The following is a 288,358-nucleotide window of genomic DNA, read 5'->3' on the forward strand; positions in this document are numbered from 1 at the left end:
TGAAAGATCATCTCTTAGTAATTCTTTTTTCCTATAAATAGTTGTCAGACCAGGCTACCTTAGGCAAGGCCACTCCATGGAGTGTCATGGTGTCCCAGTGTTACCCACAGAGCGCTCCCTGTGCCCAAAGCTCCCACGGGCTGGGGCTGAGCACTCTGCCTCAAGCAGAGCCCTTTGGGAGCAGGCTGCAATCCCACTAGTCCCATTAATTACTGCCTGGATTGAAGTCTGAGCATTCAATATAGCTCAGATCACAAAGCCACCAGGAAAGCTGCAATTTAAATTTACTGTTCATCAGAGGAGAATGTGCAGATGGCATACTCTGTCTAGAGGATCACTGGAATTTCCTACTCTTAGTTCCTTAATTTAGGAGGAAGAAAAACTGCCTTTTTAGTTACTAAAGTAGTCTTTGCATCTGCTATAGGGATATAGCAGTGAGATGAAATGGTGGAACAAATGGAAACAAGGCACTGTTGAACATAGCCTTGGGACCATGGCAGTCAGGAGGCCATAAAAAGCTTTTGACAATCTGAATGACAAAGAAAAGTTTGGAAATGTAGAAACTTTGGCTGCTGTGGTTTGATCCCTGTCATAGAAAAAGAATTTGTAATAAACCTGATATCTCAATTGCTTCACATAGTTGGAAAAAGAACCCCAAACAAACCCCAATCTCATATTCAGCAAAATGTTTGGACCAGAAAGCTGCGAACATGAATGCTGGGGGAGTGGGAAATGAATGTTTTTCTTCCTGAGAGAGCTGCCCCTTGCTGCTGCAACAACCGGGATAAGAGGAAGCTGCTTTGGTGATACTTCCAGGAACTGTGCTGAGGCAGAGCCCCACTGTCCCTGTGTGGCTGTAGTCAGGTGCTGTTGGGGGGCTTTGGTGTGCAGAGATTTTTTTTTTTCTGGTAGTGTTGTGGGGTTTTTTTCCTTTTGCCTAATTTTTTATTGTTGGTTTTTGTTTTGTTTGTTTGTCTGTTTGTTTAATTTTTATTGTTTGCTTGGTTTTGTGGTTTATATTTTTCTTTTTTCCATACCTATCCCCTTTGTTTGTAAATCAGTTCATCAGTGTAGAAAATACATCACAAAGCCTGCATGGGGTTCATGAAGCCTCCTAGTAATGTCTCTGATTTGTACTCCCAGATGGACAGGACCAAATAGCAGATCCTTATTTACATTTTGCATATGCATTAGTTAGTGGAGAAAACTTGTCTGCTCTGAAAGAAGCACATCTGTCAAACACTGCATTTACCACAGAACATTCTTCTAACTTATTACCTATTCCAGAACTTAAGCCCAGAAATACACCAAACCAAACCAAACCAAACCAAACCAGACCAAACCAAACCAGACCAAACCAAACGAAACCAAACCAAGATGGCATTTTCCTTTCTGCTTATTCAGCAATAATTCTGGCAAGCGAAAATTTACATGAATATTTTAAAGAGGAGGAGCTTCGGGTTTGTACACCTAAGATTCAATTAAGGGAGAGCTTGGCATTTTATTCCACACCTAACCCTCCACTCCTCCTCAATCCTCTAAGTGCAGTGACCTTTCTTGGATTTCACTAAGAGTATATAATAAATTATTACTTCTCTTATAACTCCTGAGATTTTTCTCTCTCCCTTTCACGTTCAGTAAAATTCTTCTGACGCATTTTGTGAGGAAGTGGCCTGAGGAAGTGCTTGATTTAGGGACAGATGAAGTCATAAATCTTCATTCATCAAGGATAGGCATGAAGTAGTTCTACTGAAGACAACTGTCAGGGATTTCCTAGAGGAAAGAGACAGGGGAATTTGTAGTGAGATCTACAACTAGGAGGTTCAGTGAGAGCCAGAGAAGAAGGGTAGGAAAGGATAGGCAAAATCAACTGGAAACCTGAAGAGAAAAAGGAATAGAAAATCACGAACAGAAAGATACAAATAAAATCTAATAAATATTAATTACCACTGCATAATGAGAAGATATACTGGAGACTAAGGACAAGCTGCACAAGAGTAAGCCTCGGTGGGCAGCCTCTGGCCATCAGGAAAGACAAGGTAGGAACTGGGAAAAACAGAGCAACCAGGGCACAACCCCACAGCACCTGAGCAAGGTAAGCAGGAAACCTCCAGAGAGAGCCCCCACACCCAGCTAAGAGTCCACATCACAGGACAAGGTCACTGCGGTGATACAGCTCTGCCATGGAGAGACAGCCAGCCCCACACACCAGGATCAGTTCCAGGATTGCCAGGCAGCTCCACAGCACTGCAACAGTCCCAGGTGAAGTCTGCAGGTCGAGGCCCAAACCAAGGAGCTCAGTGGCCAAGGGCAGGTGTGACCAGCACTGATCTTGCCCAGCACCCATCCAGCAGTGCTGCCCATGCCACTGAAAGCCAAAGCTCAGCTTAAAAACACCCCCCTATGGACAGGGGGGTGAGTGGAGGCTCCAGCTGAGGCTGGTCACAGCCCTTAAAGCCTATTGTTGCCTTGAGGGCTCTGACACCAAGAGGACACAAGCACAGTGACCTCAGCATTCTGTAAAGCCTTTAAAATGTACCATCTACCTTCAGGATATGAAAATCCACCTGATAACTAATTGTTACATTTGGCACAAATAAGTACCCCACCAGGCAATTTAAAATGAATTTGGTGTGCAGCAAGAATGCTTCAAAGGAGCTAAAAAAAATGGAGCACATATCAAATGACACTGCTGTAAAGATGACACTAGTAACTGGAACTGCATACAGGTGCAAGTTTCAGTCATCTGTTTTCTTTTGTGGCCTCTCTGTGAACATTACAAGCATACATGCTCTGCTGTGTTCCCTGTGCCAGCCCAGTGCTCCTACTGTCCCACCACATGGGGTTTCTGCTTGCTGCTCTGGCTGTGAGCTGACCCCACAAGAGCAGGATCCTTTCCCTTTCTTTAACATGTGCCTGAGATGCTGCTGCTTTTCCTTGCCCTAGAGATTTATAACACAGAGCACTTTTTATTAGCTTTTCTTCCTGAATTGGCTTTAGGGATCATGGAGTTAGTCTTTAACACCTCAAATAGATACCTATGAACATTAATATTTATTGTCATTTTGAATGCAGGGTTTGCAGAGTGCCTAAGTTGGGTGTCTACACGTTAAAAAGGCACTTAGGATATGTGAAAGATTAGGTATTTCGTGTCAAATTTCTTTGACAGTTTCATTAATATTTTTACCAAAAAGCTCATTATTCTATTAAACATTTCTTCTTTCATTTTTTTAAACTTTGGGTAAGCCCTGGGAATGTGAAACTAAAAGTTTCTCTGATATTTTCACCAAAAGCTTTCTATTCTAAGTATGTAAACATTTTCTCTTCTTTTCCCCTCAATTCTAATAAAGGTCATATTGATGCATGCTGAATAAACTATAAGTATTTCCTGTGAGTTGAATTTTATTTCCGAAGTTGCTGACCTGACTTCTGTGTATGACTGGATCAGGGAGCCATCTGGGAGACATCTGTGAAGCTGTAACATCTCCCAGACAGAGAACATATCCTACAGTTCAAATGCAAAAAGATGAGGTAACCTTCCACTTCTATGGAAGTTTTCTTTAACAAATAGCGAGCAGTAAATAATAAAACATTGAGCAAGTTGCTTGGATTCTGTCCATAACAGTGCCTGAGACCCACTTATTAATTTGGTGACCTTGTATTTGAATACAATAAACAATAGCTTAACATATTTGTTGCATATCTGTCTCACTTTTGTATAGTCACTGTTTTTAGCTATCCCAACACTCTTCAAAAGATTAGTATTTCAGAAAGCAACCATACAGATTTTAACATATTTATTCTAACATGTTTACTGGTTCTCCAGCTGTATTTTTATAATTTATAGTAGTCTTAGTTTATCTATCTATCTATCTATCTATCTATCTGTCTGTCTATCTATCTATCTATCTATCAATCAGAGCAATGCATACACAACACACAATACAAGGAAAAAAAAAACCAACAAAACTCCCTCTGTTAAAACAGAGTCTCTGTAAATGCTGAGTTTTAGTCTCTGATAATTATATTTGTACTTTATACCCCAACTCTCTGTAGACAAATTCATGCCTTTTCATTCTAAATCCATTTATTTGACTTGAATTATTCTAGTATTATAAAAGTGCTCTAGTTGGAAAACCAGAAAGTGCCCTACACTGCAGACAGTGTAAAGCTCAGAATGAGTCATAACTTTCAAATCCCAACTCTAGCTTTCAAGTTAAGAAAATATACTTTTTTTCCTTGAGTATATTGTTTATATTGTTTATTAACATGCCCTAAAACACAGTTTTTGTGCATTTAAATCCCTCACCATTGAAGAAGAAAAATTTCCAGTGAATATCACTGAACTAGAGTAATTCTCTCCTTAATTGTACTGCAAAATAAAACTGTCATTGGTACTTAACACTGTGGGAATAGCTTTGCCAGCTATTCCTGATGTTTTTTGCCAGCTATTCCTGATAATTTTGTAAAGTACAATATAACACATTATATAGCCATGTTTGCTCGGCTATCAAGATATGGAAACGAGTCACAGGAATTGTTTTAGTAATTGTACTTCTGTATGATTAAATAAAAGTAAATCCAAAATTAAGATCTTTCAAATAGTTTGATACATAAAAGTACTTCTTTTATTACTTAGAATGTGCATACTGCAAATTCATTCAATGATGAGAGAAATAAAAGTAATTCACTGAGGCCTAATAATAGTGAAGTAAAAATGGTGTATAATTCTATGTTATTTTCTGCTGGTATTACAGTAAATCAGAGTTAAGCAGGAGTCTAGAAAGCTTTATACCTTGTGTTGGTGCTGCATTACTAGAAAACAGGGGAACAGACAGTATTTGATTTTCACCTTACTGATAATCTCTTCTGCCTCCTGGTTAGTATTTAGCTGGAAAGTGTGATTACAGGAGTGGGATGTGATCAGCCTTCAGCCCCAGCACTGCAATGTCCTGGCCATTCACTAGACTGACCAATCTTCCAGGAGTTTCTCAATTACCCTGGACAGCTGTGCTTTCTGTGATTGTTAGATTGTGCTAAGCCACTCTTCTGTGCACTGTCTAGTACAGGCTGTACTTTTAAAATTTATTTTTAAAACACTCAGAAAATGGCCTCTGCTCTTGTTATTCAGCAAAATCATGCTACAGATAACAAGTCATCTGAAGTTTGCAATAGGTCTTTATCTTGCTTTAATATAGGATTGGATTGCCACTGAACTTGGCTGCTTTTGCATCAAAAATCCAGTAAAACAATATATTCTAGTCCATGCAGGAAAAAAGCTGGTTTTCCCTTTGTGCTGCAGGCATCCAGAATTGACAGGATATTGGGTTTGTGGGCTTGCCTAGAGTAACGTCACATCTGAGAACTGAGGAAGGCATCAGGAAACAGTTATCTGAGTGAAACCATACATAAAAGATATCATTTTCTAAAATGTAGCATCAGCTAAAAATCTGCTAAGAAAGTTGCATCTTGCTGATGATTCTCTTTTGCTGACCAGGTACATAGCAACAAAGATCAAAGATGTCTCAGCAATCTGGAAAGAGCTGCTGCAAATAAAACTCATCCATCAAATCCAGCACAGTTTAAGGCAGCAGGCTGTGAGACAAGTATCTGCACAAGGTACAAGACAGCAGGAAATCAGTGCCTTAGAGGTGCAAGACAAGTAGTGCTATAGCAGTGAGTTTGTGACAGGCACACTGAGTGTCAGCCAGGGCCATGGACAGGCAGCAAAGCCTGGTGCTTCCACTGTTTATCTTATTTACAAATAAACAGGAAAGTGCCTCTGACCTGTAAGGTCTGTTCATACCAAGTCCTTGCATCTTTAGCCCCTTCTCAGACCTTCTCTTCTCCAGCTTGCTCACCTTGCCAGGTTGTGAGACCAGCTCTGAAATGAGGCCGTGGTCCCACCACTGGAGCTGCACCGGGCAGAGCCCCATTCAGGGGCTGGGAGACTGAAGCTGCTCAGCCTCATCCGCTGTCTATTGAAATATAACAAGTTCCTTCCATCAATTCTGGTGAATTTTTGAAAACTTGTATGCAATTTAAATATGCTGAAGCAATACTTCCTTTTCCATTGTTTTTCTAGAACTTGTCACAGTCAGTTCCAGTCTGCAGGAATTGCTTAGAAATGAGTCAGCAGTATCATGTAAAGGGAGCTTCAACTCGAGGCTCCCAATATTGAATATTCACTAGAATGTCCAGTCTAATCTACAGATCAAGATGGTATGAATACATTGAATAAAACTTTGGGGAAGTCCTACAAAAAATGTTTATTATGAACATTTTTTTTTTATATTTCTTTTTCTAATAAATTTTACCTTATCTTTAATAAGTCTACCAGGGTGCAGTGAGGTTTCTTATCTCTTTAAAATTAGTTATGTGATAATATTGTAATCTCAATGGGACTGTATATATGTGCATTGACTTGTCTTTTGTTCAGAATTGAGTATTTAATCTGTGAAGTGGTAAAGTTTTTGCTTTAATGTTTATCCTGAGTTAGACTTTCCCACTTTTTCAAAGTAAAACCTGATTTATCAATTCCAGCACGTACCATAGAGAAGCAAGAATCTCCTGACAAAACTGAGCTTATAAAGAGCAGGCAAGTAGAGCCTCCTGGACACAGGGATAATCTTTAAATTGTTTGTATAACACGAAGAATGTAAATAAGCCCTATATTTTACTGAATATGAACATTGAGTCAATAGAAAGTTGTAATAGAAGATATAGCAGCAATCTCTAATTAAAAACTATTGCATTAGAGAAAGACATTACATTTGTCACATACCATCCCCTCTTTCTGAGTGTTTTTTGACTGTGGATTATATCAGACCACTGGCCAGGCACAGTACACAAGGATTGAGACACTGAGATGTCCAGAGGCTGTCAGCAAGCAGTGCTGATTCACTGAAACTCTTATCCCTGGATGTACCTTGCAAAAGCCACCAAAATCCATACAAATCTCCACATGAGAAAATGTCCCTCCCAACAACACATCACAGCCCCACCCATTCTCCTAAGCCCAACATCAAAGATATTCCATTTATGTCAGCTGAACAAGTCCTGCAGCTGTCACCAGGGCTGGATCAGACTCAGTGTCCAGCTAAGGAATTGATGCAGAGATTAGTTGAGAGTTATTCTTTAGCCTGGATCATATTTGTAGCTGTTAACATAATCGTATTTTCTGACCCCAAAGCACTTGTGTGGAATTTCAGCAGTGCCAGAGCACAGCTATGGCCCAGCTTTCCTGCTCTGCCCAGCTGGCACCACACTCCAGTCTGGCAGAGCTCCAGTCAGTGTGGGCACAGCAGCTCTGCAGGATTGCCACACATTACACTCATTTAATGCTTACCCGTGTTACTGCTGCAGCAGAAGTGGGAGCAAGGAAATTCTTGTTTCTGTAGTTCTCTTCATGCTCAATTTGGGCTGAACAACAGCAAGGGCCACAGCACTGCTCCATTCCTGACAAGATTTCATCTGGACAGGGAGGACACCAGCACCTCATTAAAACAATGACTTTTTGTAAAGTTCTCTTCACAAAACTATCCATTTATTATGAAGCAGCTCACACTTTACAACATGTATCACTTAAGAAGTGTGAATACAATATAGCCTCTTTATTTTTGATATTCCCTGAGCTGACATCTTCAGCTGATGAAGATGTCTGAGACATCTTCATAGAAGCAAATATATGATTTTGTAGTCGATGTGTTCTGTAAGATTTCACTGATTATTTAACACTAATAGTCCACTCTAGACAACCAGGGTATTACATTCTCTGTATTCTTGCTTCAGAATGATCTCAGAGCTATTTAAAATCACTTCTCTTTGTTTTCTCCCCATCTTTGGGGCACTCCCTCTGCTTGAGGAGAGGCCTGTTATTTTTCTGTTTAGGTGGCTGAAGAGGGGCACAGCCACCCCCACATGTCCAAAGGGCAAACCCACAGCCTTCTCTGGGCTCAGGATGTCACTGCCTTTGGGACTGCAGCTTCAGTAATAATGCTATGAAAACAAAGGAACAGTTTTATCTCTTGTTTGAGGAGCAGAGTAATGAAATTGTTTGCTTTTTCCATTATTACCAAGATCTATTTGCGCCTCATTTCCACTAATACATTTATTAATCATTAATCAAAAATAAGTAATAATTTGAAGCACTCATAAGAGTTCCATTCCATTTTAAAACAGGCCTCAGGCAATTCCTCAGTGCTTCCTTGACTCCATTTACATACTTTCCCAATGGCCAAAGAGTGCAAGAAATGTCTAACAAGAGGAGACTAATTGTTCCATCTTGTTCACCACTTTGCACCCTGCTAATGACAGGTGCAAAAGGAAAAGTTGCAAGCAAATAGATGACACAATGCTGTAATAAACACTCCAGTCTCTGTGCAAGGGAAGAAATATATTCCTCAAAGCCTCAGGATTGACAGATCTTATAATAAGTTTTGTCCTAGCTATTGCAAGTGTTATTCCTGTGGAGGGTGATTTTTAATCTGCTTTTGCATCTGTCAGAATAGCAGCCCATGCCAGGCAGTCTCATAGGTTAATTATATGTTAGACACAAGGATTTATTAGCCTTTCCTATATTTAAAAATCAAAGGGCAGATTCCCCTTCTAGGCTGTTAACTACAGGGATTGTAAGCAGATATAGAGCAAAGGCAATTTTATTTCTTCAGAGACAGAAACAGCTGGAGTAATTCATCATTAGCCAAACTCATGGTAAGGGAGCCCCACTAACTCATACACTCAGGATCACACTCGTGAACTCACCTTGAGATTTCATCTACTGATCTTTCCAGGAAGGACTGTATAGATGACTGGAGGGTTAATCCTCTTTTCTTGACTTGACTCCTGAATGGGGTGTACATCTGCAAAAGCAAATATTACATATAGTTATTTTTGAATTTCTGAATGTGTTTGCACTGGGAAATGACAACTCTGACATTTCCTGTGGCTTAAAGAAAGAGCATGTATTTAAAGCTCTATGAGTTTGCATGAGATATATTGTTTCTGTCACAAATTTCTTGCATAAATATGTACTTTGTATGAGATTGTAGTAGGACTGTTGTTAATGTTTGCTTTTGGCCTTGCCATATCTATTGAATATGTGTGTGTTTTTACCAGCCTCAGGTGATCTGTATCTTCCAAAACTGCAAACTAGAAATGTTTCAGTTTTGGTTTTGTTTCTTTCTTTTTTTAAAAGGACATATTTTCAGTATTTCAGGTTCATCTGAGCAGTTCCATTCTGTTTTGAGTCTTCAGAAAAAAAATGCAAGGACAATCCTAATGGAGGATGAAAGACAAGAATAAGGTTCCATTTTTCAGCAGACTTGGAAGAGTCCTGTGAATTCAGGGGTGTACAAAGACTGTTCCCCTTGGCTTTCCTGGCACTGCAGTTACAGAGCTGGAAGGTGCTATAGCCACGTGTTGCTCTTGCAGTGCAATAATGGTGTCATTGAGAAGTGAACTGAAATTTATATCCATGTGCCACTTTTACAGCCTTACTGTAAGCTTAGTAAGCAATGCTGCCTCCTTTGACCTCTCTGGGGATCTTCATTGGATATAAAAGGAGCTTAAGGAGTCCAGGGTATGAAAACTCAGGGTAGGGTTTATAAATTATTGATCATGTCACTAACAACATCTACTTCACTGTTTGTATCCTCATGCACAAAGGCTGGCAGCTCATGGGAGGCTTGATCTCATTAGGGCAGGTTGTCCTAGCAAAAGTCATTGCTAATATCTGCCCAAACTACCCATGGGAATGGCTTCTTTCTTCCTGTTCTTACAATGGAAATACTACTATTCCCTAAAAGGTTTTTGTTTTAGCAGCATATTTCAGCATGATGATAGAAGCAGGGAGTATGATGAGTCATTCAGTGCAAGTTGAGCCTCCCATCTGGGTATGACAAATTCACTAAAAAGCATCACAAAAATGTGTTCTCCAATCATGAGGCATTCAGCACAATCACAGCCTAGAAGGTACTTGGCAGGGATATTAAACCCTGAGTCTTCTTCAGGGCATTTTGCTATTGATCATATTCACCTGATTTATTAATGTCTGTTTGGAATGCCATCATCTACTTATGCTAGCTCTCTCCTCATACTAGAAGTCACATAGGTGAAAGAAGGAGTCCATTTTAAGTATCTTTGATATCAAATATAGTGTCTGATGACGTTAACATTACCTTCCACATACAGAATTAACCACACAGCATCATTTCTAATGTTCAGGGTATTTTTTTCTGCTTACCTCATGCTTCAACTAATTCAGCTGAACCAACGAGAAGACTTTTAAATCATTATCTTTCCGTTATGGAGAAGGAAGAAACCAGGTGTGTGAACTCCATAGCTCATCATTGTCAACCAAATTACTCTGAGCCTCCGGCAGTTAACTCCTTCTTCATGGGGAGTTTAAAATATCGGGGCGGGGGATGTTTTAAAAAGTTCTTTTTAATATTTGAAAATCAAATATGCCATTTGCCCTCGGCCTTGGCAGGTGCAATTAGGCTGTAAAGAACTTCGTAGTTCTGAGAGCCGCCCCGTGCTGCGACGCTGAGCCTCGCGTCACCGCGGCCCGGCCGCATTCCCGATGGGAGCGCGCCCGGCATTCCCGGGGGAGCGCGCCCGGCATTCCTGGGGGAACGCGCCCGGCATTCCCGGGGGGAGCGCGCCCGGCATTCCTGGGGGAACGCGCCCGGCATTCCCGGGGGAGCGCGCCCGGCATTCCTGGGGGAACGCGCCCGGCATTCCCGGGGGGAGCGCGCCCGGCATTCCCGGGGGGTGCGCGCCCGGCATTCCCGGGGGGTGCGCGCCCGGCATTCCTGGGGAGCGCGCCCGGCATTCCCGGGGGGTGCGCGCCCGGCATTCCCGGGGGGTGCGCGCCCGGCATTCCTGGGGAGCGCGCGCCCGGCATTCCCGGGGGGTGCGCGCCCGGCATTCCTGGGGAGCGCGCGCCCGGCATTCCTGGGGAGCGCGCCCGGCATTCCCGGGGGGTGCGCGCCCGGCATTCCTGGGGAGCGCGCCCGGCATTCCCGGGGGGAGCGCGCCCGGCATTCCAGGGGGGAGCGCGGCCGTGCTGTCGCTGGCCGCCAGGGGGCGGTGTTGGCCGGCAGATGCCGCCCCCGCGCCGTGCACCCCGCGGGAGGGGCCGGGGCGCTCCCAGCACATCCAGCCATCCCAGCACATCCAGCCCTCCCAGCACATCCAGCCCTCCCAGCACATCCAGAGCTTCCAGCGCATCCAGCCTCCGCACCGAGACCTCGTCACTGCGGGTGTTGAAATATAAACAGGGAAAAGCTGCTTACTGCAGCGCCCGGGTCGGGCTGGCCCCGGTGTCCGAGTGCAGGGACACAGGCAGGGGCAGGGACACAGGCAGGATCTGGGACACAGGCAGGATGCAGGGACACAGGCAGGATGCAGGGACACAGGCAGGGTGCAGGGATACAGGCAGGGTGCTGGGACGCCCTCCCGGAGGTTTGTGCTGTGTGTTCTTCCAGTTTATCATATTTCCGATGGAATCTGCAGTTTTGCAGGATCTTACCTCCGCAGGAGCCGGCCAGCTGCTGCCCTCGGTGTGAATGCGGCCCTGGAGCCAGGAGCATCCCGCTCTGGAAGCACGAAAGAAGCGGGGAGGGGAGGAGGGAGAGCAAGAAGCGATTGGGGGCTGCAGGAACAAAGAGCTCATCTTTAGGGCTTCATGCAGCTGAGGAGGAGGTGGCGGGACCTCCTTTACCATTAACATTACTAAACTATTTTAACACTAAAGGCAATCTGTCATTTTGAGTAAATTCTCTTCTGCTTCTATAAACACAGCCGTAATCAATTAAAGACCTACTTGTGAAGGAGCCATTGTGTGCAGCCCCATTCAGACATTGCTGAGTTGTCTTTTAGACAGCCTGTGGGGAAACACTGGTAAGGTGATGGGAAAGTTCAAAGTGCCTAACTTTTCAATGTGGATTTTGTTATTGAGACTTTTTCTCTCTCTCTCTTTTTTTCCATATTGCTTATCACAGCCAGAGTGAAAAATGGATATCTCTCTCTGCATTTAGCATTCATAATATCTTCTGCTTGGGAGGTTCTGCAAATATTTCAAATGATTCTCTAATGTAATTCCTTGGGGGACTTCTGCATGGCAGCAAATTAGTTATTAATCTGAAAGTATTGAAAGCAACAAACAAATCCTATGGAGACTGTACATCCATAAATACAAATTTATAATTATGCACATGGGCTCAGTTCCTAACACATCAGACACCAGTCCAATACAATTCTGGGCAGTGAAATAGAACCTCATTTACAATAGTTTGAAGATAAGAATTGCTGATACAAGCCCTTCAAGAACTCAGAGTTCCATTTCATATTGAAACACTCCAAAAGATCACTCCAGTGACTGAGTTTTTATTAACTTTGTATTGCACTGGATCACCTGTGCCTTATGAGTCTGTGCATGCTACTAATCTTTGCAGAAGCAACCAAAATAAACAAGGGAACTTGAACTTAACTTAGGTTATTTTATTCTCTTTCATTTTTCTGAATGAAGGAAATGGGAAGGTTAAATACAAGAGTGTGTATAAGGAGACAAAATTTTTACCCTACTTTATTAGTTTGGGTTTTTTTCTCCCCTTGGCATGGATTCTAGGGACATGGGTGAGAATAAAAAAAATTAAATACAATTGGAGTTTAAAATTTTCCCATTTCTTTGTGTTTGCATTAGAAATAAATGTAAAGAAATTTTACAAATGGTCTCTATTTAAAAAAAAAATTAAGAGTAGATATTTAGAGATACTTATGAAAAGAATCCCACCTGTAGAAGCTGGATTTCTTTGGGCTTTCTGATGTAGTTTCTTTTGGATCCCTTGTCAATCTTCACTGCACAGTCATGGGGAAGAGCCTCACAGGAAAATTATGTTTGTATCACGCTCTGGAAATTCATAAGCACACTGCCTGGGGTTTAAGAATGACAATGCCTTATTCCAGGGAAAATCACCTAAAATTACCATTAGGCCAAGCAGTCTTTTGACATGGTGTAAATTATTTTGAAGTGACAGGGGGAAAAAAAAAAGGAAAGTGTGAAGATCATAAAGAAATTATCTTCCTTGACAATGCAGTGAAAAATCACAGATTATGAGAAATAAACTTTCCTTAGGGTGCCTAAGGAAAATGGTCAGTAGCTTTTGCTAGGGCAGTGGGAGCAGACTGAAGCTCAGTCCTGTGCTACAGCAGTGCTAGCCAGCAAACCTTCTCAACTTCATTTTTCTTTGAATGACACTTTTTTGGAAGTTATACAGGAGAGCCTTGGTGCACATACCAGGCACTTTGTAGATGAGTCAGGACACCTTAACTAAATCTATTCATTACCCTGTCCCCATTGGGACAGGCAAAAGCTGCCAATTTGATGTTGGTAATGTGGATGCTGCATTAGGGAATTGGCTAAGCCTGCCAGATTTCATTCCTGAACTTTAGCAGCCACAAAAGAGTATTTCTCTGTCGTCTGTAATTGATTCAGAGCCAGGTCCCAAAAGGACAAGCTTCCTTTTGTGTGCCATCTATACCAGGGTCTAAGGACACATAGTGCTACTACTTCTTTTTTTTTTTTTTTTTTTTTTTTAGTTAGATCACAGGAAACCTATTGAAAAAGAAAAGAAATAAAATCCAAGTTGTCATAAATTATATTCGTGAGCTTTCTAAGGTAAATTATTTATTAGCTCTATTATTACATTCTGGACCATACTTTCAGAAAACAGTCACAGTCAGTTTATTATAATCTGAGTATTTAATGTCAATAGTGTTACCATTTGGAGATTAAATGAGGTCTGAAACCAAAACAGAAAAAATGTATTTGTACAAAAAATAAATTTTCCAGTGCTTCAGCTCACTAAGCACAGTACTTATTATCATCAGTTCATATTCAGGTCAGATTCTTCCTTCCTTTGAAAAACAGGTTGAAAAACCCTTTGAAGACTTTTCCCATCTTCCCCTTACCCATCTGGTTACAAATTTAATAATATTATTCATTATCACTTTGTGTTTCACATTTATGTTCTGCATCTACTGGCCAATGCATTAAAGAATTCATGACAGTAACTCAGATACTCCTAATAAGGTTTATTAGCATCATCAGTCCACCCTGATGGACTGATTTTCAACTCTTTCTGCACAAAACATCCCAGAAATTTAACAAGAAGATATTAAATTTAGATAGCAAAATTGTGGGCTAGTCCCAGTATATATTGCTGCATGTGTGCTCATGTTTCAAATGGTTTTAAAAACACCAAAGTATTCTCATAGCTTCTATTCCCAGTTTTCACCCTAGAAGTGACTTTGAATTTGTTGAAGCAGGCATCATCTGTCTGAACACATTCACTGTATTTGTTCTTTGTACTCAAATACAAGAATAATCCACTGGAAATGTTTTCAAAATGCTCACTAAACACAGCCTTACTCACATGAAAGCACACGAGTGCTCCAGAGGCTTAGGACAGAGAACCCTGTGTGTGGAGGCTGATCCCAGCTCAAACCCAGTGGTGCAGTGGTGAAACCTTCCTTCTCCTTCTCCTTCTCCTTCTCCTTCCCCTTCTCCTTCTCCTTCTCCTTCTCCTTCTCCTTCCCCTTCTCCTTCTCCTTCTCCTTCTCCTTCTCTTCTCCTCCTTCTCCTTCCCCTTCCCCTTCCCCTTCCCCATCCCCATCCCACGCACTCAGCAGGGGAAGCAGAAGAACCCAGAAAGGGCGAGCCCAGTCACTCTAAATGTTCAGAGGTTTAATGAATGTGCCATAGCTTTCACCTACTAGCTGCAAGGCCTTCTCAAGCAGACTCCAAATTCCTGCTGAAATGAAGACTTTCTTTCCTGGACTAGGCCTGGCATTCCTGGGAAACAATGGCCCTTTTCAAGTCACCTCTGAAATTTCACAGGTGAAGGGAACAGGGCAGTCATTCGATCCTATCCACAAGGAGCCTGTGAGCACTTTAAAAAGTGAAGACAGAGTCTATCATGGAAGCACTGGCAAAACTGGTTAGTAGCAGAAAAAGGCAGCCTAGACCACAGCTCAGGAGACCCCCATAAGGCATTATTCAATTTGTCTTTTACCTCATGCCACAACTTGTCTCTGTTTTTTTCAGGGTTGGGCCACTCAGCCCACAGAGCTCAGGAACAGCTCTCCAAGCAGTGTCCCAGTGCTTTGGAGCAGTGGTTTTTGTGCTTCTTAACCAGAGCTTCCCTTTGAGGAAGAGCAAGTTAAAGGCAGCTGTTTGGGGATGTGGTATTGGGGATGGAGAGCACTCAGAAGGCACACATGAATCCAGCCTTTAAAATGTCTTTTAGTGACCTCATTTCAGGAAGTATATCACAGTCACTCCAGCTGATTTGTTAGAACAAGATCAAATTCACTAGAAAACATTCAGAATGGGATGTTATGAGTGCTGCCTGTGCACTGATAACACAGTGAATTCAGAACATAAAAAGGTTGGATTTGCAGATCCCCCATACTCCAAACACCCAAACACAATATTCTGAAGGGACACAAGTGCTCTCAGTTCTGTGAAGACAGCTACAGAAGCCTCCCAGATGATTTGGTAAATATTCAGAATTCTTCAGCTAGAATGTGTCACCAGTTCATGTTATAGGGGATTATTTTCTTTACATAGTTAAAAAAAAAAAAAGGAAAAACAACAGCAACAAATAAATCCCAACTGACTTTCATATGGCAGTTGTTGTATTGAGAAGTATTTTGCCTCTCAGATTCTGAGAACCTTTGCACTCTCTGCCTCCAGCATGTTGTAGGGAATATTATGCTTATTGAACTTTCTTTAGGAGAACTTAAAGGATAATTGAGTTCAAATTTGAACTACTTTCTGAGAGCAAATCTGAGGGAATTAACCAGGTCATTTGATATGCAGAAGTACCAGCAAGGGGGCAATATACATGCTTGAGACAAGCTAAATAATGGCTGACTAGTACGAGACCAATATTTCATACATGAGTTAGGCCAATGACCTAACTCATCCAGGCAGGGGAAAGTTGCCATGATTTTATTCAAAGTTGATATTGAAATTGCTCTTTCCTAGTATTACAAGGGGAAGCCTGCTTCAGTGCTTACTTTACTTCCTGTCTTTGTACCATAATGAAGTGTTCCCCTGCTTTTCTCCCATTAAAAAATCCCCCTTACTGCCAGGGAACAGATTCTTGCAGGTCAACTTGCATTTCCATCTTGAATTTAAATTCTGCTCTTGGAGAAATGAAGGTCTATTTGCTCAGTTTTCCAGTCAATGTCATTAACAGAACATTCTCTTTTTTTTTTTTTTTTTTTTTTTTTTTTTATGACAAAGTGAAGTTGGTGTGTAAGTCAATCCAGAAATATTTACAGAGACAATGGGGAATGGTTCCTGTGACTAACATGAGAAGCCTTTACCTTGTGTAATCAAGTGGAACTGGGGTTAATTTCATACATGACATGTGGAGAACATTTTTTCAGTTTAAGTCCATCTTGGTTTTACAACATAGCCGTTCAGATGCATTTCACTGAAATGCTGAAGCCAAAGTGGACTGTAACCTTTGAGAGGGCTTTCTGAAGGGAAGCAAAAGTTTCATAACTTACTCTTTCCATCCTTCATTTCCTCTTCCCTCACTGCATACATGCAGAGGGGTTTTTTAAATTCTTTTAGGCAAAAGCACTAGGTCAGAGATGTTCCTCGGTGCTCATTGCTATGCAAGGAATACACTTCTCCATGCCCTTCAGTAAATGTAGGATCATGGGACATACTGCCCTGCCTCAGGCCTGACAATTCAGGTCAGAATGCTGCCAGCCCTACACTGCAAGTCCTCAGCAGCGGTACCAACAATGCCATCAGTGGTGTTTATGTTCCCATTGTTCCCATTACTAAATACCTGTACAATTATTATATTTGGTGTTGTTTTTCTCAAGCTCTTTCCACCATACTCTAGAATTACTGAAAAATCTATCTATCTTTCTCTACAAGATCTGTCAAGCTCCCTGCCTATTTTCCTGGACATGCAAAAGCTGAAAGTCACACTCCAGGTTTCTTTGCCCATTCCTGGCAGTGCCTCCACATCATCAGGCTCAGCAGCAGCACTCAAGGGAGAGGGACCAGTCAGGGGGAAGACTGTTTTCCCCAGACACTCCACCCATATGGCAGAGAAACAGAGCTTATTGGCACTAGGAAGGACAAGTTGGTGGGCAGCTCTACTGGGGCAACTCCTATGAAAAGGCTGGAAATAGTTCCAGCAGTGTGTGAGGCAAAGAATGTTGTTGGAATACTGTTTTTTAATTATTTTTTCATTTTTTTAGAATTGGATTTAATAACTACAGTATTGGATAACACAAAGGACTTTAGAATTACTGGAGTGATTGATCTTTTGGCAACCTTGGTGTTGCTTTACCACAAGAAGTCCTCAAGAACTCTCCATCATTGTCACACCTGGAAGTTCCATTTCAGTTTTTCTGCAAGTCTCCCTTTTAGTACAGAGTTTGAACTGTTGATGGCTTGTGACTTTGAAAAAGCCAGGAGAACCACCTTGGTATTTGGGTTATCATTAGTCCCATTCAGTCCCTTTATTTGTACGTGTGGAAGTTGTTTTTTCTTGTTTGCTGGAACTCTGTTTCACCACATTGCTGTTTGGATTGGCAGTGCTATGCTTTTTATTAGAACAAACAGAGGTCCAGAAACTGATGAAATATAAATAGAAGGTTCACTGTAGTCTACTCTTTTCAAGGAAAATAAACATCAGGGGGTGTTTAAAAAAACCCCCAAATAATTCTGTGATATACCTTCCTGATTAGCAGCTAAAATCTAAATGGCACATTCTTAGAGGTAAAACTAACCAGAAAGATTATGCTGCTCTTTGCTTAAAGAAAGCTATTTATCTCTCTATTTTTATAATTCTCACAAGTTTCCACTACTTCAGACATGTGAAATTGATTATATATCTGGCTACAATGCTATATGTTAGCTTCATCAATTGGAAAATTAAATCCTCAGAATTCCTGCAATCAGGTTTCCTTTTCCTTCCTACAAAGTAATAGAAAAGGATGTGTGGGTTTTGTTTGGGTGGTGTTTTTTTCCTTAAAAGAAAGAAAAATAGTTTTAAACAGGGTATGTTCAAGGTTTTACAGGAATTCAATGAGGAAGAGCAAGACAAATATAATCAATGCTATCAGTTGTAACTTTGGCAGAATGTGTTGTCTGTTAGTGTTCTTGGTGAGACACACAATGCCTGTCTGTTAGCACAAAAAGGGATATTTTCCTTCTCTGGGCTACCCAAAGGCAGCTATTCTCACTTTTGAGTGCCAGCCACTGTAGATGGGCTAAATTTGTAGTACCCACTACCTGTGAAGCAAACCAAAATAGCCACATGAAACCAGACCCAGAGAGAAGCTCAGAACGCCAGGCTGAGTGTTTGCTGCTCAGCCCTGAAATGTGCCCTCTCTTCCCCACCTCACACCCTGCTCTCCCCACTCCTGGAGGAGTAAATAGGGCCATTCATACAGAGACAGAGAAAGAATTCTGAAAGTTATAAAAAACACCCTGTATGTAAAGATTCCTCCTACAGTGCTGACCACGACACTAATGATGAAAAAGGTCCACCCTACATGTGCAAACTGGCATCCTTTTTACTGTACATGGATTTTTGTGGAATGTAGGTTTGCTTATAATGACAGTGTTTCATCAAGAGTGAGTATTTTTGCTGTTTTTCCTAGTTCCCATTCACATTTGATTTCCAATCCCATAGGTCAGGATTAGATAGGAACCCTTGAAAAGAAAAACCCCTCAGAAAAATAAAAGAAAAACAGAAAGACTGCAAGAGTATAAAAAGCATTTGTTAATTCTGAGCTCTTGGTACCCCAAGGAAACCTGTTAGAAGATGTACATTGGAGTTTTACCCTGACACAGATTTTAGGCCTAGAAAGAGCTAGCAGGATGCAGCTGATCCACAGAGCAACTTTCATCAGTTCCAAGCAAAAAAACATCAGACTAAAATCCTCTTATCCCCTTGCAGGAATGAAATACATAAACAATCTCTGAATCAATTTAAGATGTGAAACAGTCTCACATTATTAGAAAAGCCCACGGACCTTATGACTAAATATTCTTTGTCAACAGCAGCAGAAATTGACTCATAATTAGTTAAGTATTGGACACTCTTTCTTTTCAACATATCTAGTATAAAATTTAATCAGAATGAAACTACAAAGAAAGTTGCATTACTGTCCAAAAAAAAAAAAAATCTAGAATTCTTTATATACCTTCAGTAATTTTTCAGCAGGAATATGGTAACAGTCTGCTAAATGAGATTCAAATTCTATATTTCTTCCACTTCACAGAACAAGTATTATATATTTGAAAAAATGACAAAAGTGCATTACTGTACATTACTAATGGCATCTCCCATCCTGAGCAGGCCAGCACAGACCTATAGAGATCTCTAATTTCCATCATATTATTTGTAAAATACAATCCTAACATCAATCAATTTGCCTGTTGAAAACAACAAAAAAAAATTTCTTTCTTAAAGCTAAAGTCTTTCAAAGCTGAACTATAAAGAATTAAGAAAAGTTGTTTTTAACTGAGTGAGAACTACAGGAATTTGGGTGGCCTGTTCATTCTCTTCTTCTTCTCTTCTTCACAGTTGTATAGCAGCCTCCTATTTCAGGAGGGGAAGATAAAACCTTTTCTGGTATTGATAAAACTTTTCTGGTATTGATTCCCACAGCCTACCCAGGTTTCACAAAGCCCCTTCAGGAGCCTTTCTCAAAGGTCCACTGAAATGGGAAATTAAATAAGCTTCCCTAGATTCAAATTTCTCCAAACTTGTAGGTGGAAATACAACAAATGCCCTAGGAAGTGTTACATTATGATGTATACTGTTCGTTATGGAATTCCCTTCAGGGAGAACTCTGTGGGCAGTCCAAGTTATAGAATAATTTAGGCTCCTTTTCCTTTGTCAAGTTCACAGCTGGGCTTTATAGGATTCTGTGATAACACTGCAGCAAAGAAACATCAACTTAGGTACATGGGAGACAGGAGAGTTGATTGAATGAGTATTGAAATAGGATCAGAACACTCCCTTAAAATACATTTTTAAAATACTATGGGCTCCCTTCCCACTTTTTCTGCTCCTCTACTTAATCCATTTTATCAAGGTCATAAGCTTAAATAAAAATTAAAAAAAAAAAAAAAAAAAAAAAAAAAAAAAGCAAAAACCAACCAACCAAGCAAACAAAACCCCCACATTCTTTCTGTGCTGAGAGTGCATTGCTGATGACTTGCTTGTCTCTGCACAAACTGGGGAGATGCAAAGGGAAGTTCATAACAGAGATGGTAAATTCGTAACTCAGCCTTTTAGATGCGCCTATTTTTACTGCTAGGATTAGAGAGTGAAATTGGTACACTGCTTTAACTTAATGTTTAAGATAAAAAGCTCCCAAGAGTTCAGATAATTGTGGTTAAAATGAATGTCCAGAGGAAAGCCATTCCTCAGAACTGCTCTGTGGTAGAGGCTACAGCACGGGACCTTGGGACCTTTTTCCTCTGTGCTCAGTCTGTGTGTGGATTCCCTTTGTGGGATGGCAGGGATGCCCCATCCAAGCTTACTTTGATGCAGCCAGTCAAAAGATTCCAGTTCATTACAAGGGGCATTTTAGAAGGAGCCTCAATTACCCCTACAAATCTCTAATGTCTGCTGAGATGTTTTCAGTCTGCTTCCTCACCTAATGGCAGGCGCACTACATGGACCTTTATCTGAGTCCCTGTAAGTTACTCCTCTTATCATTTCCATACCTTGTCAATCTTTTCTTCTTATTATTTTAAAGATTGAACAAAGATCTTTCTCTCAATTTTTAAGTAGTGTTTCCAGATAAATATTGAAACACATACCATATGGATAAGGTCTGTCCTTCTGTTCAAAGTATATTTGGGGCCATACTGTGGGTGTCACTCTTTGTTCATCTGTGACCGCTCCAAGATTTCAAAAATAAATTTTCATTATTTGAATGAAGAGGCAAAATTACAATGACACTAAAAGTCTTCAACAGTTCATTTGTACAGCTTAGTAGCCCACTATAAATCATAAATGCTGGAGGACAATATATACTGCTGGGTGTCTGAACAAGTTTCAGAATGTAAATAAGTTAATATAAGGTACTTGTACTCTGTCTTCAGCTACATCTGTTTTGATTTTCCTCCTTAGAGCACGCATTTGTCAGTGCACATGCATAAACACACCCTGTGAGTGGATACTGAATAAACCACCCTATAGAGAGGGAGTACAATATTTCACTGACTGTAGAATGAAGCCCAATTTTATTGGCAGACTCCAATGATGCTGGACAATAAAACATTTGTACGTTTTGCTGCAGACAGTCTGGCTGGCAGTTTCAGCAGCTCTAATTTATTGTGAATAAATAATTTCCTGGAATCTCTGAGGAGTCATTTTAATGCTCCGAAAAAAATGAAAATCTGGCATGCTGTTAAACTTGTTTTCCGTTGTTTTGAACCAAAAATACTTTAAATTAAAGAATTTAAACACCCACCCTGATTTCAAAGATATTACTTTGTAAATGTTAAATCTCCCAGTTTCACACTGGTTTTACACATGAATAATTTTTGTTTACTTCATCTTTATTTTTAAAGGCATGAAAAATACCAACTGTTTTCAGTTTCCTTTCGGTGTGTTATTTCTCAGTGCCAAGCAGAGAAACTGTCCAGGTTAAAGGACTCCCATATTTCTGTAGAGCATATTTGGATGCTGTTTATGTTTCTACTCCACCGTAAATTGATGATTACCTATAGTATAATGGTGATCAGACCATTTTCAAAGGCAGTGTGTTCTTGAAGCATGAAACTGTAATTCAAAAACTACTTCAAAATCTGTTAGGAGCCAACTGTAAAAATATAGATGGAGTCAATTAGTTGATTCAGTTTTGCAGCCATCAGCAAAAAAAGAAGCTTTAGTTTCCACAGTTGCTGAGTACATTTTTTCCATGAGGCACCTCACAGTTCCTGCCAGTGGACTAATATATAAGTTACTATTGCACTTTTATTAAATTCTCATTACCTTGATGTACCCAGGAGATATCAAATAAGAAAATGAACTAAGAAAAGGGATAGATTTTAATCACCAATAGCATCACTTAAATACTTAACATGATTCCCAGAAACTGTGCCACTCAGAGCTTTGTTGATACTCAGCATTATCTCTACTGGTAATAGGAAATTATAATGGAAAACACTGTGTAAATGTAATTGTAGGTCTCATTCCCTGTAATGTCAAAAGTGTTTTCTACAGACTAGGTACACTGTGAGGAAACAACTCATAACACAAAGTAAATCTGAGAAGCAGAAAAGGCTACATATAAATTTTTTGTGTGGCTGGGTAGCGTCATCAAAAAGCTAAATGCATATTTGAGCACTAGTTCAAAGAAAGAGAGGATCTTTTCTGTGGCAAAGCCACATGACCCCTGTTCCCATGGAGTCATTATTTCCTCTTCCTTGCAGTCTTTGTAGGGAACTGTTTCCTTCTCCAAGTGCAAACCCAGCATTACTTTCATCATGTTTAGCCAGGCTGAATGCCTGCAGCCCATTTGGATGAAGATGGACAATTAGCAGTGACAGGCTTGCCTGTGCCCTAGCAGAGAGCAGCACACCTGCCATCAGCTACTGCCACGTGTTTGTTTGGCTTGGCACTAAGGAGGCAAAAACTCTTTGGGGCACAAAAGGTGCTTCCCTCTGACTGCAGGAACAATCTCAGCCCCACCAGTGGCTGTACTCCCAATCACCTCAGCAACATCAGTACAAGCCACAAATTTCTGATTCCCTTTGTCTACCTGTGCTCCAGCTGTTCAACGCTCTGTGAATTCTGTCAGACAGGGGTGGCGAAATTTTCTTACATAAGTTTTCAATTCAAATGCGCAAAAGCTCAGTCTCAGTCCTGTTTTGGTTTTCTTCTCTTTGGTAGCTCAAGCCTGCACTCTCTTTCCCTGGTTCCTGAAATGAGATAATGCTTTCTCTTGTGATATTTGCCTAGCAGTATGGCATGTAGAAATGCAGAGTAAAGCCTGGCCCTGTGAGACTGACACTGCCCCAGGACTCTGAGGGTCAGCATGTGCACTGCAAATTCCACACAGCCTGCATGGTTCCTTATTTCATTGTGCAAGGCAGGAACAGCACATTTCCACATGGAATACACACTGGCTTTTACAATTCCTGGTGCTTTCCAATAGAGTCTTCTTCCACTGATTTCAGCACGGTTTGAGGAAATGTGTAGTGGTGTAAATCAGCACTCAATAATTTCCACCCTAAAGAACAAACAATTTTATGGACACAGTGAAATAAATATTTTCTATAAATGGAATGTAATTTGATTTCAGCCCAGGATAAAAGCAGATATTCCTCCAAGTATTCATAATCCAAATAATCATACAATAACCAACACCCTTTATAGGGATTGCAAACAGGAATTCCAGATGGAATATAACCTGGATTCTACTATTTTGTGGTATCCAAATTATTAGGCCATGAAACACTGTGATGTTTGGATGTAAAGTTTAATCTAATATATCACAGATAGTTAATTTTTCTGAATTAGTCTAAAATTTGGTGCTAGCTAACTTTGTCAGTCAGCGGGTCATAATTTTATGTTTGAAAGTCTCATGCAAAAAACAGATATAATAAAAATTTTATTAGTATGTTAACCAGGTAAAACCTTGCACTGCTAAATTCAGAGGGTGATCTTGTAATATAATATAATACAATATATGGCTTGCCATAACTGCTATGACTCTTGATTCCTGGATATTTTCTAAAGGTGTTTTGGTTGGGCTTTTTCCCCTGCAGGGCATGAATGAAACACAGGTATCAGTTCAGTGTTGACTTGCTGAGTCAGTGGGAAGGAGGAGACTCCTCAGAAGGGTATTCAGAATAACTGAGCAGGTTCTCACAGGCAGTGTGAACACATTTCACAGGGATACCCACTGACACATTCATACCCAAAGTTCATTTTCACTTGCTGTTGCAGTAGGGGCAGGAATTTCTCAAGGACAACATATTGATACTACTGAATGTATTCCTTACAGGCAAACTGACAATCAATCTCATTTCAGAGAAGTGAATCTGGATGTTCTAACAGTAGTTACATTGCTATTGGATCCATTATATTTTGCTCTTCTGAGAAAAAGATACTGTCTCATTCCCCAAGTATTAAGCATTAGTGAGGAAAAACTGGTTAGAATACTATTATGTCATAGTCTACTACATATATCTGCATTTCCTAGAACAAAATAGTGATAAATATTTCTAGATGTAAGTTAATATATGTGTGTATTTAATAAGTCTATATAACAAGACTCCTTCCAGTTGAAAGCGAGTATTTTGCACTTACATCACAGTTATGAGCACATGGAATTCAATAAAAATATTTACATCAAATTTAAATAGATTTGGGATTAGGCCTTTAAAAACAAAAATAAATGCTCTGTAAATCTTTAGTAGTGCTGTTTTGCTAAGTATGAAATCTGTTAGAAATAATCTTCAGGGCAATTTTTGTTTACCTGAATGTGCATAATTTTTTCATTTTCCATTAAAAAGTGCAGCAACAGTTAAAACCAAAAGTTTTAAAAATTCAAGACTAAATACCTGGATATAATCATCATATATACTCACTGGCTGGTTTGCAATTTCATCAAGTATGAACAATCTATTTAAAAAACACTGAATGTTCTTATGAGATCTTTTTAGACTCCTACTGCATAGGTTATGCATGTTTAATACTAAATCTGACTTCAAAATACACAGCAGCATGCTCTAACAAGTTGTTTGAAGTTGATTTTCTGGGCACCATGTCTGAAGTTCTGACATTTTTCATTCTGTGTCATGTTCCAGGCATTCATCTGTGGAATAATACAAAAATATTCCATAAGTACCTACCAGTATGCTATGTATTCTAAAGGCACTTGCTGTGTTTTTTACAGGACAATGAATTTGTTCTTTGAGACTCTACCCCAGAGGGAGCAAAAAAGCCTCACCTGCACCTTCCTACTCTTTTGGAAACAGTAGAGTAATTGATAAACAGTAAAGTGTATTTCATTTATCATTTTATTGTCAATTGGATAAAACAAGATTTCCTTGATTTCTACAAGGAGGAGATCTATGATGTGGGAATGGTGGGTTTAACCACACATTGTGCAAGAGGTGACATCAAAGTTCCAAAAGTATGTAGTCCTAGGCTGAGTATTTATTACCTCTTTTGAAAGAAGTATGTCTGGTTACCAGAAAAGAAAAAAAAATCAATCATATAATTTAATGACTTAGGAAGGCAACTTCCTAAATTAATGCTATTTGCTAAGATATCAGTTCCTGATTGTTGTGTAAATGTATAGACAGCAACTCTTGGGTTTCAATGTGCAGAAAGGAAGATTTTGGTTGGATATTGGGGAAAAGCATTCAAATCATAAAACATGTAGAAATATCAGAATTCCACCACAAGCAATCCATTACATAGGTATTCTACAGCAATGAAATGAACAAATATTCAATATATTTTGTATTCTTCCAGCCATATTGTAAGCTTTCACATTGAGAGTAGAGGGACAGCAAATACTGAGAATAAAGAAAAGGCCAGTCAGGCCTAGTACAGGATGATATTCCCTACTTCTTCATGTAGCTGCTTAGAGAACTTCTAAAAATAAAATGTTTTTTCTTACAGGAATTAATTTGGGCAGCTCTTTCAGCCTTATTTTTTTTTTTAATCTGGCAAGACAGATAGGCTTGCAAGTCATAAAGGAAAGGCTCCCTTGTGGCTTCATACAATACAACATCCTCTCAAGTGGCAAAAAAGCCCCAGGCAGACATGAGGTTAGCAAAAGAGTTTCTCGGTTATGTTACTGAGAAGGGTGATGAACCTATAGCTGTGGTTAGGAATCTTTAACAGACTTCTGAACTGAACCCTCACTTCCTAATTTTCTAACCAGTGCCTCAATTGGAGATTTTGTGTCCTCTTTCCAAACTACATAATAAACAAGCTTAAAGGGAAAATAATCTAGTTAATGTATCTTTGCAAATATGAGATGTATGAACTGGCCAGCAGGCCAGAGCAGACACTTCATGTGGCCATGGTGGCTGCTGAGGTGCATTGGTGGGATGTGCAGGATGGAGCTGTGGCTGGTGTGCTCAGCAGCACTGATGCTGTCACTCAGGAGCAGACACTGGGGCCATGGGCAGATCTGGCCCCAGCTGGATTTCATTGCAATGACGTACAGAGCTGACGGAGAAATTTCTGAAACTGGAAATTACAGCCCACAAGAATTAGAGGATTTTAAACCCTGGTGAGATGTAATATTTCTTAAGAACAATAGCTTATAGCATTTTTATTCTGTACTGCTTTGGATAATTAATTTAGTAAGTCAGTTTGTTTGTCATTCATGCATAAAATGAATTAATTTACATGTTGTCTTCTTATTCATTAAGTCTTTAAATTCAGCAGATGAAACTCTCTTTCTGCCAGGAAAAACACTTGTTTATAGATGACTGTCAATAAAAAGTAAACCCAGATCCAATGAAAAATTCTGCTGAGAGCAAATACCTGTTGAGCACTGAGTCTTTATTTCCACTCCTTGTAGAAATAAACACGTTTATGGTTTGTTTATTGCTTGCAGAAAGAAAGCCTGTTCATCCTGCCCTGCTCCACCCCTGTCATTTGCTGGGCTAGCTACCGAGCAGAGCCTAATCACAAGATGTCTGTGTACATCAAACAGATGTTCACCAGCAACAGAAAATCAATGTCTGCCATGCAGCTATATTGTGTTTGTAGGCTCTACTGAGCACACTTTACTTGAAAAGAAATGCTTTGTGTCACTGTATCTGTATCTCGTAATAAAGAACAAGTGCCCACTTCAAGTTATGGATCACCTCTATTGTCATTCCACAGCAATGTGTTTTACAGATGTCTGCAAATGAATTTTAGGCTGAACTCCCTTTGCTTCTGAACCATAAGGAAGTATGATATGCTATCTGTCTGGTATTTAGTTATTAACTTTTGGTTGAAGAGCAGTTAGAATCCCTCTGAATTCATTTGAACTCCTGTTTTTAACAAGACCTCTGGCATTTGATGTCTGACCAGTGGCTCTGACGGGATTTCAGCACGTTACCTTTAGCTGGCAGTGATGTAGAAACAGCACTTTATTTCGTGTGAAGCCCACAGCTAACTCATGCCTTCATGTGAAAACTCAGATGGGGCTTATCAGCTCCTCCAGGGCACTTCATGTCCCTGTGCCCCCCGTGGGACCATGGTCTCTGTCTGCTGTTATTGAGAGGGACAGCAATGAAACCACAGCAGCACCAGGAGCCATCCTGCAGACTGTGTCTGACACAAGCACTGAGTGTTGCATTATCTGCTCCACTGAAGCAGAAAGAGGAGACCATCAGGGAGCTGGCTGTGCTTTTCTGTTCTTCCCACTTTTGGCCACACTAGTGTAACCTGTGTGCTGCTGCAGCCTCTGCCAGCTGGCAAGAGTTCCCAGAAGATATTCTGTCCCCTGAGGGCAGCCCTGGGCCAGCCTGGGAGCTGCTCCTTGCTCTCTGCAGGGCCAGGGCTGCAGTGCCAGGGCTGCTGGGGCAGGCACACTCTGCCACCCACCCAGCAGGCTCCAGCACCAGGCTGACCCTCACCGTGGGCACAGGGGACCTGCAGCCTCCCTCTGCTCACCACCCCAATGCTATTAAAGCTGACAAGTTACAGTCTGTTCTTCTGGAGAAAGTAAAAAGAACTTCAAATACAAGCATTTTTTTCAAAGTAGCTCTTTACCATTCCTGCTGCAAACAGAAGCACTGTGTTCTACCACATTAATTCCAATGAGCTACCCCCTCAACCACAGACATTGTCTCCATTTTATTGTGAACCTTAGGATGAAGTACTTCATCAACCACTAAAAAAACCCAGACCACACCAAAACAAAACTGAGATCAGCAGACAAGGAGAAGAGCAACAAATGAAAATAAAAAGCTGTGAAATTCTGTGTTTAAAAAGAACATGTTGAATTAATATTTTAAAACCCATAGGATATCTACTCAACTATGGACTCTGCAAAATAGACTCATACTAGAGATGCTTAAGAAAGAGTCTGCTGAAATATGTCTAGCACAGCTCTGCACAAGTGCTCATGGGTCCTTCAACTGAAATGACCTGACTGAAATTGTAAATTTACACATGGAATCTTAGTCAGAGGTTCTCTATGTCAATGGATAAGGAGACATGGATACTTGAGCTATGAATATGCTCTCCTTCCTACCACAAAATGACACACAAAATACAATTCAGACACACCCTGACAACTGAAAATAGAGATGCCATATGTTGAATATCTAAGTAATTGCCAGACTAGGCTCTCATTTAGCACTGGTCTTCCCTTTTGCTACCACTTTTTAGACTGAGATAATTGTGCTCACTGCCCAGAAGCTGGGCTTCAAGCTCAGCCCTGCCAAGCCCTTATTCAGCATGGCTAAGTGGGAGCACAGAGAGCAGCAGGTCAGGGCTGCTGTACCCTGGATCAGCTTGAATCCTTTCAGTCATGAAAATCATATTCTGTCCTGGATCTTCTCTTTCTCTTCAGTCCAAGCCCCCAAATGTCTTTTGCAGTGGCAGAGTAAGCTATGGGAATAATGACTGGCATAAAGTAACAGCAGGCTCTCTGCAGCTTCCCCTAGGAATCCTCAATTTCCCTGTCAGGAATAAGTTAGGCTGAACATATTAATGGGAAGGATCCTGCCTTGAGCCAGGCACCTGTTTATGTACAACTACTGTATCACAATTGTCAAGGCAGTGTGGCAGACACTGCATCTCTTTTCTTAAAGAGATACTATTATTTATCTGTGCAAATATTATAAAATGGTTTGTTACACATTGATGAGATGAACAATACCTCTCCTTTACCTTCTGTTACCCTCTCAGTTTTCTCAATAGAGATTTTAGAAGGCTTGTTGGGAATTACCATCTGAGCCTAGATTTTTTTTTTCACTTATTCCAACTGCTGAAGGATAAACTGTTATTTACTTTGTATTGTGATGCTCTATTCTTACTTTGGCCCTCAAGTTGTGCCAACATCTGGATTTATTCCTCAAACTCTCTTGTCTAGATAGTGACAAATCCTTCTTTCTCTTTTTCCTTTGGACTAATAATGAAAAAGATAGTTGTCAGATGGAGTCAGAACAAACACAGATTTCTTCTTGTAGTGACAAAAAGCAAAAGAAAGCCTTAAAGAAAGATATTCTCAAAACAAGCCTCCTTTTCTGGACAAAGCAAAATTTCAGGAAATAGACATAGCCTTTGAAATCCATTGAGGGCAGAAATAGCCTTTGAAACCCATTCAGGGCAGAGATGAAACAAAGCTTTTAGTGAAGTGAGCAGGAGAGTCTAGAAACAAGTGTTCCTATATTCCAGTGGAGTTTGAAATTTTTCCTCAGTTAAGGGTAGATTGCAGCTAATAAAGGAGTTGGCCACTCTCAAGACTCACTCTAACTTTTGCTTCTAATTCCACACACTCCAGAAAGGCTTTCTGCAGAGCTACCAGGCACCACTGAGTGGTGGTCCTGCTTTTTAACTCAGGTGACTTCACAAAAGCGCTGCCAGGTGTCCTGGCCACATGTCCTGCAGCCTTTCTGAATTCTGTGTGAAGATGATTCTTAAGAACATGTCTCAAGGAGAAACCTAGACCCAGAAATCAACTTTAGGCACTTGTAATTCACACAGAATCCCTGGGTTGGGTTGAGACAGGCTTCACCAAGTAGCAGAACCTTTAACTTGGCCATCATGGCTATTACTGCAGCCAGTGGAGGTGACAAAGCGTCAAATGGATGAATGACACCTCGTGCAGAGCCAGGTTGGTTAGTAGGACCAGTGGATGGAATATGCTAGTTCTTATTCTGGTGGTTTGTGAAACGGATGGCACAGAGGACAGCAAAGATGGTGACACAAGACTGTCTCCATACAAGAAATTAATTAGAACTACACTCCAAAAAGAGGAAAATGGGAAGCATTAAAATAAGTAGTAAAATTAAGTTACATACTCATTAATTTAATAATTACATGGAAAAGGTGACTAAGAAATTTATATTCTCAATTTCTCCTAGCATAAGATACAAGGAGCATCAAACAAGGTTTTAGGCTCAGAATCACAAACTCTGTTAACTAGTGAAATTCTGTGCCCCAGAGTGCTGTGGATTAAAAGCACTTTAAAGCTCCCTCTTCTCTGTTACAGAATGCAAAGAACAACAAGTGTTGCTAATGTAGCTCAGCAAACCCCACATTATCCTTCTGTAGCTGCTCCCTATGGCCCTTAATTTGATATTTTGGCTGTTTTCTGTTTTTCTCATCTGATGACTTGATTCATTAGTGCCACCCCTAGACCTTGGAATAATTTGCCTCTTCACGTCTTTAGCTGCCAGGCAAGTATTTCCCTTCTCCTTCTGTCCTTCTTCTTGAAAGGAAGAAAGGACAGGAAGTTTGAGAAATAAGTGCTGTGGTGAATAAGAATAAACTGGAAAAAATCATACTGACTTCAATTCTTCAGGCACATGGGATTTCACAGAAGTGAGAACTAAACTTCAAAATGAAGAAAAATAAATTAACATTGAGACCATCTAAAAAGTTCTTAAAGTATTTCATTCAGAATCACTAATTTTAAAGCAGCAAACTGTAAATAGTGTGGAAAAACCCAGTGTAAAATTAAATAGCTGTCTTTTTTCCTTCTATTCCTTTTTTTGCCTTGGCTGTCCATCTAACTTGGAGTGCTTCAAGATGTTGGTTTTACACTTGACACATTTGAGCAACACTATAGACATAATAAACAATTATTGGTGTTAAAGACAGCCTTGAGTTCTCTCTGAGAAACCAGCAGCTCTGTGACTCTGTCACAGCCTCATGGCTGGCCTGTGCTGGAATAAGAAGATTTTTCTTTGGTTTACAAGATTAGGGTCTTCCGAAAGTTCAAGTGGAAAATTTGCTTTACAGTTTTGCAGTTACATGTAGGAAATCTCTGCTGGGCTACAAGTGAGCCCCCTGGCAGGAGTGTGTGCAGCCAAGGAATCCCTTCACCTCATCCCAGCAGCCACCCACCTCCTGCATTTCCCACCCTGGTGATTAATGGTGTGCTGGCCCCACAAGGCATCCTTGTTCTTCTCCATACTTGTTACACTTCAGTGGTTGGGAGTTTCTTTAAAAGTGTCAGAATTAAAGGCAGGGTATAAAAGCCCCATTTCTTTTTGTTTCAGGAGTCCATCCCAGTGCTGTATTTGCCAGAATGTCTGTTGAAGTTAAAAGACAAGATTATTTAGTCAGGATTCCTTTGCCCTTTCTGCCCTTCTCCATCAACAGCCCTGATTTCTTCTTTCAGCACTGTTGACTTACAAACTAAACATATCAGCAAGTACAAGACTATTCCAGACAACTCTTTTAGCTGTTCAGTATCTTTTATTTCACCCTGTCCCTTTCAGCTTGTTCAGTTTTATACTCTACTGGAAAAAACCCTCTGGGTAATGTCTCTTTTACTGCTCTTGCTTCTTTCTGCTGTTTTTTACAGTAGTGAGGGGATGTCCCTTCTACTGTCCTGCCTTTCAAGCTTGGAAAAATGCTAAAGCCCTCTTTTCCCACTGATTCTCCCCAGTCCCAGCTGAGGCTCAGATGAATCAGCCAGGTGAAGCCAAAAGCTCAGAAATGCACACAACTCTTTGCCAGCACTAATCCCCCAGCACAATTTGTGCAATGATAGGAAAAAGGAAGCAGAAATAAAAATCACTGAAAGTAGAGAGAACACTGAACGTTTATGTAATGTGTAACATAAAAACTATTTATTACATTGTAGGGCACCCTGTGGAAGCTTGTATTTATTAAAGGATTAATAAATAGAACCATTAATAAAACTGAAGTGTAGGCAGTACTTCAATATCAAGGCACCCTCTAATAATATCAGCACTTAAATTACTGTCTTCTAATAATGCTTTTTAAAAAAATTTATACAATAAAATTTTATAACTTAACAGTAAAATTTATAATTTATTTTGCAAAAAATTTCTTTGTTTAGTTTTTAAATTAAAGATGAGCAGCTCTCTGGGGAAATATCACACTGATTAACACCGGGGTTCTTCTAATAAATGATGTCTAAGCCCATAAAAATTGTGATTGGAAATATATCTCAAAGAATGCTATCCCACTATGGTCTGCAGCTCTGGTGCTGCAGTTTTGATCAAGATAATTCACAGCTTTTGTAAAATATCATCTTCTCACTGTCAATTTGGAGATGCCAGACTGCCACATGATGCTAAGAAATAGGTGAGTGCAAAAAGTGACATTGCCAGAAAAGCAGAGTTGAATATAAACAATAAGTAAAGCAGTGTATATATAGTATATGGAGTTTGTGATGATCCAAAAGATGTTGCTGTTTCTCCAAAAAAATTGCAATTAACTTCCTCTGATCATAATACTATCTAAGAGAAAATACCTGAGACAATACAAAAAGAAAACATAAATTCTTCATTGACAGCCCTGTTCAAATATATGAATATGGCACATGGGACAGCAATTAGTGAACAGAGTCACTATTATCCTCTGCAATCATTTCCAAACAAATGAAGAAAGAAGGCTACAAAGCCATATGGTACATATATTATAAAGTAACCTGTTCCATTCTTTAGACTTACTATTACTGCTTTTGACACAGCTACAGGAAATAAAAAGCTACTGGAATGCAGACCAGGAAAATGTATTCCCAGAAGGCTTTGTAGAACTAGAAGCTGGAATCATTGAGTGGAAACAGACTTAGCAAAGCATTCTCCCATTCTTTGCTGCTTAGATGATCTGCTCTAATATAAAATACATTCTACAAATGTGACCATATTTGGTAGCCGTGCTTTTAAGATGCTAATGGAAAGAAAATAAAAGAAAGGAAAGAGAAAAAGACTTTTAAAAGGGGTAAGTCTCTTCATGGAGAACTGTAATGTAGACTAGAAAAGAACTGTTTTCAAGAGAGGAAGCACAAAGTCAAACAATTCATACTTTGTTTGCAAGATTTGATTATTTTCCTTCTCTATCCTTCTTAATGAACTGGTTAAAGGAATCATATTAATACACATGAAAAATATATGATCCACAAATCCTGTAAAAGTTGTTTTAACACTATTGAAGAGTATTCTGCACACATGCTGAGACATTTAAATTAATACTCCATTAACATAAATATTTTTAAATATTATTATTCTTCAAAATACCTAGCATCAGTGTAACACACCCTTCTCTGAAATGGTAATAATTAAACTGCAGTGAAAGTATACATTATATAAATGAAAGAAAGCTTGTGAAAAAAAATGAAAATTTTACTTAGTCTGCCAGTGATTTAAATTTAATTGCCAAATATGTGTAAAGCCTTGGCCTCACTAAAGGCACTATGTCTATTATTCATGGATTTATTCTGTATGTTCTGAAGAAGTTAGCAGGAATCCTTGCATCTCATACTAAATAAAGCCTAGAAACACTTAAGTCTTCATCAGAAAAAGAACAATGGCCTGTACTTGATATCCAATTATTTTGTCATTTAGCTATATTGATGATAATAACTGATTATATTGATAACATTGAAAATACAATAAAGTTTACTGAAAATTGCTGTCTTTACAAAATTGAGGTGCTGCATATGGTTTTACACTGAAGTGTACATGCTTGCAAAAAGGGATTTGCTGACTTATTTAAACAGATCAGCAAATATCTCTTTGAATTGAGATATTTGTGCTCTGATAAGCAGTCACACGTGGCTTCTTTAGACTTGCAAAACCATTCCAAGAGAGGAGCTCCCTATGTGAGTGTGCTTGTAGGTCAGCTGCTTGGGGCTGAAGAGAGCAATATTCAGTGGTCAGTCCCTGACACCCTCTGCTAAAGGTTTTTAGCCACCAGGACAGTGTTACTCAAGGCCCAAATTTCCCAGAATTTATCCACTTTTTGTGTCTGGGAATTGTGTCTCAGTACTAGCTATGGCCCTGCTGTTAATTATTATTTAGAAATAAATGAACTTGAAGTTGTTCCAAGAAGGGAAAATAGTGGCTAAAATTTGCTGTATGTACTTTCTATCTTGTCAAGTTGGCTCACCAAGCTAAATGAAACTGGTTTGGTGTAACTAGTATACACAAAGAATGAACTTCTATCCCTGAAATCTAAGATTAAACAGTGAAATACTGACAGAAGCAACAGATCTCCAAGGAATTGTGTCAATCTTGTGGCCACATCCAGTTCTGCTGATGCAGAAAACCACGAAGGGGCTTTCCCCCTCTGCCCAAACCCAACTGGTGAGACACCAGGTGCTCATAGCTGGAAGGATGGACTCGCTGAGCAGGGGGAATGAGCACGGTGCAAAGGAGCCTCCAAGATCATCTGGGCCTGGAACTGGGGGTACAAGGCCAGACTGCCTGTCCCCCAGGCAGCATCCCCAGCATCTCCTCACTCATCCCACTGGACATCTGCTCGATCCATGCTGATTTGTGAGGGAGGCAGGCCAGGCTCTCGGAAATGAGATCAAGATGATCACCTGCTGCATTTTAACTCTGCTGTTTCTCTTTAAACTGTCAGCTCACAATTCACTGCCTGTGCTTCTGCAACATCTCTGTGGTATCATAAATACACACAGCTACTCAAAACATTAAAGCAAAGGTCCCAAATATCCTACAACTGACATCATGCTGGCCAGACAAAAAATGGGAAGTTCAACTGCTAGGGGGTGAAGAGTGACAACATTAGCTTTCCTTAAGATGTAAAAAAATAATTGAATCCATACATAACAGACATAACTATAAGCAAAGAAATTATGTTTTCTTCCCTCTAAATTTCATTGTTTCCAAGAGGCAGGGTGGTAAGCAACAAAACTAAGATAGGTAAGTGGAGGCAAAAGGAGAAGTAATTAGAGACATTAAGGAGCAGAAAAGCAAATGGAAGAAACAGAGGGTATAGACCAAAGTAGTTTCTATTTGGTGCAGCATCTTTAAAGGTAAAAACAAGGAGAATAATGTGCTGAGTAGGTGAGAAGTCAATAAATGGGTTCAAGATGCTGAAAGGAAAAGTATTTAGAGTAGATTATGATGACGATTTTGGCAGCAACAACTTAGACTGGAAAAGTCCAGCCAGGGGAAGGCAAGAGTTGTCAAGGAGATGATGAGGATGAAGCAACAGCACAGGAAACTAAAGAGAGCAATAAGACTAAGTCTGCAGAAACCCTTCACACCAGCCAGATTTGAATATACTTAACTGGGATGTATCCTTTGGCTTCTGTGATGAACGTAGATTTATCTCAAGGCAAAAGACATAATTCTTTAGTAATACTCAGATTTACACTTTGATAAAAGAAAAAGAAAAATCCCCTGCTGTTTATCCCTCAGTACTTTGCGAAAATGGAAGCAAGGAACTGGAAAAGTGTATACTCTTTTGGTTAGTGGATAACATTCCGCTAGGATGTATCTAGGGTTCCGATTTATTCAAAGGTATGAAATGTCACTATATTTACAACAAAAACTCAGTTTCCAAAAAAAAAAAAAAAAAAAAAAAAAAATAGTGAAGTTTCACTTGGTTGAAACTGAGGAATGCTAGCAACAACGTTGCAGTCTTTTGCCACCACCCAAAATTAGTAGAAATAATTTGCTATTATTTGTTGCTATTGCCCATATTTCTTCCTTATTTTAGTTGCTGTGCTTTCAGCGGTGCCAAATCAGCCTTTCTGGCTAAAAATCCAAAGCCTGCAAGAAGCAAAAAAAGTAAAACCTTGCAATTCATAATGAATGTCTTGGGTCCAATCCTACAAACATACATGTAGGTAATTTTACTTGCTTAGTAAATCCCATTTACTTATCTGGAATTATTCCTCTGACTGAAATTCCTCATGTGTGTAAGAGTTTAGAAACCTGGACCTGTTCTTCACTGTTCTGCCATGTGCTGGCAGTGTTTTAGTAAGGGAGACACTTAAAAAGATCCCAGACAAGAGCATGAAGGAGTCCAAAGGAGCAATTAAGCAAAGCAATGTAACAATGAGGATAGAAAGACTTGCTCTAGAACTGAAGATGGTGATTTCTGCAGGAGCTCTATAAATGCACTGAGAACCCTTTAAAATTTTGCTTGCTCCTTTTCCTCTTTTTTTGGAAATGAATAGAGCCTTTCATTTCAATGGAACTTTTGTCCTGTGGGTCTGGAAAGCTGTCTGAGGAACTTGCACAGCTCCAGGTAGCAAATGTTTGTAGAATCCCAAATGTTAGTCTGTAATACTAATCTGGATGGCCTCAGTGCAAACTAAAGTGGCTCCATAGAGATCACCCACTACCAAGACTAAACCAAACTAAATCTTTAGCCCCACCAAATCATTGGATACTTTTAAATATTAGCAAAAAGAATCAAAGAATTGACCTGCCTTTGCCAAGGCTAATCTAGAGCAGTATTGAGAGAGGTGGAAAAAAAAGCATGTGAGTTCTAAGTGTTCATGTCAAAAAAGAAAATGAACGTAAGGAAGTTAATCATTAAAAATTCAATGTGGTCTTCACTAAAACAACAAACTCTGAAGAGCAAGAGCTTGCACACTCTCAGATGCACATTCATATTGAAAGACCTAACTCTTTTTCCACTGTATGCACTTTATTTTCACAGCCTGAGTGTCAGTTAAAGCAGGATTTGATGGAATCCTCTAGTATCTGAAAAGACATGCCAAGGTCTAAGACAGTCACTAACACATGCTATGGAACACAAGACACCTCTAAGTGAAGTTTATTTCTTTTATGGCTTCCTCCTGACAAGCTCTGCCTATCTCCCATCTAGTTGAGATTTCATCATACTTTGAGAGCCACAAACAATTCCCTCTCAGTTATCCATCATTGCCCCCATTCATTTTGTTCCTTTCTGGTCCCATCTCTTTTGGCAGCTTCCACACAAAGTGTTTGCCTCTTGGACACGTGCTGTACAGGGGGCTTTGTTTTTCTTTTCTGTGATGCTCCCAGTTCTGAGGAGTTACCTGAAGACAGTTCCTCCCTGACACACCCTTTAGCACAGCTGATAATTAGTGAAGTAGTAGAGAGATAACTAAAGAAATATTTTCTTAAAGTGAAAAAACCAGTCCATAAAATATCATAACAAGGCCAATACCTTCTTAATCAATACAAGTTGAATTAACATTTTTAGCTTTTTGTTATCTCAAGGTTTCCATTCTAATACATTGCTGACCTTACCAAAGTGTTGCACATTTTGGAGATACTACAGTTCTTGTGTTATTCCTTTGCATAGGAATAGTTCCCTGGATACTAGCTTGCCCTCCCAGGAGCACGCAATTCTATATGTGCATGGAAAAACTAAGAATAAATAAAAATATGTTTTCTTACTAGTGCTTGATTACATAGCTACAGTGTGTGACCACCTCTTTCCAGCAGAGAAAGGTACCAGTTTGCAGTGAGAAATGATGCATTTTACTTGCAGCTGGATATTAATGGACCAGGTTTAAGTAGCTTCCAGCTGTCTTTGGAAGGACTTGTCAGAATTTTCCTCTGAAAGGAATCTAGAGATATTCAGGAAATAGCAATAACTTTAATAAATCATGAACTGAAACCACTGAAAGCTGGAACTATTCAGTAGCATAAGACTGAAGGAGGAGGGGAAGAGAGGGGAGCAAGCGTGACAGAGTATGATTTGGGTTAAAAAAAGTATTTTGAAATATAATGCCTCCTGTTGTGCAAGATGGCTCAGAAAGGCAACAATTATTTCAGGAGTCATGCTGGGGCACAAGGCCAATGACAAAACATCCATCCTTGGTGCAGGTGAGCAGGTCATGCCTTACCTGACATGCCCCCAAATGACTGGGTGTGTGCACACACTTTCATACACAGCTGTATGTACTGGAAAAGATACTGATATTTACAGAAAATGTACTGTAAAAGATCAGTCAGAACTGTCTTTTTCTGAAAAAAAAACACCAAAAAACAACTTATATCTTTTAGGGACTTACATCTTTTAGGGATGCATTTTGCCTGAAGTTCTTTCTCTCAAATTTCCTCACTCGCTGGCTCAAGAAAATTTCACCAAACAGGAAATATCTATAGTTCCTAGTGAGAGCCCAGAGCCAGCTCACAGGGTACACATGAAGTTGTGTGAGTGCTATCAACTTTCCTGGACTCTGCTGCAGTCCCATTTCCTCATCACTGAGGGAAAAGTGATTTGTTGCTGGGTTACTTCAGAATGTCTGAAAAATCATTGCTTTATATCAACAAATTGCTTTTAGGATTCTCTGCCTGGATGCTCAAAATATGAATTGAGTTCCCGAAGTGCAGCTTTTAGAAAGACTTGATAAAAATGGACCTTCATAAAGGAAGCAAAAAAAATTCTTCTTTGTTTATTATAATGGCAGTCAGGAGGTCAGCTTCAGTTATCCCCACGTAACCCCTCTGAACTTGCTCAATGGGGATGCAGTGCTGCAAAGCCAGGGCAGGGCTTAGCTCAGTGTGCACATTTCAGGAAGAAACCTTCACTACAGAGCTCAAAAGAATCCTTGTGCTCTTTGAAGGAAAGGTATAAAGGGGTACTTGTTAATATTGGTCAACACTGTTGGTTTTCTGGAAAAAGGGCAGGGATCTTGGTATGAACCTGTGGCAAGGCAAAATTTCTCCAAGAGGGAAAAAAAAAGCAAACAAGAAGTATGTAAAAAACCACAAAAACACTACCTACTCTGTACATCTTTGTAATTGTACAACACATTCCTATTGCATTGACTTTCTGCAGGAAAAAATCAACAGCACAGTAACTGACACTATCGTGTAGTGCTTTTAACTTTTCAACATATTTTTGATCTTTAACATAAAAATTATTCTTTTTCAAAGTCAGAAGGCAGTAAAAATGCCTTTTCTTTTTCACAAAATCTAATGCTATGCTAGTATTATCTCATTATCTGTGTGAGTCCTGTTCATTCCAAAACCTAGAAATTGCTTTAATGTTTTTCCTGGAAGAGAAGGAGAAAAGAAGCGGTGTGCTTGTGTGTGTGAGGAAGATAGAAAATGAGATCTTTTGTATCACTTTGAGAAGAGGATTTGTTTAAAGAATATTGAAGGGATCTGAAGGTGAAGTAAAGCCAGGAGTGGGTGGCACCCTGCTCTGTGTAGTATTTTGCCGCCATCCTCTCGCCCTGCCAGTCATCCTGCCTGGGTCCCTGGCTGGACAGGTGAGGTCAGGTGGGAAGGTGCAGGTGCCGCAGCAGGGACAGGGACGGGGCAGGGCAGGGGCAGGATAGGGGCAGGGACAGGGGCAGGGACAGAGGCTGCAGCAGGGACAGGTACAGGGGCAGAGGCAGGTACAGGGACAGGACAGGGCGAGGGACAGGGGCAGGGGCAGCCCTGGCACAGCCGCTGCCCCGGGGCCATTCCCTCCTCCCAGGCAGCAGCTCCGGGGCTCGGGGCTCTGTGTGTCCCGGGAGCCCCTTCCTCTCTTCCCCCGCTGTGTCCCGGTGCAAGAACGCGACGCCCGCGCTGCTCCCGGGGCCCCGCATGCCTGCAGAGGGGGCCAGAGAATGTGGCAGCCTCTGGCTACCGACTGCCACTGGATGTCTCATTTTGGACAACCTGGGAAGCACTTGGAACAAAGGAAAGCTCGATGTCACTCATTGTTTCAATACAGCATCGCCCTCTGAGGCGATGTGCTCGTCACAGTTTTTGCTTTAGTAATTCACCAGCCGTTTTCAGCGTTCCCAACTTTTTCAAAATGCTATTTTTTCTTGTTTTCAGCAGTTTATATTTTTCACTTCAGCTTTTGTGGAACTTGTGCCAATAAAGTCTTAATGATCTTTGTATTCTTAAAGCATTTTGTCAGAAGCTGAATGCAATATGACTTTCCCAAAACGGTATGGAAATCATGATCCATCTGTAAATTCTCTGTGTACCACAGTCATTTATTACTTCATACTGAAATTTGAAACATGAGAACAAAGCAGAGGCAAAGCCAAATAAAAAAGCCACACTAGAAAGGAACATCTGCAAAATTCTATGAAGAAAAATGCACAAATGTTATGAATTAAACCTTTTCTGACTTTTCTTACAGCTGCTCAACCTCACACTCAGCAAGACAGGAAGGACTACCAGAATATTTCCTATTCAATATGAAGAAGCAGAAGCCCATACCATTTTTTTTGAAATATTCAACAAAACTCTGCTGGCATACTCCAGAAAATCCAACAGCCAATAAAGAATGAAAATGTGAATCACAAAATGAAATATAAAGTGCGAGTAATTTCAAGTTTAGTCTTTAACACAATCTTTGCTACAGTTGACTCTGGTAACTAGTGGTAAGATCCAGTGGAGAAGATGCTGCATTTCACACCTCGAGAGCAGGCAGAAACTTTTGCAAAAAGCCCTTTTTTATTGGAAAAACACCAGTTTGTGGAAATAGAAAGTGCTTATGAGACCAGGAATGTTTTTATGAATTTTAATTTTGTTAACGGGTTCAGTGCTATTCAAAAATAATATGCCTTTTCAAATACTTGTCTTGACAAACCAAGACATTACTGGGGAGTAGGGGAGGATGACAAAGGAAAAACCAGCTTGAAATAGTAGTCAGTCATTCATCTGTAAACTCTTTCAGTCTGCTGGTTTATTGACCCTTTCTAAAGTTAAGGACAGTCTTAATGTTTAGCAAAGGAAATCTCAAAAATCAGGAGCAATATCCCAGATAAACTGGGATATTCACAATCAGTAACTGACTGCTTCCCTTGAGATATGGTCTACACCACTGAAATCAGTGTGAGAAGGGTTGGGACTCAAGGTAAAAAATGAGCTACAGAGCAGATATTACAAAGTATCCACATTTCAGGTGGATTTTAGGTGGTAAAATTCTAGATTCCATACTTACCAATTCGTGAATTATGTAAGAAAATTGATACATTTCTCTTACTAAATGTGTAACATTTCTTGGTACACTTTCCAATATCAGCATTATAGTTATCACAATTTGACAAATATTAATTTGAAATTCTTCTTGTCCAATATTTTACTGACTTCTGTATTATGTGGCCTTACTCTGTATGCAGAAGGAAGAAGTTTGAAAAGGAATATGTCACACCACTGAGATACGCTGTGCAAACTCTTTCTCTGCAGTGCAGAATGAAGTATTGCTCAAGAAAAATCTACTGAAGGACCATTCCCACATCACAGCTAGCATGGCCTGTCCCATGTGGAATGCCCTGGGAAAGTGCACTTTCAGTTTTCCTTTATTGTACCCTGCTTTAGGGAGCCTTAAGCAGGAAATTATCTTGTTTCTAATATTTGGATAGAAACCAGAAAGATATCTACAATCTCTGCATAATCTTTTAGCAAAGCTGTAATGGAAAACAAGGAGAGGTGTACTAGCAGACAAACTTTTTCCTCATGCTTATCTGTACTCTCACTTAGAGTTTGCACATGAAACTAGAACCTATTTATAAATAAAATATATCCATTTTCCCCAAAGCTAAATTATTCAGGACGATATTGCTATTTCTACAAGTGACATAGAAGTGACAGTCATTGGAAGAAAAGTCCTAACCATCAGATAAATGTTATACAACACAAACATTATGTGTTTGTGGTAAAACTTTACTGCCTTTATCATTGCTATTAAACACAGTGAATGATGTATTTGTACACAGCTTTACACTTTTGACAAAAGTAGATTTGTTTGCGAGCCAAAGGCTGGATATTATATTTACAAAGACCGTGCTGTTATCAACACTGACAGCATATGAGTAAGAGTCTTTCTTGGAAAATCAATCTGAAGATTCATAAAAGCAATCATTAAGGGAAATAAAAGATTTTTAAATAGAGAAAGAGTGCACCAAGTATTTTTTACATTAAAAACATGCATAGAATAAAGCTGCCTGAGAGAACACACAAGTTGGGCTGTATCACTGTCCTTTTTATTGCAGAGATGGGAGAGAATGTTCATAAGTCACCAACACACTAAAAAAACTCCCCCATTTCCTACTCTGACTTACTCATTCCTCAAAGCTGCACTCACTGAGGTGCAGGAGCACAGTGGGCCTGTGCCAGTAAGCCCATGGGAGGGATGGAAATGCTGGCAGTGACACTTATATTCCAGACTGTAAAGAACCATGCGTCAGAGCTGCTAGTGACACCTTAGGCACCAGCTGTTAGCCACGTTCCAGCCTTTACACATAGATAGTCAGAGCTGCAGTTACATGATATTAAAATATTTCTAAAATCCTGGTGGAGAACCATTTTAAACACAAGAAAGTGTGCATATACTGTATAAATTGAAATGTTCACATTAATTTTCACAAACAGGGGCTTCCTTTAGCTGGCTTAAAGGTTCACATGTTTTGTGGTCAGGGTAAAGAGAATTGCTGTCTTTATTTGCAGTTCAACTTGGCACTGAAGTAGCAAATAAACTTTGTCTGTGGCTGCTTTCCAAAGCAAATAGAACTTTTATCTCTATGTGAAACTTTTATTAAAACAATGAATATCACATCTAGCATTTACAAATTCCTATGGTCCTGTCCTAAAGTGGGCCATGCAGGAAGGATAATTAGCTGAAATTAACCCTGGGTCAGAGAAAAATTCATGCACAGTGCAATGTGTTAATGTGGAAGTGTGATCAGATCTTGTGCTACTCTGTTCACCCTCTTAATTCTACCGTCTCCAGAAAAAAGAAACTTGACTCAACTGCAGTTCTCCTGGGAACCCTGCTCTGGCATGGTTCCTTTTCTTCCATTCACAGTGAACCTCCTTTTAGAAGTTGTAATCTGCCCTGGAATCTGGTTTCGTATTTTGAGTCAGAAAAATACTAGCTCATTCTTCTCTTTATTCCACTGTATGTGACACACAATTTTTCTGATGCTATCAAGTATATTTAACACCCCAATAAAGGTATTGGGATCAACTTTTTAAATATTTAACTATAATATAAAACTTGGACTCTCCTTTATATAGAAAGAACATTTACTTGAAGTTGGATCCTTGATATTCGACACTGGTAATAGACTGTTCACTGTTTCCAGCCATTCATGGATGTGTTCCAGATAAGTCCCTGACACATAAAAGAATTTTATGTTATTTGAATACTCTTATGGTAGCTGGAAGCATTTTTCAACAAAGGATCTCACTCAGGGTGATATATTTGGTGAACAAGCTTTCCAAATCTTCATGAGGCCGCACTGAACTACTGCACACTGGTAATGTACATGTTAGAGATGTGCTCAGTACAGATGTTCCACCAACACAACTATTTCAAGCTGAGAAGCTGCTGGCCTTAACCCTACATTATTTAAAAGGAACCCTATTTATACATCTACTGCTAGTGCTATGAGAATGTTGTGTAGCTGAAAGAAATGTTGCCCTGACTTGAAAGTTTAGTAAAAAACAAACCCCCAGTTTTGTGGAAAAATGAAAGATTCTAGAGAATGCCAACTGTAAATTCTTGACTTCTGTTCCTTTAACAAGACAAAATCTTCAAGAGCAGGCAGGCATTGATTTGCTTGGGAAGGTTGATTAGCAATATCAATTTTGTAGCACATTTGGTACAGACAGCAGAGGAACTGCAGCAAGTTTACCCTGCTGGCCTGTCTCACTGCAACCATATCAGCCTCTGTCCAACCACAGTACCCAGGAAATTAGGAAAAAAATCGTTAAGTCTATTATTTGTCAGTGTAGGATATTTCCTTCATTCCTTGTCCAGGTCATTTGGAAGGACAGAGCCATTTCCAAAATCTCACACTTTTCTCCAGAGTGCTCTATATTTTTATGTGTCAACATCACTTTTCTTATGCAAAAATTAGTATTTTTATTCCAGCTATTACCTGCAGGAGCAGAGTCAGAATTAATCTTTTACTGAGTACAGGGCTCCAATGCTGTTTATACAAAATATAGTTTTTCAGTATGGCATGCTCCTAATTACATCTGTGCTACCACTTTTCTGTTGCTGGAAGTTATTTAAGAATGCTGCAGACAAGAGGTAGGCAGAAGCACATCCACAGTGGTCTGGATATTGCTGGCTGTGCAGCCATGGCAAAACTCAAGAACTTGCCTAAAAGCAAGTCAGATTGGATGTCAGCCTGAGGTAGTATCTGTGCTGCTATGACAGCACAGGCAGCACAAGATACTGGCATTTATCTTTTAAACATGACCAAATTGCCATTTCTCCCATTAGTGCTAATTGTTCTAAGTGGCCCTTATGCATCAAGCTCTTATGTCAGTTGGATAACATCTGCTCCCTGCTTGTGATGAAGTGTTTCAAACTAGAGAAAATTTTCCTCATATGGATCCTGTAGAGCATTTGCTCTAGTCCTTCTGTCCTGTTTGCTAGGAGGAAGGGCAATGTGCAGAGCCATGTGTTTTGCCTTATCGGCAGCTGGAATAAATTCTCCAGGCAAAGGTGAGAAGCAGAAAAGGACCCAGGGGTTACAGCAGCTACATTCAATATCCCCAGTGCCTCTCTGCACTGACACACCTGATTTCAGACCTCAGTTCAGGACTAGATTATAAGGATGCCCCAGACTCTGAGTCTCAAAACCTCTTTGAGTCTCTAAAACTTACTAAAAGATTCAGAGAACAGAACAGAAATAATATAGCGGTAACATAAATTGCACTACAAAACTCTAACATAATCCAGTTTATGAAGAGAAGGATTCTCCTTCTATGAACATGGAAACAATCACAGCTCATTCATTCTGTGATGAATGCAATCAGAAATTGCCATTGAATATCATCCATACATACATAGAAACAACAAAAAGCATTGGCTCTGTTCTCCTCTTTAGTGCAGCATGTACAAATTCTGTTGCATTTTTTTCCTTTTTGTTATTGTATTGCCAATCCTGAATGAAAGAGCTTACCAATATAAAAAGATTTGGATGGAAATATAATACCTGCAGTTTTGTAATCTGTCTTTTCTAAAACCCCAAAACACCATGCATAGCTTTTTAAAATTGAAATCTGCAGTTATGTCCCAGCCACAAAAACATGCCTATGCTATCATGTGGATCCCAGCAATTACAGTTTGTTTCTGTAATCTTAACTGTATAAAGTCTCCAAACAGTTATTTTGGACAAAACATATTTCTATGTTGTTATTAAACCTTTTAAAATCACTTTCTATGAATTCTATTACTTCAAGTAAACAGGCTGGTATTTCAGAGGGAATTAAAAAGTAGGTAGTTTAAAAAAAACTTGTTAGTACCTGGTTGACTTTGTTTTGAAGAATGTTTGAGTAGCAACAGTCCTAAATTAATGCAAATTTGTGAGCCAGGTCTGGCCAAAGCCATTTATGTCCTTGCCCATGTTGACAATTTTTCTCTAAGCTGCTCTAGAGGTGAATTTTCAGAGCCATGAACTGTATCAAGCTCCACTGTCTCTGGATTCAGCTTGGACGCACTGGTTTTGGATGTTTGTGCCAGCTAAGATTAGAGACCTCTGCTAGTAGGCCTTGTTTTATTTATCCCTGTAACTTACTATTACTCCTTACATAGTGCTGGATTCCTGCTGCAGTCTGGGTCATCAAAGGGATATTGATTAGTGAATCTGCCTATATAAACACCATACTATGTTCCAGGGGTAAAATATTTTGCAAAAATCTTCAATTAAAATTACCATTATTTTGGTACTACATTCCATAAGTTTCCAAGTTGCAACTAATTATATATTATTTATCTAGGAAATCATGTTTTAAAATTATATTAACTGTGCTGGTAACTGAAAATAATAAATTAAAATGCAAATAGGATGCAGTTGTTCAGAAATATTGGTGGTTCTGACACAGCTCGTTTGGACTGAGACTTTTCCTAGCCTTGTTCTGTAAGCACTAAGTTCCCATTAAGAATCATTTGAAAAATGCAAGGATGGCAGATTGGATGGCATTGGTCCAATACTCAGTTGCTGGCCATGTTGGAGACACAGATATAAATGGATTGGTAGTCCTGAGGCAGTCCTGTGGTGGTGCAGCACAGCTGGGACCCAGCCCGTGTGCCAAGAGTGGTGTGAGGTCACTGTGTGATAAAGTCAAACACAACAGAGCCTCAAATGCATTTTGCTTTTAAGCAATGCTTCCATTTCCCACACTAAAAGGGGCCAGGAGGAGCTACTTCAGCTGGTAATATGGTTAACACACATTTTCTCAATGTAGTAGCTTCTCTGTCTTTCCTGTCATGAGGATATATGGATTTCATTTTTTCACTCTACTCAACACAGAGAACAGTAGTGATTTTCTGTTTTCAGCTGAAAACTGTCAGTTTTTATGGAAGCAGAACAAGTTCCCTATGGAAAAAATGAGACATATTTGTGCCATAAAAAAATTAATCCAAACTAATTTCAGAGTAGAAACTTTTAGATAAATTCCTCTTAGCCTTTGACACTTGCTCTACATTTCTCTCACTTTCCAAGAGAGGTTTTATCAATAGTGCTCTTTGCTATGTGCTGGTAAATGTCTGCATAGCTTATAAGCCACAGGCATCCAGGAGAGAGTGAAGGAACAAGCAGTACCTGATCGAGGCATAAAATAGCAAGTGTTTGTGAAAGGTATGGGGAAGGCTTTCATGCAGCACAGTTTATCCAACTGTGAAAACATTACTCGGGATATTAGAGTGGGTGCTCGGAGCTCTTTTGGCTGCTGACCAGGATAAATGGTCCAAGCAGAGGAGCTGACTGCAGATTAGTTACATATAGAGGACACAAAGAAAAAAGAGAAACATGACCCAAGAGAGAGCAGCATGTGGGTTGAGAGATTAATCAAGCATTTCCTGAGTTATTTTTCCCTATGTCCTGCTCCTCAGTGAACTCTACTCTTTCCCTCCTCTCAAGTAATACCACCTTGCACAGTTCTATGGGTTTACACACAGAATTGCAAATGCTATCACATCTCTTTCTTCAGGATGCTCCTGGTTTGAGACACAATTATGCAATTGCTGAGAAAAAAACAACTAATCTCATTACAGCAAGGGCACAGAGTTCAACTCTACACCACAACCTTTCATTGAAAATTTCTGAAAGTCACACACAAAACAAACAAATGTGGTTTTTCTCCATCATCACATCTTCCTCAATCACACTTCCATTACTTTTTCCACACTCTGAACATAATTCTTACACTTACATTTGATTCAGCTGTGTAAGTTTGCATCTCAGGTGATTTTTCTGCACTCATCAGTACTCCAGACTCATCACTGAATGGCCCCTGAGAGCTAAGTCAGTCACTCCATTGCCATTTTCAGCTGTGTTCAAAGAACAAACTTAATGAGATTGATTTCAGACAAAGTGAGAATGAGTTTGTTTAGTGATTTTGACAGACTGGAAAGATTTCCATGCTTCAGGATACTCATTTGTATACTAAATTTTCATCCTGATTGGATCTGGCTGAACACTTTTATCCAAAGCCAATATTTTTCCACAATCTAGTTAGGAATAGTTAAAAGCTCTGCAAGAATATTATATCCTAGACCAGGAAGAAAGCTGACATATTCTGAAATCTCTATGGAATTTAATACTCTTGTCTGCTCTTGATTTATGACCAAATTGCTCAGGTACCATTTAAAATATAAAAATGTGAAACAGGGGGTACATTTGGATTATTTTTATTGCCATATAGTAGAATGTCTTTCTGCTGCTGATAATTCCAGCAAGCTGGAGACTATTCTACTTCCAACATATCCAGCATCTCTAAAATAAAAGGTATAGCATCCTTGACTGCTGAAGTAATATTGCACAGAAACCACTGGAATATAAATCTACCACAAAGACAGTTGAAGGTTTGCAGTACACAGGACATGCTCTGCTCAGCACTTTTGCTATCACAGAAATGTAAAACTGCAAGAGATCTTCCTTGAAGAACTCACCCCTTAGTGCATGAAATGAGGCATTATCAGCTACACACAGAACAAGGCTTTGTCTGACCTTATCTTCAACTGTAAAGGATTGCAAAGCCTTAAAGGTATCCTGGTGTAGTGATTTTTTCCCATAAAGGTACTCTTTATTGGGTTTTCTACTAGTATTTTTTCTAACACCTGAGCTAAATATTCCTGTTGTAAATTAAAGAGTGGTGTTCTTATGATTTTAAAGTCAGAGGACAGAGAATCAGCTCTCTAACAAGATTACACACATAGGAGAGTCTCACACTGTAACATGACATTCGACGACCTTTTCCACAAATATTTGATAATTTTGACTTTGCCAAAACATGATCAAATTTTCAATTCTGCCAACTGCAATAAGCTTTTTCTCAGCAGCTTTTAATGTTCTCCTGTGGAAAGTCTGATCTATTGTTTTTTTGCACAGATAAACACAATGTATTATTGCTAATAGTGTCCCATACATTAATGATGCACTGGTATCCCCACAGTATGATATATAACATCTCCTTGCTATCCCACCTTTTCAATACCTCTGCAAAGTAATTGGCAAAGTGTTTGACAAGCTGCACTTACACACCTGTGTCATCACACCCATTTCCATGTTACTGCAGCCTATGTACAACCTCCTGCTCTGCAAAATGTACCCATCCCATCCAAATATACTTCCTCATGTTATTTAATTCTTAAAACACTATGATTAAAACACACTTTGATTATATAAAGCATTTTATATAAATTCATTCTTGCTTATTTGAATATTATTTGAATTTGTAGAAACCAGTGAAGACCTGTCTCATTTTATTAGCAGCAACACTGATTAGTGCTCCCTGCTATGTTTTTAAATGTAGTTCTGCTTCACAGTTCATTGTGCTTACAACACATTTTTATAGATGGTTGCTTTGCCATATGCATGCTGTGCTTCATACAACCTATTTAATGTGTTGTTTTTATTGCAAATAAATCTGTTCTCTGCTGGACATTTATCACTTGTTTTTATGATAAGTTCATACATCTTAAGTAGACATTCTTTTAAGTCTTCTATTGCAAAACACTGTTTTAAGATGTCATTTAAAATTCACATTCCTGTGTTACAGTAACAAGGACAGAACACAAATGGAATCGGAATTCCCTTTTAGAAGGACAAGTACAAAGGATAACATGTCAGGACTGTCAGTATTAAACTCCACTTTAATTCCTTTATTAGACCATTCTCTAACTCTTCAAATTCAAATATTTATTATGCTCTCCAGTTCTACACGATCATGATTAATGCTTTCCTCGGTCGACTGTTTTTAGTAGATTGTTATAACTTTCTCACATCATAATTTTGTGTGGCTTTCCCAAGTGATAGACAAAGATCAACCACCCATTCTCACCCTTGGCCAGGCCTCCCCTTAGAATACTTTGATTGCTTCATTCTTTCCAAACACTACATTTTTCATTTTCCAAATATTATTATAATAAAGATATGAGTTTGTAGAAGACTGCTGTGAGATAAATTTTCAGCTAACTTAATTTCATAATATGTGCCAATGCTATACAAAGTTATCATTCCAGCATAGATAAAGGCATATGTCTTGGTCTTAATGAAAACTACAACCAAGGTTTAATCATAAGTATGATAAATTTCACTTTTATAAGTGAAGTTTTGTTTGTCTGAAGAATTATGGGAGCTTTATGGTTTTATTTGGGGGAGGGAGGGGGTCCTGCAACAAATCTTAGAATCTACTTTTGTTATTTGGAAAGCTCATTTGAGAGCCCAAAGGACCTTGAATTTCTTCAAGATTAGAGTTTTAAGTTTTCAAGTATAGAATTTTATTTCTAGTTAGTAAAACATTTTCGGCCCTAAATTATTGGTTGCTAAATATTAAACTTGAAAAAAAAGAAGTTGTCCTTTCCAATTAACTATGGTTACTCGGTGAAAATTGTACATTTGAGAGGTGTAGTTCTATATTTATTTGAAGTTGAATCCACTAAACCACAAACAAATGGTTTTCTAGTCTCCTGCTTCTAGAAAATCAAATAGAAGCTTGCAATTACTTGAACTGCACACCATCTGCTGCTGCACATATCTGCACACCATCTTCAGCAGGAGTTGGAGGAGCTGGAGGAATAGGTATGTCTGGGAAATAGATCAGCATACTTGGGGTTTAACATACTTCAGGGTACCTCTCAGTGGTATAATGAATAATTGAGAAGCATTCATGATATGCTCCTACTCGAGTCCTTACTGTCAAAACTTCAGCATATAACAACAACAAGAAATCTTTTCATCAATTTGTTTGATTTGGAGCAGGTGTTCAGAAAAAAACAACTTAGTTCTTCACAGATTTTGAATATTTATATGGGTGTAACAGTTCATTTTTCTTTATCTGATTAAACATCTATGGAAAGCTGTTCTAACAGGTTCATCAGTAACATATGTCAACCACATAAAATTAGACCAAGCACTGGCATCTCTTTGCAGCTATTTTCTTAGCTTGGAAAGTTCAGAAAACAAAGAGCAGCACAGAAACAACTTCTGTGAAAGAGTATTGAACACTAAAATGGGCAAGTCAGAGGAATCACAGAACAGTCTGAGTTGGAAGGCACCCAAAGGAATCAGCAACCCCAATCTTAAGTGACTGGCCCATGGAGGGAGCAAACCCACCACCTAGGCATTATTAGTGCCATGGCCCAGCAGCTGGGCTCACCTCAGGGGAAGCATTGCCAATGGCACACAAAGGCAGTGAGACACCCATCATCTTTCAAATGCAGGGGGAAGATAGTTTTCTGTTGGGTCCTCCATAAAAGCTTTCTTTGTACCTACTGCATGGTCAGCTTGCAGTATGAAAACTGGAAAGAGACAGTTTTCTCTGTAAGGAATATTTTTATCGCAAAAGTATCTTTACCCACAAGTAAAATGTTTCAGCACCTTTTTGCAGACTTTTTACATAAAGTATGAATTTGGTTGCAATGCTAGAAAGACTGTAGGCCAACATATTTTTTAAAATAAATATAAGATCTTGACATTATCAAAGTGATTAAACATACAGTAAAGGTTTGCACTCAGAGTGCACCATAATTTGCTTATTTCGCATTATTTTTTTAATATTCTTAAAACTGAATAAAATAAAACTGGTTTTGGCCTCTTGCAAAAGTGACCTGAAATTAGTTAGTTTTATCAAACTCATTTTAAAACTAATTTATTAATTCTGAACCATAACATCTGCAGTATTACTGCACCTCCAGATCTCACAAATATTGTATAAGCTATGGGAATTATAGGCCAGCTGGGAGACCTATTTAGGATGATAAAGAATCAAAGTAATGTCCTTAGAGAGCAGTACAGTTATGTAGTTTATTGACTGGAATGTTTTGAAATAACAGTTTAATTCAGATAAGAAAAAAAAAAAATTCAGATTTGGGTCAAGCATATTTTAAAGAGTTGAATTAATTTTGACTTTCACCATCTGAAAAAAGCAACTCAAAAAACTAACATCCATTAAAAAGTTTAGCTTGTAAAATCTACGTTACCTATTGAGAATATATAGTTGTTACATGAAATTTCCAACCATTTCTAGTTTAAACATTGTATAAAATTCTGCCTCTGCCAATTAGACATGCATCAGTCCCTCAGCACAAAGCAATTTTACCATGTGATGTTCTAATGCAAAAAGCACGACACATGAAAAAAGCAGCGGGCTTGCAGAATGAATATTTAGCTATTCTTTAGGTTGTCATTTGTGGCTTTATGAAAGAACAAATGTTAAAAAAGAGAGAGAGAAAGGCATTCTCTTGCAAGTAGAGAGGGATGCAGAAGATTACAGTACAACGTACAACATAATCATATATTTACTGCACAAAACTCAGCACAGAAATATATACATTCCTTTTGAGAGTTACAGCAGATATTCACCTACTTGAAGTTAAGGCCAACAGCTCTCCCCAAGCCCATAAAGCACTGCCTAAGGGAGGAAAACATAAACAACAAAACAAACAAAACCAAACAACAAAATCTAAACACAGACATGACTTATCTTATCTATGGATCTCAGTTCCCTAGCTGCTCAACTTGGGGGTTTTTGGTTATAAGATGACCTAAAAGAGCTAAAAATATTCAGTATGTGCAGGTAGCTGCTCTGTGACTTATTTCAAGCAATGCATTACAAGGGTTTTGAAAACTGCCAAGCTGTAAATAAAAGCCATTCCTAATCATGTTCCTTTTAAATTTCACCTGCAAATAAAAAAAAAGGAAGAAAAGTTGCTCTTTTGTATCACCTAATGATTTCATGGAATTTGCCCTGAAATTCCAACCGGGTTTTTCTTCAGCCAGACAAGATCCAAATATATATTGCCAAGTGAGAGATGTGGATGTTGGAGCCCCCAGCCATGACCAGTTGTGCAATTTCCATTAAACAGATAGAGGCTAAAATTCAGTATACCATGTGGAGATGGAAAAGCAGAGGAAGGGGGAGGCCGTGGACCAGTTCTGGGTTTAGCATGACTGTAAACTAGAAGAATTTTGCTTGCTCTCTCCATAGCACACTCCAATCCCCACACCAGCCTCATTCGTCAGTCAGTGCCTCAACAGCAAGATTTCCCAGGCAATGGGCAGCACCTGAAGGAAAGCCCATTCACTCCTCCCTGTCCTTGCCACTCTTTCCTGAGTGCTCAGGTGTGCTGGAGCAGGTCACTCTGATGCCAAAGGCTCCTGTGCTCATACCAAAGACTGGCTATAGAAAGGACAAAACAGGCACCCCTATCACTTTGGCAACAATCCTCCCCAAATATGGGATGAATTGAATAATGTATTTATTTATTTGCTTGCAGGGGCTAAAAATAAAGGGTGAGGGCTCTACTCCTTCCTTCCAACTACTCCTCTTGCATTTCTGATTCCAAGAATATTGGTTAAGGCCTCAGCTTCTCAGACTATTGTGTCTATATGGGAATACAATAACAAAATTTAGTGTTGTTTTATACTAGTTCGCCTGGATAGCTTTATGTCATTATTATAAAGCCAGTGTGCATTCATAAGGACTGCATTACCACAAGTTTTTCCCATGTCTGTATTTATTTACTCACTTTCCCATAAGAGAAGAAATAAATAACTTTAGAAATGGATTAGACTCAGTTCATGTACTAATCATTATATATATTTATATATATAAAAGAAGATGTAAAAAAACCCTAAAAACCTGACATGGCAGTTGCCACTATAAACAAAATAAATATTCTTAGACATGAAAATACTACATTTACTTGAAGGAAAAAAGAGTTCTTATCATTCAATTGTCCTTTTAATACAGTCAAATTAAACAGCTTTGAGAGAGAAAAATAGAAAAATACTCTAGTTGCAACTGGTGTTTTGGGCCAGGTAGTCTCAATATGCTGTGTAATTGTCAGTTCCAGTTTTCTTTTTCTACCCACGAAAAAAGTCTTCAATGTCTGTTACTGTGCTGTTCAGCTGGTTATGGAGTGCATAAAATGGTGTCCTCACTATTAGAAATTCATTGAGAGCTACCAATTGCACCACCTGAAAATCCCCTACTTTAAAATTAGAGAAGATAAAATTATTTTTAATAGTAATAAATTGTTTCAGGAAAAAAAATCAATTTGGAGATGGTGTTCTGGGTATACTGAGGGTATCCTCTTATTACTATAGATATATGTTTACACTTGCTAGATTTAGCTAACTTGCCACGATGAATTATTTTGAAAGTCAAGGACCAAGCAGTTTCCATCTGCAGAAGTGAATAATGATTGAATAATCTTTCTGGATGTTGCCAGTAGTAAATGTCTCCAGATTTTGGCTCACACATCTTTGCCTTAATGTCTAAGGTGACAAGTAAATTCAGCTTGAAAGTTATAGGAAATACTAGTGCTGGCAACTGCTCAGCAGAATCAGCATATCCATCAGCACCATGTACTTGTCCTCAAAACTGAATTATGAATTTTTGTCCCTTAGGTCTTATACTGTCCTTTTCTAAAAATAAAAGGGTGAGAAAGATGACTATTTCTCTGCCTATGAATCTTTTTTCTTTGCTTTAAAAAGCTACTTGTTAACCCACTCTACATAATATTATTATCAAGTATTTTTCTCTGATAGTAATAACCATGTCATATTCTTCGCAAGTAAGGATCTTAAGCCTTGAGTGTCTCATGGGAGTGTAAGAAATCCTGCCACCATGTATCTGCAGTCAGAGACAGCCCAGAAACCACAAAAACCCCCACCATTTGTCATTCAGTTTTGCTCTACCTTTTAAGCACATTTTATGTTGGCAACATTTCCTCTTCAAAATGGACTGGGGGGAATTTAGAAGAGAGAAGTGTGTTTCAGGTATGGACTTACAAATTCAGATCATGTTCAGAGGGGGCTAATTTGAGAGGTCTAAAATTAGAAAAAGCAAATTAGGTTTTTGCGGAGTTTGTTTGTTTGTTATGTGGGTTTCTTTTAATCACTGTTACACCTTTGACTCCAGACCTGAAATTGATGGTAGATATTAGTTAGCCTTTGAAGAGGGCTTAGAGAGAGCCTGTCTTGCTTTAGCTCCTTGCAAGATCTTAATCTGTAGATAAGTGGATGTATCAGTGCTGCCTGACCACTATAATCTCATCATATTTCTTAATTGGCATATGCTCTAATTAAATGCATATAAATTTCACAGAAAAGAAATATTGAAGGATTTATGATAATGGAAGCATACAGGGAAAATTACTTCCTTATTGCTAAATAGTTTATACCATGAGTACAGCTTTGCTTAGGGAGGTAAATGCACTTGTAAACTGTTAGGTCCAACCCCAAAATGAATGTGTCTGTGTCTCTGTCGTGACACTGCTAGTGACTGGAAAAAATATTCCCAGATAAACACAGCAGTGAATCTATGGATTCACAGTTTCTGCTAAAACAATCACTGTAATATGTAAAGCACTGCTTTCAGACATGGGAAACATCCTGAGGCAGGTAAATTAAAAATTATTTTTACAGATTGGAAACAGTTGTCACCACATATCTACATAGATTTTTTTTTTATTTCCCCCCAGGTCAACATGCAATGTCATATAGTAAGTCCTATGAAGAGACAACATTACAGAATTCATGCCAAGAGTTCCACCTCTGATACTATGTGCATTAACTATTGAAACAGCTGACTTTTATTTATTTCAGTTGTCGTATTAAAAATCCTTCAAATTTAATAAAATTAGTCTCTAAAATACATAAAGATACAATTACAGTCTTTTTAAGCTCATTTACTTAGTTTGCATAAGTGAATTTAACAAAGAAAAATACGATTGACCCATTATAATTAACAAGATCAGTTTCATCAAGAAGTGATTAACGCTTTGTTGTACCTCAAAACTGGTAAGTTTTATAGAGGTAGAATAATCATCTATAGAACCTGAGCACCACCTTGCTACCCTAGATAACCTTCAGACTATACACTAATCAAAGCATGAGTGTCAAGAAATATTTCTCAAAACAGTTAGAATTTAGCATAATTTCAATAAATTTTACTTGGATACAATATAATTATGGGCTGGCAGTATTGCAATGTTCTGCTAAGGACCTGCAAGGTGCCTACTTCCAGTGAGACACAAATTGGACAAAAGCCAATGGGAAATCTAAATTTCATGTCCTACTCTCTCTTGAAATGAAATCCTTCCCCTTCTGCAAGTCAAGGAGAGTTTCACTCTTGAATTTAGCAGCAAGGATTTAATCTGTAAATAAAAGAAGGCTTCTTTATTGAAATCCTTTCATTTTGTATCCTGTTGGCTGATACCTGTTTTAAAAAATGAGATTTCAAAAAAGTGAGAGTGTCCAGTCACAGTCCTTAGTTTTGCAAACCTCAGGGGGTCTAATTAGAAGTAGAGAGAAATTTAAACAGCTGTATTTTGCTACTTTAAGACAGAAAACCATTTTGTACCAGACACATAAGAAAGCACATTTAATTATGAAAATGAATTGCCAGCATGAAGGAAGTTCAAGTAGCATGGTTAAAAGGTAAAGTTTTCTAATGCTGCACTGTTCAGTTTTCATGGGCTTTTATCTTTTATTATGGACTCTTATCTGAACTTCTGACATTAGCTAGCCAAATTGTATAATAATTGATCATGGTTTTCCCTTTCTAAGTAGGAAAAAACCAATACTATTCATACTTGTTCTACTCATTTACATTTTAGATTACTCAAATTGAAATCCAACACTATTTCATCATTTATTGACAGACATCAAACACTGAAAAAACATTTAATGATTCCTTCTGCCAGAGTCCTTCTTAATTACAGAAGGAACCAAGTTCAGTGCTCTTATTTAGTTACATTCTAAAATGCTTCCTGGATTCTCTACAATCATTTTATTCTCATAGACTGGATGATGTCTCCAGCATGACTAGTCCAGACTCTGGATGCACGCTCTCCTGACTTTATAACAAATACTTGTCATCTGCCAAACTCAACTTGCTAGGGCTTCATCTACACTGTAATTGGAAATGAAAAAGCTAGGATATCCAAGCACAGAGTTTGCTACAAAAAAAAACAACCAAAAAACAAAACAAACTTCAGGAAGTAGACAACAAAGGCACTTAAAAGACACCACAGACTTTGAATGAAAATCTCAAGTGAGACGGATTTCAGAACACAAGAAACACTTAAAAAGGAATCAAACATCTTGTCATCACTTGTCAATTGGCTCTTTTAACATGTCTATATCTGACAGATTGCTCTCCCTCCTTCCAGGAACAAAAAGACAGTACAACCAATGTTAATATTTACATTACACAGGCAAAACAATCTCATGAACCACCATGATGGGAAAGAGAGGAAAACCAGAGACTGTAATGGACATGTGGAATAAATTTTTGGAGATGATCACTAGCACAGTCCACTCTCTGTACTAGTGCTTTTCACTTCTAAACAGGTCTGTTTTGTAAAGTCATTCAGTCAATGTATTCCATTCAATTTTCTTCAGAATGATCCCTCCAGAGTTTTTACCCCATAATTCACCTCCTCTTATCTACTTTTACTGGTTTCTTTGTTTAAAAGCTCCTTCAACCATTGTGCCAAAGTGCCAAAGTGCAGTCCAACAAATGTTGTGGTGATTCCTGACATGTGTGAAAATTTACATAATACGTTTCATGTTGATTAATTAATTTTCTAAATGAGAAAACCAGGAACTAGCATTGGATGTTTTCTGCCAAGAGAGAATCTGACTCCCTGGAGTAAGTTTTCATGACAAAAAAACCACGGCCAGATCAAAGTCAGGCATAGATGAAAACAGATAAGCTCTCCTGCAGGAATATTATAAAACGCATCTATCACGTCCCTTGTGTCAGAAGACAAGAGCTGGAAATCAGCAGGGCTAAGAACAGTGGCCAAGTGTGTAATTTTCAGTATAGACTGTTGAACTATTACACTTGCACGTCTCTCTGCAGTCTGATGTGGACAAAGCACAGCTGCCAAGTGTGCAGTTCTGGGACAAAGCAGAAATAATGAAGTGTTACAGCCCAATAGGGAATGTGGGTTAAGGATTTAAACAGGCAAAAAGTGTGAAGGGCTGATGCAGAGCAGTCCAGCTGCCAGAAAAAGGAACAGGCAAGAGGGAAAGGTACCTGCAGTAATCATGTCAGAATAGGCTACCCAGGCCTACAGTCAGGATAGTGGCCAGTCATTTATTAGTATTTTCAAATCTGACTTCAGTTTAAACTTCAGAAAAGCCAAGCTAACAAGTTCTGTTCACTGGATTGAACAGTGAATATGAAAAACACTAAAGTTATCTGGAAAAGGACAATGTGGAGCTCTGGATATCCCACCGAAAACTTTTAATGATGGCAGTTAAATAATCATTTTAAAAAGCAAATTGGAAAGCCTCACCAGCAATAAAATGCATCAACGTATGTTATATAAAACTGCAAGGATTACAGCCTAAAAAATGCGATGACCTAAAATTATTCAAGCACCTCTCAAGATAATACTAATGCAGCTCCAGTATGAGACAGTTAAAAGAATGAAAAAATGTTTACAATAACATCTCTAAAGACAGCAAGACAAGGGGTATGAAAATATTTTTCTTTGGATCATTTAATCTGTGGAATTATTTCCTTTCTTCCTGTTAGAAATATAATACTGGACTGAATGAAGCTCTGATGAAGAACTGAAAGAAAAGCAAGGAGGAAGGAAAGTAAGATCCCATAGGTAAATGAGTGTAATATGGAGGGGAAAACATAAGATTTATATCTACAGTAATACTCTCCAGGCAACTAAAGGAAAGGCAGACTTTTTTTCTATCTCTATTACCCTCCCCACAGCCTCAAGATTTTAACTGGGTTCCTGATAAGCACAAAAAAGTTGGATCCATTTGAAGACTCTGAAGTTACTGAAACTCAGCCACTAAAAAGTTTCTTTTGCCTATGAGTGGCAGCTGGTAAGAGCATTAAAACACACACAAAAATTTAGGAACAGAGAGGATGAAAGTGAGCAAGGCTGCAAAGTAAAGCAAGTATGCTACTGCAGAATCCTCTTGCCTCATTTCATGAGTGCAATCATCCAAAGGCAGAGACTAGTGTCAGGTTTAGGACTCCAGAGTGGCACTTGCTAAACAAGACATAACATTTCAATGCTTGGGCTTTAGACAGCTCAGCTACCCTCAGTCATCATGCTCTGCTGAGAATTCCAGGAGAAAAAACCCAGCATTTGCTGCAGAAGCAGCAAGAGGGCAGCCTGCCAGATTAACTTTTAGAAAAACTAGGGAAAAGAAAACAAGGCAACAAAAAAGAAGCCAAATACAATTTGAAAGCTAGGATCTTGTAAAGATATAACTAAAGTATTTTTGAGCCTAGTAGTGGGCTAGAAAAATACTCTCTTGTTACAGTAAAGCTAAAGATGGAATTGGTTCAACTGGCTGCTGTAAAGGCATATCAAGAAACCATTTTTTTAGTGTGCATTATTTTCATATGTTGGTATCTGCATTAATCTCTCAAAATGAACAGGGTGGGGCCATAGACACATGTAAGAAATTGATTACCCTAATTAGAAGGGTAACTTATGGTTAAAACTGTGATATAAAAGCAAACAAACAATTGAAAATCATAAATATCAGCTGTAGAGAGCCATCCAAGAGGTAGGTATTGTTACAAGAGTAATTTGGACATTTTGCTGCCATATTGGAAGATCAGAGGTGTGAATCCTCTGTGTTCATCTTTCAGCTCTTCCAAATTGCTCAGCATACAGAAATTGTCTGCTTTTAACATTGTTTCCAGATGTACTTTTGGCAGCTTTCATTTTCTATTTGGACTGATATGAATGATTTGAACCTTGGGAACATAATTATACTCTGGGAAAAAAAAATGTTATTCTCTCCAAATAAAGAACAAAAAGCTGCAAGGCAAAGATATGTGGTGACTTAACATCTAAGTAGCTCAATAGCCCAGAAGAGAGGGCAAAGGAAGTTTCGATTACTCCACCCATTTTTGAGTTTTTGAAGCCTTGTTAAGTCTGACCCAGAACAGAGACTAGACAGAGTTAAAGAATAAAGTAGGTATTTATTAAAAGGTTCAATGTACACACCTTGGGCAGTACAAGGGCCCAGTCAGGGCTACACCCCAGATGAGCCCAAAATGGTCACAAAACGGACAATTGGTCACAAGGTCTCTCACTCTTATAAGTTCTGGCCTATCAGCAGAGCTAATTATAGTTTTAGTTTATGAAGCCCCACCCTTCTTGGTTTTGTATCTTCAGTCTACATTGTTTATGCTCTTGGGCCTGAAATTTTGATCAGTTGTCCTTGGTCCCAAGCTCGAAAAGGAATTGTTTTGTCTATTGCTTTGTCTCTCTGAAGAGAGATTACCACCCCTTAATATGAAGCTCAGAACTACACACTAAAGCAGTACAGAATCTGAAAATTATAAAAGCTAAAACCTAAGGCATCATTTGTATGAACACATTCCAACATATTCAAGGAGTTAATTGGATGACTTCAGGTTTGGTCTTAGAGCACCAAGTGCCCATTAAATTACAGATTAGCAATTGTGTTATCATACTAACAAGCTACTTTTTTTGGGAAAAAATAAACAAACTGAAAAAAAGTAATTGAGCTAAATAATTAAGTTAAAGCTACAGAATTTGCATTTCAACTGTGGTAACTAGTCCCTGCGGTAGGCAGGCAGGACAGCCTCAAGTATTAGTATATAGAATGTAACCCTAGAAAGATGCCATGTGTGTGTGACACTGCTGGGCTGTGTGTAGTAGCATCAACATGCAACAGATCTGCCCAGAGTCTGCTTTCAGCACACACTAAAAACTCTTTGGCCCAGCTGTGGCAGAGGCTGGAAACAGACTGCCAGAGCCAAGATGAGTAAATGTGGCCATTTCCCAAGAGCTGCCATCCCCAAGAGCTGTCATCCCCAGCATGGCTGCCTTCTGGCCAGCCTGCTGCTTCCTTAAAGCCAGACCTGCAGCCAATACTTGACAGGAGGGGAATGCTGGCTCCCCAGGAGTAAGCATCACTTAGTGTATCACAGATCCCAGGAATTATCCTGCTGATCCACAAAAACTCCACATGTTGTAGTTTAAGCAATGTTGCTTTTGACTATTCAGATTTCAAGTAGCAGGACTTCATCCTCCAGTGACCCACTAAGCTGAGAATTCTGCTGTTAGTTTGGTGGGAGAGCCTCTTTTTGGAGCAAATAGACAAGTGACCAGCCAGTTACAATACGAGGATCTCTCTGGGGACTTCCCATCACATACCAGGAGCATATCTTTTATCTAATAAAAGTATTTTTCATCACTATACCAGAAACTATGGCAATAAAGAGAACAGCACAATTCCAGCTGCTAACCAGTTTGATGTCAGTCAGCCCAGCCCAACAGAGAAGAGAAATCTGGGCAACACAACACTGCTCCAGTTAGCAGCTTCCCAGGCCTTACCAGTGTATTTTCATCACTGAGTTTATTTCTACTATACATATTCAGTTACTATTTTACAATTACCTGTATGCCCTTTACCATATTGATATTTTGGGTAATGCATTCCAAATAAAACTCATTCAAGCTACACTATCTATGGATGAATTTTGTTTGTGACACGTGGTTCTTTAGAGGAATAAAATGCTGAGAAAAGGCTCCATCCTGCTGATGGGTATTGGGCTGTTTTTCAGAGTGCTCACTGGGAAGAAACCAGTCCCTGTTAGCACTGAAACCAGCAATGCTGCAGTGAGCTCAGAGACACTTTTTCTGCCTGTAAGAATTATTTTCCTAAGACAAAATTACTTCCTACTTCTGATGCTGGAGTCTGTGAGTCTGTTCTTCATGGAAGAGCCATACATGTGCAGCTCACGGAAAATCATAACCCTTTAGATCACTTTCTGCAGTTTCCAGCTTCCCTTACATATGACTAAATATGAATTCAGTGCTACATAAACATCTAAAAGCAGCCCTCCTCATCATTCCCAAGTGGGATATTAAAACCACTGGACACTTGAAGTTACAATACACTAGCTTTTTTAAACTTAACTTGAACAATTTCTTTTACTGTAAAGAGATCAAATTTACTCAGTAAAACTATTATCGTAGATATCGCTAATTTTCATTTATTTAAACAAAAATGTTATTCCTTCCAGTGAAAGGCCACTATGAGTTCAAATATAATTCATGTCTCCTTCTAACAATTGATGTTTTCTTTCACCTAAGGGCAAACATTAACATTTGAACACCATAAATTTAGTCTTCAATTCACTAAGAAATTGCACAGAAATTGTTTTGCTAAGCATTTAAAAAAATCAGCTTAGATAACATAGCTGCTGGAAGTGAGCATCATTATTCAACTTTCTATTACAAACACAGGCAGTGTTGCATTTCTCAGGTAGCATATGAGAACAGCTTTCCCATTTAATATTTGATTTCTGCACCAAAATTATCTTTTTCCTTCCGGAGAAGGTAAAGCTGGAAAAACATGAGTTCCTCCTACCAGTGGGAATCTCTGTCCCATCAAGCAAGAGGTCAGCAGTTTACTGCTGTGGAGTCAAGTCTGCTCTTTCAGAAATGCTCCTGAATAATTCTTTTTTTTGATTGCTGTTTACCTTATTGGTTGTTTTGGTTTTGCAGCAGTGGGTGGAAAGTAGAAATTCTTGTTGGGATGGGTAACAATGTTTTCAAGAGTCAAACAAACAGTTGTGTCACCACATGGAGTTGTACATACTAGGAACTACATTTATCTCATTTTCTTGATATGTTCTAAGACAGCCTTTCATACCCACCACATCCCTGCCCCAAGAGAGTTCAGCAGATGTTGGACAGAATTGGAAGATTTGCCATAGCACTGCCCTTCTGACTAAACAGAGACTGATGATAACTGAGGTCACACACCAGCCAGGAACCACAGCATTTTACCTGGCTGTCTGAACTACTACTGCTGAAAAAAAAAGCATAAAAGAGAAGCAGAGGCCAGTGCTTTAAATTTATATTCTCCTGCCCATACAGCTGGGGTGCTTATTTTCATTTGTCTTTAGAGATGAAATAGGCTGATATGTGTTCAGTAGGTGGGGAATCAAACATACTGGACCAAAAAGTCAAAGTGAGTTGGATAAGTAAACAAAATATATCAAAGGAACTCAACTCCTTGGCAGTGGTAACAGTGGATTCCAGTGGAGCTTGTGTCTGGAAAATTGGACTCCAGGGCCCAAAGGGATTAATTTTTCAAATTTATTTTACTTTCTTGTTGCAGATTTGGAACTCTGTACTCTTAGGTCTTCCACTCATTTTCTTTCTCCCTCTAAGAACTGGATAACAGGTCAGGGGAAAAAAGTTGAAAATATGTACTAATTACACAGTAGATTGAAAGACTTCCTTTCAACTTTGTACTATAAATAGGAAAACAAACAGAGCTATTGACATTAGTCACTATCAGAAAGTAGCTGATTATTCCATATATACTGTTTTTCTACAACTGTACTTTAAACTCAAAGTTGCTTTAATATATAATGAGGTAAAAATTTTGTGATGTTACTATTATGAAATTCTATTTCACAGCATTGTAAAACTACCTACAAACACCTCCAAAAAGAGAACGTGAGCACTTGCATACTGTGAAGCCATTTACTAACAAGGACCTGATGATAATGTCCTTCTGGGACACAGTGCATTGTTTTGGGAAACCAGTAATCTTTAATTCAAACTATAAATTACAATGACTCTTGGCATTCCATCAAAGTGAAGTCTCTGCAAGCATAGCTATTTTAGGTTTTTTTCTCTTGCATCATTAAAAGAAACAAACTCAGGATCCTCTGCCCAAAAGCTAATCAGAAGAAACGTGACAACTTTCAGATTAACCATTTCTAGAGAAACGCTCAAGGGTTCAAGTATTCTTTTTAGTCTTTCATTTGAATGTCTAGGCTTCTTTAAGCCTAAGAAAGTCTCACTTTCAAAGTGGGGTTTTACTGCTAAAAACCCTCTCTAGTAATTTTATAGAATCATAAAACTGTTTGGATTGGAAGAAGTCTTAAAGATCTCATTCCAATCCCCCTGCCATGGGTAGGGACACCTTCCACCAGACCAGGTTTTTAGTGGGCAAAACCAGACAAAGTAGCTAGAATAGCAAAATAAATGTTTCTCTCTGATGACTTCATTCAGCTTATCTAAAGCAAAGGGAAAAACAACTTTATTTCATTGTATACTAAATACAGCTCTAAATGAGTGGAGGTTAGCAGATGTAAGTCTGGTTACCTCAGAGCAAAAACTCAAATGCTACAGCTGACATTTTTTTAACTAAAGTATGATTTTTTTGTAACCCAAGTTCAGAGAAATTGTTCATCTATTTGCAGACAGCTCCTTTCTCATCAAGAGGTATTTTAAGGTAACACACATCATTACATTATGCCAATTCTCTGTCGCAGACATAATTCGTTCTGATTTGACTGAAATTTTAATCAGCTGCCAGGAGAGCAAGTCCTTCACTGGTGGCATTCAAAATCAGCTCTAATACACGAGCTGCCTTGGGAATTAGAGCTGACATTATTGTTATAGCTCTGAATGCTCATACAATGCATTTTTATCTTGCACAGCTGAAAAAAAACCAGTTTTCTATGCCTTGAAAATTAACAGAGAGCAATCTTATAAAACAGCTACCAACTGCATTGATACATAAATGAGTGAAGTGCTACACATAGATAAGCAGCAACTTGAACTTAGCTGAGAGGCATTCAGAACAATAATTGCATTAAAAATCATGTCTTTAAACTAAACCAAACAGCTTTAGAAAGTTTTATTTGAAAGCAACATATCCTGTTTGGGGTACAGTGAGGGATGCCTGACACAACACAAAATTGAATTAATTAAATTAATTTCTCATTATTTGCCAAGCTTACTTGGGTACTGATTGTTGTATCATAGAACTATCCCCAAACTCTTTGGGGATTACGAAACTGTTAAATACAACCAGAAAGATGCACTTGAACTTCCAGTCATAGGCATGAAATTGGCAGTCCAGGAATTTTTAAATCTAAGCTTTTATACTGCACAAGCAGACAATTTGTGAAATTAAGTTCATCTTTGTTTCCAAATCTCACATCTGAAACCTCTGCTTGATTGCTGAAGATGCTGATGGTAAGTGTCCTGTACATGCATCTGTGGCTTATCACCAGAAGTTACAGGGCTGAGCTGGCCTGACACTTACCCAATTTCTTTGCCTGATTAACATATTTCACACCTGCTGCCCATGTACCTGCACAGCCTGAATATTCTGTAACCACCATGCACCTATACTCCTGGTTCTAGAGATATTTTCTGCCTTGTCTCTCAATTCTAATCTTTCCACCACCTCAAAAAGTGGAATCCTGTAAAGGTGAAATTAGGCACTACATGGAATATACAACAACTTCATTGTGTGCCATTTTTAAGGACAAATATACTCATAAAGGGGGAAAAAAGAAAAATAATCAAAACCCCCCACCAAATCCAGAATTCAACCCTGATAACATTTTGTCACTGACTTCATTTTTACCAAGCCCACTATAAAGCCATTCTAAAAGGGAACATAGGGATTTGCATGGCTTCTCACAGGTAAAAATCATAAGGACATGGGGACATATGTGAAGGAACTAAATAATCTTCATTCCTTCCTGAAATTCTTAAATCTCTAATCATATTCTGAAGAGAAAAATTAAGAACAATTAGGTCATATGCTTAGTCTCTAAAATGTCTCGCTTAATGTAGCGGCAGCATTTCTTAGAAATACTTGATACTTAATACTTGATGATACTTAATGCAGCAAGCTCTTGAAATTGGTTTTTAAGAACTAGATTTTGTTCATATATTTTTCTTTCAGTGATTTATTTAAAGCAGTTGAAAGATACAGCAGTGGTTTTGCAGTAATGAAAATTCCATTTCTTGTAGCACTTGTGTCTTGGCTCCATAGCTGCTGATTTGCTCCAAAATATATTACATAATAAAATGAAATTTCCAGACAGAAGTCAGTACTCTGCTGCTAGATATATATCAGGGAAAAACCTCTTCTACATGTTGGCTGCTAATTATATGCTATTGGTTCTTGACAGAAATACTTTCTGGATTACATGTTTTTTTTCTTATAAAGATATTTAGGGAAGACTCTATAGCATACTTCCATTTTAATTTCCACACAAATCTATCCATCTTTTCCTGGAACAAAGTGAAACTTTATATTAAGCAAGTAAATTTGGACTCCAGTTGGTATTTATTTTTTTTTACATTTTTTTCCTAAATTTGAAAATTTGAGGTTTAAAAGGTGGTTTCTGAGGAAGGAGTACATCAGAAATAGAAGAACAATCTGCCAGAGTAATCTAATATTTGATGGTGGAGCAAGGAAGAATTACCATTTCTAAGGAAAAGTGGTGTGTAATATTCAAACTTAAATACTGGATCCATGTGAAATTCAAGATTATAAAGAAGTGATCCACTAATTCTTTGTTTAAGTTAACCAAATTTTGTGTATGGAATGCATGTACAGTTCAGGGGAAGTGGAACGAAGTCCCAATTTTATTTAGCTGGAAAAAAAAATTAGGTTTTCAAAAAAACACAGTTACATTGATCCCAGAAATTATACTCTTTTTAAAAATATGTCTCAGTGGATATTCTAACAAGTAACATGAAAAAGCTTGGACAAATTAGAATAAGGTCAATATAAACCATTATGTGATGATCTGATTAACTGTATGAAGTATGTAGGTAAAATATAGAAGCCTATATGCACTATAGAACATAGTCTAGTGAAATCACAGATTTTCCAAACTAAGAGGAACATCAAATTAAACTTATGTAATCAGATTCTTTCTGTGTGATACAAGTTTAGCACCACATCCTATATTTTATTAAGGGAATGAGATGCTGGAATGCTGAGAAGTGATTAAAGAACATACAGCTAGTCCACTTCCTTACATTTTTTCCTCAGGAAAAGCAGATAAATCAGGCTATTTTTATTTAGGCCTTGTCTAGCAGCTGAGTTAAAATATATTTTTAAATTAATTTAGAAGACAAATATGTATTGATCAATGCACATTCATCCATATTCTTGAGTAGTTTAATCCTCCAGCTGTTCTAAATATAGAAAGATTGGACCAATTGCTATCTCTTTGACTAAAGTATTTTATCAAGTGACAACCTCCTTCCTTTCATTTGTATTTGGTAAAGAAACTCTATCCAGTTTGTCAAAATATCACCACTTGGAAAGGCATAAAATTCCTCAGCAAAACATGCAACAGAAACACACTTAAAGTAATAAATACATTTCATTTTTAGGAGAGACTCTTGAGCTAAGTAATTTTTCTGGAGATAAAATGCGGGTTTTGCAATGCAAGGGATGAATGAAAGAAGTCAATCTGGAAAAAAAAATTATAATTCAAGTGACCTTGTACACAAATGACACAATTCTGTGCTTTGTCTTTCACCCATGTTACGTCAAACCCTTGGTGATCCTGTCACCATGGGCAGCATTTGCAGAGCCCAGGGCAGGGCCAGGCTGTGGAGACAGTGGGGGCCCAGAACAGCCTGAGTGCAGCCCAGGACCTGGCACAGCTGGCACACAGCTGGCACAGCCCCAGGGCTGCCAGACCAGCCTCAGAGAGGTGCTCAGAGCCTCAGCTCCAGCACCACAGTTAATACCCAAGAGAATTGTGCTTTGCACAGGAAACTTCCACTCCATCAAAAGCGTAAATCTTTTCTGAAGAAGAAATTTTAACATTTTGGAAAAGTTGATTGCTGGTATGTTGGTTGGTAGGGGGTTTATTTTGTTTAGCTTTGGGTTTTTTGAGGTTCTAAAATCAAATCTTTTAAACAAATGCCGGAAGAAATAATTTGTCCTTATCAGACTCCTTCCTTATATCTTGCAACTCTCAGCCACCTCTTCAGTTATGTCTCCAGACACCACTCTCACCTCTATCAACTTCTGACTCCCCTCTCCTGCAGTGGGACACTGATATCTGCAATTTAAATAAGAGCTCAAACTACAGCTGGATGTACATAGCAGCTTTGAAATAAATAAGGAGGACATTTTTCTCTCATATTTCACACACACAGAGTTTACTTTTGCAGTACTTTAAGATTTTCCATAAACACAGGCTACCTAGAGATTTTTTGTATGAAACTAGGGTCTGATATTACTGAAAATGGAGCTTTTCATAACAACTATTAACAGGTCTATTAGTACTCTGATCAGGTTTGGAAAGATTATTTTTTTAAACCAAGCAGAATCCTGGATCTCCTTTCCCCCCAAAGTGGAAAAACTAATTTTAACCTATCCCAACTCCAATACCTCCTCACATCTGAAAAAGACATTGAGCAGTCCACATGGTGCTCCCTGAAAAAAGTCAATTTTAAACATATTTATGGGATCCAAATGTTTCATTCAAAACAGTATTAAAATGTAGAAAGAAAACACCACAAACTCAGAGATTTTTCATATATGTCCCCAAACTTTCACTCTTCTACAGTAAAGCCCCACTGGAAGAGTAGTGCACAGATAATAAAAGTCCATATACTTCATATTTGATCCTTAATTTAAAAACTGAACTAAGAAAGTGGCATCTTATTTTGTGAAATCTCCAAACACCTCAGAAGGAAGAAGAGCCACCCACCACTTCCTCCCTGGCCTTTTTAAACTTTCCTGTCACCCAGAGTTCACTCTGTAGACCTCCAATCTACAGCTGGCATAATGTTCCTTTTTTAGAAGTAAATATAGTTCACAGATGTAGTGTAAAAATAAAATTTTACTTCCTTGTAAATGAGACAGAGGTGACCTTGCCAGTGAGCGAGGTAGAGTTAGCTGTAAGAACCTCAGTGCAACAGCTACTGAATTACACACCTTCACATCCTTTACCTGCAGCTGCAGTGAGCATTTCCAGGAATCTGGAATGGACACCAGAGTTCGCTGGAGGGAGAGGTCTGCTTAGACCTCATCTCTGTGTTATCTCTGACACTCAAATTAGCTGGACATTACAAGGGGACTCAACAGCCAGTTGCCAGTCACCTGGCAAAAAATGGGTAAACAAAAGGAGCAAAAGAATTTTCAGAGTATTTTCAAGGCAGTTACAAAATTATCACAAGGCAAAATTTTGGCAAAATACAGACTTGGATCAAAACTTTTCAGACCTGCAAAAAGCAAGATGCAAGTATAAATGGGGGAGCAAAATATAGATAGATGTGAAAAATGAAGGAAGTCCCCTAGATACTGAAGAAGGGTAAAAAATCCAAGAACTTATTTCCTAATTTAACAAATTATAAGATTGGACATACAAGAAAAGCTAACTGAATGCAATCACACATGGTTGTGTAGTTTTTCCCCAAAATTATACAAAGCTTCCCTCAATGCAAGTTCTAGGACCTATCTTGAACCTCAGGAGTAATGAATTTTTGATAGGCCTGATTTCTTCTGGATTACCTCCAAAAGGAGGGATTAAGAATTATGTGGCCCATACACAAAGCATTCAACAATTTTTCCTCTCATACAAGTAATAAAAAAATACTTCTTACTATAGCGTTACCTGTTGCCTTTTTAAGTACCAGTTGTTTAGTTTATTTAAGTAGTGCAACAGATTCCAAAGATTTTTGTTTAGTCTACAGGCCATCTTCTGAGCAACCAGTTCAAGAACACATGCCAATAAGCAGAGAAAAAAATCCTTCAGCTGACTGTAATAAATATAATAATAATATGAAACAAATAAAAATATATAATAATAATCTCAAATAGGTATTTTATGGTTATGAATCCATATTTTTTTTGCATTCTGAATTCATCATGATTGCCACTAAATATTTTCCAAAATGCCCTAGAGGCAAAGTATTCAAAGGGCCTAAGGAACGTAGGTGCCTAATCAGGTTTCAAAATATGACTTAAGTTAGCTTATTAGCTGGATACTTTTGAAATATTTTTTCTGTTTGCTATCTTTTAAGGTACATCCCATTGATAACTGCATTAACATCCCATACTTCAAGTAAAACCACTTCGTGTAAGTAGTCAAATTCCCTCACATTTTGTAGTCTTTGTCTAGAAGACATCCCAATTATTTGTGATTTCATGTAAAAATCATGTGCACTCACATCCAAAAGACGGAGTACGTGCAAGACAGCTCGCTCAAAGGTACCACCAGTAGAACACAGATTCTATGAAATACAAAGTTATCACAGGTACTCCAAACTCTGGTTTCATATTAGCCCCTTCTAGGTGACCTTATCCCAACTTCTCAGGTCAGGATTTGAGTCCTGCACATACTGTAACTTCCAGGAATGTATCTACAAAGCTCTCATTTTGGCTGCATTTAATACTCATGAATTGCGTTACTCAGAATGAGTCAATCAGACAAGCATATAATTTGCTGATTTACCTTCCCATTTCCTTTTCTCCCCTTTGAGCCAGCCTGTTACTCCCCCTTTTGTCTTTCCAGAATTGCACATATAAGCAACACCAAAATCAACAATACTCTCACCATCTTCTTCCCTGTGTCCCAATGGTTCAATTCAGTTCCTAGGTAGAAGTCCCTTTTCCAACATATCTGCTTTATTTAAGATGTAATTAGAAGCATGAGGCAGCTTTTCCCAGTTAATTCTGAAGCATCTGGCATTGACCACTGCTTGCCTTCTGTATGTCAATGTATATGTTCACAAAATTAAAACCAGACTAAGATAATCCTTGACCAAGCAAAATGCCAAATTTGCATTCCAGAATTCATAAGAAATCTACATCTATTTCACAGCATAGGCATCCTCATCCCCTCATGGACCTCTGTCTCTATTACTATGGAAAAAGAAATTAAACCAACAGCAGTAAGTAATAAAACCAGTGGATGGATGACAGAGCAGCCTGTTAGTGACATTCCTTTGCCTCTGCTCCATTCTTTCTTCAGTCACATTAATTTATGCAAGCAGTGAAAATAAGTAGAAGAAAAGGCATATAACCAGCATCCCTCACATCTGACACAAATATTTTAGTTATAGTAGGCCCTGAAAGAGGGAGTTTACAAACATGGGGTATATTTTTAAGTTTAATCTCTTTTGCTGTGGAGTATATTCACAAGAAAACAGTTTGCTCCACTAAAGAGCTTATTATGCACACCTGAACATAATTCATACCACCACATCTTCACCATTACTTCTTCAATCATTTAATGAGTTCCAATTAAGAACTGTCCAAAAATACAAAGCGGGGAGGTGGCACTAGTGCAGAGTCTAGGCCCAAGCACAGACATGGCTGCCCAGCAGGGCTGAGGGAAGCTGGCACCGCTGTTCCCACTGTCCCTGCCATGCCCAGCAGGGCTGAGGGAAGCTGGCACTGCTGTTCCCACTGCCCCTCTCATGCCCAGCAGGGCTGAGGGAAGCTGGCACCATGGTTCCCACTGTTCCTGAGGGCCTTGGCCAGTCTGGACCAGGGGATTCCTCTGCCCAGCTCCACTGCTGCCCACCTTGCCAGCCAGTGGTGCCACATCTCCAGCACCCTTCTGGGTCTGCCACACAGCTTGAGGTTGGTCTCCAGTTTTGTTAATGAACCAAATCATAATTATGTAAAAGGCAGGGAAAACCCCAGGCTGCTCATTTTGGTTTATATTCAGTTAGGGGCGGGAATCTTGCTGACGGATGTTCATCCCTGTTGTTCTCCCAGACTTGGTGGTGTTCATCCAAATCCCACCACAAAGACACAAATTTTCATTGTCCACCTCACCCACTCCCTTCTCCATGGATACCTGCAAGTTCTGTTTAGTTATCAGGAGGTTTTTATGGGCAGGAATTAAAAATGTTCCCAGGAAAGTTGCAAGGTCACATTTACACCCAGTGTCTGAGGGGTGGCTGCCATGAGGGGAGGCCCGGCTGGCTCCACAACACCCCACAGCCTGACAAGCTGAGCCCTCAGGGAAGCTGCTGGTGCCTCTCTCAAAGAGTATTTAAGGGGAAAATGCCACAAAGGTGGTGAGCAGTGAGGAAAAAAGTGAGGTAAACAGCCCTTAGACCCCAAGGTCAGAGAAGGAGGGGAGGAAGAGGCAACCCAGACACACCAGTGTGGCTGAATATTGATCCTTGGCACTGCTTTTACCTGGGGCATTGCCAATATATTACATAGAGGGTCATGGCCATCCATGCCACCATGAGACACCTCACTAAGGCACTGCCCTTTGTCAGACTGCTCTAGAGCTCTGCTTCTACCTCTCTCCAAGCACAAAACATTCCTACACACGAGGCCCTGTCCCCTGCACACATTCCTCTCATAACCTGAGCCTGTCTCTCGCACATGTACCCACCACGCTTACTCATCTCCTCTGTGGGTGGTGGTGGCAGCATTTTGAGATGCCTGGAGAAATAAATTACAAGTTTCATTTTTCCATTTCAAAGACTGCTTGCCTTGCAGATGTTGCTGTGTTCATATATCTGTATGTGTGCTCACACAAGTGCAAGGCCTGCAGTTGGGGGTGATGGACAGAAAAGAACCCAGAGCAAACTTCCAGAAAAGGATCACACAAAAATTCTCAGTATAAAGTTCTTAATTAAAAAAAAAAAAAAAAGGCAAACAAATCAAAACAAAACCCCCAACAAAACCACACTAATTCCTTTCTCAGCAGGCTTTACTATCTCAAAGATAGAGATTGGGTTGAATTCAACTACTGAGGTAAATAAGTCTCTAATTTGAGTAATTGTTGAAAAGCAGATTAACCGATGATATTTCCATAACCTGTACTATGCATGCTGTGCAACTTCTCATTGTATATATATAAAAAATATTTTTCTTCTTAACTTAATGTTATCCTTTTTATGAGATAAATTGCTAAGATTGATTTGATAAGCAAGTTCTGCGATATAAAGTTATGAGGTAAATAACTATCCAGTCCAATTATGCCAAGTTGCTTAGCTATAGCACAGGTAAGCTATAAACCATGTTTATCTGTTTGGCATTCTGTTTATCCTGGTGGGAGATCCAGTATCTGCCATCTCTGCTCATCTGTCAAATCCTCTCAGCTGCTCCTTGTATGTGCTTGCCAGAGACGTCTTGTGTGCTGTGCCCTGCTGAGGCTCCCTCCTGCTCTGCTCCAGGCTGGCTTCCAACTTGTGCCTCACTATGCCAACTGGAGATCTGCCTAAGCAGCTCTGTTTTGTTACTGGTCAATGTCCATTAATAATACCACTTCACATCATCTCACTAATCCAAAAGCCATCATTACTTAAATAAAGCACAATCAAGACCTAATAGTAGGCCACCCTTATGCTGCTGGACAAGTCAAAGCCAGCTCAAGGATTAAAAAAAAAAAAAAAAAAAAAAAAAATCAACCTAAGGAAAAGCCTGCAGCAATAATTACAAATAGAATTTACCAATGTTTATCCAAACCAATGTTTGGACATAAGAAGTATGAAACAAACTTAGCAGGATAAGATACACTCCATCCTAATAAAGTTTCTACTGGTCAAATTTTAGTTTTATTCATGATTATGTGAGTCTTTGGCAATTCTAGTGTTTTCTCAGATAGCCAGTCTGGTTTTGCCCTGCTGGAGCAAAGATCAGCATCTGGCCTCTGAACTCCATTCTCTCACTTAAAAGAAGCTGATATGAAGAATTTATTTTATTTTAGGCTTTCCAACCTTCCATTAAATCTTTTCGGTTTGAGGCAAATTTATTCCTTGGATATCACTTGAGTTACTACCACTCCTTTCCTTGGTAATTAAGATTTATCTCTAACAACAGAAATAAAGCGTGCTAAAACAAATCTGAACAATACTGATGATATTTTTCAAATGTATAATTTTTATAGGCTCAAGAGTACTAATATTGTCCTTCCTAGTGTTCACCAGACATCCCTATTGGCACTAGCACACAACCCAGCCTTTTACCTTACACAGAGATAGCTACAGAAGCTGATAGACTGAAGAAGCTTCTCAAAAAAAAAATTAAAAATCCACCCATCTGCGACCACTTTGCTATTTTCAGTTTTCCAGCTTTTCACTAGAATCAGAAAGACTCAGTTGCAAGAAAGAAGTTTCCTTCTCTTGCTGAAATTCAGAAACGTATAAGTCAGCACCACTGTGGTTCTAATCTCAGCTTTCAGCTTGAGGATCTGAACTGTGGTCACTTGTTCTCTGTAACTACCAGAGAATTCAGGAAAACTGTTAAGATCAAATTATGCCTTTTCAAGGGCAGGCAACTCACATGGTAATGTGCTGAGCCACCACCAAGGAATGCTCTGGATTCTATTAATACAGGGGCAATTTTGTAGCATTTTCTCTAAATATGCAGCTTTACAAAAAAGGCCTTATTTTCATGCAGCTAGCACAGAGGAAAATGTGGTTAGAAACTTACTGGTTAAGTATAGTAACTTTGGCTGGAATAAGAGGAAATTATTCTGGAGTTTGTAATTTAGGAATTAGCAGTTAGATCATAAAATAGGCTACTGGTAAACACTAAGTATTAAGGATTAGAATATTTTTTTTTTTTTGTTATTGACACCAAGAAATCAGTTCACTAACTGTAGTATGCATGCTTACAATGATTAGGCTTGGATGCAGTTTGAGGTTATGTGTTCATGAGCATTCATTTACATCTTAATTTTTTCTGAAAATTTTCTACATTCATTTACATTAATGAATGATAAATCTGGGGGAAAAAAAGCCTGGAATATAATTTTAACAGAGCAACACCTAACAAGCTCTTGAAAACAGGCTTTTAAAGTATGTACCAGTTTATTAGAAATGTTTTGACAGAAAGTTTCCAAACTGCTTTCTCAACAGCTTGCTATCACAGAAAAATTCTGTTATATATACTGGCATGCATTAGATAACCTGGAAGGAGTATTAAATTTCTTAAGTCCATATTACAGCAGTACAGCTTTTCTGTGGCTAATCAAAACTAGAAAGCAGTCATAGCAAATCTGCAGTCAGTATGAGGTGTTTCAAACTGTTCATCTAGAAAAACACTTTCTTTTTGCAGTTCAAATTCTACAGTGCTCATGAGAACTGTGACTTGTCAGAGCTCCACTGTGTTAAATACCAGCCCTCCCCTGCTGCACACAGGGCTCCAGTGTGATTTCTCTCTGTGAAGAGGGCAGAACACTTGGGCACTGGTAAAGGGACCTGTGTTTCTCAGGCTGTGTGTATTACTTAAAATATGCATGGAACATCTTAGAATTACTCTGGATGACTTTCTGAAAACTATAGTTCAATACTCAGATGCTGACAAAAAGACAAAAATTAAAAGAGATAAACAATCATTCAACACTGACTAGAACTCTAGCACACACATCAAAAGTGCTACTAGTGACCACCTTTCACAGAAGGATGCTTCATTACCACACTAGGTAACCAGTTCAAGCAGAAGTACGGAATGTTTTCTGAACAAGGATAAATTTAAAAGATCTAGAAACATCAGCTTTGATATGAGTTGCACTAGATGTGAAAATTAAACATTATAATAGAGAAAAAGATCAAATTAATTCTCAGTGTTTCTTATCATTCAAGAAAGTCACACAAAGAAGTAATCATTCAGTAGATTTAAAGTTAAGAATAGGAAATATTTTTTCACATGCTGAATCTTGAAATGGTAGCATTTATAACCTTAATATTTTAAAGGCAAATATACAGATTCAAAATTAATCAAGCAAATTAGTACAAAATAGGTTTGTCAGCAGCTTTCAAACATGACAGTAGAGAAGTTCTGAAGAGGAAACTTCTTCAATAGCAAATTTCTTTAAACTGGGACAGTGCACTGAGAGATATTCTTACACACCTGTGAGCTTCCACTCTTGGCCACTGTCTGGGACAGAATAAAGGGTTAGATGGATCATGGATCTGACACTTTACCTGTGTTTCCATTTTATGCAACAGCATATGAACACAAAAAAAACATCCTGCTGCTTTCCAAAGATACCAAAAAAAGATTTTTCATGATACAGTTTTCCCAATGATCATACAGGATTTCAATTTTAAGTCTGTAACTTAAGTTGTTCTGCCTCTGGGTACTGTACACTTCCTCAATAGACAGGAAATCATCTCCAGTTCCTGAAAGGAACACAAGAAAGGTCCTCAGAGCAGATAGAGTTTCAGAATGGAAAAAATGAGAATTACCAAATCAAACAATCAGTTTCCTGTCTTTCAGGAGCCTCGTGCTTTACTGTATAATACAATATAAACACAAGCTGTTTTTCCTCAGCATTTTCATTTCAGTTCATAATAAAATAAATCTCTTTATTCATATAAAAGAAATCAAATTAAAATGTAGCTGACACATTACTTTGGAAATTAGTTTTATGCCAATGATAAAAACAGAACTGAGCATGTGCTATTCTATTTTCATTCAATTCCATTATTTGTAAGAACTGGTTCAAACAACTGATGAGCCATTCATGCTACAAGAGTCCAACATATAAAACTGAAGTAACAAAGTGTCAGAAATATATTATTTCTGCCATGTCAGTCTATGGCCTGTTATCTCCCACACTATGTACCCTGCTCCAGGAGTTAACTGAAGCCATCAGAAGAGCGGCAGGGAACCTCTAAAAATATTCCAGGACTTGAGAGTGACTAAGAGGAGTCCCACCAATTCAGGCTGATGGAGAAAAGCAGAAGAGTTGGCAAGAGAAGATCCCTGGCACTACCTGGGCCAGGAATAAGGAACAAAGTGTTTTTTCAGCTGATTTTCTATTGGAGGATGATGTGGTCATGCTACATCTGTGTGTCAATCAGGGAGGTTGACTTGATTGCTCCTGTCCCTGGGAACAATGACGGAAGGTTTTATAGGCAGCTCCAGAATGCAAAGCCATAAGAGGACAGACTGAAATTGGTTCAGGCAGAGGGAGGAGATAGTTCTTGGCAGTTGGCTAAAGGAAAGATATTTTCTATACTCTGAAACTTGAAAATAAAGTCCTGAAAAAAAAAAAAAACCTAAGTACTTGAACTTTCAAGTCTCATCAGTCCACTCTGAGAAGTTTCTGTCACAGAGGAGTTTAAACTCCTTCTCTCTCTCCTATCCAAGAGCAGGAATCTCTCCTCCCTCATTCTTCATTCTCTCCTAACCTTGCTGGAGAGATTATCCCTTCCTCACAGGGACAATTTCAGTCTAACAACTTGTTCTTTGATTATGAAGCACTTGTGGCTGTGCTGGTGGCTTGTGCTCATCACTACCAGAGCAATGCGAAGTATCTGCTTTCTCCAAAAGACAGAGGACTGAAGATAGGATAAGCCACCTCATGCTTCAAATTTTAAAGACCTTTAGGGGATTTGTGGACCTAATACATTTGCCTTCCTTAGTAGATACAGTTCAGTGTCATAAATAGGTTATAATTAGGAGCAATCTATGCATTAGATCCTTTCATTAGGACTTACCTTGCTAGTAAACAGTCCTCTTAGTTTTTACAGCTCACTTAATATTCACACTTCATATGCATAAGAAATTTTATTCTTTCAGTCTCTTTCACTAAATTTTCCACAGTCTTGCATGAGATTTACACAGCAAAAATGCTGAAGCTGTGCTGAAGCAGTCTTTTCTTTAAAATAAATGCCTTTTTTTCAAAAATCAAACAACTTCAACATATTCAGGCTGTCACTAAAATAGCTAAGCACCCCTAGGACTATAATGCTTGCCCAGACAAATGCACATTCCTGTCTGTAGAGACCTAGCCGGAATGTCTAGCATCAGAATTTCACATTTGTGCAGTCAATTCTATTTCATGTACTAAGCCACAAACCCATTCTGGTTGAAAACAGCAGCAAGTCTGTTTTGAATTAGGTGACGCAGATACAGTAGTAACAGAAACCACGGAGAGCCCAGATGTATGTACACATCCACAGACATACAGGCAAGGCAACCAAGCAGCAAAGGCAGCTAGCACTTCAAATGCTCTCCAAATTCACCAGTTTAACTAACACTGCTAATGAATAAAAATATATTTACTGAACAAAAAGGCAATGTGGTGTTTTACATTTCCCTCTTACTGAAGCTCTATGAAATGTGAAAGCAAGAGAAACAGGTAATCCTAGAGTGTCTTCAATGAAGGTTCTTTATTACAGCAAGGACCCCCTTCCTTTGAATGCACAGCTCCAAGAGACAGGACAATATGAACAACTAAGGAAGGCAAGCCTTGCAAAGAAGACATTTAGACCCACAAGAGTCATCATCATTTACCAGAAAAAAGTAGGAGAAAAAAATTATGCAGGCAAGAAATTAGACAATATTGTATTTTATACTGTAGCTGCTTAAGAGAGCAAGATGACTGTCTGCATCAATCTCATTTTTAGACTACCTGAGATTGTTCTAGCTTTAATGTGGAGACAGAAACAAATGGATGAGAATCTTTTAAAATATAATTTTTCAATTTTTAAAGATCATGATTGAGGATGTGATTTTATGCAAAACAGAAAAGTTTGCATGAAGAGACTAAACCCATACCTGTAAATCAGTGGATTAAAATAACTCAGGCCACTTTCTAATAGTGAATCGTATGAAATTATTTGATTATTAAATGAAATAACTAATTTATCTTAACATCAGGAGTATTTGAAGTGACTTGTCACTCAACCAGCTCAGTTCTTCCCAGCATAGTTCTAGCCATAGGACATTGTTCCACTTGTCCAAGGACAAAGGAAGTTATGAATAACAGGTCAGTGCCAGTAGAACCTACAACTTTTGCTGTGTTTTGAGATTTTTAAAGCCAAAAAAAGTTGCCTTGTTGAGGTGATAAAGCCTTTTTGCATTAAGATGGTGCAGTAACTCAAGAAGGGCTGGCACAAACACTGAAGTTGTAACTATTCACGTACACACAGAGAAAAGGCAAACTGAAGAAATATTGAAAAAATAGAATTGCCACTTTTATCAACTTCTAAAACACCACAGAACTCCTCTACATTTATGAAGGAAGTAAGAATATCATGCACATTATACAGCATAAGCTAAATATGAATCACACAGTAGTTATGTCAAATTGCTATTGTTACAAACAGCACATGGCTCAAAAAACTGAGAAATTGGAATCTTTTTTGTTCAAAAAGGTTGGCTAAAAAAGCAAGCACCTCTTTCACTCATTGAAAGTTGGACAAGAAATTTGTTTTGCATCAGTACTGACACTACAGATACAAAAAAGACATTAAAGCAAAGTCTAGTATCTCACTAAGGAAAAAATATAGTGTGCAAAACATTTCATTTCTTTTTCTGTATTAATCATCTAAATTTTTCCCTTTTTCCCCATGTCCATATCTAGAAATTTCTTTTACTTGCATAGGTTTTCCCTCCTCTATTTTTCTATGGTATTTTCTTCTCCTTTATATAACAAACAAGTTATATTCAAAAATCAGTTCTTTTCATAAATTATTCTTATAGATTCTTCAAATCTATAAGCCACTGCTTTTAATTTATGTGACACTTTAAAGAAAGACTGTCTTGTGGTATTTGACTAAGATGAGTCAACATAGCAAAAGAGGAAATAATACACTATTCTTAGAGACATACATATTTTGTGATACATCTAAAATATTTCATCTTCAAATATCACTGTGGCACATTCACAAACAGTTCATATAGTCCATGCTGTCTTATTATTTATGTTAGAAGATAAATATTGAAGAATAGTGTGGGAAAAGCTAAAAACTAAAAATAATTAGTCTTTGATGCTGAAAACAACCTTTTAGTAATAAATTTATCCAATTTAGCCTGACAGAGGCAGTTCATGACTCAAAAAAAATGAAGTCGGCAGCATAAAACAGGAGGGACAGAATCATTAAGTAGATTTTTACTCTCAGCCATTTTTTTTCCTTACTGTCTTTGCAGAAGGTTTCTGTCCTTCCTCAAGCTGTCAGATGGGGTAGCTTGGGAATGACATGGATGAAGGGGTTTCCCTTCTCTAAAGTACCAACCATTCCGTGTTCTCATATTCAGACTTAAAATATATCTAATAAATGTCTTCATACTCTACCTATAAATAATCACTGCAAATAGCACTGATCTTTTTTTTTCTTTACAAAATAAAACAAGCATCCTTATGATATCAAGAACTTTGCTAAAAATCCTAAAGCTTTTTTTAAAAGATACTTCCTAGTGAAAATAGTTAGTGGGATTTAAGCCTCAAGCAATGTCTAGCTCTAGTTCATTATTGCTTCCAGACATGTGGGTCTTCTGGAAGATTGGGGGTTTTTTTCCTTCACATTTTAATTAATTTCTGCATTTTAATATAACTGGTGTATAAGCCCAATGGCATTCGAGTTTTCTCATCCATACAGTTGTGAATAATAGTGCAAATCGAGAGTAAATCTTAATAAATACAGAATATTTGTGAGACTTGTTGCATAGCTTCCTTCATGCCTGAAAGGTCCAGAAGAATAAAACATGTGGGCCCAAGCTGCAAACTTTGGTATACTTTGTCAAATCAACAAGAATCTCTGCTGAGGGCAGGAAAAGTATCCCAGATTTGCATTACAGCATGAAGTTTGCACCAAGACAAAAAATGGAAGAAAAAAGCCAAACAGTATTTATTATCAAGCAATAAGGCAGAAATATTTCATGTAAAGTCTTCTACCCAAAGACCCTAAGCATTTCTTTCAGAACATGTATTCAAAATGAAATGGATGCAAAAATGTAACAGAGAAAATAGGAAGTATTTTTACAAGAAATTACAAGAAGTACTGCCTGATTCACTCTACCAAAGCTTATGATAATGAGAATATGATAATTTACCATCAATATACCAAGAAAAGTAACAAGTACTTTTAATGCAAATATATGATAAACTAGCCCTAGATAAATGTAGCCAGAAAATTACAAGGCTCTTTTTAATATCAAAGGATGGACTTCTGGAACAATCTTTCAATTACAGAAAGAACTGAATTCATTTGAGAGGAGGCCTGATAAATTTAAAACAGACTTAATTTTCTTGCAGTTTTACACATTCCTTAACTTCTCAAGTGTAGGAATACTTTTCTAATGCTTTAATGTTTTTCTTGCTCTTGCTTGATCTATGTTTTTTAGCATCCACTTTGTGTTTAATGACAGCATAAAAAATGCAGGAAACCGTATATAATGATATGACTGTCACTGTAATTTTGGTCTTGTGCATCTCAATGATCACATGGCTTTGATATGCCGCAGTAAGTTTTAAAATGCTGCACTTAATGGTAAATGTGGTAAGCCACAATTGTAGAGCTTGGTAATGCTTACTTTGGCTTTGCAAAATGGGATATCAAAGAGGTATAAGATCAACTTGCCATATTTGGCACCATCAAGTTAACTTAAACTTTATCCTAGGTGGACAGTCAAAGCCATGCCTCTGGAAATAGCAGGGTACTGTACATAAACTAGAAAAATTATTGGTTGTAAAGCAGTCTGGACTGAATATAACAAACTCAGCTGGCTTGAGCTCAGGGAGCTGTTTCTTTTGCTTCATAACAGAGCTTTTGTTTCAAAAGTTGGAGACCCTGTGTTTAGCCCAGCAACAAACCCTGAAATGAATCAACCATGTGTAGGTTTGATAGCGTGTTTACCAAGGCTTCCATGTGTGTATTATTCTGTCCTTGTACCTTAATATGATGTGGCTGCCTCTGTACTAGCCTACATTAAAAGAAAAAAAAAAAAAAATAAACCAAAGCCTTCCCCTTAAAATATTTTTAAAGGAAATTGTGCCAGAATTTCTAAGCATCCAGAAGACACATCTACTATCACACTAACTCCCACAAAATGGTCAGTCCCTCCCCATTCTCAAACAACTCATCATGCATTTTCCTTCTTTCTTGATGGCAATGGGTCATACTCCATGACCCATTCTTAATTCCTTTTGTCAGTTACCAACATTCTCCTACTCCTATTGCCATTTTAATCTTCTTGAATGGACTAAAATACATTACACAATATAAGTTTCCCATTTCAGGTCATTATTATTTTAAGGTAATTTCCAACTTAAATACACATCCATCCCAGGCATAAATATAACTAGTTGAATGTGGAAGTACAAGTTAGCGTGAGGAAAGTTTATACAAAGTCTTTTGAACATTCAAATTTCAGCCAGTGTATTCCACAAAAATAACTTCTGTGAAATCATTACCTTGGAGATAAAACAGCACTGTGCTTGAAACATACTGTCTTACAGCCTGAAATTTGTGGTTTATAATAATTACTTAAGAACATTACTCAGGAACAGAAAAACAATGGAAAGCAGGAATTTGCATCTACCCTATTCAAAATGCTTTTACAGTACCATGACTTCACGTTCTTGACACCATCAGGAAGGGTTGGAAGTTTTATCCAGAGATCCTGACAGCTTAACTGGGGTTAGAGGGATGCCTACCTGGCAGCAAGGGAAAGAAAGTTTACTTGTACTGACAGACACAGCTGTGCCTTGCATTTTCTGCACTCCCAAGGGAGATTTGTGCTTCACTGTTTAGAGAATCACACTGCGAGTCAGTCTCCAAACCCTCCACAGGTGAATAGAAAGACCAGGCAAGAAGTTAAAGGAATGCAGAGTCTGACTCAATTTATATATACAGCACAAGTGGTTGAAATATTTTTCAGACCAGAACAGGAAATCCAGTTAATATTTAGAAAAGGCAAAAAGTAATTTGCCCAGTTTGTTAGGGAGGTTTTCCAACAACCCACAATCTTGATTTTATCGATTTCTAAATTCAGTTATTTGGCCTTTTAGTAAAATACAAGTTTAGAACCCTCACTATTGCTTTGAATGAAAACCTGGTGAACTTAACTAGCCAATCCAATTTGCTTTCACCACTACTGAACAAGAATCTACTAATTTTTTTATCCTATTATCACAACACTATTATCACATGAGTTTATAGGGATAAACTCATACTCTTCCAGCTTAGCAAATATCCACAATATCAGCCTATGGCTATATGATTTGTTACAGTTCCTTCATCTGCATATTTCAAATCTTAGTGTTTCCCACCCACCTCTTCCTTTCCTACAAGGATGACAGTAAAATGTCAAAGTTCCAAAATACTTGGAAAGACCTCTGCATGAATTGTTTTGCGTATTCTGATGTGCATTCATTGATACTAACTCAAGAGCAATGGACAAAAAGGGAAATTGATATTAGGAAATCCAAATGATGCTCTACACCAAAAACCCTTTGGATTGGAAACAGCATCTTTACCTAGATATTGCTTAGGTTGATGTTCTTTGTTTTTCCATTCCTCTGTCACAAACTATTTTTCAAGTGAAAAAACAGAAAAAACAGCACAACCAAAAAGAAACAAGATGATCCCAAGAAAACTTTAATTACCTCATCAAATCTTTTCTTCATGTTTTTTGGTAAAAATCATGATAAGCTTAATATTTCATTGATATGTTCGGTTTTTTTCTCCTTGTGAAAAAGTAGATTTTAGATTCTTAATAATTATGAATACTTTGCATAACTTTTGCCATTACCCTGGCCAATGCAAAATAGCAGTGATCTAACAGAATTAAAAGTAGAGCAAATTTTCAGAAAACACAATAGAAATTAAGGAGTATGAACATGTAGAATTAACTTACTTCTTAAGTCTGTTGTTGAGTAACACAACACTGAAATAGTAAATAAGGATCCATTTTTGCACCTGTCAAAACACAATAGGCAAAGGACTTCTAGTACCATATTGATTAGCAAGGGACAGAGAATTCATAATACGTTTACAGTAGTCTATCATGGTAAGAATATGAGGAAAAAAAGCCTCTGTACTTCTGATGCATTGATTTTCTTAGATTTATAGTGAGAAAATGAACAGCATAATCTCAGCTAATGAAGACCAAATCATGTGCTTCTGATATCACTTATTGATGACTTATATGGACATAAGTTTATTAAGCAAGCAGGTAAATAAAAGTGGCATTGGGATGAGATTATACTGTGCGTGGCTTGAATTAAAGTTCTCTTACAGAGATATTTGTGTTTGAGAACTCAAGCTTCTCATTAGCTATCTTCCTTGCTGCTGATTTCTGAATACTTATTTCACAGTAGATATCAAAATACACAGAGAGGAAGGGAAGTCTTCAGGATTTACCACAGCAGGAATTAGCATCAAGTTACAGCATAATAAGGAGTGATGAAAACTTCATGATAAACCATACAGCTGGATTTTCTTTTAAAACAAATATTTAGTATTTTAAGGCATTTTCCTCAACTTAACACACTTGAATTACACTTGAAAATTCTTGTTCCAAGAATTTTCAAGATTGAAAAATAGACTGCCTTAGTCTGATGAGTTTCATTTTACAGACTTGGGATAAAAAAATATAACCAAGAAATGCTATTTACAGGTTTTGAAAATCAACCTGATCTGTTTTATTCTACATAGGAATGTAAGGCTTTAAATTCTGGCATCTCAGGACTTACTAACTCAGAGAATTTCCCCTTTTAAATGACATTATTCTCCTAGTCATAGCTCTCACACCTTGTTTCTTTTGGTCTAATAGACTATCTCAAAAAAACTCTACATGGGTAAAGACTTGCCCTTTTGGTCTTCAGGCTACCATAACTGTGACGTGAAGTTCCATAATTGGCACAGAGCATACATAAAGGTGCATTTTTGCACCTTTGTATGGCAATTCATTCAAAGACAAGAAACAGCTTTCTGAGACTGCTCAAATGTTTGGAGTGTTACAGCCATGTTGTGAGAAACTGGCTGAAAAATCAAATGCAAATGAAATCATGAAAGATGGGTGATAACTGGAGTTTATAGTGACCCAGACTCACCATAGGAACACCAACAGCCCTATGCTAAAAGCCAGACAAAGAGAGATAGACCCAGCTTAGCTTCACAAGAATTAGTGTCCCTGCTTTAGAGGGGACCTCTATAACCCTGGGTGACAGGTCAGGGAGCCAGCCAGGACTTTAAGGCAGAACTATTTGCACCTTCCTTAGAATCAGCCGTTCAAAAGTGGTTAAAGGGTTTCCATTCCTAAGCTAGATTTTAGTAGAATCCAAACTGAAGCAAGGTTGCTTTTCAAGTACACATAATGCAGATCTGTTTAAAAAGGCAGGTTTAGAAAGTAATTCACAAACAATTCATTCCTATCCTTGGTGCCTGTATATTCAAATCCTGCTCCCATGTCCAGCAGTTTTCAAGCCTTTGATTACTATACATTCAGCAATCCCTTTGAAAGCCTAAGGCGGCTTTCCTTGTCCCTTTATATGTAGTTACATGTCTGCTCCCTGCCCTACAAGCATTTCCCAGGTCCTCTGCAAACTCCTCAGCTGCTGTGAAAGCTCTGCCAGGTGAGCATGCCCAGCAACACTCAGAATCTAATTCCAGGGAAGCTCCAACGTCCCTTCCCTTTGAAAAAGTTCACCTGAACTGAATAAATCCCTCAACAGGCCTAATTTTATCTTTTCTATAAAGAGTAGTACACAATAAGCTGTGATCAAATCTTTTTTGTAAAGTGTAGTGCACAATAAGCTCTGCTCAAACAAGTGACACAATACACCTTTCATCACACCATGGATGTAATACAGTGCTCAATTGTTAATTTAAAAAATACCTTACTGCTAAATTTAACTTGCTTAGTCTCACCATACAGCAGGATGTTCTGTAGCACCCAGCCCATCTGCTTGTGCTTCCTGGCAGTACCACATCAATGGAGAATCCTTAGGAGCTCTTACACAAGGAGCTCCACAAGGGTTTTATTTAATCTGTGCTTGATCAAGAGCTCACTGATCTCTGCTCTTTTCACTTAAAATGAGACTTTAATTTCATGCTCAGGTATTTGTTGGATGGATAAGGGAGCATATTTCTGTTGCAGGCCAATTTCCTGGTAAGGGACCAGCAGGAGAGGGTTTGTTTTCTGAGGCAGGTCATCATCTCCCATGAAATAGCCATTACTGGTATTAAGACAGTCTACTGTTTTGTTGTGGTGGTTTTGCAAGCTCCCCAAAACCAGGTTTGACATAGACCTATGAAAGGACGGCATGAGCTTCAATTTTTACTAACTCTTGATGTTTAACAACTTTTCTTTAAACAAACTATTGAAAACCCTCGATCTGAGTTATCTACCAAATCATGGCCCTCAGAACACAGTTTTAATTTGATTAAACAAAAGCAGCAATTTTTAAAGAAATGAAGATGAACATTTTTCAAAGTGGGAGGCGTAAAAAGTAAGAGAGGAAGCAAAGCACTGAACATCTATTTTTGAGGGAAATTTTTCAAAAACAAAATAATTCCTGCATTTTGTGCTGCTGTCTTCTGAATAGAAAGAAGCCACTGTTTTACAAGCCAGACCATTTTGCCTTTGGGGAGGGGAAGTCAGGAACAGGGAAACTCCCTGTTGAAGGGACAGCAGCAACATTCCCATGCCTGCAGCCCATTCCTGTGGCTCCCACAGCTGGAAATTAAACAGAAAAAGCGGGTAATGCAAACTTGTGGTCAGGTTTCAAAGTTAGTAGATTGTACCAGCTTGACATGTTTGAAATCAAACTGCACATTCTTTCATTCCATTTTTTAATTGTTTGATGAATGTAGGTGTTTGAAATGTTATGAATGTCCACTGTGACAGTGTGCTTCTGCTCTCTCCACCAACACAACCCTTAAATCATTGTGTTCCTCATTCTCAATGCAGTTTGAGATGAAATCTCACAGTACAACTAACAGTGTAAGGGTAAGTAATATAAAAAATAAATTAGCAGCTTCATTTTTTAGTATCATTTAATGAGTACTTTTTTCCCCCCCTCAAAACCAGTAAGTCCAGTGAGTTTCAGAAACATATCAAAAGTTATAGTAACACAAGTTATATTTCCAATCAACAGGACAACAAGCTACCATCTCTTTGCCATTCCTTTTTATAATAAAGAAATAGATCCAGAGTTTTCTTGGGAATTTGAGACATATTCAAAGAAGATAACACAAATTCCTCACCGGCTAAGGTAAGCCATTGGGAATACAGGCCTTGGAGACAAAGCAGTTCTGATAAATGAACCCTGACAGAGACAAACAAAGTGACAGACCCACAGGCAATTCTGAAGGCAGCAGCTCTCCTGCCTGTGAAGTTTGCCACGAAGCATAACATGCCCAGGTATTTTCACCTGCCTGTTCATTACTCTCACTCCTGTCAAAATTCATCTCTCTTGCTACACTATGGATGTTTTGTCATCCACAAAACACTCACTTTGGGCTCCAAAGGCAAACAGGCCAAATTCAGAGCTCTAGCAATCTGACATGAGCCCACTGAAGTCAATAACTACACTTGCTTATACATACATGAAGAATTTTTTGTCAGTATCCAAGAAGGTGGGAAATTCGCACCTATTCAATTAGAAGCAATTTAGCACAGGTTTGTAGGAATTTAAGGGATTATTTCAAACAGCAAAACTGCAAGACTGCAGCTTATCTCAGATACTATCTGGAATTGTTCATCTGAGTTTTAGCATCAACACTTCACCAATCTCTTCCTCTTGCTGTTAGCAGTACAGGCATCACTGAATGGTGGACACTGAATGTCCATTTTCATTTAGTCATTCTCCTTCCCCAAAGAGCAGAGCACTGCAAATGAGCCTCTCATTCACTCCTTTCTAAGGGTCTTTCCAGGTACTTTCAGTACCACAAACATCTTGGGTCCAACAGAAGAGCATTTACACAGAACTAATAATCCTTTTTGATTTCTTCATCCACTCCAACATTTCTCCAACTCAAAATCATGGTCATGTCATTCTGGTTTATATTTGTTTTCACACCATACAAATGCCCAAGAAATACACGTTGATTCTACTTTTCCTATATAAACCCCCCAGTTACATACACTGAATTTAGAAATGCCTTGCTACCTTGTAGTAGCTGGAACTAGTCCTGGGGAAAAAAAAGACACAGATAAATATAAACCCCCAATGAGGTGCACACATATTTAGATGCTTAAAATTTAGGCACCTGCCAAAATACTAGAAGCATCATAATCATAGCTGGCTTGCAGATGTGAGAATAAATAAAGAACAGAAATAGTATTTGTGGTTAAGATAAGTTGGATGTTTTTATCTAGGGGAAACTAAAAGACAAGATTGTTATATATCATCTGGAATGAATTTTGAGCCTTTTCCATACCTAAAAATAAAAACAGATGTATAAAATCCTATTGGCATACGGAAACTCAGCTTTGAAAAAGCTATTGTCTGCAAATGTGATGATCCTTAAGTCTGTCTCTAGGAGGACTAAGGGATTCTGAGCAATCCCAGTATGATAGAGGGTATCCCATATATAGTAGCCAATACGTGGAGTCATTGTTTTTCCTCTCAATTTCTCAGTCTTGTTCTCATATCTGAATGTAATTTGGCAGAGAATTCAAAGACTGAACCATATAGTAAATTTTGGAATATTGTTGCAGTCATCACTTGAAATCATACTGGATACAAAAATTAATCCTTAGTATAAAATAAACATTGCCTCCTATACATCACAACCTAAAAATATATACTGTAGAGGCTATAAATATACAAAAGCCTTACTTGCACCAAACACTGAGAATCTGCACCAGCACTGCACCTGTGACAGACAGGTGATCTCTGGGTTTAATGTCTCACAGCACTACAAACAAATAGGCATATTTCAATCTTCGGTATTTTGCCCACTGTATTTCAGAAATTCTGCAACTGATTTTATAGTCTTTTCACAGTATTACCTTATGGAATGTTCAGATTTTTTTCTGAATGATGTTTTGGATTAGCAATCTTATTTCAAGGCATTATGTATAAATTCTTCAAAATGTTTTTCATTATACCTCTATAACTTTCATTATGTAAATAAGAAAAATATTGGCATTCTCACAATTCATGGCAAAATTACCAGAACAAATTTAATACTGTAATAAATTAATTTGGAACTCATCAGCATCACTGAAGATTGTTATGTAGTACAACATTCACTTATTGCTATGATAGTCTGATAATCAATAAACTCTTTAATCTTGAGGGTCTGATCACATGAGTTTTAAAATGATAGAGTGGTAGAAAAAGCAATGTAATGGAACTTGGATTTCTTTAAGAATCCAGACGTGAACTTCCATAATCCTATCTTTTTTACTGGCCATTTTATTGAATTTCATTAAGATACGAGTAAATAAACTATATTTTAATCCAGAGTTTTATATTTTGTATCATTTCATCTTCTTCAACCATCATTATAGTAGTAGACCTTGTTACTTTTTGCTTCAGTCCAGACTGGTTACAAATGAATCTAATTATTTCATAGTTTGGGCAATGTGCCTGGCAGACAGCAGGGCTTGGACACCCACTGCTGCTTTGAAGATACATGTTGAAAGAAAAACTTGACGTTTTTTCTGATAAAGTTATTAATTTTCATTGTATTGACTAGAAAATAATCACTTCCTGGAAAAAGATCAGAATATGGGCAGCTGAGATTATTACTGACTGCAACAGAATTACTGAAAATTGTGAGCACCTGTTAAATATGTTTTTAAGTGTTTAAGTGAGAGGAAATGAACCCTACCAAAAGTGAATGAAGTAGAATCAACATGTTGATCATTTAGTCTAACACACATTATAGAGAAAAAAGATGTATCACAGTTTCACAATAACATAGATAGGAAAAAGTGTATGCAAAGATTGATTCTCACAGAGCTGCTATATACTTGCTGTTTGTCCTAATATCAGATGAAAATAGTCACTTTTTTTCCATTAAACAATGATCAAAAATAGTAGTTTCTTTACTTGCCTTCTCAAATCCATACAAATTCCCAAACAACATGTAAACACACCATCCCAGAGAGGCATTTTGTGCTGTGCAGGCATCTATGCTCATGGACAGGAAGCTTAAGGCAATTTGGGAGTTTTAGTGCAAGCCCTTTTTCCACTATCCCCTGCCACATGAACTAATCAATGCCTTCGGCGAACTGCTATTAACACACCCAGCCCACTGGGCTCCTGGGACTGGTCCCTAAGACTTGGTAGGGACTGGGTACTGCCTCACATTTCAAAAGGCAATGGTCAGCCCCAAGCAGGGTTTTCAAATCTTAGACAATTAAAAGGCACTGACTCAAATTAAAAGCTTCTCTGTGCCTAAATTTTAAAGCTGCTACAAGTAACTCAACCCCTTTCTTCAAAGGGGTTTCTTTATTCTCTGGGATAAAACTGGAATGTTGGTCTAGAGAAGACATATTACATGGCATGCTAATTAATGCATGTGATTCAGTTTTCATCATCTTGGACTACTAAAATGACCATTATTTTATGAACAGAGGTGGATAATGAGAAATATTTGAAGTCTGAGACCACTCATATTCCAAGGCACTTGTCAATCAGCAACTTCTGACTTCTCTGAGGATGTGTCATTTTGGACAAATGAGCTAAATAAAGTGGGACTTTTATATTCATTAAATTATAAAGTTCTAATGTATTTTTTATTTTATTATTACTTAGATGTACTTTATGTTTTTGCCCTCATCCTTTCAAAACTGCACAGGTAAGAAATGGAGCCTCCTGAGGCACAAGGCCTCCCTGAAATGTTACCTTTGCTCTCTCTATGTTCTTTCTTATAGAACAGGATAAATTTTCTTCTACTTCAAAGTGCTTTAGCAAGTGATCAGTCATGAGGTTCCTATGCATATGAAAAGGAAGTACAGGATTATCGTGGCTGGACAGAAATTCATTTGCTGTTAGAAATTTGCCTTCTTAACTCCCTCCACATCTTAACTTCTATTTAAAAGGAACTGTGAGGGTGGTAGCACTAATGTTGCCAAAACTAATAAACATGTTACAAGGGTGTGACACATGCAGACCATTAGTCTGTGCCTGCACTGCCTCCTTGTGTATTAGATAGGCCACCAGTGCTCCCCCAACACAAAACAACACCACAAAACAATGCAGAGGAGGGACTCTAAGAAGCCTTTTATACTTAAACATCTGTGTTCATAATTTGTCCCAAGTCATAATTAAAAATGGACTGTGGTATGTAGATATTGGCCCACTGCTTCAAGCGCAACACTGATTAAAGCAGAACTAAACAGGGACACTCTTTGATAATATGATAAACAGTTGCCAATGTGAGTAACTGAGCCTGACTACACTGCCCCTTTTAGCTCTCCCAGCCCATGTATTTGTTTCAATTGGTCTCCTGCAAAAGGAAGTTTTAGATAAAATGAAAAAAAAAAAAAAAGACAATACTTTGGAACTAAAAAGATACCAGCAATTGAAGACAAATATTTGAGAGTGTTGCATTGCAAAACTGCAACAGACTCAAGTTTTAGTAGGCCATTGGAAAAGATTCAGAAATGGCAATCAAAATACAGATTTCTGGCAGTTCTGGTGTGTAATAGCAATATGTAAAAAACTAAAAAGAAACTGAGAAATGGCATCAAGTATATATGTCTCACTTTCAGTTATCTTAAATGAGGAAAACTATGGTATCCCTTATGCATTATATTTTAGAAGATGTAATGCACATTACACCAATAGCTCCTTTTGTTTTTTCTCTAGAATGAAGTATAATTACAATTATAACAGGCTATGATTTCAAAAAGAAATTCATGCAAATTAAAAGAATGATGGGTTGCTGTGTCAGATATACAATGCAGTCCTATAAAATACCTTGGTAGGTGAGCCTTGAAAGCTTGGGGAGTTTGGCTGAAATAAGCCTTCAGAAACTTGAACCAAATGACAAAGCTGAGCTGATAATGCTGCAGGATACTTGATATTTCCTGCACTTGCTGAATAGGATTGGGATGTGCTGTTTATATGCTGTAAAACACTATTTCAGCAGTGTTTTTCTGGGGAGGGAGGTGTAGGAAGACTAGATAATGCTAGAAAAACAGTCATGATTAAGATTCAGCAAAGTCAATGACACCAGGAAGCACAGTCATTGCTGCTTTTCTCCAATGAACTTCATAGGCAGACGTTATTTACTTTCTGTTTTAACCTGAGGCCAAACACATAGCCCATTCCCAGAAAAATTCTGGCCAGAACATATTCCATTCACAAATGTGGATATGCAGTAGCTCCTCAAAGAGATCACCTGTATCAACACTAAAACACTGCTTTCTTTTGTCTATGTTAAGGCTATATAAAGTAAGAAAGGAGGAACTTCATAGAGAATTACAAATTCATCAAGCTACATTGATCAATGAAAAGAAAGTCATTGAAAAAATTGTGCTCCTTAATTGTGGCAAGATTTTATGTAAATGCAGTTTACATAATGCACAAATAAAAATATAGAAGCACACTGATCAAAAGGAAGGTTAAGGAGTAGAACATGTGGAAGAAAGTGACTGTGTGACACGGAGTTATGCATCAAAGCAGGGGTAGGAAGCTCAGGTTCAAAACACATGCCCTCATCCTGTCTGCACAGACAGGTCAGAAACAAGCAAATAAACTAATTTTTTTCCAAGCCTCTCAATTATGTGTATGTAGCAAAACCACCAACAACTGTAAACCCAAACCTTGAAAATAGAGCAATAAGTTCAGCTAATACCTGTTTCTTCTCACCCTTTGATGCACAGACAATCCATATATAGAGGCTCCTTCTACCATTTCTTCCTAAATCACAGCCATAACCAGACCAATAACCACAGCAAGCATTAAAATCAACTGACAATTCAGGCTCTTCCAGAGAATTCTCAAGCCCACAAGCCTAACCTTAACAGCTACCTACGTAACCAGCACTTGTAACAAAAGAGTCTCATAATGCTGGCAAGCCCTGCAGTGTCTAGGAAAACCAGACTCTTCCATTTTATTGCCTGAAGCACTGAACATAACTCTAATCCTAAACATTTACTTTCATTGCAGCAAGCAGAGGGATCACTACAAACTTCGTTAAATTGTAACCTCAGGTGCAGCCTGTTTGGCAATACTTACAGCATCCCTGAAATAAGAGAGCAGCCCATGACAACATGAGAGCTGTTCAGGGAGCCCTGCACAATCAAACAATTATTTCCAACAATTATACCACATATTTAAGTTTTCTTTTTCCAAATGATACTTCCTAACTCCACCCCAACTCCTAATTTTATATGCATACACATGGGTATCAAAAAGAATTTAAACTCATGACGATTCCATGGAACATCCTATTCCTCCAAGCTTTGAAGAACCTTGCTTTAAACATAGGTCTTGAAAATATTCTTTTTCCATCCTAACGTTCAAGCCAACCTTATCCCTAACCTTCACAATGCCCATTGCCAAAAACAAGGCATTTTCTGCTGATAGCAGTAAGCTGCTTTGTATTCCCCAGCAACAACTCAGTCTCCTGAAGTCATCTCTTACAGGACAACCTTAATGAAGGTTGACAGAAAGATAGCAAACTGAAAATAAGATGCTAGACCTCAGCGATATCAGACCATTTTCCATCTCTAGATCAAATAAACTAGGTTGTCTATGAATTCTAGTCCTCACCTCAACCTCTCCTACTGCTGACAGCAGCCTTCCTAACACTTCAGATCTGCAAAAATTGATTGTAAACTGGAGTCTTGACACAATCCTAATCTTAATCTGAAAGACAGTAAATCATTACTGAAGAACAAATAGCATCAGTTTCTAGCAACATTGGGTTTTTTTCCTGCCTCTAAAAAGCTTCCAGAGACTAACAGTAAATTGTATTCTAGACAGTAAATCTTATATCAATCCTGTTCAGAAGGCCAAACACCTCAGGGCCACAAAACATTCCCTGGACCATTTTACTTACTGGATTAAACCTAAAGATTCTCAAACATTAATCCTTAAGTTCTAATCCTTACAATTCTAGTTCTCGCATTATTAATAACTACAGGATCAATTACCCCCAACAGCTTCTCTTCATGCAAGCCGAGTCTTATTAACTCTCACTTCAGGGAACACTGTACATGCTGCATAAACGATGTTCTTTACACTTAGTCATCATCTTCCAAAGCCCTATTCTTAATCTGCTTCAAATCCTACCAACACCCTCCTAGAGCAATTATTCCTGCACAGACTGAAAGAGGAAAACACAACATAAGCCTTATAAGAGTATCTGCCCAATTCTCACCTCTGTAGCATGTGCAGAGTCCAGTGCTAATTTGTAATTTATACATAACCTGTTATAGTGTAGGACAGTATCAGTCTCTGCTTTCCACATGTACTGTTTTTGTGCTTCTCTGGAGGAGACCCTGTACAACTGAACATTACTCAGGGATGCAGACACATCATAGTAAAAAAACCTAACCTCTCATGTGGCAAAATTCCTCTTCAGATCTAGAGAATTCTAACTGTAAAAAAACAGACTCTTGGTTTATTTCTCCACCTGATGTAAATACTATTTCTCTTGAGGAAGAAAACCATGAAAGCTTTAGCTGCCACCTTCATTAATACAAAGATTGCTGACAGAATTCTGCATTTGGGTGAAATGAATTTACCTGTTGGTCCTGTATTTTTCTAAGACTTAAGCCTTCTCTTTTATACTAGACTTCTTCCCAGCCTACAGGAGACTAAGGTATTGATTTCTTCCAGTTGGTATAAAGTATTGGCCTACCTCCTTCCTATCTCCTTGCTTCTCATAGATTCAAACTGGAAAATGAAATTGTAACAATTTACAATGCAGCTATCAGCATTAAAGAAATGTCCAATAGTAGTTTAAGAAGGGCACCAGTTTCTACAGGAAATCACAACACATCAGGGTCTATTAATTGCTCCCTGCTACTCATCTTTAGCAGTCTTACATAGTTGCATTATTCAGTATTTATGACAGATACAATTCTCAAATCCCAACTCTATCACTAGAATAATAACTAGGACTTGAGTTAACTAGCACATAAGGGAGCAAACCCCATAGTTAATGGCAGCATTAGTCAATGATTTGTACCACTTAACTTTGGGGGAACCTGCAGAAACATATTATGGCTCTTAGCTAAAACCTTTGGCCTAAACTCAATTGCCATACCTAATTGCTAAGCAGTTGTCTTCTAACTCCTATGGGACTAACAGAGCTCAAGGCACAGGTTTCTATTAAAACAATTACTATTTCCAGGGGTCAGCAGGAACAATCTGCCTCTTAAGACTTGAAATTCCTCAACTCCACCCCTGTGCCAAATCTTCCTCTGCTTATTGTTAACAATATCCTGTGCGTCTGTCAACCAAGTTCTGCAAGAAGAATTCTACTAACTCATTTCTGAAGTATCATCCCTAAAGTGAAAAGCAACACAGGTTATTGTCTTGCTTTGATCTTATCTTTGAAGAGCATTGGAGAATAAATTCTACAAATTTGTTCTCATCTTCATGATGCTGAGGAACAGGACACAAGTTTGATAGCTGACATTTCTAACTTTCAATGTTAACCACAGAATTTAAAAATGAGATAAATCCTGCATCAAGAGATGTGCAAGTACCTACCAACAGCCCCTTCCAAATCAGCACACTGTTTCAAACAGCAGTCATGTCATTTAACCCCTTCAATCCATAACTCTGACCTTAATACTGCCTTCATTCCTTACACAGGCCTGAAAGCTTTAACCTCTCATGTTGATGTTTCTGGCAGCAACTTCCATTAGTGCACATTCAACTTAAAACTGTAAGGATTTTTTCACCAGGCACTGTACAAATTCAACCTCCAACACAGACACAGCAACAGACATCCCATTTCTGGCCACATCACAGACCTGCGTCTAGATCTGTGTAGGTTGCACAGTGCAACTTCACTCCAGTTTTGCTTAAGTCATTCTCAATTGGGAAAAAAACCCAGTAATGCTAATATTTCTGTAGTCTTGCAGTACCTGAGCTAGTGAGTACTGAACTACACTGTTTTGTATTTAATTTCTTTTACTATTCTTTTTCCTCCCTAATTCTTGGGAATCAAAAAGGAAAATATCCAAAAAACACATACTGCAGTCAAGACATCCACAACACACTGAGTATCACTATACAATATCAGAAGGTTTAAGAATTTGCCCCTACAGAATAACACCTTACCACTTCAGAACGTGCCAAGCTTCTCACCACACAGAGTAACACCTTACCACATCAGAAGGCTGCAAGCTTCTGCCTCCCTGCTCTTTAGCCCAATCTTTTATACCCCTCCTGTTGATGCACTGCACCTGTGTGCCCTCTGCTCCCTTGGGTGGTTGGGTACTCCATGGCTCATTGCTGTCAACGCTGCTCACCTGCTGCTCACAGCTGTAGCCCATTGGGGATGAGGCTCAGCTACAGCCCCACTCATTCCCAAATACCACAAACTGTGCCTACAGGCACAGCCATTCCATAGAGCAACCAGGTTTGCTCAGAGTCAGAGAAAGCCTTGGCTTCATCCTTCAAAATCACAGATAATGGAACTAGGGGACTTCAGTGAAGCTGTAAGTTATAATTCATGTTATTAAAAGGTGTATTGCCCTTCTTGAAGATAGAATTATGGTTAGTAACACTGTGATTATTTTGTGTATGTGCATGTGTTTATGTATTTCTCTTTCTTTGAAACTACAAAAAGGAGTTGATTAGTAATTTGTCTAGCAGAGATCAGTCCACTGATCTCCATCAGTGAAACAACTTTTTTTACAAGAGTTCACTTCTCTAAAGCAGTATAACTCACTCTTCTTCCTAATAATAATCATATAACAGAAAACTCATGGCAAACATAGATTTGCACTAGAAAAGAGACAATGATAAAATACCCACCTACCTAAACCAAAAGAATTAAAGCAATAGAGAAGGCAGTGAATGATGACTCTTAAGGCAGATATTTATTTTGCAATATTCACTTATGTGCTACGAATAGAATTGAGAGGGCATCAATATCTGTCTGAAACTAGAAAAAAACCCCATCAATATCCCTGAGATATAGGGAAACCAACAATAAAAGCATACTCTTCTTTACAGTGCATTGTTTATTCTCAGTGAAATGACCCCTTTATATATAGAGAGAAGCCCATCACTTTTGGTGATGTCAAGGAATATGTTAGAAAAACGCAATGTGATTGCAAGAGAGCCAAAGAACACCATATTTACAGTTACATTTCATTATGGTGTCTACAGCCTGAAGAATGTGAAAGAGCTACTGCTGTGGGTTTCTTGTGACCTACAGTGGTCCAAGGAAACATATTCTCTTCTCCATAGTTCCTAACCCCTCCCCCTCTCTGCCCCAAAATACAACAATGACCCATCTGTGCACATACAAGAGAGCAATTCCTTATATTTAAACATGGATTAATCTGCCAACATAGATGTATCAGGGACAGAACATAATGAATGTCACAGTGCTTGGTCTTTCTTTTCACTAAAACTGTCCTGAACAGTAATGAGGAACAAAAAAGCCGACAGGAAGAACAAACCACTGTTGATCACGGATGATTTAATAAATAACATCATTCACTTCTCTTCTGTTTCTATCTGAAAATATTTTCATATTTTAGCCTTCTTCCAGATTCAAGAAAGAAAATGTTTCTCCTGAAATTACATCTAAGAGGTGAAAATTTCTAACAAAAATCTTTAATTTTATGACATTCATAAAGCTTATCTTTGCTCTGAATTGTTAATCTATTCTCCAACATATTATCATGGCTGCAATTACTTCACTCTGCACTTCACTAGAACACCATCATTGCAATTCAGAAGATTATGAACAATAACTAGGAAAATAAGCTAAATGTAAATCAATCATCCCTAACTAAATAACTTGATTGGCTGCGAAATGTGGATCTTCACCTAAATGACATGTAACTTATCTCTTGTAACTGCTGAATCTGATGGCAACTTATTGCATGTCTATGTTGCTTGACATGCTGGCATGCAAAAATAACTGAGCTAGCTCTAAATTAAAGTGGTCCTGGTACCAGAATTCATATAGAATTATACAGATTTTTATATTAAGTGTGCTACCTCACCAGAATTAGTACTTAGCATTTTGTCCTCTTTGTTCTGCTTCGGATTGATGTAGGACCACAAAAATCAGTGGCTATCTTTCCACTGACAGTCTGGGAGATGAACCACATCCCCTAACCTTAAGCAACCATAAAGGCACTGAGTGAAATTACTATTCTTTACACTGTGAGAATACTTGTTCTTTTTCACCACTATCTGAAATGCTTCCATTTCTTCTCCTGGGCAGTGACAGACTTTTTACTTTTTATTAGGGAAGAGTTTAGCTGTATGCATTCAGGTAAACAGAAAGGCTTAAAACAAAGTCAGAGAAGCAATGTTTGATAAGAGACTGCAAGGAGCAAGAATGCTGGTGACAAAGATGTATAATTTATAGTACGAAGAGGAAACTTGAAACTTTATAGCATATGAGATTTTCCCACAACAAAGTATTGAGAAAAATAATAAATTGCCATTGGAACTACCTACTGATATTGTAAGGAAGAAGGCCGAAACAGCAAGTTAATCTGGTCTGTTCTACAAAGCATCTAGTGACTGAGAACTACACTGACCAGCAGAGAAACAATAATAGTATTGACTTTTGGGATACAGGGAAATATAGTATTGACTTTTGCATACAGGGAAACCTGTATGCAGCTAAGATGTGAGACAGACAATTGTAAGACAGGATGAAATATTCCATAGGCAGCTGGGGGTATTCTCATGATGACTGGGGAGATGGTTCAATGGTGCACATGGTGCTGTTGGGTTAAATGGCTGGTGATCTTAGAGGCCTTTTCCAACTTTAATGATTCTATGTGTAAATTCTGGTACAGAAAGGCCGGTACATATGGCATTTTGGTGCTCCATAGCTGTACTGTGGATGATTACCTGATGTGCCAGAATAACCTTGAGTATCTCTTCACTGAATGGCACCCAAAGCACAGCACTTAAGAGAGCTCAGACGTAACAGTGCTACGCACCTCGGTCCCCTTCGATGCAAATCGAATGACAATGATCTCAACAGTTTCAGGAAACCAAGGACAGAAAGAGCTAGGTATATTAATGGAGTTCAGGAAAATATAAGATATTTTATGAAAGAACAATAAATTTCTGAAGTATAATTTGACACAGAAACATGTATTTTATTGGAAACTATGTATTTAGCAATTGTTGTAAGGCATTAAAGATCTCAATGAAGGTAGGTTTTTTAAAAAAAAATTTATATATATTTCCACCAAAACGTGACCATGGTTTTCTCTCGTTTTCCAGAGAAGCCGGGGCAGACTCTGATCCGAACCGAGGGTTTCGGCTGGACCTGTTGCACAAATAAGGTCTGCCAGAGGTCTCAGCCTACGGGCCGGTCCGTGTTACCGACTGTTGCACAGGTCGCCGGGACAGGAGTGCGAGCGGGAGGTTCCCGGCCAGGAGCGGACACCTGGCTCCCCGGGCTGCACGATGTGCTGAGGCGGGGAATGGCAATGCTGGGTGGCGGGCTTTTCCTTCACCACCCCGCTACCTCCATTCTTACAGCCGCCTTAGAGCGAAGCCCCCGCGGTCCCCCCAGGGGTGTGTGCGAACAAGCTGCGCCTGGTTGGAGTGTGGGGGGAACGGGTCCGAACGTGCCGCCGCACCAAGGCCAGCCGCCGGTTTCAGGGGGTCCGAAGGGCCACCCCGCAAACGCTTCACCTCAGCGCCCCGGCTCCTCTCCCGCACATTCCTCTCCTCAATCTCGCCCTGCCTCGCTCCCTCCCCTGCCGGCGTCCCCCTCCCCCGCTTGTCCCCAGTGTCGCCCCCCTGCCCGTCCCCGCTCCGCGCCCCCGCCCTCGCTCCGCGGGGCGCCGCGGCCGCCGATGCGCATGCTCGGGGCGAAGGGGCCCGCGCAGAGCGGAGCGGGAGCGGGCGGGGGGCGGCGGTGACCCGGTGAGGGGACACCCCAGCCCCGGCCCGGCTCACTCCCGCCGCGCCTTCTGCGTCCCCCGAGCGCCTTCGGGAGGGCCGCTCTCCGCCGCCGCGGGGGCCGGCGGTGCCCGCGGAGCGGCCGGTGTGCCGCCGCCGAGGCGGAGGGCGGTGCTGTGGGCGGCCGGGGGAGCCCCGCGATTGGCCTCCGCCCGGCGGCTGGCGTGTCAGTCGGGCTCCAGGGGTGGCCCTGGGAGCCGCTCGCCCAGCCCTCTGACGGGATGAAGCCTTTAGGGGGATGCGGAGCTCTTTGCATTTTGATTAAAGCCCCTCATCTCCCCTCAGTCTGAAGGCAGGGCACCGGGGAGGACGGGTCGGAGGGGCCTGTGCAAGGCCGGGCAGAGCGGGAGAGGGGCGAGAGAGAAAACCTTCTCTCCGTTTAGCACGTATGGCTCTATAGGAGAAGTCATCTCTGGGAATATAGTGGAAAGGACGGAGCAGGTATAAACTGAAGGCGCCCGCGTTTAATTCACACTTGTGGGTGCCCAGCATGGAGATGCAGAGATGGTTCACAAGGTGGAAAACGAGAAGGTGGCCCTGGGACTCGGCTGTAACCGTGCTCATCACCTTCGCTTTCCTTCTTCGGGCTGCAGAGGTCAGAGGAGGTAAGAAAGCAAAGGGGAGCCGGGAGTCCAGCCGCCTCTCTCCCCTCCTCGGGGGAAGGACCCCGGGCACGGCTGAGGCCGCGTTCCAGAGGAAACCTGTCAGAGGGGCTCCCGCTGCTGGGAAGGCGACAGTGCCCTTGCAGCCGGCTCCGGGCGCGGAGACCCGCGGGGAGCCCCCGGCAGCGCGGGCTGGGACGTCTCTCCCAGGTGCCGCGGAGGGACGGCTCTCGGTTAGCCTTAAACTTTGGATGTGTTTTTAATGAGGTAAAGGAGATGTACCGACAGGGTGGGAAAATGAAAGAAATACTTGTTGCACAGAGAGACTTATCATCTTTCAGCACTGGACTCTTGTTTTGTGGAGTGTGCGTCCAACTTTGTTTTGTTGAGCTGCTGAAGTTCACCAGATTGTGACTGAAATTGACCGACAAGTCAATTTCTCCTCAGAAATTGACCGCCTTCTCCTCTGAGGGGCAAGGAAAGGGAAAGTTGGGGGTGGAGGCTCTCTGCTCTGTTCTTCGTTTTCCTCGCTTTTATTTTTTCTTTTGCAACGGGTTTTAGTGGTCAAAAAGTTTTCTAGGGCGCAAGCGGAGGAGAAAATACACTCGCAGGGCCCTCTGCCAGCCGCTGCGGAGGGCAGCTCCCGGGGCAGCGGCGCCCCGCAGGTGGTGCGAGCGGTGCCGAGCCCGGAGATGCCTGGGGGGCTCGGGGGGGCTCAGCCGGGGATCTCTGGGCTCCCCGCGGGCGGTGCCAGCGCTGGGGCACCGTCCCCAGCCCCCTCCCAGCTCTGCAGCCTGCCCGGGCTATCGATGGTCCCTTAGGTGTCCGTGGACCTGGTGGGCAGGGTGCGGCCCGCGGGGGATTGCAGGGGGAGCACGAGCCAGGAGCAGCCTCAGCAGAAAGGAATCGCCGCCCCCTCCCCCGCACCGCCCCTCGCCTTGTGCGCGCTCCTCCGTCCGCACCACTCTCCCCGGGCTCCCCGCTCCAGCCAGCCCAGCTGCGTTCTCTGGGCTGTGCTCGCCCCTCGCCGAGCTGCAGTGCGGAGTCTCCGGTGGCGGGAGAGTTCTCCTCTCCTACCGGGAGTGAAAACGCTGCCTCTTCCTCCTTTCCTTCCTCCCTCCCACCGGAGCCCGCAGGCGCATCTGGAGGCCAGTCTGGCTGGGACTGAAGTTTTTATTTTTCTGTGGGTCTGACATCAATGAAGGGGCTTAACTCTCCGAAATGAAAGGTTTAATTTTTCATGTATTTATTATTTTAACGAGGAATTTCTCGATCTGAATCCAGAATCAACAGGCGTCCTAGAGGGAGCAGGGAAAGGTGATCAGTTTCCATTCAAGCCTTTATACCTGGGCACAACTTTGACGGTGTCAGATCAATCAGGGCTCCTGCCCCCTGCTGGCCCCGTTTCTGACAGGGACTGGAGGGGTCAGATTTCATCCCTCTTGCAATTCCTCGGACTCGCTGGAGTTACACTAGGGTGAATTAACCTTGCAGTGCTTCAAGGATTCGGCTACTCGTTACCGTGTGGAAACTAAATTTCTTCAAGAAGAATACCGTCCTGAAAGGCATGATCGATTTCTTATGCCACTTTTCACAGTAGAACTGACTAAATGAAGTAGGGTTTGTGTAGACTATGTTTACATAATGGGTTGGATGGAAATGACCAGTTAAAAGAAAATCTAAACCCAAACAGCACAGGAAAAATCAACAGAATTTACACTGAAATCAGCAGAACTGACACTTACTGGATTGTATTCAGCAACATTAGGCAGACTAATTTGGTTGTGGTAACTTTATTCAAAACTAAAAGGCTATATTGATAGTCTTCTAGTCTTCTGCATAAAGGACATTTCAGAAATATAGAACTACAGGCTTCTCATTCTTTGTAGAAACGTTCAGAAAAGAACTTGGTTCTTGACCTTTTCTGAGATACAGTGTGCTATTTGCTTAGGAACTACAGGGAGCTGTGTGTTCAGGGCTTGATCTGTTATTGAAGTCACTCAGAGTTTTTCCATTGACTACAGAGGGACTAGAATTTGACCTAATTTCTCTAACAGTGTACAAGGGACTTATTTCTGAATCATCTGTTACACATTCTAATCTTATTTAAAGTACTTAAAAGTTAACATATGACATAATGATTCCTATTTTAAAATTGGAGAGGGAAAAGATCAAGGAATTAAATAAAATAGCATAAATGGCAGGTAAACAATATGACTGAATGGAAATGCTGGATAAAATATGAATGCTGGGCAAAATATGAGTTGCTCTGTCAAACTCTTTTAAATCTTCTGTTCTTCAATGTTCTTTTCATAAACCATCTCTGTGAAAAGAAAATTACATGGTGTATTCATATGAAGTGTTAATCATGTAGCAGTGACTTTTTAAACACAACAGAAGCCATTCCTTGTAGACAAACCTCAACAGATTCCTAAAATTCTTGACTTTTTTTTTTTGAAGTTTCTTAATTTAACAAAAAAAAAAAAAAAAACAAAACCATAGAGAAGTATGAGGTGTCTTTCTTACTTGTAAGAAATGGTGTGCAAAGAAGTGTTTGGGCTCTTGAGTTATTTCTTCTTTACACAGAAAAAGTTACAGAAGTGAGAATCAACTGCATGGGGAAAGCAGTGACTCATACTTGGTCAGCTCAGTGCCCACCAGCTCTTAAGTAGCTCTTTTCAGAAAATGTTTTCGCTTTATGACTTGGCTAAAGTAAACAAAATTCAGTATTTTTAAAGACATCCTTTGATTTCCTTTCCCCTTCCTCACCTTTAATACTAAAGCTGTTGGTAATGTGTTTGGAATGAATAAACTCATTTAGTCAAAGTGGCATGGCTTCAACACTATAAATTTTTGTTAGGGCTTGACATCAATGCACTATTGTGATGCTGATTTAAATTTCATGGGCAAGAAATGAAAAATCAGCCTTTTTATTATTTATAAGCTTTTCCAAGCAAATGGAAATTTAGCTCTTAATCTGTGTGGAAAAAAAAAAGATTTAAGAAGCCTTACTGAAAATGAGGCTGTGAACCTATATATAGAAAACTATGGACCTTCTGTGTAAGCGATGAGCAGATTTGTTTCTAAGATAAATAGATACTTGCTGTCATCTGAGGAAATATAAAGGTTCCTTGTGCTTCCCACACACAGGCTTGGAAAGTAGTGGGAGTTCTAGGTGCAGAAGGAATGCAAAACTGGGCCAATTGGTGATGGCAAAAGGAGAGTTTTCTCAGTGGATGCACACTTAACACTGCTACTTATTTGTATTTGCTTAGTAAGGAAGATATGGATCTGTTTGTTGAATGAAAACTCTTGAATGTATCCAGCTAGTCCAAACCTGTACAAAATAGTGCTTTAAACTAGAAAAGTATTAATTTCTTCTCAGAACTATTTGTGATGTAAAGTACTTTTGATTTTAACTGATCAAACAACTTTTAAGAATAAAAAAGATTGGCTTGTGTGATAATTTGTGTGCGTTTCTCAGATTGCCATTCCCCAAGTTAGCAAAAATGAATAAATCAAAGGGTGATTTCACTAGGTGCAGCTAGTGGTCCTAGCTGAAGTTTTTCTGAGTCCCAAGGATCAGCAGGTGAAATGGTCCAATCTTCCCAGAACAGTTGCAAGAGACACCTGCATGTCTCTTTTGCTATGTAGTTTTGATTCTTTAATTGTTTCTAAGGTAAAATAATTATTTCAACTTCAGCTGCAGACATCAGGCACAGAAAAAAATGACTGGTATGTGTTGTTAATTCTCTAGAATGTGTGTCTTTGCATTGAATTTAGGAGACCTCACATGGATCCAAGAAAGGATTCAGGCTGCAGGTAACTATGTTTCTTTCCTACCTCTGCAGGAAAGAAGTTTTTCAACTTCAGTTTAGTGTATATCTTAACAACTTCAACTGTATCTAGGTGCACATATACTCTGTGGGTTTGGCTTGAAAGAATCTCTTCTCTAGTACCTATAATTGAAATGACAATAGGAAAAAAAGTCTTTGATATAAAAACTTTCCTGGTGCTATCTTTTGTTCTGATTACTAAAATAAACCCATTAAAAACACCCCACCCCCAAAGCTCTCAATTGTTAGTAAAATTGGTGTCTGCTGCAGATATAAAATGTAGGGGAAAAGCTGACATACTTATTTTTACAACTATCATGCCCAAAGTTTCTTGATCTCCCCCAAAGAGAACCCTTAATTGTGACAGAGTTGCAGCTTACTAAAGGAGCCATGACATAACTGCTGAGGTTATACCTAAAACACACTGGAGCAATTATGTCTTTCCCGGATTTGTTTTGTACAGTGGTGAACAGTAGGGTTTCCATCTGCCAGCAAGATTAAGAAGTTGCTTTTCTTTTCTCTGTAGAGCGTTCTGCTTCTTTTCAGAACAAATCTTCCTAGCATTGGTTAATTTATCATTGTTCTGAGTATTTGTTGATAGTAGGGGAGAATAAATTAAGCGGAGCTTGGAAGAAATCTTTAATGTTCTAAGAATGTGAAGTCTCATGCAGTGATAGAGATTTGCCCTCTGGATGGACACAATAGAGAATAGTGGCTTAAAAGGAATTAGGTTAACACACAAGCCTGTTGCAAGGGCTTATAACTATTCTACTCAGTATTAAATACCAAGTTTACGGACTGTAAATGTAAGGATTAATTGTTGACCCGGTTATTACAATAGTAGTAGAATCTGGGAGAACTTAAATTCTTTTTAGCACATTAGCACACATAAGGGACTGTAAAAACCTTTGTGAATTTCAGGTCTGGGACTTCACTGCAAGTCCAAGTGTTAATGTACACAGTGTGTGGAATAGAAGGTATTTGGCAGAGCTCATATTATAGAACCAGAGTGTTTGCTGCAAACCAAATTGAAAGATGTATTATAAAAGATGAATAAAAATACAGCTTAGATCATGATTCTGCTATAAATAATGACACTGGCAGCTAAGCTTTCTCTGACAGAAATTAACTTAATAGTAAATAAAATTATGATCACACTTTTAAAGTAGACTAAGTGCTACCTACTCTGTCCCTTACCTGTTACCTTACCTTACTCAAATTATCACAGTAATCTGATAGATCATCAAACATTCACAGCTTATAGAGAGTTCAAGACTTCACAACCTTGGTGTCTGCTTAGGAGGAATTCCTGATAATATTGGTAGGATAGAGAACTGAATCTGATTTCCTTCCATTGCTCTCACAAGAAGGATGATACCTTTGACATCAGGGAAAATATGGTGAAAGACTTTAGTTGTACGAGTTGTTTCTCTATCAAATTAAATAGAATTATGTTAAATGGCATAATTTCTAAGTCTTGTCCTTGGCTGTATTGTATGCTTAAAGCTGAAAAATATTCAAATATTCCATATTTGAAAACTCCCATTAATTGGAAGATAATTTTTGAACACTTATTTGAATTATTTCTCAATAAATACCTTGATGGCAGAACTTTTAAATGGACTCAGTTTCTTTCATGTTTAATTGCTGAGGGAACGCCTTGTCTCTTCCTGTAGCGTGGACCATTTTTAGACTGTCTCTCTTTTTTTATATGGCAATAGAAACAGGATACTCAAGAATGTAATACTTGTTTTGCTGATGTTCACAGCTGAAACTACTGTGTCTGCAGTCTGTGCAAAAAGGAATTTTTGAATATTCAGCAGAGGCCTCAATACAGTTGGACACTTGGAATGCAGTCCTAAAAGATTTGTGCAAAATAAGAAAAATTCCATAGAGGCATGGGACAGATGTTAAAGTATTATAAAATAATGGGTCAATACAGGTCTGCACAGATTGGACAAGCCAAATCTTCTGGGGGTAGCAAGTGAAACCTTTTATGAAATCACCATCTGGTTATTAGTGCTTGATGGCAGTCAATGCTGCTAAACAAGTCATAAAAGCACAATCTATCCAGTCTCAAGAAAGTTCTGAACAACACAGAAGTCATATTTTGTAGTGACTTACATTATGATAAAAAGCCTCAAAATCCAGGTTCCACTTCAGAATTATGCAATGTAATGAAAACTTAAATTTTTTTTTCTGAATATGTCCAGTAAATAAATCAGCCTACAAGCTAATTTTGCTAAAGATCTGAATGTGAAGTTGTACCTAAACAAGTTTTCCACTGGTTTCAGTATGGGATGTAAGTGGTGGGGGGTTGTGGTTTTTTGGGTTCTGGTTTGTACTGTACGCGTGATGTAGGTTGGTCTTTAAAGTGAGATGTAGTTCATAGTTGGTGAGTATCAAAATTGCCTCCTGTACATGCCTAGACTGTCTGCATAGCCTTTGAAATAATAAAATGTATTTAATAGACTTTTCAGCATAGGAAGTCAATGAAAAAATTCCAAATAACTGGTGTGGAAATGGAAGTAGCCATTTCTGAGCAGTTTCACAGAAGCCTTTGTGGGTGAAATAGTCAGTCCTAGGCTATTTAAAGCATTCCTGTATGCATCTGGATAATCTCTAGTTCTTGTAAGCACTAAATATGAAAGCACTGCAATAACACCTATTTCTAAAAATGTCATCGGTCAAGATTCCAATTACATAATTCATCTAGGAAATTAATCTAGGAAAATTCTTAACAGGTAAAACAACCTTGAAGTATGCACCTAGAAGTACATATATTCAACATATATTCACTTAATCTCATAGATTTACATTCAGATTCCTAGGAAAAAAACCCCACTTGATTTTCAGGAGCACTATGTAATTAGGCAACTCAGTTGGTTCCTTTTTGTACCTTGAAGATACTCTGTTAGTCACTTTTGCAGCCCATAAAACAGAGAGTTGGTTTTATCCAGCTGTATAAAGTCCATCTGTGAAAAGTGTTGGAACCTTCCCAAAGGACACTGCAGAACCAATGCTTTGATGCTGGTTCCCAGAGCAGTTCTGTTAACAGGGCTGGGCTCTCAGCAGAGGTGGGAGGCTGGCACTTCTCAGACTGCCAAGCCCAAATGCCTGTGAGAAGGGCAGCTCTGCCCAGAGCTGGCCTGTAGGAAATGGTGAGGACAGAAGAGTGCCTGATCCTTTTCTGGTGCTTAGACACCTATGGCTGAACTGCAGGGAATGCTTGCTTGGGATACAGAGACTAGACCCTGCAGTGGGATGGCAATAGCTCAGTGAAGCTGTTGGGCTTAACGTGCTTTTCAATTCCTGCTTTTGGATGTTCTGTATGAATACCTAACAGATGAAAAACACATTAAAATAATAAGTGTAGATAATCATATGTATTTCTTTTTTAAAGGATATCCAGCATAATAACTGCCCGCAATACGTAAAAGTGTCTAAGAGTAAAAATAAGAACAGAAATATTCTTACCACATTAGAAATGGTATAGTTTTCTGGTAATTGATGGGTCTTGTTTTGTATCCTAAAAGTCAGATTGTAATGCTGCTGTTAAAAAAGAGGTGAAGACCTCTGACATTCATTAGCTCTTGGACCATTTAATGAGTGTCAATTAGAAACTTCCATCATAGAAGTGTTTATCTTTACTCACCTATAGAATACATGGAATGTCCTTAGAATGAGGTCTTAGAGTTATAAAGATTCAGAGTTTTAGGAAAAGTAAGTAAACTAAAGAACAATAGGTTATTATATCTTTAATAGGTAGCATGGTTTCAAAAACCTCTGCTGCAGTCAGTGCCTTCTACTTAGGTCCTTAAATATATACCTAGAAAGCCAACTAGAGTTGGCCTCTTTTGAAAATCTTGCCCACAAATATAAGGAGTCCCTTCATTAGTACTCACCAAATACACACATTTTAGCCTACCAGTCCATCACAGCTAGTAGATTTTAAATGATCTGTTACAGTGACATAAAACTGGACTAAATTTTGAGAAAACACTCCATTTAGAGCTGAAGATTAACATTTCAAGGCTCTTTAAGTTTTAGTTTTTGCAGTGGTTCCATTGGAAAAGATTACTGGCAGAATGAAGCCTATTTCCATGGAAAAATATGAAGTAAAATAATAGTAACTTAGAAACATTAGTCTTCCTAAATTTCTCATATAATTCTTTGTAATGGGGAAATTTAAGCTCTTTTCTAATCCAGGGTTGTATCTCCCTTATTAGGAGTTATTGATTGTAACTCTTAAAGGCTCTTTTTGGAGTGAGCACTGGTAAATTTTAACTTTCACGCCAATGAAAAAAAAATCATTACTGAAGAATTATGGGAACTGAAGAAGTTATCTGTTTATTATATCAGAAAAACATACAGTAGTGTTCAAAAGTACTTTTTACTGTATCAAAAAGAAGGACAGACAAAGTTACTGTAAGTATTTACAGTATAACAAACACAGAGTTGCATCCTCAGTTTGCTAAGGTATATCTGTATAGTAAAGAATACTGCCTCTTTTTTTTCCCCTTTGGGTTTTGCTATTGTTTGCATTCAATGTGCCCCAGTAGGCAATCTGAAAGCATCTAGTAAATTATGTAAGTAAGCACAGCTTTTAAGTAGGGAAGGCTCATTGTGCCTGTGCTTTCTCATAAAATTAAGAGACTAACAACCAGGAGTTAACAGACCAAAATCTAAATATAATAGGATTTCAACTTCTTTGCTTTATTAGGTAATTGGAGAGAAATAAACATATTTTAGTCTAAATGAGTCATCCCCTGAAGAATTTCTGATGGGAATGAATTTTGTAGCCAGACATTGCCACCACGGTCACTTTCCTGCCAGTCCTGGAGGGTTCCACTTTGAGGCATGATGGTGAAATCCTTCCTTGTGAGAATGCAGATGATGGTTTCCTATCTGCCATATGATTTTACCCTATCTTCAATAGCTGAACTGTCTGGTCCTTAGGCACCAGCACCTCCATCTGCAGTTCAAAAGTGCTTTGCTGTGTAGTTTATAGCAAGAGAAAATATGTCTACCTTGGTACACCCTATCTGCAGAGGTTCAGGGCTCCATTCCCACTGCAGCTTGTAAGTGGTTTGCAGCATGTTCCATGTTAAATAGAGGAAAATTTAGGGTGTTGGACCTTAGATAGGCCCATTCTGACTTCCATGGTCATCTTTTAAGGAATAATAAGACTCGTTCTCTATTCAGTGAATAATAGAGTTTCAATCTGTATGTGTTCAAAGTCTACTGAGGACCACTGCATAAAACTGGGATAGGATCACTCTAAATGTTTGACCTCTTCAGATGTGAGTAAGACATGAAATACCACCTGAGATCCACACTAGTGTGGAATTGCAGTCACTCATGGAATTGGTACGCAAACTGCTTCTTAATACAGCTGTACCTAGGTTAGAAACCTGGCTCTATTTTCAGTGTGGGTTAATAGCCTAACATTTACAAACCTCACACTGACAGTAATGTCACTCACTAAATTGATCTGAGTAAAACTTTGCAAAAAGCATGTTGTAGATCAAAACATTTTCAAAATTGAAAAATCACTAAAATAATTATCTTTAACCTTTAAAAGTTATTGTAGCTAGAACAATAATATGAATATATTTTACTGTTTTATTCAAAATGATTGCAACTGGTATAATTCCAAAGATGATATTGCTGCTATTAGATGCACTGTTGATCCATCTTTTTTTGCGTTCTGTGTAGTTTATCTTTGCAGGGCCAGACAGACTTTGTCACAATACAGAAAATCAATGGTGGTGGCTGAAGGAAAAATAAAGGATTTTATTGCCTTTTACTAAGGTCCTAGGTTCACAATGATCTCAGTTACAGACAGGATACATATTTTATAAACTAAAAAGATATGATTAAGTACCACTCATTTAATTACTGTCAACATTTCAATAAATCCAAATGTAATGAACCAGACATGAACATTCCAATGCAAATTTTCTTGCATATGTTACTTGTCCCTTTCTTGTAACGTCTATTCTTTTACCTGAGGTTAATGATGTGTGATCATCTACAAGTGTTCCCATAGGGAGATGTGGAATTGCTAAGCATTTTTACTGAAAACTGGGGTCATCCTAAGAGGAGGAGACTTGATGTCCCACAGTGAATAAGTCATGAGCACATGCTGTATGTCCAAAAGACTTCTATTTCTGCCCTTCTTTACAATTTTTCAGCCCCTCCTTTCTCTGCTGTCATAACTTGTATTGTTATGGTGCTTGCTCCATCCTCCATGGACAGTTTCTACCAAGAGAAAGGCAGAGCCACGGTGTGTTATAGATTCCAGCTCAAATGTCAGGAAGTCTAAGTGAAGGAAGCAAGTCCTCTGAACTTACCACTTTCTCAAAACCCTCTAATTTTATGGATCCCAACAATTCCCCTTCTCTGTTGACACAAGAAGAAACCTTCATACTCTTGTCGTTTACTGCTTGCGTTTCATAGCCCTACTGTAGAACAATGATGATGTTTATATTTGTGACGTTAGGGCATGTCAGAAATGAATCTGCTGTTTTCACCAGATGGTGCTTAACTCCAGATGATACCACACTGAGCAATGGTAGTAATCGTTAGATGTAATGCAATATAAAGGCAGCAGAATTTGATCCATATGTGTTGTATCAGTATTATTAGTAATGATACATCACAGATTCTGTTTCAGTTTAGATATTGTGGAGTGAATGAAAGCTATGATGTTTTCAACTGTGATTATATGATAATAATGTAGTCTAGATTTCTACAGACTTTCCAAATCTCTAATGGCATTCTATTTTTACAATATAGGGTTATGAATTAATAGAATAGAAAGAATTTTCATGGCCTATAAAACAAATATATCATTGTCTGTCGATGAAATGTAGGCTTGGAAATGCTAACCAAAACTGGAACTAAATTTTGACATGCATTTTCTTCCTCTTCAAGTAAACAGAAAACACATGAAGCTCGCCTCATATATTTGATGTTCAATACTCTCTCCAGTTTACAACTACTAAGCTTCAGTCAATCCTTTTAATTTCCAGCAGAGATATTTCTTTTCATAAGTAAAAAGAGATTTTTTTTCATAAGTTTCCTAATGTAAGAAAGCTAAAGGGAAAGGAAGAGTAAATATGGCTTCAGAGTTACATTTAATATGAAATGCTTTGGATCAAATGTTCTGATCCATACCACTGTAAATATGGAAAGCTCACTGAGTGAATGGATCTACGTCAGTTATGCCACAGTAATGAAGACAGGATTTGACTCTACAGTTTTAAAGTTGCAAGTCATTTTGTATCTTGAGATGTGACAGCACTAATTTTTTTTGGTGTGTTTTACCTTATTTGAAAATACAGGAACTAATGATGGAGTTAAATGATTAATTGTTTGGTATCTCGAAAAATACTGGAACGCTCAGGTTCTGATTTTTAAAAAGGGATTTTTGAAGAATTCACCTTTGCCATTCCAGAAATCCTGGTATTTTTAAGCACTTCTGCTCTGGCCACAGCTGTGCCGTCTTTCAGTGGCAGTGAGAGCTGCACATGTGTCTCTGAACTCTCCTGAACCAAGGACAAAAGCCACTGAGCTTTGCAATATAGTCATTAGTGAGAAGAGCAATCCTCTGCAAAAGTAGCAGAGTAGAAATTTGCATTTTGATTGCAGACTGCAGGCTACCCTGATGAACACAGACTTCTTTTCACAGGGTGGTCTTGTGGCATCATCTGTCTTGTTTACACCTCTTGCAAGAGGTGGCCTTCAAGCAGCAGTGCAACATGGCTGTAAGCATCTATGTAAGGGACCTGCTTTCTGGGCCTGGATCTTGGTTTTTGTCAAATTTGCCCTGGCAAACAGAGTTGGGTTTTCAAAGCTGATGTGCAAGTTTCATAAGGAGAATTAACTCCATCCCAAGAACTGGTGAACAGAGCTGTTTGCATGATTCTTATTTATTTCCTTGCCATCTGAATTTGTCACACCAAATTGGAAGGATACAGAAACATAAGATTATAGGTCATTAATCTGCATTTTTCTTTACTTTTTGGAAAACTATTGGGGAAAACTAAAATCATATAGGCAAGCTGTTTTATGTACCATAAGTAAGGTCTCATGAAAGATTCTGACTTGTCAGTATATGGGTTATATTAATGTTGCCCCATATAAATACAAGCTGAGATCTTAGTTTGTGGACCACATAACATTTCTAGTAACTATTTAAACTGACTAGTCCCACTATTTTATGTTTTTTGAATCACAGTTTGTGGAAATAAATAAATAGTCAACTGTGGACTATTAGCAGAATGTTTGTTCTTATTATTTGGAATTTGTGGTTTGAAGATTTTCCTGTTATTATTCTGTTTCTTGTCTGGAAGTTTAGCAGCAGAACTAGCAGGGAGTAATGAATAATCTTTTTTATGGGTGAATAGTCTCCCAGGCAGCCAGGCAAAGAAAAACCATTATTCCGAAAAATAATGAAGAATCTGGTACAAATTACAGAAAAGAGCAAAGGATAAAGGAATGTAGCAGTGGTTGACTTACACAGTGAATTGAAATTTGTACTAATATTTCTGGTGACTGGTTCTACATTACTGGGTCAAATTAATATATGTACGTCAAAGATAGCCCTTGGTTACTAGAAAAAAAATGTGTGGCTCTTCCTTCAGAATGTTCCTTCAGTATGTGTAGCAATTCCTTCAGACCTGTTTGGAACACATATAAAAATACATTATATCCATTAAAATTATTTTTTCAGTACTCAACAGAGAAGTTAGACTAATACCACAATTGAAACTTTTCTTTTGAGACTCTTTAAACATAATTTCTTGAATTTTCTTTGTATGTGGATTTTAGGTAAATTCAGTTTTGTATGACAACATTCATTCCCAATGTGTTAGCTTGCAACAAACATTGGATATTTGGTTTATGTTTACTAACACAATGATGATCCAATGAGGAAAGGAAATGAAAAATTGCAAGATGTGAAGAAAAAATTTTTAAGTTCACAAGCATTTTCTTGTGAGTATATTTTAAGAAAGAAGAAGTTATGTGCATTCTAGGCTGACTGAGAAAACAAAGATTGGTTTTACTACAGACTTGAGGTTTTTGTATTTGGCACTGTCAGGAGATGAATAGGATGAACTAGTTAACTTTGTTCACATCTGTGGAAATACTTGTTTAAATAGTTGAATATTCACAGGCAGTGAATTTTGAACCTTAAGTTGATTTTTTGTTGACATGTAAAATGAATAACAGACAATAAATCAGCTGTAGTTAATGCCACTATGTAGTTCAGAGATGTGAAGTCAGATTTCCCAAGCTAATTTCTCAGCTTTAACATTGAAAGTAATTTAGAACTTTGTCTTCCCAAATTAAGTGGTTATGAGTTTGCCAAGATAAAAACTGTGGAATAGTCCAAGTAACAAAAAAGTCTACTGAAATTTTGTTTCCACTCAAAAAAAAGCCACATTAAAAAAGCCATGGTTTGTAGAGAGTATGAGAATGAGCACCTTAATTTTTCCTAGGATAAAAGACATGCAGTATACTAACTGTTTTCTTTTACTGCCTCTCTTGAAGTGCTTGTCTATTCAGTACTTTGTCCTTTTGCCATGGAGAACTTATATATAATATATTAAGGCTTTTTATTGGCTTTACATATGTATGCAGGCTTTTTTCTTTGTTTTAGCTTGCATCAATATCAGTGTAATAACAGCTCTGGATTTCAATTTTAGATTGTTAGACACTGAGCACAGATGCAATCTTATTGTACTTGGTCTCTAAACTATAAATTTACATTTTAACTTGGAAATAATGAAAGACTACAATTCTGCCCATTTAGTCCTTGCAGTCACAGCAGGTACATTTTTCTTTCTCTAACTTGCATGTGAAATTAGTTTAGCTGCTTCCTTATTCCTTTGTATCTGAGAAAGCAGTTATGTGCAATCAGAATATATTTTAATCTTAACAACAGATGATTTTGTGGTAGCAGATTATTAGCAGCTGAATGCTTCTGAAGCTTTTGTGCAAACTTTGAAGATCAGTTCCAATTCTCAGAAGTCACTCATTAAAAGCATGTATTGGAAGTTTCAACCAGCAAGATCCTCAGCATTTGGAATTGGTGATTTTCAGTGTGTAGTCAAGCAGTTTGAAAATCTGATAATAAAAAGCACATTGGATGGGATGAACTCTTACATATTTAAAATTAATAGTCCTATTAAAATAATATTATGGTGTAGGAGTAATGTGCAATAAGTCAAAGTAGGATGCAGCTACTGCTCTGATTAGACATATGCTTTTGCAAAGAAATTAAAAGCTTTTTTGGAAGCTGGGTGCCATAGAGATTCAAGACAAATAATTCCTCTTGTTGTTTTTCTTTTTTTTTAAACTTTGTCAGCTGAACCCGTTGATGTGCTAAAAGCATTAGAATTTCACAATTCTCCAGAAGGAGTAACAAGAACAGCAGGATTTTGCACAAACAGAAGGAATTCAAAAGGATCAGATGTTGCTTACAGGGTTTCAAAAACTGCACAGCTGAGTGCCCCAACAAAGCAGCTGTACCCAGGTAAGATTGGCAGAAAGCTGTTACTTTTGTACATTACCTTGCTGCATATGTTTTTATGTTCTCTAAAGCATAGCATGTAGTCCAACACCAGGAGCACAAAACATTTCTCTTACCCCCAGAGTTGGCCCTGCATATGAATGGCAGGGTGGACTCCATCCACCAAATAATTCAGGTTTTATTGGCTTCAGTTATAAAGCTCTTCATCAAATTCTGTCACTGCTGGAATTGACTTGTAAGTCATATTACCTGTTCTTTCATGATGCTATCTGATGGAAACCTTATTTGGTGGCTTCGGCAAGTCTCTGCCTGTTTCAGTAATGCTTCCTGGAGTAATGCTGCAGTGGGAGAAATGAGTTGTGGTTGGCCATTGAAAAATCATTCCCAGAAGCAGCATCTGGTAAGAATTACCTTAGAATATCTGGATATTTGGGGGACTAAACAAGGCTAGTTGTGGATAGCTGTGATTCCATCTTCTCTCAAATGTCTTTGAAATGAAATAGTCAAATTTTGGGAAAGATTCTTTGGGTGTTACAGAGAGATTTTTATTCCATGATTTCACTATCACTTGTCACTTGCCTCAAACTGTTGAGGAAAATGACAGTAAGAATATTAAACCCAAAATCTTTGAAGATTTAAATTTTTTGTTTTGACACATCATGTAGAGTTAGAACGAGTCATACAGAATACATAGAGACTAGAAGTGGCAAAGAAAAATAATTTCTTTTTTTTGTCCTTTGGAGTAGCAATCATATAGATGTCACTCAGATCCAGAAAAGGGTCAAGCATGCTTTATTTTATAGTAATAATGTGTTCCCAGAGCAATATGAGAAACAGCTATACCCAGTTCAAGAGTGACTTACAAGTTCCCTTAACTCATCACTTATTGATGATGGAAGAAGATCAAAGCAAAATTCACTACAGATATAATATTTATATTATTTTTCATACACTTCCTTGGGGTTTAATAAATCCTCTCAACTAAGCTGAATGGAAAAATTCCTGCTATCCTTTACAGGAGTAAAAAAACAAAACAATTTTTTTGGAGGTGTTTATGGTAATTTATTCCTTTTCAATCTTGTGACACAGGCATTCTCTCTCCCCACCACAAGAAATCTTCCTTGTTCAGATTATTCTTAAAGAAATCTGAGTGATTGTGTCTCTTTTTCTTAGTGCTGTGTAGCAGTGGAAAGACTAAAGTTATCCAAGATAAGATCAAGCTGTTAGTTATAATTTCACCTAAACAGTACACATTTTTAATCTGTCCTGTCCTTGCTTTCATCTAACTCCTGTAACTCATCAGGATCTACTATATCCATTATTTCTCCATCTTTTAAAAAATTAAATTTATTTTATTTACCAACTTCCCAACCTGATTTCGCTGACTAGTACCAGAGAGTATTCTTATCTATGGTACAGGTGTTTGTTATGTTGAGTGAAATTGTAGTCCACACTTTTAAATTAGAAGGTTGCTAAACAGAAGATGGATTAAAAAAAAACAGTGAATGTGAAACTACCATGGTTCTTTCATACTCTGTGTTATTACAGGATTTCACAATAGATTTAAAGCACCTCTCCTACAAAGACAGGCTGAGAGAGTTGAGCTTGTTCAGCCTGAAGGAGATAAGGCTCTGAGTGTACCCCTTAATGGGGAGTGGGGGTCTTTCAATAACCTTTAAATACTCTTAAGTCTTTCAGTACTTAAAGGGGCTTATAGAAAACAGGGGTAGGGACTATTTCCATGGGCAGGTAAAGAGAACAAGGGGAAACAGCTTTAAAGTATAAGAGGAGAGAGTAGTATTGGATGTTAAGAAGAAATTCTTTATTCAGAGAGTGGTCCAGCACTGGAACAGTTTGTCCACAGAAGTTGTGGATGCCCCAACCCTGGAAGTGTTCAAGGCCAGCTTGGGTGGGGCCCTGAGCAACCTGGTCTAGTGTGTGGCATTCCCCCATGGCAGGAGGTGGCACAAGATGAGTTTAAGGTCCCTTTCAACACAAACCATTTTATGATTGTATGATTTTCAAGTTATGTTTTTAAGAGCCATTAAGGTTTAGTTTTCAGGAGTTAAACTGAGATCAGAAAGAAAAAAAAAAAAGACACAGAAAATGTTCCTAATATAATTTTTTATGTACTCATTTTTGAGGATTAGAAAACCCTGGAGTTTGTATGCTGGATCCTATGTGCTTATAGAAAAAATGGAAAAATGGTTTAATCTTTTCTGAATTTATAGCTGTATATATCACTTTGTTTGCAGGTGGAAGTTTTCCAGAAGATTTTTCAATATTAATGACAGTAAAACCTAAAAAGGGTATTCAGTCTTTCCTTTTGTCTATCTACAATGAACAAGGAATTCAGCAAGTAGGTGTTGAAGTTGGTAGATCCCCTGTCTTCTTGTTTGAAGATCAAAATGGAAAACCTGCCCCAGAAGACTATCCTCTTTTCAGAACAGTCAACATTGCTGATGGCAAGTAAGTGGAAAATTTTAAAATTAAGAATGTATTGCAGAACACTGTATATGTGATTATCTTTTTACAAAAGTCTCCTTGAATATTTAAATATGTCAGTAAAATCATTTCTAGCTAGTTGGACTGGTGTAGTACAAAATTAGAGAAGCTTTGCAGCAGAATACAGTTCCAGCTCCAAATGGTGCATACAGCTTTGAATGAAACAAACAACCTTATCTGCCATTTTTATAAATTAAGGGTGAGGAAATAGTCATAGAAGTTGATTCAACCCAAACTAAACCTACGAATATTCTTCCTGTGCAATACACAAAGAAGCTGTTTTCAAAAAGTCTCAAAGAACAGTCTCACAAAAAAGAAATGTCTGGTCCACTTAAAGGTGGTAGCCAGTATGAAGACAAGTTGACAAGACAGCACAGAATTTCTTCTATCCAGAGCCAAACCAGCAGATAAATAAAATAGTTTGAGATTTCTATGTATAAGGAAATCAGAAAAGAGTAAGGATTTATGCTGTACCCTCAGTAAAGGAATGAATCTCAAATACCTGTTGCATTAGTAATGCAGTTGTTAGTTTTTTGTAGCTTTGTAGACAAGCAATCATTCTCTGGGAATGTAATTCCAGTACTTGTAAAAGGACATTCATTCTTTCAAAGGCTTTTTATTTGCTGTGCAGCAGTCCAAGAGAAGCAACCACAGTCTTCAGAGATACACAAAGTAAATTTACTAAAGCAAAAGAAAACAACTGAGTGAGGAAGGGCAAAAATTGAACTGTAATGAAGTATGTTTATAAAGCAATAAAGAAGAAAAAAAAAGAAAAAAATTAATTGTCTGCTTGGCCTAGTATTACCAGACAATGAAATTATATGATGAAACCTAGACTTGATTAATTTCCCTAGCAGAAGGAGTGATTAAAAAAAACCAGCATTTTTTTAATGGACTTTTGATAAATAACAAAGCTTTGACATAGATTTTAATTCAAAATGCTGATAAACTAGCTGAAATGAAAAAATATAAATGAACTTGGTTTGGTACAATTTCCTACACTGAGACTATACAACTTCTAAATCAACTGGAGTCAATCCTAGGCACAGTGAGCTATGATTTTATGCTTTCAGCTTCTACACACTTTCAAAAGATAAGCCAACAATTTTCTTCTGACTCAGCTGTTTTATGAAGGATCTAGGACAACAATCTTCATCTCAAACTGAGATATTTAAAAAGTATGAACAGTGTAATGTGCCTGAGGATGTATGGCCAGTTTGCTTTTATAATGATAGTGTTTAACAGCATTCCAGAGAAAACATGGAATTATAGTTCTGGCTCAGTGATACTGTTTAGCAGTCAGATTCCATTAGCTTCAAGGTGTTCCTTTTGATACACAGACACTCTTTGTAACAATGATCTAAGCTTTCTCTCTGATTTAGGCAACTCTAATACCACAAGGGCCAACTAAAATAATTTGATTCCCGCCTTCCTCTTACCCGTCATTAGTATGACATATTTTACATTTTTTACCCTGGTCTATCAAAGATTCTTTAACCTTTTGCTCCATGGTGGATTGCAGAGTGGTGTACTTTTGTTCTTAAACATTTGTCATAGTAGGGAGGCTCACAAAATTATTGTAGTCTGTCACAATTACTCATAAAGTCTCATAAAGAAGTCTCATAAAGAACATAGTAGAGTTGGGCAAAATATACAGAATTTTATTCTCAAATGTCTCTAAAGTAAAGTCATTTGTCTGTACTCTGAATCAGTTCATTCACTTTTTGGTGAATATTATGTAGGCAAGGCTATTGTTGCAGGAATAGTTCCAAGTATTTATGAATATATTTCTTTGGAAAAGTATCTTTGTTGGAACTGTTTGTATGTATTTCTCTATAGCTATGGAATACCTTCAAATATGTAAAAGAACATGGTAAAATTCTGATGGTTGATCACAGAGAAAAAATAGGGAATTGTAAATAATAAATAATAACCTGGTGGGCTATTTATGTTTTCTGAGTATATAATAACCTGCTGGGTAAATTATATTTGCATAAGTAATTTGGAAAATCAAACACATTCATAAAAAAAGTCTGCTGTCAGTTTGTTCAATCTATTAAAATTTAAACTGTGTACTGACATCTAATTTGAGTTTGGTGGTGTTCTCTGGTTAAAACTGCAAAGAACCTCAGCTTGAGCTTCATCTTGCAGAGAGTGTTCACAACGAGATGTGGATTCCTTCTGTGCTGAGGGACAGAATCTATACAGCAGCTAGTCAAAGCACTTTGTACATTTGTGTATGTGTAGGAGAAAGAAATAAAAGGAGACATTTTAAATTTTATCTGTGAACTAGTTGGTGCACCATCTCCTATAAACTGATTTGATAAGAACACGATGACCTAGTTTTAAAAACATAAATTACAGTCAACTTATGTTGGATTTTTTCAATAGGTGGCATCGAGTTGCTATCAGTGTGGAGAAAAAGAGTGTTACAATGATTGTTGACTGTAACAAAAAAACTACAAAACCACTTGACAGAAGTGACAAAGCAGTTGTGGACACCAATGGCATCACTGTCTTTGGAACCAGGATTCTGGATGAAGAAGTTTTTGAGGTACGAATCAATAATGAACCAAAAATGGAATTGAGGTTTTTATTGTTGAGCAAGTTGCTTAATGCAAACCAGAATAATCTTTTAAGTCAAATGCTGGTATAATGTACAAACTTTGATTTATAGAACCTGTTAGAATAGGCTGAAATAAAAGAGAAGTAAAACAGGGAGGAGTACAGTTGGAAGATTTGGTGCATTTTTCTGTCTCTTTTGTTGTATCTGGAAGGGACTTGCTTTTTTTGTCTTTCTGCCTAATATTGAGATACCTGAGGTATTTGCGAGAATTAATCAGGGAAAGCTGTGTAGTATGATACTGAATCATTTTCTTTCTGTATCTCATAAGCATTTGCAGATATATGTGTGTGCTAACAGTATTTGAGAGCAGAGGAGAAGGACCTGGAAAGTTTTCTGTGTAATATGAATCTGTTAAAGTGTTTATCCCACCTATTACTCTTTCCAGTAAATGGAACATACTTTGGCAATAAGGACATATATGTTTCCATCATTTACTGGCCAAGAAGTACATATAGGAAGGGTAAAATGCCTTTAAGGAAGTAAGTAAATGCCAATCATGAGGCCTTTCTGGGTAGAATCCTTATGTCAATAATTATTTTTACAGACTAATTATGAAACTTCTTAAATCTGTACTACTGAATTCCCATTGTAACATTGTTAGACAATGGTTAAAATAAAAAAAATTTAAATTAAAAATGAAAAAAAAGAAATTACAGGTTGGTAGTTATTTCATCTACAGAACATCTGTGCTCTATAAATGTAACAGTTTTAATCCTAGCTTTAAGCAGACCATATGCTTGAGAAGCTGCATAGGTATCAAGAGGGGAAATAGGAATTTTGAGTGTAGCATTGTAGCATTGTTATCTTTTTTTTCCATGGACATGATGAATTGTGGGCCTTTTGAATACAGAAATTTCTGGGGTGATTTAGTGAATCAAGCAGTATGATATGTTTGGTATTTGCAGCCTAATTTACCTGTAGTCCCCAATCCAGTTTGCACATCTGAGGAACATTATTTTCTGTTTGAAGATGAATTCCACAGTTGCCTCTGTCTGGGATGTGACAAGGATTTTTTGGTCTCCTCATGGGATAATTACTTTAAATTTTCATTTGTATTTCTTTCTTAGGTGAGAAACCAGCTTCCCCAATATTTGTGTTTGACAATAAACTGTCAAAAACGTGTGCAATGTGAATATGCATAAGTAAAAAAGGATTTGAGAAAAATAAAACTAGGTAGACTAATTTTTTAGTGTTTTCTATGTGATTTTAGATTATAAGAGAAGCTAAAGCATCAAGGTCTGGCTAGTTCTTGCAAAGTTTGTAACCATTTTAAAAGTTTTCAAGCAGGGAAATGTACAATAGATAAACACTGATGATTGGTTTGTTTAATTCAGTGCAATCACTAAATAAAAATATCTGCCTGAAGTTTCAGAGGTGCTGAACTAATCATACGTACCTGTTTGGAAATAATTTTTTATGATATGTGTGTAAAGGGAGATATTTATTTTATCATTTAACTCAAAAAATGTGGTTGAATGCAATTATTTTTTGGTGCAACTGTTGAAAGAGTCAGTAAAGTTGGATGAAGACATAACTAAGCAAATTGAAATTAGCACTTAAATCAGAATTATGAGATTAATTGATGAAAATCAAAAATAACCCTGGATTTTTTTGAAGTCAAACCCATGTGAAGTCAAAGTGGACACGAGGATATAACTTTACAGAATTTGCTGGAATGAATTAAAATTGCTTTTCTCCAAGGATGTAGTCACTTGTGGAAGGAGGAAAAGGAAAGTAGTGCTAGCTGGTTCTCTGCCAGATTTTTTTCTGACATCTGGTACACTGACATGGCAAGTCAGTGTTTCAATTCCAGCTGAGACCCACAAAGCCTCCACTAAGAAGGAGGCTTTGGTCTCACAAAAGAAATTGTGCAGCTGTCTGTAAGGTCAGTTCAGTGGCTGAATCTTAAGATTCAGTACTGAGAACAGCAACATTTCTACCTTTTCTTAGCCTCACTGTACATTTCTGAATTTCTTCAGTGATTAGGTTTTCTTACTCAACTGAGTGCACCTCTCTTCTGTTTTCTTATTCAGAGAAATTACTTATAGTCTTACAAGGCTCTTCTTGAAATTGGTGGGGGTTTAGATTAAGTCTCAACTCTTACTTAAATTAGAAGCTTGCAATCCTCGCTTTTGGGATAGGTTTCTGCTTTCTTTGTTACTGTACAACCACCATGGAATAATTTTTACCTATGGTCAATTATTGAATCTGTATGTAAAAATGTGCATTTTGAAATCAGAATGTACCCCAAAGTTTAAAAAAATACTGGGCCATATACAATTTTAATGAATCATAGAATCATAGAATACCCTGAGTTGGAAGGCACCCACAAGGATCATTGAGTCCAGCTCCTGGCCCTGCACAGGACACCCCAGGAATCACACCCTGTCCCTGAGGGCATTGCCAAATGCTTCTCGAGCTCTGTCAGGCTGGTGCTGTGACCACTGCCCTGAGGAGCCTGTGCCAGTGCCCATCCACCCCCTAGATGAAGAACCTTTTCCTGATATCCAACCTAAACCTCCTCGGGCACAGCTCTAGCCGATTCCCTCAGCTCCTGTCACTGTCACCACAGAGCAGAGATCAGTGCCTGCCCCTTCTCTTCCTCTCTCAAGGAAGTTGAGAATGCAATGAGGTGTCACCTCTGTGTCCTTTTCTCTAGGGTGAGCAAGCCAAGTGACCTCTGTCCTAAGTCTGGCCAAACAAAACATAATCCAGTTCATGTTGAGTTTGTCTACTGTTTTTTTGCTCTCTAAACAGCATTCTTTTTGTTCTATTAACAACAATTTATCCATCCCTTAGCTACTGGTGCTACAATTTCTAAAGTTTAGTGCTGTTTCCTGAAATCTATCCCTCTTTGAAAGTGACATGATTGTGTGTTAAATGTTCTGTTTTTCTTATTCACGGCAGCTCAGAGTGACTTTTGGTGATTTCACGGGTCTCCTTGTTAGGATTTCTGTGTTATGAACCCTGCTGTATCTTGAGACCACAATAGTAAATGAAGACACACATAACACAATGTGTCTTATTTTGTGGGCAGGAAATTCCAGAAGTTATCTAGTCATGACATTAGACTTAACTGTTTAAGACATAAAATTGTTTACTACAGACTTCTCATATGACACGTACAGCCTTTGTTAGCTTAAATGTAGGAAGCCCTAAAAACAATTACCTTTGCTCAGTGTCAGAAGGATTAATATTGTATCCATGCATCACAGGGGTCATCTTCTCTTGGGTAATAGTGATATTTTTCTCATAACAAACCAATGCTTTGGTAGGAACAGGAACAGTGGAGCACTCCTCAGTCTCCTCAAACTAAATGGAAATTTAAAATATGGAAATAATAACCTGTAGATACATATAATGAACTCTTACTCTTCAGTGACCTACTAATTGAGTATGATACTGTTTCTTTCTGGTCTTGTACCAATGTGTGCAGCAGAACACAACTGCACCAAGCCCCATTGCATCTCTAAGGTAACTCACTCCCATTGAAAGCAGCTGTACACAAATGAGTCTAAAACGGATATCATTACATTATTCTGACCTTCTCATGACTTGATTGTATCTTTTGAAAAAAGGAATACTCTTTCAGTCATATTGCTTTAACATATTTGCATGGATCATTCTTTTAGAAGCTTCAGAACAAATGTTGTTCCTGTGAGGAATATTTCACATTTACTTTAAAACAATGTTACATCTCAGTGGCTCAAACATTCTTCTTTTTTGTTATAATTGTGTTATTTTAAGTTTCTAACACAAGATTTAACTAAATTCTTGACCATTTCCTTTTCCTTTTATTTTTGTTCTTAATCTTAACCTCTGTTTTCTAGGCAGTTGTTCTCTGTTCTAATTCTAGCAGTAACACAAGAATATGTTATAGCCCACTGGCAAATTTTAAGTGCTTACATTTAATGGGTGTGACATGACCTCATGACATAACTTTCCTATGATGATCAATAATTTCTGAATAAGTAAGCATACTGGGTGTCCAGAGATCAGGTAGATCACTGAAAGAAGGAAAGGGCCAGTTGGTGTCCTAAGAACATAATAAATTGCTGCCAAATTCGCTTGTTTTGTATATCCAAAACACAAAATATTCTTTGATAAGCTTACCACTGGTGCTAAAGCTAAGAGGCATTCTTTTTAGTGGTGCTGTCAGAAAGATTCTGGTTTAGCTGTAAAAGCAAGAAAAAAATTATCTGAAGTGTTTTCTAAATCTAGTGGGCAGTTGTGTGTTTTATGTGAGAAAATTCCAATTTGGAGTTGCCTGCTGCTCATTCCTGAATATAAGTGCTAATCTGAGATTTTATGACATTGTGCTTTCTTAATGTGGAAATCAATATGATGTTAAAAACAAGATAGTGAATTCAGCAAGCACTAAGCATCAGGTGCATACAAATGATGAGAAGCAAATTATGAGCCGTGAATGCATCTTAAAAAAATAAAATTATGCTGTCTAGAAACTGTATTATTATTAACTGCCAAATTATGAGACCTTCATTTACACTGCTAAGCCCTTGCTCACTGGAGTGAATCTTTGGATGTCAGTGGAACTAATTTGCAAATGCTTGTTTTTGAAAGACTGTCACAACATTCCTCAAACTTTTATATGTGTCTTTTGAAATTAATGTCTTCTGTGTTTTCAAACACATATTGCAAGAACAGCTGGTTTGTAAGTGCTTGCTGCAAAGAAGAGAATTCCCAAAATGCAAATGAAAAAAAAATAAAAGAAAAATAAAAAAGGAAGGAAAAATGAGTAAGATGCTGGTCCATGGCACCTAGTAAAGGAATTTTGAGTTGTATCCATTGAAATATGTTTGTAGCTTACATGTTTTATAAACAATAGGGATCTTTTTATTCTTTGCCAGCTTTAAGGATTTGTCACTCCTCATTTACTACTGTTGGTGTGAACAATCCAAGTTTTTTATAAGTATTTTATAATAACTTAATGACTGAGTCTTTATGCAGATATTTGTCTATAGACACCTTTTTTCCTTCAAACTCCACACATCAGACCAATACCATAATTTTTTAGGCACTTTGCTGTAAATGAGTATTACAAGACAAAACCTGATGTATAAGAGTCTTATTTAAAGCCCATGAAAGCTTTAACAGTACAGAGTTTATGGATTAAATCCTTGCAGTAATACTTGTTAATAAAGGGTTTAGATTTTGATACTAGGCATTAATCTGTTCTCATGAAAAAAGCAGTAAAACACTTGTGTGCAGGATGGGATTCCTGTTTAAAGGAGTAGGAATAGCTGAGTGAGCAACTGGAGCAGCTGGAGATCGGCTGAGAGTGCCCTGGCAGCAGTGTGGGTTAGCCTGCAGCTGAGGGCCTGTCCCTCACATATCTGTGAGCATGGGCAGCCCCAGAGTGCAAGTGCAGATTTTTCAGGGAAAAATGCTTAGAATCAGTGGTTTAGATATCAACACCAAAGTGGACAGCTTGAGCACTGAGAAGTAAAAAGCAAACCAACATCAACACCAACAAAAAGTAAAGCAAAGCAGACAATTTTTTCATATCAGAGGCACCTAATAAAAAATCAGAGTTTCTTAAAAAAGCTTTCTATTTGGCTTGTTTGGGTTTACTTTGTTCTTTTCTATCTCAAAGAATGGTGATCTGATGTTTATTAATTTTTTATAGCATTTCCAAACTTATGTTCAATGAACAAAGGTCAATCCAGTTTCCCTTTCTTATTTTTGGAAGCAGGAGGGGGACAGAAGAAGAGGGCAAAGTTCTGGTAATTCATTGGAATTCAAGTTAATTTTCAAGGAATCTTCCCAAAAAACAAAGGAATGGTCATTTAACAAAACTGTCTGTAATTACATTTAAAATTAACAACCTGAGATCAAGATTGCTGCATGCTGCATCAGCTTCAAAAGATTTAACAGATAGGATTTATATCACCTCATTTATTATTGTGTCTAATACATTTCAGTTTTAAACAAGAGATGTAAATAAGATTTTTAAAATACATGAAAATGTAAGAGATTTGTAGGTCTTTTATCTAGAAAATAGTATGTCCTTGGGCACACGTGCACTCCTGTGTCTATGTACACTTGCTGTTGCATGGGCATTGTAGTAAAATCTAATCTCTCAGCCAAGAATTGCAGTTGAATTTGTGAACACCTATGTTTGGAAGGTCAAAAATTATAATTGGCATATCAACCTATTTCCTAACCAAGCTGAATTTATCCTTCTATAAGCATGGTGTTCAAAGAATCAAGAAGACATTGATTTCCGTGGAAACTTTGACCTGTGCAGTATTCTGCTTTCACAGTTTATTGCTTTTGCAGTGCTTCAGTCTGGCAGGCTCTAAATATCTTTCTCCAGCTATATTGTACAATGGGCCTGGGCTATGGAATATTATATTAAAAGCTCCTGGAATTCCTCAATCCCTCAAATCTTTGCAGGAAGATTAAATGAATTCTGCAGCAGGTTTTTCTAAATTCTATGGTAATAATATCCATGCTGTCTAGACTTTTGTTCTTTGGAGTCTATAGCTGTACTGTCACATAACTAATTAGAGAAAGTTGGCACAAATACCCAGGTTGGGGTATTTGTGTTGATTGCTGCTGATCTGCTGAATTACAACTTTGTAATTTCAGGTTTTAGCCACAACACTAAAATGAAAGATATTGATTTTGTTCTTCTGAGTTGGTTTAGTGCCTAGCACTGCTTTTGTTTTGCTTTTATCACAATTTATGTAAACATCTTTAAAATTTAATTATCCTTATAAGCACATAAGACGTAGTAATGTTATCCAGTGTGAATCATGAAGATGTATTTTGCTAATTCTAACCATCACACTCTATTTGAAGAAAGCATTTCTGAACTTCAAATATGTAAATTAGTCATTTAAGTAATTGCTGGGGATTTTTTTGTTTTTTGGTTTGTGTTTTTTTCCCTGCAGAGCTTCTGAAGTAATGCTTACCTGCTATTCCCTGGACAAAATAGCTTTCACCTGGCAGGGTTATTGTTTTATTAAAATTCTTGTAACAGAGATATCCCTAAATGTGCCCCTGAACTGTTTGAGTTTCTTGTGGAACTAGAGAACAACTAGACCATTAAAATTTTACAGACTGGAAGAAAACAGTAATTTCTGCAGTGATTTCTTCGTACAGTTCCCTTACAGCCTTCTATGAATTCATACTTTTGCATTTTAACAATGTGGTCTTGATAGTAGAGGTGTCTTTTTTCAATGATGAACTTTCAATGAGGAACTTTTAGGTAATAAATAGACTATAAATATACTACTTTATGGTTGTAATTCTCTAATACACCATATCTAGAAAACATTGGTAAGATTACCTAGCTAGAAGGAAAAGAGAATATTTCAAGAAGATAGATATCTAAAACATTTTATTAAGTCAATTAAGGTAATCAGCAGCTATTAGCATTTATTGATATAACAATAATTAGTCAGGCCCTTGATCTGACCCCATATCTAACTGGAAATTTTCTTTGTTCATATTTCTGCTGTGGAATCTAAGGAAGACTCCAAAAATTTGGAATCACAGGTAGCAATTATTACCACAAGTCTAACTAAAATGATAATTACATGAAGATGTAGCCAAAATTGGAAAGAGAACTTGTTAGTTTACTGCTTTCCTGAAAATTTGGTGTCCATTTCTTTTTTTGCTATTCAACACTGCATTTTTCTAATGTTGCACTGTTTTCATATCAAAGCTATTTTTCCAGTGCAGATAACTCACTTTGTGCATTACTGCTTTGAGTTTTTCAGCAAGTCCTGGAATTGTACATACACATAAATTTTCTTATTCCAAGATGTCACTGTGGAATGTATGTGAGATTCACAAAGGAATTTTCAATGAATGAATTCAGCACACTCTTCTCATTTTTAGCTGTTCCTTGTAGTAGAACAGTTGATGTGAGTGAATGTGTGTGCAGTTGTTCCAGCAGGCGTGAGTTCTGCTGATTTGAGCATATTCTCCTTCTAGCTCTCTAGCCTGGTTCTCCACATCTGCTCTGGCATGCAGCAAAGTGTATAGTTCCTCAATCACAACAACTCCTTTTAGAACTCTTGGAGGATTCTGCAAAGAATAACTTATCTGGTGGAGTACCTCTCAGAAGGAATCCTTCTGTACCATGCTTTGACATCAGGTATTAGTGGTTGGCAAGATATTTTATCTTGGCTCAGGCAGCTTTTATCAGATAACCATGAGGCTGATTCAAAAGTCTCTGGTTTTAGTTATGAGCATATCCCTGAAATAAAGAGGAATTAAAATGTTCATAGGCTTTAACTATTTTTATTCCATATTGCAATGAATTATTGAACTGTGCATTGCCTTTGTGAGTTATATGTTGACTTTGACAACTTAGTGCCTTTTTCTAGAAAGAATTTAGGATCCAAACTAAATATTAAGATTTAAAATTTACTTCCAAACTGCTTGTATGGTTAATGTTATATAGGATACCTTGCTGGATGTTCTCCACTACTTCTGGGCAACTGAGATGTAGCTTTCATCTTTCTTATCTCTAATTAGCAAGTTACATTAAATATCTGACAAACCACTGTTTAAAATACACTGTTTTAAGTGTTATCCGGAAAAAAAAATTGTTACAAGGCAGAAGGTTATGATTTTCAAAGGTGAGTTAGGCTTTTAGAACTTTTTGGGGCAAGCTAAGTGTGCAGTTTGTTACAGGTATTAATAGGAAAAGTGGCTGTGTATGTCTGCCTGACACCTCACCACTGTGACGTGTTCTCTGTGTCTGCCTTCTGCTGCCATCCCACTTACCTCTGACACCAAAGCATGGTGGACAACTGGCTCAGCAGAGACCTGGAAGGCTTTTCCTCTGTAGCATGCTACATAGCAACTTCCAGCTTTGGAATTGCCTGAGCAGTCTTTGCCTACAGATGTGGTGGTGAAATTTTCATAGAGAAGGAAGAACTTGTCTATAGACCGCAGGGTTTTGTACTTCCTTTTTTTCTCTATGCACTTTCCAGAGTACTTTAAGCATGCTCAAGTGTATTTGTACATTTTAATCTATTTTTATTTCTCTTTATCCATTTTTGTCTCTCTCTTACTTTCATCACTTTACCCCATGAGATTTCCTTTGTTCCTGAAATTTTCATACAAGAAAAATGATAAGACGTACACATATGTGTTTAGATACCTCAGTATTTTTTACAGGTCAGTTATTGGAATTCTTAATAACCCATAATTCAAAGTTCTCAGGACTTGTGCAGGTAGATCTTTGTGTGCCACATTTATGACTCCAGGTCATGAAATATGACCAGATTATTTGTAGTTTATTTGCAAGGAACTTTATAAAATTCTATTTTGGTCTCAAAAAGTCAAGCAGTTAAAATCAAAGAATGTGTTTGTAAAGACTGAAGCAATTCTGTGAAAAATATTCAAAGAGAAAGAGTATAGATTTGTCCAACAAATACCTTAGAATGGTAACTAAATCACAATAATGGAATCTACAGTAATGCCTTTGGAACTTCATGAGCTGGTATGATTGACCTGATCTGAAAGGAAAACTCTTGAACTATACTTACAGTACAGCCAATGCTTCACGGAACAAACTACTCAGAGAAACAATTTAATTAGCAAAGACAGAAAATAAAAAATAGAAAAGGAAAATGAATAATTTACTGGAATCATTTTTATAGCACGTCTTGAAGGAAAAAGAGGGAAAGAAACATTTGGGATTCCAAAAGTAAAATCAATCGGTCCTTCAGTAAACTTCTCGCACATTTATAGCCAGTAGCAATGTATGTATTCTGTAAAAATTTATGTATTTTGTGTAGGATTTCTGAGGGCCTCCATCTATGTGGAGCCATGACAGGCAGACAGGCGGGGCTGGGAAATACAGTCAATGGATCAGGAACAGCTTTAACCAATTTAGGCACATTAAAGCCAAGTGGTAACAGCATACCGAGTGCTTCTTGCAAACACACAATCTAACAGAACTCAGTGCCAAAATTCCATGGCATTCAAGACCAGCACAAAGCTCCAGAGTACTGGCTGTATTCCTGGACCTGTGTTCTCTTAGGCTCTCTGACTAAACAGTAGTTTCAGGAGCTGTTTGGGCACAGCTCCCGCTGGCTGGCACTCTGCGGACACGGAGATCTGTCCAGGCACCTCAGACAGCCAGGAATGCTCAGGGCCAAAGAGCAAGACCATGACTTGAACTCAGCAGGGTGAGGACAGAGGTTCTACACATCCACCTTTAGGCTGCTCAGAAGGGTCACTTACCTCTTTTGTCCTACAGTTGCTTATTCTCTCATTTTTTCCTCTGCCTCACTTGGTTTTAATGTGGTTGGTGAAAGAGAAAGGGCAGAGCACTTTGGAAACACTTTGCTGGAGATGGGGATGCATAGCTCGGGCTGACAGTGATTGTACAAAACCTCTCAAAGCACTCCAGCTCTTGAGGGCGTCATGGAAGAAATCAGAGGGGGAATTTTTCTGTATATGTAGTAGGTTTTGTTTTCCCAGATCAGGAAGCCTTAAAGGCTTAAGGAATTTACCTTAAAGGAATTAAGGTAAATAAAGGAGACAGTCTAGAACTGCTGACAGAGAAACAAACTGCTGCATTTGTAGTATTTCTGGAAGCTTAGAAAAAAATATTCTAAATCTAAATTAATCTGAGACGCACGTGAGTCTATAAAAGTGAAGTCAGCTTAGAATGCTGTGAAAAGCAGACTTGTAACATATAGCCATTATGTGCTATGAAACTATTTCCTACTTTATGACCGAAAAATTAGTAAAAAAATATAGAATTAGTAAAATTGCAGATCATTGCTTGATTTATTTTTTTTTTCAGTTTGAGGAAATTTATATGGAAGGAATGTTGCTATTATTAGTTTACTATTACTTATTACTATAAATTTACTATTTAAAACTATTATCTATTTTTTTTAAATTTTCTAAAGATTACTGTTATGATAGATGTAAAGTTATTTTGGAAATAGAGAGAATTATGAATTTTCCCACCTGTAGATTTCCATCATTTATGATATCTTGTCTTTAAAAACGAAACAGGCACAGGTATACTAACAAAGGTATTCATTTGCCCCTCTTTTGTGTGAAACAAAGAAATAAATCCTGATAGAAGTACATAAATCTTAAAAATCACCCCCTTGTGGGGAAATAGTGAGAGAATGAATTTAATGGGTTTTGACCAAGACCATGTGCCAATTTCCAACAAACTTATTTTTATGTGAGCATAAGAAGCTCCTGGATGAGAAAATTTATAGTGGAAATGTTGGCAGAAATTGACCTAATGCTGCCTAAATAGTACCACTATGTTAAGAAATACACTGGATACCAGACAGCTTTCTGTGGAAAATGATAAACATTCAGAATCTCTGTAGGGGATCTCAGCAGAGCCATTTTTATTATCCAGAATAGTGGGTCTCTTTCTGTGATGTTGTTTTTATACATAATATATGGAAATAGAGGCAAAATCAACATTTTTTAGCAGTTAAATTTTTTCCAACTCAATCTATAGTGTGTATTTACACAGTGCTCACTTAATTATATTTTATTCAAATAACTGTCTCTATTTTACTGACTATTTTATTTTATTTTATTTTATTTTATTTTATTTGTCTCCTTTGACACTGCATATGTGATGCAAACTCATAATTATACTGTTGATCACATGCATGCTGAGCTGCATGCTGGTAATAGGAAGTGCCCTGAATTAAATCTTAGGAATTTAGACTGATTCCCAGTGTAGAAGTAAACAAACCATGAAAATCACAGATCAGAACTTACACCTTCTCACTCTCTCCTTTTAATACCAGACATGATTTTAAGCCAGAATTTTTCACCTAGTCCATTTGGTATTAATTTGAATTGTTCTGCCTGTAAACAATAGTTGTTTTCCATAACAGCAGCAGAAATTAAGTAGATATGTTATTTATAACCACAGATGGAAATGTCTAAGCGTTATGTGCCTGGTTTTGTTTCTGAATGTGAACTCAGTGCTCCTGATGAACTGTAGACTACCTTTGGTTTTGTTATTTAATCTGCATATGCTTTCCTGCAGGGTGAGATCCAGCAGCTGTTGATTATAGCTGATCCCAGAGCTGCATTTGACTATTGTGAGCATTATAGCCCAGACTGTGACTCCCCTGTGCCCAATGCTGCTCAAGCTCAAGATCCTCGAGTTGATGAGGTGAGTAATCAGTCGTGTATTACTGGATTTATTGCACATTAGTGGCTGTGCTGGAGAAAAATTACCCAAGGAACACTTCCAGCTAAATGGCATGCATTGTTCTAGGGGTGGAGAAATCAGCTTGCAGGAGCGCATTCATTTTTGCTGTCCACTCATTTATGTCAAGCATTCAAAGGAACCTATCACCCTGGTTCCATTTGAACAATCATCATTCTCAGTGAAGTTAAACTGTAATTCTTTTTAAAAATTATGGCAGTATGAGTTTGTCTACTCATGCATATTTATTCTTCCTGTGTAGGTTTTTTTTTTAATTTTACTGATGCTGGATTTCAACAAATGCCACATTTGAAAGACGTGGGAGCTTTGAGTATCCCACAATTGTGAACTTCTCCTGTTAAAAGTGCCCTGTGTTTTAATGAGCTGCATGCACAAATGCATGTGCACACAAAAGTATTTCAGCCAGTTCCACTCACAGGAGGTAAACCAACAAGGACAAAACAGAGTAGGAATTTTTCCCAGAAACATGAAAGATATTTGGAGAAACCGTTAGTCACTGTAGACAGTTCTCACAGCCACAAACTGAATCATTCACCCAGGTCAAGATAGGTCCTCAGATTAGACCTCTGAGAGCTTGGATGTACTGCTGTACACATTCTAAGTACTTGCATTGAGCAGTGTAAAGGGAAAAGCTTTTCCAAAATGTAACAATCATAACTGAACTTGGCTCTGGACAGCTTGTATGCACACCATGTGTGATCTGACTGGTTGTTACTACTGATTGCTCAAGAGATCAGCGTTAAAAACTTGCTGAACTGTTTTTAGATGTCTGCTTTGAGCCTGTTTTGGGACCGAACATTTCCTAAACAAGTGCTAATGTTATTTGTTGTTACTATTTATTCTGACTTAAAATTATGTCAGCAGAGGACTTCCTCCCACATCCATTCCATCTGAGGTGTAGTTCAAGATGTGTCAAGTCACCTACACACAGGCAGAAGACTTTACACTGCATTACAGTGTGTGGGGTCTGGGCTTTTCAGGGGGACTCCAGAGGACCTGCTGTCCATGTGCCTGCATGCCTGGATCTCCATATTCCAAACCAGAACAGATTGAAAGCTTATTGCTGTTAATTTATTCAAAGACAAAAAAAAGATAGCAAGACCCAAGGGGTTTTTTTGTAATTAAGTTTCAAAGAAAAATTTAATTTTGCTTGGGAATTTTCCTGGGCTTTGCTTTTATTTGCCTACTCTTGGGTTTAGTGGTTTTTAATGTGTTTTTCAAAGGCCTATTTTCCCTCTTGGTAACACAGAGTTTGTGGGAGTACCTACAGAGAAAAATATAAAATCAAGGATACTAATTTCCAGTGTAACATTTTGAAATTAATTTGGAAATAAATTGAAGAGCACTTAATGATTAATAAAATGGACAACTGCTGTTTCCATTTATTTCATTTTTTGCTGAGAGAGGTGATTGGATTATTTTGCTTAGCTTTCTGACCTAAGACACAATTTTTTTTTTGTGCTCCTTGTGTCACTTTGCATAAATATTCTCAGTGAAGTCAAAGATCTCTTCAATATGTAATAGTGATCTAAAATAATTGCATCAGCGATGCTACTGATGTGACAAATAGGAAATAGAATAAATGGCAGACTGAATTTATAGAATGATGGAATAGTCTACTAAATACTAAAAAACCAGCTTGTTGAGGCAGGCTACTTTATAATCTTTTGAGAAGGAGCCTGTCAAATCACACAGATAATTTATTTTAAGGAAATAAATGAAACAAGTTTTATTTAGGTACTGAAAGAATTGGTAGAAGATAGCAGTGTTGATTTTTTGTAAACTGTAATTGCAAAAATAAATAAGATGTTAAAAGAGAAAAATATATTTGCAGCTAGTCTATAAGGAAAATAATTGTTTTAAAATGCTTGATTATATGTTTTGAGGAGATTATAATTTTGATTAGTGGTATTGATAGATATTATAGACTTAGACCTCTGCAAAGCTTCTGACTTGTCAACATAAAATATTTTCATTTTTTAAAGAAAGGTATTGTATGGTAAAGTACATGACAAAGAGATTTGAATCTGGGTGCCTTATTTCAGAAATTACTATGAACAAAGAGCTGTCACTGAATTAAATTTTTAGCGGAGCTTCTTAGTAATTCTGCTAGAAATACAGAAATGTGTATAAAATGGATGGCATTAAAATTTGTCAGTCATGATACTGAAGAGCAGTAAACAGTGATGGAGACACAACTGAAGGCAATGTTACACACATACAAGCCAAAGAAATAACTGCAGGGCAAACATGATGAACTCAGTAGTACATTGCAATAACAGTCTGCATGCATGTGGTAACAGAAGAACCTTTCATCTGCAGCAGATTGTCCCCATCTGGGATACTAATCATGCTGAAAGACAGCATGGAAAGATTATTGTTCAGCTTGATTGGTTTCATGGTTTGATCTTCAGTGTTTTCACACAAACTCTTGTGGTAGGAAGAAGGAAGAGGGAAAACTGGGCAAAAGGCTAGGCAGGATTGTGTCTGGATTAAACCAGCAGAAGCTAAAAATATTTGTTGGGCACTAGCTTCAAAATATGCTGATTGTTAAAGAAGGGTAAAAGTTTTTCCCAAAATAGTACACGATGCATGTCTTAGTTTGTGAATAAAAAGAATTCTGATGCAATATTACCTCTGCATGCTGTCACTTGGAACATAGACTGCATCATCACATATGTGGCTCACTCACCTTATGCAAAGATCCAGGACAAAAAGAAAACGTAGACAAAACGGGGTGGGGGGAGAAGAAAGATCAGTAATTTCAATTAGGAAAATATCTACTGCAGTTTGTAGGAAAGAAAGAACAAATTACCAAAATGATGATTCTCTAGATGTCTTCAGGCCAAGGATAGAGACCTTTCTGAAATTTGGGGACATATTATTCATACTTTAGTTGACTCAGTTACAGAGTGACCATAGGAAATTTTGAAGTCTGCAAGTTCGCAAGAGTTAGCCAAGATGGTCTAATAGTCCCTTTTGGCACTATGGCTCTGAGCCTTTGAATTATTGCAGTCCAGGATAAGAAACTGATACTTGCCTTGAAGATAAATTATGTGATTTCAGAGCCTATTAATGTGTGTTTCCAGCACTGATTACAAAACCCAAAGGAAGTGACTGACTTTTCATCAGTAAAATAGAAAATTATGTTCGTGAAATTGCATTTGGGAAGATGAATAGGATTTCTCTTAAATTGGACACTTTTTTGGTTTCCTGGCAAGCTCACAGCCTAGTAAGGCATTCAGTCTGAAAAGCTGGATATTTCTAGACCAGTAAAGAAGCATCTAGAGAGAAGGATTTAGGTAAAAAGATACTGGTTTAAGGGCATAAGTACTTTGTTTAGCTGAATGTAATCCTTATTGCTTTAGGCAATGCTTCTTTCTCCAAAGGAGCAAATAATAAATATGCAGTGTTTTAGGCTTGGGGGCACTTCTTTCAATAGCAGTGCTGATTTAAACGAGTCATTTTCTGAATTTGTTTCCACCATACGCCCTCTTTCCAGTTCAGCTGGTGGAATTGTCTATTGGAGTTTGTTTTGGGAAGGGTCTAAGACTTCATCTAGACTAAAAATAATTACCAACCATAAAATTGGAAAAATATGGAATACCTTGTGGTGAATTTCCATTAAATGAGCCTGAGAGTACATGTCACATCACTGCAGCATCAGAAATAGAAAATTTGCTTTTTAAAATATTTGAGTTTTTCTCAAGGCCTTATGACTTCATTGTGCTCTCAGATATAAATTTACTGGACACTGATTTGTAATCAAATTGTCTTTATCAATTATACCTTAAGTGTTGCATTGAGATTTCCATTTTCTTGTTGCATTTTCTTTTTCTTTTGCATCACATTCAAGCTGCAGTCTGGGGGGTCCAACAGAGAGGATTTCAATGCCTACTTTGTATTTACAGGATCTCTTCATGCCTGAATCAAATACCAAGTTTACCCCAAGCAAAGTTCTGGAAGAATCAAACATCTCACAGTCAGATTCACAAAAATAGCAGGTTGTGAATAAAGATATAGAACTAGTCAGCCTAGAAAAGGAGGGCATATCTTAAATTCAACCCTTGTTTGCAGGCTTACCCAGCTGTGCTGACCTGTCCCCACGACATTCTTCTCCCTCAGCAAGGTCAACTCCTGCATCCTCACTTTTCCCTTCCTATAATGGGTGAGCTGAGGATTTCAAGATATATGCTTTGGACCTGATTGGGTTGTTATATTTCCATTTTAATTCAGTCAGTCCCTTTCTGGACTCAAGTGACTGTGTTATGTGTCTAAAAAAGATTTATTTAACTGGGCAACCTCTAACTACCTTTTGTGTTCAGGCTCCGCAGAATGTGTTGCACTTGGCTGCTGGCCAGGACTGTGGGCTCTGTGTGAGCAGTTCAGGTTGAGCTGTTGGGATAGATGCATGTCAGAGCCCTCCCTATACAGAATGCTTCTATTCCCCTGGGATTTGTTCATCAGACCTAAGTGTCATTCAGACTGAAAACAGGAGAGCAATAGATTAATAGTAATATCCGTACACTTTACTCTGTTATTTATTGTCATTTATTTCCATCTTCAAGACATGTTTTAATTAAAATGTGCATCAGTCTTCCTTGTTCTTGCTTGTGAATAGCCAGGTGTAAATCTCTGTATCTTGTCAAGGTCAGAGTGATGACCTCAGCAGTTGGCACTACACAAAAAGACGTTGTCTAGAAGTTAGGAATCTTTGGCTTTTTTCACATTGAATGTATGACTTGGTTTTAAGGATCCCATATGGGTTTGCAATTATATTTTAAAACTATCAACACTGTTTTTTCTTAAAGATACACACCTATGCATTTCTTATAAAAACCTCGTGAACAATCTGGCCTCTATCCTGTCTTCAAATCCCTTTTTACTATAAATGGAAATGTATTAAATTCCTTTCCAGTTCAATCACATATGCTTTGCTAGCTCACAGAAATTAGAGAAGTGACAGACCTAGCCAGTCTTCATCATCCTTGATGTTGGGCAGTTTATTTTCTGGAGTATCTTCAGGTCTTTTCAAAGGAATCAGCTATCAAGCTTTCAAATCTCCTCTTGGAAAATTAGTCTGTAACCTAGATGATCTGACTAACCACATGATCTGACTTCTGCTGAAGAAATGCCTCCCCAAAGGAACTCGGCTTCATTTATTTTGGATCTATCCCAAACTAATGGATTATTTTAAGACATGAAATGTTTTCTTTTAATGAAATGAATTCGGTAAATTAAAAGTGCAAATGGCCCCCAAATATCTTGACTTGGAGGCTTCAAGCATCCTTTCAGAATGGGCTAATTTAGTGTCCTTTGGGGTGTTTGACTGGTCAGAAAGAACAATTTTCTGAAAAAATGCAGAAAAGTGATTATTTTTATGTTTAATTTTATGTTTATTGTTATCTTTAGAATTGCTGTTAGCTAATTTAGCCGATATTAAAAATTGTGATCTTCCTAGCTCTCTTTTTCTTTACATAGAGATATAAACTTTTTATACAAGGGAGTAACATAATAGAGAACCTTAAGAGCATTATTCTCCTTTTGAAAGAGGATATCTTTGGAAACTGAAGATAATGTTCTTATTTCCTTTTATCTCCTTGCTTGTATCACTTTTATGAACAATATAAGGGCTCTGTGGTAGAAAAGGCCATCCTTTAAATCTTTTAACTTTCCTTCTGCCCTAAGATCAACATCTTCTACCACTTATTTATTTATAATATTGCAGCTGATTTTTAAAACTTTCATTTTGCTTGGCATCCTTTGCTTTATTGCATTTTGTAAAGTGTTAGTGAGCCTAGAATATTTCAAAGTCATCTTTGCCTTTTTAGCTTATACATGATTTACCATAATTTTTAGGAATTGGAAAAACTGAGATTATGACTGTTCTTTGGTTGAAGATTTAGATTATTAATTTTTTTATTTGGAAATATAAAGCAAAAATTGCTAAAATCTACATTTGGAATGGGACGTTAGGTTTTTAGAGTATGGATAGCAGAAGAAGTGGTTTGAAAAGTAAGGTTTCCTTGAGAATGTTTAAGTTATTTCCCAGTTCAAATAGGCTTTGCATGATGGTGATCCTCTGCTTCTAAAATTCATCTGATGAAGAAAACAGTTCATCTCTTTAATTGGAATTGCATGATGATCTGGTAGTGTAATATAATCACTCTGGTAAAGAAAGCATGAGGTCATAATGGAAACATTTTGTCCCATCAAAAAGCAGCAGGTTTCATTCTTCCTTTCATTTGTAAGAAGATAGTCATATGCAATATTCATTACAAGAATGGCTGTTTAGTAACTATTGGTGGTCTTAACAAGGAAGAAAGAAAAGCAAGAGGAAGAAAATTGCATCACATCTGAAGTATGTGTTACCTGATGTCTCTTAGCTGAAATCCCTTGCCAAGTTGAACCTATTATTTATTTTGAAATTCTAGATCCTTTCTCCTATATATTCAAGAGTCTACTCATTATCTTTCCTTGATTGGTGGTGCAACTATGATAGATTTCTGTGAACTGCCCAAATTCTGTGAACTAACAGCAGGGCCTGAGTTTTGTGAATCCAAAATGTAAAGGAACTTTCCTCAAGATTTGTTGAGGTCAAATGGAGGGGATCATACCCCTGTCTCTGGTGATCTGATAAAGGTGACCTTTCAGTTATGACCTTTCAGTAGCTCATGAAAAAGAAGGAATATGTGCCACATATCCAGTCTTAACTGGATAATGTTAATGGCAGGGTAAGTTTGAGTTACCAGCTTCACAGCAGGTGACTAAAGCCATTAAATCTGTCACTCATGTTTCTATATTTAGTCTTCATTTACCTGACTAGTCCTTCACTAGTCCTGTTGTGTCCTATTAAAAACCAGGAACAGCCTCCATCAGGTCAAGTTGGTAAAATTATTCTGTGAGTAAATCATATTTCTAAAGTGCATCTTTACATCAGCTGAAGGTGTAGAGATGCATTCCTCCATCTGGACAGATTGTGCCTCAGGAAATACACCTGGAAGATTGTACATCTATATTTAACTCTTTGCAGCAGGACCTCTGGAGTACAATACAAAACATATTCTCTGTTTATCAGCTGGCGTGAAACATGAGGTTGCTGGTTTTTCAGAAAAAAGTCTTGGGAAAGGAAGAGTTGCTAAGAATAAAGTTTATCTTGCAGAATGTTTAGGCTACTATATATTTTCACTTGTGCTCCTTGTATCAGTGGGACTACAAATTACTGCAAATTCAAAACTGTTTGAATATGGTTTTGGGATAGTGGCCGCATGTCCTAGCTTGTAAGTTCAAGAATTTTTGTAATACCCCTCTGATACTGTGATCTTAAAGTGGAAGGTCTTCACCTGCTTGGCAGTAATCTGACTCCAGCATGGAATTAGTCATTCCCCATCTCTCATCCATTCTTATTATTTCTTTCTGCGTGCTCGCATATCAGTGCAACCAAAATATACTCTTGTATTTGTGATCACATTTTGCATATAAGAAAAGTTTCGCTTTCTTTAACAGAAATGAGTAAAGCACAATACTCAAAAGTATTTTCTGTGTCATTATGCATGATGCAATAAATCTGTCCACATACCTGTGCTTTTTTTGTATGTTTTCTAATTTTCATTCATAAAGTTCTGACTTTTTGAACTAGGCTTCTTAGCATAAATATCAGGTTATTCGCTACTTTCTTTTTTAATACTAATATACTTGGCATATATAATATTTTTCCTTCCTTACCCCCCCCCCCCAATCTACATTTCTGTTTAGTTTATGGCCTCTGAAAAACTACTTATAACCCACTGTTGCAATTTTATTGGTCATGGGATTGGCACCATTCAGCACAGCCATTCAACTTACCTTGAGAAAAGCCATACTACTGAGATTTGCAAAACAGTTATAATACTGAGCAACACAGAGTTATATTTTAATTGTCAGTTGGTCAAAGTGACTGCTGGAATGAATGCTTCCAGTTTCAGAATAGGTTTATAATGCTTACGAAAGAGGAATTTGTGTGTCTATAAGTTGCTGAAACAAACTCCTAACAGCATATTAAACTTAAATCTGACTAACCACATGGTAGTTCTCTCAAAAATGTTGCTCCACTTGCCTCCTAAGATATTGGACTCTGAGGAGTACCAGAAGTGGAGTAATAGAAACCCATGTAAAAGGATTTTTAAGTTATTAAGGGCCTTTCAGCTTTAGCCTTATACTTGCTGAGGAAATAAACTTCTGTGCATTAAAATCATAAGTAAACAATTGTATCAAAAAACATTGCCAGAGGGAACAGTTAAACCAGTGTTTTGTTCACATGGTAGCATGTAGTTTGGAATATGGAGATCTATTTTAATTTTTAATTTCTTCTAACATATCCATTTCTTTTTGATAATGATGACTTTTATGAATCCTCAGACTGATTTGGAAGTGTAACGTACTAATTCTCTTTCTCATCATCGTAATGAAACAAGCAGATATTGTCTTCATTTTACACACAATGGTGCTGACTTGTAACAGGAGAGAAGGATTTCAGAAGGGACAAGTTCACATGAGGCACATTTGAATATTTCCTCTTAAAGCGAAAGCAAACACTTGTCCCTCTGGCCACAGCTGTGCCTTCTTTTGGCTTCCTGGGCACATAAAGAGTAAACACAGTCTGCTTTAATTTGTCAGACCTACCAGTTCTTGTAGCTTCAAGCACGGGAGGAGTGGGAAGATAGTTTAAAGTTGCCCTTTCTTCTCAGTTCTGATGAGTTGTACTTGGTGCAGATAATATGGAGACCAGGATCTTGGCACAGCCAAGAGTACAGCTCAGGAGTTCCTGGCTCCCTAGATCATGCTCGCAACACTACACAAGCCAATTCTAAAGCTACTTTCTCTTGAAAAGTTTGTGTGCCAAATCTTCATTTGATAAAAATTATAGAAACAGAGTTATGGAGCAATTTACAGAAGCTGAATCTGAAATGAAATTACAGCAATAAGGCTTTGCTCAGGAAATTTGTACCATGGAGCTGTCCTGGTTTTCAAACTCGACATCAAACAAGAGGAAGATAACTATGTTTTCTTGTGATCTGTGGCCTCTCCTTCATCTGAAATTGTTTATTCATGTCAGATATTGGCATCTCTGTTCTTCTGATCACCTGAAAAAAATACAAGTAAAATAGGTATTATTTGAAATTTAAAGATTAAATAAATATATGGTTTCACAAAAATCGGTTGATGCTCCCAGTAGTCAAAATTATACTTGATTCTTCTTTGCAGTCTAATTAATTTGAGATTTTTTCTGGCACTACTATTTACTTTTTACTACTTCTGTACTGTGCTTTGAAAGAAATGAGAAGTTTTGAGGTTTTTTCCCCTAAATGAATAATTATATTGAATTGTTAATAGCACCTTAATTTTGTTAATCTTTACTCCTAAGTAAAGGTGAAGAAACTTTCCAGTATTGCTAATCTAGTTTGCTACCTCTAACATGGGAATGCCTGATATTTTTCCATTTGCAATGTAGTACACACCAGAAGATTTTGTCGAATATGACTATGAGTATGGGGATGCAGATTATAAAGAAACTGATTCTGTAACAGAGGGACTCCCACTGTTCGAAGAGACAGTAGCACAAACAGAGGTAACAGAATCTGGTCTGTTTGTTGTGTGGTGTCCAGCTGTCCCCTACCACATGGTTTGTCAATTTGTGTCTTTGTATATGAGCTTGATGCTTTCCTCTCACTCATTTCTTTACTTCATAGCTGTAACCTTTGCTTTCAGTTAGAGATGGAAGGTCTCACGGCTGACAGCATTCATCTTGCATTTGGTTACCCTTCTTTCATTCACACTTTCTCAATTTCCTTTTCATTTTATTTATGTTTTCCCATTCCATCTTTCATAACGTTTGCAGAAAAAGAAAGCCATGGTCAAAAAGAAGAAGAGGACAGTGGCCACTAGCTCAAAGGACAAACCTCAAAAGGCCACAACAAAAAAAACTGAAAAATATGCGTCCAAGAAGAAGAAAAGTTATCAAGCAGCAACAAAAGACAAACTAGGGGTAAAGGTAGCCAAGAAATAATCAAGATCTTTCCCAGACTAAGACTGGAAGATCTTTGATAAGAAAAAAATTTACCTAACCCCACTAGATGAATACATCTGGCTAATACCATAACCTGAATAACAGCAATTCCTCTCGAATTTTCATACAAGATTTTTTTTTTAATAATGTATTTGTTTTTTCACACTAGGCCAACGTTATTGATGGATTTCAAGACTATAGCATAGCTGAAAATGACTATGGGCCCCAGACAGAAGCTCCTTCCAGAGCTACTGAAGCAAATGAGGTAATAAGGACTCTCAAGAAAATACTTGTCCCACCGGGTGCCATTCATTAAAAGAGTACAAATGCATTTTAAAAGGATGGATTTCTGTGTAAATGATACAAAATCTATCAGCACTTTATGTGATTTTATACTTTCTCAGCCAATAACAGAAACTACTATTTTCTTGGACAGAACTCCCATTAATTCTGTAGAGATCTGCTGAATCTTCAGCCTGAAGAGTTCATGTTTCTGGAAATAATTCAGTGATATGTGGTGTGGGATTGTGGTGTTGCTGCTTTCAGTGTGGATGTGCGTGGAGCTATGTCTAGCACAAACTAGGTTAGATATTAGACATAGTCCTCCTGATCTAATAGGAAGGAGAGTCTCTAATTTTTCCTGTAATTTTTAAGGTGCAGCATAAAAGAGCCTAACACAAGACAAAGAATGGCTGCCACCATAGGTAGTTGAGTCAGAAGCCATCATTTACTTTTCGTAGTTCTTCAGCTAACGAAACCAAATTACTTGATTTTCACTTGTTCTATTAAAAAGAAACGTTATGATTTAAAGTATCAAGAAAGATAAAATTATTATTTTAACTTACATTAGAAAGCACATTTCTAGAAAGCCAGAATAACAGGTCTAAACATTATTTTGTTAAAATTACTGCACCTAAGACAGTGTTGATTAATATGTTTGCATATTAATTAACACTAGTGTTAGAAAAATGATGGCGGATTTTAAGAAACATTGTTCTCATTTTTCTTTTCCTTTTCCTTTCAAAATTAAGATTGTTGCTTAAAAGATGTACAAAACTCCCCCTCACCTCTTTCCCCTGAATATCTGAAAAGAGAAAGAGCCCCCATTTGTTCTATGCTTTTCCTCTTATGTATCTTGGAAGGTGAAGGTGAATTAAGGTATGTTTTACTCATTTTGCTGTTAAGCATTCTTGTGTTCAGTCTCATGTTTGCTTCTCACAGATTGATCAACAAATGTATCTAAATCATTCCATTTCCTGGGCAATTCTAAGCCGATTGTACAATTGTACAGCTGTAATGAGGTAGATTCAAAGTGCTAAATGCTCTCCTTGGTGAGAGCACTTCTTCATAAAGGTAAAATTTGGCTTAGAATTGGTTCTGATCTCTGTTTGTTACAGCTATAAGGTAGAAGTTACACTCCTGTAACTAATGAAATTAGGCAAGTGTTAAATCAGAATCTGGCCTTCTATTTTAATTGCAATAAATTTCAATGTTATTATTAGATCAAGACTTTTAATTACATTGGAAGTTGATTAGCTTCTAAATATTTTCAAGACCATACTACTTCATATTGTCTGATCATTTCATGTTAGAAATATCTGAACTTCAGTTTCTTTCAAAATTGTCCTGTATGGAAAATTATTGAAAGACCTTATTATAACAGAATAAAGCAATCCTCCTTTACTTCACAAATGGTTTTGTACATCTCAAATATAGCATTCTTTTAAACTGCTTGAGTGCTTTTAAGGTGTTTGCTTGGTTTGACAGCTTACATACTTTAAGATGAAAGCTTAGATTTCTGAAATCTTAAAATTATTCTGAATTGTACAAGGAGAACCTAGACAAAAAATATGCAAATTACCATGACACACAACAAGTCATGCCTTTTACTGATAAATAAACTTCAAAATTGTTAACAAGAGAAAAGAAGTTTAGCTCAGCATTGGTGTTCATAGACAGAAAATAATGTAAAAGGCTGGGCTTAGGTAAAGTGATGCTTGCATCTCCTCCACATTGCTATTATAATAAGATTTGAACTTATTCACTGCTCATTGCATATGTTCATTCATGAATGCTTGTAAGAGTGAAACCAAGCAGTAAAATTCAGCTATATTTGGCACTAAAGTAACATTACGCAAGCAGTACACATAATACTGGATATATTGAATTCAGTGGTTTTGGAAATAAAAAACCAAAGCGTATGAAAACATTACTTCTTTGTACTACTTATACAAAGATCTTTTAATTACTCTGAAAGGCTGAGCTTCCATTCCTTCAGACTCTAATTAAAAGACAATATGCTGTAGTTCTACTGTTCTTTCTTCTTTTGACAAGTCATCATGGTGGATCAGCGTATGCTTACATTGCTTTACTAACAGTAACCCACATATTCCTCCTATTCCCAAATCTTTGCTACTGATACGAATAGCAAAATCCTGTTGAAGAAGTATTTGCTGAAGAATACATAACTGGAGAGGATTATGATAAAAAAACTGAGGCAACTGAATATGGAAGCAGAGGAGTAGACCTCAGTGAATCTGATCTGCTGGTAGATGGAGATTTAGGAGAATATGATTTTTATGAATATAAAGAATATGAAGAGAAACCAACTGATTCCACTAATGAGGAGTTTGGTCCAGGTGTTCCTGCAGAGACCGATATCACAGAAACAAGCGTAAGTTGACTGGAGGCATAATGCAGATTAATTTAATTTAGCAATTCTTTTATAATTACAGTCTCAGAACTGCACAAACCCAGAACTCCTTGTGCATATTAGATATATTCTCATTTCCAATAGCCTTTGGATCAAGGCCATCCTCTTAGTAATATTGAATGTTTTATTTTTATCATGTAAGATTTTTGTCTCATTTGCTGAAAGGAGTAAGGGAGGGTGGGAGATGGGAGGAAAAGGAAAGAGGAGATGGAATTCAAAAAATAAATTATTAAAGTAACAGTTTTAAAAACCTTTCTAAACTAGAGCTAAAGCTGGAAAGAACATAAATTCTAGTGCAGGTACAAGTGCTGTAATTAATATTTTTATATGATTTCCTTGAGAAATTGAAATGCATATAAGTGTCTAGAATCCTATGGCTTTTGCAGCTTTCCAAGAAGAAAATTCATGAGTGGGAAGGTTAAGGCTTGAACCCTTCCATGAAAATAAGCTTAGTCAATGGTGACAGGTTTATGGTCTTGCAGAAGTGATTTAACAGCTCAATATATATAAAGATAGGTAGGATGACATGGTGAATCCTGTGAATCATGCTCTTCATTCTGAGTTTTATAGCTCTCTTTCCCTCTGACTTAATCATAGGCTAAACAGCAAGGCTTTAACTTTCCTTTAATTGTGCCAAGATCCTTGTTTATCAGTTTACCAGCTGTGGATGCTGCAAAGAAAACTAATATGTCTAAGACTGGAAGGAAAAGAAATCCCATTTGGATTTTTTAATTAGGAAGACCCTGAATATAGTAGAACAAGAGAATTTTGTTTTCACTATTTGCTCAGTCTTATCTTCATTTTCTCCTCACAAAGTCAAAACTTCAGTTTACAAAGGACCCAAGAAATAACAGCAAATGCTGTGAGGTTGCTTTTCCCTGCCAGCCTTGAAACCCATCCTTCTGTATTTCATTTACCGCTCCTTTCTATACCCTGTTGGGGTCATTGTATTTTTTAATGATCCTTATCTGTGCAATGTGATACAAGTGAACTCTTTTCCTTCTAGCCCAGATGGGGACACTGTGGCAGAATGACACAGAAAAGGTCAGATTATCTGTGAAGCAAAGAGCCCATAAGGCACCATTTGTGTCTGCGTTAAGAAAATGACTGTGCAGACTCTATCCCCTGGTGTAAATTTCAACTTAAAATGCCTTGATACAAAGCTGAAGGAATCAGGAATCTTGAATTAGAACACAGGCTCTGGTCTGTGTCACTTTATTACAGTGTCATCTGCTGAACCAGACTTATGTCATTTTCCTTTGGCATATGGACGTATTTAGAATAACTGAAGTTCTACCTATGATAAAAAAAGGCAAAATGGAAAGTACTCAGTAAATGGGAACTTTCGAAAAGGGGAAATATTTTCAAAGATGGAGACCCTTTTTTTTTACAAGTAAAAAAAAATCATTTTTTTTTACAAGTAATTTATGTTAATTTAATAGAACATGATGGCCTATACATCTTGCTACTTGATTTTTATGAACTACCAATGGGTTTATGAACATCATTACTAGTGAAATCTGTGCCTTTATAAGTCAGTACAAAATGCACAGTCTGTGAATCTCTGTTTTTCCATCCCAAAATATTTCATATTGAGATTCTGTAACATTATCCTTACTATTTTTACTAATCCCCAACTACTTTTTAGAGTAAATGTTGAATCACTCTGTTGAAATTTAGAAAAAGCTCATTTTAAATTTTAAGCTGGTCAGAACTTAATTTCTAGTGGATAAGTTAGCAACCAAGAGAGATATTTCTGAAGAAAAATACATTATCTCATGGTTTAAAAAAAATCAGTTACTTTTTCTTTGTTTGAAACTTAGATGTTTCTTCCATTGTATGTGTTATTGACATTGTTTTAGGTACTTCTGTTACCTTAATCCTGAACCCAAAACTTCTCACAGAGGTTGTCCTCAAAGAATTTGGCAGTTGATGCTAATTGAGGTAGTGCCGAGGCATCAAAGGTTATCTGTGAAATATTCTTTAGTGTCCACAGTGCCACTTATCATTTATGTCATAAAATCACAGACCCTTCTCAGGTTGCTTCACGTGTTGTAGATGTCTCATGAATGAAATTAGGAGCTTGAAAGGTACAGTCCATATTGGACCAAGGGATCTTTCTTTCCATCTTACTTTAGGCTGCTTAACTCATAAAGCCATGAAGAATCATTGTCAATTACCAAGAATATTTCCAATCAAATAAGAAAAGAAATGATGTTGTGACTTGCACACAGAAGTTTTAGATTTCACAGTTCTAATGTAAAGCATGGATAAACACTCATGGGATGCACATCTCATTCAAAAATTACAAATTGACAATATCCAATAATGGAGAAAGCATACACACGGCTTTTGCATTTTCCATTTCTCATGCATTAAGTATTTTTGATTTATGTGATTTATACCTGTGATGTATTTTTTTATAGTATACACCAATTCCAGCTTTAGCTTTCAGTTACAGGTTGCTGCAATTCTTTATTGTATCAGGTCCTTAGACCTTCTACTTACTTTTCTTTTTGGGATTGTTTTTACTGGCCAGGTGACAGGACATGGGGCTTATGGAGAAAAAGGCCAAAAGGGAGAACCAGCTGTGATTGAACCTGTAAGTACAGATGGCAGGGAGTTTTTCAGTACATTGTATCAAAAATATTCACTGTTAATGTATCATTATGAAATGTTGTTGTTCATGATAGGATGACATGATCTCTGAAACAGTCCCTGTAATGTGGATGATATAAAGTGATTACTGACAGCTACTCCTTTGGTTACATGAAGGACTAACCACATGTTCCTTAAAAAAAAAGAGACTCTTGTACAGAGGAAAACAGATCATTGATCTGATCTTCAGGCCATCTAGTAACTACATCTTGGACAGATCTACCCAGAAAACTTTCAGCTTAGGCACAGGTAACACCATCACTACAGCTTTCAGCAAGGGCAAAGAAGCCTTCCTCATTTTTAATGCCATGCAACAGTTCAGGTTGTCATGCTAGGAGCTGTAGAGAAGATTCCTGGAAAATTTTATCAAAACACTAAGAAATGTTAACTTGAGTAGTTCAACTAAAAAGATTTTTTATGTTTTTCTACAAAGCAATGAATGTAATATTGTGATGCATCCATCCATAGGGTATGCTCATTGAAGGACCACCGGGACCAAGAGGACCTGCTGTAAGTAGATTAATCACAATTTCCTTTATTGCACTTGATTTGTCCACTGTGCTTTTCTGTTCACAAGTTAACACAATATTGGTCTTTAATTATAGTTCCCAAATGTGTATTAGATTTAGGATTTTAGAAGGGAATAGAAAAGGGTCATCTCTAGCATTTTCAGTGATGGCAAGCTACAAGCTGATGGCACATGAAAAATCTAAGTTTTGAATGTTGACAATAAATCTTTGTAAGAAAAAACAATACACTGCCTTATAAATTATTTTATCCAAATATGTGTTCATCCTAAAGTAGAGAAAAAATAGTTCAAAAGTCTTCAAGCATTCAGCATAATTATGTCATTCATTTTCTATAGGGTCTTACAGGTCCCCCAGGTTTACAAGGTCCTGTTGGTCCTCCAGGTGACCCTGGTGAAAGGGTAAGTCAGCAAGCAGATTATCCCATGCATTCATGAGATATCTTGCGCTAATATCTTGCACTAATTGCTACGCAAGGTTCTGTTATATCCTGAGCTGAAATAGATCCACATAGGTTAGAAACTTCAGTGGAATTGAGGCTGATTCATTCAGCTAAGTAAAAATCAAGTGAGAATCTGGACAAACATTTTCTTAGTTGTAGAAATACATGCTGTAAATACAAGAAGATGTTTAAGTTCTGGTTTGTTAGTATTCTTCTGGTTTGATGTGTTTAGAAATATACTAAAGTAATAGATACAAACATTTCATATGAATTTGAATTAATTTTTAAAAAATCAGTATGGCTTCAGCTCTAATATGTACAAATACAGAGAAAAACAAGCTTTTCAGAATCAAAACACATGGGAATATTGAAAGTGATGGATAATATTTAGATGATCTTGGAAGAATTTATTTGCCATATCAAATAATATGAGACTTGAGAAACCTATCCAGTCATGAAACTAGTTAAAATTTAAGCTATAATTTTAACCTTCATTTTCTTGCAAGCCTTTTCTTACTGCCACCATCAACACAATTTTAAAACAGCAGCATATTTATTTGAGGAAAATATGATACTAAAAGGCTTTGCTGTGTTTTATGAGAGGTATTTTACTTGTGAATCCAGCATGTTCATGATGTATTTATATATGAAAGATGATAAGAAGATGCTATCATTTCACTGTATAATGAGATAATATTAAAATCCCAACAATGCTTTACCTTGCTAGAAAGTCAGCATGAACACTTCTTTCATATTTCTGTCCCATAGGTTAATTAAATATTCCAGAATTTGAACTTGTAAAATGGGTATTTTAGCACCTAGTAAAGGAATAACTACCGACAGTACTTAGTTTTTTAACTGGCTGCTCATTGAATTCATCATGAGGAAATTCTTGACTAAGCACGTCATGTGCCTGTCACGGACCAGACACGACACAAATATATAATTGCAGCAATTAGGCTGGGAGGAGAATGGATTGAGAGCAGCCCTGCAGAGAAGGACTTGGGGGTGTTGGTGGACAAGAAGCTTGACATGACCCAGTAACACACACTTGCAGCCAACCGTATCCTGGCTGCATGAAAGAAGCGTGAGCAGCAAGTCAAGTGAGATGGTTCTGCCCCTCTGCCGCTCCTGTGTGCCTCTTCTATGGAGACAGGCTGAGCTGTGGGGGAAGGCTGCAAGAGAGGTGCAGAGAGACTATCCCAAGGGCTCATAGTGATAGGACAAAGGGGAAGGTTTTTAAATGGAAAGAGCAGGTTTTGATTAGATATTGGGAAGAAATTCCTTGTGCTGACAGTGGTGAGGCCCTGTAACAGGTTGCCCAGATGGCTGCACCATCCCTGGAAGTGTTCAAGGCAAGATTGGATGGGGCTTTGAGCTACCTGGTCTAGTGAAAGGTGTCCCTGCCCATGGCCGGAGGTTGAAACTAGATCTTTAAGGTCTTTTCCAGGCCATTCTATGAGCGTAAATTTATGTAAGTGACTCAAAAGGTTTCTCCTACATTGCTATCTTTTTTTTCTCAGTTTTTTTCCTCTCGTGTCTTTTTTCTTTTAGGGTCCACCTGGTCGCCCTGGTCTTCCTGGTGCTGATGGTTTAGCAGGTCCTCCAGGTACCATGTTAATGCTGCCGGTAAGTTGTGGTTACAGGATAAGCAGCCTACAAAAATGGGAAGTATCTTTCAAGAAATGTATAGGTATTTCATTTTTTCATCTAATTTTGTCTGTGGGATGAGAGAATGATACAGAATTTCTTTTATGGTGTAAGCATTTGAAATTCCTCTATATGGTGCCTTTTTTCCCTCACAAAAAACATATGCTTTAGCTCCTGCATGGCTGACAGATTGGAACCACCACAAGTTAAGTACAGACACTGAAAACCACCTTATATTTTTAGCAGTAACTATATTTTGCTACTATAGTTCCGAAACAACGAGTCTGCTGTTGTACAGAGGGCCTGTACTCCCAACAGGCGCGTGTGCTTTCAAGTCTCATTGACATGTAGATTTTTATATATTCCATGCTTCAAATCGGACCTCAGTGTCCTCTTTGAAGAGTCAGTGCATCCTTTGAATGGAAATATATGCACATAGCCAACTCTACTCCCACTGGAGTCAAAGCAAAACACCATCTGTTTTAGCAGGTGGAGGAACAAGCCCAAAGCTGTTAAAGTATCTTGCAGCACTGGGGTACAAAAATCACGGTGTGCTTGGAATTAATTATTCCTAAATGTGTCTATGGGAGAAAAAAAACTGTGTCAACTCTGGTCATAGGCAAACTGGGCAAACTGTTGTGGGCAGTGCAAAATTCATGGCCCTGATACCCAGTGTATGCCATACCTTTGGAAAGCTGAGCTTCTTGCTGCAGCCTAGCATTTCTGCAACATTGCAAAGCTTCTGCCAGCAGTTTCATTAGCAGTAACAGTGCAGGAGCAAAGGAATGAGCACTTAAGATTTTTATTCTGTAATTTATTTTAAAATTTTCAGAAATTACACAAAACTGTTTTATTCTAGATACCAAACATTTTTCACATTTGCAGCTGCCTTAAATTAAATTACATTTTTAATGTGAGTAGCTACCAATGTATAGAGAATTAATTAATTTTGGTATATATTTTTATTGAAATTTTAAAGACAAGTAAAAGTCTATTTTGGCCTCTTTTATAAATACACAAGCAAACAAACAAACAGAAACCAAAATACTATTAAATCAGGAAAATATTTGCTCATAAGGGATTAAATTTAGACTTCAGTTGCTATTACCAATGACTTCATACTCATGTTGGATGCAATGGCCTCCATGCAGCCACCTTCTGAAGTTAGTAGAATGAACTAAAGACTGTGACCTTGTGACTTTGAAGCAGTTTGCATCATTGCAGCAAGTAAGAAGTATGATTTAGATTTGATGAGTCCTAAATCCTTTTCTTGTTTTGGTACTTCCAGTTCCGCTTTGGTGGAGATGGTGAGAAGGGCCCAACAATCTCAGCTCAGGAAGCTCAAGCACAAGCTATTCTTCAGCAAGCTAGGGTAAGCACAAGGAGCCAAAACCTAATTTGTTTTATATCCTGCAGGATGTGAAGTCAAAGATGGCGGGTATTTGCTAACACATTCTAAAACTCTGTTAGTGTAGAATATGTATGCTGGCTGGCAGCTTTTTCTTGACACCAGGTGTTCTGTTTGTTTGTCTTCTCAGATTGCTATGAGAGGTCCACCTGGTCCTATGGGACTCACTGGAAGACCAGGTCCTGTGGTAAGTAGACAAAACAGGGGCACAGATTAAAGAACATGGTGATGTAGCCATGGGTGTCATTCTGGCCTTGCCTACCCCTCTCTAGTTGTACTTGTTTTGTACTTATTTGAAATTAATGTTATATAATTAAAGCTGTAGCTTGTATTCTTATTCAAGGTCTGCGATGCAACCTAAATACTAAATAAGTTTTTATTGTAGGTTTTGTGGTGTTCAGACAGAGCACACTGCTGGACTTCCAAAACTAGTGAATAGCTTTACATAAATATCCCTCTACATTCAATCATCTCTGTAATGCTATTAGTTCAATTTGTTGCAGTAAATAAGAAACTCTACAGAAAGAGATACTAAAGCAAGAGTTTGCAGAACCACCTTTACTCAATATTTAGGCTAAATCTGAAAAGTTTGTAAGAGGCATGCCTATGAACAATTAAGAGCCACAGGTATCTACAAGAATTACACTTCTTTATTTCAGCCCTGAATTTAACTCAACTTCTAACATCTAATGATCTGGAAATGGCCCTGTGGATGTTAAAATATCTTAGTATTTGTATGGAGTGTGTACACTTGTATTTTTAAGCAGATCTGTACAAGAATAATTCTTTTCTACAGTAATTCTTCCAAAATAAATAGTAGCTACCAAGCAGAGAATCTGGCTCACAGACTCCTGATTCATCGTAATTAGGTATGCATTACTTAAAAGGAGTAAAATATATTTGGTCCATATAACAAATTCATACACTATTTCCAGCAATGTATTTAGTTCAAGAGACCTGCAGGATAACATTCAGTCTGTACAGACAAAACTCTAGAGCTGCTCTAAGCAAGGAGGACTTTGCAAAGGCTGGTATGATACTGACAGTGGGTTGGATACCTTTAGCAGAGCTATGACCTGTCTTCATACTCATGCTTTTATATTTTAAAAGCTTTCATGAATTCCTGTATGCAAAGTTCATCAAATTAATATTAATAGTTGTTTTGCTTCTAAACCACCAGGAGGCTCTAGAAATCCAACTCTTTGATCTAGAAATATTTTTTCCTACAGCTTCAAAAGCAAGTGTCTTGGTCTGTAAATTGGCTTTCTACCCAGTTTCTTTTAAGAAAGTTGGAGCTTTATATGCATTTTATTTTGTTAAATTAATCAGTAGCCAATAAGATAGATTAGTAACATATTCGTTACTAAAAATCTTAAACATAGCAGTGTCAAAGCTCCAGTCTAGCATTGTTTGAGTCTGGTGTTCACATTCTCAGTTAACATAGCATGAAAATGAATGTCTGCCTACAGATAGTAAATGTAATCAATTATATTAAAAGCAGAGCTTTAATCAGAGAAACCCCAAGAGGGAATTGCCATCTACCAAAACCCTTCTCTCCACTGCCAGTACCAGTTTGGGATCTGATTTCCAGTTTGCTTAGGACTTGAATTAATACCTGCAAGGTCAGTGGGGATCTTTCCACTCTAGGATGTGAGACTCAGCACTAAGCCAAGCCATTAGATAACTTCCTTCTTCCAATGTTAACGTAGAAGGATTATCAGTTTTCAAAGGTCTGCAACATTTGTTTCGTATTAAATACATACTTTAAGTCACAACCTGTTTCAATGATCAAAAATGCAACTACTCTTTTGTGCATAGTAAAAAACTCCCATATCTTCTTTCTCTAAGACTGTATTCTATGTGTGCATGCCAGGATTTTTTGGTTTATTTTGTCTGGTTTTGTGAGATATCTAACTTGCTTTCACTAGTTCTGCCCCTGATTTCATGTACAGTATAAATGAATACCTGGTCTTGGCCTGTTTATGATTAAAGTGTACTCTTAAAATCTATGTCTTCATTTCCTAATAACAAGGAGACGTAGTTATATAGATTCTCCACTTCTTCAGGGCCAGGTGCACAAAGGACTTGATTAAAACATCACTGAAGTTTATGACAAGATTAGACAGGGTATTTTTCATTGACTACAGTGATCTTTGGATTGAACTCTCAGACTGTTTTTTTCTGTACAACATAGAAATAAAGGTAAAAAGAGGTGGCTTTCAGCTCTTATTCCCTACAATGGATGCACTGCTGATTGCCCTACTTATGTTCTTACTCTGCTCATAATTAGCTCTCAAATACTAATATAAAACAAAGGGTTACATTTTGCATTTAAGTCCATGGGAGTTTTCTCTGGTAAGAGAAATATTTGGTCTGCCAAGTGTTTATGCAATGATAAATCAAGGTAGATAAATATCTAGATACCGATGATGAATTCACACCTCCTGATGAATAGAGGATTATTTGTTATTTCTCCCTGTAATTCACATATGGAAATAGAAAGGAACTTATTAATTTAAAGAGGCTTTTGTACACTTAATCAATATATGTTGGTTTTTTTTCATCAAGGGTGGACCTGGAGCAGCAGGTGCTAAAGGTGAAAGTGGTGAACCAGGACCCCAGGTACAATAATGTTCCATTATGTTTGAGCATGTTTTATATTTAAGCAAATTTATTCATATCAATTAGAAGAAATCAATCCTGCATTATCTTCCTGCATGCAATTGAAGAAAAATATCCTTCATGATACTATCTTATAATTTCAATAGCGTGATCAATATTAAAATTGTAGTTAAAATCAATAGCTTTATTGTTCACTCTGAAATATGAAAGTAACAATCTTTGTGTGACAAAGATTATTATCACATGTAGAGTGTCATCAGTTGAAAAGCTGTTTTAATATTGTCACTTCAGGCTCTTGTCTCAGTTCAATAATGATATGTTAGTCTGCAACTGGATGACCTTGGTCTCTGAACTTATCAGATCTCAAAAGGTGAGGGAGGTTGAATTTGGTTGGTAATTAAACAGGATGTTTTCACTGTAGATGTGACATAGCAAGAATGAATCTTTACAAATCAATGCATGTTTTGCTTCTCAGTCTACTATTGCATAAAATTCTCCACAGTGATGTCAAAGACTACTGAAGCACATGGAATTCTTTCAGTTTAAACCTAAAATCAGTAAGGAGATTGTGAAAGAAATTATAAAATAAGTATCCCAAACCATGATTTTGCCAGATCTCAAGTAGTATCATGGATTTGATGCATTACTAAGTGACTGTCTTAAAACTGCACATGGACACTTGGAGTAGAAACATAAAATAAATTAAAAAAACAAATAAAAAGCATTCTGAACAGTTGTACAGTCTTTCAGTTTGCTTAGTTATATTTTTAATGGTTTTTTTCTTTTCCTACACAATATTTGTGAATGGCTTGTTCTCACCATTGCTTTTTTTCACCTGAAAATGCATTTGGATGAGGGAGAGAAAATTTCCACAGTTACACCCATACAGTCGTCAGTGAAAGTTATGTGTGTTTGGAAAGTGAAATGTTTTTCAGTCTGGGATAATTTGGTCCCTCTCTAGTTAAACCCATGTTGTGTAAAGCTAAGGCAGCACGTGAGCTCTTTACTAACACAACTCATGTTTGTGTAAATATCTGAAATAAGTACTCTACTCTATAGTTTTCACTAAATAATTATAATGTAATTATAATAAAATAATTTTGGCATGAGAGGAAGATGGTTTTTCAAACTACAGGACTGAGATCTTTAAAGCCATGAAAAGACTGTAAGAAACTTACATGGTAACTTATGTCATGTATAGCGCCATCTCACGGAAATTGGTGTTAAAATTCATAATGCTAAGGCCAGTTTGGATGCCCATGTAGTTTTAAAACTAATGGGAATCCAGGAACCAGAATCCATCTCCTAGGGAAAAAAATGCAGCTTTGTGTAGAAAAAACCTTACCTTGTTCTTGAGGTGAGGTTTTTTACTAGTGCTTTGCTGACATTAACGGAATGCTAAATATTACCCTCTTTAAACCCAGGGTCCTCGTGGTGTCCAAGGTGCCCCTGGTCCAAGTGGAAAAGCTGGCAAAAGGGTAGGTAGCACATAGATCAGTTCTGGGTAAATAGTTTTTGTTTAAGTGTTTTTAAATATTAATTTATTCCATTGCATTTTCAAATGTTTGCCTCTTTGGGTTTTTCAGGGACGTCCTGGAGCTGATGGTGCCAGAGGAATGCCAGGAGAACCTGGTGCAAAGGTAAATAATAATGAGACCTCTGGTTTTACTTCAGTCTTGGAATGGGCTAAACAGATTTTATGGAGGTACCACAGTTTCATCCAGGCCAACCCAAAACTCTTCTCTCAAGTGAAAATACTGAGGTTTCAGATAGCTGGGTCAGATGCAAGAGCTGAGAATGAATCATCCATTTAAAATATGGTAATTAATGGTAATTCCTAGTAGTCTGACTTTGAGTTCTTGGGGCATGATTTCTCTCTCTCTGAGTTGGTTTCTAGTTAGACAGTATCAGTAATAGTAAAGTCAGTTTTTCAGTTTCAAAGTGCAGCTAGAATCAAGTGTATCCTTTCAATGTGAAAATTCTTTTTATAAATGGCATAACTACAGCACAGTGAAAAAGCTGTGGCATCTTCTCTTACTACAATTTGTAGGGGCAAATTTTGAGTGAGTTTGATCTATATGCTCAGCCCCATGTGTTTCATTCAGTAGCAAAAGTGTACCTACAACCCAAGGGTAGAAACTAACTTTCAGGGGGAAGCCACTATTTATTCAGACAATTTGACAATCATTTACTAAAGCTGTGATTTCTTTCCAAGGGTGACAGAGGATTTGATGGTCTTCCTGGCCTCCCTGGTGACAAAGGTAACCGGGTAAGAAGAAAAATATGTACATTTATACATCATCAAACTAATTGAGTCCAGAAATAATTCATTATTCATTAAGAACAGCACCAAGGACTGAGGGAAAAGTTAAAGCAGAATGTCAGCTTTTCACGCTACAAATAATAGCTGTACTATCAGGCAACGTATTCCTCATGAAACTTTTGAGTAATATCAATCAATAGTTTAAATATATATATAGTTTAAATATATATAAATTTTTAATTAAATATTTAATATATATATAAATATATATGTAGTTTAAATATATTTTCATAATTTAGATCAAATCTTCACCTAGATTTTGCTCTAATTTTTCTTAGTTCAGGAATTTGCCTGTTGGACTTCAAGTCATTGCTCTAAAGAGTAATAGGCAAAGGAAATCAGCATGAAGTTTCTGTACCAGGAGGATGCCAAATTTCAAGTTGCTTAGAAGCTTGCTCAAAAAAATGGATATGAATATTTCAATTACAAACTGAATTGTTTAGTGGGGCTTATTCCAACAACTGCAGATTAAGAAAGGTCAGAGTCAAGTCAGATAAATTAGGAAGATTTTTAGTAATATTTAAAACAACTAAAGTACTTGTTGCTTTTGGAACAAGTCTATGGAACAAATCTGTGGAATGAGACTTCATCTTTCCCTACAAAGTGCAGATATACTCACAGCCAGGGATTTCTGCTTCAGATTATACTCCTCATGTAGGTGCTAGCACCCTGCTGAGTGTCACTCCTTTACTGTTGTCCTGGTAAGCGCAGCACACCATGAAAGAAAGAGTGAATGGGAATGTCAGCAAAGCCATTTCCAAATGTGCTAAAGCTCAGTGACCAAGGAATTATTACCTCACCCTCACCCCTCACCCTTCAGAGGGTAAGCACAGTTGTACATCCTAGAAAAGCTCAGCAGTTTTGGCTACCAGACCCTAATGTAGTTGTTTTTAATAGCATCTAAGGATACCCTTTTGAGTTCTGTTTGCAATGGATAAAGAACGTCTGCTGTCATGAAGATTTTTTTACTCCTCTTTCATCATTCCTGTTTAGGTAAGGAGTGTAAAGCAGTCAGTGCACCCCATAATGGAAGCCCAGCATGCTCAGCAGGCCAACAGCAGAGGGGGCTCAGCATTAAGCACTTGCCACCTGCACTTGGAGGGATGAACAGAAATTTGACCTGTGACTCTGTGTCTTTGGCTAGCAATAATAAACACAAGTTAAATACTTTTGTTGAAGTTATATTTCATCTGTAAAAGAATCAACATTGAAAAACCTAAATTTAGAGTAAAGTTTCAGGACTGATTTTAGAATTAGTTATATTGGACATATGAGTTGCAAACTGAATGTCTCTGTCAAGGACAAGTTTTCAGACAAAAGTTACTGAATGAATGAGATTCTTGGACTTCTAGTGTAGAGCAGATCACATCACATGAAATCATATTTCTTTTAACCTCATTATCTGTGACCTTGAACTTTTCTTATTTAGATTTACTAGATGTACAACTCTTCTTCAGTATAAAAGCAAGACACTTTATACTTTTAAAATAGCCCAAAGAAAAAGAAATTCAGGCTCTAAGACAACACTTGAAGGAAAGAAAAAGAGCTAAAAAACTGAACACTGATGATGATAGGAAGTTTTGTTCTTACTGAATGACAATACCAGGACACTGAATGCACACTCTTAATCTATATCTAAGTACCACATGACTGTGAGAAAGGTAGCCCTTAAGGCTATTTGAACTATTTCTGTATTTGAAAGCCTAAGTCAGTCTTCACCTGGATATTAATTGGAAGCCAGAAAAGACCATGCCTCTCATGTCATCTTTCAGAAGTGTCATCTAACATATAGAAAAACACATTCTCTACCTGCAGATAGCATAGAGTAGTTGCAGAACCCAGAAACCCAGAAAAATACATGAATTGGTGTATGAATTCATCTTGAAGGTGTTAGAGAGCTGTTCATAAAATTTCACTTTCTCTTGCATGCTGAGGGAGGACAGAAAGGCAATAGAATAAAGTCCTAATATCCCTAGTACTGGGGGATGTGCTCTGGATATATGAGGGTTACCTAAAATTCCCTAGGAAAATTTGGAAGTGTAAAGAACAGAGCCACTGAACAGTGACTCCATATATCCCTACCAGAATCCCCAGCAGTGGTCAGGCTCCTTGGAGACACTGATAAAATTAAGGCAAACAGCATGAATACTTGGGTGTTGTCCAATGCCAGAAGGAAGTCACAGTCTCAAATCCTGCTGCCCAGAAGGAGGTCAGTCAGTGATGTTTGAGCTCTGCAGCACACTAGTTCTCTTTAGGAACTGGGAAAGAAAAATAAATCCTAAAAGTATGGTCCAGAATCCACTGAGGTTCTGCATATATAGACTTGAAAAGCCCCAGCCTCTGAGGGGAAGTGTGGAAGTCTGGCTGCCTTCCAAAGCCTCAGACAAGCCAGTCCCAAGGCTCTCAGTAGCTGGTGCCAGGGTGTGTGGTTCTGAAAGGTGGTTAGTAAATCTCTGGATATTCCTGGGCCCTGCAGCTGGTTTCTTAACTTCTGCCCCACGTACACATCTTATTTTACTGCATTAATACATTGTGTAGGGGAGAGGGAAGGTAGTGATGAGACAAAGGAAAACGTGAGAAACACTACCTTTTGTAGATGTAGCTTGTGTGTGTTCTGGGGCCAAAAATCACAGAATCAGAGAATCACAGTATATTCTAAATTGGAAGGGACCCACAAGCATCACCAAGTCCAACTCTTGTTACAGAGCGAAATTGTACGCACACAAATTATTCATTGTTTCAAAAATGCTCATCTGTTCTTATACTAAGGTAATGAAAGATTTCACTGAGTACTAAAATGTACAGATTTGTATCACTGTGTCAAGACATGTTTTGATACATCAAACTTCAGCTAACATATTTGTTTGCATTTCCCTTCCCATGCATTATTGTTTCCAGCAGCAGACAGTTTGCAGCAGTTATTTTAATGACTTTCATTATCCTGCAGGGAGACCGTGGCCCACAGGGACCTCCTGGCTTACCTGGTGAAGATGGGTCAAGAGTAAGTTGCTGTTCACACAGGAAAATCTAGAGTGAATCCTCATGTAATGGGAATAAGGTCATGATAAATGGGCTTTTTTTTCCTAAGACTTGTTTCCTTTTGCACAAAAACAGGGAGAAGATGGGGAAGTTGGACCAAGAGGTCTCCCAGGTGAAGCTGTAAGCAATTCTTTCTTATTCTTCTGCTTCTGTTACAAAAGTCACATTCAGATATTTTTTCAATCTATTGAACTATTCTGAATTGCAGGTATAAAAATTCTTTCACATGTTTGCATTTAGAGAATACTGTTTCTGCCTGAAAAGCAAACAAATGGAATGTTTGGTTTAGGGTTGAAACACTGCTTACAGGATTAGAATTAAGTCAAGGATATATCCAGCTAAGTATATACAACTTCCAGAATCACAAATGCTATTTCTTATCCAATTGTGTAAAATCAGTAACTGCTGTCCTTGATACATCAGAATACAGCCAAGCCCTTGCTACTTCTGAAGTGTTGCCTAAATTTCTACTTACTAGAAAGGAAGGCCTGGATTCTCCTCTTATTTCACGCTACTGTGCTGCATTGTGTATTTTACACTTGTTTCACATACAGAATTTCCACCCCTCTCAGTTGGAATTCTGCAGGTGCTGTCACTGCAGAAGAGAGTTCTGCATTGCAGGCAAGAAATCAAGCCTCAGAAGGGGAATTTTTCCCTAAATGTCTGATCTATTGCTGCCTACTCACAAAGTACAAACCCCTTGCTACAGTCAGTGTCAGTGATTTGTGACTATGTCATACACGAGTAGACTGGAGATTCAGTTCTGCCTACTTTAGCAGCAGAACATGAATGATGGCACAATCATGAAAACTAGTACTCATTGGCATAGTATAGAATGAAAAGATTATGTTATAGACCAAAATCTTGTTCACCTTATTGATGAGAATAGCCATTGGTCTTTTGTGAATTTTTTTAGGAATAAGAGCAAAAAATCTAATTTTTGTTTCCAGAATGTCATGTATTTATTGTAATAAAATTACTAGCAATTTTTAATTACTTTTCCTTACTACAGATAAAAACCATCATTTTGTAATTAGAATAGTAGTATAGAGTATGACACACCATCACGTTTTCAAAAGAAAGGAATACAAATATGTATGTTGCTGTTCAGGTCAGACCTTCAGGCCAAGACACAGCTAAAATTTTAGCGGAAGCTGCTGTGCCAATGTTCTACAGCAGGAAATATGAATATCAATCTCCCACCTTTCTCTGAATTGACCATACAGAGGCTAAATCAAAGGTTGCCCTTCCACTGACATCCCGTTAAGAAATACAGTGTCCTTGAGGAAAATCTATTCTCAGTAAATTTTTCCCATTCTTCTTTTCTTTCTTCCTAAAACACCCATGTTGCCTTCCCTTCATCCTTGCTACTCCTTATTCCAGTCCTCAGCCAGTCCTGCTTACAGTCATTTCTGTTCAGAAAAAATCATGCAAGTGTCAATAAGGGTTTCTTCTCTTGCAGGGTCCACGGGGATTACTGGGCCCCAGAGGAACACCTGGGCCCCCTGGACAACCTGTACGTATGAGCTGCCGAGCATTTCCAGTTTCCAGAAGGAAAAAAGGAAGTCCACTGAAAATTGCTCTTGTTATATTGTTTGTTGTAGGGCATTGCAGGTATTGATGGACCTTCAGGCCCAAAGGGAAACATGGTGAGTAAGTAAACTGGGAATTAGAAAGATTCTAAGAATGCTTTCCTCATTCTCTCATCCCAGCAACTATGCCATCCCTTCCATTTAATTAAACTTTTATGTCAACTATTTGGATTCATTATGATTTTATATGGAAAAGGCAAGGTTTCTGTTACTTAGTTTTCAGCCAAAAGCACTGACCATGCTTTCTCTCCGACTCCTTTAGCACTATGGACTCCAGTGCCCAGGTCCTATGTGTGGGCTGTTATTCTCTGTTAAAGAAAAGGTCATGATATTCATTAACATGAAAAAATTTCATACTGGAGAGAAAGTTGCTGGTGGACTTTAAAGAGGAAGGAACAAAGATGAGTTTGTACTCCTTTTAGTCCTGACAATGAAGATCTGTAGTGCAGAAATGCAAACCTAATGCCCTTCTATTTTTTTGCATGATAGGGTCCTCAAGGGGAACCAGGACCTCCTGGTCAGCAAGGAATTCCAGGCCCACAAGTAAGTGTAAAAGAACTCTCAAGAAATACGATGTTATGTGCAGCAAATGTTTAATAAATGGAAATTACCAAAAGGTTAGCTTTTCATGTGCAAAACCGATAAAGCTTCAAGGATTTTATAAATAATGCTGCAAATGTGCTGAGGGCAGTGCAAGCAGAGTTTTCAAGTAAGTTTTCAGAGAGATTTTTCATTCAGGAGAAAAATGACTCATTCAGTGTTCCTGGAATGCAGCAGGAATGGCCACACCTGGAGGAGGGTTCTGAATAGGATCTTGTTACAGACCTACTGCCAGAAGAGTGGCTTGTGCAAAAGACTCGCACAAAACTCCTGACCTAACTTGTAAGGGGGAAAAAAAGCCACTTATATTTGCCTGTGTGTTGAAACAGATTAATGAGGGACCTCTAGTAGGGTGAATGTATGTACGTTGTTCTCCCTGGTTTCTCACACTGGTTTCTTTCTAACAGGGGCTTCCTGGTCCTCAAGGTCCTATCGGGCCTCCTGGTGAAAAAGTAAGTTACAGCATTATTTTCTTACTTCAGTCAGTTCTGTGCCACAGCCTTGTTTATCAGCTTTGCTGTCTTTTATGGAATAGTAATCTAAATTTAAATATTAGATCTTCCTGAAATCATCAATACATTAATAACCAATTAATACCCAATGACTTTCCTCTCATATATTCTTTTTCACAAGCATAACTTCCTCCCTTTATTTTGGATTAATTTTGTGTTATTACCTTCCCATCTACACTATTAAACAATTTGTACTTGGATGTTACTTAATTTCCCAGCAAGCTGCAAAAAGTATTTTTCTTAATCTCTTTTTTATAACAAAGTTTTACCTATTCAAATCTAATTCTGTTCTTTTTTCAAGGATTATATTATGACATAACTCTGCAGTGTAATTGGCATACCGTAGTGTCCTTTGGTGGCTTTTTCCTCATCTGTTTGCACATGTTCTTGTGGCTTGAAAACTGTCTTCTATTAATTTGAAACACGTCACTACTGAATGTTATGCTAATTTTATTATTCTCCCCTTTTTGCTGAATTCCTGCTCAATTCATTCTTTGATTTTTCTTCTTTTCACTCTTTGCTCTATTCTTTTGGAGAAATTAATACTTTTTCCCTGTCAGTGTGTTTTAGTACTATTCTAGCAAAATGGAAAGTCCCATGATATCTGCATTTCCTAGGCTTTCACAAAGACATTCCAGGCCTTTCGGCTATGAGCACTGGAGTTCTGTACCCTGCACTCTTTGCCTCTTGAACTTGTTGATAACTTTAATTGATGAATCCTTTTATTCCTGAAATTCTAATTAGTACTTAATTTTGTACACTGGAGAACTCTTCCCCACCTCTGTCATGTGTGTTCATAGGGTAATTCCTGAAGCCTGCTCTCAGGCAAGCATCACATTGAAAATTATGGATCATTTTTGTAGGCTAAAAATTGTAAGAACTGGCCTTACTTACATATGGTATGGAAGTGTCATTCTGGCTTTAGTTTTATTTCTGTCATATGCCTGATATCCATATCAAGGGACTTAGGTATGACTGCATTTTATGTCCTGGCTCTTAGGGTCACATGTGTTGGGCCTGTTTGCTACTGTTTTTAAAATGTGTGTCTGTTACTGCGTTTAGGGGCCACAAGGCAAGCCTGGCCTTCCTGGTCTTCCTGGTACTGATGGGCCTCCTGTAAGTAAAGAAATATTTAATCCTTTCAATGATTAACTACTTTTACTAAGTGACTTCTGGATACCTGTTTTACAGAAACAAAATGGAGGGGAAAAGCAATGGTAGTCCTAGTTGGCAAAAGCATTATAAAATCCATCTAAAATCCCTATATCATTTGAGCTGTTAAAACTAAAATAATTGCATTTTTGAAGCAGCTGCTGAAAACATCTGTGGGCTTTTAAAATGTGGGCCCAGATGTTGAAATGCCTCTGCAACATCTTCAGGGATGTGTAAATAATCTACTAATACACAAAGGGCCAAATACTGTTCCACTGTATCCTACCATGTCAGTCTGGCAGAGCAAATCACCTGTGAAAATGTTCACCACTTGTTCTCTGAGGAAACATGGAACAGACTGCATCTTTCTCAGCTTCCTGGCTTAAGGTGCATATTATGTGCTTAAGGTGCTTCTTGCATTGTCTGGACTAGGACATACCTGAGCCAAGCTTTGTGATTGACAAAAAATTCAGCTTCACTGTGAGGCTGCAATCACTCACATGAACAGAGTGAAACCACTTGAGCAGCATATCTTAAGCATTCAGCTTAAATGGAATCATTTGCCATAATGGCCTGCCCATACACTTGTTTTCTTGCAGCAAAACCATACTTTTTTATACCACTTGGAACCTTTAGACAATGTTATTTCTAAGACCTTGACTATCCTCCCTGTGCAATTGTCCCTTACAATTTTTCTTTTAGGTGAAATCTGCATTTCCTAAACCTGACTTTTTGCAAGGTTTAACAAGGTCACTGCAAATATATTTCAAATATAGAACTGTTCCCAGGGCTCTCACAGTCTAGCCTTTTACCTGCCAAAGTACCAATTTAGTGGTACCATGATTGTCCAGCTGAGTGTCTGCATCTTGAATAATTGTCTAAACATTTGAATGTTTCCCCTTATCCTTTCCTGTATACTGGAACCAATGTTAATTTCCAAACACAAGCATTATTTGTCATCTGCATCTTGTTAAACCTTCAAAGCAGGGGGGAAATGCCGTAAGAGATAATCAGGTGTCAGCACAGGTGTGTGCCTGACACAGACCCCTGCTGTGGTGGGGTGATCCCAGTCAGCAGCCAAATACCCACCTACTCACGGGCCCACTCCTCCCACAGCAGGGGAGGGCACAGAATCACAAGGGAAAAAGCAAGAAAGCTCCTGGACTGAGGTAACAGCAGCTTAATAAGTGGAACAAAGCTATGCACACAAGCAAAGTAAATTAAGGGATTGATTCACTGCTGCCAATCTGCAGGCAGATAGCCAGCCACTTGCTGGGAAGTTAGTTATGAATGTCCTCCTTCCTCCTCCTTTCCCTGAGCTTTTATTACTGAGTATGACATCATATGGTATGGAATATTTCCCTGGTCAATTTGGAGCAGTGTTCCAGCTGTGTCTCCTCACAGCTCCATGCCCTCCTGCAGAGGAGTCATAATTATCTGCAAATCTTCAGTTTCATTAAATTGCTTTTAAATTTTGCAATTTAAGTGCAAATTTTGTAAGAAAGGGAAACAGTGGATTGGCTAGTGTTTTGAGTGCTGTAGTATTAATGTCAGTGATATAAAGCAAAGTCTAAAATGTAAATTTATTTTATTTCAAAAGCAAGTCACCGTTTAGAACAAAAACATAGAATGTTGAAACTAAATCAGCCTTCTATTGAATCTTTTGATAAATTCTATAGTTTAAAAAATATTTTTAGGAATGTCTTCATGCTGCAAAATAAATCACCTATTTTTCAAAATCAAAGGTGAGAGTCTCTCACATTAAAAGCCTCTAACTGCTGAAATATTAATTAAACAGAAGAACTGCTCAGCATATTCCTGAAAATATGGACATGAATGTAAATATTGTCCAGTGTTTCTTTTGTTATGTAAATTATATTGGTGTTGAAAGTAAAACCTTGCCTTAAAATTTTGTGTGTCTGTTTTAATATAAAAGAAATGTGATTAATGACCTGAAATTCAAAAGTTTAAATAATTGTGTTTTTATAATAAAATGTCACTCCTTAAAAAATTGCTTTTCAAATCAGATACATTTCTCTCAAAACAGGGCCATCCTGGCAAAGAGGGTCAGTCTGGAGATAAAGGTGCATTGGTGAGTTTGAAAACCTTTCCATTTATTTACATAGATTACAAGAAAACTTTTGATAGTTTTTCATCTTTATGACACATTTGTCACATTTGTTGCTTACAAGAACTATTTAAGAAGACAATAGACAACTCATGACACATTCAAAGCATCTTTTCACTGATAAACATACATTAAAAAAATTAGAGATTGTAAATTATATAAAAATTATTCTTTTAAAGTAAACCTCATCTTGGAGTTTATGGAGTGGCAATGAAAAGTTGCACACATTTCATACAAACAATTTGCAGATATTTTGAGTTTTCAATTCTATTGTATGGAGTACTCACAAAAATTCTTCAGAACTTGCTTTTTTTGAAGGTATAAAACTACATGCAGAGACCATGCATTTTTTAGGTCATCTTCAACTCAATGTCAGTGTAAATTATTTTTTTCAATCTTGTGAAGCCCTGAAAGGCCGTAGAGCTCCAAAAAGTGTTCTGCTTACTCAGTATTGACCCTTATTTTTCCAGAATAGCACCCTTTATAGGACTTGAATTCAGTTTCAGTTTTTAGGGGCAATACTAAAAGGTTGTATCCTGGATGACAGGATGAGTGAATTAAAAGGACATTTCAGAAAGTGCAGCACCACTGACATCAGCGTATTATATTTGTCCATAGTGTTGTTATCTGTAAAAGATATGTAAATTTTATCTTGGTTTCTTAAAAAGATAAAACTTACACGCAGCATTTATGTTTTGCAAGTCCAGGCCTGTTGCCATCTGCCAGTTCTTATGTCTTTTGAATTTACTGATCCATTTCAACCAAATTTGACAGAAAGTTCAGTTTCTCAGAGATGTTAACAGTCCAAAGGTTTTGTGAAAAGGCACATTGGAGAGAGGACAAAGACCCCATCAATGTCCCCATTAGTAACAGACTTTGTTATCTGTCCATCTCAGACATGGGAGAATCAGCAGAGCAGCTCAGAGGTTCATGTTTCCAGGCTTCCTGGCTTCCACACTTCACAGAACTCAGTTTCTCTAGGCCCTGCCATCAGATGCATAGATCCAAGCTGAACATCATTAAAATGCTCAGCAAAATGTGACTAAAAGAATCCAGGCACCAGTCAGTATTGGTAGCACCATGAGCCTTTTAGCTTCCAGACTTGGAATGTCATTTTTGTTCATTTTTTTAAGACCATGATTTTTTGTTATTCCCATTATTTTGATCTCTATTTGTGACTTGTGATATCATCATAATTAGCCTATAAATTTTCTCCAATAGAACACCACTGGTTTCTAAATGGCATATTTATTTTTCTGATTGTTTGTTCCTTTTTACAATTTCTATTGTTTCAGATAATTTATATTATGGATAGATGCTTCCCAAATATACAAGTTAAATCCAAGTTCACAATTAGTTCACAATTCTATTAATAGTTTATAGTGACATTGAATGGTGCTTTTTAATGCCTTGACTTTTCTTAGTGGCAGGCAGCCCAGTGTTATTTTGCTGTCTCATACATTATACTGAAAGAATAAGGATTAGATTCTGAAGAGAACTGCTTGCTAACCAAAAACTGTACAAACAAATGTTCTTTGCTTTAATGTATTTTAGGGGCCTCCAGGTCCTCAGGGTCCAATTGGATATCCAGGTCCTCGTGGTGTAAAGGTAAGATTTAATTATTGGATTCCTCCTCTCGCACCTTTTGAATATATGCATGTGGGTAATTATTTATATTCTTCCTTTAGGGTGCTGATGGTGTACGTGGGCTCAAGGGATCCAAAGGTGAAAAGGTAAATCTGACTGCAGTTAATTCTTTTCCCTTTTTACACTGCAGCCTCTTCTGTCTCCTTCACTGCAGTGTGCTTTATCTTGCAGCAGTGAGTTTATTTTTGCCTTTCCCTAAAGGCATACCAAGCCCAGTGCCTAAATCAGTGACCTTCATGGTTGTTTACACTGGTACAAAGTGAATATAAAACTTTCGTTTATTAGAATGGTTTTCAATCCTCTTTGCGCGTGTGTAGGTAACTTCTCTCTAAAGTGGCCTTGAGTAGAGAATTAGACATCCCCTCCCTTATTAGTAGATACTGTAGTGGATATTGAGAGGCTTGTGCATCAGAGAGATTTGTGGTGACAATACTGTTTTTATCTGTTTTGATAGAGCCATAAAATAGATCTGTATTTTTTTATGTACATTGGTCAATGGATTTCTAGGATCAAGGTATTTTCTCCCAGATCTTTGGCTTTGCTGAAGTGATGGACAGCCCCAGTCCAATCCATGTATATGAATGTGAAGAAAGCTCTTATTTCCCCTGATGCCATTAATTCTGTGTGTAAAGCTCTTCTTAGAGCAAACACCAACCACTGTGGTCTGGGCTGACTCCTGATAGTCTGTGGTGGCTGAAACCACAGCCAGTGTTGGTTTACAGTCACGCTTCCTTCAGCACTCAAAATAAGAGACACACAACAGACTCCATCAGTCATACTCCTCCTGAACACACAGGCAAATCCACTCCTGTGGCTCTGCTGGCTAGTATATATATATCTATATATAGATAGATGCATGGTCTACAGATATTTATAGATGTTTCTAAAGCAGAAGACTCCGTCTTGCCAAAAAGCCTGGATTCAGAACTTGACTCAGATGCCAAGAGCTGCTGTACATTTTCAAGCCTTCCTAAACCACAGTTTGTCTAGGTTGCATGCTCATTTTAGAGTTGCTCATTAAATCTAAGCTGAAAAAGTGTGTGTTTAGCATCCATGGAGACTGGACAGTTCAAAACCCCAGATTTGTCTTGTGCTTTATTGGATGATTAATATCCTGCTTGGACAAAATACAGGACTTATGTATAAATACAGTTCATAGATGTGTGTATATATATCTGTGTCTATCAATGAATACTGATTAGTGCAATGTCTGCAATGCTTCTGTGTTCCTAAAACTGATCTCACAGTTGCAGTAAGACAGTGAATTCTACCAAATACCTCCAAAGGTCACACAAAGCTGTTTTAATCCTTTGCTCTCTTAGTGTTTTAGATGTGTGTTCACAGGCCTTTTTGTACTGAAATTGTTCAGCTGCATTGCATGGGGGAGAGCAGTGCAAGAGAACAAAATAAATAACCTTATCATTCAGGGAAGCTCCCATAGATCTGGAATGATTATCCAGAGATATCAGAGGAGGCCTATCTCTGTACTGACCAGTAAATGAGACTAGAACTCTTAAGGTATTTTATCTTTTGTTACCAGCAAAAAATTCTGTTATTCAGCTCTCTCCTCCTACACAGAATAAAGTCAGTTCTTGTAGATCTCAATAGCAGGAACCTCACTGTGAAAGCTGAAGAAGAATTTCAGCTCATTTGGCAGCCATTTGGTCAGTAGCTGGCACGTGGTCAGTCCTTGCTAAGGGTTCTCATGTAATTATTACTGGCCAGAACCAAGCAACTTTTACAACTGAAGCTTTTTTGATGTATTCCTCCCACTGCCTTTTTCATTTCTTTCTAATATTAAGAAAAGCCACCTTTAAATTTATATTTAGGAAATATAAGATGATCACATAAAACTTTGTTTCATCATACAGAAAGCATGGCACAACTGCTTTTAGACTGGTTTTTAGTATATTTTTTTTCAATTAATTATAGTGTCACCTCTTTTGGGTTTTTTTTGCATTAACACATTTTATTGAAAAACAGTATTTACTTGTTAGATTTGTTTTGGGTTTATTTTTTTGTTTGTTTGGTTGGTTTTGGTTGGTTGGTTGGTTGGGTTTTTTTGTGGGTTTTTTGGAAGGGTTTGTTTTGTTTTAGTTTGTTTGGGGTTTTTTGGGGTTCTTTTTTTGTTTGTTTGTTTGGTGTTTTTTTTGTTTTTTACTTTTGATGCCTCTTTGCCTATTTTGAGTTGTTTACCACTACCTGATCTACTTCTATCACCCTTTTATGGGTTATTGTTGCATACTCTACAACTACTTCTAAATTCAAAAGGGCTTTAGCCCTGAAATCCATCTCACTTGGTGATCAGTGCAAAGATAAAATTTCGTGGGCCTGGGAATGCAAAAAGCATAATCCTCATGTTCTTTTTGAACATGAGGATTAAATACAAAGATTTCTTGCTTCTTTATATTTTATTTTTTTTCTTCAATAATTTCGCATGTGCACATTGTCACTCTCTCCTGGTTTTATTGACAGTCCAAATATTCCTCAGATTTGAAATCAGCAGCATTACTTTAGCATATAGAAAACTAATAGCATCATAGCAAAATATTTTACTATGTTATTATTCATCACAAAGACCTTTGCTGCCATGTTACAACTAAGCATCAGGTGAAAATGGAGTCTTTGTTGCCTGGACTTTGGAACTGTAGTTCTATGAGGAGTCACACAGAATCTCTAGGTGGGAAGAGACCTTCAAGGTCATTGAGTCCAACCCATGCCCCAATACCTCAACTAAACCAGGGCACTGAGTGGCACATCCAATCTTTTCTGTAAACACATCCAGGGATGGTGACTCCACCACCTTCCTAGGCAGATAATTCCATTACTTTATTACCCCTTTGTAAAATCTTTTTCCAACCTATATTTCCCTTGGCACAGCTTGAGACTGTGTCCTCTTGTTCTGTCAGTGCTGCCTGGAGAAAGAGGCCAACCCCACCTGACCACAACCACCTTTCAGGGAGCTGTAGGGAGTGATAAAGTCCCCTCTGAGTCTCCTTTTCTCCAGGCTGAGCACCCCCAGCTCCCTCAGAGGGCACACTGCTGGCTCACATGCAGCCAGCTGTTGAACAGCACCCCCAGCACCCCAATCTTTCAGCTACTTTAAGCCCTTTCTGCATGGACGCTCTCCAGCCTCACCATCCCCAGCCTAGAGCATTGCAGGGGGTTATTGGGCCACTATGCAGGGCTTGGCACTTGGACTTACTAAACTTCAGAAAGAGAGAACCAAAGGCTGATCAGTTTATGGTGGAGCAAGACATAAACAACTCTGCTGAACACATCTGAAAATTTCTGCTTGTATCTGAACACACACATGTGTAAATGCAATTTGTCTGAGTATTATGCTTGTACTTCAGCATGGAGACCAATTTACAGGTGTTTCTGCCTTTTTCAGGGTGAAGATGGTTTTCCAGGATTTAAAGGTGACATGGGTCTTAAAGGTGACCGGGTAAGCATTTATTCATAGCCCATATATTCTTAGAAGTTTAAATTTTATTGTTTTGAAAGGGTCACAGAAGTGAACAAATATACTTAAACCAAACATAAAATAAAGGCTAGTATTTTAAAATATTCCTGTTCTCTGTGCATGCACAAATTCAATCCAGAAATATGGTTCTTGTGAATCAAAAATGGAACAATCATAAAGAGGAAGAGAATGTCAGTCTTGAATATCCTTTTCACTGAGTTTCTTCCTATGGAATTGCCTTTCCCAGATTCCAAAATCTTGAGTATTTTCCTGAGGAAAAGTTATCTATCTAGGATAAAGATATTTCCATTCCAGCCCGCCATTTTGCTGTTTATTTAGCCCAATGGGCAATTACTGCCTTTCTTAGGAAGTGTTGTGGAGGTTGTAAAAAAGCTTTACATAAGAGGCTCCTGGCCTGTATCTGTATTGTGTATACATAAATAACTGTGAAGAAGGTAGCCACATAAGTTCTTAGATAATGACAATATTCTTCCTATGGACTGTCAAGGTGCCTTCTCAAAAATTTAGGAAAGGAAAAATGAGAATACAGCTTCCAAATGCAACTGTCTTCAAGCAAGACAACTAGACTCTAACACTCTGAATGTGACATTCACTGCCTAATTTTTATATATATGCATTTATATAATGAACATAAGTAGTGATATTTCCCTAGTAGAAAACTGGACAGGGCTTACAGCAAGCTGATCTATTTGGAGATGTCCCTGTGCACTGCAGGAAGCCTGGATGACATTTAAAGGTTCCTTCCAACCCAAAATATTGTACGATTCTACTCCCTGTTTAGATTTACTGAAAATTTATTTTCAAGTAATTGTAGGTAATCTTTCCAATATATTCATGAATATTGTTCCATATTTATAAGATGATGTATTTTAGGGAGAAATTGGTCAGCCAGGCCCACGAGGAGAAGATGGCCCAGAAGGTCCAAAGGGTCGAGCGGGTCCATCTGGGGACCCAGGTGCTGCTGGTCCAGCTGGGGAAAAGGTCAGTAGCCAGAAATCAACATAAACATGCCATTGCCTCGTAACATAGCTGGAATCCATAGCCTCCAGCACTGAAAAACAAGCCTTCAGATCTGGAAAATCTTTTTGTGACACTACTGCAGACCATTGGAGTTCTCATTTGATCAAGGATTGAGAATCCTTATCTTGTAAGTATGCAAAGAGGTATTGTAGTACTCCACCTCTACATAAGGCAACTCCATTCTTATCCCAAATTACATACAGTGCATGCCAGCTGTGGAAAACACAATGCAAATAAAATAGCTGGGCACAAAGGAGGATAAAGGTGCTGCTGAAGAGTGAATTCATATTGAGTCATAGTACAACAGATGGTGACTTGGAAATTTTTTTATATGGAAAATATTGCCTGAATATAAATCCAAAATAGGATTAGCAAAAGGGAAAGGGGAGGCCTGATGAAAGGGTGGTGAAAAAAGAGAAATCAAGCGCAAGGCACAAATCTCTGTAGAATCCTGGCTTCAACAATGACCATTTGAGATTGTATAAAGGATGGAAAGGAAGCTGAGAATGTGTGTGTGGGTACTGTCAGAAAGGAAAGGTGATTTCAGCAATGGTAATATAAATAACTGGAGAAGTATGATAATATAAGATAATATAAAATAACATAAAATTATGGTTCAAAAATGTGTATGCTACATATATATAAGTGTAAACATATATCACTTAAGTGAAAAGATGCTGATTAAAATATTTCCCTTTAGATTTTTTTTTGTGAACTATAGCTTCAATTCTTGTTTTCTCTTGAAAAAAATAGGACAGAGGGTACATAAACTAAAACAAAACAATCCTTTTTTAAAATACTTGGTAGATTTTAAGTTCAAATTTGAGTTATTTTTAGTTCTTATTCAAATTGCTTGCTATGAATACAGGTTTTCAACCATTTATTCTTCACTGTGACATATTTGGGACTCTCACAGTGTACAAGTCAGCCCTAAAGATCAGAAGATAGTTGAAAAAATGTTGGCGTTAATAACACTATTGGCAGGCCTTTGAATTTTAGACCCATTTGGAAATATTTACAGCTTTTCTTGCCCACTGGAAGGCATACATCTTCTCTGGATATTCTATGGATACTTGGCCAGAATGGAATGGGTCAGAGAGGAATTCTTTGGTGCTAGTCCTGTGATATTTATTTTAGTGTAAAAACTGGAGTAGTTGTGAACTTTTAGGTCTTCTCACTACATTTGGAAAGTCTTTAAGAGCAGATATAAATGTCTTGTTCCCTGGTCATCATATGATATATTTAATGCAAAGGTACTTTTATTGTAAGGAAAGTAATGAAATTACCACAGTAGTTCTTATTCTCTGTGTTCTGATTCCATTATAAGAAAACTATATTTCCCAAGTAGATATAACTGGATTTTCTTGGTTAATGAAATCTCAGGTAGGGTGCCAAAAAAATTTGAACATATCAGAAATGAGCTCATAACAAAAAAAAAAATCTGTGTTCACAGTCACAACCTAGGCAACTGGGCTTGCTGACACAGAAAATCAGGGACAAAACTTTCACTGAATCTGGCAAGAGTTTGATGTGCTGTCGTGTTGCAAAACATTTAGATCATTGCAATGCATGTGGCTTGTTTCAGGGTGGCAAATAACTGACAGAATATTAAGTAGTTTCTTAAATGTAAAAATTGTTCTCAATAATGTCTCACCAGACACATGTGCTTACATGAATGTGATAATACTCAACATATTTATTTATGTACTGTATTTTTTACCAATAGACATTTTTGGGAACATGTCCTTCCCCATGCAAGTCTCTCCTTCATATTTATCTATGATTACTGCAAAGTTACAGTTGTCTTTTCCATTGAGATCTTCTCCAGAATTTGATATTCTAGAACATAGAGAAATTCTTCCCCAGCATTCCCATCTTTCAAAGTCTGAAACTGCTTTCCCCTGCCTTTAAAAGTGGCAAACCATCACTCATCCTCTAGAGGTCTAAAGAGACCAACTCAACGGAGTAGGGCACTGTATTTCATTTCTGGGAATGGTTGATGTCAGTGCTGATCAGTCTTTTCTGAACACAAGTTGGTAATGGTTGTTGACAAATCCATTGTCAGCAAATAATCAGTGGAGTATAATTTAACATAGTTTCAGTTTAGAACTATTCAAGAAAAGAATTGATTCTTCGAATACCTATTCATGAAAGTCAGCCATCACATAGTATAAATTAAAAATAATTTCTTCTCACTTAAACCTATTAACACCCCGATTTTTTAGAGAATAATTATTGTTTAATGATCTCAACCACATAGAACTGCACAGCGCTTCATGGAAGAAAAACCTTTGAGGTATTGGTTTCTTTGGGTTCATTAATTGGAGTAGGATTTTCGTTTAAGAGTGGGGCACTAAGCCCACTGGTGATTAATTATAAAAATGAGAAATTGATTTAATTTAATATTGTATTCCATGGAGTATCATCACTCTATATTGGGGAAAAATTATTTTGTATAGGAACTTGCTGAACCACAAAGGAGGATACAGTAAAATTTAACACTGCCTTCTCAATGCAGGGCAAGCTTGGTGTACCCGGACTGCCAGGATATCCAGGAAGACAAGGTCCAAAGGTGAGGTGGAAATGAGTTGCATATTGAGTGTTTTGACACTGGTCACAATGGCACTTATTTCATTTCTGTGTTTGGGGAAGCAGGGTGTGGTTATCAAAGAAAGGGCCATTTTTCTCATTTTCTTTTTTGACAAAGTAAAATCTTCTACAGTGCGACCCCTAGGTCAGGCTCTTTATGGAGCACTGTCTCTTAACTCTTCTTAATATAGTATCCTTTAGCATCTTGTCCTGAGCTGCATTGTGCCAGCATCAGACTGGCACGCACTAAACAATTGGAAAAGGAAGGAATTGCTGACATTCTTGAAAAAGAATAGGCACTATATTGACTAAATGGATGCTGGTAGTGATGGGAATTTTCAGTGTGCTGCAGGGAGTCCATTTGTGTGATTATTGTTTCTTCCATGGAATAAACAATATTTCTTTAAAACATATCATTTACAATTTTCCTCATGTTTTCCTTTAGTTTCTTTTAAGACAAACATGACAAAACACAATCCTTAGTTAATTTAAGGGCTTATATTTATCTTTCAGCTACTTTATATATTTGGATTACATTAGAAAACCACACGGGGGCTTCTGCTTGATAGAAATTTGTTTTTTATGAAACAAATTTCTATCAAGTTCATCCTAATCCATCTTTAGGAAATGGGCATGTTAAATTAATTGCAGGATCTCTTTTCTGAGAATTAGAAAGAAAAAATATGGAATAAAATTGTAGTTCCACAGATATTTCGCTGCGTAGAGGAGTCCATTAGGGAGGCATTGTAGCTCCAACCCTTCTCAAAGAATTCCCATCTAGCTAAATATCACAAGTAAAAGAATCCTTTACCACTCCTATACATCTGAACAATCAACCTGCAGTAAAGTCCTCAGGTCTATTCTTCTTTTGATTTCTTTTTATTTCCAAATTTGAAATTATGGGGGGTTTTGGATGAAATCCAACTTCCTGACTAGCAAAGTCTTTTTCTCACTCTGCCCCACACTTCAACTCTTTTTAGTCAAGTGAATGGACTGTCTGAAGAATGCTTATTCACTGAACACTGCATTAGTGAAAAATATTAAAACTATCTATGGAAGGTACTCATGAAAACTATTCACCTTGAAAGACACTGGGGTTTTGGCTTCAGTTTCTAAATTGAGATTTTAGTCTCATTGTTGTCCTTTAGAACTGTCTTTTGAAAAATCTAAGATAGAGTTTTACATTATTCACGTCTAAGAAAAAAAAAATTATGTAACATTCCAAATAAAAGTTGATTGATTCTTTTTTCAACAAGGACTTGATCAAGAACTTCCTTGCACTAAATTTTTAGCACATCAAAATTGAAAATAGTTCTCAAGCTGCATTCACTGTTGCTCTTCCAAATTTTTGCTTAAATTTCCAAGAAAGACTAATGACAGCTACAATAGATAATTCACTAGAGATTTCTTTGGAAACTGAGTCACAGGCCAATTCGAATTAACATGAGGGAGTGAGAAAAAAACAGCAGAAAAATAGGTTAGCTATGTAAAGCAAATAGGAAATCTTGTCCTAGTATTATCAAGAAAGTTGATATCATTCTTTTTGTTGATACTTACTTGTTTTTTGTTAAGATTTTTCTATTATTTTTGTTAGAGTATAGAGTTTTTTTATCTGATAATTTTCAGTACACTTTTATTTTTCTCTAATCCAGTCCCTCTTGATTTGAAACACAGTTTCAAAAACCACTGTACATATAAGATATTTAGAACCAAGTCATGACTACTTGTGCCCCATCATTTGGTCTGGATTTTTGCCAGCCTTTTAATGTTAAAGAGCATGCTTGGGCTTCACAGACTAGAATGTTTTGTTTTATTCTTATATAAAGTTTTAACTAGTGAAGAATTAAGAAGAAAGAAAGGAAATTAAAGGAAAAGGAATATGAAAGGGAAGGAAGAAAAATTTTTCTGCCACCAGTCAATGTCAGTAAGGGTTTCATTAGAATCTGTGTTAGTGAAGTTTTACTGCCTCTAAGTCTTTAATAGATAATTGGAATGGTTATGTAAAACAAGATTCATTAGAGGAAAAACAGAAGTAAGAACAAGAGGAAAAAACGTTCATTTCAAAGAGCACCAAGAAATTATATTTTAGGGTTTTTTAATATGCATTTCACTTGCACTAAGATGCTAACGGCAAGCTGCAGAGACATAGATGCCTTGTGACAGCATGGACTCTGGCTAGTAAATTTTAGTGGCCAACCAAACCAAACACTCTCTACATTTTCATCCCCACTCAGTTAAAAGAATTTTTTATCATGATTATTGCCTCTTTGATCCTAAGTTCCTTATGAAAAATTAAAACCTTGGCAGGTAAAATGTCTGCTGGACCTCTCTGCCAGCATCAAAGAAGAAAATAGTACTGTTCCCATTGGATTGGGCAGTTGGCAGAAGGAAAGGGGAGGAAAAAAGGCGGAGGAATAGAGCTGGGAGCAGTTTCATGTCACATCATCTCATCAATTCTGCCTATGTATGAGTTATATGGATCAGTTAAATGAAACTGTCCATTCTTTGGTTTACAGTGAGTAAAGATCTTGAACTAATTAATTTACAGCTCAGTAAAGTGAGTACAGTATGTGGCAAATCCTTACCACTTTTTGGAATTATTTTTGAAAATAATTTTCTTACTGTGATGCAACGAGTTTGTCTTCATTATGATACAGTTATTTCTAGTGGGCTGTTATTAATTATTGCTTTCCTGCTTTAAAAAGGTGAAGATTTAATGAATATTTTATTGTCTAATAAGATGACAAATAATGTCCATTATATACCTTGATTTTTTTTAATGCTTTCTGGACTTAAGGCATTATGGTAAGTTTATCTACAGCTTTCATAAGTTTATTTACAGCTGTTGAAGTTGCAAGTTTGACATGTGCAATGTGCATGACTTTGGAGTTGTGCTTTATGTGCCTATTAAATGTTGGCTCTACCACTGTTTTGCTCTTGATATCCTCTGACATTTGCATTGATTTCTTACATAGGGCTCAACTGGTTTCCCAGGATTTCCAGGTGCCAATGGAGAGAAGGGTGCAAGGGTATGATAATTCATTCTTGCATAACACTATTAGCTTCTAAAATTCAGTGCTGGGGGAAAAGACTGAAACGTAAGGATACAAGTTACTATCTGAAGAATGATAAAAACAGGCTTTTCACATTCAAGATGGAACTCTATGTAAAACAGGATATACTGAAGCACTGTTTGCAATTTTTAAAGTATTAATCTAAATGTACAAGAACTTGCACACTTTCTTGCTGCACATAATGCCATGATTATATAATTTGAAAAAGAGAATAAAAATCACCTTTGCTGAAGGGCTTGGACCTTTTTTTTGGGCAGTATAGCTGAGTGAGTTGGCAAGAACTATTTTCCTGTATCCCATGAATTATCCTGCTACCATGCAATTTACCCTCAAGGAAATTCAACTTGTATTTCATAAATATTCTGACTTGCCACAAGGGAGTTTTTTTTAGGCTTAGCTTCAAAAAGGCAAAATATACCAGGCAAGATGAAGAATGTGTACTGTTACATATATTTTAAAAAATGTAAAATTACATCTTCTGCTGCTTTGTTTGTTTGAAGCAGGTGAGGGGAAATGTGTTATGCATGTTCCTCAAACTATAACAATTAAAAATAGATTAGAAAACGGGTCACTGTGCTGTGGTCTCTAAAATTCAATTGAATACAGCAGGGTATGTTAGAAAGATGAAGAAATTAAGAGATGAGTCAGAATTCATAGCTGATAGCCACATCAAGTCAAACAGGTAATTTTTTGCTATTATTATTATTATAGCAGAAATTCATGATTTTAAGATTAGATATATGAAATCCAATAGCATTTGCATTACTTATGTACAGTTTAAATTGTTCTTGTATCATTTTAGCTAAGATAAAGATGCATTGTTATCTACAGGCACAAGCCTGCTGAGTTCATGTTGTAAAAAAATGAGGCAACTGCTAATAAAGGCAGCAGATTGACAAAAAAAGCAAAATGATAGAATCAAACAGAAGGCTTAAAATTATGAAAATCTTACTATATTGATCTGTTTTCAGTCATTCATAAAGCTTTAAGCTCAGCTAGGGTATTAACCATGTAATTAATACCATCAAGCTGCTGGTACACTGAAATATTATGCTGATCATCAATGAGCCCATAACTGCAGGTTTTGTAATGAGAATCAGATATTATTGTTAGTCTTGCCTAAAGGGTTATCATGGTGTTTTATGCTCCCATGCATACACATACTAAGAAAGACAGTCCCTGTCCTTGAGAAGATCACAGGCTGAGTAGCATTTCAAAAACAGCACATAAATTTTATTCTGATAAGTGAAATAAAACCAACAGTAAAAAAAAACAAAACACCCTGCCAAGAAAACAGATGAATACATTTAATTCATTTCTGTAAAGGGGAGCTTTGTGCCAGGACATCTCTGATGATTTTTTGGTTGCTGGTTTGTTTACCTCAGATATTCAAAATACCAGTCATCAGGTTCCTTTCTCTACCTGAAAAGTAATTTATTGAATTTTAAGATTCTTTGCATTACAATACACAGCAATTCCAGTGCAGAGCCTAAAGAAAAAATCATGTTCAGCATGATAAAGAGTTATATTAAAGCAAAAAGTAAGGACTGGTATTCTGGCAAGTTCTGAATCTCTGTCAAGTGCGCATAATTTTGGTAGGTATTACAGTGCCCATTTCTGTTATAAATGAAGAGTGGCTTGCCCTTTCTTCTCTCTATTAATCTGTGGGGCTGTCCATGGGAACCCAGGAACTTTGTTTTGAGGCTGTTCACAATGCCAAGTCCTTTAGACTACTACACAGATACTCTGCTTGTTGTGTGCCACCTTCAATACCATTCTAACGTGATTTAAAATGTTCTAATGCCTCTGACAGAATCTGACTCTCAGGCAAATTTAGTGCATTTAGCCACAAGTACCAGTGAACTCAGAAAGATAACCAATTTTATCAAGGACCATGATTGTGTAAATTGAAATGCAAAGTAGATAGTTAAAGGTAAAATAATATTTAAGCTTAAGGGAGTTGCTCTCTGCCTCCACTTCAGTAAAAAAACTTTATATCACAAATAGAGTGCCTGTTAAGATCATTCCTGTGAACTTTTCTTTCCAGGGCTTGCATGGCAAACCAGGCCCCAGAGGACAGCGAGGACCAACAGTAAGTTCTTTTGATTTGCAATTTAGAAGCTTTCCTGTGTAAATTGCTTCCACTATACTGTGACAAATTACTTTTATTAGATTATAATATCCAGTATTTATCATCAAGCGCCTCTGTGTTAAATTGACAGGGTCCAAGAGGCTCAAGAGGTCCCAGAGGTCCCACTGGTAAACCAGGTCCAAAGGTAATTGTCAAGCACACTGTATAGATTGGCTACAGGCTGTTTCTTTTAAATAAATGCAAATCCTTGAATGTACTCTCTTTCCCTTCCAGGGCACTTCAGGCAATGATGGTCCTCCTGGCCCACCAGGCGAAAGGGTTTGTGAAAGCCATCTTTGTTTTTCCTACTATATAGGAGTGTGGTTTGTTTTATTTTCAGTTCTCCCTCTCATATCTCTGTGCTACTTTGACCAGGGTAACCAAACTAAAAAGACCTCCGTTCCAATGATGCTTTTCACAAAGTTATGAATGGGGTGGCTGAAGTTTGCTAAAAGCTTCCTCCAACTGTATCTCAGTTACACACAGGACACAGAGAGTACATGCACACTTTGTGTTCCATCCGTGTGCTTTGTATAGTTCCTGTGGATTACAGGTGCACTCACAGCTCAGCCTCTTCAGAGTTCCTCCCTTGCTGCAGCTTACTGCCCGTTCATTGATTAGCAAACACTCCAGCCACATCCAGAAGATCCAGAAGTAGCTGAGTTTTTTTGTTCTGGTCAGCTAAGAATTCCCTTCAACCTATTTTCTGCGTGCTTCAGAAATCCTATTGTTCTCTCTAAAACAAAATTTTCTGCTTGCTATTATCTTCCAATCAATACACAAATACACTACGCAGCTCATTGTACAGCACTATAAAGAAAAAAGAGTATTAATAAATCGTTTTTGTAATGGCAGCACTTGAAAACCAAGTCAATTTAAGTGGATGAGCTTTCTGCCAAAGCATTTTTGCAAAGACTAAACTTGTCTTTTGTAGTGATATTTCATTAAACTGCTAAACTTCTTCATAGAGGAAGCCTAAAGCTCTTCTCCCAGTATCCACAGCAAAGTCCCAGTGTTCTGCAGGAGAGTTATTCTTTAGGAGGGAGCTCCTTGTGCATTTTCCCCAGCCCCATAATGCCACTTTTTTGGCATTAGCTAGGATGTGGGATGGAGAGAACGAGGCATAGAACAAGAAAGGAAGTGTAGGTTGCTTACACTGAAGAGGATCAGAGGCAGCCTACCAGAAGGGGAATAACAGATCCTTGTGGAAGTTTTCTGACAACTCCAGGAGTTTGCAAAGGAGAGAAGTCGTGGGGGTAAAACAATGAGCAGATTAATCCAAGATGAAGGTATCCCTGGAGAGAAATTGATAAAAGCAAAGAGATGAAGAATCATAAAGCAACATGTTTCTCATCACTTGTGTAATATAAGTGTGAGGTATCTATTTGCTTCCCAAGAGGGGTGTCAGCCAAAAAATAAAACTGTCATCTCTACTCCTCTGAGACTATTTCAGCTACCAAACATGAAAATAATAAATAATCTATCCTGTGTAGCTACTGTTAAAATGATATTTAATAGCAAGAATGAAAATGTAATTTTGATAGCATGCTGTTAGTTTTCTAGTGCTTTTTCTCACACAATCCATCAGTCCCCTGACTTGACCTGCAAGCCATATTGTGAATGAAGAGAAAAATGTAAAGATTTTTCCTTACAAAGCCTTAAAGCTTGAGAACAGGGAAAATTGTTGAGAAAGAAGGTGCCTTTAAATGCAAAACTTCAAGTTGTGTTCCTACAACCCAGTTTCTGACACTGACCAATCTCATTCAGGTGTTCTGTAGCTGAGTCAATTTTACTATTTTTCCTCTATAAAGTTCCACTTTTGGGTTTTGGGTGGGGTTTTTTTTGGGGTTTTTTTTTTTTTTTTTTGAAGCTTTATGTTATATACAGAAACAAATGAGGAAATTTAGTTTTCTCACAGATAAGGCATATTGAAAAACAACCCAAACCCCCCTATGGAGCATATTTGTGTGTTCTGAATTTGATAATCTTTAGCTAAATTTGTAAAACCATGCTGCATGTAAATTTTCTGTCTCCATATATCTGTATATATAAAAAACTATAAAAATAATATGTTCATATATCATGGAATTTTTCAACTATTTTTCATAATAGTAAACATGCTGTATTTAATCCTAGCTAACTCTGAAAAGTTTATTCTTTTTGGAATTTTTACTGTTGTACTGGTTCGAAATATTATCAGGGTTTAGGAATTGCCAAAGATGAATGCTTGACTGGAAGTTAAAAGATGACCAAAATATTAACTAAATCCCCTGTTTTATGCAACATGGAAGAACGGTGCTTCAAATTCACAGTTGGTTCCTACTTTATTATGCACAGTTTTAGGGGTAAGATGCAAACATAGTTGAAATAAGTAGTTTTCCTCATTTTTTTACTGGATTCCTACACAAGCACTATTGCTTTCAGGAAATCCCTCCAGAGTCTGTGCATGTGAACTGTGACTACCAAGATTTATGACAGTGTGGCTGGGGCTTTATGCTTAAATCCAGACATTACCTGCAGGGTTCCTATATTCTATAATTGAAACAAACTTTTCAGTCCAGCTTGAGTAAAACTTCCCTTGTTTGTTTGCCTTTAATCCAGGGACCACAAGGGCCTCAGGGACCTGTTGGATTCCCTGGACCAAAGGGACCTCCAGTAAGTATCTCATTCATTAAATTTGTGCAGCAACAGGAATTTTAGTTTTTGTAGAGTGCCTCTGAAGTAAATAATTGAAAATTTATGTAAGGGGTGGTTTATGTATAGATTGAAAATGCTCATGCTGAGCCTTAAGGGTTTGGGCTCACATTTTTAACGTGGTCATTGGTGCAGCTCTGAAGACATCGAGAGCAATGCGCCAAACTGGAGGTCTGGTATGTCCTGCCAGAGACCACGTGCCACACTGAGTTCAGGCAAAATGCTACTTTGCTGCTGTATATTTTCTTTGAATGATTGATTCACCGAGGAAAAATGAAGAGGAAGGAGGCATTCATTAGCAGCAGGAACATATAGAAGTAATAGCTCATTTGAGCTGCCCCCTGAACCAGTCTTGCTGCTTTTCTGGTGTGCCTCTGCTCATGTGCAGTACAAAAGCAACAAAGCACCTCCCATGCATTTGTTACTTTTATTTCCAATTCTGAAACCTGAAATTTCATCAAGTACTTCTGAAATGCTTAGATTTGTGTTGAGTCATTAACCAAAGAAAAATGGAAGTATAGGGACTTTCCATGATTTCTGAATTTATGGAAATCTATTTTGAACATGTTTGCATTTGGCAACAGTCATTCTCCAAGGAATTGTTAAGACACTATAGGAAGGACACAAGGAAAAAGTATTATTAAAATCCTAGTTAGCTAATATAGCAGCAGTTTAAATTTACCAAAGACTAGTCTAGAAGTAAACAGAGAGCAGAGATTTTGGTAGCTAATTGCACACTTTTTTTGAGAATGGCTAAGAAATTGCTTGATTTATGTATTTTATAATTTCAGGGTCCACCTGGAAAAGATGGCTTGCCTGGGCACCCAGGACAGCGGGGTGAGACTGTAAGTAAATGCACTCTGCTGTGTTAGTGTTGTTCTAAAGGTCATGGTTATGGGATCAAAACCAAAGAAACAGGGATGACAGGGAAAAGGGAAAGAGGCTGGCACCAAGAGGTTACATAACTGTACTTTCCTTATAGATGGGCCAGGAGAAAGCTTTATTTTGCTCCCATGATACAGGTGTGTGGTTATTTTTTGCTATGTCCAGTTAGTAACATCAGAATGAGATTAAATATTCCTAGAAGTAAATGAGATTAATACCCAGATCTCTATTTAAATTGAGATTTTTCAGATAATTACGATACAGTAGTTTTCTCCCTGAATGCCATGTACCAAAGATAGTAGCATTAAAAAAAGTCTTATTGATGATAAATCGCTAGAAAACTGAAAAGTCAAGACCTTTGGAGACTAGGATCAGAATGATTGAACTTATTAAAGTAAAATAAAATTCTGAAACTATGCAACTCATTTAAGAATCACAATTAAAAAATTCTGGCATGAAAATTAAAAATACTATGTCATACTTTTAATTTAACTATCCTTAAAAAACACATTATTTCTGTGTGTCAGAATGTTATTCATATTCCATTATAAAATAAAAACTCTCACTGAGATTTTTCAGGGCTAGAGAAAGCCATAAATGAATTTATTGAGAAATTTTCTCAGCATGCAGAATGTGTTTTAAGCTCCAGCTTCACTGGAAATCTGTTAGTGACTGCTGAGTCACTTCCACTGCTGGAAGGAGAAGCACAGAGCCTGGAGTAGCACATCCCTCTGAAAATCTCTGTTTTCTTCTGCTAGTATTGTAGTATTGTCACACTGTAATGCTTTGCAATGATAGTGATTTTTGTGTATGAAACATTATTGGCTCCTTCTTTATTCTTTTCCTTTGCAATGATGCAAAGACTGTTGTGTACCATAAGGATCAATTGTTTGCATTGTTTACAATGCAGGATGCTCAAATTTGTTCTTTAGTCTGCTGTTAAAAAGTTACCATTTTCCCTGGATCTTTATTTCTTTTCAATTTCTTTTTGTCTCACCTCCACTTTAATGCCCTTCCAACTTAATAGTCCATCTGTGTCTTTCTTTATAAAGCATTTTTATGTCAGGCTTTATGATTCATAATATACATATGTAAAAATGTATTTTCAGCTGTCTTTTTAGCTGCATCACTTATGCATTCAAACTCATCTAATCAAGTTCTCCTAGAGAGATCTGTAAAACTGATGGCAATTTTTACTGCTGTACCTCCTCAGAGAGATGGAAGAGAGATTAATCAGCATTTCATATCTAGGCATACACAGACAAAAAAGATTTCTCTCTTTCATTTTCTGAACAGAGGGAATGTGTGACATGGAATGTCTCATTTACCTCTTCAGCACAGAGGTGAATTTTGCCCTTTTATAACTTGTAAAGGGTAATGTAATATTCTGTCATTTTTTTTTTCACAGGGTTTTCAAGGAAAAACTGGTCCTCCTGGTCCTGGTGGTGTTGTTGGCCCCCAGGTACATAATTTCATTTCATAGCTGACTTCATGAGACCAATGTTTAATGGTTATATTATGGATAAGGCAGTTGCTTTTGCTGTATTAAAGGGACCATATCCATGGTTATAATAACTTTTGTTACAAAAGTTGCATTATCAATATTAGAAAGCTATACTTAGTAATCATCAGTGATTCCATCAAAAAAGTGAAAATATTTGGGTTACCTTTCCATTTTGTTTTATGTTTTGATTTGGGTTTTTTGTTGGTTCATTGCTGTTTCAGTGGTTTTTTATGTGATTATGAAATTGGTGGTTTACAGAAGTCAAAGAGACGCATTCCTCTACCATTTTAGAAAGAGCAATGCTATGTGTGAATTTCTTGCCAGAGAAAAATTTTCAGTAACTTTTAGATTGTGGAGAGATAAATTATCAAAATTTCATTTGATTTAACCTTGTTAATTTACAACTTAATCAAGCATTTAGAGCTTATTTAGCTAATTCCCTCAGTGGAACTTTTCTGCTAGGGAATCTGAAGAGAAATCTTTCAACTCTCCTGCCTTACAATTCCTGTTATTCAGAAAAGCAACAGTACTGAACTGTTTCAATGCAAGAATAGTAGATGGATTTCTCTCCTGTGTCCTTTTTATAACCTTCTCCCATACATGCTGTGCTTTAAAGCTTCAGTGCTTAAGGAACAAGGTCAGGATTTCACTCTTTGGAAGCTGCACAGACGTGTCTGCAGGCAAAATGCAATGCAAGATTTATTTTATAGGACAAAGATATTTTGTAAGTCAGCCTTGCCTGGAGGGAAGGTGAGGAATGTGCACTAACCAATGGCAGCACTGTTTGGTAACACAGCAGCTGGATATTGAGAATCTGCTCCTCTCCACTTCCTCCCACACCCTCAAGACATTAATAACTTCAGGTGACTGAAGCTGTGCTTGTGTGCCTAGGGTCCTACTGGTGAGACTGGACCAATTGGTGAAAGAGGCCATCCAGGTCCCCCTGGTCCCCCAGGTGAACAAGGCCTGCCAGGTGCTGCAGGAAAAGAAGGTGCTAAGGTATGATGTGGCTTTGGGGAACAAGCAGGAAGGGACAGATAGAGTGCTGACAATGTGACATTTCAAATCATCATGAAGACATGCAGAATGAAATCAGAACATACAGTGTAAAATCATGATTGGCAGGTTTCACCCAGAAGGACTTGGATGACTGGAAGATTCCAATTTTAGAGCTGAGTCTGCTTCCACTGAAATAATGAGAATTCTTTTGAGCCAAAAATTAATATTTTAGTAATAAAAGCAAAAGAAAAAACTTCTGCGTATAATATGCATTCAATATACTAATCATATTCACTATGTCATACTTAGTAATGACATATTCACATCAAGGTAGAAATTTTTACTTTGGCATTTAAAGTCAGATGTGTAGTAGTGAATGAAAGCTAGAATTTCACTGAATAAATTTAACTCCTTGTTTAATTTTTGGCTGCCATTGGTGAACAAGAAAAATATTACTTATCTAGTGTCTATGTAATTCTATTCAATTTTTGATTATAATTGGGTATCAACATTTTTTATTGAATGTATCTTTAAATGTATTTTTATGGCTTGTTGTGTTTTTCACTATTTATATTCCATAACTGGTGCTGTATTTTGCCAAAGTTCATTATAAATGTAACCACAGGCTATTGTACTGATAAAAGAATTAGTGAGTGAATAGCTGGGGACACAGTCTTTGTTTTCATTATTATAACTAGGCTCTGGTAGTTAATTTTCATCACTCACTGTACACATAATTCTTAAACATATTTTTTAATCAAAATGTAATATGTTTCCCAGGGTGATCCAGGCCCTCAAGGCATTCCTGGGAAAGATGGACCAGCAGGTCTTCGTGGCTTCCCTGGGGAGAGAGGGCTTCCAGGTGCTCAGGTATGATATAAGCTCTAGAGCAATTGATTGCCATGATATTTCTAAAAGAAAGAAACAATTTATGAATCTCTTTATTTATTAAGTCTCCTACTGTACTTAAAACAAATACAATTAAAGAACAAATAAAAATATAATTGGCTAGATAAGAAGTAAGAAATTTATTCAGGTTTGTTTCTTTGGATCTTTACATGTTTCCTATTATATGTGTTGCTTTCCTGACAAGCTTTTTATTTCCTTTCCATTTTTTAGGGTCCAGCTGGTCTGAAAGGAGGGGAAGGCCCACAGGGTCCACCTGGCCCAATGGTAAGTAAACATAATAATTCTATGGAAATATAAACAATATTATCTAATAACTTTTTTCTTCTTTAGTTGCTGGGATGTTTTCATTAACACAGTCTGTAAAACAGCAGACAGATCAGACTTCTACTAAGTATCCATACTAGTGAGCGTGCATGGATATGGAGGTAGAGAATATCGGAATCCTTCTGCCACTAGACTTAGTTATGACATTTACTTGCTGCTCAATACTTGTCACTTATGTCAAATTGGTTTTGAGATAAGAGAGGTTTTCCACAGTGGAAAAATCCATGGATAGTGACTCATGCTGTTGTGGTGGGCTTGCCTTGGCTGGTTGCCAGATGCCCACCAAACTGTGCTGTCCCTGTCCTCCTCAGCTGGACAGGAGAACACAAGACACACCGAAAGGCTTGTGAGTCAAGATAAGGACAGGAAGATCAGCCACCAGTTATATCATGGACAAAATAGACTGGGAAAATGAGTTTAATTTATTTTCTATCAAATCAGAGTAGGATAGATAAGGAAAAACAAAAACTAATTCTGAAAACACCTTCTCCCCACCTTCCCTTCCTCCCAGGCCGAACTTAACTCCTCATTTTTGTTTTATCCTGCCCCTAAGCAGTGCAGGAGGATGGAGAATGGTTCTCAGTTCATCACATTTTGCCACTCCTTCCTTCACATGGAGAGGACTCCTCACACTCTTGCCCTGCTCCAGTGTGGGATCTCTTGGCAGTGAAGCAGTCCTCCATGAACTTTTCCAACATGAGTCCTCCCCAGGGCTGCAGTTCTCCATGAACTGCTCCAGCCTGGGTCCCGCCAGGGTGCAGTCCTTCGGGAGCTGGCTGCTCCAGGGTTGGTCCCCCAAGGGGTCACAGGTCCTGCCAGCAAACCTGCTCCGGTTTGGAGCACAAACCTGTGTGGGCTCCTCCCTCCACAGGGTGACAGGTCCTGCCTGGATCATCCACCACTGCAGGCTCTCCATGGGGCACAGTCTCCTTTGGGATCCATGTGCTCCAGTGTGGGCTCCTCCACGGGCTGTGGGAGGATCTCTCTCCCCTTCTGTTGTGCATTTTTTCCCCATTTCTTAAATACATTATTCAAGAGGTTCTGCCCTGTCACTCCTGGGCTCAGCCATGGCCAGCCCATCGGTCCATCCTGGAGCTGCCTGGTCTGAGCTCCACTGGACATAGTGGAAAGTGGCATCTTCTCCCAGAAGCCAGCCCTGTAGTCCCCTGCTAGCAAACCCTTGCCATGCAAACCCAGTGCTCCTGTGTTCCCTTTGTAAAACTATGTAAAATCATGTTGTGCAGGAATTTTCCATACTCGACAGTAGTAGAGTATGCTTCAAGTTTCCTATTCTCTGTTGTCATGCTTTATGCAAAGAAGTTCTACAAGTATGCACGGGCATTCAAAACATGCTAGAGTTATTCCCAAATGTGAATTGTGTAGATTTTGACAGTCATCTTGTCAACTTATTTCTTTCATACAGTGCAATTGAGGTTAAAAAAGAAAAGACTCAATCATCACAGCTATTCATGTTAGGAAAAAAAAAAGTAATGGAGGAGTTGAATTTCCATGTGCTTCAACAAAGCTCTCTTATGTCCTTGCAATTCATATTCAGATTAGAATGCATTAAACAAGGATAAAAATCCACACATAGTACAGTACAAGTAATACATGAGACTTGAATTCTTAAAATGAGTTATTGAATTCTTAATGCCAAAATCTGAATTTACAGTTCTCAACACTGTGCAGTATATATATTCTCAAAAGGTACCCAAACAAGGAATGGAATGGAATGGAATGGAATGGAATGGAATGGAATGGAATCTAGCAGGGAAAGTCGAAAGGGATATCATCTTACCCATTTGAAGGACCTGAAATGTTAAAAGAAAGGATGACTCAAAGTCAAGAAAGCGTAGACCAGAATAGTCTCTTCAATCTAAAGGTCCTGTCTTGAGTTTTTGTTTTAGGAGCCCCTAAGGCTGGACTGAGCTCTCAGGCAGATGGTTCAGGTGCAGTGACCCAGAGCCCTTCTGAGCATGCACAGAGCAGCCAGCACAGGCAGAGCTGGTGGGTGACACAGCCCCCTTTGCCAGCCAGCACTGTCCACACAGGAGCTGTGCCACTCCTGTCATGGTCCTCAGAAAGACACATCACACAAGGTGTGAGGCAGCAGTACACACCTTATTTAGTGATAGTTGTCTGTATTCTGAAATTCATGTTTGAATTGAAATTCAGAGGATCCATGTTTCTCTAATTCTTATAGGGTATGTATAAGTTAGTGTTTTAGTTGAAAACATCAGAGCTTTTTTGAGGAAGATATCTCAATTATCCCCATTTACCACCCTTTGGTTCAAATCACAGAGCTCTCTCAGAGCTCATGAATAGTATTCCTCTCATGTGAAATTAAATTGGTAGAGCAAGTCCGGGAACACTATTAATGCTCCCCAGCTAATGGGAGTTCAGTGCCAGCTGAAATCATCATTAATTATAGTCCAGAAGCACAGAGAGTGTGGGTGTCAGGAGCACACTACCAAGGACTTCAGTTCATAAACCCATTCCTGTTGGGGCCACCCTTCAGTCATAGAAAGAAACCCTTAGGAGGCTGAGGATTTTTTGCATGTGGTTTTTGCGGTCTTTAAGAAATAGATGTAGTGGTAGCAGGAGTTGAAAGGGAGTTTGAAGGGCAAAATTTTTCAGTTTTAAAATATATTTTGAGCTCATTGCAGTGTAAGCTGGCCCCTTCAGGTACAAAGAGGACCAAGTAGCTCTTAAAGTATTCCAATAGTCCTCAGTAGGATTTTTATCCGTTTCATCTTTAATTACTAACTTGTTATCTCAAAACAGTATTCAGTGAAAAAAAGGTGTGTAGGTGCCCTTAATACTGTGTTTCATTGCACGGTCAAGCACCACAATTAAACCACAACTGCTTGCTTTTTTTCACAGAAGCTCACAGCAGACCATGAGCATCAAATACTCTGCAAATATTTTCCCATCTATTTTTAGCCACCAGCGGGTACACACAGAAGTGTAATTGTAGTGGAGTCTTCATTTGCCATCTATAATAGGAAGAGAATCCATGCCACTGGCTGACTTTCCTGTGATTTCCTGCCAATAGCAATTGTTTCTAACTAGCATATATAGTCAATTATAAGCTTTGTTTGGCTGCTGCATACATCTGCAAGCATACCAAACATATGACTGCTCCAAATGCTGTGCATATGCCAATTACTCTGTTTAGAGGGATTTGGACAAAAGAAAGAGAGGCATGAATGCATGTCAGAGCAAGAGGGGGTTCTGCAGGATTGAGGGGGGTATTTTCATGGTTTGGGTTTTTTTGGGAGGGGGTTGTGGTTGGTTTTTTGTTATGGTGGGGACTTTTTTTAACAGTTGTCTTTTATCTGCTCTCTTTGTTGCTTCTGTTTGTTTTCTTCCCTTCTCCTACTACCGTGTGGAATGCTGAATGCTGATGAGAGAAAGCTCTTTGGAATGTCAAGCAGTCATTTTTCATTTGCTCATTTAGGAATTGGATGCTCAAATTAGACTCAGAATAAGCCAGCTGTAGGCTACCCAATTATCAGTACTGAATATCTAGAGCTATCTTCATCTATCTGACAACATTTTACAGTCATGGGGACCTTCACTTGTTGAGCATTTTTTTAACCATCAGTAAAAAGTATTGCTACTACTATGCAATGTATACAATAGCTGTCATTACATATCTCCTCACAGGAAGGGGGAGAAAACCAAGGTTGTTAATGAGTTTATAGTCTGTATAGCAATAATAGAAGACAAAACACGAACTTCCATTCTGTAGAAAAGTAAAAAAAAACCAACAATACAAATTAATAAAAAGATTCCATGATGTGAGTACTACAAGACCAAAGGTTAACAAGTGGTTTCATAACATAAGGAGCTTGTTTCATAGTGGGACAGAGTGACCAGAGAAAAATGAAACACAGAAAGAGGGAACAGACTTAAGAAGCTGTTTAAAATGCTTTTCTGAGTTGGGACTATAATTTAATATGTTCTGCTGTGCTCAGAGGCCATTCTCACAGAGAAAGGAGCAGTTCCTTGGAAACAGAAGGTGTAGTCCATCTTCATAACTCATGTGAAATGCAAAGATAAATGTGAAAATTGGCTGATTAAAAAGAGCTACTAGAAATTATGGCCTCTGTTAGTGTCTGCTGTCTGACACAGGAAAGATCTATGAGTTATTTGGGTGTTTTCCTCTCTATTCTTGCATCCTCCTGATGAGATGACCTAAAATTGTTTAGCTTATGAGAGCTGACAAGATCAGAGACCATGGCAGTATGGCTGTAGGGTAATGACTTTTTCTTGTTGAATTCACTGAAGCCTTAGGAACTAAAATAACAGAAATAGGACAGAAACTTGGGCAGCCACCCAGACTTAAAAAAATCACCAACACCTGGAAGGATAAAGTAATCTATGATGTCCATACAAATACTTTGAACACTCGTGCAAATTTAGATCTTACTGAAATAAATTGCTAAAATACTTTGAAAAACCATTCAGCACTCTTTTCTGTCACATGTATGTGGAGGGAAAAGCACCATATTATGAAATTAGTACCATTTTTGCTAATGAGGTCAGTCCAGGACAAATATGTCGAGTAAAAGCAAAAAAAATAGGGTCCTCATAGGTGAAAGCATCTTAAAATTCCAATATCTACAAGACAGCAAACTTGATCTTGCTTAAATATGAAAAAAAAATGCTATTTAGAGTCGCAGGGTCTTACTTTTACTATTTTTATTATTATTTTCTGTTACTTTTCTGTTCTGTATCATCCTGCTTCTAGTATATCAATTGAAGTGAAATTATTAATCATAAAGTGTTGCAAACTATCTTGAAAGTGTAAAGCTGAAAATTTGGGAAATATTTTTGTACAGCAAATAAATATTTAACAGTACTCTCTTAATGCAAAAATTGTAAATTATTTAAAAGACAGAAAACAATGATGCAGTTTTAGTGGTTTTCAATACATAGTGCCTATTGTTTCACTCTTGATTTTTAATATTACATTTTTAACTTTTTCTTTGCTCATCTAAAGATGCCTGTACATAAAAAACCTCCTCTGCAGAACACACTAAATTAGTCACTGTGCTTGAATGGATTTTTACAGAGGTGCATTGAAATGCAGAAATGTGATCATCACAGCAATGAACAGCCCAAAACTTTACTAAAAATTTTGGTGTTGCTTAGTTCTGTATTTTGATATTGTGAATTTGCTTTCACCAAAGCAGTATGTTAATATATTTTGCAAACATAGAGGGAAGTAAATTCTTGAAAAGAGGCTGGTTTTAAGGACACTCTCATTATGATGAACAAGTACAGGAAGTGGTATTTACAAAAAAACAAAATTAGTGTTGCATGAACTGTATTGGATATGAACTTCAAGTTGGTCCTTCCAGCCTTTTTTCTTTGCTTGCACACGTGATGGATGTGTAACCTTCAACCAGCAGAACTCGCACTGCTGAACAGCCTCTCAGGTCACTTGCCTCATGAAAGCCACCAGCATTCCCAGGCTCTCAGAGTCCCTTTATCCCTCATCCCTTTCTCCTCTGTTCCCAGGGCTCGCCGGGCGAGCGCGGAGCCGCGGGCACCGCTGGCCCCATCGGGCTGCCGGGCCGGCCCGGCCCCCAGGGCCCCCCGGGCCCCGCCGGAGAGAAGGGAGCTCCCGTGAGTAACCACAGCCCCTGGAAATACCTCTGTGCTCACCTCTCATTCCAGAAAAGTGCTTGCTCCCACTCTGTACAACATGCATTCTCTCAACACCAACCTACTCATTTGGATTTACAAATATGTACACAGTAAAACATTTCTCATCGTGCTGTATGAGACCAGGAGGGTTAGACCTGTTACTGTCACAGCAGGGAGTGGATATAAATCAGTCTTTCATTAAAACTTTGTACCCAGCCACTCTGCATTAGAGTACAAGTGTATTTGACATCAGCTTCCATTATTAATTCATATAATTCTCTTATATATTCTCTTCTCTTGATAGTTTTCTTTCTGTTGGGGTGTTTTCTGTTTTGTTGGGGGGTTTTTTTGGAGGGGGTGGGTGTTTTAATTTTGTGTTGGTATTGGGACTCCCCATCCTGAAGTATTCATTACTCTGCTGTGATAATGTGGATTGTTTCATTTTCTTCAAAACCAGGGTGAAAAAGGTCCCCAAGGCCCAGCTGGACGTGATGGAATACAGGGTCCTGTAGGACTTCCTGGTCCTGCTGGCCCCAGTGGTTCTCCTGGAGAAGATGGTGACAAGGTGAATCATTGTAATTGGTTATTAGTGCATCTGGGAGAAGATGTGTCAGTACGTTCTCTGTAGCGTTCCTCACAATAAACAGGGTGACAAATCTATGCCCTGCCTCCCCCAAATTCCCTCTGCCTACTGCAAAAAATACCTTAAAACCTCTCCTATAACCAAATGTCTGAGGGACATGGGACACAGGGATTTGTATTAAAGAGCTAGTAGAATAACATTTATCCTGGCAAAGAAACAAGGATAAAAGTGTGGCAAAATAAGGCAAATGATGCCAAAATTCATTTTTGCCTATTTTAGAAATTTGGTTTACTGAATGAGTAAGATGAAATGTCTTCAGTAATATTCAGGGATTTCAAAACCACCAGAGGTTGTGCTGGTAGGTTGAGGGTGTCAAAATAATTATGTTCACAGCACAGATGTCCTGTTGACCTCTGGCAGAATTTAAAATATGACACCTTTCAGGATCATCTGGTGTGGTTGCTTGACCAAGCACTTTTCTGTTAGTTAGCACAGGGTAAAGGTAAAGATTTTAACATTCATTTTTGTGATTCATGAGTGTTATTTATCCCATAGATGGTACTTTCTGTGATTTAATTTAATTGTCTTTTATTATTGTATAAAGAAAACATTATTTTCTAATGTGCTTTCTTGGTGATTTGAATAATTTTGAAGTTTGGAAATACTGTACACTCCAGTGAGAAGCAGTAGTTCAGTCATAAACAGTTACATGAGTCTATAAATCAGGCTACTTTCATTATAAGTTCATATTGAAGATGACATAAGCAACACAATTTCCTTTATTTAGAGCTCAGTAGCATTATACTTCAAAGCCAGGTCTTGTTGCCCTTTTCAATTCAGCAATCAATATCTAGATTAATATGACATATTATTGATTACTGCAGAACTGCTCCCTTCAGGCATTCTCTTGAAGCAGCAGCATAAAACATAGAATAATCATATCAAAGGGAACATTTGGAGATACCATGATATTGACTTCAGCTGAGTGTGAAGGAGAACATTTTAAACAAGTTTAACTTTTAACTTTCAATTACAGGGTGAAATTGGTGAACCAGGTCAGAAAGGTAGTAAAGGTGACAAAGGAGAAAACGTGAGTAGCAAAATCCTTTGTGCATTACATCTATTCTTTATAAATAAAAGGTATTCATGCATGAAGTATGCAGGTAATTTTGATACATAAATGAGCAGAAAAAAAGACACACTCCTAAAATGTTCCTTCAAAATAATGTTCTTTTAATGCAATACTAGAGGTTTGTACTTACAGATCCAGGCATGTATTTATTATTGCTCATATTCCTAGAGTTTACAGAATCATTACAAAATATAAATTACTTTCTTAAGCACCCTTCCTGTATCACTGAAACTCCTCCATTCTGCATTTGAACTGGAGAGACCACGAGTTCCCATACATTCCCTTACTGTGTTGAACTTCACTGACTGCACTGTGTGAACATTCCCAGCTTTGGCTTCTTAGCCATGAGGATGGAAACTGTGGAGACTCAGCAGAGGAATCTACTAATGTAGTTTTAAAAATTTCCAAAGGATATCTACTTCCTGGGGAGCACCAATAACTGATGGCAGATGAAATGGCTTATTTAAGTTTTCATATATTATCATTAGGCCTATTAGTGAACCTAGGACTAATCAGGTTTCTACTGTTTTGATTTGACATTTTTCTATCTTCAAAAATTATTTCTAAAGTTCAAGCACTTCCTTTTTTTTTTTTTTTTATTTAGGCCAGACATATAAAATTAAGCTTTTTTCACTGTGAAATTTGAAGCTAGAAAGAATAAAACTAGCATTTATTTATTTCCATTTGATTTTGGCTTCTTTTCTAAAAACTCAAAATGGTATGTTTTCAATTCTGTTCAAATTCAACATAAACTGGTACTTTACTTGAATAGTTTTCCTTGAGAAACAATTGAGAAGTAATGGCAGAAAGATCCTTTTTATTGCTATATTTCAACACTATTCACAGTTAGCAAAGCTCCAAACTCAGCACAGGGGTATTCATGGCTAAGTAAATTTATCTTGAAAACAGTGTGATTTTTGAGATTGACAAGTTACAGAACAGCATGTTACTTTAAAAAATTACACCAAATTTATGGCTTACATAATATCAGATTATATTTATGGGAGGATATGTACATACTCAAGCAAATCACAGGTCATAGAATCACAGAATGGCTTGGGCTGGAAATGGGCTTTAGGATCAGCTAGTTCCAGCCTCTGATCAGTTCCACTTCAGGCTTTGCATGTGGTCACAGGCATATCCTGTTTTCCCCTTTGCCATGCCTCTTCATTAGAAATGCTTTGCATCAGAGAAATCCAGAGAAAAAACACAAGCTGCACTCTTCTGTTTCAGATAATTTTAGCATAGCTAGTTATGCCGAGCATTAGACTGTGACCTCAGTTCCCATAGTGAGTACTGATGCATTTGGGCCTGCTCCAGCAGACCTGCTTTACAAATAAAATGTCTGCAGCATTATCATTTGAGAATGTGTCCTGGACTCCCTGTCTCAAGGTTTAATGCATTTGAGAATATTACACATTTTTTCTTGAAGTACAGTATTCAGTGTTGAGGCTTAGTTGAAGTGAATGTAACTCTGGTTGAAGTCACATTTCTTGAATCTGCAATCAGTTTGCCCTCAACTGCAGTCATTCAACCCTGACAATTTCAGAATGTTTGCATTTTAAATCTGCTTTCCTTTCAACATGCTGACAGATGCCTTTTGGGGCAGGGAGAAAGGGCTTGTTGGTCATCTCTGAAAGGTTCTGACAAGGAAGTACCAGTTCTGAAATCACAGGACATAAAGAACAGATATTTGCAATCTCAAACCATCCACAAAAGGCCTTGGTGGGCATTTAGAGCCTGATCACAGCAAGGATCCTGATCAAAGAAGTGATTCATTTTTCCTGTTTAAGAAGAGCTGGAAAAATCTTCAATTCCCCATTGAAACTAACAAAGATTTCTTTTTGTGGGTTTGAACATCCTGTGCCTAACTATGTTGGCGTATTCTAGTTAAGACAGCACAATTTTGTTGTTGATGTGCTGTCCTCCCTTGAACTTCGAAACCTCCTCAGTTATCGCAGCTGCCTTTATTAACTGAGGATTCTCTCATTATACTGATCAGTCTTTCTCCATTTGCCCTCCAAAGCAATGGCTAAAAAGAATCTGGCCATGTGTCCAAATAACTCCTCATTAATCAACTGCAGAGTACGTTCCAACAGTGCTTAATATCAAAATCGGTTTTTAAATGAGTTTAAAAATGTGTAGGCCTCATTCCAGAGCCTATAAAATGAAGAAGCACATTGAAGCATCTTGAAGAGTGTAGAAAAATCCATGCATGCCAAATCTCTTTCTCATGGTAACACTTGCCAGTCAGCTGGAGCATTCCTCAGAGTCCTTTCATTTAGGCATGTCACCACAGAGGCTAGCAAGCTTTGTTTCATGTATTGCCATCAGGTACGGGACAAAAATACAACTGTAAAAGAGAAGAAATACAGAGCTTGATGCTTCATACTCCATAGAAAATAAAATGGTCCAAAATATATATAAAACCCAGAGAAAGAAATAGACTGCAAGGCTTAAGAAGTCCCTTTATTTAATTCTTCTTATAAAAGGCACAATAATCTGATTTTATCCCTAGCAAACTCTATAAATCATGGCATTATTCTGCTCTAAACCAGAATTTGAAGCCTAGAAGTTGCAGGCAACTTGGCATCTGAATAGACTAAAATTAGCCAAGGCCAGGTGTTCAGTTTTGTGCCTTTTTAGCATAACTCTTCATCAGTCTACTTCCTCTAGTGTGGCAAAAACAAGATTCAAACTACTACATCATTTACACCTCATCATAAAGTAGGATCTTGCATTCCTGTACTCTGATAGCTTCATTATATCATATCTGCATGACTGACTTCTAATAACGTGCAATATAACTTAATTATCATTCTGCAGGGGGAATGAAAAAAAGGCATTTCTCTCAGGGACTGAGGTTTTTGGTCATTCTGTTGAAAAGAGACTTAATGTCAAAGAGAATGTGATTCCCAGTGCTCAGCAAGAACTTGCACTTTTTCATGTCTCCTAGAGGTCAAAATAAGCTTTGTGCCATTGCAAAAATAAGTAGCAGTTTCATAAAAACTACTCCAAATAATAAGCATTTGAATTAAAGATAGATTTTTAGATGATGCTTTAAAGTTTGAGAGATATTTGGCATAAACCTCATTGAAAGTTTTCATATTTTTAATTGTGAAAAAAAAAATTTCATTTTGATTCATGTTCACATAGAAATTTATTCTGAAACATTAAAAATGAGCTTCTAACTAATGCCAACATTGTCTATTAAAGATGTGAAAATCGGAGTTTTTGAGAGATAAATAGTTTGTACTGAATGGAAAGGAATTGTGCATGATGCTACATCCTCTATGGAGAAACATGGAAATGCTGAATAGATTGTGGTTGTGCAAGTTGGGATTTCTGTCATGTCTGTATTTGCTTTTAATCTCATTGCAGATGTCACAATCACTAACTTGTCCTTTGAATTGTGTTTGTTGCAGGGTCCTCCAGGTCCCCCAGGTCTGCAGGGTCCCGTTGGAGCCCCAGGGATTGCTGTAAGTGGCTCGTTCAGAGCCAACCCCAACCTTGCATAACTCATAACTTGATCCTGACTTCTCTGAACTGTTTGCTCCTTACTCAGGAATATATTTCAGAACACCACTAACAGTTCTGTCCCTGCCCACTTACTTGAAGTTCTTTATTGTAAAAAGCCTGTGTGGGTGTTACTGTATGGCAGATTTACAGCAGGGCAATAATTTGACAAAATTATTAAAAATTAAATACTGTAAATAGTGAATGGGGGCCATCCTTTCAGTGAACTTGTTTGGTTGTGTGTTTGGCAGGTCGGTACAGATGCAGTTAAAACAGAGTGTCTTTTTTTAAAATCCACCTGATACCAAGTGAATTAATTCTTATTTTTATTTAAAAGGCTCTGAATTCTTTTACCCTGGGTATTGGTGGTACTCATATATACATTGGTATTCAACAGCTAGAATGTTTATGCCAATGTGATAGAGAGGGGGAACTCAGGGAAAGTTTCTGTGAGAAATGCAGCACTAATTGACCTATATTAAACCAGAGCACATGCTGACATTCTATTTGTGCAACAGATTTCATCCAGCCAAGATGATGAACATGCATTTGTAAGGACACTTGGTGTGATTCTGAGCCCTTTTCTAGCTGTTTCCCAGTCATTTCCATGGCGCTTTTCCTGTTGTTATTATCAGATCTGTGATAGTTTTTCTCTTCGTTGTTTCCCAACAGGGAGGTGATGGAGAGCCAGGCCCAAGAGGTCAGCAAGGGATGTTTGGGCAAAAAGGTGATGAAGGTCCTCGAGGCTTCCCCGGGCCCCCAGGCCCTATTGGCTTGCAGGTAAATTCCTTTATTATTTTACCTTACAGCTGTAAAACAAGATGTAACAGAAAAAGTGCAAGAACACTGATTTCTGTGGCAGAAACTGAATGACTACTGTCTATTATTAAATAAATGATAGCATCATTTAATTAGAATGGAAAGATCCCATATTGATGAGGTTCACGCACAAACAATAGATTTAGTGCAGCAGGACTTTTATATATATATACACATCAGAGCATAAATTATCCAGACTCCCACCTGAGCTCTGGATAATCCTGGCAGTGTTTTTAAAATAACCCAGTGTAGCATTTCTGTGTGTATTTTTGGTGGGGTTTTTTCCCCCCAAATTTATTGTATCACTTAGTTTAACCATCCTAGGATCACCTATATATTTACTTTAATATGAAAAGCTCCCTTCCGTTTCTTTCCATTTTAATGCAAATAGGTCTTTTTCTTCTTGTTCCACCATCCTGCCTCCTCCCAAGTTCACAAGTTTGATGTGTAGATCTGATTATTTCATATTGATTTTTAACTAATCATTCCAGGGACCCTACTTACAGTGTTCTTCCCCATGTTTTTTAGGGTCTGCCTGGCCCACCAGGTGAAAAAGGTGAAAATGGAGATGTGGGCCCAATGGTAAGGCTTCTTCCTCACTGGTCACTCCAAAGGACATAGATATTCTCCATACATTATTGTCTTTTCTCTATTACTCACCATTTGGTAAGATACTCCTGAATTTGGTGACCGAGTATGAAACATTTTGTGTAACATAAAGTCTCTCTGGGATTTTCTTCGCTTTCCCACATCTACTCCCTCATCATTAATATTGAGATTTATCTAACATGAGAAAGTACTGAAAAATAGATAGCAAAGCAGATGCTCTGTGTGTCTGAGATGGTCCAGTGACAATCAAGTTCAAGAAAGAAAGAGGAAAAGTAGATACCACTGCACCAGAGAGTCTGGAGCTGCCTTCCTGGAGTTCAGGCCATTGTTATTAACATGCAGTGTCAGGTATGCAGGCCAGGAGATGGCAAACCCTGCTTGGCTCTGTTTACTTTCCCTGGGTGATGCATTTTCCAGCTGTTTCTCCTGCTGACAGAACGCCCTGTGGACTGTTCCTGAGTGCTGTGCAAGCTCTCTGCTCTATACCTTTGCCTCCAGCACCTTGTGCCAAGTCTGGCTGCTTCACTCCTGCCCATCTGTAGGCACCATGGTGCAGCTCTGCCCCAGGGCTGTCACAGACACTTGAGCTGCTCCAGGTCTCCAGCAGGGGGATGGGCAGCAGGGAGCCTGCAGGGAAAGAACCAATCCTCCTCCTTAGGGGCTCCTAAGCATCAGGTCAGGTCCAGCTCAGGTACTGTGTGACACAGCCTGGGCCTCCTGTCACCTTTTGAACTCATCCAGCAGGCAGCAATCTGGCCCTGCTGTTCCTGCTACATGGTGAAGATTAAAAGCCCTCTACAGACTAAACATATTATTTTTCATTGGTCAGAAATTCTTCCTGATTGTAACTCTACTATATCTGTTCTGTAATTCTGTCATATCACATTGTCTCTTTGATACAGGGTCCACCTGGCCCACCAGGTCCCAGAGGTCCCCAGGGTCCTAATGGAGCTGATGTAAGAATCAATCTATTTTTTGTCTTGCTAATTGAGTAAGAAGCACCCTATTTTCGATGACCATATTTTGGATAACAAAAATCTTTTGTCACTGTAGGGTCCTCAAGGTCCTCCAGGCTCAATTGGCTCTGTTGGAGGTGTTGGTGAAAAGGTGAGTGTGGATGGAAACCCCCAAGGAAGAGAAAACATTGGAATAGGATTGCTATATTACATTCATTCATTAAAATTATTTTCATTGCTATTGTCAGTTCTCTATTCGAAAAATTTTCTGCCAGGAGTGAGTTTGTTTGGGATTGGTTACTTTCATATTTTACCTAAGGAACATACCAGATTGTATCTTCCTTGTTTTAAAGGAAAGATGAGATATGCAGGGATATAAGGGCTTTTTTCCCTGTGATTTATTTGAAGCAAGAGAGTAAATTATTATATAGTGCTGAGCAAGAAAGAAGTTCAAAAGAGAGTCTTAAAGTGCTTGTTTATGTTTATTTTATCAAGCTACATGACCTCAACCACATCATCTATGTAAGCCTAAAAGCCTTTTGCTGTAATGTTACAGGTTTAACATTAATTTTTTCCTGAGCTTTGGAATGGGAAAGAAGATCCTGAGTGGAGCACAAGAAGGAGGAAACAAAATAGAAATATATTCCAGGCCAATATATAAATTGCTTATTGAGAAACTATGTAGATTGCTCTTGAGTATTTAATGATTTGTCACAGAGTATCACATATGTTCAAAGAAACACCAATGTCAGTGAATCCTAGAAAAGACATCTCTAGGAATGTCAGTATTGGTAGTTTTTCAGAAAGCTTTCCATATTTTTAGCTTTTCAGAACATGAAGCAAGATTTCCCTTTTTCTAACTAAACCAGCCTTTTAAAAGAATTTCCAGGTGTTTCACGGTTTGGTTTTTTTTTTCCTACATGCCCATCAACTACATCACTTATCAGTGCTCTGGGATGTGGCAAAGAGTGTACTAGAATAATATAACATAAAATTTGGTTTGATGGAGAAATATCCTATTTTGTGTCCCTTACTGTCCTTTGAGACCAAACAGATGTCATTGTGTCAAGCTGGCAGTGCTTCACTGCAGTGCTTCCTTCTCAGGACGTGGCTCTGAGCATCAGTTCGCCTCTTGGGAGCAGCAGCATTCTGGTGTTTTCAATCTTATTCCCCAAAATTGCACAAGACACACAAAACATGATGCCCTCCTGCTTGACTGCATTATTAACAAGGATATTCCTTCTAATGTCCCAAGTTCGTGACATTGTTCATCCAGTCTACTTTAAAAAATATCTTGGCCTCATGAAGGACTGCAGGATTTGTTTTCTTCTCTCTGGGAAGAGTTCCAAAAATGTGACACAATCTAGGAGTTGAGAGAAATAAAAAGTTACTGGGAAAAGAGAGTCTGTATTTCAGTGGAATACAGAAAACAATGGGCATTGTGGGAAGAAAAAATTGTCCTGTGACCACTACTGAGAAAAATGTTAATTATGAGAACATCCAGGGTAGCAGCCAATTATATTTGGTGCTTAAAAAAAAACCCCGCCTTGTATAATATTGTGGCCCATTGAACTTGATAGGAATTTTTGCCAGTGGTTTCAGTCACCTCTTCAATTTTCAGCATTTCACAATCAAATTATATTCCAGCCATTTTCTAAACACATTGCCTTATATTGAACCCCTTCCTCCTTTGTTTCTCCCTGCAACTCGTCTGTGTGATTTAGAATCACTGTTTGTGATGATTAGGCCATGAAATTTAATTCAAGAACATGAAGTTCAGACTGTTTATCACTTGGTTGTCATTTTTTATTTCCTCTAGCTTATATCCCATATTCTCTGCATTCACAAAGAGAAGCTTCCAAGTGTATTATTTTGGAAGTTTATATAATTGTAATTACTTTCCTCCCTCCTCCTCCTCAGGTTTTAGTACATGCCAGGTTATTTTCTTTCTTAGGCTATCTTCCTCCTTAATTTCAGTTTCATTTAATGAGATTTCAAGCTGAGATACCATCAAGAGTTATTTTTTCAGGGGGAGTTGCTGCAATGGGAGGACAGGTCATGCTTTTAAACAAAACATGCATTTTTTTCTTTTCCTTTTCTTCCCACACATTTTTCCCCCAATGTTTTTCTTATTATGTCAGCATGCTTTGGCCTCTGCACCCCTTTAAGGAAAGACACACCAGATAATTCAATACAGTGAGTAAGGAATGTGGAAAAACATTTTAGCATCATCCGTATTACTGTTGAGGAGAGAAGTAGGTTTGCTCACTTGCGTATTTTAATGGTTTGACCAGGAGATATTTTTTCATTATTACACGGGTTTCAAAGCCCCCTTATCTTCTGGAAGAGATAAACAATTTTTGTCACACTTAGTGCCAAGCATTTTTAACCAGTTGTTGTTTTCCCTGCTCTGCACACAAGAGGCTGAATGTTCAAAGGCATCAGTGCTGCAAATGCTCCTGCAGCCCTGCGTTATTATTGCTGTAACCCCCACCAAGAGCCTGCCAGTCTGACACTCAGCAGAGCCCTTAAATCCAGCTGCCACACCAGGAGCAGTCACTTTCTTCTGCTTTTAATTTAGAGAAATGGAAAACCAAATGTACCTACACACTCTCATCTCTAATTTGATATCAAAGGTTTAGCATGCAGATATTCTAAACAGGCACGAAGTTGCTCATGACTTCTCTAACCTGTGCCTTAGAATGTACATAAGAATTTACAACAGAGGGGAAACAGATCAAGTAATGTTAACCCCACACTTCCACATAACCTAATGAAATAAATTTGCCTTTCTAATTTAGAGTAGTTTGTGATAATTGCACTGAGCACTGCGCTGTTGTTCTACCCCCTCTCCCTTCCACAGCAGTTAAAAACGATCAGTTAGAGAGCAGTGCAAACCCAGTGTCTGCAGAACCTAAGCATTCCTTCTGTAGCCTCTCAGAGTTCAGACCTGGTTTACTGCATGCAAAAGTCTGGTGATAGAAAACCACAATACTCATCTGGGTTTCAATTTATTCCTACTATATTGTTCTAAAAAGCTTTCCAAAGTAGTATACTAATAAGGAGTCCAACACAGTAAACAAGTGAGATCAATAGTTCTCATGCTTAATCATTGATTTCTACTGCAGATGGAAGTGAGAGGACAAAATCAATTGAGTAGCCTGGCTCTAAGTTTAGGAACATGCTTGATAAGTGTTCACAGACAATTTTATGTGTAAATGTCATTTTTCCACACACATACGTGTAGACACTGCTAAGGTAACTAATCAAGCTGTGTCTGTGACAGTTTAGGCTACCTGAACATCCATCCTAAAAAATTACTTTTAATAACTTCACATGACCTCCTGACTGGCATTTTTTTCTCATCCTTCTCCATCTCTCCAACACTGTAAACAAGAGCTCTCCAAGAAAACACAGCCTTTAGAATTTCTCTCAATTAAATTTAGTTCCCCACAGAGCCATTATATATAACACATATGCAGACCAATGCAAAAGGGATTCTCTTCTAGAATTACAATTTCTCTTTTTTTGGTTTTTTGAGAATGGCAAAAAGGAGCAAAACTAACTTTTCACAACCCAGTCAGTTACAAAGTTGCCTCTCATTGTCATAAAATTGAAGACCATGTCCCAGAATTTAACCAAAAGGTGGCAGCCTTCCATCCACTATCTCTGTGCTTTGGATATCAGTTCTCTAGAACTGATCATAAGGAAAACAACTTTTTTTAAACCTTGAAACTTTTTATTATTTTTTTTTTTATATTTTAACTTTTAAACTACTTTGCCTAGCTTGGTAGAAACCATTCTGTTTGCTTAATCCAATAAGGTTTTCAGAATTAAGCATGTCTGCAAAATGACATGACCCTTTGTAGTTTAAGATGTCTGTCTTTCTTTTTAAATTCTGTCAGAGGAAGGCTTTGCCGAAAAAAGACCACAGTAACTTTTAAAAGATCTGAGCTGCTAAAAAGAGAGAGAAAAATCTTGAGAGGTGGAATAAATATATTATTAGATCATAAAATCTGTTTCCCAACAGAACATGAAGTATATCCTATGGAGAAGATTCTGAATTAATGCCATTGTTGCTAAAAATGAAAAGAAAGAGAAGGGCCAACAATAGCTATAGATTACACAAGTTTTAGTAGCTATAAACATGCACTCTGTGAATATATATCAGCTACAGTCTTCTCTATCAAAACACTATTTAACTCCCTTAACAGTTATCTAAAACAAATGCAGCATTTCATACTACCTGATACTTGGAATATGGAAATCACTGTCAGATAAAACAAGGACTGCATACATGGAAGGGGCAGATTTTTTAGTAGAGCAATGATATAGAAATATTAATGTGAGATGAAACTTTAACTGGTCTCATCTTTCACAAATGCCCTTTAAGGGAACATTTTGACATTTTTAGCCCTTCCAATTTCTCAGTTTTTCACACTGCTGCTTGCTGGGGAGCTGCAGTGCACAGAGCCATCATCACTGTGAGTGCTGGATCAGGCACCCCCAGAGCTCCCCCAGTGCTCCCAAGTGTAGGTCAGAGGGAGCCCAGTGTTGTGTGAGGGAATGAAGATGTGCTTGTCAACAGGAAGGGTAAGAATTGTATTATCAATCAAATGTGGATCATCATGAATTACAGTATCATTAGGCAGGAAGGCAGAAGAAGATCTCTCTCTCTCTGAGAAGCTGCCAAGGGGAGTACACTGCACAAGTCCTTGTCAGCAAAGACTGGGCACAGTCAGCGCTCTCCTGTCACTGCTTCATTTGTCCTGCTATGGGCTCACCTTTGTTAAGACTCTGTGGATATAGAATGGCTACTAACACGAAAAACATATTTTTGCTGATTCCAGACTTCATCCTCTGTTGCTACAAAAATCTCAATTGATTGATAGTAGGCATGGAAAAAACCCCAGTGCTAATGAGGCTGCAGAGTCAGTAAATGCTGTGCAGATAATAAGGAAATGAAAATTATGAATTTTCCTAGAAAACATTCTTAACACTTATTGACATGAAGCATCCACTACGGGTTTTGTTTTGTATTAAAAGGAATGTAACATCACAGAAGTAAAGACTAAAGTAAACACTAAAAGGGATCATTAACTTTTGAAGCTCCTACAAATTTTAGTATATCTAATAGAACATACCAGAGTTTCCAAAGGCCTATTCATCCTTTAATAGTGCCCTTTTTAAAGGGCATTTTAATATTGCTCCTGAAATATTGGTTATCTGATAACTATCCTAGTCTGGAATTCAGTTGAGAGGTACTGAAATATTTTCCTTTAATCTAATAAAATATTTGTACTGGGCCAAATTCTGGTCCCAGTGAGGTTATCTTGGTGCTATGAGCTTCTCTGAAAAAAAGGTTCAGTATCTACACCATAAGTTTTGTTTTAAAAATGTATTTTATGATTTATAGTTTTATACAGACCAGGTGGAAAAAACAGACATATATGAACTAACTGAATTGTTGTAAAATGAAGAGAGGTTGGAGATCACACAGATTAGGAAGGGTACAAAAATTTATTCCAATTCTGTGAATTCAGTAAATGATTGGCAAAAATACATTTTCAGCACTGAACTACTCTTGCTCATAGATGTAATTCTTAGAAAAAGAATATATTTTGGGGAAAAAATTCCCCCCATTAGCAGTTGGATTGTAAAATCCTTTAGGATAAGATTATGTATTTCTTATCCAAGCACTCCATAACAATCACAAAGCATGTTCTGTTATCCTTCCATGATTTATGTTTCTGTGATAACTAAATATTCTACTAACAGAAGAGTTTTCTATTAAAGTTTATTCATCCGACCACTGAGCTAGAAAATAATTGATCATAACTAAACTTTAAAATGAAGACTTGAAAAGACAGTCCTTGAGATATTACTGTGTACTAGCTCAGAAGGAGACTAAATTATCTTAAATGTTCACTTAATAGTGCACAATCTTTGACTTGCATGGATTTTCTTTTCATACTGGTATGATCCTGAAAGCCATCTGCTTAACAGAATAAATTCCATCACTGGTAAATACACACCACACACCTCTGTAGCCTGTGGAGAAAGTTTTTCTAACTGATGCTATTATTTCATCATTAGGCTTTTCTTTATATAGCTCTTTCTTCTTCCAACAGTAGCTATGGCAATAATCACAAGCAGGAAATTTGCAGTATGTGGGATAATAAAGGGGAACACCTCCCAAAGCCCAAAGGGAAGTTGAGTCTCCCTGGCTCAAGAACATATTAGTTTGATGTATTATGTCTCAAATTTCAGACTCCAGTTCTACAAAACCGTATACATAAATTGACCCCTCTAGGTACACAAAATAAAAACCTGTTCTTATAAGCTGTTTACATAAATAAGCATGGGAAGAATATGCAATTACAAAAGTAAATTGATCAAAATATTCTCCCTAATGACTCATAAATTTATTCTTATGCATCTATAGGGTGAGCCTGGAGAAGCTGGTAACCCTGGACCTCCTGGAGAATCTGGAACAGCTGTGAGTATTTGCTTGTTGTCTTATCATTAACATTTATTATGGTGAACTGTGGTATCTGGAAGGGCTTTTCATTAAGTAAGTAAGCATTTCCTCAGATCACTTGTGCACTTTTTCTTTGAATTTTCAGCTGAGAACTTTTACCTTTAAAATGACATTTGTTTCTGTATAATCATAGCCATATCTTGTACTAACAGAGGATGGAGACTTCCCAAAACAATGCCTATTTTTCCTTTCATAAGTATTAACTTTGGCTTGCATGTTTCTCTTTCTGGAAACAGTTCACTGATGAAATCTGGGTGCAGAATTTGGCACTTGACCTAAGAGATCCTTATTTCCCACTCACATGCCACCATTTATTGAGGAAATTGATAAATTTCCATTGTCTGAAAAATCAGTTTGCCATTGTGATCTTTTTGGCCATTCCATTTCCAGGTGGCATTTTTGTCTTCATGTGTTTTCCACAGGGTCCAAAAGGTGAAAGGGGAGAAAAAGGTGAAGCTGGTCCACCTGGAGCAGCCGGACCACCAGGTGCTAAAGGACCTCCAGGTGATGATGGGCCTAAGGGTAACCCAGTAAGTGAGCTTCATAATTCTAACCCAAACCACTGTGAAGCATTGCTGAATGCAATCTGTGAATACAGAACCATAGCATTTCCTGCAAGTGCACTACGTTCATTATATGCTTCATAAAAGATTTCTGATGAGTGCTACCTGCTTGGCAATGGACAACACATTGTTTGCTTTTGTCCCTGATCTATCTAGGGCCCAGTTGGTTTTCCTGGAGATCCTGGTCCCCCTGGGGAACCTGGTCCAGCTGTAAGTATACCTTAAAAACAGTTTTAGGTCCTAGTCTTAGTTTTGTACTTCATTCTAGTTGACCCTCTCTCCTTCTTCTCTGGGCATGAACTCTTGCCTGTAAGATCCTTTGCTTTTCTGTTCATGCATTTCTCGAGGCTTAGAAATGTTAAGAAATCTTTAAAAATTTTGAAAAATAATGACCTTGGGAAAATGCTCTATGGAAAAATAGTGTTCTTATATTCATATATGAAAGATAAGGGCCTAAATTAGCTGAATTTTTAATTTTGTTTATTTTTCTTGAATTCTGTAGGGTCAGGATGGTGTTGGTGGAGAGAAGGGTGAAGATGGTGATCCTGGTCAACCTGTAAGATTTTTCTCTCCTTTTATTTCACCTGCATAATCTCTCTGATTATAAGAAAGTATCTTTTGCCAAATCAGTGGCTTCTATGCAGTCACACTCTTAAAAATATTTTCAGAGTAGACACTTTTTCTGTTATACTGAAAAAAAACCTATTTATTTCATTGAAGTGGTAGAACTGCCCACATTATAGTAACACAATGAAGGAAGAGCTCAATTTCCTTTAGAAGTAGTGATGTGTTAAAGGATTTCTGCTGGAGCTGCTGAGGAGCACTAAAAATAGAGCAGCTCTGAGCATAAAAAAGAAATGCTGCAGTCAAATAATCTTCATTAGCTGAACTAAGGAAATTAAGCCAAGAGCTTAAGCAGTACCTGAGCAATACCCATATTAAGCATCAAAGCTCTGTTTCTGTAGATTCTGTCCATTGATGGGGCTAACACATGGCAGATGTCCATGGCATTTAATACAGATGAGAACTTCATCCTTTATTCCTGCTGTGATTTTAATTTTCTGTTGCAGGGTCCACCAGGTCCTTCAGGTGAAGCTGGCCCACCTGGTCCTCCTGGGAAAAGAGTAAGGAATATCTCATCTTCTCTTGTACACTTCTCTTTCTGAGACACTGTGTCCTTGAGCATTTCAGCTACTTGTTTCATGCTGGGACACTCATATCTGACATTTGTCATTTCTTTTAAGTAATGTTATAAGAGAAATGAAAAAAATAGAAACAACAGAGAAAGCTCTTAAACATGGGTTATAAGAACAAAAAAATTCATAGGGAGGAATGCATTGCTTACCCATAAAGGTGATTTTTCTTTTCACTTAAGAATTCAGTGTCTACGTGTCTACTGAATCAGTCTGCTAACAGGAGTGACTTGGTATGACAGTAATAGCAGACACCATCTTTAGGCACATGTCTGCTATCAGGGAGCAGGAAGAATGTGTCTTGTTTGGTGTATTTATTCTTGGAAATAAAATAATTTTAATGCAGCTACTGTGCAAAACTATATCATCCTGTCGGTATACAAAATTACCAGGCAGGCATTTCTTTAACTTATGAAGCTATTCCATTTCTAAAGCTTTTGAAGGTTCACAGGGTTTACAAATATACCTAATCAAACCCAGTAAATAATGTTGCAGTCACAGAACTGTAGTAAATTCATCAACCCTTAGGTCTGCTTCAGAGAGCGATTAGATGCAGTTTTTACACTTTAAAAAACAGAAGAAGTGGCATTATTAAATGTGAGCTGATAATTATTTAACAAAATATTTTAAATTGCTTGGTTTAATGGGCTTGAGTGGAATGACATGCCTAATTGGTTTTATTTATTTTGTACAGTAATCTATTTGCTCCACCAACATGCAAAGTTTTTATAATATTTTAAATTATTATGGTCACGTTAGCAACCTCATTCTGAAACTGAAATATGGCTCAACTGAATATTAGCAATTATTATATTTGCTTGACATCAAATTAAAACTTCCTGCTTTATTATACAAAAAGGCAATTGCTCACTCCTCAGAGACAGGCTATATTCTATCTGATTGTACCTAGACAAAAAAACAATTTCAAAGCACAGATTCCATGTTACCTGTGATTTGACACATTTCCAATTTAGGGAAAATGCATGGCTAAATATTTCAATGTAGTCCCTATCTGAATTTTGAAGAAAACATTTTTAGAATTAGATTCTACATTACTTGAGCACCAGAATATTTCAAACTTGTAGGGAATCTGTATTATATTAATGTTATACTAGAAAGTCACAGTGAAAGACTGAAAGGTTCATACTTACCTGAAAAAACTGCTTTTCATTAGTTTTTATCACTTGTATGATAGAATCAATTTCAAGAAAAAGCCCTAACAAGAGTTTTAATTTGGACTGAGAAGAACACACAGTTTCAGTAGTAATATTGCTGTCTGTGAGGTGCAGCTCTGGCTACACTACTAGAAAGCAAAATTCCACCCCATTTTTTTGGTTTTTAGTCTCCAAAATAATGGGCTGGCAGAGTTCAGAATCTATACTTTTAATTAAAGGCTCTTGAAATCCTCAACAGTAGGCTCCTTATTTATTTTGTTATACATTTTCATTCCCCTCTTCCATTCCATTTTGTAACTGACCTGACCTCAATTTTACTGCTCAGTCTTCTAAAATCATGTTTATTACCAGCTGTCAGAGTTTTGAGCAATCTCTGTCTAGTTACAGAGTTGAAAAGTTTCCCCATCTCTCACTAGGAAGCAAATTCTAGTGAAAGACATGGCCATACATCATTTTTCCATTGTAACTAAGAAATTGATAAGCCAAAACCATAATCTACAAAGGGTGACTTTTGTAACATAGTAACTGACTAAGTCTTGAGAAGTGATTTTTTTTAAAGTTTAATTAAACAGTAATTATTATTTTACGTATTCTGACTTCTTAAATTATCTCTGCATGTACCAGATCAGAAAAATACACGCTCAGAAGGCTTTATACATCAATGTAATTTAGCTGCAAGTAATAGTATTAATTCTGGCTGCTTATCTAGAACTAGAGATACAGACTGAACCCCTCTGCAGTTATGTTGTTATTATTATTTTTCTGAAACTTAATCCCTTGCTCTTACTTTTGAGTCTCCTTTTTGGTTTGCCATACAGTACTGGGTAACACTTCTAGTTTGAATTCATTGATTTCCATCTGGCAAATGTTAAAAGTAGCATGAGGAAAAGACACCATCAGAGACTATTTGTCCTTCAGATCAATATGCAGTCAATGCAGATCAGCACAGAGAGCACTCCTTGCCTGCATTCCCAGCCCTTCAGTGTGCCAGGCACTTGAGCTTTGGGATCTGCTGCTGGGCTGCTTTCCTGGACAGTGACAATCAGATGTCCACATCACATACACACAAACCTTCATATACCAACCAAGTTTTAGAATTTGAAACTCAAGACTAAGATGTATTTTTGTTCTCAACTGGAGGTCACACCATCTTTTTCCACTAAAAGATGTCAATACTGAAGCAAAGCCAGCAGTTTTGCAAACCAGAAGTTTATTTGGCTTGCTGCCTTTAAATACAATTTTGAATAACTTAGGAAAAAATAAAGTGTTTCTATGAAGGAGATTTTTTTTTTCCATTTTGGCTACATCATGATGCTGGCTCAGCAGGGTGTACTCACCACTTAAAAATTAATTTCTCTCTTGATTTCAAATGCACAGAATACCTAACAATATGCAAAGTTCCTATCACACGGGCTAATGAAATGTGGTAATGGTTTTTCTGTGTTGGAAATCATGCTTTAAGCCAGATGACAGCTATAAACAACAACTGAAATTATTTTAATGAAATACGGAAGAACAGAGAAAAATATTCAATAGGTTCATGTAACAAAAGTTGAGAACGAGTTTGTTTCTGCATGATTGCTTTTGTCTTCTTGGTTGATAAAACGTATCAGGCAGTATGTCCAAAATGGCAGTGCAATGTTGATAAGAATCAGCACGGCAGCTGGGGTGATGAGGGGTAGAACCCTGCATTACTGTCCAGTACTGTTACTGAAGTGCTTTCTGTCAGCTCCAATTCCCCAGCCGCTCCCCCAGCGCAGCGGGAGGTGGGGGAATTGCAAGGAGCGCTCTGTGTCTGCAGCGGCCCCGGGGCAGCAGCTCCGGGCACTGCGGCTAATGTCAGGCACTGCACTTGTACTTCAGCCATCACAGTGGGCCTAGCCCTGCTAATTCATTCAAGCTGCAGCTTCACTTCCAGATTATTGAGAGACCATAATTCTCAAGTACAAACTACCACATTCAACCCTTTTCAGTCTCTTAGGGTGGGTTAGAATCCATATGGGAACTTCAGACAAGTAAAGAAAAGGGGCATATTAATTAATTAATTAATGTAAGAAAAAAAGTAATGTTTCTAAAATTCTTCTTATTTTATTGATTTACCTGTTGATCTTTCTTATTATCACTGCAAACTGTAATCCACCCAACAAATTAGAACCTACACAAAGGGTTACATACATCAGACATTATTAATTATTATTGGAACAGCGGGGATTTAAAATATTCTTCCTGTTTCAAAGAGTCAGCATTTGGCCCGGGGCATCTCAGCTTCTCTGTATTTTGAAGAAGTAAAACTAAGTCCTTTACCCCTTACAGCTCTTAAAAATACCAAAGAAAAAAGCTGCTGATACCCACAACAAATGGTCAAAGTCCTCTTGTGGTTAATTCAATTCATTTGGCATTATCTTTGATGTAGTCTGAACTATCTCTGCTGGCCAAAAGATCCATGCACTGCTGCAGATGTTCAGTGTCACCTTGGAGAAAGCTTAATTTCAGAAGCAAATGAATGATCTTAATATACTTCTATGTAAATAGCTATAAAATGAATATAAATTTCCAGGAATTAAAACCAGTGGAGTTGCTCAAGGTATGTGCCAAGGTAGCAGTGGGTAGTGAAATATATCAGGCAATAAAAGGTTTGGGCTAAGTTCAGCTCTAGTATAAAAAATGGCTTTAGGTCAAATACTGATCCAAAGCCCTGAGTCCACAAAGCAAACAGGCAGATGCTTAACTGGAAGTACAGTTCTTACTGGTAAAATTTAATTTGTGTTCTGGTGCTTTACCTTTAAGGAGCCTGAATTGTTTTTCTATATGTTAAGAAGTCAAAAGCAGTAAATAAATGGAAGTGATTGAATTTTTCTAGTTGCTGATCTTCAGAACATTTTTTTTTACATAAAAATCTGTTGCATTAATGAACAGATGAGTCTTACATAGATTCACAAAATCACAGCATTTGAGCATAGTCACTTTTCTTTCGTGTTCCTTTAAGCTGCTTATTGGTTGGCAAGAAATAGCTACTTGTAATAAAGACATTTCCCAGGCTAAAAATTAACCTTGTAGGAGAACAGTTGGTCCATTATCTCAAGTGTATCTTTTCTAAACTAAGTATATAAGAGAACCATTTTCAGAAGAATGCATTAAATTCTAGACACTGCTCCTGTTCATAACTGAAGCTATGAATATTAATTACCTGACCTAAAAATCAGCCCTTGATGTTCTGGAGGAGAAAAATGTCTTTTTATTTTTCACTTTCATATTTAGTGGATAATATGTCAATTTTTGGCTGTCCAAGTGTAATCAGGCCCCTTACTGAGCCCATCCCTGACTTAGAGAATAAAGAAGTATTTACCACGCTGTGCACTTAGAAAGGGGCCTTTTTGGAATCAGTGGATAAACTACAGTGAATAGACAGAATTCAATGCAAAGCAAGTTTAAAATTAATTGTTATCATACATTTAAATTAGTATTGCCTTTTTTCTTTTGTATACTGTTTTGTTGGGGGTTTTGTTTGTTTTTAGGGGTTTTGGGGGGGGTTTGGGGTTTTTTTTGGTTTGGTTTGTTGTTTTTTTTTTTAATATTCCCAAACAAATTAAATCGCATCATCTTTTAGATATTCTAAAAAACCAGAAAATTGTATAGCAGAATAAGAGTTGTTTGGTAATTTTTAGCGTGTGAATAAAATGTCAAAAAAAGAAATTTAATGTTATTTTGTAAGCATTTGCTACTTATTAATATGGTGGGAATTGCACTTTCAGAATTTTTTTCACTGGTTATATTTGAAAAAACCTGAGATTATGAGCTCAGTGTCAATATTTTACAGGGACCTCCTGGAGCAACAGGTGCTGAAGGCAGACAAGGTGAAAAAGGTGCAAAGGTAATACACTAAAGATTTTTTTTGAAGCATATAAATATAAACTATTTATAATTTAAAAGTCAATTGCTTATGATGCACTGAGTGTGGAACTTTTCAAAGACATAACAGGCACTGTGTAAAATTTAAATTCAGACCCAGAATTAGTAGCAATATGTAATGGAGAGGACCCAGCAGTGCAGGCCCAGCACAGGTCACCTGTAACAAGCAAGGAGAGTCTGCTCTGCTGGCACCACACCTCTCTGTGAAGCCAGAGACATTTTACTCAGGAAATCATCCTGTGCAGACCTCTGGCTTTTAAAAGCACTTTGCCTCTTGTACATCCCTTCAGTGCCAAACTCGGCCCCTCTCTGACCTGGTCTGTTCTTTCCAGGGTGAACCTGGTGCAGAAGGGGCTCCTGGAAAAACAGGGCCAGTTGGGCCACAGGGACCTGCAGGGAAACCTGGCCCAGAGGGTCTCCGGGGCATTCCTGGCCCTGTGGTAAGTCATGGAGCACACAATATCTCAAATGTTGCATTTCCTCTATACACTCTGGTAAAGCCAGCTTTTTGTTTTTTCTAGGGAGAACAAGGTATGCCTGGAGCACCAGGTCAGGATGGCCCTCCTGGACCTCTGGTGAGCATCCCTTTCCCACATGTCAGTCATAGAAGCCTCCAAAAACATCACTGAAAGATCCCCCTTCTAACATTTGAGAGCTTAAATAGTCTGTTAAAATTTGGAGTTGAGTATATTAATGACTATATACTTCCAATTACACAGACTTCCTATCAGCTCAACAAGAACTTTTCAATGCATTGCTGCAACTTAATCTTGGATTTTAAGAAAGTAAAGTTGATATGTAAAAGTTTCGCAGGTTATATTTCCCTCCTTCCCCTCCCATCCTCCACAAAAAATTGCTATCAGGAGAATATGAAGCCTTATTTGCAGTAGAGCACAACACACTGCAGGTGAAAAGTCTAATTCTGCATTCCAAAGACTTAAAAATTTCACATTTCATTCATGAATTATGCATTTGCCTAGGCTTTTGCATCTAGTGATATCCTGAAGTGGAGATGGAAAGCATAAGCACTGAATAATATTTTGTACATGAAATGTTACAGCATTTTTGAGTATGTGCCAGGTGGAAAAGGTCTCTTATCACTCCTATCCATAGCAGAAGTTGCCCACTGCCACCAGGAGAGCAGTGGTGAGGAGACACAGACTTGGTGTAGCAGCTCTACACCTCATGGACACATGTGCAGTGTGAGATTAACAGCCTCTGAAAAATTCATGTCTTTTGCACAGGCACATGCACTGCACATGGCCTGCATTTTTCACTCCATTATGTACAAATTACACAATTTGCATTGCCATTCTTATAAAATCTAAAGATTTCTCAAATCAAGAATTGAGTTGACCCTCTGTTCCATAGATTTCTACTCATACAACCTTTTATAGATTTCTAATTATAAAGTTATTTAAATACCACTGTAGCATCATTATGGCTTTTTAAACATACATTTCATCCTGGGCTCTAAATCATGTCATCAATCACAACCATCAGCCACTGAATGTGTACTTTTATTTGAACTGCCTTCAATAACATTTCAAGAAAATGTGATTCAAGCAGGATGTTAAAACTTACTTTAACATTACTTCTCTTGCTTTATAAAGGGCCCACCTGGCTTGCCTGGACTGAAAGGAGACCCAGGTTCCAAAGGAGAGAAGGTATGCTTTGCTGATTAGTTGTGTCTTTGTAACTTCAGGTCAGTCTAAAACCTGTATAAAATTAGCAGAGAGAAGCAGCAGAGTTTTTATCAGCAAGGCATTGTGCCATGCTATCAAACAGCTTCCACAGCCCTAACAGTCATCATGAAGTTTTAAGCCATATCCTGGAAACAGCTAGAAAGAAACAGATTACTGCCTGTGTGGTAATCCATTGACCATGTGGTCCCTGCCTTGAAAATCCCGAAGATAATGGTATAAAGAGAACTGTCAGATTTACAAGAACAAAGCAAGTAGTAATTATGAGTATTGGCAATTTTTATTTTAAAAGAAAAATATAAATATTTAACAGCTACAATACTTTCTTTTGAAATAATGGATTGAGACATCTGGGTTAGCACTTTCCTATGGAGTCCCAACAATATATGAATTGCTTTTGTATCAGAGAAAAACCTGTAGAGAAAGAGGCATGAATATGACTGTGTGAATATGATTTGTTTTCAGGTTGATTATTGACAAGCAACAGTGGCAACATGTGAAAGGTCTAATTTATGTGTTTGCAAAGCACATTTACTTTAATGTATGTTAACTGTATTTTCTTAAATCTTGCTTAGGGACATCCTGGTTTGATTGGCCTGATTGGACCTCCAGGAGAACAGGGTGAAAAGGGTGATCGGGGTCTTCCTGGCCCACAGGGATCTCCTGGAGCCAAGGGGGATGCAGTGAGTACAACATATTTGTGTTCCATTCAAGTGCCATGTAAGAAGGAGTGTCTATTCCAGGCTTCCTTCTGAAAGCTGTTCTAAACACTTAACACTCAGAGTCTCCTGCAAGAGATTAAAACTTTCTTTTCTTTGTACAAACACAGCAATATTAAACATCTTTAAATGAGGTTATAGAGTGTTTTTGGAAAATTAAGGAAACACATACACCCCAAATGCACACAGAACACGTTAGCAACAAGATAAAAGTAGCAGCAGCAATCTCATCACATTTTCTGATTGCATTACCCAAAGCAGCTCCCTCTCTTCTAGTTACTAAGCCACGTTTTTAGGGCACTATGTAAAATGTGAGGTTTCCAAGCCCATCTGAAGAGGAAGACAGCTCTGACAATCCACGGCAGTCTGTAAGAACAACTACAAACAACTCACATTGTCAGATCTAATATTTTAAACTTGCCAACTATTTTGGCCTCTAGAAAATGGCCTAACTCAAAACTCACCACAGCTGGACACTTCATGGAACTACTTTTTTTTATAGATACAATTTTTTAACACAGTCCAGTATGTAGAATACTTCAGTTCTGTGCTTATTCTCTTATTCCTTTTTAGGGAATTTCTGGTCCTGCTGGTCCCCTTGGACCCCCTGGTCCCCCTGGATTACCTGTAAGTAATTTCATCCAGCCCTCCTGTTCTACCCAGCCCCAAGCTGTGTGCAGTACACTCTAACCTGAGTTATGTGTTCTTGCCCATAGGGTCCCCAGGGTCCCAAAGGTTCCAAAGGATCCAGTGTGAGTAACTCTCCTCTACACTTTCTCCTCTTTTCCTTAGCTTTCATGTGTGTTATTTTTAAACGTTGTGCAGCATGGTCAACACTGCACTCCTTTCATTGCTCTGTAGGGTCCTGCTGGTCAGAAGGGTGACAGTGGCTTACCTGGTCCACCTGGTCCTCCAGTAAGTAACAATTTTTATCTTGCATTACCCTGACATGATGAACCTGCTTTGGCAAGGGTAGAAAACAACGTTTGGGAACTAAAATATGAATGATGGTTTGAAAATTTATTTTTCAGGAAAGACAGATCCACCAGGCACAGAAATATGTATCTGCACTGAAAAAGCCAGAAGAAACTTAAAACAAATAAATAAAATAAACAAAAAGAACACCCCAAAAAACCTCTATAACCAACCCAAACAAAGAAGCCGCTCATGCAATAATTATTTAATGCGTTATATTGAAGCACAGAAAACAAAATTCTACAGGTTTCCCGGGCTGGAAACTCTTCTGTTTCCATATTTATTTTTAATATCATAACAAACTAAAATGAAGAGTCCAAACCTGAGTGAAGTTCTTCAATTTCTTGAAATTAAATATTGTTTCCTAGACCCCAAGTAGAATTTTCAACTTTTATCATAGGAAACATCCAGAGTTTTCAATTTTCATAGAATATGTCTGTGCTTGAGGGAATTTACAGGGATGCAGAGGCAACTGTGAGTTCTGTGTGTCACTTGTGTGAGGGCAACACATTCATCCCCAAAATCAATGTAGTGAGAGGAGTTTAGAGCACAACAATGGTTTGGCCTTTTATAATCTTTTTTGGTTTTTTCTTCAAGTAAATCAAAGCACATAGGTATGAATCTAAAAGGAAAAAAAGGTGAAATGAAGAAATAAATACCTTGAAGAAATTCTATTCAAAGCATCTCCAAGCCACATTCTGTGGTCCTTCTCTGCTGAAAACCTAACAGAAGATACAATTAGATATGTTGTTTTCCACTTAGGGGCCTCCAGGTGAGGTAATCCAGCCACTGCCAATCCAGTCAGCCAAGAAGACAAGAAGATCTCCTGACTATATGTTATCTGATGCTGGTGATAATATTCTGGATTATACTGATGGCATGGAGGAGATCTTTGGCTCCCTGAATTCCCTGAAACAAGACATTGAGCACATGAAGTTTCCCATGGGCACTCAGAATAACCCAGCCCGGACCTGCAAAGATCTGCAGCTCTGCCACCCCGACTTCCCAGACGGTGAGTTCATAGTGCACACATAGGGCACACAGGGCTGAGCCTGGCTCTGCCAGGGCTCTTTGGCACCACTAATCCAGTACTGAGACACGGCTCATACAGCTGCTCAACAAACACAGTCTCACTGAATCCATTTTTACAGGCATAAAAGTTTAAAAGTGTAAGACATGTTCTCTTGGTAGGAGTCAAAGCTCTTTAAATAGATAACTTGATCTGTTTTTTGAGTTTAAATCTGTTAAAGTGATAAATAAAAAGCAGTTGTTGTCATGAAAGGTGGGCCTTGCATTTCCAGGATGATCAAAACAGGAGTGTGATGAAAGAGTGTAATATAACAATATTTGTAGTGGGTGTAGTATAACGACATTGGTATTATATGAGATTTATGTTCAATAATGATTCTCAAAAAGTTTACTAGTCTTTTAGCCCTGGAAGCAATAATTTTCTCTACTGCATCAGCACTATTTTTTCTAGATCAGCCAGCAAAGAGGCATGGAAGTTTCTTTGATACTGTTTAATGCTACCAAGTAGTAGTGTAATAAAATGCATAGTAATATGAAGATACCCAGTGTTCCTAAGAACTATCTTGATTTGATTATTCTTTGTTGTTTTCTCTTTTTTCTTCTAAATAATTTTACCCCTCTGAAAATGTTTAAATGAAAGCCAGCTTTCACTAAATTTTCATCCTTTCATAATTTTTTTCAATTGCAATGCATATTTTTCCCAGTTCAAAGCAATATTTTTTTGCTTTTAAATGGGAGGAAAAATAGATTTTGACAGTTTAATAATATTTTATTGCTTTCACTCTAGATAGATAAGAACCGATGGCTGCCTTGAGGAGTAGTTAAGCAGTGTATGTGCTATATGAAAAGTACATATTTTACAATTCAGTACCCTCCATAATAAGGAATGGTTTTTACATTCTGCATTTACCACTATTTGCTTCTTCTTCAGACCTGTCTTCATATAAAAGTAATCTTATTTTGGTTAAAATTAAAGCAAATGTGCTCATTAAAATTCAGAATTCTTCAGGAATAAGACTTACAGAAAGGAAAGACTGTTTTCAATATAAAGCCTAAATCAACAGAATTGTTAAACCCCACAAGTACTTTGTCTATGCCCTATATTCAGAAGGCAGAACTGGTGAAAGGATTAGTAATTTCTCTTTGAAACCTCCACTATTTGTTTGAAACTGGATTAGAACTGTAGTTGTCAGAAAGTCGCTTGCTGCCCTGCTTGTGAAACACCTGAAGATAAGAACCCTCATCACAGAAATCATCATTCTAATCGGAATATCAGATTTTAAAGAGCACTGACTTTGAATGTACCTTGGATGGGCTGCAGCTCTTTTCATGCCCAGCTTTCACTGGTGTTGCAGCTTCATAAGCCAGGAGGAAAAGGTCTTTGCTTGAGGTGGATCCATCTCAGTGGAAGCTTTAGGTGCTTGTGCCAGCTACAGCCCCAGCAAGCCACATGCAGACACCTCTGTTTGCAGATAGGGATGCATTCCAGATTTTGCTCCCTGACCGAAAACATTCAGATAAAATAAATTTCCTACTTTGGAGGACCATTAGGTAGCAGTAAAACCTGGCTCTTCTGAATACCATTTCTACTGTAAAAGGTGAATATTTTCTCATTTGTCTTAGGGGAATATTGGATTGATCCTAACCAGGGCTGTTCTGGAGACTCCTTCAAAGTATACTGCAATTTCACAGCAGGTGGGGAAACTTGCATCTACCCAGATAAGAAATCTGAAGGAGTAAGTACCAATCTGTGTTTTCAGTTGGCTGCTGACAGTTACTATTATGCTGCTACAATGTTGAACTAAACAGGATAATTATATTGCTACATTTTCATGTATCTGTCTTTCTGATTACATTTACATTTACATATATCTGAATGGAGCAGTAAAATGGTACATAGAGTTAACAAACACCATTTTCAACTTCAGATAGGGAATCTGTGCACCTGCTTGCTAACATGTCAGTACATTTCAGAATGCAACACAGCAGAGCAGCCACTTACAGCAGATGATCTAGTATTTGTCACCTAAAAGCTAAACCTTCCTGTGTTTCTCTTGTGGGTTCATTTATATCTATTCATGTATTCCTATGCAAAGTAAAGACTGTATTAACAGTGTCCTTATTCACTGTTATAGATTACATCTGCTGAAGCATATGGTATAGAGGAAGGCTTTCTGAAATCTTGCCTAAATGACAGCAATCCATTAGCATCAACACTGGTGAAAACTCATTTAGATACTTCACAGCAACAATTTATACCAGCAGTTTACCTGGCTCTTAACAGGTTACAACCATCTCCCTCAAACAGAACTAACTCTCTCTTGGATTCCATTTGAAGTCACTGATTTGAAGGCATTCTCTACAAGAAAAACATTCCATTTCAGACCTTTAAAGTGGCTGAGATTTCAGAAGAACCATTCTGTATTATCTGGTGTGGTATTTGTCCCAAGTAATGTAAAATCCTCCTATCTGTCAACATATATTTCAAATACTTCTGTCTCTTCTGTTTGACCTCACAGGTTAGAATTTCATCGTGGCCAAAGGAGAACCCAGGATCTTGGTTTAGTGAATTTAAACGAGGCAAACTTGTAAGTTGTCACTGCAATGTAACTGTATTCACAAATCAGTTCCATCTTTTCAGCCATCAGCAGATCACAGGGAATTTTACAAATATTTACATAATGAAAAGACCCCCAGCCCTTTTGCCCTAAATATCACAGCAGCTCTGTGGTCTCTTGCCCCTGGACAGCCAAAGCCTGGTCTGTACTGTCCCACAGTGATCCCAAAGGTCACCTGCACAGCCGGTGGTGAGGATCTGGCCCCTATCAGACACACCTCACCACCAAACCTTGGGAAAGCAGCTGTAGCACAGATCCCCCACCCCAGTCTAGGTTACTGGAAATATTCTGGGTATGCAGAGATGAGGCTGCAGGCTGACTAACTTTATGATTAACTAAAAACAGATTACCAAACAGATTCTGCTGCTTTACACTACAAGGCAGGAGTGATTATCTCTTTTCCCAGTAGAACAAAGCTCATATATGTAATTCTTCTTCCTAAATATACTGCTACATCATGAAAATCTATTTACTGAGTCACAGCTGTATTGACCTTTAAAACTTCATAAAATGTTATGTATTGGTTGATATTTTTATTAAGGGCACTTATATGATTCTCTTTTGTCAACAATAATTTTGGTTTGCATTGTACCAAAGAAAACAGATAAATATGAATCTAACTTTTTATATTTTCCAGCTTTCCTATTTGGATGTTGAAGGCAATTCCATTAATATGGTCCAAATGACATTCCTTAAACTACTGAGTGCCTCTGCCAGACAAAATTTCACTTACAACTGTCACCAGTCTGTAGCCTGGCACGATGCACCCTCTGACAGCTATGACAAAGCACTAAGGTTCTTAGGATCCAATGATGAAGAAATGTCCTATGACAACAATCCTTACATCAAAGCTCTCCATGATGGCTGTGCAGTAAGTAGAGCTTCAAAGAGTCTTTACAAAACCAAGCTGTCATTTAAAGTGGAAATCAAACAAATCTATTTTTTCACAGCTCTCTTCTGAGACAAGCTTTGTAAACACTTCACTTGTCATATACTGATTTTTAGTAGATTTTTAACCATAGTACACTAGTGCCATATTCAATTTTCACCTATGTACCAAAAAAGATATAACCACAAGCCAAGAAATTGAACAAACCTGGAATGGATGCAGGCTGTCAGCACCACTGTGTTGAAAGCAGATTATCTGCTACTGTGTGTTTCCTTCCAGAATAAGGAAAGAACAGAAGCAAAATAGATAATGAAAGGAGGCAGCCTATAAGCAGAATATACTGATTCTAAAAATCAAGGTATACACAAATAGAATAGTCATTGACTACAACAAAAACTGTATCACATAAATCCTATGTATGTACCCAAACATAGTGAATTAATTTCATAGTTTGATATGTGACTTTGAGTTTCCTTTTCGTGTTTTCTATATTCAAAGCCAAGTGAAGTTTGTGGCTCTTACTTTTCAGAATCTCCCTTTAAGCTAAAAATCCCCAGAGGTGTCCAAGCATACATCAGCTCCCTGAGCACTCCTCTTTCAGGGTCTCTGTGGGCATAGCAACTGTTACCACTTCTCAGAAATAGAACAGTCTCTATTGAACCCTTTGAAACAAAGACATCAAAAGAACAGGGCATAGTTGAAGCCTCATTAATTATTTTGGGGTTTGATATAGGAGTATTCTGAAAGCAGTTTCTGAGCAGTCAGAGATACAGAATTAGAGCCCTGAAAGTCCCAGGATGTACACCTGGGGCAGAGATGCAGCTCAGCAGGTGCAAAGCACTTCCCCTCAGCAGTGAGACTCTAATACTCAACTGCTTCATGTCAGCCTTTCTGTGTGCCTTGTATTTCCATTTCACTTTTGTTATCCACAAAGAAAAATGTAGAGTTCCAGAGAGAGCTGAAAGTTGCAGTTGTCACTAAATTGAGAACACTCAGGTCTGTCAGCTTGGATGCTCCTCTGAACTCCAAGACCCTGGTATAGCTGAAAGGGGTCTCAGCAGATATAAGAGACCATCTAAAGGAAGTGCTGACAGGTGATATGATGGCTGGCTGAGTGATGCATGAGGAGCTAGAGAGCCTTCTTCAGGCACCAAGGGTGTGCCTTCAAAGCTGGCTTCAAAGTGCAGCACTTGGCAGTCCTGTCAGAATATTACTTTCTTCTTAGTTGCTGTAATAGTTTGTGAGCCTGTTACAGTATTTTTTCTTAGAAGTGTATCTTCTCTGTTTCAGAACTAATTTGTGATTTTTTTGCACAGGAAATATGTGTACTGCTGTGGCAATATTATTGTTTATTAGATAGTATAGACATGAACTATAGAATTCTCTAAAAAACATGGAATATCTTAAATTATTTTTCTTTTGTAGGCCTACTTTAGTAAGTAAAAAAATATATGGTTCATCCTCCAACTAAAATCAAATCATTCCATGTCACATTTTTAGAATTAAATCATAAGAAAATATAAGATTTAGGGTTTGCAATCTCTGGTGCATGTCAGGGCAATAATTTCAAAATTCTACACTTCAGAGATAAAATACAAAGCATGTTAAATGCTCAGAGGTATAACAGTTTGGGTTTTCTTCTTCTCTTTCTTAACAGTCAAGAAAGGGCTATGCAAAGACGGTGCTGGAAATCAACACTCCCAAAATAGACCAAGTGCCCATAGTTGATGTGATGATCAATGACTTTGGTGATCAGAACCAGAAGTTTGGATTTGAGGTCGGTCCTGTCTGCTTCCTTGGTTAAGCTTAAGACAAAATCAGATCAACACAAATGTTGCACTTTGGTGCTACCAACCCACTTCATGCCACATGCAAGTTTTGAGTAAGGATGGCATAGAAAATGTCTTGCTGTGTATGTATGTCTTACCTAGAAAGTAATCATTGCCCTTGTAGGGCCAGAATCACATGACTTAAACTTATTTTGCAAAGATGCTGTGGCACAGACAGACAACATAGGGCTCACTTCAGGAACACCCCCTTTGGATTCCTCTGGTGCTGTAAAAAAACCAACTACAATGGTGCTCCTTCCATTACAACAAAGAGGTGTTTAGAGAGTGTTTAATATAAACTGTAATTATTCTATGTACAGTACTATACTGTGATTTCTCTGTCCACTTCCGAAACTTGCATGTGTCTCTGAATTGCATTTGGCTCTTATTTTACAATTACAAACTACATTGTCAATACTGTGTATGTATTCTGAAAAAAATAAAACTGTAATTGCCAGTGAAGCCAATTCCATTTCTGATTAATAATAAAATCCCTTTGTATATATTGTTGTTGAAGAGCTTTGTTATTTGAAGTCGCCAGTAAAATTAAGGTGGCAAAACTGGAAAAGCTTGAGCAGCACACTCAGACAACTCCTTTCTGCTGATATCAGTCTGTGACAATGAATTTAGATGATGAAATGAAAGCACTTTCAAAGGTGCTGTGTTCCATGGTGCTATACCTCAGACTTTTTATTTTCTATTCTAATTCCATAATTTCATAAGATAACTGTATATACCTAAAATAAACAAGCTTATATTTTTGGGTGGGGAAAACATGTAAGAAAAAACCAAACTTCTGTGTTAGAGAACTGTTTAAAATCTGTGAAATAAATTAGTCATATAGCTTTCCTTTTTTTTTTTTTGTTTTAATCTCATCTGGATCTGTTTCCGTTGTGCTTATTTGGGCTACATAAATATAAAAACTGGATTTGAAACAGTTATTTATGGATTTTGCAGTGTTTATTTAGATGTTTGTGTAAGCAATGATGGATGTTTGCTTCCTGAACTGGATACTAAAGGTTTCACAGAATAGTCTATATAATATTTGCCCGTCCCATTAATATGAATTAATTAATATGAATTTTTCTTCCTGTTACTCCACCTGAAGGCCAGGGATGCAATATGTCTAGGTCATGTGATTCTACACAGTTGCTAAGCAACACAGGAGGGACTGCTTCCTAAAGAGCTGTCTCTGACCCAAACTCTTACAATTCACTGTTCAAAGCTCACCAAAAAATGTGATGGTTTGGCCTTCCCTCTGAACATTTTATTCAGATAGTTGGAAGTAGAAATTACATTTTAGCTTTACAACACAAATCCTTTTGTAATTATTTTTCATAATATATGTAAGACTTGAAAAGAAATGTTTGTTTCTATTTCTTATAAATTGTTAAATTAAATAGTACTAGTTTCTGCTGGCTCGTTTCCAACTGGTATTTTCTTATGCACGTTTATACATGTAAAAGTGAGATTTCAAAAGTCAACTTCTTGCTGTTCATATTTTCTTTTATTTTTGAACCAAAGTTTGTAACTGTCACCTCAAAGAGGGAAATACAAATTTTATTAATAAAATCAAGTCTTGTTTATCTGGATTGGTCATTCTCTTGTTTCAATGTCCAAAATGCACCCACTGTCATTACTTTATTCTGCTTCCAGACCAATCCAGGCTTGAAAAAAAGGAATGTTACTACATGTCCTGGCAAGCACTGGGCAACAGCACTGGGAAGGGAAGTGTTAACAGAGAATGTGCTGATCTGGCCATTGGCAGCAGGGATAAGTTCATACGTGGTTGGTATGGATTTATAGCTCCAGCAGTCCAGACAATACCATCAAACACAACACAGGAGCCTGATACTCCTTCCCCAGCCACTCACAACCTACAGTGACTGTCCATTCCTCAGTCTTGTGCTTATGCTTGTAGGACTCCATTGGGTAGGGAAATTACCCTATTTATTAATAGGAAATGGAAGACGAGAATGAGACCAAGACGAAATGTCCAGCACCTTGTTTTAGACTGTGGAACCAGAACCAGCAATGGGTTCGATGACATGACATATGCCCCCTTCTCCAAAGAACCTTCTCTCTTTTCATCTGCTACCTGCTCTTCATGAACTCTGGCTATGCCTAAGTAAGATGTGAGGGCAGCTGCACTAAGTTTGGCAGAGAAGCAGCCACTTTTTCCTGCTCAAGGGGGCTGGGCTAAGTTAGGAGCTGACCTGTTCAAGCCTATCTAAAAGAAACCTCCTTGTTTGAGTGCTTCAGGGTAACAAATAAAGATGGTTGTGGCTTGGCAGAGTCAGGGTTAGTCTGCAGCAGAATGTTGTTTCTAAGAATGCAATGATGTATTCAAGCAGCCAAATGAAACCAGATCTTCTCCAGAATTAGTCCAAGCATCTTGCCAAGGTTTCTGTCAGCAACATCACAAAGGAGGAAATGAACTTGAGTTTTCTACTCTTTTCAGCAAGGACCCATCTGGTTTTTAACATTCTTTAACATTTCTTTAGGCCTTAACCACTTACTAGTTATCCTTTTCATGAAAGCATCTCACCATTATCTAACTTCTCTTTGTCCATTCTCTTTTGCAATCTGCTATTAAACAGAGATTGTGATTGTGTTGCATTGAAATGGGAGTAACTCAGCACATGGCAAACCAAGGCAAAAAAATACTCCAGACTGAGACCATGTTCTGTCCAGAATTACATGGACATACAAGAAAGATTTAAATGACAAGCTATGACTGGAGTGGCAGAAACTGCTCTGTGTGCATGCGTGGAGTTTCTTTGCCTCTCTCTCTTCCAGGATAGGGCAGTATCAACTCACCATGACTGGCACATCTCTTGGAAAACTTCATAAAATGCAATGAAGATATTTTTTCCCATTCCATGTGAGAGACATTATGGCTAACATCAACAGTCACCTTGTGACACAAAAAGCTACAAAGCTTCAAAAAATAAGTGAGGGCCTTAAGATTCTTCCCCTTGGAAACAGCTTTGTTAATTTTAAAATTAATCTTCACATGCTAATGGCTGGAAGGAGAAGCCTTAATAGCCACTGGTTTTCTATTGCAAACACACTCATTTTTCTGTGAAAGAACATCTTCTATTGTAGATGCACCAAAAAAAAAAAAATTACAAAGACAGGATATTAAATGTCATGTCATGTCTATTATATTTACCTGGAAATGTGTCTTATTTGTGTTCCTTCTGAAAGCATATAAATTATCAGAGGCTCATTGTTAGTTCAGTGAAAAGCAATGCCAAGATTATTGCCAAGGAGTAGATTACTCTAAAGCTATTTATACATTTTGTTTTCAATAAAAACATTAAAGATTAATACAGTGAGGAAGGCTGCAAGCTTACAGATATTCCAACGCTCTGCTCTAGCCAAAATTGGCCTTGTTTCTTTCTCAGCTCTTTGAATGAAGGCTCTGTTCTAATGAGAGAGAATGCAGCCAAAGCCCACAATGGACATGTTTTGTCTAGGTTGTCCAGGGAGCTTCGGCAGACACGGACTTTGTTTCCAATATCTCAAGGGGGGAAAAAGTGATCTCCACCAAAACACACCTAATTTCACTAAGACAGACAAGAATTGTTAAAAACTCAGCAGTGGGACTGGGATGTGTCTCCTCTATTCCCTATTATAATCTAAAAAATTGGGGTTTTTAACATCAAAAACGCAACATAGCTAAATCTTGCTGAAGCATGAAAGAACTCCAGCTTGCAATGTGATTAAAATGTGGATGAAAATTAAAAATCCAGTCCATCCAATAAGATGCTGGACAGAAGCCAAATTAATTCTCTTCTAGCCGCAGAAGTACTCTGAACTGGATCTTCTGTTGTGTTTCAATGGTTAATTAAAAGAACCTTTCCAAGTTCACAGGACTGGGACAAGGCTGCCCCACAAGGTCATCTTAATAATCATGAATGAGCACAGCAGCTTCACATTCAGCTCCCCTCTCACCTGAAATATTTCACAGCCAGAGATCTTGCATATGGCCTTAGCCCCTGTGGGCTGCAGCACTGCAAGGCCAGTGAGTCATGGTCTCAGAGGCCCAGCCTGAAAGCTCTGAAGTTCCTCAGCACAAGTAAAAAGTGAACATAGCTACAGCAGAGCCATAAAGCTGAGTTTTTAAATTAAAAATGTTAACTAAATGAGGAGACTCAGGATGTGACTAACAAAATAAAAACATTACACTATAATTGTTGTTTCTGAAATGGAAATACTGGTTTCTTCTTTATTAGTTTACTGAGAATGTTACTCAGCCCACAAAAGTCAGCCAGGGTACATCATGGAGCTGCTTGACTTCTAGAGCAGGTCCTCCTCATTACAGTAGGAAAGTATATTAATTGGAATGAGAGGTGGAAAGATTTAGAATGAAGTTGTTTTTATAGACATAAAAGCTTTTTTCTGTCAAATATTAACTGGAAAAAAAAAAAAGGTAAGGTTTTATATCCTATCCTTACAGTCTCTTGAGCCTGGGCCTCTTTTTTGTTACAATATCATTTCAATGGCAGCTCAGGTGAAAAAGTAGCTGTGCTTTGTGGTCCTGGTGCCCAAATCAGCTCACAAAATAACATAGCACAATGTCAGGGCTCAGGTTCTGGAAAACGCATTAAAAGATAATCTTCCTAACATTTGCTATTCAGTAACTTTCTGATTTGGATGTATGGGGATCACTTATCCCTTTGTCATTCCTCAGAAGGATTTTAGAACCATCCACTTTGCTCTAAGCCTGCAGAGTTTTTCAGTGCACAGATATTAAGATCAAAGTTGTTTACTGTCAGAAAGAGCCAAAAATGGAATTTTAATTTGTGAAAACTTTCCACAGCACTCCAAATTCTGAAAAGAAGAAAGAACATTTCACCTTCCTTCTCCCCCTTTTTTAATTGTGCTGTTTCCATTTGAAATAATGAGATGTTTTTGTCCAAACTCATTGAAAGTATTTGATTGATAGGAAGAAGTCCAATCTTGGTACCCTCACCAAGATTGTTTTCCCATGTGCTGGGAGACAAGAGCTGAGTACTATACTAGCAGTGGAATAAAGACACTTTTAGAAGTGAAAGGCACAATAAAATAGTTCTCAATGTATCACATAACGGAGGAAAATGTAGTAGGGGAAGAAAGAGGAAATAAGAAAGCAGGGGGAAATGTGTGGGAAAAGAATGATAGGAGAACTTGCTTCCCTCAACACAGGGCAGGAGGGTGAGAAATCCTTCTGGGCAGTCTGGGAGCATCCCATGTGATTGCTGGAACTACAGGCTCAGCTTTGTTTCTCACAGTCAGTGCAAAGGCAGGGTGCACTGGCCCCATAGTTAGGAGGCAGCAGCAAAACTGTTTAATAAAAAATACACCTAAAGAGCAGCCAAGATTGCAAGGCTGTGTGGGAAACACCTGGAGCACAGCCTGCAGCAACATCCCTGTGCCTCTCCCTCCCCTCCCTTCCCACACTCACCTCTCTCTCAGACACTCCTGACACTGCCTCCTCTGCAGGATCTCTGCTCTTTGGAGCAGCCACATTTTGCTGGGGCACTGGAAAGCACAGGAGATCTGAAAAGGGAGATGGGATATTTAACTTCTAAGGCGAAAAGAGAATGGATGATGGCGGAGGGGAGCAGGCTCAGAAATCAAAATACACCCACACTAACATACTCCCAGACTCATAAAATACAAAGCCTGTCTGGACCATCCAGATTAGGAACAGGCAATTTCTGTGTCCTTTTCCTACCACAGAGAAACACAGAGACCAGGCACCACTGAGGGCTGTCTCTGAAAGGAAAGTCAGATAAAAACAATGAGGAGATCAACTCACACTGCTGACCCTTTGAAACCTTACTCTGCACTTTAAAATTGACCTATTTCATTTTCTGAACACATTGACCTCAAACCAAAACCACAGTATTTTGAGGAACCACATTTGAACTAGCATCATATCTTCCCATGAAAATATTCCTGATAAAAGCAATAAAAAATTAAAAATGGACAGTCCGCATGAACTGAGGATACCTGAAAATGTTCCTGATTAAATTATTCTTGATTATTTCAATGCATTATGCAGTTTTGCATGTGTGCATTCATTTCTCATGTTTTGCATAATCTTTCTGATGACTGTATGCACAAGTGTACCATGTAGAAACAGCGGTGAGCCAATGTGGTTACTCATTAAACTTAATGAGAAGGTTAGAATTATCTACTATAAAACCAAGATGAAAGCAAAATCACAAATTTAAAAGCTAACTAAAGGCTGAAACATCTGCAAGTACAGTTAGTTAACACCCTCTTAACATGCAGAACAATAAATACATCATATACATATACAGCAAATTTGGATTACCCAAGTGTAACTCAGCTGTGATGGTGTATGAAATAATACATTTACCTCTAATCAGACACATAACTCAGAGGAAGCAAAACCACAAAATACTTAAGGGCTGTCTTGCAACACTTTTTTTTTTTTTTTTTTTGATAGTCAGATAGTATTCTGCCCTTTTCTGTTTAAACACAATGAATGAAGACAGAGTTTGATGTGTGCCTCCAGATCTCTGTAAATAAATGTAGGGTGACTCCTACACACAGGGGTCAGGGCTGTAACCATACAGTAAAAACCAGAAAAGGATGAAGCCCAGGGCCTGTGAACAATCTATGTGTGACAAAGGAGAGTTACAAAATACAGCAAGGGATCATAAAACCATAGGGTATCCTGAGTTCAGAAGGACACACATGGATCATCGAAGTCTAGCTCTGTCCACCACAAGGATCATTGAAGTCCAGCAGGCCATGACCAAGAGTCACACCATCTGCCTGAGAGCATTGTCCAAGCACTTCTTGAACTCTGCCAGGCTTGGTGCTGTGACCTTGGGGAGCCTGTTTCAGTGCCCAAACACCCTCTGGGGAAAAACCTTTGCCTTTGCCTAATATCCAACCTGAGCCTCTTCTCAGCTCCACATGAGTTACCTGAGAGAGAGATCAGTGGTCACCAGAGAGAGATCAGTGCCTGTCCCTCTGTTTCTGTCTGTGAGGAAGTTGTGGACTGCCCTGAGGTCTCGCCTGTGTCTCTTCCACACTTACCAAGCCAAGGGACCTCAGCTGCTCCAGATATGGCTTCCCCTCAAGGCCCTTCACTGTCTTGGTACCTCTCCAATAGGTTTAAATCTTTCTTCTATTGTAGCACCCAAAACTGCACTCAAGGTAATACTCACAGTTTAGTACTCCAGGAAATACTCAAAAGCCCTTCTTTAACAGGAGGCCTTAAGGACATTTTTAGATGTTTGTTTTGACTAAAACTCCCTGAAGAGCCCTGGGTTTGGCACTCCCAGGGGCAGCCCCCAGGTGACCACTCAGGGCCTGTGGGCCCAGCCTGATGGGGGCTGTGCTCTGATTCCAAAGCCCAAGAGGTGACTTTGAGCCCATGTGTGTGTCTAAAGACACACTCCTCCACTTACCCCTAGATGAAATCCAGCGTTATCTTTTTGTCAGGAATTTTCCTCCCACCAATTCTCATTTCTCCTAAAAGCACCATATTCAAAATGTACCATTCCCAGCACCCAGAGTTTTATGCATGTGAAAAGAGGTAAATTCACATTCAGTTGTTACCTCTTCAAAGGCATAATTAAGGTAAAAAACCCCACCTCACCAAATACAAAGGTTGCCCTCTCCTCCTCTGAACCTGTGCATGTGCTCTGACTCCCTGCCCATGTGCTCACAGGGCGATGGCACTCTGACCTTCCTCCCTGTCAGGCAAAACACTTCCCTTGAGTTAGCACTACTCTGGGGTCATCCTCTCCAGAGCTTGATGTCTGCAACCTGAGCTGAGAGACCTTTTCAGAGTGAAGGAACACGAAGGGTTTGTTTTCTTTACCCAGGTATTTCTGTGGTAGAATGGGCTGCAAAACCTGAGTAGCTGTGAGAATTCAACCTGCAGGCATGCAAAGGCAATATTTAAACAGCTCTATAAATGAGCTAGGGATGTGTGTCATTGGTTTTGAAGCACTATCTAAAGTTTTTTTGCTGAAAACACTTCTGTTGAGACATGAGTCATATTAAGCAGCTTTGTGGCAGATACGGTAGCTCCTCTTTCATGCAATCTCTTTCTCTGAAAGCTTTGATTGAGAACTAAGCCACATTAAGGGTTTAGTGGTTGAGCCTGGAAGCTTCCTTCAGTAAACTCCTTCCTGAATTAATTGCTGCTGAATCTTATCACCCATAATAATATTTTCAGAATCTTTCCCCTATTGTCAGGTTAAATTCATCTTTTTGATGTGACACACATTAAATACTGTAAAAAGGAACAAAAATTTCACTGCTCAATAGGGAGATGCAGCACAGAGTGTTAGTGTCCACAGGTCTGCTTTTGCACTTGGTGAAATATGAAGGACATTTCAGCAGAATTTTAAGATAAACAGTTGAAAATAAAGAATTGCCTTCTCCACAGTCCATCACCTTTAAGGACCATGGCAAGAATTCCACTACAGTCACAGCTTTAGGGTGTTTCTATGCAATGTACAATGAAGTGAGAGACCTGCATCAGTCTTATACAGACAAGCATCAAATTATCCAGTTGTGGTTTAGGCTGGGCTCTCTTCCCCTGGTTCTCCTTAGCTGTGAATTGTCTTAGGCTGAAGGTATCCCTTAGAAACAAATGGAATGATAAGTCTTGCTCAAGTACTCAGCTGCCAGGCAGGCAGGTGGGGATTGCAAGTTAAAACACTCCTGGGCAGGCAGAACTCCAGGCCATGGTAAATTCTTAAATTAACAAAGGCGCAAACCATGCAGTTTCCCTTGCTATGCACTGCTCCTAATGGGATTGCAAAAAAAAGGTCTTACCTTTAATGAGCTAGGATCCAGTTATGCAGGAAATGCAAAGACACATTTTAAATACCTAGGGATGAAGGGAGAGAAAGGTTAAGACAGACTTGATCTGTATCCCATCTGAAAATAAATACAAATTCTCTCTCTGGCAGATGCTTTTAGAACACTTGGAAAAAACTATACCCACAAAAATTATTTTTCTCTAATGCTTTCATGAAAATACTAATGAAATTTTAAAAAATTTACTTGAGCTGTAAATATAGATGATGAATCTTACAGGTGTCCAAAAGTTTTAAAGCAAATCAAGATAAACTTTTTCAGTAGGCTCAGACTTCCTGTACATAGGTGTAATACATTTCATTTTTCAACTTCTTAAAAGCTTTTATATGACGTTTGGACAGAAATATTCCTTTAGTCAATACATGCATGCTAGTATAAAACTATATATATATATTTTGTATATATATACAAAATATACTTTATTAGAAGTTACTTACACAAATCTAAGTTTATATAAAGATTAAAATATATTCACTCTTCACTGTGGTGAACTCAACCACTTATAAATACCCTTGGTCTAATTTCAGAGAACTTCCATGTTTTGTGATGGTATCAAACCAGGACTGCAGAGAGCTGAAGGCTGATACCAGGTTAAGTGAAAGGGAATCAGAGCCACTCTGCTTTTCTGACAGCCATTATGGTAATGTGATCAGTACCTTGACAGATGCTAAGAAGAATAATTTTGCTGATTGACTTTTCTTCAAACCTAAGGCTGTGGGCAATCAAAGAAAATATGAACATCTGGCTGAGCTTTTGATTGCCATGCTCACTGATATAGTGCACCCAAATAAGCAGCAATTAGTACAGCTTGTGTCAAAAGACCCATCAGTTAATTCAAATTAAGTCAGGAAAATTGAATCCAATTGGCATTCATGCATATTTGTATGCAAAGTTTAAATAAGATTCTTCTGCATTACATTATCCTTTATTTACAAGGGAAAAACATGTAAAGTTTTGTGGTTTAAGCAAATATCTTCAAAAGCCTTCTGACTTCTTAAAGCCAAACTGCTGGGAAAACTCTGTGTACTTTAAAAGGACATATTTAGTCTAATAAACATAAAAATGTGGTGGCTTTCTCAAGTTCATATTCCTCACTTCTTAAAAAATGTCACAAATTTGGACAAGTTATTCATTTTGTCAGGAGTAATTAGAGTAATGCAGAACTGATACATGGCTAAATTTATTAACTAAGATAGTGGCCAAGATAACTACCAGACTGTAGTAAGAAAGAAAAATCTGAAAGCTAAAGACTAATTTCCTCATGTTTTTGCTTGATTCTGAGTGTAAAACCCTGGGAATATGTACTTTCTTTTTTTTAAAAAATAGCTTTCCTGTTGGGATTCTATTTATGGTAACAGTAAATTAGGTTGCATGAGAACCTGAGATTAAAACTAATCAAAAGCAAAAGACAAGTTGTGTGCCTAATTTTTTAAAAAGAGAAATTTAGGAAAAAAAATTGATTTTTTTATTTAATTCTTGCTCCTTGCAGTAAATAAACTTTAGTCATTGTGTGGAAATTAAGCTGTAATAATTTTATTTGTAACTTGGGTGTGAAGTCTGTTTTTTTCCTTAAAAAATAGTGACAGACTCTCTAGGTGAGGTGCTATCTGAGCTTAGCTAAGTAGAAGTGAAATTTACTGTAATCTCACCTAAATCTCAGTTATCTTAATCTGATCTGACCCTAAAATCCTGTTATAAAATTCCAGGATTTCTGCAACTCATTCAGATGTGTTAATCTAAAGCCCAAGGCAAACCAGTGTATCTCAGGCTCCACAGGGGACAGGGTCACACTGGCAGCCCCAGCTGCAGCTTTGCTTATGGACTGTGGTCACATTGCACCTGTAGCCACTGCCCCTGAGTGCTCAGTGTTGTCAGAGCCAGGGAGCTTCAGAGCAGAGCTGGGAATACCTAAAATGCTGCTAGAGCAGAGGAGAGACCATGCCACAGCAGAAGGCTAGGTGGGTCAGTCCATTGGCTGGGAATCACACACTACATTATCAGCTGCCACTGATGCAATGAGTGTGGCCAAGCACCTGTTACAGTCCCATTTTTCTTAGGGTTCCCTTTGTTTTGATGACAAGAAATAGGTTTTCCTAATCACTGACTCTAACACTCTTTAGAACAATCAGATCAATTAATTAGAAAACTACTACTATGCTGCCTTCATAAATCAAGAGTTAGCTTGTGATCCATAACTTAAACAGTCTTTTAGCAGCTGTTTTCTGGAAGTTCTTTCCTTTAAAATACTAAGATCTCTTATACATCCATCTTCTGATTCAGAGGTTAAGAGTTCTTCTACTAGTGTTACCTTTAGAAATATAGTTGATGGAAAATCCCCTAGGTAGTCTAATGATATGGTCCAGTTACTCTCAAGTGCACAGGCCCCTTATAAATGCTACTCAAAAATCAATATCAATCCTTCAGTGCCTTCAAAAGATGTGGAGTAAGGGCCATAATAATGGTGATTGCCCCTAGCAAATAACTGCTCAGTGATTATACTGCAGTGGCCTGGAAGTCCAAATCCCCCTCAATAACTTTCAAAATGGATGCATGCTGGGAAATGTAAAATCATCCCTAGCAGGCAGGTCAGTAGCTGCACTTTCCAGTCAAGTACCTACTTATTTATTGTGTTGTTCTCTCATTATTGACATAAGATTTTGGAGAAGTCTGCTAAAAAAAAGTAAGCTGCAAACCAGTAGGTCAGCATTTCAGACATGTTCAGCACAGCAAAGAGTACTGTGCATGACAGGAGAATCAGCTGGCAGCCCCTCCCTTTGCCTGTTTCATTTAAAATCTGAAAGCAGACCAAGGAGAACACAAATTCAAAGACTATGGTAGTAGGAAAAAATCACTCCAAGTGTAAACAACAGGGCAGCATTCATAATTATGGCCTCTGATATTTATTCTCTGAGTAAAGCAGCTGCTTGCTTGGAGTCAGGAACAGGGGAATGTTTAGCAAAGTTTGAAGTAGTGTTACTTACTTTAGCACTAAGACTCTGAATGGCACTTACCTGGGGTTCAAGTTTCCATGGTTTGCACATAAGAAGGTCTCAGTGGACAGTATCAAAAGTCAGCACAGGCCAGGTGTAGCAGCCATTGCTTTGACTCTACACATCAGCTGCACCACTGGAGTAAGGGACTGGTTAAAAATCACCCAATGCCCAGGATGCTTTGGGCATTGCCTTCCCATCTCATTATCTTCTGCATGCTGATACTGAATCAAAATTAGCCAGCCAACCAAAATGGTTTGCCAAGACATCAGGGATAGAAAGTCCTTGCCATACAGAATAGACAACCTTGCTACACTTACACTTCACCCTAACAAAACTTTTAATTAAAAATACTAGAAAAAATTGTCCATATACATACATAGATCTATTAACAGCAATGTTACTCGCTACAAGACAAATTAAGTAATTATATAATAATAAAATAAAACTCATTGGAATTTGAAAGACAGTGATGTTTTTGTATGTTAAAAACAGAAGTACAAAATAAAGATTGAAGATGGAGAACTCCCAACTTTTTATTTTTTTAATCCTGCATTTGATTTAAAATATTTTTATTTCAGCCATCTCTCAAATATTAAACTTTATTTTCTACCAGTATTCCTATCAATTTAAATGTCTTAGCAAGTTCTGGAAAACAAACTATTTTTGCAGACATGCTGTACCATCACATTGAGTTCTAGAGCTTCATTAACCATAATAAAGTCTTCATTATGTGTTTTCCCTGCATGTATAATATACTGTTTGTATGAATGCCTATCACAACTGGAAATATATTGAGCCATCTAGCAGCTGATAGTTCAAGCAATGCATAAATATTAGAATAGAGAAAAGCTGAGTATAATTTCAAAGCCAGTTTCATTTAAAATTCTCTGAACTGGCCACTCTCTTTGCGCCATCTGTTTTCATAGGACGCTCTGGTACCTGAGGGGTTTTTATTTCAAAAACTCTGAAAACAAATGTTATGGCTAAATATATTCTCTGCAATAAGTACTAGGTAGTGAAACAAATTAGACTAAGTACATACCCAGGAGTAAAATTTAGGTTTTACAGGCATGAGTGCTACCAGAGGTATCAGACTCAGGGAACCCATTATGTTTTAGACCTTAGTGATATGACAATAATAAGACACCTTAAGCAAGCTGAATCAGTCAAGTTAATCTCAACTGTGTGTTAGTGAAGTAATTTTATCCACATAAGTTGATTTTAGTCCATTAAGACAGTCCTTTTACTTCACAGTGTGCATAATCATTGCATTTCCCTACCTTCATTTGTCTTCATTCAAAGGAGCACTGAACCACCTCGGTGCTTATTGCCATTAACAAGGTTGTGGTTTACCTAAATACAGTGTCAAATGAAGTCACAAAGAGTCATGAGGATGATAGCAAGAGAAACTGCATCAGTGTGCTCAAGGTTACTATGTAGATGAGAAATATAAATGAGGGATGAAATGCAATTTAAGCAAACACTCAGATGGAAAACAAATGTGCCATTGCAGATACACAATTCCTGAAGCAGCTGTATAGGAGTCCTCCTTCACTTGTAATTCTTACAATGGGCTTGAAAATCAGAAGAAATTAGAATTGTTAAGCAATGAGGAAATAACAGATATTTTTACTAAAGCTGTATTTCAGTGAAATTACCTTTTACTGACAAGACAAGCATTATAAAACATAGAGAGTTAACTGCATGAGCATCCTAAAAGCCTGTGTATTAAAGCTTAAAAGTTAATTTGGCAGAGACTAATAGGCCTAAAAGCTCTATAGTTCATTTTAACACCTTCTGTTTTTCTCATTAGTGCTGGCACTGATGTTCAGTTATTATTGTAGGATCTGATCATATTTACAAATCCTTGATACTTTTTCTCCTTAGAGACTTGATCTGAATCACTTTTGAATATCTAGCAGATGTTCAAGATACTGAGTTCTTAGAAAGATGCAAGGCTCTTTAAATACCATGTGAAGCACAGCTACAATCTCTAACTACTGTGCTTAAAAAGTAAAACTTTCCTTGAAGACACTATCTCTTATAAGTACCTGCTGCTGGTTTTATCCTCTGAATCAGCTTGTGCTGATCATGAAGGATTCAGGATTCCTATGCTAATTTTGTCTCCAGCACTTATGCTCAACATTTCCAGCACTACTTTTAACATAACAGTCTTTTACTATGAGTCCTTGGCCTCCCATGTCTGGTAGAAAAAGAAATGTGACTCCTGAGGCCAAAGTGTAGGGATGGGAGAGGATGGTTTTGCCTTTTAAAGTACTAATTTTAGTAAGCTTTAAAATGCACACTCAATGGAATATGTTAATTTGACTGAGTACTCCTCACTTCACTAAAGAATCAACTTTTATCAGCATCTCAGGTTTGCTCCCCAGCTCTTGTATGAAATGAACTCAGGGGGTCTGTGCACAGCTAATAAGTCTAATGGTTTTTTAGAAGCAAAGTGGTTTGTCACTGTGCAGCAGCATATGACCTGCTGAGGTCAGATCAGATGCAGACGTATTTCAGAAAACCTTGCAATTTTCATTTTCTCTGAAATTAAAAGTAAAAATGTCTGCAGGATAAAACCTACCTCCATTAAGGATGGGTATGTACTTATGTACTCCTTTGTGTACACCTTAATGTACTCCTTTGTGTACACCTTAATCTTCCACATTAGCCAGAGGGGAGCTAATCAGATGCTCAAAGTGAACTTCAGTGAACATGCAGAAGCAGCAGGTAGGTCAGAAGAAATCACTCATCTCTCACTGGCATAGCAGTCACATTATGAGTGGAATAAGAGTGATGCTATCCAAACTCAGAATGCCTCAATCCATCAGCAGGGTCAAAAAAACAATCAAACCGAATTTGCTGAACTGCTAATTGTTGAACTGATGTGTTTTTTAGTGTGCATACTTGTATGTACCTGCCTTGTCAAATTCCCTAACCAATGTGTGCTACCAATAGCTAACCCCAGTACTGCCACTGCAGCTGCACCTCACCTCCTAAGAATCTTGACTTATTCTGCTCTCTGAGGAGAGAGGAAAAATATCAACATGATATCCCACATTCCTTGAAATCTCCCCAAATCAGGAACAAGTTCATGCAGGACAGCTTGCTCTGATTCTGTCAGTGTCTACACTTAAGGCAAAAAGGGCCTGACTCTGATGACTAACAGTATAAGGACAGTGATGTATAAATCTGTATCAATTAAAAGGAAACACCTACTTTCATATATTAATACAAGAATATAGTCTGATATCTGAAAACTCTCTTTTGTTCTTCCCAAATTAGATTACACATATATCATTATAGTCATAATTTTATGGATATGTAGAAAAGAACATGTATGACTGACCTTTAAATCAACCCTCAACTTGACAGCCTAGACTGATTTACTATCCAGATCTCTATTTCTCATTCTTTTTCAACTGTCAAAAAGAATTTGTTTGTTATAAATAGAAACCCTCCAACAACAACAGAAAATAAGATACAGGCAGCCACCTTGCAATGTACCTGTTCTGAAAATTCTTTTTACTTTTTAAAGAAGCCCAAGTTTCCAGGCTGCTTGCATGAAGAGCATCCTCATCTCTTGGACAGGAGTATTTGTAATGAAGTGAGATCAACTATTTACAATGTTTCCTGGAGGACACAGAGGTGACATAAGTTACAGGTTAACGGCTTGTTCTCTGTGTGGGAAGGTCATAGGAAATCTCAGGTCCTAGTGGGTCTCAGGTCCCAGTGGGTCTCAGTGCCAACAAAAATGTAAACCAGAGACAGAAACTTCTGGACACAGACTATAACTTAACTGCAAAACAAGCACACAAGTGGCTTGCCACCACTTTTTGAAGTCCATTTTAGTTCTAATGCCGTGTTTAAAAAAACCCAGTCTTGAATGAAAGATTCTCCTAATTTTTCTTTATGAATACAGAATTATTGAGAAGTTGTAAAAAAACATTAAAGCTTCAGATGCCCAGGATTCCAACAATTGGGGTTTTTTTTAAAGCCAGGGTACCTTTGAAAGCCATAAATGTCACTGAGATTCCCTTGTTGTGAAGACAGGTAAGGACTGGGTGTCTGAAGTCATTGTTAGACCTGACAGACTTGCATTCATTGCAGGTAGAGTTTTTGCTGAAGTACATAAGCAAACCTTGGGAACAGCTCATGCTGGGGACATGTCCTTAGGCCAGCAGTAATTAGCTCCCCTAAGAATCCTGTAGCCCCGAGGTGCCATTAGCATTAGCAAATGTACTGCACTTTGAAGATGTAAAAGGATTTCAAACAGCTCATTGGTACTACATTATCCACTACACTGGGATTTCTGCATTACTGTTTTCAGCTCTTATTATAAAATTATAAATAGATATTCAGACAAACTTGTAAGTTATTTTTGACAACCAGTTATTGCACTTACTACTCCAAACCGCAAAACATAAGTTTTTACTAGGAATGTCCCTTTTGTTTAAGGAAACAAAAGTTTTATTTCATTTATTAAGGAGCCTGAAAATCTGTTAATTTTTCTTTTTTCCACTCGTTAACTCCTTAAAAAAAGTTTGTAGTCTGTACAAAGGAACAGAATTCTTAGAAGTAACTCATTTTTTCTTCCCTGATGATACAGCAAAATTCAATAAAAAAAAAAAAGGACAAACCACAGAAGGATTTTGTCAGGTTTTGATAACAGGACAACAGAGCAGAAATGTAAGCTTCAAATGGTTTCTTTTGCTCCAAAAGCTCAAGATTAATATAAAAGTGATAATAAAAAACTCAAGTTGAAGGGGAGTCACATAGAAATCAGAAAGAAAACCTTTTCCCAAGAAAGGTATTGCTGCTCAGAGACAGGTTGCTCAGCAAGAGCACCTCAGAGGTATTTGAGACACAGTAAAACAAGGCCAGGAGTGGCTGGACCAAGCTCCAGTAACAGCACAACTTCAGGAGGGGTCTGGGGGGGCTTGGTACCAGAAGACCTTTCCAAGCAAAAGTTCTCCTCCTGCAGTTACTGAAACTACCCAAGAATCATCTAAGGAAAGAGATTATAGGATTTTAATTAAAAGGTTAAACAAATATAGAAAGCCAAATATCGAAATCCTAATGCAAAAAGAGCAAAGTTTCAAATAAGGAAACATACACATTCCTCAAAGCCACACTGTAATTTAGGGCTTTTCACTGAGTTGTACATACTTTATGGAAGCTAAGAACCCACACCTTTTCTTCCTTTCAAGTCATCCTAACAGGAATCAGACACATTTACTCTATCACAGCAAGAGTCTGCAGACAGATAAAGTATTTACTGAAGTTACCCATATCATCTGTCATCTGCATTTCAAAAATAAAAATGTAATTTTACAATAGAAATCTGTTAAAGATAAGCACCATCACTTCAACACACTTTTCTTCATATAAGATTTTCCTTCCAAAATTTCACCTTCAAGACTTCAAACTGTAATAGAAATTTTTCTTTTATTTTCCCTGTTCAGCACTGCTTAGACTCAGGCATTCAACTCAACAATTAACACTTGCAAGGTTTGTAACTGGCTGGATTGGCAGGTTGCCTGTTCTGCAGGTAAAAATTTATATAAATATAAATAAATATGTTAAATTCCTCTCTAATACTTGGATCAGTGTATTCCCAACAGGCAAGAAACTGATACTTTATTCTATGATCCTGAGAGCACATCTTATTGTAGAGAAGCAAAAGAGAGAATCCAGCATGAAACTCAGCTTCCCTTCCTCATAAAAGTCCATGCCCAACCACCTTATGAAATTATTCTACTTCTTTCATGAATAAATAGTTCATGATTCCACTACAGTGGAATAGATACAGCAATTTCAAGAGACCCAGCTTTAGCTGGGGAAGAATTAACCCATGCTACAAATGTTGTTCAGAATTTTAAAATCTGGAGATTTATATTTCACCTTCTCTAGCAGCCAATATCATATCTGTAGAAATATTTTTCTTGCACAGGGATTTTCCCATATATTTTGGACTGAAACCTCAGAGAAAATTGTTTGAATCATGGTGATTTCACTATAAAACAAAAAAAAAGAAGAGACCTACATTAACCAGACTCAGAATTCAGTGCCTATATCAATTCCCTACATGAAACAAGTGACCATCTGCTCCACTTGCCTATAAGCAATATTATCGTCTCTCTTTGCTGCCCTATTTATCCCCCTTCCCCCCCTCCCTGCTTTAGCTTTGAATCCTTCTCTCCATACAACACAACCCACCTATTTTTAATTCATGTCTTCCAAATTTCCACTTGGCTGCTCACCTCATCAACATATGTTAGATCTGCTCACTGGTGCTACAGACCTCCTATCTGGGACCATTTATTAACCATCTTGTAGCTGGCACAGTAATTTACATGTCTTAAAGGCATTTACAAAATGTCACCACCTCAGAACAAATCCTCAGAAAAAGCTGTGGCCAGATCCACTTAATGCTCTTGATCTTAAATTTGTTCTCTGTAGTGTTATTTCAAAAGTTAAAATAAAGCTTGATGTTAAGTCTGGTTTTATAATTCTAGTCATCCCATTCTGATCTTGAGACTTCCATTTGATCTGGAAACTTCTCTTATATTGAAAAATAGGGATTTGTTACATTAAGAAACTATTTAGTATTTATATTTTTTCCCTTCAAAAGAAGAGGAAAGATATATATTTCTACTCTCAATTTCTACCACTTTTAAATTACTTGGAATACTAGATTCTCTCTTTCAGATGTCTGGTGAGAAAATTGTATCTAATGAGTGTTCTCCTTTTAAAAACAAAATGTAAGGAAGTTTCTGACCTTAGAGGGTCTTATTGCTGAAGTTTGAGTCTCTAGTGATTATCTTACAGCTGTTCACTACCAATTCTGGGTCTCATATAAATGTGTAAAGTCTTTCTTGTACATAAGCCAAAAACAATGCAGAGCTGCTCATCTGAGCTTTTTTAGTTGTTCCTATACAATCAGCAAAGGAATTATTGTAGACAAGTTTGCTATTATACCTTATTGACATTTTTTATTTAACAATTGTCTCTTGAATTGTCTCTCAGCAAACTCTGCAGAGGAATAGAGCTATGGTGACTACAATTGCAATGCTAATTAACAGACATACCAAATATGAATGTTTTAGTAAGAGTTTTTTAAAGAAGTGTATTGGATGAAAAGCAGCCAGGAAATACTTGGAAAATCAAGTTTTATTTCCTGGAAAATTTGATACTCTGCATTAGAATATATTGAGCGGAAATGCTGGGCAGCAAATTAAAGCAACGGCCTTGTGTGTGCCCCTGTGCATTATTTTTCTGGTGTTGATGTTTACCTCACCTGCCCTTTGAGTAGACTGCAGAATTCAGATGAATTTATAAATTTACCAGTAATTTCTAAACTCTAAAATACTTCAATACAAAGTACTAGCAGCAGTCATCTCGAAGAGATTTACTGATTAGGCAGCCCAAGTCAATTGTTAGACATAGTAGTTTTACCATTGCTGTCTCATGTTTGTAAGCAAAACAAAGGAAACAGATGCACTTTGCTATATTCTGATTCTCTGAAAAAAGCCAAACCATGTTTATATAAGAAATCTAGAAACTCATCTGAGTTCCTCTGCAGAAAACAAAAATTAGTAAAGTCAAAAGATAAATGAAAACTGGTTCCACTACTATATTGTCTCAATATACCTGGTATCGTTGTTCTCGAGTATCTAGAAGTGCTAATATGCAATGTTTAAACTAATCCTGGCTCAGAGGTGAGGTCTGAAGGTAGATACAGAGATTTTATTAATCCTTCCCTAGTACTGATTTTACTCTGATAATATTAATTCTTTTTCTCCATTATGTGGTGTCCTTAGGGTCGGCTATATCTAATCCAAATATCACCAAAAAAGGAAGCTATAATAGAGATAATTGATTTGATTTGTCTTTATTTAGTTAATTACTTCATCCTGCACTCACTTTCCTTTATTTTTGCTATTTCCTGAACCAAAAGAATGATCTGTTATTGACAAAGGAAAAGGAGAGAAAGAGGGGGAGGGGTAGAGAGAGAGGAGACAGAATCTTCATTTGTCTGCATTTCTCTGTATCTCAACTTCTACTTTGCATTCAGATAGATTCAGTGCTAAAAAATCCTCATTAATAAATAAAAGCAACCTTCTAACTCTATATTACTTTTGGTCCTGAGGAACATCAAAAGACTGTGCAAACCTAAAGTAAAATTCAATCAATTACCAAGCTCAGGGGATTATTTCACCAAAGCAATTGATTTAGCTTCACCACTGCCGCCACCTCTCACTGGAAACATATCAGCTATTTAAGAGCACACTCATAAAACAAGGTAACAAATTACCTCAGCATTTCCTAGGGAATAACCTTTCAGTCTTTCACTGGAAGAAGACAGGTGAAAAATCACATTCTCTTCTTTTCTTTTCACTTCAGTTCATATGATCTCTACTATACCTACCAGAAATGTATTATAAAAAAAGGGAATCCTACTGAAAATTACATACAGTAGAATGTATGGCTTAGGTTTCAAGAAACAGATAATGGGATCTTTAATGACTACACACAACAAGGATTGGAGCTTGTCACATCAAACCACATTTCTATTTTACAGCACAACAGGAAACAGACTTCAGTGACAAACACGACTCAATACACAAATGCAGGGTTTCCATCAGTGCAGATATTCTATCCATGTGTGATCCCAGAGGGAGTATATGCAGGACTTTGAGGACTGACATTCATCTCAACAAAATAGAGAGTTCTGAGCTTGACAAGGAGCGCTACCAAAAACGGAAAGGAGACACTGTCCAAGATATCATATCCAAAGTAACTAGTTTATTTCTTTCTCTTGCTATACATTTTTTATTCTGTCAAATGGGAAAGTGATTCCTTTGCTTCCCTCCTCTTGGGCTAGGACCACATCCTACTTTCACTGTGTATCTAAAGAGAGAGCACTCTCTGTTGATGTCAATGCCCTTCAGACACTTCTCATACTAGTAATAAGCAAATTAGATTTCCCTTTTTACAGAAGTGCTGAAAAATCTAGACTTGCCATTATCACTCAGCAAGATACTGTGATATTTTTCACTGTGTTGTTGGTTATGAAAAGCTACATAACATAATACAGAAATTAAATCACTTCATTTTCACCATCAATTCCTTCTTTCCAACATTATTCAGTATGTAGATCATACGTCCAGTATTCCCATGATCAGAAATTGAAACTTAGCTTTAAAACAACTTTTCTCAGAAACCATAATGCCAGGGACTAGAATCTTTCTTATGTCACAGGGTTCTGTCAGGGAAATCCAGCAAGGTGAAATCATTCAAGCAATCACAGTTACACAGAGGAGAATCAAAAAGCCATAATATACCCAGCTGGACAAGAGAGGAGTCCCAAGTGCTGAGTAGCAGCTGCCAGTCTGATGGAAGTGCTCATTAAGAGCTGCCAGTGTCCATGCAGTAAGCTGGAAATGCCTGACTCTAGGAACATAATAGGCCAGAAATTGCCAAGTGTCAAGAACACAAAGTGCAGATCACCAGCAGCACTTTAAATCTCCTATAATTTCTGAAGATCTATTTGGAATGCTATTCCTCTTGAAATCAGCCCATGGGTCTGCCTGACCCCCCCTTGCTGCTTGTGTGGAATCAGCTTTACCAGCACACAGGTGTGAAACAGCATTTCCCCTGCCTGTAACCAGTCAGAATGAAAACAGGGTTATAAATATTGAAATAGAGTCCCAGATGCCAGTGTCTCAGGACAGGTGGGAACATGACAGTGCATGAGTCTCTCTAAAAGCACATGAGGACTGCTCAGGAAATAGAACTTGTCTGAATAAGAATTTTCTCTGGCTTTGGCAACAATAGGCCACTGAGATTTTATTTTCTCTCCCTCAAATCAGAATTGTTTGAAAATCAGCACTGCTCTAAAGAGGACAATTTAAAATGCAATTCAATCTTTATTTGATATATATTAACATGTATAAAGAATTGTCCTTACTAATTTTCAAAGGTTTTTGTGTTTTGGTTTCATCTTTTTCTCTTTTTTTTTAGGATAATTAACACAGTACTGTTAACTATCCTTAGAGATTTTTTCATCCTAATTATTGAAAAATAAAAAATATTTATTGATGTGTACTCCAGATACCTTATGATTTAAGCAAGAAATTTAGCATTCATGAATGATATTTCTTACTTTGCTGATGGCACTACGTTTTCACATAGCAGCTGAATACTTGTAAATATACAGGATATACCCAACCACTCAAAAAAGGAAATAAAGGTGGTATGTAAGGTGGCATTTCTTTACGTAGAAATAAAAAATATGGCAAACTAGTGAGAACTCACTGAAAGACATTTGGCAGCACTGGTTATGTCTGAAAATAATCCAGCTGCCATCTTATTTTAGACAGTCACAGGAGTCTGACTGATCTAAGAAGCTGTCGTCAAAGAGCTCTGAAAGCTCGATAAAGTACAGAGAAATCAATTTTTCAAACCCAGCTAATCTTCAACTTGGATGCTTGGGGAACACAGCAGAATAAGTGACTGGTGTAAAACTGGTGTAAAGGAACTAGAAAAGTTAAATTACTCAAGATATTACTGGATTTGTATATTTTTTCCGTCGCACAGTTTGCACACATGAATATTATGTTCACTGTACTATATTCATTTTTTTCCAGTAAACAGATAAAATGGACTCAGCACATCCACTTTTGGATTATATTTTTCTCATTTGCAGACATTGTATTTACAAAATAATTGCTTCCATTTTTTTTCTGCTAAACATCTTCCCCTCCCAGTACCATTTCTATTTATGTATATTCAAGTGTCTAAGTTCTGCCAAAAGTTCACAGACTCTTCAAAGAAAGTCCAACATTTATTTTATGGAAAACACCTCTGAATATACAGTCCAAAAGGCTTAAATCTCTTCTGGGACTGAGACAACACTGTTGCCCCAAGTTTTCTCTATGGCTGTTTCCTAATGATGGAAGCTGTGGTGCCCATGTCTGTAACTCATTAACACAGCTTTGAAAATGCCTCCTCTCCGTTGCTCAGCTCCAAAGAATTCTCCACCTTCTCATATAATTTCTTTTAAATCTATTATTTCCAATTAAACTTCTACTAAACAAGTTTAAAAAATATATTGCTGCTCTAAAATTACTAAATTTCTGGTTTTGTTTCATGCTCCCTCAAGGAATATTATGAAGAGTGTACTTATATATCACATTTTGCAATGGCTTGGGCATGTTAGGATTTAAAAGTGATCAGATTTCAATTACCAATAATGACCTTGCAGGACCTCAATAATTACCACAATTCTCACAGGGTGCTTATTAAACTTTTAGTGGTTTTTCCTCCTATTTAAAAAACTTTATTCCTTTCGCACAGGAAAAAAAAAATCTGGATGATTTCAGGAGGACTATTTATGCCTAGAGCTATTTACTGATGATAGAAGAGTAGTACTGTTTGCTCATATTTTATTTTTCCATATTTGCAGCTATTTAATATTCTGCCCTACCTTGCTATGTGCTAAATGCTTTGCAGCTTTTAGATGCTTGATGTTATAATTTTTAACAGTTCTTATATTTCTATCTATTGACATCAGATGTAATTTTTATCCTTAATTTTATTGAAATAAGTGTTTTGGTTTTTTTCCTTATATCATAATCATCTCTAACATCTCACAGTAAACAGCAGGTGGTTCTAATCAATCTCTCTCCACCCATTACTTATTCCCATGAATGTTGTCTTTTAAAAGTTCTATGGGATTGGAACTACACATTGTATAAAACTGCCACGTAATTTTTGTTTCTGATGATCCATTATCACAAGATACCAGATGTGCACTACTTCTTCTTAATTACCATACTTAGGGCTTATGTCATAAAACTAACTGAGATAATCTTTGATCTGGGTATTTTCTTCCAACACTGGGAGGACACAATACCACATTACCTCAAGATATGCTCACACAATGATTGGTAATTGCTCATAGGAAAAGCAATTTGATTGTCTGAGGAGCAAAAAGAAGTCTGCAAAAGCTGCTTTTCCCATACATTCCTCAACCTCCTGTAGTCCACAGAGCTATACAAGTGCTATGTGTTGCAGAACTACCTTCTTAAATCAGCAAAATCTAGTTTTTGTCAGGGAGAAAAATATATACGTACAAGAAAATATATTGCTTAGTAATGAATGACATCTTATTTTAAATATTGATTCTTCTTCCCTAGATCCTCAGAGCTCTTACCAGAAACTACAATATTTTAGAATCAACATTCCAGAGATAGAATAATCTGTCTGCTGCTCAAAAACTGTTTCTTACAAAAATTAGAATTAAGAATTTTTTCAAAAATTTTAAATTTAATTTTTCCTCCAGTCAATGTTTCTCAAAATAATGGACATTTTAGCCAGCATGTTGTTTACAGCCTGATTTGCTAAGCCCATGCTGCCTGAATCACACCACAGAAAGCCTCTTTTCAGAATGTATTGTCTGTCTTGACCACCTGGGAAAGAGATGTTCAACAAGTCCCTGCTGGATTGTACAGCTCAGAGGTCATCAGGACCAAAGTCTCTCACAATGATCACTTTCTCTTCCAAGAGATGCAGAATGTTCTAGTGCTGCACAGCAGTGTTAATGTTACGGATTTTAAAAAGAAAATTAGTTTGAAGCAGATTTAGGAGTTAAAAGCATATTCAGCAGTGCTATTTTTACATTGCCAAGTAAGCATAAAACTCTTCTTTATTTCTGAGGAAAAGCAGAGAGAAGAGCTTATCTTCAGTGGGAGAGGGAATGTCTGTCTCAAGAGACTGAGCTGCTTGATCTAAAGCCTTCCAGAAAACGCTGTGTGCCAATCAGTTCAGTTCCACTGAGTGCTAAAAGCATGAACAGGCAGGTTAATATTGCAAACTGAGCCTGAACCTGGCACTTTGGAAGCCTGACTTCCTTTCCTTGCCAAGTTCTCTCTAATCTTAGTTAGCTGTGCCCTGCTTCACTAGTCCTTAGCTTTTGTCTTACCTTTCATTATTGTTTTGAATGCCACTAATACAGGAGTGCTCAGAGGGGAAGCCTCTAAAAAAACTTTTGAAATATTTAATTGGCAAAAATTATACATATTTAAGTGTTTGATTTAACATTTGACCGACTGCAAACAAAACACACCTTTGTTTTCTGCAGAAATATTATCTCAACTATAAAGACAGCTGGCTTTAACCAGGGCCATAACTTAGACTTTGCTTTTGTGATTATACTTTTTATGCAACTTTTCCAACACGGTTTTTGAATTATAGTTCTGAAGTTCCCAATCAGAAGTCAGAAATGTGTTTATTTGCAAGAATTCAGGCAAATAGTGAAAGATTATCCAGAAGTAAAATTTTTAGAATACCTGGTATGGAAAAAAAAAATTAAATACTTTTTCTCAGAAAGAAAAGAATCGCCTATTTAAACTGAGTGTGATTATCTTCTATTCAACACTTTGAAAGCAAAATTTTCAGGCAGAGCAAACTGACATAGCTTCACCAAAACCAGTAAACTTTGCAAGTCTACAAGCTGGAGATCTAACCCTTCATTAGTCAAGTGACTCCTTAATACAATTTTACAGCCCTGGTATTATTCTGAACCATTATTTTCCAAGTATACAGACTCTCAGAATTCAATGGCTTCCAGCCATTCTAATAGCTCTAATTTTATGACAGTTCTTCAAAACTGGATCCCAAATTACTAAAAAGTGCAAAAATGTCATCTGCATTTTAGAATCTACACACAAAGTTCCACCCTGATTTATATATTCCTTAACTCTACTGCAGATAGCTGAGAGCTAAGTCTGCTGCAGTTTGTACTAATATGGATGATGTCACCAGATCATTCACTTACAGATTCTTCAACAGTTTCAACAAGCACTATCATGGTTTCTAGTCTTGCAACAAGAACTATTCTGCTATCATCATCTTCACACTTCACACTTTTAAGTACTTCTATCTTACGGGAAGGATTCAGTCCTCTGCAGCAATAACAGATCAGTATCACTCAATAACACAGACAGTTCTATCCTGTATGTCTGAAGCCATCAACACTGTTTTCCTGGGATGAGGTTTTTGTTCATCATTTCCAGCTAAGTCAAAGTACTGGTTTGGCATAAAGTCTCTAAAAAGTGCCTCACAAACCTCCAAAAAGGGACACGCCTGAGACAAGCCAGAAAATGGAGCAGGTTTTTCAAAAGCAGGACTGTTGCAGGTAGAGCTGCAGTGAACTTGCAGTGCTGCTGGCCTGTAGGCAGAGACAGATTGCACTAATTTAGACAGTTCCTTGGGCCTTTCCAGTTATGCCATGGGCCATTCCTTGGGTGTGAGTTATGAACTGCAACTCTTTGAAGAACAGCACTGAATTTCACCTCAATGTATAGGCTCTGCAGCCTAATATATATCATGTTGACAAAGTCACTTCTTTCCCTTAGACCTATGTTGTTCAAATCAGTGAATTCAGAACTTATTGAGGTTAGCATTTGGGGCTAGTCCCTCATTTTCTGAATTTGGTAGGCATATCTAATATAATTCAGATCAAGTTTTTATTCAGATTTCTATGCTTTTATTTCCCACATTTTCTTGTATTTTTATGTTTCAACCACACAATAAAGAAAAATATTACTGGTGGATTCATTACTTAGTTTGCAAAATTGACAATCAATTCCAGCATATGAATATGCAGGACTAGATAGTGAACAAGCATCAGCAGGGAGGAAAAAAGATGATGAGGAAGAAATCTACCTGACACGTTGTGCCAGCCTCCTTCTGCATATTTTAGCTGTTCACTCTTGCTCCAATTTTTACTACCTCATATTTATTTTTTTCTTCTTTGTACACTGATCAAACACAGTTTTTCTTTCATACAGAATGACATCACAGTCATATTTCCCATCAAACTATTGCCATTGGAACAAGCAATGGTGATTTCTCTTACTGGAGCACGTTACAGTTAATGTCAGAAAACATGAAGTAATGAACCCAAGGAACAAACAAGTTACCATTAGATTAGATCTCTATTTTCTTCTGATCCAAAATGTCCCTTCTGGAAACATTGGAGGTGTGTAAAGATTTCTTCAGGCAACCTTCAAGTATTAAAAAAATAAACCAATTATTTCTTCTAGCAATAAACTTTTGTTTAGGATAAAATAGGCTCTAATTTGATACAAATGTTCCATCAAAGAGAGATGATGTGAGGCATTCTGGACAACAGGGTCCATAGACCCTTTCTAATTACAGAGTTGGCACCAAGATTTCCCCAAATGAAAAAAAAAAAAAAGGAACTGCATCCTTGTCTAGCATGGCCTGCAGAGTGAGAAGTCATAAGAGAATGATGAGCGGCTCAGAGGCACTTTGCAGTTTGGCTAATAATACTTCAAGAGAATCAGTGAAAGACAAGTTGCACTGAGTACCACATTCCCAATCACCTTCCTGAAGACCTGCCAGGAAAAGTGTGGAAGTGAATGTTTTTGCACAGGCACCACCAATATTGTGTAGAAATACTCACATTCTGTAGCTTACTCTAATTCCCTAACAAATTTGGTCCTGCACCTGTCCAATCCTCCAGCACTCCTGCCAAAAAAACCCCACATTTGCATTTCTCATTTTAAACAGCCTTTGAACTTTGTGTATCCAGGAAGGCAAAAATCAAGACTTGGACTGTGCAAAGACAAGATCTTTTGCATCTTTCATCATTGCAAATCAGTCACATCCAGCAAAAAGAGGAAGCCTCAAATCCATCATTGTGTTCCCAAGAGGTTTGTTTCCTCTCCCAGTTTTTCCAGTTTCACAAGGCTTTGAAAAAGCAAAGCCATGCTTTAAGTTCCCATGCTGTCCACAGATATTGAAAAGCCTGAAACACAACACCAGATGCTTAATATTCCAGGACATTTGGTTTGTGGGATGTATTACAGGCCAGTTGCACTGGTTTTCAATATCTTGTCTCACCTTTTTGCTTCATTTCACATAGTACTTCACTAGGCACTACATCAGCTTTTTTCTCCTTTTCCTCCTTTGCAGTTTGGAAAACTGAGATAAAGCTAATTCAGAACATGCTCAGCTACCAGGATTGACTTTATTAAGGTTCATGTAGGCAACTTGCAACTACTGTTATTGTTATAAGTTCTTTCTTCTACTTTGCTTTTTATTGAAATATTGTAACTACTTTACTGTAAAACCAGCTCCTAGATTAATATACCAGAGTAAGACTACACCAATTTTTACAAAATTAATAATTGTTGGACTTGGTGTAATATCTGGCTTCTGGGGAATACAGTTGTTACATTTTTGCTATCAAGACCATAGTCTGATAAATGTTCCTTCTCCATCCCTCCCCAAAACATAAGTTTATGTTTTGATTATTGTGACTGGTTCTCACCAGCACAATAAGTTTCCCCCCCAAAATAATAATTCATTGAAACTCAAAGTTAACTAATACTTGCAAAAGCCTATGATTTCTAATTTCAAAATAGCAAAAATACAGTTAAGTACGCAAAATAGATTCAAGCACACATATTCCTGGAAGACACTTTTATCCCTCCCATTTCTCCAATTTCTGTATATAACAACTAGAATCTGAAATAGGACTAGAGCAAAACCACTTTGAGTGTACTTTAATATCTCTCAAAGAAACTTTGTCAGACACAACTTGTTAGTCAGTGTCCTCTCCTTGCAAATCAATAATAGAGTTGGCAGTATTCAAAGCACAAAAGAGGGAAAACTGGCTTTCTTGGCAAAATTATGCTTCTGATTCAGCCCTCAGCATTTCTTTTCAAGACAATGCTCCTTTGCTTCAAGTACTGTATTCTGCCACTTCCAGAGCAGTGGCACACTGCTCAATCCATCTCCTGCCATACCAGGGATTCAACTCCCACACCTTCATTAGAAAAAATTTCCTTTTATTCATGTTATAAAATGACTAACTTCCTTCTTCTGGATTTAGATATACTTTTTGTCACAAATGCTCATTTTTAGACTACATGCTAAGCTTAATGATTTTGATTTCCTCATTTTCATGTTAGAGTCTGCTTCTCAGTTTCTAGAACAGGGTGGCTGTGTGAACCTCATTGACTCCAAGTAAACCTCATTTGCCTCTGAAAAGCAGGCAAGGTGAGCTGGACCCTTCATCCGTCACTAATTAATTCTAGAAAGCTGTTAAATAGCTAGATTGTAATATTTCATTCAGACATAAATTAATCTTTGCATTTCTCATTAGAAAGAATTCTCTATTCCTTTACCCTTCAAAGACATTTATCACTGATATTGAAGTTTTTCATACTTCTGAACATAATCATTCCCTTTGGCAACTATTCCATTGTTATTTCATTGGTTTGAACCTACTGACTTGTTGCTCAGCCACCTTTTCTGACCCAGGTTAAGCAGTCTAATTTTTTCTTATATCTGCCAAGACTTAAGCAGCTAATTGATGAAAGTGTATTTCAAACATAGTGGATACCTCTCTGTTTCTTCCCTTGTTTTGAATCCCATTCCTAGACATGGTCTTATATTTCTTATCCATTCTCCCCACCTCAAGGGATGTTGTGGTTAAGTTGTAGAGAGAATTGGCAGAGAATTTCAGGAGGTGGCGTGGCACAGGTCAGGGACACCACAATGTGTGTACACAAGCCCCCTCCAGGAAAGTTTTGTGTGCCTTTGTAAGACACAAGTCACTTCTAACTTGCATTTCTATTGCTTGGGTTAAAAACATTACCTTCCTTTTCCTTGCAAGGTCATAGTATTTTAAGCAGTTGTGATTTAGATCTAAAAGCTATAATAATTTCTTCTTGCTGAGAGTCCAAAGACACACAGGCAGTTAATTTGGGTGACAAATTCAGATGGTGCAGATTTCAGATTCTATACATCTTGTCTGCAGTCTCCCTCGTTCTGGTTCAATAGCAGTTCACATGAGATTTCAGGCTTGTTACAATTTATGTTTCACTGTATTCCTCCTATGGACCCTGCAAGCTCTGCTAACCCCAAGAATTTCTGTTAATGAGACAGACAATTCATCTTCTATCCCATCCCCCTCAGTCCTTTAGCTTCTTAACTGCAAATAAAAATGAAAATTATTCCTAAGCATTCTGCTTGACAGAGAGTGGGGGGTTTGAGAGATATGAGAACATACCAAGGCTTTTTTAGGAAACAGTAAGCCTTTCCATTTAACATTTTGCAGGATTTTCTCTCTCACCTCTCAAAAGGTCAAGATTGCCAAAGAATCAAATTATTTTTCACTGAATCTTTGTGTCCTCAGAGAAAAAACAACTCTACAGTTACAGTTTTAATTGCTCATCTTCTTCATAACATGTTATACAGACAAAACCAAGGACTTAATCTTCAACATACTTGAAAGGAACCACTAAATTCCTATCAGTGCCAATGGCAGAAGATCATGGTTATAGGCCCAGCACTCAACAATCATTATAAACACATCTATCTAGTGGAATCCACACTGAGATACAAGATAGGTGCTAAGCTTTCAGGGTTCCTTTCTGAGAAAGGAACAGCATTCCTAAACTAGAAACATACCTTATCTTGCACTTACAGATTAAACACTGGGGAAAGGGCGGGGAACACCATTGCTTACAGTTAGGTGCCTATATCCAGGTCTCTGCAGACAAAAAAAAACAAATCAAGAATGCCACCAAAGTGTGATCAATACATTAACAGCCTGACCACCAGGTGTGCCATCATGTTCAATTGTAAGAATACTTAATTCAAAACAGGCTCTTCAGCCTAGCCAGTAGGAATTTCATTTCCTAGAAAGGAAATCAAAACATCCTGGGTTTAAAACAGGTTAAGTGGTAGGTTTCCCACCCAGTTATACTAAAACACCATTTCTGCTGTATGCAAAGCACTTAAAGACTGTGTGTTTCAGACTTTGATGGTTCTGGGGCTAAAAGTTTTGATACACTAAATGAGTTGCCTGTTGCCTACCTTGATTTCCAACCAGCCCAAAGTTCCCATTTTTTGAGCTACATGTGTCATCTTGAATGGGATGAAGCCATTTCTTTCCACCTTAGTCTTCCTAACCAGACACAGGTTATTCAGAAGTAAAGTAGATCTCTCTCATAACAAACCTACAAAATGACATACATAATTACTGATTCTGACATATCTTTAATCAGTGGGCATCCATTCTTTCATTTACTATTAGCATTGCTAAAATTATGTACAGAATATGCACTATTAATAAGCTAGAAAAACTCCCCTTTGCATATTTTTTGAAGCACATCAGCTAGTTAAAAAACATTGTTTTCTCCCATTCAACCTTGACCTGAGTTAGAACTTGTTAGTTGTCATGGCAATAGAAGCATTCAGGTGGTAGGAAAGAGAAATTAACAGATTCCAGCTGAAACTGCTCTGGTAGGGTGTGTTCTCAGGAAGATTTATATACCAGGCAAAGATTGATAGTATTTACACTTTGATGTAGTTGAGTGTTTTGAAAAATCAGTCAGTATGATAAATGTGAGTTTCTTATTATCTGCTATAATTTTATCCAGCTGTCTTTTGCCAGAATACACCACTGACTGACTAAACATCTTTTTTAAAAGTTATTCTGGTAAAATAAATAGGAAGGAAATTAAGTATGAGGTTTTTTTAAAAAAAAAAGTTATTGCAAAAAAATCCCAACAGAAAAATTGTCTTGTGTAGCTAATTTTGTATTATTCTGTATGTATCAGAGAGTTAAACTTACTTTTTACAAGCAAAGCAGAGCAATACTGTTACTTCAGAAAGTCTTTGGAGCTTTTAATAAAGCCAGCTTGAATCTATAAAAGTTGGGATAACTTGCACCTGGCCTTTATGCTCAGAGCATTTAATTTTAAAAAAGTCATGTGTGATCATATGCCAGTAGCTATTTTCTGGCTTGGGACATACATATTAACTTTTATTGTAGAAATTTCACTGTTTAAGTTTTCACTTTCACTGATATAAAACAATTAGAAGTAAGCTGATTTAGGTTTGGGGGATTTTTTGGGGGGAGAAAGGGGGTTGTTATTGCTTTGGGTGGATTTTATGTGTGTGAGAACAGGAAAAAAGAAAAACTGAGCTCTTTTCAATGAAGTCTTCAGAAAAAGTGCTCATGGCAAGCTCAACTACACCTAAGCAGCTCTTGACAGATACTTGTCTACTCTATTTTTCACCATCCCCACTGATGGGGACTACACAGCCCTCCTAGGAAATGCCCTGCAGTGTTAACAATCCTTATAGCTGGGAAACTAATATTAACATCTAAAATTTTCATGCTGTAGTTGCCATCCTTTTCTCTTACACACAACGAATATGGAGATTGATGTGGTCCCTTCCTCTTTAACATTTGAAGACTGTTACTATGTCTGTTCTCAGTGAGATTCCATTAAAAAAACCCCAAAACCTAAATTTATCTCAGGTCATGCATTAATGCCACCCACTAAGTCACCTTGGATAACTCCACTGCTCTTTCCTGGCTCAGCTGTGAAGGGAAGTACATAAAACCAGTTAAGTTAAAAGCAAGGGCTCTTACAAGAGGGACAAGACAGGAGCCATCTCATGGCTTTCGTGAGTCAGCTGACAGGAAATAATTCTGATGTTTTCAGTACAGCAGCTATATATTAGCTTGTCTAAATAAAACAACCTGAGGCTTATACCTCTTTCTCAAAGATCTTGTCTTGTAACCTTCCCCTTCCTACTTCCCTTCTCCAAAGTAAACTTCTCATCCTTAAATTGCATTCTGGTACACACACCTGGAAATAATATTGAAACTTCTGTTAAGCTCATGTTAAAAAATAGTACAAACTATTCTATACCCTTTACCCCTTGCTATTTTCCTTTCTCTTCTTAACAGCAGCATGATAGATTCAATGAAAGTGCTGCTGAGCCAGGCATATCCCACCTTCTACCCCGCTGTCTATTACCAGTATTGTAAAAAGCACAATACTTTGTATGTGGCTTCACAGAACTGCCGTCCATTTTTTAGGTTTGGGGCTTTTGGTGATGTTTTTCCTATTTCCTACTTTTCCACACTATTGTGAATTCGAATCTTGTCTTGTAATTTGCTTGCAGTCCTTGCCAGTTTGGAGTCGAGCAGTGAATGCTCTATAAAGGGCTCAGCAATTACACTTCCCATGCAGTGCTCAATTCTGCATATCTGGCACAACAGGGTTTGCAGACTCTTCTTGCTGCCATGAGATACGGCTCTAATTATATTATGGAACAGGTAGAATCAAAAGCCAAATAATTTAATAATCATGAAAATAACAGTGCCTTCTAATTCCAAAGGGAGTAGCATGGCCACCCTTGAAAACAGGCTGCTCATATGGAAAATACAGAGTGCATCTTTTGCTTTGAAAGAGGGCATTTAATTCTCTGACCTTCATGAGCAAGCCCGAAAACAGCACTCAGATTTTTTTTTTCTCTTTGTTTTATAGTAGTTGCTCTTATTTCCAGTGTCATTGAAATACTTTGAAAAGAAAATTATCTAAGGCAACTGGAGTAGAGGATCATTGTATGTCCCTTGCAACTGAAATAGTCTGCTCTATTCTGACTATTCTACTCTGCATCTGCACAATCAATCACATGCTACTGCTCCTTCAGGGAATGTTACCTTATACTTTATCTTTCTGTATTTTTATGCCATTTTAATGGGTGGCCTGGTATTAGTTTAGAACTTGCTACTGATGCATTTTGAAAGTTGCAAATTTTATATTATTGACCTAAAAATTCTGTATCAGACTTCTGGAATAGTATGTGGAGGTAAGGGGTACCACACACAAATTGTATCACAACATTAAAAAAAAAAATTGTAATGCCTCCTGTGACATGGAAAAAGGAGGAAAAGTCACATGAAAGATTCCCAAAGCAAGTGAAGGAAATTCATCACTACTAGGTCATCCCTCTCCTTTGCATTTTAGAGAAAAAAAAAAAAAATCATGATTATTGGTGAATACTTCTGTATATTTTGAACACTGGTTTTGAAGCACTGGAGAAAAATAATGTAAGATGACTCCTCAATTCCCTGTCTGTGATGGCTTAAGGGCAAAACCAAGGTTCTGTGTAAAAGAAAGAAAGACATTGAAATTGACAATAAAGGACAGATACAGGAATATCCTCATGGATGTTAATACAATAATAATACAATATTAATACAATATTTTCACTCAAATTGTCCCTGCCTTTCCCCCTGAGGGTAGAATTCAGACATTGTAAAATTCTACCACCATAGGAGCCTCAGGAAAACTGCCCTATTTCATTTTCCTGGTATCATATTAGTTCAGAGTGCAAACAGGCTGAAACTCCGGGAGCATCTTCAAGGCTGAATCATTTTAAAGAAATGCATTGCTTTAAAATCAGGGAAATGAAATTAAAATCTGCATACCTTCCATTGATATTGAGTCATAGTTCTCACAAATATCTTTTTTTAAACCAAAACAAAGCAACTAAGGCAGATATGTTGATATGTTTCCAAAGGCAGTATTATGAGCTAAGCATACAATAACATATGAGTTGCAATTAACCATTGCAACTTCACATGGTTCAATCCATTAATAGGAACAACATAACCAACCTTCTATTCTTTGTTATATGGATTTTTGCTTCCTTTCTTAATCATTCTTCTCGAGTCTCCTGCTTATCACTACTCTTTGGATATTTTTAGCTACTTTGCTCAACCCTGAGCAGAAATAACATAGCTCCTAGGTACACCTGCATATAGTGCTATGGAGAACACTTAAAACTCTGTATTCAAATGTTTGCTTTCATTGTTCTTGTGACTACACTGAAAATACATTGCTTTTTAACTACAATATTATGGGCTTGGAATTCAGAGGAGTACAGAACCTGGTTTCAAAATTCCAGTTCCTCCCTACATACATGTTGCCTTAATATAAGTTGATTTTTTCATTTCCCTGTTTTTACAATGGTAAATTCTCAGTACAGGCAAGCTCATTTCTCTCCCACTGCAGAAAGACATTAAGGACTAGTTATATTTCAGTTTGCTCAAAAGGTATTAACAAACATTCACTCTAAGCATTTTAAGCCAGTTTATGATATTTACTCCAGTGTCTTTTTCCTAGGGCTCATTAGATTTTGAAGAATAATGTCTAATTGCTGAATATAATGTATTTTTTACAACACTGAGAAATGTATGTGTTATTGTGTTCATGTTAAGCAGGTAATTCATTAATATGTCACTTGAAGTATCCACCATCCTCATTTACTATTTCAGGGGTCTAATCTACGTGCATTTCCTTGCCAATGGCTGAACTGTTAATTGCAACATCAGCAAGGCTACAAGATTTACAGTCGGCCTATTCTAGAACAGCCTCATTTAGGGATGACTCTACTACAGTGACTGAAGAATTAATTAGAATGATTGTGCAATGTATCCAACATTCTTCAAGACAGAGTAAAATAATCAGAAGACATTTTTTATTTTTCAAAACTACTGCAGCTAGAACACGATCAATAACGACACATCTGTTCTCAGGTGACAATCATGCATTCAGCAAACACATCTCCTGTGCAACGTGAGCAAAGCCTGTCAAGTGTTGAAAGCCACGTTTACATGCCAGAATGTGCATTTCACTATTGGAATTACTTTCAGAGAAGGCTGAGCAGCTACAGGCATTAAGTACACACACACACCCATACCCACACAGTTTCTTTCTGCAGCACTGTCATGATGCTGTCAGATACTGTTGTCCCTAGGATCACTTCTGTTTAAAGTTATAGGATACTAATTCATTTTTTTACCTGATTTCAGCCTCTGATGATCTATTTGCAAACTTCTCTTTGACTTTTTTTTCAGTTTTCCTTTTCTATCTAAATCTAATGCAAATAGGAAACTTGCAGTAATTTAACAAAATCATGTGCGTTATTAATATTTTAAAGGTTTTTTTTAAATTTTCCTTCAGCATGGGGTTGATCAGATGGTTGTATAATATGCTTCTCTTGAAATTCCTGTTATAGAGCTTAGTGGCCTAAGGGTAAAAAAAAAGCCAAAGCCTAAAGGGAAAGGGGAACATTGACTGTAGCAACTCACCTAGCTGGAAATGTCACAGGAGTTTTCAGACCTGCCACTGAACACACGAAGGAACTCTCATCTGCTGAAGGTTTATTATTCAAACCCTTCAGATGCCTCACCTGTGAAATGACATTGTGAATCCTTACAAACCTTGCCTAAAAAAATATTTATCAAAGATAGAAGTGCCTTTTTCATCTCCCTTACCAGGTGGAAGATCTATGTGGTGATGAGACACATCAGAGAGCAGAGTGGAAGGTACAGTAAGGCTTGGATAACAACAGATAAACTAGAGAACTCTCGTTTCAGTTACCTTACCACAGATTGTCCACTAGGTATACTATGCTAGGGAATCACAAAAGGTTTTTATTTTGTTTTGAGTGTTTGGACTTCCCCATCCCCTCCCTTCCCCCAAAAAATTCTATAATCTATTTTCTTGCCACTGCAGAAGCCACCCTTGCTAACATTCCAATGCTCTCACAAAAGGAAGCCTCCTTGTTCTCCTTCACTGCCTGGTGACTTCTATCACATCTGTGCAAAGTGCAGGTTCTGTATTCTCAGTCCACTACTCTACAGCATCACCCCACTCTTGCAGACATATCTATCTAAGACTTCTGCTCCTTAGGGGGGCCTAAGGATAAAAAATTTAGGATTATTTTTCACATTAATCCTGACATGAGAACTCTGTAAAATGGAGAGATAAATATAATTAATAATATTAATAATTATAATAATAAATAAATAATAATAAATATAATTTGGTTTTGCGCTTTTGACATGGTACATGCAAATTTTATGGAATTTTTAGTCTCAAACACTGATATTAACTGTATTTCAGTTCAATGTATCTTTCCCTTTAAACACAATCTCTGGAAAGTATTGTTTTACTAATTGTAATGAATCATTTCTTCTGATTTGACATAATGAAATAAATATCAAAACAAATGTACAATCTTGCAGAAGCTCTTCTATTAAAACAAAATATCAGTGGAAATGCAATACAGCAAAGAGAAATGCCCAGCAAATTATAACTTCCATAAGCTTGGTTAAATGTCTAAGCCAAATTACTTATTTTATGGAGAGCAGAGAAATGGGCCTTGTGCAAATTCCTGATATCATTTGGGTCTCTCATTTTCAGAAGCAAAGTTATAATTGTGTCATCATGACTCAGTGGAAATCTGTTTTCTCTAATATTGCCTTCAGTCCCTTTAAGTAAAACCTTGTGAAAACCTCTAAGGACAATATTTCAGTAATGCAAAAGTTCATAATTTCCTGAGAATGTTCTTTTTATAACCCCATGGAGCTGGGATCTAAGAGATGCTGCTAGATCTTGAATCCATAGCACTAATCTGTTAATCCATAAATAGATATACAGCTAAACACTTTAATTCACAGGTCACTAAGTGAGTAAGGAAATGATTAGATTTAATACGATTTATTTTAACTCTCCCAGATATTCCTGTATGTTAAGACTGAAATTTACTTTTGTGAGAGCCCACATCTTTTATAATTATTATCTTAAGTATGAAAATCATGAGAAAACGTACCTCATACCAGTTGATCACTACCTTAAAAGTCTTAGTCATTTAACATAACTACCCAATACTGTATTTTAATTTTGGCATTCTGGAATTGTGCTGAAAATGTTCCTTGGTAAAAAAAAAAAAAAAAGGAAAAAAAAAAAAAGCCAAAACCCCCAAGGCATTTAGTTAATTTGCTATATGGCTTTTAGTACTCAGTAAAGCTTCTTTTCTAGGCCAAAGCATTTTACTATTGCAATAAAATATTTAACACTTAATACCAACTTTCCTCTCCCCAGGGGCATTTTTTTTATATTTTCAAAATATCTTTACTTTCTTAGACAAAAAAAGAGACCTAATAATATATTTCTAACTAATAGTATGATTCCAAACCTATCAAACTTTCTTTTTCTCCACAAGCATTCTATTTTGTCCCACAAATAAAGGAAGAGAAACATCAGAGAGAGATAAAATCAGAAAAAAGACATTGTGACTTTGTTATGATATCATTGTTAATGACAAACATGTAGGCTGATCTGCTAGAAAGAAAAATACAGCCAAATTATGCCAGAGATACCTGATAAGAACAGGGCTGAGTGTACAGACTTTCACCAGCAGCAAGGAGCCCCAGCCCAAAGCTTTACTATCCCACAGTCACACACACAATGGGGAAGGTTGGGAGGCATAACTGGAGTCTGGTCCCACCTTCCTGCTCAGGAAGGTGTCCCCTAGTGCTCATTACTCTGGGTTGTGCCCAGATGGGTCTGAATTTCTCCAGAGGAGATTCCACAACCTCAAATATGTAACATTCTGCAAGAGAATTGGTGACTTCTTGTATTTTAAAGACTTTGAAGAAACAGAAAAGAAGAAGCAGATCTTTTTGTAGAATGCTTCTTAAGCTAAAGTTTTCAGTTTTAATCAGCTCAAAAAGGGAAGTCAAGCACAGAAGAATCAAGCAAAATGGAGATATTTAAGAAATCATGCAGCTAGAAGCCATGACAAGACATGGTCAGACTCCTACATAACCACAGAATATAAACAAGGTTAAAGAGTAGATCCTCTCCTTAGAGGATGGATGGTAAATTAAGTGCATCTACTTAACATATTTGTAAAATGACAGCTTTCTGATAATGAATACAAAATAAATAACAGGAACACTCATATTTTGCTAAAGGATCAACTTTCAGAAAAAACACACAAAGACATTTATTCCCTCCCAAGTAAGCATCTAAAGCACAGGGATAATCTAGCTCTAACAGGCTGTGTCACATTTTTCAATTTTCCCACATTGTAAGGTTTATTACGATTTCAGCAATAAGTACCTTTTCTTGCCTAATGGAACATAAAATTGTATTACTTATGTATATCTTTCACAAAATATTTATAGTACACTAGTTGTTTGTAATTCACTTTTAACGAAGTTCCTTTAAAATCAATGGGTTTTTTTTCCTGGAAGTGGCTCCTGTAGTTCTCTGAAGACCTTTCTGTCTCCAGGTTAGAAAGGTCTGCTGCCAGCTGGCTTTGCACTGGGTCCATACATAGCTTGACACTTGCCTTTGTATGGGAAATGAAGGCTAATGCTCCAACCTTCTGACTCAGGCTCAGGAGAGGCACTGATCACGAGGGAATTTCAGGGCACACAAGTATTTCGAAAAAAAAAGGATAGGTTTGGTTGAGGTTTTTTTTACAAACTCTCTGCCATATTGTGGTGTGACTGAGTTATATTTCTGGAGACAAGCAGTGTTACCAATTCAGTTTGTTCAACATCTGTCAAAAGCCAATATAACCACACACATGAGTTCCTTCAGCAAACAGAAGTTCCCTAAGAAAGCACTGTTTCTGCTCTCTAGGTTTAACACCCAGTAAAGAAAGAATAGAATCAAAATCCCCAGGAAACATCAACATTTTGATTACTTTTCCAGCAAGATGCAAGGAGATTCTCACACATTGGATTTTTCATCTGCAGGCTGAAGTTAAGTTGTTACCAGGTACTGTACTTTTTTCTAAATGCCATTATTATTCTCAAGCTCTTCCTTTTTAATGTTGACCCTTTATAACAAAGCACCCACATGCCTAGAAATGCCCAACTTTATCCATTCTAGCATCACATTTGTCTTTATCATAGATATCTTTCTGGCTAATTATTCCCCCAAAGTTTCTATTTTTATACCCTCCTCTTATTATTTTTTCCCTCATTATCTTTTTAAGTAGAGGTGTGTTTGCATCCCCATTTCCTGAGAGCTATGAGCATGTCTGTGGACAGCTGCCACAGCTGAGGGGTTGAGGTGGACTTGCACGAGTATTTGTCTGTGACTTGTTACTTGTAGGTAATAATTTGGAAACATGGCTTGCAATCTAATTGTTCCATTTTCTTTTAAAGCTAATGGAATATTATCTACCTCTTTTATATATAACCTCTTCATTATAATCCTGCTCTTCCAAGCCAGGCAGTTACATCAAACACACGACACGTCTACGGACTGAGCAGCTATTCCCGCTTCCCTTATGTCCCTGCTTTTTGCTGCCATTGACTTTTTATATAGGCGTTCCCAGTGTACTCTCTTTTAACAGCAGAAGATAAATCATCCTTTCATGCACAATCAGGTATCAGAGACTGCAGTCATTCTAAGATGGATTTGCTCTACCTTTATAGCCTGTTCTTTAGCTACAATTGCACTTAAGGTCACACTCTGATTTCGCTCTTCCATACAAATTGCTGAAATAATAGATAACAGATATATTTTTACTCGTAATATTACCAAGTATCCTAAGATAAAAATCAAAATTACATTAAACTGTTTTTATTGTTCAACAAGGACAGTTACAATCTCAGAAAAAATAATGCACCCTAAAATGAGCATAATAAACTTATGTAAAGGATTCAGCAGAAGCATGCAAAGGCCAGGGCAAGCAGAGCATCTACTGTGAGTGTCTATGTAGGGAACACAGGTCACAAAAAACACCCCAACCTCTGGCTCTTACAGATGGTTCCTGCTGCCACCCAGGAGCAAAGGATTCAGGCTCATGGGGACTTAGGAGGAAGGAGGCAGCATGGGCATTAAGGACCCCATATCACCTGAATGGAAACCTAAGGAGTAAGACCTGCTCACAGGGAAGAAAGGATGAGCTGGTATCAAATTATCACACAGTGGCTCTGGTTTTATAACACAGGTTGTTACAAACTGCTATCATGCAGCAACTGTCATCTTTGAATTTTTTCTATAGAGTCACAAATCCATTTTGATCATAATAATATTAATATTATATAATATTATATAAAATATATTATATACAACACCATTATATATAATATAATAATAATATTTTTCTTATTGATAATCTATTTTGATAATCTCTTTGCAATATATACTCTTTCAAATATATAGCATAACTAAGGTGTAAGATTGCCTGCACCTTGTGAAATGCAGCTGTGCTAAAACAGTAAGACAAAATTTTCTTTTTCGCTGAAAGACAGTGAAACCAGTAGTTACAAAAAAAAGAAAAAGGAAGGATGCAAATGGCAGCTATTTCAGACAGCAACAGTGGGTGATATTCTATGTTGCAGCATCTTGTGAGCAGATAATTCCTCTGACAATAGCAGTGCACAATTTATCCTACAATCAGAACTTTAGCCATCTACTTTAGATAATAATACATGATCATTTACAAATACAAAACCACTAGAACAAATGATCTTGTTTAAATGTCACCTTCCAACTCAGCTGTTCCTCTCTCTGTTTTGTATTTCTAGCCTCATTTCTTTACTTGAATAGAAAAGAAAATATTTTTAAATTGCATTAGGCTTAAGAGCCCAGGAGAAAGTGAGCCAAGTTTTCTTTTCCCTCAACAAGTATTGGCAGGCTTATGAACTGTGTGTCAGGTACCAAGAATAAATAAGAACAGCTCCAATTAAGTTCATAAGGTCTGATAATTCATACCCACTGAGGACCTGAATTGGATTACAAATTGCAGAGTCATTTCTGTCCTTAATTATAGTTATGCCACCTCACTGCAAAATGAATTTCTACAGGTGGAGCTTAAGGTTTGAGCTTATAGAATATTTATAAAAGGTCATGATGTATGAAAAGGAGAGGATTTCATTTGGCTTTCACTTGCATCTGAACATTCACTTAGCATATGAAAGCTTGTTTTCTAATTTGTACTTTGGTAGTAGAACTTTTAGGAATCTTCTATTGAAAAAATGAGCTTCAATACTGGAAACCAAACGCTGTATGTGTTTGAGATGTAGCAGTGGCTTTCAATTGTTTTCAAATATATCTGTAAGCAAGAATCTCAAAACAGCCTTAAGAAACTCCAAATACTACATCCTTCTGTAGCCTAAAATTCCCATTAGAAGTTCCCTAACTAATATCAAAACTGGTTGAATCTGAAAAGATATTTTCTTGCTGGAATTGTACAGAACAATTGGAATCTTCAGGGAAAGCAAACACAGCTGCAGCATCTTGAATAAGTGCAGTGATTAAGTGTACTACCACAATTATGGTAATCCACGTTCAATTTGAACTCGGACTGAAACAAGTGAATTGGAAGGCTGCTGGCATTACCAGAAATAATGAGTGTATTACAGGTGGAGAGGACAGAGAGCTTGCTCAAAGGGAGCCTAGCAAAGGAAAATCAAAGGAGCTCTGGGTTTCTGCTGGAAGGTTCAACATGTAGGAAGAAGACAGCTACAGGAGCTAAAACAATGTGGCAATAACAACTAATGTTTATTACCTAGGAGAAATTTAACCTGGAAAACTGAAAGGTGATTTAACTGCAGAAAGAAATCTAATTTAAATGTATAATGACTTGACCTCTCTATGATACAGAACAAAAAATATTTAGCAGGAAAATACCTTCTTGTGGTAATTCTAGTACATCTTTTCACACCAAATCATTCATATATATCACTGAAAAAATAATCTTTCTAAGAGGAGGGCCAAAGTCATTCTTATTACAGCCACATATGGGAAGGACAGATATAAGCAACAAGAACAGATGGGGGAAAAAAAGGTATGAAAACATCAGAATTTGCATCAAAATTTCTTTGGTATGAAATTTTGGCTTCCTCTCTCATCAGCTGGAATCTCTCTCTTTATTCACTAATCATTCCTTTTATGAACCTAATTATGATGAGTTTAATCAGACAGAAAATGGCATACTTTATGTCAGATTTAAGTCACAAAATCAGGAGGTTGCTCTGAGCTGTGCTATTTGATGCTAAGCAATTGCTTTGTCCTTTTATTCTCCAAAATACCCAACCACAAGACAGAGATGCAAACATTTAGTTACAAACTGTGGGGCCAAGGGATAAAAAGCACTTACTAAGAGTAAATTATTTTAACTGCTTATATTCTGTAAAATGCATTGTTTTATTCAGTTTTAGAAAGCTGCACAAAACAGCAGGTCTAGTAATTAGCCATAATTATTTCAATATTAATTGGTGCACATTGCCTTTAAAATGTGCTGCTCAAATGTTTATTTTTTTATTTGTATCTGATCAGCTACAACACCCATATGGTTTGCTTTGGAAAGATACACTGAACTTGTTTTCAAAAATAATATGGGCCACCAGATATTCCCTCAGTCAATTTTCAGAAAGCTCTATGAATCAGAAACTGGCATTTCTTAAATTACTGGGTGCCTGACTTAGCACAATCTGTCATTGATTAAAAAACTAGCAAGTGGTGAAATCCCCTTGGTGTTCTTTGGAACAGGCGCAGATGGCTCCCATCTCCCTGAATAAGTTTTATTTTGTTTTCCTCCTCTCAAAAGGGAAACTTGGTAACACTGTGACAAAAAGCATACTACACAGAATAACAAGTTCAGGCACTTTATGACAAACTGACACATTGTTTTAAAGTAGAATAGTACTTTCTTGGGAACTGAAGTGTTTATAGGATTATAAAATGCCTGGGATGACAGCACAATATATACCCAGACAATAAGTAGTGCTGAAATCTTTGTGTCCCTCACAGTTTTCTCCTGCAGTTTTCTACAGCCATGATATCTCATACTTTCAATAACACAGATAAAACCAGAGCTCCACAGGACAATCACTGAGCCTCCCAGAAATTTGCTAACAACAGACATGGAAAAACCTCACAATCTTCAGTTCTATTCTAGCTTCAGGAAAATAAAATGCTATGGTAGGTATAGCTCCAGTTGTATTTCACCACTAAAAACTGCTTTTTTTTTTGCATTGCTTTTCTGTTGCTGGTCTTTGTGCTTCCACCTATTTTGAATCTTCCTTATCCATTCAGTTAATCCCCTTCTCACCTATTACTTACACCTGGGCTTTCCTCTGCAACCTCTTTCCTCCAAATTTCCCCATCCAAATTCTCTGTGACTCCAGCAGGTTCTCATCCTCATCCTGTGTAGTGAGGGAAGATGTTTCGCATGGCTCAAGGGAAGGCAGAAGAGAGCTATCACCTGTGTGCCATCACCACTGCAGGCAGGAGTCTGGAACAAATGACAGTCCCACTTAGGGTGGGTTGGACAGGGGAGTGCCCAGCAAGAGAAGGAAGTCCTCATTTTCAACTAAATTGTAAGGGAACTGGATTTCAAAAAGAGGAAAAAAATGCAATATTTCCTTTTCATGGAAGGTGTACGTTTGTGAATCATTCTGGCCTGAAAAGAGCAGGAATGCACAGAGTTGAATCTGGTTTTCAGATCACAACATGGATTTCCTACAGTAGAACTGACAGTAAGAAAGAGCAACTATTAAACTGCATTATCTCAGATATGCAACTGTATTGGCAGCAACTGAACTAATATTACACTTGGACCAATTTAAGGATTGCCTACTTGAATTGTGGTTAACTTCAGTTTGACATGATTCTAACCAACACTGAATTTATAAATCAAAACTCAGGGCTAGTCATGACTAAGGGTACTCTAGTAATTTAGTAATTTAAAAGATAAAGCTAATTTGTTTAGCTAGCAATAACTTTTCTCATGTATAATCATCTCTACTGTGATTGGTAATCTGGGACTGTAGAAAATCTGAAGCATTATTATACAGTAAAGCCTATCAGAAATTTTGAATTATCCATACCAGGACATTACTGTGTTATTCATTAACACATACTTTGATGAAATTGAGATAATATCATAAAATGAGAATCTTAAATTGCTTTGACAGGATTATACAAAATGTAAAACTTTTTTTTAAAAAGTAAAGGCAAAAAATTAAATTGGCATTTTAAGCAGCCATTTCAAAAGAATTTCAGATTTCCTATGAAATGAACAGTGAACTACCTTTTGTGGACAAAAGAGTCCCACTTACCAACTCAAGCCCTGTCATTTGCCCATAGTGCTGACCATAGATATTTACAGATATTTTTCCAAATTCCATCACTTTTCTGTGTTGTTAGCTAAATTTCTCATCAGAAAGAACAGCTGAGGCTGTGCTCTTCCTTCTGCCATGGCACGAATGTGCCTAAAGACACATACAATTGACAACAAACTCACCTTAGAGGATTTTTCACTGACCTGCAAGTAATTACCTCAGTGTACATCTAGAACTTGACTGTAATACTTCTCCTTTTGTCCTGTAGACAAGTCATCATCTGCTGCGAGTTTCGGAGGTGGGTGTTGTTAGCAAAATTGTTTGCCTTTCAAAGCGCTACAGCCCGTCTTCAAGGAGAGCTTCATAAAGCTGATCACAGCCGCAGCTGAAGTGATGCAGAAATGCCCCTGGGTGATCTGCAGGGCTCCTCTGTCAGCAAGCCGAGTGCCAGTCCTCTGCAGAGAGACTGCCAACAAAGCCTGAGTCAACTCACGCGAGTTCAGCGGGAAGAGCTCTCTGCACACAATGATTATTTAGGGAATAAGAAGGCTGGAACTCCACATTTCAAAAGCAGATATATTCTATTAGGAGTTTTGCGCTGCTATATTTTTGTGTGTACACAGCACAACTGCAGTTCTTCATTTCCACTTTAATGAAAACAAACCAAACTAACCAGAATGCAAGTATGTGCTGTTGAAATATTTTGCGGTTTAATCCATATATTTACCATGATTCACTGGGATACTTAAGGAATAAGGTATTTGTGAACCACTAGGAAGAAGCGTGGTAATTTGTGCCAAATACACTGCAAAACATTATTGCAGGACGCAGTATCAATACCTAAATGAAAGGTACCTTAACCAAAACAGAGAATAAAGATTGCTCCTTAAGATAATTAATGTTATACGGTTTCAGGAAAAAGGGAAAAAAAGATAAACCTTTACAAACAGACAGACCAACAGGAAAAACAGTAACTTTTTTTCCTCTAGTCAGACACAGAAGATTGATGCATATACAGAATTGGGGAAAAATAATACTGAATATACAATAACAATTCAGTAAAAAGATATCTAGAAATAAATACCTAAATATAAATACCTAAAAATAGGCAATAGAAATAAAAAACAGAAACCCCACAGTGCTTGTATTTCTAATTGAAACCTGTCTCGTGTTTAACACTGCATTTGAATTGCTATAATTATATGTATGAATATGTATATAATGAAAATGGAGTAATCAGAGGCAAGTACTTTTCCAAAAATTGATAAATATCAAACTTATATCAACAGATGTGCTGAGAGGTAGTTGGTTTTTTGGGTTTTTTTATGAAGTGATGCTGAAATTAAAGAAAAAAAAAAAGGAATTAATGTATGATTTGCAGTCTTTATTGGGCATTGGTTGATTATAATGGCTGTTTGTAAAGATTTACTGGATTTAGAAATATTAATGTCCACAGTTTAATCTAAGCTCTCCAGAACTGACCTTTATTTCTAATATAGAAGATACTGCATGGAAGTGTTATGGAACTTTTGTTGGTTTTAATTTTATGGCAATTATCTAAACCCACTGTATTTCTGCAGCTGGAACAGTCCTTAAGCTCACAGAGACTTGTGTTTCCTGAAACTCCTTGGCATGGTGCTATCCTTCCATTTTGGAAGGAAAGTTTTGCAGACTGTGGCATGCCAATACTTTGAGAATGTAGAAGGAGTCCTGTAGTACTAATTGGAGTTCTGGGGCCAAGAGCTGACTCAAGGAGCCTTTGAGTCCATCCCATCAGATACATGTTTATCTCACAACACTCAATCTTCTATTAAAGTCCCTGTAGTACTTCTTTGTATGGGAAAATTTTTCCTTACTCCCTTTCAAAAGTAACCTATGGACTAGACCAAGAAAGAAGCCATGTGAATTCTTTGGTGCTATACTCACCAGGGCATAAACAAAAATGGAATACTTTTTTGGATCCACTGTATTTAAAAAAATTCAGTTTCATTTCACTTGGGATATTTTATTCTACTCACAAAATCATTCTACATTTTCTCAATTTATAATCCTATCCTATAGGTACATACGTTTACATCAATAATTGGCTTGTATGATAAAAATGTGTAATGGTGCTTTTATAGCAGCATTGTAATAGCTTTGGAATTAATGATTAACTTAAGGCCAGAGAACAGCAATTATTCAGCTGGATTTATTTGGAAGGAACAAAATCTCCCTTACAATTGCTTTAGGAAAACAATTACTAGAAAAGAGAGAAGATTAGAAAGAAGAAGGTAGCCCCAACAAGAATATTATTTTTAAAGTGCCTTACAAAGAAATCAGTATATTTATCTTACCAAAGGCTTGAGAAGGGATTTGACTATTGTGTGTAATTATCATCATCAGAGGAAAATGCGAGATATTTAATGAAGCAGAGCTTCAGATGAGTCATTGCAATAGATATTTGTAACCTTTCTAAATCTGAAGGGTTAATTAATAGACTAAATCTTCTAATGACTTCAGGCCACTTCTTCCCCTAACTTGTCCTAGTAGAGGAAACCCATCCATCTTCCCCCAAGAAAGCTAAAATTAAGGTCTTGTCTTCCAACACAAATATTATGTTCTTTTTTCTATTAAAAGATCAGGTCACCAAATCTTAGACCAAATATTAGAATCAATAAAGTTATATAAATACAATCTCATGACTTTTTATAAATTTAGCTTTTCTTTTTCCTAACTGTCTGAAGTAGCATAGAAAACACAGTAATTGGCAACTTCAATGAAAAAAAGTACCACTGTAGTAAATTTTAAGTTCATCTTGATAGAAATCAGTGGCAATTTGTCCACTGGACTATTCATGCATTAGCACACACATTCGTGTGTCTGCATCAGCACAATGTAGTTTTGCATCCTGGTCAAGTTCTTTCTCTAGTGTGAGTAACACAGTGCAGAGCAGAGATGCTCCTTCCCTTGTACTTCCCGTTTGCACTGCCTTTCTTGGTCTCCTCATGCAATACCAGCCCCTGGTAGAACTCCTGTCCTAAACACAATTGAATGTCTAATGAATCCAGCAGAAACAACTCCAAATTACATTAAACTGATTTTGCTCGCATAGATGTGATGTTTAAGCATGCCATAAAGGAAAAAAACTGTGAATTCAAACTAAGAGAATTAATTCTGATTTGGAAAGACACCATATGTAAATGTTGATTACTCTTTGATTATGTTGATTTGGGAGGGGCATTCATAACGAAGGCAGTACATTTTTCACTTAATGTGTCCCACTTCTAAAGGACTGCAGTAAGACAAGTGCAATCAAAACAGCAGATTTAGTTTACTCAGTCAGCAGCTATAAGCACAACTGCTTCTGATTTCCAAACTTACCACAGTGAATCAGAGTAAAGGCCCCGTGCAGTGAACAGCAAGGCAAGGACTCTGCTAAAGCATCAAGGCCCCTCAGTCAAAAGGCTGATATTCACCAAGGTTACTGAAACACAACAGAGAATTTTTATTGCAACGGTACTTTAAAGCAAGCCAAGTCAAATACCAGTGTGAGCTCAATTATACCAATAAGTATGAAATTGTATCATGCTACAATTCACAGAACATCCAAGAGTCATGTAGAACAATGATACAGCATTTTGAAAAATCCAGGGATTTATTTCATCATGCCATAGATTTCTGTAAGTACCTACATTCCTTAGAAGCATGAACCTCCTTCATTTTAAGTGGTGAGTGTGATTCTAAATCACTTGGGTTCTTCTAAAAATCTCACTTTCTAGCAGAATCTTCTCAAAAATATTTCTCATCTTTTGGATAGTTATTTCACATAAAGAGCTTCTTTCATTTTTTCAAAAAAGCATGTTTGATGTGAGAGTCATGAAGAAATTAGGACTCTGGTTATTAAACTTTTGGCAGCTTTGAAACTCCCAAAATTTATTTCCACTGGTATGTTTAAAATCCTATTTAACCCTAACAGAAAGTTAATTAATTCCTTTACCAGGTCATTTGTACAGCTCCAAGTAACTCATAAACAGACAGTAAAGGAAATTTCTAAATGTTTCAATACAATCCTACTTTACTAAACTATTACACTGTTGAATACTGCACTTGTGCAAGAAGTTACTTCAATTCTGTTGATTTTGCACAAAAAAGTTTGAGAGGTAAGTTTTAACTATCTTCTCTGCAAAAACACACTAATGCCAATGGATCCCATTACTTCATTAGAAATATCCCTTGATTTGGGTCTTCATTTTACCTAACATGTAGCTGAACAGCCTTGTTATTAATCATGTCTTAAGGTAAACACTTCGAAGCTGTTGCTACTCAGTAATGCTCATAATAAATAGCCCCTGTGGGAAACACCAGCTTATTTCATTAAAACTCCTGCCTGCTGTAATTGCTGTCAGGAAAACATGAACAAATTAACTGTGTTTTAAGAGACAGTGGTGTAAACTTGTGTGTTTGATTGCTGGGCCTAATGATTTCCCTGATAATTCTCTGCTGTTGCACTCAGTGTATGATAGCTGGCAGCACCAGCCTGTTTTAATCAATAGCAGTTGATGTTACAGAGGTTACATTAAAAAAAATTGTTTGAAAACCATAGTGTTCACCATGCCAGCCAAGACACAGTATCATTCCAGGTCATGAGCAACTAGCTTTTAAGTTTTAATGAATCTTTTGTGTGAAAGAAATGATGCTCATTAGCTGGGATGATTAATGTATATTAAATGAGCAAATTAAAAACTCCTGAATATTTTTACCATGACAGTGGAAAAAATAGGATATGTGATACCTTCAAGGTGAAATCAAGAAATTTCCACAATTCAGAGAGACATGTGGCTTTGTATAAACTGTAATAATATTCAGTTAAAATAGTGTAATAAAGAAAAGATCATTTAATTTAAATGTCCTCAATCAGAATGTTAGTAAATATGCTCTATGGAGTAAAAGCAGCCTCCAGTACAATTTGCCCAGGAATAGATAAGCAAAAAGAAAATTACCTTTTTCAAGAAGATTAAGTAATGCTTGCAACAAATATGTGTTAAAAAATAGTTATTTATTATCTTCCTCACAAAACCCTATAATATTATACAACATCCCAGATAGTTATCTGGGCTTCCTCACAGATGCTTGAAGTCCCTTGGAAAATCTGTGGTTGGAAGCCAAAAATGAAAAAGAATCAAGTCAAGAGTAATATGGGGATATATTTATATGACATTAAAGAAGTCATTACTCTCTCTACTAGGAAAACTGAGCTTGAATTTTTACCTTTTGTATTCAACATTGCACTCTGATTTTGGGAGAACCAACACTTCAGATTCAGATAGGCATCTAAAAATCAGCAGTATGATTGTCATTAATCATCATTAGCTACTTAATCTCAAAAAAGCCCCAAAAAACTTAATGGGTAACAAAGGAGAGGGAAACTAAAAATGCTGATGGTAAATAAACCCTATAGCATTGATAATGATTAATTTAATTACTCAATAATGTGTGTATTTCAGATAAGAAGGCAATATAGCTGCTTTTCCCTGTTCCTTTGTCTGGGTTCATCTCAATATTCTAGAATGTATAGTAAATAATATCATTTTGGCTAAGAGTTGTGTTTTAAATAATTATATAATTTCCAGGCCCTGGATTTTCAACACACAATCCTGCAATTAAATCTGACCATAATCAGAGGAGTATTTTAATAATACATACTTAAGGTAAAATGTGTTCTCTACTCCTGAAATTTTCCAATCACCCCATTTGTAATTTTCAATCCTCTGCTCTAATATTTTTGCAGAGCAAACTGGAATTTCAGTTCCACTCTGAGCACTCCTGGTTATTCATAGCATATGAATAAAATAACCAACATGGTGGAGGCCCAGCAGTTGCAAATGATTGCTAGTCAGAATTAGTCCCTCAAGAAGAGAATGTCATTGATGACTGTTTGCTCTACATATCAACAACTTTATCACACTTTTGGTAATGCACTCAATCATGGGAATCTCTTTCTACTCTGTAGAGTGAATTCTTTCCCAATTTGACATTTATCAGAACATAAAATACCACAAATACCAAAGGACTTAGAAACAGTTTAACAGATGCTTAAATAATTCTCTGAATTTCCTTGTGTAATCTTGATTTAAATGACAGGATCATCTTAAATACAGCCCTGTATGCATAAGGATTTCTTGCAGAGATACACCTGGCAATTTGAAAACTTCAGAGTCTTTGAGGCACTCAGCCCTCTACTTGCTTTTTGCTTGATTTGAGGAAACCTCAGGCTTTTTGCACTAGAAGGTTAAAAAAGCAAGCAAACAAGAAAAAGCAAAACATGTAATTCTTGGTTATGTGGTTTGTTTTCAGAACAAAAGCTTTTCTGTCTTTTAACATATAGAGAAAACATAAGTAACTTGACTTGTGGCAGTCAGAAGAGCCCTGTAGGGAGTAGGAAAAAGAAATGAAAACAATTTGGGGTAATTTTTTTTTTAAAAGGTATCTTGAGTGTTTTGTTTACTTGCTTATTTATATTTTCCCTATTTCCCTTGAAACAGCAACTTTTCAGATGCTAGGAGTACAGATTTAATAATTCATCTGAGGCATAAATTTGACATTTTAGGCCTCCACCAGAGAGTGTAGCTTCTACACAAAATTAAAATATTTATCTCAAACCACTGAAAATCTTCTTCTGCTTAATAAGAATTTAACTATTCAAGAGCATCTCCCACATTCACAGTGTGCATAAGCCACCTACTCTGAGCCATCTGTAAAGATTAAATCACATTTCTAATGGAGAGATTTTGCAGAAATGCTGCAAAGTCCTGGTGAACTTGGTAGCACTAGGTTAATGGTTGGAATCCATGATCTTAAGGGACTTTTCCAAACTAAACGATCCCATAAGCCTTTGAACGCCATAAAAAGTGATGCTACAACTCCAGACTATTCATAAGTAGCTCAGATTGTAAAGTGAAAAAAACTCTAATCCTTCCTCTTGGAAAGCCTTTCCTCAAATACCAGGCTCCCCAATCCTACACCACCATCATACTGTCAGTGAGGAAAACCAGAGAGTCTGCTGGAATGGAAATGGAAATAATTAAAGGCATGGAAAATAGAAACCTACTGTGCAATCTTAGAGATCCTACGAAGTGCAGAAGTTCAACACCATCACCTGACCAGTCAGTGGGGTTTGCATAAGTATTTTCCCTTGCCAATGGAAAAAGAAGTTAATTAATTCCTGAAGACGAGCTACATCCAAAACATCATGATGAACTTGACTCAGTAAGGGTTAAAGGAATAAAGGAAAATTGTTTTTTATGTGCTGCACAGATTGAAACAATGCAACCTGACAAGGAAATGCAATTCTCTGGCTTTTTCACTGAATGAGCAGGTTTAGTGTATGTTTCACAGCTGCAAGAAAATTAGATAATCTGCAGAAGAAACAAGCTTGGATCAGCCAGAAAGGACATCAAGGACAATATTCATACTGCATTTTCATGATAAACAGTCTGGAAATGTCAATGTTTTTTGTGTCAAAGAAAAACTGCAAGAAATAGAACATATACATAGAATTTCCAGGTCAGTGAAAAACCAAAAACTGGAAAAACACCAAAGTACATTTTAAAATTTATCAGCATGTTTGGGGTAATATGTAGCCCAAGGAGATTTCCAGGATGATTCTGTAACTATCCAATTTGGAAGGTAATTTTATTTGGATTACCAGAAGGAGCAAAATGGAATAAGTCTCCCACAGACCTTTTTATTTGGAAGCTGGGTTATCAGAGAACAGCTCCAGAAAGTGAGACTAATTCAAGGCACATGAGTATGGTCAGAAAGTCTTGGGACAGGATTTGGTGCAGAATTGTAGAGCCCTGCCCTGGGGAGCAGTGGCAGGTATTCACAGAGAAGGGTTCAGCTGCTCTGGAAAATCACTGTGTCTGGAGGCTCACCATGGCTGTTAACCTGCTCCAAAACAAAAATGGCTGGCATTTTGGGAAAGGTCACACAAGAGCTGCCAGGACACAATTACAGCCTTAGTACACAAGAAACAGAAATTGTTTAGAATTTTGAAATGCTTAGGTTTTGCACTGTCTTGCATTTTTCATGGTTATAGTCAAAATCAGAGGCAAAACTTGCAAATTTTCAGTCCTTTGGGATTGCATTTCAAAACTCATTGCAGTAAGTGCTTATCTGGATCTAGGGTAATTTAAAGATCAGTTTGACCAGAATGGCAACAAATCTCTCTTTTTTTTTTTTTTAATCCAGAAAAAAGGCTTAACCTGCCTTACTACCTGGCAGAAATATTTCCTCAACATCAACCTTGCTAAAACCTTTCTGGAATGTAAAATACAATAAAAAGGGACATATTCACTGAAACAGATACTACTTACCGTGAGCTTATAGGTTAAGTGAGATAATAGAACCTACACAGTCTATTTAACAGTGACTTATGGGAGGGTATTTTCCTGCCATCCCTTGTTCACACCATCAATAGTTACATCATTTTTTATTGAAATACATTTTTTCTCAAGTCTTTGAAAAACTCTTGAAATCTGGGTTTTTTTAATGTAGCATTGTAGAACATAAGGAAAATAAATTCATTTTCCTAAGATACCAAGCATATTGGAATAATATGTTATTAATATTACTGGATCTTTCATAAAACTTAGGAAAAAATAAAACTGTGGGACTGTACATTTGGGCATTTGAGGTAAGTTCCAAAGTACTACAATTGAAGAGTAATGTATTTTCTCCTAGTGCCATTACTCATTCTCATATTAGTAGCAGTCTCTGTGAGCTCAGCGAGACCAAAGCCATCAGTAAGTGTTAAAACTCTTGTTACATGTTCCTGAATGGATTACAAGCAGAACAAACTCAAATTATATTTCAGTTTTCAACTATTTGTTATAATAAATAACATTAAAAATCTCACATCAGCTTCTTACCAGGTTGAAGAAGTAGATTAAAGAATGATTTGATCAGACACACTAACATAAATGATTGCATTATAATCCCATATACCCTGAGCCTACAAAACAAGGTTATCTTTTTTTAATTAATTACAGAACTACAATCCACACTATTGTAAATCAGAATGTTTGGTCCTCTTTGTTAGAGTATGAATGACCAAAAAAATTGCCTCAACAAACAAGGACAAGGAGAAGAGAATTAATCTGGCCTTGAGTTTTATAATTTAAAAAGAAAACATTGTATAACTCATATGCTCATAATTCCTGGCCTCCTGGTTTTGTCAAAGAACATCAAGCATGGAGAGACTAATTTTAACTCAAGTTTCCAAAGACAGGCTGTGCAAGGCACCTACAGATGCTGCCCCATTTTCCAGGCAGTCTTAGTTTGGGTCACGTGAGAAATCCAAATCCATGAATGGTTTTTGCAGTCACAGGCCTTCCAAAATAGAAACCAACATTTACTTTCCACAGAAATGTGCTCTGAGGGGGAATGTGGGTTTGTATTTCTACAGTAATCCACTTGTACTGAAATTTATTGAATGAACAATAAAGAGAAGTTATCTGAGTAGCAAATTACTAGGAAAAGACAAATATGCTAAAGTGCCCTGCAATTAAAAAAACTAAATAAATCAATTTTTAATTGACATAGTAATTAGCTCAATGTATGAAGTCAGACACAATGCTTTAACAATGTTTATTTAATGTTTATTCATTTTTAACTGTTACTTTAACTTTCAGTGATTGTAAAAAAGCCCCAAACCCAGAATCTTCTCTACTAAAATGACTGCAAAATCCCTTTTTAAGTAGAACTTTTCACTGATTTAAATATGTTCCAGAATGGATGGAACAAAGTAAGCTCAGAATGTTTAAGAATCCTACATATAGCCTATACCCTGCTTTTACTGAAAAGTGAGATTGATTTTTTAAAAAAATCACACTAACTAAAAGTAGTTTACCCTCTGCTACTGTAGAATTCAGCTGAACTGCACTAACAAAGAAGCGCACACTTAGTGAGAGAAAAAGCCACAACATCCAGAGCTCAGTACAAGCAATTTCCTACAGTTCACATGGGCATATCTGTGATCAGACTTAGACAACCAAGATCCAGCTCTGATGTACTGACATTCATGGCAACTTCTCACTGCCTGCTCCTTGTAACTTGTCAGAGTATAGGGCATGCTTAATGACTTCAGTTAAAAAAATCAATCACTTTTTCTGATGCGTGTCACACATTTGTTATCGTAAAGCCTTGATAAGCGTCATAGGAAGAGATATGCCTCCCAGAAAACTAGTGAAGCCTAGGAGAAGCTGAAAGCAGAAATTAATAACACTGACACACACTTTAGTGGGACAGGTTAAAGTCTGGTGGGTCTTTCAGTCAAGAAATTGCTGTATCCACTAGTTTTACCTTGAAGTTTGTGATTAAAAACCTTTTGGTGATATCATGCAGTCTGAAATAAAAAACAACAATTTTGCATAAGCTACAGCAGGCTAGGAACTTGTCAGAGTATCAGTTGAAACAGCGGGTTCCAAGTCATTAAATCTCAGTTTATATTATGCTCCAGAGATTTCTAAAGTAGCAGAATGTGTGCATTATTGTGTAGGCAAAATAGGAAAGACAGATGTTGAACTGACCTCTTCTCACTGCAATCTAGTCCACTATACTAACAATTGCACTAGAGATATCTCTAAAGGTGTACAGTGAACTCCACAAGAATGAAAATGAAAGGTGAATTCATAAAGATAATATCACCTGATTCACATTGCAAAAAGATTGTCAATGTCTTTGTGGGAAAATGTTTTGGGAGTCAAGTAATAATGACCAAAATCATTCTCTATCATAACCAAATTATTTCTGACCAGTCCCAAAGAAGAAAAGAGACAACACTGATATTCTAATCCAACATCATTTAAGTTATCTGGGAAAGCTTAAGTAAGAGAGTTTCAATACTGAGAGACCTCAAACAACATCATAAAAATGTGCAACTCTGCTGCAATTACCATAAGCATAATGAATGTAGTTTGAAACTTCTAGTGTCTGCAGGAATTTGAGACGCCAAAACAGAAAAGCAGTTTAATTTTTAATGGTTAGTACTATGTTATGCTTTTAGGGTTGACTAGGCATGCATTTAGTGCTGACATTATAAAATAATTAAATTGGAACTTAAGAACAAAAAGGGACTGTGACTTCCAAATGAAATGGCAGGAAAAAATGATGGATAAGCAGGTCATACTAACAATTACTGGAAGAATTTACACAGCTATGGTCTTGTTCTTCTACCAGGGGCTCCATGCTGAAAATGTCAGATGTTGAAACCTCAGCAACAGCTCAGCAAGTACCAAAGAGACTGCTCAGGTGAAGAGCTCACTTCTGCAGCAAAGCTACTCAATGACATAAAATAAAAAGACATGGCATCAAATCCCCAGACACAGTAGTAAAGTTTGTTTGGATACAAACATCCACATCTCTTCAATTCACTTTCCCTCTTCCCTTGAAATTTTTAAATATCTATCCACTCAGTCTATCATCTTTCTTGTTGCTTACCAATTTCTAAAGCTGATAAGAATTTGATTGCAATGAGAATTAACTGTATTTTTCCCTAAACTTGAGGGAAAAAAAAATTTTCAGGAATTCTCTCCTTTTCCATCTTTCTCTTGTTTTTAGATGGACTAATATTTGTTTCAATTTTGCACCAACAATCTCAGCTGTGGCATTAATCAACCTGAAGAAACAGTTGGTTTTGTCAATATTGATCAGAACATCCAAGGACAATTAAGCTTTTAGGCTTACCACTTAAAGCAATTATTACTTTGTAAAGAGTCTAATGATCTATTAGTCCTCTTTGTGAACCCTGCTATCTTGTCTTCATCTGTGCTAACATTCCACATAGCCTAGCAATGCTACATAAATGTTGGAAATGTCTCATTGGTGGTTAAACAATCAAAAGTCCTAAATGATTGAGGTAATTGAACCTCTGTGTAATTTCCATGTTATGAAGGCAGTAAGGCAAGTTGTATGCTTGAAGCTGTATGGCTTCTTATTTATACCATACAGGAGATTTCACTATGAGGAAAACAAATTGGCTTTTACAAAGCCTCTAATAAGATCCAAACCAAGGCATCCTTAAACAAACAGTATTTATTGGTTGTACGTGCTCAGGGACGCACTGGATCATTCTAACACTGTCACTGATGTTTCCCTCATCTTTCAGAGCTGGGTATTTGGAAGCCTCCCCTCATCAGGGCTGTGCCATCTGGCACATACCACCTGGCATACCTGGGTCGCAATGGCTGAGGATCAGAACCTTAATTAAACACATTTTATCTGCCTCACAGGGACGCCAACAGTAATGGACAGTAGTGGCAAGGTAGATACTTGCACACACACTGAGCACACACTCCCTGATGGGACCTGCAAGGCATTTAGAGAGCTTATAAATACAGGAGGTGTGGCAGAAAGTAGTATTAAGATATCCACAGCACCCATTTTTTTCAATTATCCTGATCTTAGCCTTTCTTTTTCTACCATTTGTCCTGCATCTCACAGTTGTTCTACAGCAATAATTTACAAATCCCACCCAGGACCTTGTGTGTATTGCATACTCAAGCACCTGGGAATGCTTCTGTAACGACTGCACAGTATTCAGTGCAAAAGATTGTAACCCTTTGGCAAAATTTCAGCAAAAGCTGAAAAAGAAATACAGAGCTCTACAGTGTTAGAGCTCTCAAAAACAAAGAACTGGAAAGTATTAACTATTTGAAATAGGCTAGGTATTAAATGGAAAGGTAGATTATACATTAAAAAAAAACAACTTCTGAATTCTTTATGGGGTCCTTGAAAGATTTCTTTCCAGGATTTAGGACATTGACTTGAATAGATTATGTATTACCTATTTCAGTGTATTTAGGACAAAATAAATTTACAGGAGCTCAGAAAAAGGTTAAAAGCCACTAGAAATTGATCATAGCATAAAAGCAAGGGAGAGCTAAGAAAACTTGCCCATCTCAGTTCTGTGTCACAGCAGTGATGGGTGAGGCAGAGCCGTGGGTGCTTGCCCAGATCACCTCACAGCAGGAGCTCTCTGGAGCAGCAGGAAGTGCATGTGCTGCACGCCTGCTGCTTCAAATGCAGAGGTGCTGAAGGAGGAGCCTGCACACTCAAATGCTGTACACTGCCAAGATGATAAGAATTAAGTGGTTCCACATAAGTTATCCCAGTTGGGAGGGCTAGGATAATGGTATAAAACAATGTTAAATAATCAGGAAGGGCAACTGAGATTTTGTGTTATGCCACCAAACAAAAAGGAGAAAACACAAAGGCTATATTTCTACTGGCAAATGGAGTAGCTTATGGACTTTTCTTTGACCTACTGTTAACATTAAATCATCTCATAATTCAAAGCAAAATATCTACATAAAACCAGCACAAAAATATCTAACCTAGTAAAAAGGGAGAAAAGAAACTAATACAAGCCTTGGGATCTGCAACACCTTATTCTAAAGCCAGACAAATAAGAAGTCATGATGATCTTCTTGATCATCAACTATATACAAAATTATATTTATTATTATGGTCTTCACATACAAACATAAGCAGAGTATTTCTTTCCAAGTTACTCTTGCTCCTTCTTATTGCAAAAGTGGAAACAATTTTGCTTAAAATAATTTGGTTTTCAAATGCTTTGGGTGTCTTTTTTTGAATTGTTTTTCTTTCTTCTTTAGCATGCCATTGTTCTTATTGAAACACAATACACAATGACTCACTAAACCATGTTCAGAGGAGGAATCCTAGGTGGGGTGAAAGAAATAAAAGTGCTGCATTGAATAGAGGGAAAAAGGTTTCACAGCAATGACAATTATGTGAAACTTCATAAATCATTGTCAAGATCTCCCTGCTAGCGCTCCACAAATATGACTGCCATCTCATTAAATAATACTTCAAGGTTAAGTATTTCTGCCTTATGCATTTTTATTCTCTCTCAGAATTTTACTTCCAAGCCTGCAGCCTTCCATGTTAGCAGTGAGTGTATCTGTAGAAGTACAACACACCTGCTGAAAACATAGCGATCAAATCAATTACAATTACCTCACAAAAACAAAATTTAAAACATGATCATTCAAACAACCCCAAGGAAACACTTAACAGCATCCTAAACTGATGAGAACCATTCTTACTGGAACATAAAATGCAAGCACACAAATAATCATGGCCAAAATTAAAACAGTGTTTGTGAAAAAACAAAGATTTGCACTGAATTCTCCCAAAGCTGGACGTGAAAGCTTTTCCCCTGGCTAGATATTTGTAAATCTTGTCTGCCTGGCTCTTGCTATTCCCATTTCAATTTCAGACTTGGAAATGATCATGTGATTTCCAATGTAACAACTGTCAAAAACCCCTTACTAACTCGGGCAAAAAAAACCCAACAAACACACCAAACCAAATGAAAACAACAAATTCACAAAACCCCCCAGCTTTGGTCTTACCTGTGTGCTCAAGGTAAGTTTAATGATGGGAAAACAGATTCACTAAATCTTTTAAACTGCAGGGACTGCTATGGCCAGCTGCCTAACGTATGGACAGCTGTTTATTGAACCAAAACTGACATCTGGACATGCAAGCACAGATACAAATGCTGATTATTTTCATAGATTTTTTCTGTATATTCCTTTTCAGTAGGTCAAACTTGTTCAAACTCAAATTTGTGTTCATGCATTTGCAGTTCAGAAACAGTAAACGATAACTAAGAGTGTGGAATTCAGAAAGCTATCTGCTTGTGTGAAAATTATTGGTTCATGCACTAAACCAATAAAAAGTAAGAAAGTAAGAATCAACACTTAATATCCAATAACCACTAATTATAGCAATAAAAAGTACTATTTTTTGTTATGGATACATTTTAACACATTATGAACATATTTTAAACTGCCACCTGATATTTATATATAAACGATCTATACATTATATCATGCACTATGTATACACACACAGTGCCACTGTCATGTGTAAACATGCAGCTTTCCCCAAGACTCCAAAGTGCAGTTGGATTTCCAAAATTTGTTATCATACAAGCACTGTTAATTTATTTTGTTGTATGCATCATACCACCAGTATGATATCACAAATATATGAGAAAAAAAGATTCATTATAGTTAGTCCTGAGGCTGCTCTCTGTTCTTAAGTTTTTCTGCTGCTCCCTTCACCTCATTTTCCTTTCCAGGGATCACTGCTAGGCAGAATACCAGTATCTTCCCTAGCTAACCCCCTCAGCTTCACCTTCTCTGACTAGCAGTGTCCCCTGGAAGTCCAGGAGCCCTTTCTGAAGCCCTGGAATTTTTCATAAACTGCCTCCTTCAGGTAGCAGAAGGGCCAAGCTGACCAGAATGCATCTTTTGCCTGTTTCCCAACCTGTCTCACAACTTAAAGACTCCACATAGATTCAGTGATGAACATGAAGACACAGACTAAAGCACTTTTTAAAATTACTATGATGAAAGTAATCTCAAGGAATGTTGAAATATTAATGTCTGGCTAACCTTTTAGCTTCACTTTTCAGTTTTCACTTTGATCTAAGCATACTTCTTTCATTAAAGAACAACCAACCCATTTTAATTTGTCATCTTAATTTTTCAATTTCTTCACTGTGGTCTGGATAAACCTAAATCATCTCATCAGATGATGTGAAAGTTAGCACAATTTCCATAATATTCACTTGCTGTTAAAAATACTCGCAATATACAGGCACCAACTATTCAATTTTCTTTCTTCTTTCTGCTCTTTTCTTTCTGTTCTTGTCCTTTTCTATTTCCCCAAAACAGAGATTTTTCTCCTTTTAGCTGGACTTGAAATTGGGGTGATTTTTTCTGGCTCCTAAATCAAAAAGCCTCCACCTCACATAAAGCAATCTAACACATCAAGGCCGTGCTGCCCACAGCAGCTTCATCAACTGATGGCAACAAAGTTCTCAGAATAATATTCTTCAGCTGGCTATTGATGCCAATCTAACACAAACAGCATGGATGACTTCATTTATCTCAGGCTGTACCTTTAATATTTGATGTAGTGATTGAACAGTGTAAGCAAAAAAGCTTTGCAGGGGCAGAGGAAATAGAGGAGATACAGAGAAAACTAAAAGACAGGCAGGCAAATCAAAAGGCTGTGATGAAAGGCACTTATTTGTTTTTTATATGGCACAAGTACAGGGCTAGGCATAGTCCAAGGCCTTAGATCAGACGTCTCTGGAATTAAGTAGCCTTTTAGTGTCCATGTAGCTGCAGCCTCCATAACCCCCGCATCATCTCCCTTGCTGGGTGCTCCCCATCAGACAGAGTCCCACAGGAGGCAGAGCTCTCTTAACTGCTCTGTCACAAGCATTGCCCTCAAAAACACCCCCTATTTTGATGCCTTTACTCCAAACTTTTCAAACCAGGTAAGTTCTACTCCCAAAGAAAATTGCAGGAAATTTCCCCAGTAACTTCAGTGCCATCAATATCCAGCAGCTTAGAAAGGCAGACCCTTCTATTACTGTCCTGGGGTGTTTCTTCTTGTAGCTGTCATTCCTCAAGACATAGGAATAACTACTAAACACTAGTGGTGAGGAATAAACTCTTCTCTCCTCTTGGAATCCTCTTGGCCAGTTAAGGGTGATGACAACTCTTCACAAACCTCCCCATATCTAAAACAATAGTCTGTACTCTTCCACAGCATTCACCAAAGCACATGTGTTTACACCATTTGTCATGGCAGATATGATTTGTAAAAAGCACATATATAGAGACAATTATTTCATAATGAGATTTTTATCGTGTATTTATTTCTATATAATTGATAGTAATGGCATCCAGATAAATCTCAGACAAAACCCTTGTAACTATTTCTAAGTATCTATGAAAAAAATTGTTGGTGGGATTCTCTTTAACATCTGTACCAGCCACAGAGGCAGCTTGCTAGACTTTTGGTTAATTGTTTGTATTAATTGTTTGGCTTTGTCATTTCAGAAAGAGGTGAAGCATCAATCCTGATGTGCTCCTTTAAACCACTGTCATGATACAGAACAGAAATACCCACACTACCAGAAACTGTGTGAGGAATTGTTTATTACATATGATGAGCTCACAGTGCTTTTTAACAATGTTCAACTGAATTTTCCTACTAAATTGGAGTGCCTTTCAGTATTAAAATGACTACTAACCACTTACAAAAAATAGACATATACTTACTTCCATTTTAGAGGAACAGCAGTTTTATACTAATTTGTTCATTTGAGAGTTTAATAGAGATGAATATTAATTTTGCCTTTAAATCCACTTACAGAAAACCATAAAACTTGTACCTACTGACTTTGTTTCACACAAATTAATCATCTTCAGAGAATATTAGAATATTGATTTATCTTTATTTCAATTTAAAAAAAAATATTTTAATTGTTCAGAATGAACTGCAAAACAGAGCCCTTTATTAATAGTGAGGATGAAGGTAACTATACATCATGTGATTCAACATGAATAATTACTATTAGCATGATGAAAACTGCATCAGGAATCACCACACAGTTATAGTATCTCTCTCCATCTTTACTTCACTCTGTTTCATTTATTTTTTTAGCTACACTTGAGAATGAACATTTAAAAAGACAAGCCAGGAAGAGAAGGAAATGAACCTAAGGTTAACAAGAGCAATTTATGTCAAGAATGGAGTGGTGGTGATTGACATTAAATAAGATATATTGCTTTACCTTATCTCGTTCCAGAAGAACAGTGCAAAGGAAGGAGATTTCTGAAGAGGGAACAACCTACATTGTCACAGCCTTCAGCTTAAACCATGGCAATATCTTAGGATTGCAACTGCAAATAAATTACAGTCATTAAGGCTCATGTTTTGAAAAGGAAGCAAGAAATGCTGATATGATGTCTTGCAAATACTCTGAACGAACAAAAAACCCCAGCAATCTGTAGAGGTGAATGTATAGAAGAGTAAAAGAGATGGATTTTGCACTCAGGTTGTTTAAAAGATTGTTCCTAAGCTCTTCTAAAACAAAGCAGTCGTGATATAGTAGCAAATTAAGAAAACCCTTTAAGTGCTGTGGCTTGTAGGAAAATTACTGAAGAAATGGAATCCCTTTCCCACTTGAAAGAGAAATTCCTGCAGTTCTGCAGCTCAGCTGGGGTTCTAATTACACTTTGGCACAGTTATGCACAGTCAGTGCCCAGTATGTGCTCTGTTACAGAGGGTAGCATGATTAGCTCTTCTGAGTGTGAAAATTTGTAATAATGCCAGTATTTAGGTGTTTTGATCAGAACCAAAATTTAAGTTATCACCACTGCAAGATTTGCTGAATATCTCAATTTTTCTTGCAACCATAGTCAGCCAGAAAAATACTATTTAACTACTCTCTTGTGACAGCCTGTTTCTCTTCTGAAGAAAAACAATAGTGTAGCATGCACTGGTTTACTTTTCACTAAAAATAAAAAAAGAACATACTTATATTAAAAAACTCCACTTCTGTAAATGGACTGGAAAAATAACTTTTAAAACTAAACTTTCTGTTTTAGAGGACAAAGTATTCTGGGTCCAGATATGCTTAATGGCAACCGTGAAGTATGGATCAATAAAATATAGTAACTGTCCATCAAAAATATGAAGATAAACCTAAGAGCTGTGCAGTGAAGCATGGAAAAACCTATCTTTTCTTCTTGAATGTCACAGAGAAAAATAAGTACTTCAGAACAGTAGAACAAATGGTTGAGGTTATATAAGAGACTGACAAAACCAAAATTGAATTGTCTTGTTTATACTACTAGGAAGAGATATGAATATCCATTTAGAATTAGCTACATATTAGCATATCACATATTAGGAGTTGGTGAATGTACAAAGATTAATACAGATAAGAAAACAAAAGAGTCGGCTTCAAAACATGCCCACACTGATATTTTTATAAAACACAAGAACACTTCAAGCAGTTCAATTTCAAATGGATCATGGGAAGGATTAGTTAGAAAAAGCTGGCCTTTGATCCTGTATGTTTCTTAAGAGTCGATTATGGGAAAAAAACAACAAATACCAACACCCACTGCACCCATCCTTCCTCTCCCAATCCAAATCTTGTCCAATAATCTGTTTATTCTCAAGAAACCACTGACCACGTCTCTGCTGAGGTATATTAGGGTACAGATGAGCAGCATAAGCCATGTATTAACACCCTTTCTGCTCATAAAACAGAATAAAAGCTTCTCAAAGTTTACAAGTGGGAGGAAAGAAAGACCTGGGTTTCCACTAAACTGAGTTGTTACTGAAATGCCCCACATTCCCAAAACCTAAACAATTAATATAGAGTCCTATTCAACCAACTTGCTAATCCTGAACAAATTTAACAAACAGCTAAGGCTAAAACCATAACTTCAATTCAGAGAATTATTTTTTTTTTTAGTAGTAAGGGGAATTAAATGCTATAAAGTACAGTCAGCCTCAATTCTACAGAACAGAGCTGATGGACTGTCTCAGCTTTCCTGGTGTCTGCTGGCCACCTGTAATCAAAATGGGGTCAATGCCACAGGAGGGCTGGGCCCTCCTCCTCTGAAATATCTGAAGTTCTTTTTCCTAATAGTTTCTTTTCCCACTGACTTTAATCTGTGATGATAAAAATACAACAGAGCTCTGCAGCATTAATTGCACTTCAGCACAGCTTTTAAACCCTTCAGAGATTGGTACATTTTTAGCTGTTGAGGTAGCAGCCACAGCACCTGCTGAAATACTAATAGTAACTGTCATATTTTATCAGGCAGACATAAAAGAACAGCGGGGGACTCGAAGAGGAGAGTAACAAAAAGCTCAAAAATACAACAAAATTTTTGTACCTTTTCTTAAATGATGTTTACCTAATAAGGACTCTTGTTCTTCTATAAACAAGGGCATTTGAAGAGCCAGTTAATGTGAGCCATGAATCGGAAATTGAAAACCAATTATCTCTGACCCATACATCTACTGTCTTGTGAGGGGTTACAGAGCAAAAGAGAAATTCCACAGGAATTTGTCTTTTGGGGGAATCCAAAGCTAGAAATGTAACCAGTGTAGAAAGATACACCAGAAAAACAGCAAGCAATTTAATTCTTTAAATACACAATACCTCTACACTTTTCTACTCTGTCCTTTCTGGAAATACACATGGTGACATTCTTGTTGTGATATTTTTGCTACTCTTGATATGAAATCAAACATCAGTTAAATGGTACCTTATACAAGAGAGCAACCAAGAGAATTAAAAAAAAAAAAAAAAGAAACAAAAACAAAATAAAAACCCATACTCCACTGAAATGTCTTTACTTCACTGGGAATTGTTTCTAGTGAAAAAGAATTCTAAAAGTTCACTATATTTCACCTGTGTGTTTTGATTTTATATTGTTTACCTCTTTTCTATGCTTATTTTCCATGAATAATCATGCTCTTTTAATAAATATTCATGAAGTATGTGGGACTGAAGTTGTAATGGAGCCAACAGGCATTTGCCACTTACTGTTAGAAGGCAGTACCTGTGAAAACCACAGATGCATTCAGCCTGGCATTTTGTTTTTAACAATGGGTAAATGAGGGAGGAATGTATCCCTAGGTAAGAGTACAAGACAGAGATGCACTGATGATTGAATTCTGCTTGCATGACCTTTATACACTTTGGTAGCCACTCAGCCTGTGGACAGGAACAGCAGCCCAATAAAGTTTAACATTAGAAATTATTTGCCTAAGTTTTTAGAATTACTTTACCTCAGGATTCCGTTTCTTCCCACTAAGTGGTGGGTAAATGCAGTGGAAAATACGTGATTACAATATTTTCTGTGAGCATTCATATTATAAATCTGGTGCTAGCAGTTTTGCATCACCACTAGAAGAGAGACAACCCATTTGAACAAACCAGACAATCAACTATGAGCAACTTCAACGAATTGCCCCCAGGCAAGCAGGGAGACTTAGAGTAATATTTGCACATGTTGCAAATTTCGAAATAGCTGAGATGTTCCAATTTTCACAGGAACAATTTTTCCACAGTTTATGTTTTTAATAGGCTAGTGGATGACTTCCTGCATCACGGATAGCATTTTCAACTCTTAGGTTGCAGTGCTGCATGGAATATGAAGTATTCAGGGGAATGCAAATAACTAAAATTATCCAGCTATACGTTATTTCTTCTAAGATATATTTTATGTAAAATGTAAAATGGGGAGGAAGAGAGAAAAACATAATTTAAGAGGGTTTTTTGGGTCATATTTTATCCCATATTTTGTAACTTTACCAAATTTCATCCCCTCATCACCTTTTTAAAAGAAAAAAATATATCTTTACATTTGCTGTACTGGACATGCAACAACAA

General features: G+C 37.6%; 1 protein-coding gene and 1 long non-coding RNA gene across 3 annotated transcripts; one reads left to right on the top strand and one right to left on the bottom strand.

Annotated features, from left to right (window-relative positions):
• The first annotated feature begins 99,319 nt into the window (after positions 1 to 99,319).
• COL11A1 (collagen type XI alpha 1 chain) lies at positions 99,320 to 223,918 on the top strand. 2 transcript variants are annotated; one of them, XM_054286325.1, is made up of 68 exons: positions 99,320 to 99,597; positions 113,809 to 113,976; positions 116,229 to 116,442; positions 118,870 to 119,032; positions 131,133 to 131,261; positions 140,809 to 140,925; positions 141,196 to 141,348; positions 141,533 to 141,628; positions 143,792 to 144,037; positions 146,616 to 146,678; positions 147,203 to 147,244; positions 147,600 to 147,662; positions 149,258 to 149,332; positions 150,642 to 150,725; positions 150,892 to 150,948; positions 153,330 to 153,383; positions 154,808 to 154,861; positions 154,970 to 155,023; positions 155,599 to 155,652; positions 158,654 to 158,707; positions 158,821 to 158,865; positions 160,208 to 160,261; positions 160,350 to 160,394; positions 160,827 to 160,880; positions 161,345 to 161,389; positions 162,512 to 162,565; positions 164,649 to 164,693; positions 166,284 to 166,337; positions 166,418 to 166,462; positions 169,771 to 169,824; positions 170,737 to 170,844; positions 173,402 to 173,455; positions 176,448 to 176,501; positions 178,594 to 178,638; positions 178,769 to 178,822; positions 178,912 to 178,956; positions 181,279 to 181,332; positions 182,163 to 182,216; positions 183,665 to 183,718; positions 184,652 to 184,759; positions 185,540 to 185,629; positions 185,879 to 185,932; positions 191,522 to 191,629; positions 192,108 to 192,215; positions 193,270 to 193,323; positions 196,791 to 196,844; positions 197,554 to 197,661; positions 198,229 to 198,282; positions 199,212 to 199,265; positions 199,363 to 199,416; positions 205,711 to 205,764; positions 206,229 to 206,336; positions 206,526 to 206,579; positions 206,872 to 206,925; positions 207,440 to 207,493; positions 212,555 to 212,608; positions 212,979 to 213,086; positions 213,168 to 213,221; positions 214,260 to 214,313; positions 214,925 to 215,032; positions 215,642 to 215,695; positions 215,785 to 215,820; positions 215,930 to 215,983; positions 216,806 to 217,055; positions 218,696 to 218,808; positions 219,592 to 219,660; positions 220,328 to 220,561; positions 222,237 to 223,918. In XM_054286325.1, the coding sequence occupies exons 1-68, from the start codon at positions 99,483 to 99,485 to the stop codon at positions 222,381 to 222,383; spliced, it is 5,577 nt and encodes a 1,858-aa protein (XP_054142300.1). In that variant the 5' UTR covers positions 99,320 to 99,482; the 3' UTR covers positions 222,384 to 223,918. The 2 variants fall into 2 exon arrangements, with proteins under 2 accessions (XP_054142300.1, XP_054142301.1); XM_054286326.1 differs by lacking the exon at positions 141,196 to 141,348.
• On the bottom strand, positions 219,201 to 231,304 carry LOC128943387 (uncharacterized). Its single transcript, XR_008483697.1, has 3 exons — positions 231,229 to 231,304; positions 227,861 to 227,955; positions 219,201 to 219,431 (listed from the first exon to the last, which is right to left on the bottom strand). It is a non-coding gene; the product is annotated as an uncharacterized LOC128943387 (long non-coding RNA).
• Positions 231,305 to 288,358: the final 57,054 nt, after the last annotated feature.

Source organism: Melozone crissalis, unplaced genomic scaffold, assembly GCF_028551555.1.
Source record: "Melozone crissalis strain CALT ecotype California unplaced genomic scaffold, PUWL_Pcris_2 ptg000045l_1, whole genome shotgun sequence".
NCBI lineage: Eukaryota > Metazoa > Chordata > Aves > Passeriformes > Passerellidae > Melozone > Melozone crissalis.

Coding starts and splice junctions, on each gene's coding strand:
- COL11A1 (XM_054286325.1), top strand. CDS start 99,483: ATGGAGATGCAGAGATGGTTCACAAGGTGGAAAACGAGAAGGTGGCCC. Junction 131,262..140,808: donor AAGATCCTCGAGTTGATGAG/GTGAGTAATCAG, acceptor TTTGCAATGTAG/TACACACCAGAAGATTTTGT. Junction 150,726..150,891: donor CTATTCTTCAGCAAGCTAGG/GTAAGCACAAGG, acceptor TTGTCTTCTCAG/ATTGCTATGAGAGGTCCACC.